The sequence below is a fragment of the Mesocricetus auratus genome, unplaced genomic scaffold (assembly GCF_017639785.1).
Source record: "Mesocricetus auratus isolate SY011 unplaced genomic scaffold, BCM_Maur_2.0 Super-Scaffold_100013, whole genome shotgun sequence".
In the NCBI taxonomy this organism is placed as follows: domain Eukaryota; kingdom Metazoa; phylum Chordata; class Mammalia; order Rodentia; family Cricetidae; genus Mesocricetus; species Mesocricetus auratus.
In genome coordinates this window covers 83,105,860-83,385,373 of record NW_024429196.1, presented here as the reverse complement: position 1 = coordinate 83,385,373, position 279,514 = coordinate 83,105,860, and the positions used below count along the sequence as shown (strand labels likewise).

General features: G+C 38.3%; 4 protein-coding genes and 1 long non-coding RNA gene across 10 annotated transcripts; 2 read left to right on the top strand and 3 right to left on the bottom strand.

Annotated features, from left to right (window-relative positions):
* Positions 1-5,830: 5,830 nt before the first annotated feature.
* Positions 5,831-12,268, bottom strand: LOC121143716. The gene is made up of 3 exons (XR_005881047.1): positions 12,123-12,268; positions 8,657-8,735; positions 5,831-6,057 (listed from the first exon to the last, which is right to left on the bottom strand). It is a non-coding gene; the product is annotated as an uncharacterized LOC121143716 (long non-coding RNA).
* Positions 11,819-28,096, top strand: LOC101837714 (putative serine protease 47). Of its 3 annotated transcripts, none has more exons than XM_040756169.1 (5): positions 11,819-12,160; positions 13,057-13,219; positions 17,047-17,324; positions 20,209-20,372; positions 28,015-28,096. In XM_040756169.1, exons 1-5 carry the CDS (start codon positions 11,944-11,946, stop codon positions 28,048-28,050), a joined length of 858 nt encoding a protein of 285 aa, XP_040612103.1. In that variant the 5' UTR covers positions 11,819-11,943; the 3' UTR covers positions 28,051-28,096. The 3 variants fall into 3 exon arrangements, with proteins under 3 accessions (XP_040612103.1, XP_040612101.1, XP_040612102.1); XM_040756167.1 differs by lacking the exon at positions 28,015-28,096 and adding an exon at positions 21,416-22,856; XM_040756168.1 differs by lacking the exon at positions 28,015-28,096 and adding an exon at positions 21,416-22,856 and having other exon boundaries at positions 12,013-12,144.
* Positions 25,064-30,802, bottom strand: LOC101837446 (spermatogenesis-associated protein 31D1-like). 2 transcript variants are annotated; one of them, XM_021231995.2, is made up of 5 exons: positions 30,594-30,802; positions 29,821-29,863; positions 29,122-29,182; positions 26,589-28,848; positions 25,064-25,403 (listed from the first exon to the last, which is right to left on the bottom strand). In XM_021231995.2, exons 1-5 carry the CDS (start codon positions 30,777-30,779, stop codon positions 25,398-25,400), a joined length of 2,556 nt encoding a protein of 851 aa, XP_021087654.2. In that variant the 5' UTR covers positions 30,780-30,802; the 3' UTR covers positions 25,064-25,397. The 2 variants fall into 2 exon arrangements, with proteins under 2 accessions (XP_021087654.2, XP_040612100.1); XM_040756166.1 differs by having other exon boundaries at positions 26,622-28,848.
* Positions 30,803-87,937: 57,135 nt separating this feature from the next.
* Positions 87,938-93,728, bottom strand: LOC101826199 (spermatogenesis-associated protein 31-like). The gene is made up of 3 exons (XM_040756238.1): positions 93,496-93,728; positions 91,435-91,507; positions 87,938-90,929 (listed from the first exon to the last, which is right to left on the bottom strand). Exons 1-3 carry the CDS (start codon positions 93,676-93,678, stop codon positions 88,027-88,029), a joined length of 3,159 nt encoding a protein of 1,052 aa, XP_040612172.1. The 5' UTR covers positions 93,679-93,728; the 3' UTR covers positions 87,938-88,026.
* Positions 93,729-113,605: 19,877 nt separating this feature from the next.
* On the top strand, positions 113,606-262,502 carry LOC101837173 (contactin-associated protein-like 3). Of its 3 annotated transcripts, none has more exons than XM_040756165.1 (24): positions 113,608-113,939; positions 129,277-129,387; positions 154,903-155,096; positions 180,020-180,167; positions 188,534-188,737; positions 189,457-189,641; positions 191,177-191,323; positions 196,263-196,524; positions 205,811-205,954; positions 208,894-209,065; positions 209,916-210,022; positions 223,258-223,377; positions 228,621-228,818; positions 233,208-233,364; positions 236,840-236,967; positions 240,316-240,486; positions 241,226-241,444; positions 244,726-244,965; positions 248,522-248,746; positions 250,326-250,459; positions 251,523-251,610; positions 258,001-258,222; positions 258,470-258,541; positions 259,829-262,502. In XM_040756165.1, the coding sequence occupies exons 1-24, from the start codon at positions 113,840-113,842 to the stop codon at positions 259,948-259,950; spliced, it is 3,870 nt and encodes a 1,289-aa protein (XP_040612099.1). In that variant the 5' UTR covers positions 113,608-113,839; the 3' UTR covers positions 259,951-262,502. The 3 variants fall into 3 exon arrangements, 2 of the variants coding, with proteins under 2 accessions (XP_040612099.1, XP_040612098.1); XM_040756164.1 differs by having other exon boundaries at positions 113,609-113,939; positions 228,618-228,818; XR_005881046.1 differs by lacking the exons at positions 258,001-258,222; positions 258,470-258,541; positions 259,829-262,502 and having other exon boundaries at positions 113,606-113,939; positions 228,618-228,818; positions 248,522-248,697.
* The last annotated feature ends 17,012 nt before the right edge of the window (positions 262,503-279,514 follow it).

The following is a 279,514-nucleotide window of genomic DNA, read 5'->3' as shown; positions in this document are numbered from 1 at the left end:
TGTTCAACAAGGTCTGAAATCTCTGTGTATCAGCCTAAAACCTAGAAGTTTATGTGTCCTGCAGGGTCTGATATCCACTAATGTATTAGTGGAAGGTTGGGGTAATCAGTAGAGGTTTATTCCTAGCATCTTATGTGGGGAAGCAGAGCAGAGGGGAGGATTTCCAGCAAGGCCTGAAACATGGCAATATACGGCTACAAAGGAATGTGCCTGATGGAGCCTGATTCCCACAACTTCATATTGTTCTGGACATGCCCTCTCCTATTGCTGCCCCACATACTCTGCCAGTTTTCATGCCATGCTGGGCACTCTTCTAGTGTTCTGTATAAAAGTTAAGATATCAGGCCTTGATAGGCACCTCACTACCACCCTTCATATCATCTACTCTGTTATGTTTCAGTCCCAGCTTAATACCTCCACTTCATCCCACATTTTGTGTGAATTATCAGGCCCTGCTTGATACCTACCATCTGCTGCCACCCAAAATACACTGCAATTTATCAAGTTCCACTTAACATTTCTCTCATTCCTGTCACATATAAGAGTATATCAAGTGGTACATGTGCTGCCAGGTGTCAGGCCCCTGTGGGCATCCCTTCTATTCCACATAAAATGCTAAATATAAGATCATGCTAGACCCCACTCTGCTACCACTGTTAAGAATCAGGCTCCTCTGGACACACCCCCTGTTGTTTCCCCTAAGACACTGCTGTTACGTTCTACTATCCTCCACCCCACATGAACTGCTAGATTGCAGGCCTTGCTAAGCACCCCCACATAAGAGGCCCTACTTAACACCTCCTGCCCTAACCCATTTTATTGCTAGAACCTTCCCCATATCTGTTGTTCTTTTGCTCAAATTACTAGTGCAATGGAACACGAACCAAGAGATTCATTAACTACGTGGAGTTTATTAAAGGGGGAGAGAGAAAGCAGAGAAGAGGGTTGAGAAGCGAGAGTGAGGGGGTGAACAGGTGAGAAGAGAGAGTGAGAGGACATGAGAGCAAGAGATGAAGGAAGAGAGCAAAAACAGTAAAAGAGCAAGAGAGAGCAAGCAAGCAAGAGAGCATAAGTAGGCAGGGGTCTGTCTTTTAAAGGGGTCCTTTGCACCTGCTTGCAGACTCTTACTCATGGAACCCTAGGCTGACCAGGGTACTGCCTGAGTGCATTCTGCCAGGTGACAGGGGTAGGCCAGGATAATGTCTGAATCCTTACAATCACCAATTAAAGTGTTAGTATTAGGGTTAGGGTTAGGCTTAGATATGTAACCTCATCCTTATCACAGCCCAACATAGACTGCTAGATTTCAAACCATGCTGGACACCACCTCCAGTTACTCCATATTCACATCTAGGTGTCAGGTCTTACTGGACTATAGCCCCAGATCAGCACACTGCTAAATGTTAGACTTTACTAACACCTTCCCCCCAAGCCTGCTGCCAAAGCCTCACAAACATGGCTAGGTGTCAGGATGGCAGACATCTCACATTACCCCCATAACACTGCTGGGTAGCTGTACTTGCTAGACATCATCCCCCACATTGTCAAAAAATACAATGCTACATAATAGATCTTGCTGGACAGTCCCATCTGCAGCTTCTCCCACATGGACTGTTTATCAAGTCCTACTGGATAACAGATATAAATGTCCAGGTATAATCTGCTGGACACTATCACTCCTACAAAAACACATAAAGCATTATATATCAGGTACAAATGGACAACCACCCCCATCCCAGATAGAGTTTTAAACAGGACATGATGGCTATTACTCTTGCTGCTGTCCAATAATATTAGTCCCTGCTGAATAAATACCCTCATACCCATATAACACCCACATACAATGGAAGGTACCAGGTCCTGTAATACCATATCTCACCTTGCCCCCCCACAACAGTAGTTGAACACTGCCCTACAGTCCTAATTACACTTACATGTGAGGTTCAACTGGACCTTTCTCCATCTCACACACTTTACAAGGTAACAGGCTTTATTGGAACACACACACACACACACACACACACACACACACCCCACCACCACCACCACCACCACCACCACTACCACCACCGCCACCATCACTACAACCACTGCCCCTCACAGACTGCTGGATTTTGAACCATGCTGGATACCCCTCACAAACTCTCCTCAACCCTCACTGCTAACAGGCATGCACTGCTAGTTAACACTGCCATCTTGTGGCGGTTCCAAATACTATGGGATCCCTGGTACTACCCAACACTGTCCACTGGACTTCCACTCTCTACCCAACACTAACTGAAAAGTATCAGGACCTGCAGGGCAACCCTTCCTGTTGCCCCATATATGCTGGTAGGTATCAGACCTCACTAGCCAGCTGACCAGCACCCCCCTATGCTGTTAGAAATTAGGTTATACTGGATCCTCTCCTTTTCCCCTAATGCCATCTTAGGTATCAAGCCCTGATAGACATGCCCTCCATTGCTTTTATTGCTCTCTTTTCAGGCCAAGCTGGGTACCCCTATAAATGTTACATCATATGTTTGTTAGATATCAGACCCTGCTGGATACCACACAATCACTGCTAAACAGTGTGTGTGGGACTTCAGTAATAGTAGAAGAGTATCTAGCAAATCCTAACATCCAGCAGTATAGGTAGGTGCCACCCTGAGTGTAGGATGCCTAGCAAGCCCTAAAACTTAGAAGTTTATATGTGATAGTGACAGGAGGGTGCTTTGAAACCAATGCCTCATAAATATAGCAGTGTATGTTTAGTAGGCCCTTTTGTATTAGTTAGGGTTACTATTGCTGTGATGAAATACCATGATCAAAAGTAAGTTGGGAAGGAATGGATTTATTTAGCTGAAGGAAGTCAGGACAGGAACTCAAACAGGCCAGGGACCTGGAGGCAGAAGCTGATGGAAAGACCATAAGGTGCTGCTTACTGGCTTGTTCCTTATGACTTGCTCAGCCTGTTTTCTTACAGAATCCAGGACCACTAGCCCCTAACCCCATTGATCTGGGCCCTCCCCCATCAATCACTAATTAAGAAAATGTGCTACAGGCTTGCCTACAGCCCAATTTTATGAAGGCATTTTTTCACTTGAGGTTCCCTCTCAGGTTACTTAAGCTTGTGTCAAGTTGACATAAAACTATTCAGTATACCCTGGTACTAGGATATCAGCTATAACTGATTCAGAGCAGTGCATGTGGGTTTGTAGGGGGAAAAGAGTGTCCAGAGGGCCCCATAACCAGGAGTGTGTGGGGTGTTGTTATGGGGTGGGGTATCTAGCTGGGTTTGATACTTAGCAGTGTACTTTGGGGGAGGCAGGTGAGAAAACATCAGGGCTCACATATTAGTCAGGGTTCTCTAAAGGAACAGAATTGACAGAATGAATAAATACACACATATATGTCATATTACATTTTTACATTTTTTCCTTTTATTGGAAATAGAATCCCTTCTCATATAATATATTCTGATTCAGTTTTCCCTCCCTCTACTCCTTGCAGTTCCCCCAAAATTCCCTCCCATCCAGGTCCACCTCTTAAACATAGATTTCTATGGGACAACAGTAAAACAAAATAAAATAAGACAAAACAAAACCAATACATCAGAATTGAATAAAACAAACAAATAGAAGGGAAAAAGTCCAAGGAAGGCATAAGAAACAGATCTGTTCAGGGATCCCACAAAAATAATAAACTGGAAGCCACAATACACAGGCAAAGGACCTGTAGGGCAAAAGGAGAGAAGGAATAAACATAAATAAAACAAAATTAAAAATTACAGAACAGTCCCTGGCATGACACTGTGAGACAAGGAGCCTCCAAAGATGCCATCAAGTTCATTTTCTGTTGACCATATACTGCTGGACATGCAGTCTACCTTAAGAGTAGTTTGTTTTCCCAGTGAGACTTCCTTGGAGGAAACTAAAATTTCATTTTCAAGTAGTCATCAACTGGAGATAGCTACTGGGTTAAGAATGGGGTGGGGCATGCACCCACTTCTTTTAGTTCAAGCCCCCAAGTGGTGCAGACTCATTCAGGCTTTTTGCATGCCCTCAGTCTCTGTGAATTCATATGTGCATTGATCATGTTGATAGAGAGGTCCTTGTCTTCTTGGTGTCCTCCAACTCCTCCAGTTCTTACACTTTTTATGCCTCTTCTATGGAGTTCCCTGAACAAAAGGGAGGAATATGGATGGAGACCTCCCGTTTAAGAATGAGAATTCCATGGTCTCTTACTCTTTAAATAATGTCTGGCTTTGGGTCTCTGTATTTGTTCCCATCTGCTGCAGGAGGAAGCTTCTCTGATGATGGCTGAACAGAGCAATGATCTTCCCTGACTAGGGTCTATATTATTGTGTGTATGTGCATAATGAAGAGGATATTTATTAGACTGGCTTACAGGATGTGATCTGAATGCTTCAACAATGGCTGTCTTCCAATGGAGAGGCTGAAAATCTGGTTGTCTTTCAGTTCTTGACACTGGGTATCTCAGCAGTCCAAACCTGGTGCTAAAGCTACTGACCTCAATCTATGTTGGAATACTGAAGATGCTGTATTTAATACTGGTGGCAGTAACAAGATAGATGAACTTGCTGGCAAGAGTGAGGGAAAATTGACAAAAAGCAAAGATTTTTTCTTCTATGCCCCTTTGTAGGGGTTGTGACCAGAAGAAGGCCCAAATTTAGAATGGGGTTTCATACTTCAGATAATCTAAGAAAAATCCTCACATTCTGGGGGGTAGTGGCACACACCTTTAATCCCAGCACTAGAGAGGCAGAGGCAGACAGATCTTCGAGTTCAAAGTCATCCTGGTCTACAGAGCAAGTTTCAGGATGGCTAGGACTACACAAAGAAACCCTGCTGAGAGACAGAGAGAGAGACAGAGAGACAGAGAGAGACAGAGAGAGACAGAGAGAGAGAGAGAGAGAGAGAGAGAGAGAGAGAGAGAGAGAGAGAGAGAGAGAAACAAAAAAGTCAGGAAAAGTCACAGGTCGATATATTGGCAAATTTCTATAAATTAGCAGAGATCAAAATTAAAAATATAAGTAAATAAATACATGATGAATGATGTTATCATTGAAGGCCTGATAGACACAGGTATGGACATAATCATATCACAAGAACTTTGGTGTCCAAATTGTCCTCTTCAGGAGGTAAATGTTCAACTTTTAGGGATTGGAACTTTATCTCAGGTAAAACAGAGTGCAAGATGGCTTGAATGTATTGGGCCAGAGAGCAATATTAAAGCCATATGTTGTTAAGATAGCAAGAATTTGTAGGGACATGATTTGTTACATCAATGGAATACCCATGTAAACATTCCCCCAATCTTAGAAACAAGCCATTTAACTTATGGTTCTAGAAAATTTATAGAAGATATTATAAAGAACAATCACCAACCGCTCAAGTTGTGCAAAAACAGGACACAACAGCTGCTAATCTTCCAAAGACACCAACAACCCTACTTTTACAGTGGCTGACAGACAAACCTTTATGGGTTGTGCAATGGCCTTTAACAACAGAGAAACTGCAGGCTTTAGAAGAGTTGGTACAGGAGCGACTAAATGTTCAACATATTGAGGAATTAATCAGCCCTTGGAATTCTCCTGTATTTGTTATTAAAAACAAATCTGGAAATGGAGAATGGTAACAGATTTAAGAGCTGTTAATAATGTGATACAGTCAATAGACTCTTTACAGTCTGGAATTCTTTTGTCTTCTCTATTGCCTAAAGGATGACCTCTCACAGTTACTGATTTAAAATATTATTTCTTTAGTATTCCATTACAAGAAAAATACAGACAAAAATATTCACAGTGACTACTTAAAAAATTCTCAGCCTGCTAAGAGATACCAATGGAAGGTTCTCCCACAGGGAATGTTAAATAGCCTCACCCTGTGCCAATATTTTGTTCGGCAGCTGTTGGAAATAATATGTAAGCAATTTCCTCAGTCTATAGTATATCATTTTATGGATGACATTTTGTTTTCTGATTCAAATGTAGATAATTCAGAAAGAACATTTGAAGGAGTAAAGTTTTGCCTTGTTGGGGATTGCAAATTGCTCCTGAAAAAAATACAAAGAGGAGATTCTATTAATTATTTAGGCTATAAAATAGGTTTACAAAATTTAGACCCCAAAAGGTATAAATTAGGAGAGATCACTTGCAGACTCTTAGTGACTTTCAAAAATTGCTAGGAGACATTTCCCATCTACAACACATTATTGGTACAAAACCTGGCCTAATGATTAATTTAAACAAAACCTTAGATGGTGACAAGGACTTAAATAGTCCCAGGGAATTAACAGCTGAAACTGAGAGAGAGAATTGGTTTGGTGGAAAACAAAATAGAGATCAAACATGTGGAATGTGTGGATCCAAAGCTTAACTGAATTCTAGTCATATTACCCTCTAAGCATTGCCTTATAGGAATTTTAATGCAGAGGGAAGATATTATCATAGAATGGATATTTTTACCACATAAACTGAGTAAAAGTTAAAAGCTTACATGGAAAAGATCTCTGCACTAATTCTAAAAGTAAAATTGAGACTTTGTTAATTATCACGAATAGATTCAACAAAAATTATAGTATATTTTACTAATGATGAAACTGACAAATTATGGGCAGAAAGTAAACCCTGGCAAAGAGCTTGTAGTAATTTTTTGGGAAAGGTAAATAACAATTATCCCCAAAGCAAAAGAATTAAACTTATAAAGAGAACTAACTGGATTCTTCCTCACATTGTATGGGAAACACTAATAACTAAAGTCCCTTCATTCTATACTGATGCGAATAAATCAGGAAAGGCAGGTTACAAATCAGAAAATTTAAGTAAATCTAAGTCCTTATAATTCTGTTCAAAAGTCAGAAGTATATGCTATTCTCATGGAGTTAATGGATCACAAAGAACCTCTCAACATAGTTACTGATTCACAATATGCATAGTTGTTTTGCATATTGAAGCTCCTGAATTTATACCAGATGATACAGAATTGACTTTATTATTTATTCAGTTACAAGACATAATCAGGAATAGGAATCATCCCATAATATACATATACATATACATACATATACATATACACATGCATACATATACACATACATACATACATACATCATACATCTGATCCCATATGAGTCTGCCAGGCCCTCTAGCACAAAGTAATGATGAAATTGATCAGCTATTGATAGGAATGTTCTAAACGCCTCAGATTTTCATAAAAATACCATGTCAATAGCAAATGTTTGAAATAAGATGTTTCTATCACTTCGCAACAAGCCAAGGATATTATAAGGAAATGTCCTACTTGTTCTTTATACAACCAAACTCTACCACCTGCAGGAAGTAACTCAAAGGGTAATCAAAGGAATAAAATCTGGCAGATGGATGTGTTCCACTTTGTAAAATATGGAAAATTAAAGTATACCATATCATTGATACCTATTCAGGTTTTCAATGGGCAACTGCTTTGAATTTGGAAAAGGCTTACTCAGCAATTACACATTTTCTAGAAGTTATGGCTATTATGGGTATACATGCACAAATAAAGACAGACAATGTTACAGTATATGTCTCTAAGAAAATGAAACAGATTTTTGCTTATTATAATATAAAGGATATTATAGGTATGCTACATAATCCTACAGAGCAGGTAGTTATAGAAAAATCAAATAAAACTCTAAAGGATATGCTAAACATACAGAAAGGGATAAGGAAAAAAAACCAAAACAGATGGCATGATGTTTTATTAACTTTGGATTTTCTGAATGCTAATAAGAAAGGAACAACAGCTGTGGAGAGACATTGGATAACAGAAAAAAACTACAGAATTAAATCAGTCAATATACTTTAAAGATGTCTTAACCTCCTAATAGAACCCAGGGCATGTGTTATGCTGGGAAAGAAGTTTTGCTTTTGTTTCCATAGGTGATGAAAAGCTATGGACAGCATCAAAATTGATAAAGATTTGATTTGAACAAAATACCTCTTAATTAGAAGAGATGATAGTTCATCAATCAGCATGGCCATTTAATCTACACTAACCTATAAAACTAACAAATGTTTTTCATTTGAAAAAATATAACTTGCCAAAGGAGAACCTCCCCAAAATCTAGGGCTACGGAAGGGTTTTATTTTTTGTCTTTTTTAGGAGAATAAAGGTATCCAGATAAGGAACCCAGAGGCCACTGGGCAGATGAGATATCTGAAGAAAAAGAACAAATCATCCAGAAAAATTGTGCCAAGAAAAGGAATAAATTGGCCTGCTGGTATATCACATTTCCAACTGAATAAAATTTCATAAATCTTCCCAAATTTTTGTTTCTGCTTTTCTCTACAGACATATAATACAAGTGGTCTTTTTTTAAGTTCCAGGTCAATTAAAGATTAAAGCTGGCTTTGGAGTTGGAATGTGAATCTCTCCTTCTCTAAATCCAAGCATTCTTGTTAAAGTAAAATCCAAAATCTCTGTCTCATGTCAAAAGAGATACCTCATATGGGACAGAAGAAAAGCAAATAGTTAAAAGACTATTGTATTACCACTAATCTCATAATCCTTTGGTATAACACGAATAAATAAAAGACCCAGAGACTGATATTGGGGTTCAAACTTCAAGCTGAACATCAGAAAAGCAAAGCAGCTGGCCACTAGCTTCTTACCTCTGCCTCAGGCTGAATAGGCTGATCCTGTCTCTATGCACTCTCACCAAGCCTCCAATGTAACTTCTCCTCAGCATGGCTGGAAAATGAATACCTCTCTGAGAACTTGCTTCTGTCTTACACACTTCCCTAATGTTGAGATTGAAAGTGTGAGCTATAATTCTCTTTTAGACTGATTCACTTGAGTAGAATGGGGGGGGGGGCTTGGACTCACAGAGATCCTTCTATCTTTTAATCCTCAATCCTAGGATTAAAGGTATATACCTCCACCTCCTAGTTTCTGGCTGCTGGGATTAAAGGTGTGTGCCTGGCTTCTATAATTTGTGGTTGACCTTGCTTTCTGAATCTTTAGCAAGCTTTAATAAATCATAAATAATATATACACTTTGGTTTTATATTGACCTTTTAACAGTTTTTCTTAAAGCATAAATATATTTATATAAAAGTTTATAGGATTAATATATGTGTATTTTAAAGTTTTGTCATGATATTGATGGTCATATAGAGTACTAAGTAATTCTAGAAAAAGGTTTCATCTACTTTCTTGTACATGATTTTGGGTTTGGGTCTTTACCAGTGTTCTGCAGTGAAACATGACCATACCTAACAATGGCCTTTTCAGTCTCCAAAAGGAGGACAGGGCCCCACAATGACAAAATCTCCAGGACTATGACAACACCATTAAGCTGAACAACTCCAAATAAAGATCAACTTTGGACTCCAAATTGCTCAGAACAATTTTAAGGTACCCAGCTAAGATGATCCAGTCTCATAAACTACTTTAGCCATGACTTGAGACACGCCCTTCACTTTCCCATTATACAGAGATTGGACAAAAACCATATAGCTTGACAATTAACCCAAATTTTTCTTTCAGGATCCCCTAAAGATGCCACCCCCCCCCACTGGACAGCAGGAAGTAAATTTAAGAACATGACATCCACATTTCCAAGAGGTGGGGTGCGTGGTTTTTGGTTATTTAATAGGTTATGGATATTTGTCATTGTTTAAGGGAATTGGTTACAAAATGTTTTTGGTTATGGTCAGGAAGAAAGCTAAACAAAGGGGATTAGATTTAAGGTTTTTGCTTTGAAAAAAGGGAGGATACAGATAAATGATAGGATAAAAGGGTAGATTATTGAATTTACTCTGAAAAGAAAAAGGGAGGAAACATAAAATTAAAAAGTAGATTATCGAATCTACTTTTAAAAAGTAACTACTAGTTTTAAGTATTTTTTCATTAGATTGAATTTTTGTATATTATATACAATACTGTATATTCATACAAATTTGAAATTAATTGGTTAAAACATACTGTACATATATTTCTAAAATTGTTCAAGATATTATATTTATACAGCTCATTTAACAATATAATGCAAATTTCTAGTCCTTGAAAGTTACTATTATCAATTAGATAAGACAATAAGAAAATGTAGCTTAATAATTAGTCACCTATTACAATCGAATTGATAGTCATATTAGGTAATGTCTTCAAGGTCAAACAGAGATATATTTTAGATAGACTGATCATCTTCAACACTTCAGAGATCTACAGAATATGGCATTTAAGATGTTTTAATAACATAGGTTCTTTTTTATTTAATGACAATGAGACATGTTTGCTCCTGGAAGCACCAATCTATTTCAGAGAAGATGATGTGTATCAAAGAAACTCCACATGGAGTTTACTTTCTTTGTTGCAAAAGCCACTGGGTAAGAAGGTGCTCTTGCCTTGACTGCTAAGAGTGTGCTGTCCAAACTGGGCAAAAAGGACACAAAAAAAATTCTCTGCAAACCATGCCAAGACAAGGTGAGACGATCCTTCAGAATATCTTGCTTCACAGAAATGTTTGTTAGATATGCTAGGCCTGTAGACAGAAGATGGATGGCCCAACATTGCACCAGAACCTTGGGTACTGTCCAGGTAGTCAGCTGTTTCTGTCATTTCTCACATTTTTTGGAAGTTGCTTGCTTGCACTTCCTGTTTACTCAGTTAATATTAATTTCTTCTTGTGTCTTTGAGGGAGTTACAGACTAGATAGTATAGTTACAGTTTTCATTGTTTACCAGGCTCAGAAAATAAACTTACTAAAGATGTGTAAAGTGTGAAAGGTTGAGAGACATTAAAAGATAATTTGATAATGCAAATTAGAATAGAAAGTAAATTAAGTACAAGACTTTGGACTCACCAAGATAGGATAAATAGTGGAATACTTTCTCTGAATTTGCTAAATACTAATGAACTACACATTATTGATATACTTACTGCCTGTATATATTATTATACTTATTGTATATAGTTTTTCTTATATTAGTTATAACTTTTGATTTTAGAGAAAAAAGGGGGATGTGTGGTTATACCTTGTACAAATAAAGTATGTCTGAAGATCAGAGGGTGGAGCTTGTCACTAGTTAACAGACAGACAGGAAGTGAGATGGCCGGGCAGAAACAAGGAATGAGATGTCCACAGCTCAATTTAGAGATCTAGCTAGAAGTCTCTGCTAGAACTACACTAAGGGCCTCAGACAGTTTATTTACATTATATTCCCCTCTCCCTAAGACATTAGTGAATAGAAGTTTGTATAGTCTGAAGTTTATATCAGAGTGATGAAGACTGCTATGAATAAAAGTGAAATGCCAGGTTCTCACATCATTTCACATGTGGGGTATGTCTTTCAGATTAAGATGCCAACCACCACTGTAAAGAAAAATTGCTGATTAACAAAAGACTGGAAAACTGTATCATTACATGCTTGCAATTTGGTGGCTATAAATGATGCTTTTTATGTTTTATTTTCCTAACAGCTAATTACAATTTCCCTATGTGTGGATCTTTTAATTCCTCCTTCTTCCATGAATTAACTTTCTCTGTATGTATGGGGTTTATGAGGAAGTCCTAGTGAACCCACCAGGTTCCCCTTCATCTCCCTATTTCTACTACTAAGCTACATTACCAGCCTGAATTTCCTTTTCATATCATTTCCTATTTTCTGTGGTTGGATTCCCTATCTTTTGCTCATCGATGAGCAGGAATTTTCCATTGCACTGTTGCTGGCCATGCTACACATGGGTTAGAGGCTAGGAACGGCAGGAAATAGAGCCAGGATCACTGTGGTCTTGGAGGAGTCCGGATTGAGTGATATCGGGTAGGAAAGCCGTCGGGGCAGGGCTTGGGATCGGCTCAAGACAAGGTCAAGAACTGTCCCAGCAGGGGTCAGGCCCGGGTCAGAGCGGGGTCAGGCCCAGGTCAGGGCCAACTCCCCCACAGGTTCTGGCATCTGGGATGGGCACTAGGGTGGTGAGGGTCCCCTGTGGGCTCAGTACTCTACTCTGGCCCCTGCTGTTACTGCTGCCCCTGAGCTCCAAGGCTGGCCCTGTCCCAAAGCCTGGTGTTCCCAGCCCCTCAAAGGTTCCTGGAGTAGTACCAGGGAGACCAGGGCCGCAGAAAGGATGGGAACTGACCGCCAGCAGGCACCAGGATTCTGTGAGTGGAGCAGAAGGTCCGTTTGAGAGGCACTGGGTGGGCGATGGGTGGAGGCCATACCGGAAGTGGTGTCCCTCTTTTGCCTTCCCCCTTGGAACCAGGTAGTCTCAAAAAATATCAACCAAAGGGATTTAGGCACCCCTCGGGGACTGACTCTTTATACCCTAGAGCCTGGTGTGATGCCATGGGTCCAAAATGGTGTCTAGAGCTGGCCCAGTGGTGGTGGTAGAAAGCATGGGATTACAAGGGAAAGCAAAAGCAACAAAACTCCTAGAGGCTTGGGGTGCTAATTCCTGAAAGAAGGTAGACAGCTGGTCAAGATCTGGGTCCAGTAACCCCCTCCCAGATGAATCATAGAAAAAAAAAAGTTGTCATTACTGTCCTCACCCAGTCTCATTTTAGAAATGTAAAGCAATTTGTCCCAGGTCACTCATCAGCACCACAGAGTAATTTTCTCTCCCTGGGATACTGGGCAGACTGAAGTTGAGACAATCACTGAGAAATCATGATACTGAGCAACTGATATCAGTAACCTATGAGACTTATAGTTCTGTGATTTGAAAAGCACAGAGCTGTGTTATTTGGAAAATGAAGTCATATAGGCTCCCTTCTGTCCACCTGCTTGGCAGAGTAATTTAAGGACAGGCTGCTGTGGCCAGCCTTTTATTTGCTCCATCCCATCTTCCCAGATTCCTGAGCTCTTGCTCCCACAGAGCTATCGGTGGAGCTTATCATGTCCCAGGTGGTGGCCAATGAAAGCAGAGACGAGGGTAGCCTGAAGTCACTTGCACAGGTCACTTGTCTTTTGCCAAGATTTTCCAATCTGTTAAGTGGAGGAAAAGCTTCCTTGGGGTGTTATTCTGTCTCTCAGGAATTGTGTGTCTAACAGATTGTATGGGGGTGTTTTCACAGTGTGTGGGAAGCTGAAGGTGGTTGGAAAGGTGTTTGGTGGCCAGGATTCATTGGCTGGCAAGTGGCCATGGCAGGCCAGCCTGCTGTACCGTGGCTTGCATCTGTGTGGAGCTGTCCTCATTGAATCCCACTGGTTGGTTTCTACAGCCCACTGCTTTCAAAAGTGAGTTTGCCTTATCTGGAGCCCCCCAGAGAGAGAGGCTGGGTGGTGAGAAAGATGCAGAATGAGAGAAGGAAGGAAGTTAAAGATGACAAGCCTTTCTCCTCTAGTCTTTTCTCTGGGACAGTCTACTTCCACAAAATACATATTAGTTCTTCCTTGACCGACAATCCTCTCTGCCTGGATTTGCCCCATATGCCATAAAACTTTCCTTGGTCTGTAGTGGTTCTCATTACATTTAATTCTCAGCTTCTGTAAGGATTCCTTTATTCCCCTTCCGTGTCTGCCTACTAACACAGATGTTTCCCAAGAGGATGGCCATGCTTTGTTGTCTGCCTGTATTCCTCATTTTATTTCACTGTCCCTTACTCTTCCATAAGCCAGATCCTAGGCAAAGACCAGCAGCCAGGTGATTTCTTACTTTTGTAAAACTAAGTCCTGGGAAAAACTGTGGCCGTGCCTATGCCATATTAGTCTATATGGATAGGAAATACAGCACCCCTTCCCAACCTGAACAAATGATATGGAAGCCAGGAGTCTCACTCCTCTGGCTCTTTGGAGTCTGACAGAGGGCCTAGCTTCTGATCAGGCATGGAGGGACCCAGAGGGTTTGGGTGCTATGCAATCCAGATCAGGGAATTGAAACTTTGCTTTTTGGCTTTGAGACTCCAGCTTAATCCTGCTGGTAGCTAATTGTGCTGCATTCACCTGAGACACTTTAGGAAACAGAATGTAAGAAGATCTCAGGTCAAGGTTTCTTTTCTCTCAGAAGGAACAAGCTTCAATCAGTATGATGCAGATGAGACATGCCAAAGTGTGTGAAGAGGGCAGCCCCAATGAACATAAATCTATAAATATGCTGCAGTCTTGGAGGCATGCAAAGGAACTGTTAGGGCTGCCAGAAGGGAGGAACTAAGTATGTGGAGTTGGTGAAGACCTAGTGTGGGAGTTGTGAGAACAAAACCATATACAGGCTGTTTACTCAGTCCTATTCAGGAGCAAGGAAAGCTTCCCTTTGATGCACCCATGTATGCATTTAACAAGTCCTTTGTGAGTGTTTAGTACCAAATGCAGAAGCAGTCCTTGGTAAGGGGACAGGGAAATATGTTAGATTTCCATCACTGTGACCAAATAATTTAGAAAATGAATAAAAAGAATAAGGGTTATCTTGACTCATGGTCTCAGTCCAAAGTTAGTTGGCCTGTTTCTTTGAATCTATGACACAGTTCATCATAGCAAGAACATATATAGATGAGGCCTGATCTTTCATGGTAGCTAGGAATCGAAGATAATGAAAAGAAGTGGTGGGGGGGGCTTCAAGGACATTCTCCTAATGGCATAGCTTCTTTTCACTAGGCCTCACCTAAATGTTCCACCATTTCTGGACAGGACCACAGACTGATGACTGTGCCTTTAGTGATTGGCTGACTCGTAGGCCAATAACATTTAAGATTTAAATCATAAAACTAGGATTCAACCACAGTTTTCCTTAAGTAAAACTTTAAAAGTTTTGATTTGAGGACCCTACTAGGGACCCTGTCAGTACTGGAATTCTTTGTTCCTCTAGTTATAAGATATAGTGGGTAATACTTTGTCATGAGGTTAGAGTAGAATATCCATCAGCTTGAAGAAAGAAAGCTGCTATCTTAGTTACTTTTCTATTGCCATGATGAGACACTATGACCAAGGCAACTTGTAAAAGAAAATGTTTACTGGGGCTCATGGTTTCAGAGAGTTAGAGTCCATGACCATTATGGCAAGGAGCATGACAGCAGGCAGGCAGGCATGGTGCTGGAGCAGTAGCTGAGAGCTTAAATACCAATTCACATGCACAAAGTGAAGAGAGATAACTGAGAATAGATTAGGCTTTTGAAACCTCAAAGATCCCTCCCTAATGACACATGCTCTCTATCAAGGTCACATCTCATAATCCTTTCCAAACATTTCCATCAACTAAGAACCCAACATTCAAATATATGAGCCTATGTAGGCGATTCTCATTTAAACTACTGCATTCCACTCCCTGTTTCCCACAGGCTTGTGGCCACATCATAATACAAAATGCATTTAGTTCAACTTGAGAAATTCTAAAGTCTTTCAGTCTCAACACCATTTCAAAGTCCAAAGTCTCTTCTGAGATTCAGAGTAATCTCTTAATTGTAACCCCTATAAGATAAAAAACCAAATTACATTCTTCCAACATACAATGGTATTCCAATATTCATTACCATTCAAAAGGGAAGGAACAAGGCTTCAGTGAGGAAATACTGGACCAATGCAAGATTGAAATCCAGCAGGGTAAACTCCAAATCATGATGCTCTATGTCCAATGCCAGCTTTTCTGAATGCAACATATTTTTTAAAAAATTGGCTCAACTTGCCACATTCAACTCTCCTTGACAGGTATCCCACAACTGCAGCTCTGATTCCTCCAGTATTCCCGGGTCTCCAGCACAACCCAAGCTTCACCTTCACAGCTTCATATAACAGCCTCTTTGGGCTTCCATTCAGGGATTCCCTTGCCACATGCCTAGTCTCAGCAGTTTTCTTAACAACAGAGAAAGATTCTACAACCCTTTTACTCCTGTATTCTCCACACCTCTAAAGCCAGAACCATATAGCTGATGCCACCAAATTCTGCTTTCTGCTTAGGATAAAATGTGGCTCCCTCCTTGAATTGCATTTGCATAAGCTTTGATTTGTTGTTGCTCTTTAGGAACAAATAATTCCTTAGGCTTTTTCTTTTCATAAGTTGCAGGAATAGCTGGGTGAGGTCTTACCCTGAGGACATCATTCCCTTTACTACCCTCTCCCCATTCTCCTTATGTCTTTCAGCATAAACTAAATCTCCAATATTAAATTTCCTGGTGTTCCTTTTCTTCTCAAACTGTATATTTTGTATTTTTGCCCAGCTCGCTCCTTTTCATTGTATATATTCATAAGAGTGATCAGTAATAACTAAGTGACAAAGTCAGGATTAGACTGTCTTGAAATCTCCTCTGGCAATTAAATTAGCCTCAAGAAGATTCTTAAGGCAAGGGCAAAAAGTAGACACAGTCTTTGCTAAAATACAGAAGAATGGTCTATAGGCCAATTGCTAACATTGTTCCCTTCTGAAATCTCTTGAGCTGGGCCTCTATAATCCTCATTGTTCTCAGCACTATTGTCTTCCAAGGTCCTGCTAGGATGGCCAGTTAAGCCGTGCTTAAAGTGTTCAACTGCTTTCCTAGTCCAAACTCCCCAAATCTAACACATTTCTCATAAACAACAACAAAACCAGCTTGGTCAGACCTGTGACAGCAATAGCCTATTCCCTGTATCAACTTCTGTTACAGTTACATTTCTATAGCCATGATTAGACATTATGTCCAAAACAACTTATATAAGATGTTTATTGAGGTTCACTATTTTAGGGGACTAGAGTCCATTATCATCATGGCAGGGAGCATGACGGCAGGCAGGCAGCCATGACACTAAAGCAGCAGCTAAGAGCTTATAGCTGATCTTCAGGCACAAGGCAGGGGGGGCATGTAATTAGGAATTATGTGGGTTTTTGAAACCTCAAAGCCCACCCAAAGTGACACACCTCCTTCAATAAGGCCACATCTTCCAGTACTTCCCAAACAGTTCTACCAATTAGGAACCAAACAATTCAAATATATGGATCTGTGAAGGGCATTCTCATTCAAATCACCACTTGACTGTCAGAAAGGGAGAGATCAAGCTGTATAGAATCCAGACAGAGTGGCCAGTGATAAATGAGGATTCAGAAAGACAGGTTATCCTCTCACTCAGAGATGATGGTGATGATGAAATCCTTTATCTTTCAGCAAATCCCAGGACCCAGGGAACTATCAGGTTCTTTTGGGGAATACTCAGCTGTACCAGAAAACACAGCATACTCAGAAGATGTCTGTGAACCGTATCATCAAACACCCAGACTTTGAGAAGTTTCATTCCTTTGGGAGTGACATTGCAATGCTGCAGCTGCGTCTGCCCGTGAACTTCACATCCTACGTTGTACCTGCCTGCCTCCCATCTAAAGACACACAGCTCCCCAACCACACATCTTGTTGGATAACTGGATGGGGAATGCTTTCTGAAAACAGTAAGGGAAAGAGAAGTTGGAGAGGGAGTGAGGGCAGGGAGAGGAGGAAAAGAAGAGATGCATAGGAAGGGAAGAGTGACTCAGCTGGTTTCTGAAGTCACTGAACGTTGCCCTCTGTATCTCACCTCCATGAGAAGGCAACTGTAGAGTCCTTCTAACTCTGAAAGTGTGAGAGTTCACAGCCACAAACTTCCCTGCATCCCAGGTTCTGAAGGTAGAGATTGCTGATATTTGCCATCAAGAATCTGGGCTCCTTGAATATTAATGGTCTTTTTATTCTAAGATTTTAATCAGCCATGGATCTGAGGTGACTTGATTGAACTCAAAGGTCAGGTGTGGAGGCTAGCCCATTCTATGTTTCCAACACTGTAACAAATATACCTGAGGTAATCACTTTTAAAAGATAAGGTTTCTTTTAGCTCACAGTATTAGAGCTTCCAGTCCATGATTATTTGGCCCTGTTGTTTTAGACCTGTGGTGAAACAGCACATTGTGGTGAGGAAATGTGTGGTAGAACAACGATGCATACCTTCTGGTCAGGTGGCAAGCAAAGAGGAAAAAGAGAGGCCAGTGTACTAGTATCTTCTTAACAGACACATATGTCTAATGACCTAACTTCCTTCCACTAGGCTCTACCTCTTACTAATAGGATATTCTATTACCAATAGTGTCACACTGGTCTGAACACTCAATATTCAAAGTAAAATACATGTCATTACCAAATAACTTGAGTAAAGTGGAAAGAAAATCACATGTTATTTGAGATAATTGAGAATGCATGATAGTAAGAACTAATGAAGTTCCACAGTGTTTAATCTCACTTAATTTCAACTGGTTTTATCCTGTTTTTACAATCTTGTCAGGTGAACTACATAATGGAGAAATCCTTTTGGTTTTATTGCTTGTTTGTTTGTTTCTGGTATTGGTCCCTCACACATACTTGGTAGAGGCTCTACCAATGAGCCAATAAGAAACCCTTGTTTTGTTATTTTAGATTGGAAGTAGAGAACTGTGTGTAAAGTCATACCCAGAAGTATTTATTAAAGGATTATGACTTGGGAATATGCTTACAGAATAATGTAAATTAAAGAAGAATGAAGATTTGTAATTGTTTATGGGATCATAATTTGGCATATTTGTTCTCAAAAGAAGAGAGTTAGGTGCTTTGGGAAGAACTTGTCTTCCTGAGGAGCTTGGCTTACCCTAACCCCTGCACATTCTTGAAAGCAGAGGTCACATTTTGTTCTACTATACCAGTGTAGTACATGATGGGTACTCCATAGTGCCGCTGCTACATAGTCTGGTATAATCAACTCTATTTCTTTTATAAAATTATTATTATTTTTTATATTCCAATCCCAGTTCCCTTTCCCTCCCCTCCTCTCTCTCTCCCCATCCTCCCACCTCCAATCTTCTCCTAAGAGAGGGTAAGGCCTCCCCTAGGAAGTCTACTAACTCTGTCCCAACATCTCATTGAGTCAAGAAAAAGGCACATCTCCATTCCCACACCCCTGTGTCTAGGCTGGGCAAGGTATTTCTGCATATAAAATGGGCTCCACTGAGTCAGTTTGTGCACTGCCAGTGGCCTCATATATTGTCCCAGTCACACCATTCCCACATATATTAAGGGAGTCTAGTTTGGTCTTATTCAGGTTCCCCATTTGTCAAACCTGAGTCAATAATCTCTCACTAGCTTGCATCAGCTGATTCTGTTTCCCCATCATGGTCTTGACTCCTTTGTTCATATTATTGCTCCTCCCTCACTTTGATTGGCCTGTTGGTTAGTTGTGGGTTTCTGCATCTGCTATTTCTTAACTGTAGTTTCTAAAATGGTCCTCTACTTTCATGCTGTGTGTTTCCACGTGAGTCTCCATGTGGCTGCCAGAATTACTTTAAAACATTGTCATGTCATTTTCCTTTTCAGAACCTTCCACTACCTTCTCACTTGTGCTTTAACTCAAAATTTAAAAATCCCTGTCAAGGTCTTATGTGATGATAGCACCCTGATCCCTCTCTGCTTCATCACTTACTGTTTCTCTCATATACCCAACCCCAGCCTTCTTACTACTCTCCATGGATATGGTGAAGTCATTTCTATCCCAAGGCCACCCCTCACCTTTTCTATGCAATTTCTCTTCCTTCTAGTCTTGGTATGATTGTTTAAGTTTCTTTTTCACAGTCTCCCATCTCCATTTTACTTAATTATGTGTACTGTCACCACTGTGCTATTTCTTTAACACTAATGAGTAAATTAACTTTTTTGTGATTTTTTCCAACTAAAAATGTTCCTTTGTATCAGTTTAACTAGCATGAGGATACTGGTGATATGGTCAGTGGATGGGTGAGTGGAGTTAAGTAAGTCAGGGAGAGGAAGGAAGGAAGGAAGGAAGGAAGGAAGCGAAGAAGGGAGGAAGGGAGGGAGGGAGGAAGGAATGAAATGGGTGCATATATGTTGTGGATAGAAATGTTAGTAGGTCAGAGGAGGAAGGATGAATACAAACACTAATGAAAGAATGGATGGATGGAAGGATGGGTATGGAAAATGGATAGACTGATGAAGGTACTTAAAGATGAGTGGGTGTATGGGTGAATGAGTAGATGAAGACATAGGATAAAGGTTAGTGATAAAGATTGCTGAACAACATTGGGCACATTATTAGTGGGTTTTGCCTCTTTATACAGTAAATACGTGATCTGTTGTTGTGAGGGGGTGAAGATGGTAAGTGGGTGTTTCTAAGAAAAAGCAGAGAAGTTCATGAGAAATAGATTGAAGATAGAAACAGAATTTGTCACTCCCGTCCTATGGTGACCAACAGTCAGAGTAGCCTGAACTTTCCCAACTAAGCCACAGTGTCCATTGTTTACCTTCTCCTTATTTTCACAGCAATACTGTTACCACCCTTCTCGCTGCAGGAGGGAGAAGTGGGCATCATTGAGAATGAGTTCTGTAATGCCTTATATGGGGGAAGACCAGGCCAAAGCAGGGACTATGTGCATGAGGAAATGCTATGTGCCGGGGGCCTCTCCACAGGAAAGTCCATCTGCAGGGTGAGTAAAGCAGTTGTGTATTTTCCCCCACACCCATTCTATCTCAGTTCCTCCAGGAGAGGCTGTATTGTCCTCTAGTCTTTGTGGAGACCACCACACTTCCTGTTTTATTACCTCTGCTTGTTTTCCTTGGGTTCGTGCCTCAACAGTCTCCTTGCAGATAGCTGTTCCCTTAACAGATCCTTACATCAATTTTTGTTGCATATTTTATACTTTTTATTGAGGTATGACATATATACAAATATGTAATTTGTAAGTAAATAGTTTGGTAGTGTTTCCAGTGTTGATTTAGCATGCTCTTGGTCTTGGTACCCATCTCTCTTCTTTGTCACTAAGTGTATTTTGTATGTTGATTGTCATATGCTGTCTTCTGTAATGTTTCATTTAAGTTTCTCGTTTTGTTGTTGGGTTGTCATTTTCTTATGGGAGCTCTTTATACAGTGTAGAAGAAATTCCACTATTAGACATAATGGATTATATGGGAAAACTGTCCCATAGAAGGAAGATGATTGGTCTGAAGTGGAGGGGCATAACCAGGGCCCAGATGTTTGGACTCCAATGTCTTCTGCATCCCTGCAGGCTTCAGTCTTCTGAGCTGACATAGACTGGATTTCCCACGGGGTTTTCCTAAAGACATTTCACAACTCCAGTGACTCTGGTCAGTGTTCTGAAGACCCCTGCTTATTGCCTGGTGATATGAGCTATCTTCACCCAGCCAGGGGATGGGCATTTTTTCAAGAGTTCCAGTTCATAGGTTGAGAAAGTAGTACAGACAAGTTACCAAAGGCAGAGGAGCTGACTAGATATATTGCAGCAACTCAAGGTTTACAGAACCAGGATCTATACATAGGTTAGCAGAACCAGCTTTCTTACAAGTCCCTCAACATTCTCTTCTCAATATCAGGCATGGCAAGCAAAGGGAAAGGTTCATATGTTTATAGCCTGATACCTGTCCTTATCCATCTGGGCTATATAGGGTCTTAACATGCAACTGGTATTTCTAGCCCTAAGCAAATCTCACACTAACTACTCTTTCTCCTTAGGGTGATTCTGGGGGCCCCCTCATCTGTTACCAAACCAGTGCATGGGTCCTGGTAGGACTGGCCAGCTGGGGCCTGGACTGCCGGCATCCCATTTACCCCAGCGTCTTCACCAGGGTCACATACTTCAGTGACTGGATCAGTCAAGTCAAGGGACTTACTCCACTTCCAGAATCTGGATCTGTGTCTCCTCACACAGAACTCCAACCCAGGCCTCTGAGAGCTGCTGGCTCTCCACAGTCCTGCAACATCCTCATAACTGTACAAATCTGGTTCCTGCTACTATTTATCCCTGAGGTTCAAGACCAGGCCACAGGGTGAGCACCAGGCCTTTAGGCATTCTTAGCTCAGACTTCTCTAAGCTATAGCCTCCATTCTTTAGGTTACCATCTGTACCTTTTCCTCAGCATACCTACCTATTCACTGCCACAACCCAAACAAATATAGGAAAGCCACGTAATAAAGCTTCACCTTCCTTTAACTCTGATTGCACTACCTTTGTAGATTTTCTATATTCCTCAGGGAGGAGATGAATCATCAAAAGGAAACTCTCCTTGAGGAAAAGGCAAGGAAATGGGGTATCCCTAATTGGGTAGGGAAATGGGGGCATGCCCACTAAAAGGATATTGTGGAGTAAGGATGCATCCTGGGAAGAGAATGACATCTCTCTGGCCTTGTAGATTGTCCCTGCCTTGGGGGATGTCAAATACTTCAGGGGAAGTAGAACTTTACATTGGCCTTCAAATACAAGGGAGCAAAGGCCTCTTCCTGGAGATAGGGCAGCAGCACTCCTGAGACTTTAAAGAGGAAGAACCAATGCACACAGAACTGGAGAGACTTGTTTGAAGTGATTTTGTGGGGTTGGGGTGTTAGGATCAGGTTAAAGGCATACACATGTGGCTTGTGAATAGAAGCATCAATAGATTTGGTGGTCTAGAGCATTAGTCAAAAGCAGACAGAAGCTGCTCTAGTGAGTGATTGAAAACCAAACATTAAACCAACAGTGCTCAAATCTACTCCTAGGTTAATACTCAACATCGCCCTCACCTACTCCTTGAGTCTCCACTATTCCCATGAATTTAGTGCCTGATGTCTGAAGCCCAGGCCACACCTGTCTGTCCACACTTCAATGGTCAGAACTTGATATAACCTTGTCAGTTTACTTGACCCAGGACTCGGTAATCTAGGACAATTTAAAACAGCAAAAAAATGGTGTTCCGAGCCCATTCTGTGCCAGGCATAGAGTATTTATGTGGTCAGCAGGAGTTCAGAGGCCTTACAATGTTACCCACCCCAGCATTTAGAACCCTCTATAAAGAGAAGAACTCCCACTTACCCTAGGTCTACAGGAACCAGACAACACTCATGAGATTCAAAACAAATCTTTTCTAACCACGGTGTTATCTGAACTTTCTGGATTCTCACTGCTAATACAGATGGCCTTGTGTTCACTAGCAGCAGTGTCCTTGTTTTCAATCTTTTGCTGCATGTGCAACAGGGCTTCCATTTCAAAAGGATCTCATAGACACTCAAGAAAGTATACTACATACATCCTCAGCCCCAGTAGATGGTCTATAGAGTGCTTGTCTACCATAAAAGAGCCCAAGTTTGATCCCTAGTACAAGGTATGATGACAAATACTTGTTATTCCAGGACTTAGGAGGTAGAAGCAAGAAGATTGGATTTCAATCTATATAAAAGTTTCAAATGAGCCTAAGATACATAAAAGCATGCCTTATCCCTGCCCCGCCCCCACAAAAGCATCTTCTTAGTTCATTCTTGCAAGAGGATTTTGAGGGGCAGACCCTGAATCTGTCCACAACTCTACTTCCTAGGAATCTCTACAGCTGGTTGTACGTCTATCATATTGGACCTTGCTGCTTCAAAACCTATGGAATTAAGAACTCAAAAACTTCACTTAGTGACAAGCTTGGTCATAAGGTCTTGCCGCAAAGTTCTTTAGGACTCTGAGATTATAGTTAGAAAGCTCTTCTTGAGGGCTCTAGAGTCTAGGGAAGAGTTAGTCTGACAGTGGAGTGGTCCATACATATTCTTCAGCAAGGGAAGTTCAAGTGGCTCAGTATGGATTATGAGTTCCTTCACTGACCCTAAAGTTACCAGGATAGCCCCTCACAGACTAGCCAAACTCTAGAAACCTAGGTGTCATTGAGCCTGACATGGGCTTTTAAAACCTCAAAGCCAAACCCTAGTGACACACTTCCTCTAACAAAGCCATGTGTCCTAATCATTCTAATTCTTTCAGAGTTCCACTCCCTGGTGACTAAGCATTATAATACATGAGCCTATGGGGGGCATTCTTATTCAAACCATCACAATGTTCTTATAGTCTAAACCATGAATCTCAACCTATAACTAGCCTACTAAAGAACACAACCAAAACTCAGCTTTAGCTCAGCCTAATTAATCTATTACTTGATACCATCTGAATTATTCATTATTCATATCCTTGTGAAGATAAACTGAGCTCTATTAGCTATATTTACACAGAGTGGAACTGGAATAAAGACCCAGAGAGCTCTTGAGAGGGCTTGAACACCTTCCCTTGTCACTAACCATGCCTACATGACTGCTGTCAAAACCTCAGATTTCTAGTAAAGTCTTAATCTGGCCTATATTGAGAATGAGCATCAGACATCCATTTGGGGAGCTATTATGGTATAGGAACAGTGAGCTTGAGGTTGGGCTTGCCAGATAAAAGGGTGTCACCTGAGAGGAGGACCAGAAATATAGAAGTTGCCCTGCCCTCCATGTTGATGCTATGGTTACTGTTCATATTGCCAAAGTAAGGCTCAGTCATGCTTTGGAGTAAAAAGAAATGAGTTGATTTCAGTGAGAGGCTTTGCTTTACAGTATGGAACAGATGGTGCTAGGAATATAACCAAATGCAATCGAGGTCACAACTTGGTGAATGCAAAGACAAATGGGGCACAGCTATGATATCAAAGAGTAGAACAAAATTGTCTGCAGTAAGTGAGTACAGCATGGAAATAATTTCCAAAAATATTTCCCCCTAAACAAAGGAAGCATAGGGATTTTATTATGGGTGGCTTTATGTACACATGCATAGGCCAATTCTTAAGCATGCTGAGGGGCATAGTCAGCTCAAAATCTCAGAACACATAAATGATCAAAGTGGTAAACAGAAATTCCTCTGGGTATGTTAAGTCTGCACCATAAAATTTTAGCTGAAAATAAGATATCTTGAAGCTGCATTAATATGAGTATACTCCCAAGAATGTCTACCTGTCTTAGTCACTTATAATTCACCCCTGAAACATTTCACTGACTCTTATGGGATCAGGGATGAAGGACATATATTTCCTGAAGGATTGGAGTGTTTTACCTTTCTAGTTAGGGAATGAAACTCTTGAGGTAGAGGGAAAAATACCCTTTAGAATCATGTGAGGGCAGTCTAACACTGCAGCTTAGGAGATACATACATGTATAATTGTTTTCTAAAAACATTAAAACATATCTAAATATGAGATAAATCATGAATAAAATAAGTAAAGTTGATAGCTGTAATTTATGTAAACTAAAAGATATAGGCAATGTCCCTATGAAGCAGGGTCAAAACAGTTAAACAAACCAGCTAGAAAAGTAAAGAAAAGATGGACAGTCATTGTGATATTTTATATAATTTCATTTAATATGACTTTCAGGTTTTGGTTACAACAAAAGAACTTTCAAAATAAGAAGCTTTAAGCTATATAAACAAGCTGATTAGGGCCCAAGACAAAAAACTCATTACTGTTTTGGCTTTATAATTGTTGGACTTTTTGTCGGTTCATAGGGCAAGTGTTCTAAAAGCTGTTAGATAAAGGGCCTGCCCCCTTTAAGATGCTGATCATGCTACAAAGATCATATCCCAAGCCTGGAGAAATAAGGTCATTCTCCCCTTTAGCTGTCTCCTTCTGGGCCAGAGTTAAGAAGTCATGCTGTGTTATGGCCTCACAGCCTCTTCTCAAAGCTGCAAGAGATGTAAGAGAGGAATAGGGGTGAAAATAATCAAAGTACATGCTATGAACTTCTAAACAATAAAAATAACAAGACAAACCTAAAATTTTACAAATGTACTTGTCCTTTTTAGGTGACATGACCTAGTATGGAGGCCTCTGCTGTCAAGGATATGAAAATCAATGAGGGAGAAGGTGTGGACTGCCACATATTAGCAATAAAGTTAAACTAAGAGATAGGAATCAGAGCCAGTCCAAAATCACTCTAGAGTGGAAGTCTTCTTAGGGACACATCCAACCCATTCTTCAAAAATGATTCAGAGAATCAAGTCATATTTCAGGAGCCCAAAGAGGAAATAAGTGAGAGTAAAACTGACTTGTCCGTTTTCCTGAGCACAGGCCCTATGCTACCTAAAAGGCATGCCACATGGAGAAAGCACAAATACACTTTATCAGAACATTAATGGGGGCAGTCAGTATTGTCAGTGAAGTATGGGATACTGAGGAGGGGAGTAATTGAAAGTACCTGACCAAAGTGACACCTACAGATCAGATATTGGTGAGGCTCTGGCATGGGTGGATATTGCCTCTGACACAGTAGCTTCTTCTGTAAGGCCACACATTTCTGGAACTGTATGTACCTGTCTGCCACTGTCTCCCATTTATTTCTTTTGGTCAATGAAAGCATCACCTGCACCAAGCTCTCCTCTTTTGCAGGCCAGAGAGTATGCCTTCTTGGCAGATTTAGGGAAGTTCTTGTTATGGCACTTGTCTAAGACATATGAATGCATCCAGGGCTCCTGTTGCTGTTTCGCACTATGTCCTGTTGAGGATAAGTGAACCTGCTGCACCAGAGCAGCATTCATAAGTACACTAGAAGGTCTATGGTCATACACAAGTAAGGGTTTATAAGCAAATTCATCTGAGATAGGGAGTTTGTCATTTGGGGACCCTAGAACTTGGATGGGCAGCCTGCTTTCTGATTTGAATTTCTCTTCCCTGGATACCCAGCTATTATAGTCAGATATCTGATTTTCATGGGGACCTGATGTTTCCTTTAGGGCCCTTCCAGCTACCAGAGTACTTTGTACTTTTGCTGTATTACCATCTGCCCCTTGGGTACTCTTGTACTGGCTGGTGTTCAATCAAGGCTGTGATTGAAGACCACTGAGCTGCCCTCCTTTAACCGTGTTACTGACCTTGTTGGATACAAACGTGCTTTTGTCATTCACCTTTGTTCCTTGATGCCCCCGAACTGTTTTGCTGGGATACAGTCTCTTACCCAGTGACACAGGGCCAGCCTCATTGGATATTCTGGGCACATCTTGGCTGTGTTTACTGCTCTCTGACTCTTCCAGGCTGGTGTTGTTTAAGACAATGGATGTCTGTTGCAGCACAGACTTGCTTTTGACATGTCCATCCTCCTTATCAGAAGGTGACTGTCTCTGATCCTCATGTTCTTCCTTGTCCACATGTGAAGTAAAAAGGAGAGGATGATACCCTGATCTGGACACAGTGCCAGATATCTGACACTCATTTGTTTCACCAAGATGCCTGATCAAATATTTTTGCAGGGCAGTTTCAAGTTTTTTCCAACATTGGCTCACCTGTAAGGTCCCCAAAGGTTTGCCTGGCAGACTGCCTGTGTGGTGTTTTAGGACTGTTTCACAGTTTGATTGCAGGCCATTATCTAGAGTGCCCTTGGTGTTACTCCATAGCTGGTATTTTTTAACAGCCTCTGTGCTATGCTCCCTGGCCTTTAACAGTTTCTCTGCTGACTGTCTTGTTGGAAAGCTTCCAGGTTTGTTCAATACAATGTTGTGTAGGTCTTTGCTTCCCTGTTGCTTAAAGAAAGAGATCCATGAAAGCCCATAGTTGCTTGTAGATGAGGATGCCTCTGGAAGTTCTGCCAGAGGATTCATCCATGGTAGAGACTTATAGATCCTCTGGGGCAGGCCCCAGCGTTGTAGGATGAGCCTCTTTCGAAGGTGGTGCTCAAGCTTCTTCTGGAGCTCACTGGTAAGAAGGAAATTTCCAAGACAGATGAACCTGGAAACATGGGTCTTGGAAGACTGCTTGACCAATGAGGGTTTGGGAGGTGGGGGACAAAATTCTTCCTGGGATTTTTTGACCACAGTGGGTAAACCCCACACTCTCTCAAGCTTCTTTTTCAAGATGTTGTAATTCAGGCAGTGAACTGCAGATGGCTCAAGAGGTTGTACCTTATGCTGGGGTCTGTGAAAATACACCCCACAGATTCTAAGCTGGGTTAGAGGAGAAGGTGACAGAACTGGAATTGGGTATTGAAGCTGGGCCGGGGGCTTGGCTGGAGGGACAGTTTGGGACTGAGATAGGGACAGAGTTTGGGGCAAGTTCTGTGGTTGACTCTCAGGCAAGGACAAAGGTGTGTAGTTGATAAGCACTGGGGAATCTGAGAATCTGTTGAAGCATCCTGAGATCAGGGAACTGTCAGTCCACACAGTAGCAATAGAGTTCATGGACTCGCTGTGTAGAGAAGGGAGGCCCCAGAATAACTGGATGTGTTTAAGTCCTAACTGATCTTCAGAGGTCCTGAGATGGGGGGACTGCTGGTTCATATGAAGTCTCTTTGATTTACCTTTGCAGCGGCCCAAAGGATGGGAAACTGCCAAGCTGTGCTGATCAGACTCTGAGGTCTTCCCCCAAGTTTTAAATGAACCAGCCATCTTTCCATCTTGTCTCTCAAGTAGTACCATGGCATCAGGTCTGGGAAAGGGAAGGTTTCCAGGCAGTGTAAGACAGGTTGTGATGTTTCCCCATAAAGAGGATTCAGAAGAATGAAGGTCAAGAAGCTCTTGGTTAACCAAATGTGCTGGCTCCAACTGAAAAGAATTGTCAGTATCTGTCTGCTGATGAATAAATTCTGACATTGCATGCCTTGAACTGAAAATGCTTTTGTTTGCTGGAATAGTGAACAACTCCCTAGGGCTGTCCATCGGAGACAGAATTGTTGCTGGCTGGAGAAGCAGTTCTGTTTCCTGAGTGGCATGCTGTTGTGGAAGAGGGGAAGTAGCACGTGGATGGAGAGAATCAGGGTCCAGAGAGAATTTAGCATTCACAGGAGGAACAGATTCTGATAGCATAGAGTCATCCAGCAGTGAGGCAGAAAGTGTGTCTTCTAAGTGGGCACTCTTGTGAAGTGAGATAATGGAGGAAGACTGTAGAGAAGGCTCATGTGGAAGGTCTGGAGTTGGATTTCTCAGAGGGTTTTCTGGGAGGGGAAGGGACAGAGTCAATGAGGTCTCAGTCACAGAAACTGTGGTGTAATCCATACTGGACACAGAGGCAGCACCATCTTCAAGGGTGGCCTGAGAAAGTAGGCGACTGATCTTAGTAGTTGCTCCATTACACACATCACAGGAGAGATCTGGACATAGTAGGTGCCGAAAGTGGGAAGGATCATAAAGCTCACCTAGGGGGCTGTAGGAGATAGAAATGTAAATTCTGTTGTAAAGATCAACATTAAAATGGGATTTGCTGGCCTAGCTGTGATAGAGATACCCAACGCCTGTATATCTATTCATTTTATGCCACCCACAGCTTCCAGAGATGCTATAACCTCTCTCCATGTTGTTCTTTTGTATATTTGTCACATTGGATACCTCCCATGACAAAAGCAAGCTGTGCAGAGTGCCCATGGTGCTCTGATCGTAGGGAAAATGAGGCCCAGGAAAAGGGGAGGAGGAGAATCACCTTTGTACGACAGACAGCAGCTTCCTCCATTCCTGTGCTTGTCTCTGGGTAGTTCTATAACCTGGGAAAGCAGAGGTGTTAGTTGTAGGGAAGGAAGGTAGAAACATTATGGTCACACAGCAGTCTGTCTGAGGCAAATACTTAGGTTAGTAAAGTCTAAAAGTACCAAGAACAAGTAGACAAGATCAAGTTGTTATTAAGAAGGTTCACATGTATGTAGTTTCCTGTTAAAATTACCTTCATATCCATTGTCCCATGTGATGATGCTCAAAACCACCATGCAAAGCACACATGTTTTGGTTTCCTCAGAAGTATCTAAGCACCCAGGTGTCAGGTATGTGGATGACATTAGAAGGCAGGAGCTTGTGGCTCAAAAAAAAAAAAAACCAAACCAAACCAAAACAAAACAAAATACCTCCCCCCACAAAACACCCATAATTCTCCCTGGACATGTCCAATGCTCATTGCATATGCAGTACCCACTGTCCAGATGGTGCCTGACAGCTTCATGCCCATAGTAGAGCAGAGAATCAACTTTGTCATGTCTCTTATGCTGTCTTCCTGTGAGTCTCTCCTTTGAGGACTATTTCCTGAAAGACTGTGTGTGGGAACTTTACCTCTCTGATCACAGCCCTAGGACTTTATAGAAATAATAGGATGGGAAACCAGGAAAAGGATGCCCAACAGATAGGAACCTACCTTTAAATGATCTCCTCCTTCCTTTCTTAGCTGTGCTTTTCCACTGTGGACATAGAAAAATGAACAAGGTATTGTAATTTTTTCTGCTATTTCTCTTCTGAAGAAACCCAGACTTCATAAACCAAGATTATGATATGTATTCAATTAATGAAATTTAGCCCTTCTTTTAGTTAACTTTCAGAGGTGACCAGATGTTTCATATTCACTTCTTTGGGAAACCAAAGGAAAATTTTGTCTGTAAGAGCCACATTTGAGATTATCAGTCAAAAATTTGAAGCTAACAGCAATGTCTATTCTCTCTTTGAGACTCATTTGTCCTGTGGAACAAAGCTTAGGTTTCAGGTTCTTCTAAGGGGCTCTAATGAGTTAGAAATGTTTTCCTGACCGCCCAACTTGGAGGGTAGTTGGGTGAATGTAAATGCAGGATGAGAATGGAGCCTAGAACTGAGTGTCAGGAGAAACTATTCTCCTTCAGAGAATCCACCTTCTGTAACTAACCCTTTTAAACAAGCAATCAGCATTTTGTACATTTTTGCTCTAGAACCTTTATCCATACCCAGAGTAGTAGACTGAAGATCCAGATGAAAACTTTAACCCTCCCTGTATTCCTCCTCTGTCAGGACCCATGCCCTAGGACAACAATGTTCTTTACCCTCTCCCTGGTATCCCATCTCAGTGAAGTCTCTGGCAGATAGCCAAATTCATATAGTAACTCATTTGGTATTGTAGCATACCAATAAAGATATATTTTGGGGTTCACTATATATCCTCACCTTTTTGATGTCCTGACTTTTCCAATATGGTGGTAAGAATGGTTTCAATATCAAATACCATAAATACAGAAGAATAAACCCCACTCCACTCAGAAAGATATAATTGGGGTCAATATCCAAGAAAAATGTTCCAAAGTCCAACCATGGTTCAAAGAATCTATTCAGAAAAGAGAGGATGTTCTCCATAGACTGAATCACATGGCGGCCCTAAGGCATCTAAGTTCTGAGGTTACATAGGCCTCACTGTAAGCCCAGGTATGCATCACAGAACAGGGGAGAGTCATAGAGGGTTTGTGAGGGCAAAAGGAAGGGTGAGCCCCAAGCTCCTCCCTCTTCCTCTTCCATGCCCCACCAGTGAACTCTGCTTGAGACTGCTGCTCTATTTTCCATCCCCCTTACTTCACTTCATGTTCCTCAGGGAAGTGCCCTCTTCGTTCCCTATTTGATCTGGTTGCCAACCCATTCCTCTTTAGTTTTTGGGTGCCCTTGAACTGGACTCAGCCAATTCTGATTAGAGTCTGGCATGATACCTGGAATTGCTTTGGGACAGATACTTAGTCTCAGCAGCACAAATATCTTCTCTCTAAAACAGTGGTTCTCAACCTGTGGGTAGAGACCCTTTTGGTGAGTCAACTAGCCCTTTTATGAGGGTCACATTTCAGATATCCTGCTCACCATATTTCACTAAATAGCAAAATTACAGCTAGGAAGCAACAACAAAATAATTTTGTGGTTGAGGGTCACCATAACATGAAAACTATATTAAAGGGTCACAATTCTAGGAAGGTTGAGAACTACTGCTTTAATATAATACATCTTCTTTATAAATTGTTTTTTCATGTCACTCAGCTATAAAACAAAGTTTATTTTCCATGCATTTACTTGTGTGAATATTCCATTAAAACATTGTTTCAGTCAGCCTTTAGTGTGTTTAGTCAGAGGGACAGCCTGAATCAGAAAACATAAATAAAAAGTGAGTGTACAAACTAACAACTTCAAGTCTTCTGGGTTAGATGGCTATTCCATTTATGTTTCTGAAGTTACTGAAGCTTTAGATAGACCAAGATTTGAATATGCTCTAAACCACACACACACACACACACACACACACACACACACACACACACACACCCTTTAGCAAAGCCCTGTGATAATTCCACATATAAGAATCAGTCTTTTTCCTGTCAGTGTCTAGTTATTGTGATAGTTCCTCCAACTGAGCCTAAAACAGACTGTCCTAGACGACCAATTTCAATTTCTAAGTGTTATATGTCTAGCTTAGGGGATAATTTCTAGGCCTCAGTGCGGTATCAAAACCTTAGTGTAGAAACTGTGATTGAGGAAACTTGTTTACACATGTGAGACGTGCAACTCTCATCTTTTTTGAATATATTTTGTCATGAAAACTGTTGGGGAAGACCTGCTCTGTCCAAAATTTTATAGTGTTTCAACAACACATTTTTTATACATCTTTCAAGTTTTGAATAAAGCAAAATTCCACATTTCACAGAAAACTGCATTTCTTTTCTACTTTTGTTCTTTCATCAGATGTCCACTGAATTCTAACAGCACTTCATTACTACTTTAGTCTCGAATCCCTTCCTTTGACATTGTGACTTCCCTTCTTACTCGATCTCTTGTGGTGTGGTACAGTCTCCAAGTCAGGCAGAATCAGTCACAGAAGCAAGTATCCTTGCCTTGAAGACAAACTACACCTCTTTATAGCATCAGCCAAATTTTCATGTACCATATACTTACATCAGGATTAAGAGATAGACAGATAGTTCAAGGCCACCCAGAACTACACAAGATCAAATCAGTCTAAAAGAGTAACAGAGCTCATGCCTTTAATCACACTAGAGAGATATAAAAGATAGGAGCAGGATCTTCGGTAACCAGTCTCAGGAGTCTCTAGCCACATTGAGGAAAGCATAGCAGTCTGAGTGAGTCTGAGGACCAGCAAAGTTGGGAGCAGTTTTAAGATCGCCCCTTTGGTCTGAGCTAATGTAGAGATAAGATCTAGTGGCTGGCTGCTTTGTTTTTCTGATCTTCAGTTTGAAGCTTGAACCCCAATATCTGTCTCTGGGTCTTTTTTTTCATGTTATACTTAGTCTTGAAGTATTCCAAGAGCATCCATCCCTCACTATCTTATAATGTCCTTACTATATAGAAAGAGTGGTGTGTGTGTATCTGTATCTGTTTTCTTTCCCTCAATTTTGGTCCCCTGCACATCATGTGGCATTTGTGTTTTGCTTTGTTTTTAACACAAGATCTCACTCTATAGCTCAAACAAAGCCGGGACTTACTATATAGCCCAGGCTGTCCTTGTCCATGTAAAAAATCACTCTGTAGCTGAGCTTGAAATCAGGAACCTCCTGCTACCTTTCAAGTGGTGTGCCACCATACCCAGATATCTTGGCAGTTTTTGAGGATAATTTCTTCCCTACTTTTGTCTTTCCAATTTTGTTCATTTTGTTATTAAAATAGTTCAGATCAGCATGTATTTTGATAGGAATAGTTTATCTTTTTCTTTCTTTTCTTAAGGCAATCCAAAAAGGCTTACTTAGATGCCCCAAAACATTTCATTTTCAGGTTAACCCTGCAATAACATTTAGAAAGGAACTAGTTTATGATTATTAAAAGAGACTCACTAACATCCCATTCTGTATATCACTCAAGTGATTTAAGCCTGCTCATAGGCAGTACCCACCCTGATCTGCTCATCTATGCCTTACTCTCACCTGTAGTATCAGTGAAGTTCTCAAGGTATTGATCTTGCTATGTACTTAGTTTTCCCAACTAAGAGAGAACTTTGTAACTTGATCAGTGCATACAATTCAAAACAAAGGGGTTCTAAACATGTACCATGGACATTCATTTTCTAGGTAGGTACAAGGCAAGCTATGTAATGGCTCATTTCATGGTCAAAATGTCACAGCGAATGAGGGAAAACATAGTAATGACCAGGACTCATGTGAGGAAAGGAACAACAACCGGGTCCATGTACCTGAGTAACGTGGTGTCACCTGGAAGCATATTCTTCTACAGAACTAGTTTCATGAAACGAGACGTGCATGTTCATGGTGTAATACTCAATTGCTCTGTGGTACCTCCCTCAGTCATCACTTCCTGATGATCAAGATGGTTATCATTGGATGACGTATTTTTTTCAGTTTTCTATAGTGGAGGTAGAAAACACATCAGAACTTGGCCCTGGATGCCCTCCATTTATTCATGCTAACACCTTTTGGTGGCCAGTTTTCCCTATGTCCACAGAACCGTACACAATTACCAAGATTGCCACAGTGGCTTTGTGACAATCTTTGAACTCAAGAATATTACCAACTTCTGGCATCTTTGTGTGGTATCATGAAAATTCCCACTCAAATGCCCTTCTCAAATTCAGTTTTTCAGGCAAGAAACATTTTTAAAACTATTTTTCTATCTTCTCTTTATCTTGGTTTTGCTGTCTCCAAGAACTAATTTCCCTGCACCAGGCCATTTGCTTGTAGTATATATGTACCTTCCAAATTTGAGACAATTGTGTGGAATTTATCTTCTCCAGGTTGTGCAGGGTCACATAATTCAGGCTACTGATTGGAAAGTTGTTGCTTCCAATTTCTACCAGTTTTATGCCATTTGGACTCTTCTATCTCATACCACGAGGACTTTGACAGAGTCATTCCTGAATTTTAAAAAACATCTTTAGTGGAGATTTAAAGACCCTTGTTATTACTCAGTTTCTCCAGGAGGGCACTTTGGTTAAGCTCTGGCTACAGAGATGGCATAGCACCCAATGATGTGCCTCACCTGTTACAGGTACACTTCCTGACAATGAAAACTTGGCTAAGGACATGGCAGTGTGAAGGGCTCTTCCAGTGGTATCGGTTCTGCAACTGGTCCTTGGCCTAGACTGATAATGACCTTCCTTCCTTCTCTTCAGGCTTTCCTACCTTAAAAAGGAAGAATATTCTGACTTGTGCTTTAACCTAGATAAGCCTTGTTGATATCAATTACATGAAATAAATGAGTTGCAAACAAGAGATACTATATGACTCCTATATGTAAAACTCAGAAAGAGGGAAAACTGATAACTGAAATCTTATTGCCAGGGGTTGGGAGGGAAGAAATGGGGACCTGTTGTTTACTGTAACAGAGTTTGTTTTGCAAAATGATAAGGTTTTGGAGCTCAGTGTAATACAATGGGACTAAAATTAATACCAAATTGTGAAACTTAAGAGTTGAATGGTAAATTTAAATTTCTTTGTATTCCATCACAATCTAAAAATATGCATTGGCAATATTTGATGGAGTGATTACCCATGAAAATTCAATCTCTCTCTCTCTCTCTCTCTCTCTCTCTCTCTCTCTCTCTCTCTCTCTCTGTGGTGTATGTGCACTTATGTGTGCATGCCCACACATTAAAGTTGGGCATCTTGCTCTATCACTCTTATTGCTTTGAGATAGAATTTCTCATTTTACCTAGTTCTAAGATGGCAGCCAATTAGTCCAAATGATCCACCTGTCTTTATCACTTACAGTGTTATGGTTGCAGGTATGCGTGCATGCAAATACACCCAGCTTTTTATGTGGATGCTTGGGATTTGAACTCAGGTTCTCATGTTCATGCAGTAAGTCCTTTTACCTGCTGAGTGGTCCCTCCAGCCCAAACACAGTTCATCACAGTATTTTTGTGTTGGTTGGGGCTACATGTGTTTTTCTTTTCTGTCACTGATATTCTTCAATGGCTGAACATTTATGGTGTCTTAAAATTGGGCAATTGACATTTCTTTTTAACTCAGGGAAAGTATACTATAGATGAAGTCTAGAAGTAAAACCACGAATATTTGAAATACATTCTTAAATAAACACAGTGGAGCAAGTATCCTAAACTATATGTCAAGGCAAATGGTCCCATGCTGACAAGGGCACCTTTTGTAGAGAAACTGTCAAGCTACTGATAGGGGAATTAGAAGGAGATTTTCAATCATAAATGACACCTCCAAAGAATATGCTGTCTTCAATCCAAGCATCAGGCTGGCACCAACTTCATGCTCTTAACTTCTTCCTGAATTGTTTGAGAATGTATTGTGCCAAGAATCAATCTTGATACAAGAACCAGCTCAGTCCAGTTTATTGACATTGTGCCTGCATTCATTTGAAGCCTACCTGCTATTTTTCTTTCGTTTCATTTCTCCTTCTTGAATAAGTCCATTTTCTGGGCTTTTTGGGTGGAGGCCTTAAACTAACCCATATATTTGGTGCTGTAGCAGAATCTGAGATGCCATATACTATGTTCTAAAAGAAACTAACAAATGAACTATAATATTTTCATCAAGATAAGGATGACATGAAGTAACAAAAATGCTTTCATATAGATCCCCAAATGAAAGAAGAATAAATCATTGCTGTTATTGGTAGTGGTGGTAGTAGTAGTAGTAGTATCTGCATAGAAATAGGTACATCATATATAGACTGCACACTGGTTCTGTGACATTAAGGAATCCCACAAACTCTCTCAACTCTGTCTTCCCATTGGTGGCCCTATCCAGAAAATCATTCATTTTCTTTAAATTTCCCAATTTTGTGGAGTACAGGTTTTCAAAGTATGACCAGATGAGATGACAGACTTTGGAAATCCCCCATGGAGGGCCTCACCCTCCCTGGGGAGTGGAGGGGGAGATGGGGTGAAGGTTTGGGGGGGATCGTTGGGGGTGGGGGAAGAGGGGAAGGAGAGGCAGCTTGGGAGTGACGTGTGAAGCAAGCTTGTTTCTAAGTTAAATTTAAAAAATGCTAAAAAAGAAAAACAACCCTTGAATATTTTGACAGAATCTAATGCTAAGATTACATATACATTTCCAATGTATTGTCAGATACAAAGTGAACTCTTAATAAACCTGTTTCCCTCTGCTTCTCTTAAATGTTTAGTGTAGGAGGTGGATTTTTCTGTCCCACTGGCCAGCTCCCAAATAAGCACACAGAGACTTAATATAATTATAAATGTTTGACTGACAGCTTTGGCATGTTACTAACTACCACTTACAACTTAAATCAACCTATATTTTTTATCTACCCTTTGCCATGTGGCGGTACCTTCTTTCAGCAAAGCATGTTCATTTTGTTTTTCTCTGCATCTCTTAGTGACTCCACAGACTCCTTTTTCTTCTTCCCAGTGTCCTCCTAGTCTGGCAATCTCACACAATCTCTTCCTGCCCAGATATAGGCCAGTCAGATCTTTATTAACTAATGAAAATGATGCATATTTACAGTGTACAAAGATTATTTCACAGCAGTTCAAAATAATGGTTGATGCTTGCTTTTAGTCTTATGAAATGAAAATTCTCACTCACTTTTATCACTTTAAATGAAGTGTGAAGAGTAAACCACTTTAATATCTGCTCTCAGTTCTCATTAAGCATCCTGGGACAGATTCAGACATCAACAGATAGCAAGCTTATGATTAACTGAAAGGTGACTATAGACAAAACCCTTAGAATTAAACTGAAAGAATTCAAGGTACATAATAAGAAAATTAACAGTTAAAGGATACAAATTAAGACCTTAATGATTACAAATATTTAACATGTTACCATAAGAGAAGACTCACAATAAGTAAAATTCTAAGAATATTAATGAGTACATCATAAAAAACAACAAAATATCCAATGTACTTGACAGAGGATCCCCAAATTTATGTGGAAGAAAAAGGGCCCAAAAGTCACATGAGTTCTTATAGAGCAATGAAAATGCCCATACTCTATATGCCACTTTTCATGGGAAATGTGTAAAAATATTCAGTTAATATTTTATGCCATACTGTAATACCTGTCCTCAGTGGAGCCAAAGTAGGAAAACATAGACATACCTTTTGCTAACATAGGTTCTTCCCAGAGGATGAAAATCACTTCTCCAATTATGAATATACTCAGTGCTATACCTAGAGAGGATTCAAGGTATGAATCTTCCCACTACATTCTCCACCCACTACATTCTCCCTCAGCATACTCAATGACTCTGCATTGTCTATATTTAACACATAGGCCTCTATGCCAATCTGCTTTTAGCAACTCAGAGGAGTGTTAGCAGAAGTGACAGCCACCACTCTCACTCATTTATTTGACCACAGTTAGATAACCCCAAGTTCTGGGAGCTCTGAAGGCACCTACCATGCGAGGAAGAGCCCTCAATGCTTGGCTACCAGTGGATATGTCCTCAGTGAGACCTCTTCAAAAGTGGTAAGGAGACAGGGAAGCTTGGATTTCCAGCCCTGTGTAGTTCCTGAGACTATGAAACTTGGCTCTAGTGTTAATGGAGGAAGTCAGCTTTCTTCCTTCAGCTGGGTGAAGCTTGGTCCCCTGGTTCTGGCACTGTTCTACTTAAGGTCTCCAGGCATCCTCAGATTTTGCTGTACAGTTCTTTCTTTTTTGTTTTGTTTTTGTTTTTGTTTTCCGAGACAGGGTTTCTCTGTATTGCTTTGGAGGTTGTCCAGGACTCACTCTGTAGACCAGCCCAGCCTTGAACTCACAGAGATCTGCCTGCCTCTGCCTCCTGAGTGCTGGGATTAAAGGCGTGTGCCACCAATGCCCAGCTCAGTTCTTTCTTGTTCATGAAAAAAATACACTTTAAACAAGAGTGAACACAAATTCAATGTTAAAACTTCTGCTCTCCCCAAATCTTCATATCTTTAATGGTATTCATTACACACAAGGAGAAACCTGCCTTTTTAATCCAAGATTCAATATGACAAGCAAATGTCACATTCAAGGAGTTAGCAGAGTAAGGTCTGTCTACAACAGTAATGGTAAAGTCACATTTTGAAAGCTAAGTGGCAAAGTAGGATATCAAAGGAAATACCAGATGCAGCCTAGAAGTCCAGTCCATGTAAACAGATGATGCTTTAGGGTTAAGTAGATTGATGGTCTTTGCCAGAGGAGACTTGGTGGAGTGAAGAGGATGAAAGGCAGATACTAGTAGACTGAGGAGCACAAGGACATCGGGAGTAAAAAGGTCAATTCTAGATAGCTTTTGCATTAAACTTTGAGAACAAAATGAAGGGTTAGGAAATATACTTCATGGTTTTGAACATGACATGATATGAGACCTACCTATTCTGTATCTTGTCATTTATGGAGAATTAATTGCATGTATAATGAAAGCATTTACTTCCCACTCTAATCAAATGGCAAGTGATACAATAAAGGGAAATGATACTCAAACCACAATTTAATAAGGAGATCAAATTCTCAAGTGTTACCTGGCTTCTTCATACCCTATTCTTGCAGCAGGAGTTAACTTCTGGGAAAATTTCCTTGGTTACTTAAAGAGTTTAGGCAGGCTTTATAGGGAGTATAGCCACTTTTCTAGTGATATAATCAGCAATGGACCAGGAAAGGCTTTTCACGTTTAATCTTGTGAATGGGCTACCTCACCTATTACAAGATCTTTCTCCTGGAAGTCTGGGCCCTGAAGTGCTGAGGAACCTGGCCCAAATTCTTCTGGCTTGCTTCCTGGAGCTTCATTTGAGGGTGAAAGATGATAACTGGAAATTGTGGATCTATATGTATTCATAACAGAGGGCAGTATCGTATGGTTGACTTGGGTAGATTTCAGAACTGTGGAAGATTGACTTGTTCTTCTCCAACTTCTAACCAACCCATTTTTGTCCTTCATTTGTGACCTTGTGTTGGTCACAGAACTTTACTGACTCAACTTCTAATCTGGAAATGTACAATAGCCTGTTATCCTGGGAAGTTTTAAGATGTCAAGCATTCTGAAATCACATTTTAAAGAAGAACAAATCAGGCTAGCTCTGCAAAGCAACTATTTGTGATGTGCTCCACAGGTGTCATGGTGGGCAAGATCTGACCTTCTACTCTTCACCAATGACCAAGATGAGCTCCCAAATGAATATATTCTCTGCATTTTTCTAATCATAAATTAAGATTAGAGGGCTACTTATAAAAATCAAACATATAAAGATAGAAGAAAAAAAGTAAATTGCCTAACCTTAAATGTCCCCCGTACCCTGAGCCTACTATTGGCACATCTGATCTGAACAAAGAGCCCATGACTCCTCACATTTACCATGTAACAACATAAGCTTGTTTGTTATTACAAAAAGGCAGTGAAACCATTTGTCTATGTTGGAGGAGTTGAGTATATTAACAAATGCTGGTTTATCTCCTAGGATATCTACAGAGACATCCCCCATCACTGTTCACCTTTACATTGTGTATCCTTGGCTAGGGTATACCACCACTGTAATAGTGGTCTTTTCTAGGTTAGGTATCTGCATTTCTGTTTGAAGATTTCTAGAGGAGGCAGAAAGCAGGAACTTTCTCCCTTCTAAATTTAGAATGTGGCTGATAGTTCAGGGTCCAGAGGAGCACTTGAAGATCTGACCTCACTTCACTTAATCTCTGACTATACAATGTGACTCAGAGCCACTGCATGTATATCTTCTACTTGGTCAAAATGATAAAATGGGCCATATCTCATTTTCTCTCTTTCCCTTGATTCAATTTTTTTCTCTAATTGTCACTTATCCTTTAAGACCCAGATCACTGATACCTCTAAAAATGGGCCCACTCTTCACCCGTCTGTGCATTTTTATTTTTCATTCCACTGGGCTCAGTTCATGGTGGGGAGTTTCAAGCACATACACAGCTCTCAGGGGAATGGCAATACTTAAGTAATCTGTGCTTGTTGTAGATATCAAAGATAGCTGAGTAGATCCCTCTGCCCAGCTTCTCAACTGGATCCAAGGGGCCTATTGTAATGGTTTAGCAATGGTGTAGGAGAGAGAGTATTTCTAACACTATCACTGACATCCGCTTTTCCCCAACACACAAGGCATAGTTCCAGCTCTCTTGCATTTACACACCTCTCATCCAAAGCAGCTTGAAAATCACAAGTCCCAGATGCTCGGATAAGGGTTATCTCTGACTCAAGGCAATGTAGCCAGGCACTGAAGGTGAAAGGGTGAAAATCTCAGATGTTGATTCCAAAACTGCCACTGTGTCTGCTCTCCTGATGTGTGAGCAGTATGAGCTCTTCAGCAGCCTGGCTTTCTGAAGTGATTTGAGGCATGGACTGTAGATTCATGCTGTCTTCTCCTACAAGGAAATACCTGGCATACTTCTCTCCTCACAGTTTTGATGGGTTTGTGTGTTTTGTTTTATAACCTGGTTTGAGCCAGGTGATGATCACTGTGCTTTATGTAAATGTTGCCTATGCTGCCCTGCCCAGGCCACTACCTTCACCTGAACAACAATGGCACTATGACCAGGCCTTAGTAGTTGTAGTGTACTCCTTTACTGAGCTTATGACCAGGCCTTGGTAGTTGTAGTGTACTCCTTTATTGAGCATGCTCAGGAGTACAGTGTACTCACTCGTTAAGTATGTTCAAGAATGAATACACACATGTATGAATATGTATGAGCTCCCAAAATAAAATTCCCATGTTTTCTTTCTTCTAGGAGAGCATTGCTTTAGAAATAACACCCATGCATTCCTTAAATGCATCAGGTAACAAATATATCTTCATTCCTTCAAGTCTCGTGTGTATTTATGTGAGCTTTATCCCCCCATAGATAATAGCCTTCAGCATTCCATTGCATTGTCTTATAAACTACCAGTATAGCTACAGACAGAAGGCACCACTCACATGGGCCTCCATCTGCAGGGCATTCTGGGCCTGGTTAGTCTTGCTGCTGTCCTGACAGAAGTTCCCAAGAGAAGATGGCCAGGAGTTCCCCAATAACAATGCCTTCCCATATTCCATCTCACTTCTGATGATACAAGGTGAAGACACACTAAAAGTAAGCTTTCATGCAGAACATGTAGTCCAAAAGATCTTTCAGAGCAAAATATAGAAAAGATGGCAACTTAGAGCTTTGGAGTTGACCTCTGAATTCTAAGGAACTCAGCCTGTTGTCACTATAGGCATTGTGACAAGAACTAAAAGACCTGGCTTAGAATTTACAGGTTGCCCTAACCAAATTTGCTTTGACCACAAGAGAAAACTATTAAGCTTGAGACTCATTTTCCTCCACTGTGAGGTGAACATCTATGGGCTATGCTAGAGCAATATATAAAAAGGTCCAGAGACTCTGTAACTGCTAGTGGGTTCATCTTTCCCCTTAAGTAGGGTGAGAAGTATACAGGCAAGCAGTTAATGAGTGTGCTGATTTCATGGACCTAGTAATCACTGTTTCTCTTCTTACAGATAGCAAGTCAAAGACACTGGTATACCTCCTTAGTAGCAAGTACATGTGGGAGGTGGGGACACAGATGAAAAGGAGAGAACATTAGAGACATGAAAATCAGAGGCCTGGGTATTATGAGCCATTATAGACTGTCCACAAAGTGCTCAACAAGGCTTCAGGTGGTTCAAGATCCAGATTTTCACTGAACTATGATACTTCACTGTATAAAACTCAATCCAAAGTGGCTTTAGCAAGACACTAAATAAAGCAGGATAAAGAATTCATGAAAGCAAGTAGTATAATAGCAGATGATGCCAAGCAAGGGTGTATCTGAATTTTGGATAAAATCAAGAAGCAACTTTCCTAAATCTAGAGCTTTCCATACTGTCTTTGTAGTGAAAGCTTTGCTTTAAACATCACAAGATGTCCATCAACAGTCTCAACAACTTTCCCCTCCCCCATTCTGTGGTTTCAACTATAAGTCCTAATCTATGTGACCTGATGGGCCATGTTGACATTACTCAATCATACAAATCTGGTATGACTAGCTCTGATGATTGGTCAGGCTTGATATCTTGGGGCTCAAGCTTTTAAAGTACTAAAAAGCTGCTCACATTGAATCCAGATTGAGGATCCTGTGAGAATAGGATTAGGGATGGATCCTCTGCATGTTCTGTGCCATGTTTTCAGAGATGTGCCCATGCATGCCTGTATTCCCAATTCAACTGCCTTATGTCCACAGAAGAACTCATGGTAGCACATCTTCCCTTCCAAGCCTCATTTTACTTCTAAAAGATAGTCTTAGGTGGGGTGAGGTGGCACATTGCTGTAGAACATTATTATAACTATGCACAGATGTGTTATATTAGTTTATGCTGTTAAATATTACTTTAGCTGCATAGAGGTGTTACCTTTGTTTATGCTGCATTTGTTTAACAATGTAAAGATGTGTGTTTAGTTATGTAAAGATGTGTTGCATCTGTTTCATCTTGTTTTCCTAAGGTACCTGATTGATCCAATAAAAAAATGGATGACCAATAGCTGGACAGAGAAAAGATAGGCAGGGCTGACAGGAAGAGAGAATAAATAGGAGAAGAAATCTAGGATCAAGAAGAGAAGAAAGGAAGAACGAGAGAAGGCAGAGGATAGAATGAGGGACATTATGGGGCAAGAAGCCAGGCAGCTGCCACCAGTCAGACATAGGAAGAAGTGAAAGTAAGATATACAGAAAGGAAGAAAGTAAAAAACCTGAGGCAAAAGGTAGATTCAGTATAATAGACTGAACCTCTGAAACTGTAATTGAGTTCCTTCAATTAAATGTTTTTATTATAAGAGTTGCCATGGTCATGGTATCTCTTCACAACAATAGAAGAAATCCTAATTAAGATGGGCAGCAACAAACTACCACTGTTTACTGCTATGTGTCAGTTCCTGGCTAGCAACTGAATTCAGAGATAACAGAACTGAAGGTACTCTTGATTCTCTAAAAGAAATAGTGGTCTCTGTTAAGAAGGCCATACCCATGGTTTGCATGTGTACTGCTATTTTCCTAAGACTTCCCTTCTCTTCTGTAAGTCCTGGGCCTAATGTATGTTAAATCTCTTCCTAATGAGTACTAACTTTTCTATTCTAAAATGTCATGACTTATAGTGCCTCCTTTTGGCCCTCAGTATCCTAAAATTCAAATTTATTTTCCTCATGCTGAATCTTTTCCATCTGCTTCACTAAAGATATGATAGGCCACTTTAATGCAGAAATTTCCATTTCTCAAACTTGGAAACTCTCTCCAAATTCAATTAATGATTTCTTTCCCTGTCCTTTTTGAAAATACTTTTGTTCACTCATTTAATGGGTCCTAAAATTTTCTGTTGTGCTTCTATATTTTTCTCGATTTTACTGATGTCCAGAAGAGTCTAATTCTTAGCAGTATGTGGGATGTGTTGTTAATTATGGAATTAGGACCGGCAAGATGGACAGAGCCCAAGCCATGGAGAGCATATTAGTTCATAGTTCATTATAGCGAGACTGAAAGGGGAGAGACAGGCATGGCAGAGAGAGAGGAAGATGAGAGAGATAAGATGATAAGAGAGAACGAGAGTAAGGAAAGATGAGAGGGGATGAAAGAGAGGAAGAGAGAAGAGTAAGGGAAGATGAGAGAGAAGAGATGATGAGAGAGGAGATGATGAGAGAGAGTGTAAGTGGGTAGGGGTCTGTCCTTTAAAGGGGTCCTTTGCACCTGTGTGCAGAATGGTTCCCATGGAACTCTGGGCTGGCCAGAGTGCTGCCTGAGTGCATTCTGCCAGGTAACAGGGCATGCCAATGTAATGCCTGAACCTTTCAGGATGGTGTAACTAAGAAGTTCAACAGGGTCTGATAATCAGAAGAGAAAGATAGTCAGCAAAATTTGATAAATAGTAATAAGTGGGGAGGCAGTCAGGTAGGACAATATATATGTTGTTTGTCAGTGTTTTAATATTGACCCTAAAAGAGGATTGCTGTTAGTTTGGCCAGGAAAAGTATTCCACCCTGCCTAAAAACAAAAGCAAAAGAACCTCTTCCAGTCTACTCAGATCAAAGAAGGTTTTGTATCCATGCAACAATAACCGAATACTTTTTTATTTCATTTTGGTAAGAATAATGATAAAGAATATAAGAGTGAAAACTAATAATTGAAGGCCTAAAAGTAAAATCGAGAAAATATAGAAGCACAACAGAAAATTTTAGGACCCATTAAATGAGTGAACAAAAGTATTTTCAAAAAGGACAGGGAAAGAAATCATTAATTGAATTTGGAGAGAGTTTCCAAGTTTGAGAAATGGAAATTTCTGCATTAAAGTGACCTATCATATCTTTAGTGAAGCAGATGGAAAAGATTCAGCATGATGAAAATAAATTTGAATTTTAGGATACTGAGGGCCAAAAGGAGGCACTATAAGTCATGACATTTTAGAATAGAAAAGTTAGTACTCATTAGGAAGAGATTTAACATACATTAGGCCCAGGACTTACAGAAGAGAAGGGAAGTCTTAGGAAAATAGCAGTACACATGCAAACCATGGGTATGGCCTTCTTAACAGAGACCACTATTTCTTTTAGAGAATCAAGAGTACCTTCAGTTCTGTTATCTCTGAATTCAGTTGCTAGCCAGGAACTGACACATAGCAGTAAACAGTGGTAGTTTGTTGCTGCCCATCTTAATTAGGATTTCTTCTATTGTTGTGAAGAGATACCATGACCATGGCAACTCTTATAATAAAAACATTTAATTGAAGGAACTCAATTACAGTTTCAGAGGTTCAGTCTATTATACTGAATCTACCTTTTGCCTCAGGTTTTTTACTTTCTTCCTTTCTGTATATCTTACTTTCACTTCTTCCTATGTCTGACTGGTGGCAGCTGCCTGGCTTCTTGCCCCATAATGTCCCTCATTCTATCCTCTGCCTTCTCTCGTTCTTCCTTTCTTCTCTTCTTGATCCTGCGTATATGTTTCTCTTATTGGTTAATGAATAAAACACTGATTGGCTGATTGGCCAGGCAGGAAGTGACATAGCTGAGCAGAACCAGAATATAAACAGGGACAAACAGGACATTCATTCTCTGCTCTTCTCTTCTCTGCGGGGACACTGAATAGATGCAATGTAGATCCCAACAGAGTAAGAGGTCCAGCATTCCTGGTAAGCCAAGACCACAAGGAAATATATATATATTAGTGATTATGGGTTAAGAATAAGAAGCCCAAGTACCCAGTCAACAGTATTCATAACTATTTAGCCTCTGTGTGATCATTTGGGACTGATGTGTCTCTGGGACCACTTCTAGGCATCAGGTTATGCTAGATGCCCAACCCACCTAATATAGATTGCTAGGTGTCTAGCCCTACTATAAACCACTTCCCATTACCACTAGGGCGCACACACTGCCGCATGTCAGGTCCTGTTGGGTCTGTCCATCTCCCCTTTATTAAATGTTAAATATTACCCAGATACTGTCCAACTGCTACTGTTCCACTATATTGCTAGGAATCCATATTGGTGACAGAAGTGGGTGCCTAATAAGTTCTGCTACCTAGCAGTATATTTGTGGAAGAAGTCTGGGAATGGATTGCCCAACAGGGACTGATACTTTACAGTGGCAGGAACTGGGAAGTACACAGCAACACCTGATAAATATTATAGAGATGTATGATTGTACCCATGGGAGGAGGAATGTCTAGGAATGCCTGATCCTAGCACTCTATGTAGGAAGGGAAATGTTTGTCCAACTGGAACTGATATACATAAATGTATGTGGAGCATCATAGGGGATAGGTGTCTAGCAGGGCCTTATATCCAGCAGTATGTGTGGCATTGTGAAGGAACAATGTGTCTAGCAGTGTTTGATAATTAGCAATATACATGGATTGACAGTGGCATGAGAGGGTGACTGATAGGGTTGGATACCCACAGTATATGGGCTATCAGCTTAGGGGGCTGGCTGAAAGGTTTGAACCTAGAATTTTATATGGGGTAATCACAAGGGGTTACCAGCATGACCTGAAAACTAGCAGTGTATGTAGGGTAGCAATGCTGGGGAAAGAGTATCCAACAGGGCCTGATCTCTAGCACTTTATCCACATACTTATTTAACATTGTTTGTGCAGTAGTGGCATTGGAGTGCTGGTATTCCTTAGTAGTATAAACTGAGAGGTAGTCTGGTGTTTAGTGTCCACTAAACCCTAAACTCTAGCTGTGTATGTGGGTGTCAGTTAGGTATCTAGGAGAGTCTGAATTTAATAATCTGTATATATAGTGGGAACAACTGATGTCCAACAGGGTGTGATACAGAGTATTGTGTGAGTACAGTGTGTGTACAGAAGCATAGGGTAGGTTAGGCTGAGGATTTTGACATCACATGAATCAGTGTATTTATGAGTGCTGAGATGAACAAGGGGATATATCTAGCAAAGACTGATACATAGCATAATATGTGAAGTGGTGGACAGGAATCCAGTGGGACCTGATTCATAACAGTATATACAGGGCTGCAAGGGGTGCCCAGCAGGGCCAGATACCTACCTACCAGTGCACGTGGTGTAGGAACAAGGACTGAAGCTTATACATTTATATGTGCTGGATATCTATTGCTATACACTCCTTGACACCACATATAAACTTCTAAATATCAGACATAGCTGTACAATATCTTCACCTGATGCCACACATACAGATCAGATATCAGGCCGTGCTGTCCCTTTCATCTTATACACACACACACACACACACACACACACACACACACACACACACACATCTATGTATATGTACGTACATACATACATACATCAGGCTGTGGTAATCAACCCCATATCCCTGACACCAAAATCCCACGTACATAACTAGTGAACATCAGCTTGGAACATGGGCTACTTGGGGACTACATTCTCAATTTGGTTAACCTGCCCTGGGACAGGTGGGTAAGCTATGATAGTCTCTCTGACAGAAGAACTTTTTCTTCTTGTGGGCAGCCCTTTTCCCTCCCCTCAAGCCCTGGCCCAGATATCTGAAGGGAAATATAGTAGAGCAAGACAGGAGGAGTATACTCTCAAACATTTGAGGTTATCCCCTAGATGGGGATGATAACCCCCAAAGCCTCATATATATGAGTACTTGGTTCCCCAGTTGGTAGAACTGTCTGGCAAGGACTAGGAAGTATGGATTTGTTGGAGAAGTTGTATCATTGGGGATAGGCTTTGAGTTTTTACAAGTCCACTCCAGTCACAGTTAGCTCTTTCCGTCTTGTGCTTATGTTTCAAGATGTGAGCTTTCAGCTACTGCTCCAAGGCCATGCCTGCCTGCTTGCTTCCATGCTCCCTGCTATGATGACCATGGACCCTAGCCCTCTGAAGTTATAACCCCCATTATAAGCTTTTCTAAAAGTTGCCTTGATAGCGCTGTCTTATTAAAGGAATAAAAAGTAACTAAGACAGGGCTAGAAGAGATTCTAACTCCCAGGCAGCTTTGGGAATCCATTTACTCATGTCCCTACTATGAAAAGGATAAAATGGAAGACCAGCCCTGAGCCAGATTTCCTGGTGACTGGGATTTCTGGTGGAGAAAACTACCTGTTTGTATACCTTGCCTCTGTGCTAGACAGAGCCTCTGTGCTGGGATGCAGGCACATTGTCATCTGAACTTCCTGCCTGGTTCATGCTGCAGATGTCTCAATACACACCAGGCTGATTTCCTACTCCATGCCTTAGTATCCAGGAAGTCTTATTGCTTAAATGTAGAAAGACACATGGAAATAACTCTTGGCAACTGAGCCATACGCTGCTTATTATTAATTTACAACCCTGCTGTGTCATAGCCTCCTATCTGATTCCTCCCTTATGAACATTTGTTTCCTTTAGTCAACCCTTTTGCAAAGCCTCTGCAGCCACTGGTGACCATTCTGTTATCTATGTCCAGGTCAGCTTTCTCAGGTTCCACATAATAAAGAAGCTGTTGTTTGTCCATCTGAGGTATAAGTTGCATATCCCATAAATGTGAATAATTATTTTAAGTCAGTTGCAAAAACATTAAAAATGCATGAATTAACATATAGAAGTATATTTTTGTCCACCACCTACCTGGTTTTATGTGACTCCATTCTCCTCCCCCTTCTATTGAAACCACTTTCTTCTGGGAAACATTGCTTCTCCTTTGGGGAAATAGGCAGCAACACAGGCTTTGAAGACAATTCACCAGTCTCCTTTTCACCCTCTTCCAGTATTCCCTTATGTTGCGGGAAGAAGCTGTGATCACACTCTGGGGCTGGGCACTGGTGGAGCTTGGCTCAGATGTTTCCCACAGGAAGGAACTCCTTTACTTGTTATGAGTGCCTGTGGTGGTAACACCTTGAGCTGCCTCTCTGGAGCTCATTACAGATGATGTGTTCTGGGGAGACGAGCTGTTCTTCGGGTTGTTTTCACTCTGTGGTGCCATCTGGGCAACATGGTTTCTAGAAAGAATATTTTCTGAGGATGTGCTCCCTAAGGCGACAACCTTGGAGGTCATGTATCTCTTCTGAAAACTGCTTCTCATGAGATGAGCAGCTACATGATCACATACAGGAACTACTTTAGGAAAGAGGGTCCTCTGCTGTTGACACAACAAGATGTCAGGCATGCTGAGCCTTCTGGTCCCCTTCTTCACTGCAGTCCTGCCATTATCATGAAACTGGTGTTTTGCCAGAAAGGTGTAGGTGGGAAGAGCAGGCTCACTCCCTGTGCTGTTTAAGGGGAGGTGAGTCATGGGAAGACATGAAGGTGTACTGGCAACACTAAATTGCACAGGTTTAATTTGATGATGTATGTTTCTTCCCAAGAATGACTGATGCTTTAATATTAAGTAAGTTGCCATGATGTTATTAAATTTTTTTCATATAAAGAGTCTCTAATATCCTTGGGATTGTAGCCCATGACCCACATGGCTGTCACAATATTAATGTTTGGTTTGCTAGGATGCATCTCCAGGGAAGAGGATAGTTTTAAAACTTCGTCACTGTCCTTGAGCCACAGATGTTTCATAATGTCATGTATCTTGGGCCTCTGCTCAGAGTCAATAGTGAACAACTTCACAATGAGGTTGACAATGTGTTCTGGAAGCTTTGGTGGAATGTAGTAATGTGGATCTTCCATCTCCACTGTCATATCTTTATATGTTGTTGCTTTGAATGGGAGATACCCTGTCACCATGAAATAGAGTACCACTCCCATGCTCCAGATATCAGGTGGCTTGGGGTCATATTCTTGGCCATTGAAAAGCTCTGGAGCACAGTATGGAAGGGTACCACAGAACACCTTCAATTTCTGCCCAGCAGTTACTTTGATAGCCAGACCAAAATCACACAGCTTGATGCTTCCTTTGCCATCTAACAATATGTTATCTGGTTTGATATCCCTGTGTGCAATGCTGTTCTCATGGCAGTATTTAACTGCACATACCATCTGTGTGAAGATGTGTTGGGCCTCCTCTTCCTGCATGAAGCCCACCTCTACTATATGGCCTGCCAGGTCACCCCCAGAGGCCAGTTCCATAACCATATAGATTTGTTGAGTAGTTTCCATGACATGGAACAGTTTAATTATATTAGGGTGGTTCAACAATTTCATGATATCTACTTCATTTGTGATCAAGGCATCTTTCTTTTTGTCCTTTTCCATAATCTTCAGAGCAACTTGCACCTCTGTAAGGAGGTGGCAGGCCAGTTTTACTTCAGCAAAGCTGCCTATACCAAGGGTACTGAGGATCATGTAATGATCTGTGAGGACCTCCTCCCCAGAGGAACTTGCCTTCAGGGCCTGATGCATTGTTACTCCTTACTCGTCCTGTTACATAATGTCTGTCTCAGTACCAACTCACAATACTAGATTTTAAAAAATTCAAAGCAAGTCTATGAGAGAAGTTTATAATCAGCAAATTCCTATATAAATGAAAGCAAGACAAATCAACTCAATAATGCACTTCAAGGTCATAGAAACAGAAAGAATAAACCAAGTCTGAAGCAGTGAATGGCAAAACATAATAATTATCAGAGATAAAAGTAATGAAATGAACAAAGGATCAAAGAAACAATCAAGAGTTGTTTATTAGAAAGGATAAGTAAAACTGACAAATCCTTACTCAAACTAACCAAATGAGAAAAGACACAAATTATTAAAAATCAGACATGAACAAAGGTAATGTCACACAGTTAACACTAAAATCAAGAAGCTCACTAGGGAAAGTGGAAAAAAAGGAGGCTCTTTAGGGAAAGGAAGAGAGATAAATATAGAAGAAGGAGAGAGGTAGTTAACAATAAGGATAGCTGAAAAAAGCCACAATGAATCATACTATTAACTATTTACCTTAAAAACCCCTAAAATGCACATAATTCAGGGTATAAATACATAGGTGTAGTTTTAATGAACTTTTCTCATCTGTGTTGATGATGTTCCCTCCAAGAGCAAACACCACCTAACAAAAACCCCAATAACAGAAATGAAAAGTCCTCTTTTGAGTTGTTGGCCAATGTTGTCTAAAAGAATCCTAAACTGCCCAAAATATACATATAGCCTATCGCTGATGCCCTTGGTTACTTCTCAGAGGTGGAAGGCAAGCTCCTGTTGCTGAAGACACTATGGACTTCAGATGCAGGACTCGGAGGTCTCTGAGATCAAATTGACCTGGATTTCCTCCCCAAGAGTTAGCTTTCATGGGACCAGAAGGTGCCAAGAAAACTTCCAAAAACAGAGGCAACCCCAACAGTCCAAGCTATTACATCTATGAACTGTGTCAATGACCAGCATAGCACAATAACCCTGTGGATACAGCAGCTGGACACACATCTTGGTGGTAGCCAATGGCTCCCTAATTGGACTTACGCCCTGCTCAGCAAGGGGGATATCATGTCTGGTACTGGAAACCTAGCTAACTAATCAGTGCTAGTGAAATCATGGTTATTGGAGGAGATCTATAACCACTAACTTACTAAACCAGCATGATCCCTAACAACAAACTACAAATGTGTCCTTTTACCCACAGATAAGTGTGGTCTTCACCCCACATCAAGGAAACTTCTATTTGAACAGATGGAGACCACCATAGAAAATCACAACCAATCAATATGCAGAGTTGTGGAGCCCACTCTCAATGGATACATCCACAAAGGCTCAGAGAGCATTGTGGAAAGGGCAGCAGGTGGAAGGTGGAAAGATTGTTAGAGCCAGAGGGTCAGGGAGTTTGCTGTGAATTGTATTTTCTAGTAACATCAGAAGCTCAGAAATCTATACCCATAAAGCCTTACCAACAAAAGAGTCCAAACATGAGCTGAACAAGAACACCATGAACATACCAAACTACAAAGAGAATAGCCCATGAGGCCTCAACCCTACATAAATAACTGAGTAAATCTGGTGGTGGCAGAGGTTAGAAATAGTGCCAAATGGTTATCCCTAAGAACACACATACAAGTAACATATTATATGGACTCAACAGATATATGATAATATATATGTATACACAAATACATATGTGCATGCAGTAACAATTGATGGGGGGAAAAGGCCATGAATTTGAAGGAATGTAGGTATATGGGAGTGCTTGACAGGGAGGAAAGAGAAGGGTAAAATGTTAAAATTAAAATATAATCCCACCAAAAGACCATTAGGGAGTATTTCAAAAAATTTTTAGTCAATATTAATATCTGGAAGAAATAGACCAAGTTCTATAATCATACAACCTATCAAAATTGAGATAAGAAAAACCAAAGCATGTAAATAGGTTATTAACTGGGAAAATGTTGAAATATTAATTTAAAAAGCTACTACAAAGAAAAGCCTAGGGCCACACAGATTAGCAGATAAATTCTATCAAACATTAAAAAAAGAATTAATATAAAAATTCACAGATTCTTCCATAAAACAGAAAGGGAAGGAACACTTCCAAATTCATTCTAGAAAGTCAATATTACCCTGATACCAAAACCAAATAAAGACATTATAAACAGAAAATATTATAAACTAATTTCCTTGATGAATATAGATGTGAAAATCCTAACTGAAATCACTTAATACATCACAATTCAACAACACATTTAAAAGGCCATACTCCAGGATCAAATGGGTTCATCCAGGAATGCAAAGATAGCTCCACATGCACAAACTGACAATTAACATATAAACAGATTTAAGGGCAACATAATCAGCCCTAGGGTACACAGCATTTTTCCATATTGGGAAACTAGACAGAACCAGAGATGGGTCAAATGGGACAGCCCAGCTCCACAAATATCACTGTTTTCTAACATATTTTGTGTCAGTGGGTGAGGCAGGGGATCTGAATACAAAAGGAAAACCATTAAAAATGTCAAAGAGGTCAGGGATTAACAACCAAACTGTGTACAGAGTGCTGCATAGAGCCTGGGATTAGTTAAAAAAAATCTAGGCTTTCGGAGGTTTATGGTTCTGCATGAGATAGCTGGGCAATCGCATGAAACCCATTCCAAAGTAACTTTGACAACCCACCAAACAAAGCTGATTAAGGACTCATGAAAGAGGCAAGTTTAATGGCTGATGGTATTGGGCAGGACTGTACCTGAAAGTCTGATAGTGACCAGGAAAAATCTTCCCAAATCTGGGATTTTACTTACTAGTCTCTGGACTGGGGTCCTTGTAATGAAATCTCGTATCACAAAACTGCAACTGTCTCGCTAATTCTCCCCACTTCCAACTGTGAATCAAGATTTATGAATCCTCATTGGTCACGTGCCGAAACATTAACCAATCACACTGGATGGATGGGCTTGGCTCTTCTCATTGGTCAGGTTGAAATCATGTGACTTTTTCCTGCAGTTACAGAGGAAAACTCATGGTGTAGATATTGAGAGAGCAGTGTAAGAGACTGAGCCTCCTCATGCTCTGTGCTTTGTTTCCAGGGATGTGCCTGTTCAGGCCCGCCTCCTCCATCACACTGCCTTCTGTCTATAGAATTTACAAAAGCACTTCTTCCCTTCCCAGGCCCCTTTCATTTCTAAACAGACTTACTCTTTGAAGATCAGAGTTTTCATTTGTTCCTAGCAAATCATTAACTTTTGCCAAGATAGTCTAACACTTGGTCTAGAGAAGACAGAACAAAAGTCAACATACATGCTAGAGGCAGCAGGTGGCAAGGGGGACAGGGGCACTACTACAGGAACTTACTACATCCAGGAACAAAAGCACATTAGACTGTACAGTTCAATTAATCTGTGTGGAAGGATTTTCTGCCCATATGAAGTTCAGCACTGCTGGTATTTTGCCTTGCGTGGTCTTGGGTTGGTCGCCACGTTTGGTCTATCCCTTCCTTCAGGTACCTTAGAGAAAAACTAATGACAATGTCGATACTGCAGTTGTGCCCATAGTCTTCATCCTCAACCACATTAATACACTTACCTATTCAGAGAAGTTGCAATAGACAGAAGATTACTGATTTGATAGTAAACCTATCTATGCTTTACCTTCAACCTGTTTGCCTCATTGACTCTACTAAAGTGTGTTTCATGCAAACAAATGGATCTCTTATTTATTTATTTATTTGTTTGTTTTCTGAAAATATTTTAGCTGAAATTCTTGAGATTATGTAAAATTATATGACCTTAATAAATATTAGAGTTCACTTGTACTTTTTTTTTTACAGTTTTTAGTGTTAATATTTTTATAGAGCTATTGGACAAATAAGACATTGATATTGGTAAAATACGCCTGAGTTATTCATATTGTATAGGTTTGGTTATATTCACATGTGCAGGTATATGCATCTATGAACATATACATATATAGTCAAGAAATGAATAGTTCCATCAACATGAATGTTCTATTATTAAGGATATGTATTAATATATTCATGACTACTTCTGCCTTCCTAATCTTCCTTATCTCTGGCAAGTACTAATCAGTCTTCCATTTCATTTTGAAAATGATATAAACATAGAATCATAAAGTATGAATCTTTGGAGAGTTTACGTTTTCCCCCAGATTAATTCTTACAAAAATTATCCAGGTCACTGAATGTATCATCAATGATTGCTTCTCTTTTTTGTATTTCTTAGAGGTGTTTATGTACCACAACTTATCCACTCACCTGATGAAGGGCATATTTATTCATTGTAATCTGAGGCTATTATAAATACATGCTATCAGAACATTGTATGTATAGAGTTTTGTGTGAGCTATAGCTTCATTTCTCAGGATAAATATTCCAAGTAGTTTCTGGGCCATATGGAAATTGTAGTTTATTTTTTGTTTCTAATTTTTAAATGTGTAAAATTATTTTGCAGCATGTCTGTGATCTCCACATTTTGAAATACAGACTTATATTTATCATATTCACATTTCATGTTATCAAATGCCTGTGATTAATAGCTTACATGATCAGCATTAAACTGTGCTACCATTTGGAGGTTGTCAGCATTATTAAGTACTCTATCATACTTCTTATTGTCAACCAAAAGCAGCTCATTTCCTGTAGACATCTCCTACCCAAATGCATATTCCTAGGTGCACTATATGTGGTTTGTGCACCATATCTCGTGTTTAAAATGGCTGTTCTCATACTAAAAAATAAACAAACAACCAACAAATCTATAACAACAAACCCTGTAAGAAGAGATGCTATTGGACAAGCCTCAAATTTTATCTCAAGAAGCAAGGAGAAAACTATAGTTATTTGAATTCAGACTAAAAGAAGCATTTATGTATCATGTGGATACTTTGGATCCTTTAAACTTATTTATTTTCCCCACTAAATTATCTCCTAAAGGTATTACATCACAAGAGGATAAACCTTTGGAATGGATTTACTTATACCATAAGGGCCATAAAATACTAATTACTTACCTTACTCTTCTTGCTCAATTAGGAAATCAGGGGAAGACCCAATTTCAATAATTACATGGATTTGATATGGGATTTTTTAATGCAAATTTGTAATTACAAAAATTTTCCAACCTTCTTCCATTCCACAGATACTTATTTTATTCATGGTTCATCTAAGAGTTGAGGAGGAATTCATGGCCTAGATGTTGATTAATCTATTTATATTTCTTTTTCCTCATCAGAACAAGTGGAACTGGCTGTCTTGATTAATCTATTACCATTAATTTGTAAGCCTTTAAATATTGTTTCAGAGTTTATGTTGTAATATCATTTCCAGCAATAGAAACTGCTTTAATTTCATCTTCACATTCTTTTATTCTTCCACTAATACAGGAACTACAATATCTGGTTAAAACCATATCCTTTGTTCATTAATTATACTCTAACCTCCTGGTTTTATTGCAGAAGGAAATAAGTAAGCAGATGCATTAAACTGCCCTTTTTTATTTCCACAAAACAGGGACATCTATATCTACACATTAATGCTAATAGACTTTATGCACAATCCTGCTTACACAATGAAACAATTGTGCAGGAATATATTATTTGTGCTCCCTTACACCATCATAGTCATATAGCCAAAGTTAATCCAGAAGGCAAAAATACTAATGAATTATGGCAAATGGATGTCACTCACTTTGCTTTGTGCCTCACATGCTACAACTACATGTTTGCATTAATGCATACTCTAATTTTCTTTGGGTTGTAACTCAATCTTCAGAGAATTCTTCTGCAGAATGTGTTTCTCTTAAACAAGATTTTACTGTCATTGGAGTGCCTACTTTCATAAAAACTGACAATGGAAAAACCTATAGTATAAAAAAATCAAGAACTTTGGGGGCTGGCGAGATGTCTCAGAGGTTAAGAGCACTGACTTCTCTTCCAGAGATCCCGAGTTCAATTCCCAGCAACTGCATGAGATCTGGTGCCATCTTCTGGCCTGCAGACATACATGCAGAGAGAACACTATATGTATACATAATAAATAAATCTTTAAGAAAAAAATTAAGAACTTATGTAAATAATGGAATATTAATATATTATAGGCATTCCTCATAGCCCTAAAGGCTAGGGAAAAATTGAGAAAGCTTATAGATCATTAAAACAACAATTATTTAAAAACAAAAAATGGGGCACACCCATGGATATTCTTACATTTTTTATTTACTCATATTTTTAAAAAAATTTCAAGGTGATATATATTTAAGAGTGCAGCAACATTTCTGTACAGAAAATTCTGAACTGCATTTAGATAGACCTGTGTGATTTAAACAATTTGAGACACAGAAGCTGGGTTGACTAGAAAAAAATGGGAAGGAGTATTCACCTGTCATTGCAGGTGTACCCACTGAAATATTATGGATTCTTCTTTGGATCTTCTAGCTCCAGCCATCAAGAATGATGGTGGAGGGTGAGGGGACAGTGGAACTCATTAGAAAGATAGGAGCTCCAGCTAAATATCGATCATGTCACCAGAAGTGAAGTCTGCCCACCTAGGGACAAGTTAAAGCCCTGGGAACCAAGAGAGACATTATTCTATGAAACACGCAGATCTCTATGTTAGTCTGAGAATATTTTTCTGGTCATGCTATCTGCTTTGACCTGTGCATCTGTGGTGAAAACCTCTGAACACATGTATTCGTCTTTTGTTTCTCATTTTCCTTTGTTTCAACTTGTATATTGGATGAATCCAGCTTTGCTAATGACTCTGTGTTTATGCCTGAACCTTGGGGTTAAAATAGACTCATTCATTCATATGGTATTACTGCCTGCTGGTAATGGGTTTTGATTATAGAATGAACAGGTAGGGCAGTTTCTTACTATTTCCTTGGCTTGTTGCCAAGTGATAGAAAAATCCTTCTTTAAGCCTTTGCTGTTAACATGGTGTTTCTTATGAAATTCAGAAGCTTCCAACACACTTCCTATTAATAAGGGATCAATCTCATCACTGCCTTGTGCTAGAGGACCTGGCAGACCCGTATTGGATCTGATGTGTGATATATATATATATATATATATATATATATATATATATATATGATGACTTCGATTTCTTATGGTTTCTGGTAACTGTAAAAACAATGAGGCTAATTCTGTATCATCAGGAACAAATTCTACAATCTCAATGTGTAAAATGACTCTCTCTGCATACTGAGAATCCATAACTATATTGAGAGGCTCTATAAAGTCTTTAAGTACCATGAGAATGGTGTACAACTCTGCCTTTTGCACAGTGTTGTAAGGGCTTTGAACTACTTTACTTATATTTCCTGATTTATTACCTGCCTTACCTGATTTGTTTGCATCAGTGTAGAATGTAAGAACTCCAGAGGTAGGCATTTTTCTTACAATATGTGGAAGAATCCAAATTGTTTCCTTTATGAATTTGATTCTCACTGTTTTGGGCTAATTGTTACTGATCATTCCCAAAAAGTCACTGAAAGCCCTTTGCCAATATTCATTATCCTTCCTTAAGGAGGAAATTTCCTCATTTGTTAGAGGTATAACAATCTCTGCTGGGTCCTTTCCAGTAGGTTAACTTACCTTTTAATATCAAATCTGAGATCTTTTATATATATGTCTTCAGTTTTTTATTCTATGTGACAGAAATACCCATTCTAGTATTATGTCTTCCCTCTGCATTAATATTCCAGAGGGGTATTCTCTAGATGGCAAAATAATCAGAATGCAGTCCAGTTTTGGATCCACACAGTCCACATATGCTTCCAATATTCTTTGTTTTAACCATTATAATTATTTTTCAGCCTCAGCTGATAATATTCTAGGACTATTGTCTCCTTTTAGGGCCATTTTCAGGTGTTCTAAATCATTCCCTTCTAGTCCAATAATTGTCTGTAGTTGAGAAAATTCATCTAGTAATTTTTGAAGATCATTAAGAGTCCAGTAACGATCTCTTCTGATCTGTACCTTTTGTGGTCTAATTTTCTGTAGCTCTACTTTATAGCCTAAATAATTGATAGAATCTCCTCTTTGTATTTTTTCTGGGGCAATCTGTAATCCCCAGTGAGGTAAAGTTTCCTTTACAGCCTCAAACATCTTTTCCAACATACCTTCTTTCAAATCAGCCAACAATATGTCATCTATATAATGATAGATTATGCATTGTGGAAATTGTTCGCAAATTATTTCCAAGGGTTTTTGCACAAAATGCTGGCACAAAGTCAGACTATTTAACATTTCTTGTGGCAACACCTTCCACTGAAATCATTGTACTGGTTGAGAATTGTTATAGGTAGGTACTGTGAAGGCGAATTTTTCCCTGTCTTTTTCTTGTAAAGGTATAGTGAAGAAGCAATCTTTTAAATCTATAACTAAAATTGGCCATCCTTTAGAGATCAGAGAAGATAATGGCATTCCAGGCTGTAGAGAGCCCATGAGCTGAATTACCTTGTTGATAGCTTTCAGATCAGTAACTGTCCTCCATTTCCCATACTTCATTTGATAACAAATACAGAGGAGTTCCATGAACTAGTTGATTCTTCAATATGTCCAGCATTTAGCTGTTCCTGAACTAGCTTTTCTAAAGCCTCTAACTTCTCAGAGGCCATAGGCCATTGCCCTTCCCACACAGGTTCATCTGTTAGCCATTTTAAGGGTAGTGTTTTTGATACCTCTGTAAGTGTGTCACAAGCCTCCTATAACTGTACAACCTGTATGTTCTGTGACTATTTACTGTAATGCCTTACAATATTCTTTCTAACACTAGCAGCTTGTTTATGATTCATATCTGACACAGGAGGAATGTTAATCTGGGTGTTCCATTGTTGTAATAAATCACAACCCCAGAGATTTATAGCAATATTTGCGACATATGGCCTTAATTTTCCTCTTTTCCCTCTGGTCCAATAGACTCCACCCATCTCGTACTCTGTTTTACTTGAGATAGGGTCCTGATCCCTAACAATTGAACATTTACAATTTGTAGAGGCCATTTTTTAGACAAAGATTCTTGGGTTACATTAGAAATATCTACTCCTATATCAAGTAGGCCTTCTAGAATAATGGTATTTACCTGTACTTTTAATTTTGGTCTCTTGTCATTGATAGGAGTCTACCAAAATACACATTTTTCATTTCCTTTAGTATCAACTGGTTCATCCTCAATAACTAATCTGTCATCCACAGTGTCATTGGTCTTTACAATAGGCAGTGGATCTTCTAATTGTCCTGAGAGAAATCTTCCTCCACAGTGACTGGGAATGACTGGACCACTTTTGACATGGGAGCCTTTGAGAGGCCCCTTGAGAAGTTTCCTGATTGTAAAGGGTTTGTTTGTCTGTGGTCGTCCTACATTCATTGGTCCAGTGTTGGCCTTTGCAACATCACCTGAATAATCCAGAAGGCTGAGGTCTTCTGTTTAAATCATCCCTAGGAGAAGCATTATTTCTAGGAATGCTTTGTCTACAGTTCCTGCTCAGATGTCCTATTCTACCACAGTTTAAACATCTGGTGTTATGATGTCTTTTTAAATTTCTGGAGATTGCTTCTCCAACCCAGGTCTGTCTCTCCTCCCTGTTAGGGCATTTGTCATCTTGATGCCTCTTTAGGCCTTTAGAAATGGCCTCTCCTACCCAGGTTCCTGTTTCTGCACCATTATACTCAATATTAGTTGTATACAAGACCCATTCATTCAATGGCGCTGATCTGATCTTTAATGGGCACAGTACCTGTTTGCATTGTGGATTTGCATTCTCATAAGCTAAAGATTCTATGAGGAATTGCCTAGTATTTGAATCAGCTACCTGTAATTCTACTGCTCTGGATAATATTTGTAAGAATTCAGGGAACCTTTCTCTAGGACCCTGTACCACTTTTGAATATGGTTCAATTTTTTCTCCTGGTTCATGACACTTATTCAAAGCATTCAGAACTGCTCTATGACATAAAGATAGTGTATGTTCATCAAATTCAGCTAGGGCCTGTAAATCAGCATATTCACCTTCATCAAGAATCTTATAGTGGGAAGCCTCAAAGCCTTACTTCAAGCCTTGAAGTTTGAGGGCTTTGACTTCCTGTCTCCACAAAACCCTCCATTGTATTTAGGAAGAATGGTCCAGCAGTGCTGATATTAAATTACCCTAATCTGTGGGTGTGATCTTATTTAGTCTTGCCCAAGAATTCAACAATTCCTTTACACAGGGTCTGTGAACCCCAAAAGCTACAGTAGCCTGCTTCATTCCTTTCATGTATTTCATCTGTATAGGTTCCCACTGGTATCCCATTTTGATGCCTCTGTGAAGCTGGCCTTTCTGTCATAGTTACTGGAAAGGCCACCTTAGTAAGAAATCCTAGGCATCTTGTAGGCATATTTCTGTCCTTGCCTGGTGATCCAGCGGCTAATGCTTGTGAGTCTGATGTTTCAAATGGCGAATCCTCCAAGGATTGCAACCTTGTGACCGTATCATCTCTGAGGGCTTGGATTTCCTCAATCAAAAATTGTTCCAATGACTTAATAGAATTTGTATATTTCTTGGACTCATCAGTCAAGTGTGATTCCAAGCGTTTAATACTGTTGTCACCAGAGGCTCAAATGGCGTGTATATTGCCTTCTAGAAATATCATCCTATCTGCTAAATGAGCATTGCCTTCAGATACAGAATGAATTGTTCCTGCTAATTTGGTAACTTTCTCCTGGCTGGACTCTATTTTGGCTATGAATGCAGTGGATATTGAATTAAATGTGTCTTGAAGGTTGCTCTTTTTAAGTTCCAAGTTGTCTGCTCTGGTGGCCAAGTCCTTTTTTCCCTGAAGATCCTGCTGAATCTTTGGCTCTAATTTTTGAGTCATCTGTACAATTTCTCCATTATTTGTGTGTTTACTTACTCTCTTCCATACAATTATATTAGGATGCTAATTGTGAGCATTAGACACAAATACATTTGAAATATATCATAACTGTCTTCTAATACATATTCCATGACATTGGCAATGAGATCTCTAGCGTTCTGTATTGTTAAATTATCTGCCATGTTATAATTAGGTATTCTTACCACCAATTTTACAGTACTGAGTTGTAAAATTCACTTCTAATTGATTTGGCTTGATGAGAGGAATTTTACCAAGTTACCACACTTGACCAGCAAGTGGTGCGCATGTACCTCCAAACACAGCTTCTCCGGGGAAGATCAATGTTCTCCAACAGGAATCTGAAAATTTCTAGCAACAGCTTGTACTGAAATTAGCGAACAGATTCAGGGAAGGAGAGGTCTATAAATAGCCATGAAATCCTCTGGGCAGAAGGGGGAAAATCACTCTGCACAGCTGGGATGAGCTGTGTAACTCTGGGAGCCAGGCCGTCAGGTGGGCAGTGAGCTCACCAGGTAGCTGGGAAGCCCGCTGGATCCCGAGCCAGGCCGAGGAGGACAGGTGGGCAGGTCAGCAGGGCTCAGGGCAGTCTGGAATCGCTCCACACAGTCTTGCTGGCACAGGAGTGTTGTGGGGCAGAGATCCCAGGGAAGTGCTTGTCCTGTGGCCCTTAGGGTGGCAGGAGAAGCAGGTAGGTGTGGTGGGCCAGGCAGGCAGTGGGTCGCTGACGGACCGGGGGCATGATCCGTCACAGTGGGGCTAGAATCGCTCAGAAGCGGGAGCTTCCAGAAAAAAACTCTGCTATGAACGAATTCGGCAGCTCTGCTCTGTGCAGCTAAGCAGGACGGCAGGGTGGAGGGCGCAAAGATGCAAGTCGAAAAGAGGCTGCCGCTTTTCGGGACACCAAGGTGCAAGTGGGGGTCTCGCCTCCTCAAGCCTGAGTTTTGGGGGCTGGGCCAATAACTCCTGACACCAGCTGACAAGGAAATAATGTTATCTGAAAAGGAGGTCTAAGATATTTATTGAATATAGAATGTTACTCACAGGGATATAGGAGCTCTGGGAACGTGGCTAGCTTCCAAGAGAGAGAGCTTTTGCTTTTCCTTTCCTTTTATATCCCACCTCTCCCACGTACTCCTTCCTGTCCATGCCCCAAAAGAAGTATTGTGGGCTCACCCCTACACTCCAAGGTAGGGATTGACTGGCATACTAGTGCCATGCTGCCCAATAGTGAATGCAAAAACACTTATGTTTGTACTCCATGGTAAGGAAAAAAAGTGAAGCCAATTTTACTGATATATTTAAGTCACTGCCTTAGCTGAGGGTACTGACTAAACTTTTTAAGTGTTCAGTCATTACTTGTAGCTAATGGCCACAGTACTGTATAGTACATGTCTAGTGAATTTGAAAATTTTGGTTTAGCATCAAATAAAGTGAGTCTGATTTTCAAGATCAAGTCATAGCTCCTCTGGAGCAAAGCAGTTCATATAAAATTAGAGAGAGGGTGTTCCAGGGACTTCTGTCACTTAAAAGAATAGCCCTTCTGACAGAGACCCCTGCAAGATCTTCAAAGTAGAAACCATAATATTCTAGAAAGAAAATCCAGAATCCCTGATTTGTTCTGATACCCTGTACAGCACGGATATAAGTCAGTAATGCAACCTGGCCCCAAAGCCATTGCAGGCTTTTGTGACCATGGATATCACAGACCAACTTGCAAAAGGATAGAAAAGGATGGTTACTGTTGGGCTGTATAATAAAAAGCCACTACTGGAAAATTAAGGAAAGTGTTGTATCCAAAGAAGACAATCAGATGGTGAATCCTAAAATAGGAAATACCCCATTTCCTTCATTCTTCATCACTCTTCCCAGATGTTGAGCTTTTACACTATCCCAAGCCCATCACATGTGACAGTTCTAATGCTTACTTATTGGGAGCCAGGATTATCCAAGACTCCTTCAGAAGTCCCAATGAAAGGACAGAGGTTGATTCTATATCCTTGTCCAAGGACAGACTTGGCAAAGTCTGGCCTGGGACTGGGACCAAAGCCCCTAAATGAGTTGAGGTTTTTGTTTCTGGAAATATGACTCCCCCCAAAAGCCTAAGATTATCAGTTCCAAGGCCACTGTGTGCTCAGTCTGATCCACTCCAGATATCCTGTGTTCCTATTGTGAAACGTTGCTTGATTCTCTTCCAGCTGACTTCCTCCCATTGTGTGATAGCTTTCTGGTGACTCTGTCACATTTCCCCTCTCTACATTGGATATAAGATGCTATACTTGCTGATAAGTTTCCTTGGTATAAGCCAGATACGAGACCTCCTGTCCACAACTCTCCTATCTTCCCCTCCCACTAGGACCCTGTCACTGAAGAACCATGTGATAGTCCAGGTAACAACCTCTTTCCTGAACATAAATTAGCAGAAGGATAGAAGAGAGACAATTTTCTATGTAAGAAGCTCAAAGCACTGGGTCTGAAATGAGTAACTTTGTACAGTTATCCAGGGTAGAACTAGAAACCAAGCACTGTGCTATTTACATAGCACAGGAGTTAAGTACCATTGCTTTGTCAAAATGTCAGTTTGTTTGTTTGTTTGTTTACTTTTTTAAAATCAAGAAGGCAAAATGGACCAGAAATTTTAAGCCAAGTCAATATGTACCTAGTCAACATAAGCTAAGCCAAGTCAATATATCTAGTATAAATGAGACTAGACTGCATGAGACCTCATATTTTTTAAAAGGCAATTTAAAAAACTAACCAAGTTAGAATGTATCTTAGTTAGGGTTTCTACCGCTATGAAGAGACACCATAACCTTAGCAACTCTTATAAGGAAATAATAGTTAACAGGTTTAGTCCATTATTGACATGGCAGGTAGCATGGCAACATGTAGGCAGACATGGGGCTGGAGAAGTATCTGAGAGTTTACACCCAGATCAGCAGGCAGTAGGAAAAGAGGGAACACCAGACCTGGCTTGAGCATGTAAGACTGCAAAGCCCAGCCTCAGTGACATGCTGCTTCCAATAAAGTCACACTTACTCAAACAAGGGCACATTTCCTAGTTGTGCTATTTCCCATGAGCTTATGGGGCCCATTTTCACTCAGACCACTATAGAACGAAGAGTTTAAATTTGTATTTCTGTCATAAAATAGTCCATCTTGAGAGCTTTGTGGAAATTCATACTCAAAGTATTAAGCTGCTAAAAACTCAATAAGCCAATTGAGTAGTGTTTGTAATAATATTTATCTTAATGGAGGTAGAGGTTTTATCTATGCTTATTGTAGCTAGTTCTCTGTTTTCAGTTTTTGTCAGTCTGGAGTGAACTTAAGTTGTTAATAAATCAACAAGAAACAGTTTTATCTTACTTGATGAAAAAAAAAACCAGCCCACACATGAGAGAGTTGTGCATTCAGTTGCTACTGCTATAAATACACTCCGGTCCCTTCTCAAGAGTCACAGGGACTGTCAGCTGAAATGAGATAATCAGATGGAAAGTGAATATAGGGACTATGTAGCAGACCAGGCTTCTCATTTATCTTTCCTCCTTCTAGAGGAATCTGCACATGTCTCCACACTGTGCTAAGAACAATAGACTGTCTCAGGTTGAGTTTGGTTTTCAATAATCAATTTATATTACAATAAATTGTATAAATATTTGTCTAAATATTAAAATAGAATAGTAGAAAATGAATGGATGAGACACTTTTTCATATACATACAAATAGCAGAGCCAAAAGTAGCATGTAGGTAGATGCAGGTCCTTAGATATTACTGAATTCACATTTATGTCTGAGGGTTTTTCAATGGTCACCACAGTGTGTTAGATAATAGGATTTACATACACGAGAAATTTGAAGATAAATGTATTTGTTTTTAAAGTAAGTGATTTATGTGCTTGCTGAAGTAACAAAGAAGGTTGCTGTGTTCAAAAGAAAATTGTAGTACTGAACTCAAGTTTTCAATGTGAGATCTCTGATAAATTGAGTTAGAATCTGATCTCCTCTTTCTACCATGATGGAGGTAGAACCCAGTTCTTAATGAGTACAAGATAAGTGTTCTATCACTGAACCACTCTCCTAGCCTTACTTAGGTATTTTTCTGACCAATCACCTGGATGTCTTTAATTCTTCTCTATAAACATTTCAAGTACCAATGGCAATTAGGTTTCTCAATGGATTGTTTAATGTTTGTTCTTTTTAAATATTTCTAAGTTTTGTACCCAACTTCAAAGTATCTTGTGATACTTTCTCTTCCAGTTTTTCTGATTTCCCTGGACCTAACTATATTCAAGTCTGGTGGATATTATCTTATTAAACTTTTCTGTAACACCTGCTACTTTTCTTACTCTTCCCTGGAAAGTACCACATGACTCTACTTGGCATTTTCTTCCTGGAAAGTATTTTTCCTGAAGTGTTTTCTCTCACCAGTTCACATGGCTCTTCCCAAAATTCATCCTGGTTTTGTCTATCGTTTCCCTAGTGTCTGAGTTACTTCATGTTCTCTCATTTTAAGAAAAGGTTTGCTGGGATTCAGTTTTCATACTGTACCTTTCTCCCACTTAAAAATGTAGAGTTCTGTGATTTTTCAGGTATCTATAACTATTACCAGATTCAATTTAGGAATTGACTTTGAATTTGACTAAAAATTTCTTTATTGCCTTAAAGAGATGATCTAAACACCCTTCTTAACCTATTCCCTCCAAGTTCCAAGTAAACCTTGGTCTGTTTTTGTCTATAGATTTTTGGAGCATATCGTTATTGAACCATAATGTAGTGTGGACCAGACTACAAGGCAGTTTTGCCCATAGATCTTCTCAATTTTAATTCATCTGTGAATGTTTTAATTCTCATTTTTCTACATATAGATGCATGCGTAACTATTTCTTTCACTTTTATATTAATTACTGGTAATTAAATTGCAAATGCGTAGGGCTTTACCACTGAGTTTAGCTCCAGCTCTACCTATGCCATCAGAGTCAGTCATCCTGTTACCCTGTTTCTTCCTTGGTGTTCATTCAAAATCAGTTCTTAATATAGTTGACTATTCCTCTCTTTTGGTTTTCAAGATTACATGTTGGTCTTGTATCTAGGCTTTGCCTTCTTAGTTACAAGTTTGTCCTATCTTAAATTAACAGAGCTAATTTTGTGTAAAATTCAGGAACTTCTTTGCCAATATTTCCTTGTGTATTCTTTTTAGCCCTTCCTGTCTCTCCTCTTGTCCTAGTGAGTGTTCTGTTGCTGTGAAGAGATGGCATGACCAAGTCAACTCTTACAAAAGAATTTAATTGAGGGCTTGTTTACAGTTTTGGAGGTTTAGTCTATTATTATCATTGATGGTGGCGCATAGGCAAAAATAGTGCTGGAGAAATAGCTGAGAGCTACATCCTGATCTGGCTAAGGATCAACTAGGGGTTTTTGAAACCTTCAAACCTACCCTCAGTGACACACTTCTTCCATCAAGGCTACACCTCCTAATCCATCTCACAAGTGCAACTCCCTAATGACCAAGCATTCAAATATATGATCCTATGGGGGCCATTCTTATTTAAACCACCACACCTGTCTTTGGTACTCTCATTATGCATGTGTTAGAAATTTAATGCTGTAGCACAGTTCATTTGTTTTTTTTTATGCATCTCACATAGTATTGACATATTTTCTAATTGGTCCATTTTTTTCTTACCTGCTCACATTTATTGATGAACAGATTTTTTTCTAAAAATTCTTTTAACTTTTATTGACTCTTTGTGGATTTCACATCATGCATTCTGATCCCGCTTATCTCCTCTTGCCTTCTAATCTGCCCTCTGCCCTTGCAACACCCCCTAACAAAGCAAAATTTAAAAGAAAAACAAAAAACAAACAAAAAATGACAACAAAAGACAAAAAAGGAGGAGAATTTCATTGTGAAAGTTGTAGTATGGCTCACTAAGTCAAATATTTTACCCTTTAGTTCATTATCTTTACTTGCAAGTAAAGATGTGTGAAATTGTTTCAGTTATGCTTTTCAACTTGAGTTTCTATTTGATTCTGCATATAATTTTTTCTCATTATTGATATTTGTATTTGGTGAATATTTGTTCTCATGTTTTATTATGGTGCTTAAACATTATTTCCTATGGCCCTTTGATCATATTTAAAATAGCCACCTAGTCATTTTGTAGTTATGTTCAAATTTTTCTCCCTCAGGAGAGATTTCTATTCATTATGCATTTTTCTTCCTTCATGTGTGTTGTTCTTGCTTATTTATATTTTGTGTTTGTAAATAAGATAAATCTGTCAGCTACAGACTGAAGTTGTCTAAAAGAATTATCAAAAACTTGTTGCTTCTACTCTGAAGCTGTTACTTCAATATAGGCTGTATTCTCTACGTAAGTCCTTTGTGAGGTGTTTTCTGTTCTCCATGGTATCTGGATTTGTGTGTCTTTATATGCAACTTCTGATTACAGATCCAGAGTTCACAGAACTCTGTATGGACTCCTGATGTTTACAGTGATGATGTCCAATGAGAATGTAAGCATCTTAGAGAAACATTATCAGAAGTTTTTATTTTTTCTCATAGAAAGTCTATAAATCATGCATATATATAATGAAGTGCTACTGTTAACTTTTAACTAATTAGTAATACAAAACATTAAGTCAAAATTAGGTTCAGAATTGGCCTTTTTATAAGTTCTTTGAAGAGTCTCAAGAGTAAACAGAAAATTAATAGTTCTCAAAGGTATTTTCTATATGACCTAATTCTGAACTCTTAAACAAAATGTGTAGTTATGGGGATCAATTTCCTTTGAGACCATAACTGTGGAACTCATCCAGAAGGAGTGTCAGCACATGGGACCTGTGCAGGAGGGTCTTGTACAGAGGAGTGATGCTAAAGAATTGCATCTGCCTCATCTCCAAGGGCGAGCAGTTTTGACAACCATGTGACTCCTTCTATACTACATTTACTTTATAAAATATCTAAATACATAAACCCTTTATACATGTCAACACTATCAGGATTTTGACTAAGAAGCCTAAAGTAATTGAAATTTTAGACAAAACATAAATGATGTTTTTTGCCATTACTTTCCTATTAAAACCCTCAAAAAAACCCACCTATACCAGCTGCTCTTGCTGCTGTTTCTTTTGTGGATGCTAGCCCAAACGTACCCTCAATTATTTGTTTATAGGATATTGCATTGCCAAACCTATAATCATTTTCAAGTTGGAGAAGGGTGAAGATAAATCCCTAAACCAGAAGCAACCAAGTGAGTGAACACTAAGAAAGACTATGGATTAGTCAAACTTTCTTCCATTTTAACAAAATCCTGGCTATGATTAACTTATAAAGAGAAAAGATTGTGGAGACCCCAGTTCAAGATAAAGTGGCCACAAAGCTCTCTGGAAGAGCAGCATATTACAGAAGGAGTGTCTGGTGGAAAAAAATGCCTTACCTTATGAGCCACGAACAACATTGCTCAGTGGGTAAAGGCACTTGAGTGCAAGCCTGGTAACCTGAATTCAATCCCAGAACACACATTTAAAGATGGAAAGAGAGAACCAAGCTGTCCTCTGACCTCTACTCTTGCATCGTAGCATACATGTGCACTCACCCTGCCCCCCCCACACACATAATTTTTTGAAGGAACCTTTCTAACAATCTGATAGTAAATTGACTACATTGAACTACTACCATCATGGAAAGGTGAGGCTTTATATATTTTATACTCACTGGAATAGATAATTATTCTGGATATGGATGTGCCTTTTTTTTTTGGTTTTACGAGACAGGGTTTCTCTGTATTGTTTTGGAGGCTGTCAGTCCAGCCCGGCCTCGAACTCACAGAGATCCGCCTGCCTCCGTGCTGGGATTAAAGGCATGTGCCACCACCGCCTGGCTTCAGTTCCCTTTGGATGTGCCTTTCTTGAATATACTTCTTCTGCCAAAACTACCAACCACGAACTTAAAGAATGCCATACTCACTGTCACAGTATCCACACAGGACCTTTTCAGACCAAAGAACTCATTTCACAGCCACTGAAGTGTGACAGTGGGCCCATACTCATGTAATTCACTGATCTTACCACATTCTCTCTTATCGTGAAGCCAGTGGCTTTCATAAAATGTAGAATGACTCTTCAAAGACACAATTACAATGTCAATTAAGTGGCAGTAATAAGGAGGGCTGGGGCAGAGTTCCCCAGAAGGCAAAATATGTTTTGAGTTAGCATCCAATATATTTCTGCCATATCCAGGATTCACAGGTCCAGAAATAAAGAGGCAGAAATGGTACTGGTCCCATTCAGTATCACCCCTAGAAAACCAATAGGAACATTTTTGCTTCCTATACCCTCTGACCATTTTGGGCTTCTGATACCCTTAAATCAGAAGAGAAAGAAAGAATGGTATTAAGTGGGATGATGGGAGAAAGAGAAATAAAAACAAGCCAGTAAGCAGCATTCTTCCAGGATGTCCATTTCAGTTCCTGACTTAAGTTCCTGCTCTGATTTCACTGAGTCATGAATTGTGACCTAGGAGTTGTAAGATGGAAATTCTTTCTTACCCAAGTTGTTTTTGGTCAGTTTTTATCACAGCAAAAGAAAGAAAACTAGAATACCCTTGGGCCATTGCCATGGCTCAGTGGGTAAATGTACTTGCTGAGTTCAGACTTCACATATAGCACAAAACGTTGGAGAGAACGGATTCCACAAAGTGGGATTAGCCTTACACATGTGCTGTAGCATGTATGCACACACACGATTCCCCCCTACAAAAAATAAATTTTAAAGTATCCTTTATATTCCAACAGAATAAATTAAAGAAAACTCTCTAAGTGTTTGAATGACCATAAAATCACAAAATAATGGAGTTCTAGAAATTTACTTATAAGAATTAGGATAGCAAAGTATATCGAATCTGATATACATCTCTGTAGGATCTATAAATGGCAGTAATAATAAAATAAACCACGATTGTGATTATAAAAAAAGGCCTTTCAAGTTCTCATGGAATTGTCATAAGAAAGTGGAAATGTTATGTTTGTCTAAAGGAAAAACCCAATTGTGGCAAACAGTGTTCTCTTCACAAAGTATGATAAATACAGAAAAAACATGAACAAAAATTTTTCACATAAAACATGTTAAATAGTATATAAAAAGGAAATTAAAATTGTGTGGTACTTATTTACACAATGGTGTACTACTCAGTGAAAAAAAACCAATGGAATCTTGGAATTCACAGGCAAATGGATGGAACTAGAAGAAATCATCCTGAGCGAAGTAACCCAGTCACAAAAAGACAAACATGGTATGTACTCACTCACTCATATATGGATTTTAGACATAGAACAAAGGATTACCAGCCTACAAGCCACACCACCAGAGAAGCTAGGAAACAAGGAGGACCCTAAGAGAGACATACATGGTCCCGTGGAGAAGGGGAAAGGGACAAGATCTCCTGAGCTAATTAGGAGTATGGGGGGGAAGTGAGAGAAAGCTAAGAGAATGAGAAGGGGAGAAGAGTAGGGGAGAGGAGGGCATGAGGGATCAGGAAGATTGAGTCAGGGGAAAATTTCAAGAGAGCAAGAAAAGAGATACCATAATGGAGGGAGCCATTATAGGTTTAAAGAGAAATCTGTCACTAGGGAAATGTCTAGAGATTCACAAGGATAACCCCAACGAACAATCTAAGCAATAGTGGAGAAACTACCTTAAATGCCCTTCCCTGCTAATGACATTGATGACTACCTTATATGCCATCCTAGAGCCTTTATCCAGTAGCTAATTGAAGCAGAAGCAGACACCCACAGCTAAACACTTAGTTGAACTCCTGGAATCCAGTTGCATAGAGGGAGGAGTGATGAGCAAAGGGACCAATACCAGGCTGGAGAAATCCACAGAAATGACTGACCTGAACAAGGGGGAGCTCATGGACTCCAGACTGATAGTTGGGAAACCATCATAGGACTGATCCAAACTCCCTGAGCATAGGTGTCAGTTAGGAGGCCTGGGCAATCTATGGGTCCTCTGGTAGCAGTATTTATTCCTAGTGTATGAATGAATTTTGGGAGCCCACTCCCCATAGAGGGATACTCTCTCAGCTTAGACACACAAGGGAGGACCTAGGCCCTGCTCCAAATGATGTGACAAACTTTGAAGATCCTCTACGGAATGCCTCAGCCTCCCTGAGGAGCAGAAAGGGAATGGGATGGGGGGGCAGTGGGGACCATGGGAGGATGGGAGGGAGAAGGAACTGGGATTGATCTGTAAAATAAGATTGTTTCTAATATAAATTTTAATAAATTAATAAAAAAAACAAGAGAACCCTTTATGGCAAGTGATATTTGTTAATGAGGATATACCATGTAAAGGAAGACAGACAGCTTCAGAAAAACTGTTTAATATAGACAAACTCCTGGAATTTCATGAAAAATGCCCTATAAATATGATTTGGATAAACAACATTTCCAATTACTTCCAATTTAATTATTGGTTAAAGAAACTATTCAAAAGAGAAGACTAATTATAAGAATAGATGTGAAAAACTGCTTCTTAGTATTGAGCATAAAGGAGAGAAGTCTTATTAATGTATTGGAGACATGAAAGTTTTCCATTGTGGAAAAGCTCAGCATAAAATATTTTATACTTTATGACCATCTATTGAATGTCAGGAGTTTGGAAACTCTGTATATGACAAGAGTGTCTGTGTTATAGTTGAAAAGTCTCCAATAGGACAGAAGACCTGTAAGGATGATGAAAATAATGAAGACTATGAAAACAATAACAACAACAACTCTATTTAATTGTAACAGGACAGTCACAAGGGAGAATTTCAATGGAAAGCCACCAACTTTTCAAATTCTGAAACTTATTACAGGACAGAATGGCTTTGAAATCAGAAAATGTGAAGCAAATTTGAGTGACAGACCAGACAGTATATCACATCAGTGTACCTCCAAACAAAATGGAGATATCCTCTGCAAATATAGTGGATATACAAATGTCTTCTGTCAGAAATATTTTACTACATATTAGAGAGCCCATACTCTGTGTGAAGTAAATGTGCAATATATGAAATCCTTTTAGCAGAATGCACATCCCATTCTGTATCAAAGGATCTATTCTGTGGGAAACTCTTGTCAGTGTAAGAAATACGGGAAACTGCTTTGTTCAAATTTACACACTACTCAGCATCCTGAAGGTCATATGGAATTTAAACTATGAATGCAATACACATACGAAAATTTTCTGTCAAAAGCCAAGTCTTAATGAGTACTTGAGACTTAACACAAAAGAAAAATCTTGTGGTAGTGGTAGTGAGGAATTTCACGTCTCACCTCTTAAGAACATCAAAATATATATAGACATAAAACTATTATGATAAAGTAGTGAATTATGGAAATATTCTCTGTGATAGGTAATGGAAAAGAAAGAGAATTCACACGAGAGAAACTGTGTGAATGTAGTGAACATGGGAAAACATTCTCCACATTTCATTTTAAAGCACATCACAGAATCCACAGGAGAGATACTTTACACATGCAATGATATAGAAAGACTTTCTCTAAGACATCACACCTCAGTTTGCAATTGAGAACACCCACAGGGAAAAACACTTAGAGTAGTGAATGTCTAAAAACTTCCTCTAAGAAGTCATATGTGAGTTATCACAGGGAATTAACCCAATGCATGTTAGATTTGTAGAGAACCTTTGCCTATAATTTGATCCTCAGAGTGCAACAAAGAATTTACATAAGGGTAAAATGTTATTAATGTAATGGATGTGGGAAATCCTCCCAGAAATAATACTTTAGTGCACACCAGAGAATTCAAACTGGGGAGAAGCCTTATGAGAGTAAAGAATGTGGGATAGTTTTTGCCCAAAACTCACACAGGAGAGAAACCCTATAATTGTGGCAAAACTTTTGTCTGTAAGGCAGCTGTTACATTGTGTCACACCTGAATTCATAAAGGAAAGAAAACCTGAATGTGTAATGCATTTGGAAAGTCCTGAAGGAATTCATAGATTGTTATGTAACAGTGAAGAAACTCGTGTTCCATAGACAGGAAAATTATTTCCATGGACAGTTTCATTTTCCATTCACATAGTCATTCATCTGAATGGGTCTAGCTATGTAAAGAGAAGCTTTTTCCTTGAGTGAAGCCTTCCTGCCAGCCTGGTTCTAGAGCCGCATCAGTCCCAAATAAACACACAGGAGACTATATTAATTACGAAGCTGTTGGCCTTGCTTGTTTCTTACTGGCTAGCTCTGACTTAAGTAATTACCCCATAATTGTTAATCTAAGTATGTCTCTTACCAGAGAAGTTTCCAGGCTTCCTACCCCATGGCGTTACATCTCGACTCTCTGTGTTTCTCCTTCCCAGAGTCCTCCTGGACTCTTAGTCCCACCTATCTAGATTCCTATTGGCCCAGTGCTTTATTGACATATACATAGGACTTCCCCCATCATAGCTAGGCATGTGATACTAGTATGTATTATATTGAAGCCTGACCTTAAAAAATTTTTTCTGGTCCATGTTAAGATGGAGCAGTACTGATAGCTATGACAAAACTTCTTGCTATGTACTGATCTTGAGTATAAAATAAAAGGAACTAGACTAAGTGGAACAGAATTTCTCACTTCCAAGGCTTTACCAGTTGACATCCTTTTAAATTCATAGTAACTTCTGTTCAGATTTTATAGGTTTGGTCTGTTAGTCAAATGCATGTAGTTCAGTCAATTCTGCCAGAGTGGGATGGAACCCTATCTGAATACCTTGCAGATTTAACTTACTGTACACTAGTGACTTCATATGAGAAAGAAAACTGGGTGTCCCAAATAATCATAAAAACCAGCAAAGTCTCAGGAAGACACAAAAAACTTTAGTGGCATCAAACATCTCATAATTTGATTAACATTTTATATTTTTAGTAGGTGACATTTTCAATAAATATTATAAGTTTATCCACAAATATTTTCCTAAGGAAATACTTGAGTTTCATAATAGAAGATAAAATCTTGCCCCAGAACTGATATACCAAAGCTCGTGCTTTTATGTAAAACTTTATGAAAATTATGTAAGAAAATAATTATCTCTAAACTAAACACTGTAAAATGTGAAATATTGACAATGAAGGTGAACTTTGAAATTCTATGGACAATGACAGCAAATGTAAATAGCATCTGAGCTGTGTCTAGATGAGTCTACTGTATACTTGGTTTCTTTGAATTTGATGTTGCTAGACTCTAGACTGCTTGCTCTATTTAAATGTTAATCTTACTTTGTTTTGCCCTAGACTTTGAAGAATTACTCATTCTCATATGTATATCTATCTCTCTCTGTCTCTCTGTCTCTGTCCCTCTCTCTGTCTCTGTCTCTCTCATGTCTATTGTAGATCTATCTAATCTATCATCTATCTACCTATCTGTCATCTATTTATCTAGATATCTCATTTTGGTCAAAGACAATGTCAATGCAGCAAAGGCTTCTAGGCACTTTTTTTTTCTTTTGGAGACAGAGTTTCTCTATGTAACAGCCCTAATTGTCCTAAAACTTACTTTGTAGACCAGGCTGGCCTCAAACTCACAGACATCTGCTTGTCTCTGCCTCCGGACTGCTGGGATTAAAGGCATGTGCCACCACTGTCTGGCCTTTATCTATCTATCTATCTATCTATCTATCTATCTATCTATCTATCTATCTATCTATCTACCTACCTACCTACCTACCTACCTACCTATCTATCTATCTATCTATCTATCTATCTATCTATCTATCTATCTATCTATCTATCCCTATCTCCACTATTAGCCCTCACCCCTTGTAAAGCAAGACATATCTTTAGCTTCTGAACAGTTTGTCTCATCCAATTTTCAATTTTTAATCACAGTTGCCTACTTTGCATTCCAATAGCTTTTTGAACCAGCTAAGAGAGCATGTTTTGATATTGGAGTGAAAAGTGCTCCTTCATCATTGCAAAAGCATAGCAGTGTAGTAGCACATTTGGTTAATCTGTTATCATTTCAGTCCAATCATTTGTTCAACATGGATAACAGCACAAATCAGTTTTAAATCTGTAACACAAAATATTTCTTAATCCTGGACATGCTATGCTGCTTTCTGTAAGTTTGATCTGAGACTCATAGCAGGAACAATAAAAAAGTTAACTGAGAAAAAAGTTTCAGGTTCCTATCCCTTTTAACATTTTTATTTCCTAATCCTGTCCCTTTTGAAAACAATGTGTGAGGGAAAATAATGATACCTTTAGGATTAATTGAATAATGACTTTTCTTGTATTTGTACCTAAGTGTTAAGAGAAGCTTTTTCTTTGCTAGCTGCTTTGGTTTATCCCCCGCCAGTTGCCTGGGCTCTGCCGCTTTGTAGTCCCCAAATAAACACACAGGAGGCTATAATAATTATGAAGCTGTTGGCCTTGCTTGTTTCTTACTGGCTAGCTCTGACTTAAGTAATTACCCCATAATTGTTAATCTATGTATTTCTCTTACCGGAGACGTTCCGGGCTTCCTACCCCATGGTGGTTACATCTTGAATTCCTCTGTTTCTCCTTCCCAGAATCCTCCTGGACTCCTAGTCCCACCTATCTAGATTCCTATTGGCTCAACAGTACTTTATTGACAAATAACAGGCAAATAACAGGACTTCCCCAACATCTCCTCTTCTCTGTTTAAACAAAAGAAAGGTCTTAAATTTAACATAGTCAAATTACATACAACAGAACAGCTATCATGCAAGAACACAGTTACAACATTTTGTCTATCAACATTTAAGAAGATTTAAAGAAAATATCATCTATCTCATTCTTGTGAGTCCAAAGTCCTATATGTAGTTTATCTCTTATCATAGCTAAGGAAAACTATAATTATATCTATCTGTCTTCAACTCCATCAAAGACCACAGAAGGATAATATATAATCGCTAGGATTGACAGAGATATCTTACTGCCTGGACAGTCAACCGAAGTTCCTCTGTAACGTTGGGGCATCCATCTTCAGCCCATAGGCCACAATGTGTCTGGAACACTTCTCAGCAAAGCAGGAAATTTCGAACTGTCCATCTGCATTGGCAGTCTGTCAGTCATTTTTCTGTGTCCTGCAGAAAGTCTGGTTGCCTCTTCCATGAAGCAGGAACCCTGTAAGACTGAGTTCAGCAGTCACTTTCCTGTGGGTCCTGCATGTCCAGATTATACAACAACAGTCAAGCAGTACAGGCAAGAGCAGTTTCTTGCCCAAATGGCTAATCTTGCCATGTTGAAAGCAAACTTCATAACGAGTTTCTTCAATGCCCATCTTCCTCTCAGATGTAATTGGTGCTGCCAGGAGCAGACATTTCTCATTGTCAAGAAAAACCCTAAACCATTTTAAATGCCCTTTTTCTGAAGGTCTTTGAGAGGTTTGAAGACTGTTTATCTATCTCAAATATATTTCTGTATATCTAGAAAACCTAACTTACCTAACTATAAATTCTATTATAAGTAATAATCTATAATCTGTATTTAATTGTACATTATGTTTTAAAAGATCAGTATAAGCACAATACTTAATCAAGAGGAGAAATATAAACATCACAAAATTGACCTTGAATTTGTATCAATAAATGAAAAACAATACCCATACCATAATTCCCTTTTTTACCATTAAAAAAGATTGGCTGTGATCACTAGCCAATTATAAACAATCCCATTTAAATGAAAACAAAGATTTATAAACAAGATGGGAATTAGGACGTCACTCATTCCAAACTGCTTCATGCTGGAAGGGGGCGCTGTTTATACCATGGGGATCATGACAAAACTCAGAAACCTGTATAAGTCCATATTTTCGGGGTCTGTAAGACTGTATCATCTTAGCTGTTTCAGTTTTTGGAACACCTGGTCCACTGCTTCCGGGGGTCTTGGTTCGTCAAACCACAGAAGCCTTGAAGGAATCCTCAGCTTTTCATTTTCTGTGGAAACATAAACTAAAACTCCTTTTCCAAGTAACATATCCTTATACTTAAATTTTGAAGTCAAGGCATTTTCAAAAGATAGAAGTTGAATTAATTCAGCAGCATTTATAAGCAAGTGTACTTTATCAGTCGTTCTTTCCTTAGCAATGAAAAAACTGAAAAACACAATAGCGTACAGTATCCAGACTCTCTGTGTATTTTCCATCTTTACGTGGCTTATTTATTTATCTATTATTACTTTATTTATTTTACTTTTATTTATTTTTTTCTGAGACAGGGTTTCTCTTTGGAAATCTGCTTGTCTCTGCCTCTGAAGTAAATCCTACTGGCGTGTGCCACCACATCGCCGGCTTTTATATTTACTACTTTGTCGTTTCATTTTCTCTCTCAATCTCACGTATATTTTTAAACACACTGTAAACCTTTAGAGGTTTTGTTCATCCAAGTCTGACTTTACTGTAAATCTTTACGTTTTTCTGGCCACGTGTCTTATCTGTAAAACCGCGGCTGTTTTAAACTGTCGTTTCCAAGATGGCGGGCGTAAGCGTGATTTCAGCTTACCGCCTCAGTCCATGCTGACATCCAGCAAAAGCTGCCACTTCCAGCTGTATGTACACACCTTTCAATCGTTAGCAGAGTCTCTTAAAACAACCGTGCTGGGTTATTTTTTTCTTTTTATGCCGAGTCAGGAAGACTCCATTAAGCGAGCCACGTGAATCTCGGCTTGTGGCTAGCAAAACAGAGCACATCTGAGAAAAATGCTGCTACCAAAATCTGTGCTTCTTTCCGTTCTTCTGTTTCTAAAATTCTTTTAAATCTTTTGTTATTTTGTGTGGAAATTCAATCCCATTTCTGACACCATTCTTTTAAGAGAAGCTTTTTCTTTGCTAGCTGCTTTGGTTTATCCCCTGCCAGTTGCCTGGGCTCTGCCGCTTTGTAGTCCCCAAAGAAACACACAGGAGGCTATAATAATTATGAAGCTGTTGGCCTTGCTTGTTTCTTACTGGCTAGCTCTGACTTAAGTAATTACCCCATAATTGTTAATCTATGTATTTCTCCGGGCTTCCTACCCCATGGCGGTTACATCTTGAATTCCTCTGTTTCTCCTTCCCAGAATCCTCCTGGACTCCTATTCCCACCTATCTAGATTCCTATTGGCTCAACAGTACTTTATTGACAAATAACAGGTGAATAACAGGACTTCTAATATAAACAATGGAGGTGGCTATAGAGGTTTCTGTTCATACTTGGCTAACTCCATTACTTTCAGGCTGTAATGAGGCCGAGTATTATGGTAGGGAACATGTGGTGGAAATGACCTGCTTGTCTCATAACAGTTGAGCTGTTGGTGGAGTAGTGGAAGGGACAAGGAATAGCCTTCAAAGGTACATCTACTTCCTCCAATTAGGTCCTACCAGCTATTTATAAGAGTAATGCTCTCAGGATTAGGTCACTTCTCAGTAGTTCCACCCAACTGCAAACCAACTTTCAGTAGATAAGCCTTTTTACAGGAACACTTCATGTCCAAACTATAATTGTCAAACAGAAAAGCCAGAAATAAGGACCTAACATTGGATAATTATGTCATTATATTGAAGAAGCTGACACAGTTGGACCTGCCTGGATCATTACAACTACCAGGAGAAAGCCAACCAACTAAAAGAATGAATAGTTCTGCCTCCTTAATACCTTGAGGTAATGAGCTTATTCTACAATTCTCAGAGAATGGAGAACAAATGTGTCTTTTTCTGTTTGATCTCTGATGTTGTTGTGATGGTGTAGTGTAGTTTTCTTGGGGTTGAAATCTTGCAGTCAGGTTCCACAGAAACAATCTCTCTTGAGAATATGAGATGTTCCCACTAGCCACCTTCCAATCCCACAGATGGTCCTATCTGCCTCACAGATGACATGCTAAAGTGCCCCTCCATACACAGGCTGGCCCCTTATGTAGCAGCATCAGGCTGTCATACACAGTCTCTCCAGAACCCTGTTATGGGGCAACACCTTTTTCCTGGAATGCAGAAAGGGATAAGATGGGCAGATGGGTAAATGCTAGAGGCAGCAACCTTGTGCTGAGAATGAAAAGGGCTTTCCTAGGAATGAATAGACTAGGCTTAACAACAGCACTAAGTAAGTGACCTTGTCACCAAGAGAGGGTGCAAAGAGAACTGCCCTACTGTCTTAGTTAGGGTTTCTATGACTGTGAAGAGATGCTGTAACTATGGAAAAATCTTATAAAGGAAAACATTTAATTGGGGATGACTTACAGTTTAGTTCATTACCTTCATGAAAGGAAGCATAACAGTATGCAGATATACATGGTGCTGGAGAAGGAACTGAGAATTCTACATCATCAGTAGGCAGAAACGAGATATGTTCTGCGTGTAATTTGAGCATATATAGGACCTCAAAGTCCATCCCCACAGTGACATGTTTCCTTCAACAAGGCCACACCTACTCCAACAAGGCTATACTTCATAATAGTGCCACTTCCTATGGGTCAAGCATTCAAACCAATGAATCTATGGGGCCATACTATTCTAACTACCACACTAGTGAAGTGATAGTGCATCTTTGTCCCATCTAGCCCAAGGACCTTATGGCTCCACAAGATATAACCATCCAGATCTACTTGCCTCTTCCTGTACCCTGATCACTGGCACTTGAATTTCCAGTTTTACCCCAACCAAGAAAGACTTCTTCCATGAAGTTTCCTGGCAGTCTATTATCTTTCCTTGAGTGGCAACATGAGACTACACAACTCTCATGACTCTTTCCTTCTAATTTCTCATGGATGTTCTAGTCACTCACAGTTAATTACTCCTCAAAAATTTTGAAATTTTCTTCTCTGATGACTTGGAGATAGAAGAGTTGACCCTTCTTGCAAGATTCTAAATCAGAGTCTGAAAATCTGCCTAGGTTTTAAAAATTTTTGCAACTAGAATGGAAATGTCATAGATTACTGGATGCTCTTAAATTAGCCCCAGTATTTAATGTTTAACTAAATTTTTAATAAATGACTGAATGGATAACTTTGTAGAATAGCCTTTTGGAGGAAATGTGCAGATCAATGAAGGCCATAATAGGAGACAAGAGGACAGAAATCAAGTTCTCAAACAAGAAGCATCTTGATCAGGCTGAAGAATAAAGAGCATGATATAGGGAAGAAGAAAGAAGCAAGTGTGGTAGTTGAGTATTAGATTTTTGCTTAATTTTCTTTTTGTTGTTTGTTTGTTTGTAAGGGACTAAACCTAGGGCTTGTGTCTACTAAGTAAGTATTCTACCACTGAACTCTAATCCAATATTGGATTTTGAAAGGCCCTGAAATTCTCAAATTACAGCTTTGTCATTTTGACAAGTGAGAACCATGAAAAAAAGAAAACGGAAACTTCAATGGGGAGAAATAAGCCATCTTATTTGCATTTAGGGAAATTCATATTTTATCTAACTTAATACTGAAAAATGCTAGTAAGTGATAATTTAAAATTATAGCACTGGCTATATTGTGGAGTAAAAATTGAAACTGATGAGGCAAGCAATATGGAGAAAAGATATCCTATTATCACAAGATGATCAAACTTAATTTAGCTATGTTATCCTTACTGTGAAAAACAAATAAAAATTTTAGAAAACTATTATTCATTACATTTCAGTAGTTACAAACTATGTTCTTGTAATTCAAATTCTGGAGAGTCAGAGATAAGAGAATCCTTGGTTCTCATTGGCTATCCAGTCTAACTGACTTGGTAAGCTCCAGGACAAATGAGAAATCCTGTCTCAGAGGAAGTGGATGGATTTCTGAGGATAAAACCCTATATTGTCATTCTAACATCTAGATGCATGTGCACACACAGGCACATGCACCCACGTACCTGCACAAATACATAAAACATAAAGTCATTATTATAACAATGTTTACAATAAATAGACATGAATAAATGTTTTTATACTTTACCCTGTCTGAATTATACAACATACTAAGAGGGTTTTAATTAAATACTTTTTGGTATGCAATAATCTTGATATAACATAGGGAAATAATTGAAATGAAATAAACTAAAATTATTAAGTGAAAGACTTTCTTTTATGAGTCAAGTATAAATATTCTTATAGCTTCAGGAAGTCTTAATTGCACATATGTTCTGGCTCCCACAGGAAAGAAGGTATTCCTCTAAAATTCAATTGCTATATTTTAATGTTATAAAATTATAAAACATTGTGTTAGAGGAGGGTGATGGCATATGTATTGTGACCTCATGTATACATTTTGAGTCTGCTTCTTACCCTCATCCAGACATCCCATGACTGCTGACCCTTTTGTTTAACACTACAGTTTGTTTCTTTTTCTATTATGCTAAAGCACTACAACTATAGAAGAAAGAGTTGGAAGAGTGCAGGCATGGTGGCAGAAGCAGAAAGCTGAAGGCTCACATCTTGAACTGCAGTCATTAAACAGAGTGCAAGAACTGGGAATGGCACATGTCTTTGAAAACTCAAAACTTATTCCCAGTGACATACTTCCTCTAGAAAGGCCACACATCTGAGTCTGTGGGAGACATTTCCATTCAAACCAGTACACAATCTCTATCAATGGTGGAATTACTACTCAAGCTGATTTTTTCCCTCAATATATGTTTTTATTTAAATTAGAAACATGAATGCTTCATATGTCAATCCCAGCTCCCTCTCCCACCCCTCCTCCCTTGTCCGTCCACCAGCCCTCCCAATCCCCCACCCCATCCCCACATCATTCCCCAGGGAAGGTGAGGCCCTCCTTGGGGGGGGGATCTCCAAAGTCTGTCATTTCATCCAGGGAAGGACCTAGGCCCTTCCCCATGTGTCCAGGCTGAGAGATCATCCCTCTATCTGGAATGGGCTCCCAAAGATCATTCATACACCATGGTAAACACTGATCCCAAGGCCCCAGTGATTTCTGTGGCCTCCTCACTGGCACTACATTCATGGAGTCTGGATCAGTCCCCTGTTGGCCTCTCAGGCATCAGTCTGGGACTCAAGAGCTCCACCTTATCCGGTCAGCTGTCTTTATGGGTCTCACCATCATGGTCTTCACCCCTTTGCTCATCACTCCTCCATCTCTGTCACTAGGTTCCAGGAGTTCAGTTCAGTGTTTAGCTGTGAGTATCTGTCTCTGCTTCCATCAGTCCCTGGATGAAGGTTCTAGGATGGCATATAGGGTAGTCATCAACCCTATCATCAAGGAGGGGCTATTAATACATCAAGCTGATTTTCGACTGAGTTTATTGGTGAACCACTCTACTTCCTCTACCTCACAGAGTTCTAAAAACTCAGGAAACACATTCATTAAAACACTACATAGCTGGAGAGATGTTATCATCATACATGGTACTCAAAGTAATTTCAGAAGAAAAATGGCAGACAAGCTCTTTTTACTTAAACCCCACAAGAAATGTCTGCAGTGATAAGGGCTAGGCTCAGTGTTGTCAAGTTTCTGTGATAACATATATTTCTAGCCCTCATTCATTTACTGATGTATCAATAAAAACAGTACCATGAGCTGTAAATGTTTTTGTTCTATGGGAAGTGTGTCTGTGAGCAAGTTGAAAAATTTTCAAGTCTTCACTAAGTTGTCTACTGACATTTAGCTTGATTTTGACAACTATAGCTGATGACTACAATATATCCATGCTCAAAGATGCTCAAAGAGTGTCAAAAGCAACATATCTAGAGCATTAAATTATGAAATTAATGTATATGTGCTTACTGGATCAACTTTTCCATACCTGGTATTATGAGAGAGGGGGGCTAACTTTTGAATCAAAATGGAAGTACTCTTCTGGCTAAACTTCTTTGCACAGCTTCCTTCATTGTGACAAGCACCTATATCTATAGATGCTGCCTTCAATACCAGTTAATAGCTATTGGCTATTAACATTTGAATGGCCACAAATCTTAACACATCTACTGTAATGGGTTGGGAAACAAGTATGTTCAACTATTAGTCTTTGTTATGGATTGAATATTAAATGTGTTTGAACATTTGGTCCCTGGTCAGTGGCAGTTTGGAAAGGTTATATATCTTTAGGAGTTGAATCCTTGCTGGAGGAAGTAAATAACTGAGAGTGGCCTGATGGGGGATGTCCTTCTGTGTACTGTGAATATATGTTTCTCTTATTGGTTGACGAATAAAACTGTTTCAGCTAATAGCCAGGCAGGAAGTGTAGGCTGAACTACCAAACTAGAAGAATTCTGGGAAGATAAATGCAGATAGTTGCCGGGGGGGGAAGCCATGTAGCTGCTGAGGAAGAAAGAGGCACAGGCATCATCAGTAAGCTAAGACTACATGGAGATACACAAATAGAAATGGGTTAATAAGTCAAACAGTTCATAATTAACATAAACTTCTGTGTGTTTATTTGTGACAAAACAGCTTCAAGACTGGGTGGGACAGAAACTTCTGTCAACAGTGATCTGGTTGGCCTGGGCTGCCCATGGTGATATCTGGGCCTGAGCTGCTGTTAAGGGTGATGCCTGGTTTTGGGATCTGTGATCATGCCCATGGCCCATATTCCCACAGGGGCTCATAGGAACCATGTGTGTGGAAAGGCAAAGGCCATACTGAGCCAGCCTCACCCTTCATTGGAGCTGGGATAGCTGGTCAGACACTGCAACAGGAAAGATGACCCCGTTTTACTATGGGAAAGCCAGCACTAGCACCCTGGAGAGATGGGTCTAGCCCTAACCATGGGCCTAGGAGAGCTGGCTCTGCTCCTTGCCCAAGGGAGCTGGTCCTAGTGGCCTGGACTGACCGGCTCAGCTAACATCTAGACCCACATCCTGGTTCTTGGGTTGGTTCTCCCTAACATCCCTCTGTGACGTGTTGGAATGCATGAAGGGACTGATCCTGCTGAATGGATAGCTGCAGAATCTCCATGACTCAGGACAACAACAGGATACCCAAGAGGAGTTTTGGTGAGGGTCCAGTGATGATGTGCCAAACCTTGAACCACACTAATGACTTATTGCATTGAACATTTTGTGGGTGGGGCTTGTTGAACAAAAAAGGGAATACACTGAAAGTATAAGACAAATCAATCCTCTCATTCCCTAAATTGTTTTGGTTCCTTTGCTGCAGGTCTTTAGAAAGAAGAAAACCATTTAAGTTCAAAACTTGCCCCCAATGAGATACAAAACTGTGGCATTGATACAATTTGGGCAAATAGTAACAAAATGACACGATACTTTTGTTGGAAGTTGACAATAACTTACTCCTGTTTAAAAATATGTGATTATCTAAATTATGGATCAGAGTTCTGCAGGGAGTAGAGGAAGCCCTCCAGTGAGTTAAGTCTGGAGTGAATGTGTGCTGTTGTCATGCACACAGCCATGTTGAGGGCTCAATGGACCTAGACCCATAAGAAATTGCCAAAGCCATTACCTATATTGGGCATGGTCTAGGAGGTCATTATTTCCCTCATTGGGCACAAAAACTAGCAACCACAAATTCCTTTTTGTAGAAGTTTTACAGCCTGAGACTGCTCACCTATAGAGACCTCCTACCAACACTAGATAACCCCTTTCCCTGGGGTTATCCCCACCTCATCCCAGCTTTATTATACCTTTGTCTGTTAGTCCTTACTTCATTCCCTCAGCACCCCCCCCAGGTTGAAACAAAGTTCAAATGAAATATTGTAAAAGAAAGTATTTTTACAGGTCTTAATGTAGATTTCCTTCAGAAATAAAAGAAATACGGCTAAAATAAAAATAAACTACAAAATGTTTCCTCAATAAGAGTCCCATTTGGGATAATGCTGACAATGTGGTGGTGTTTCTCAGTGACTCACAATACAATCCTATCTATGGTACCATTTTGATAAGCAGTTTCATCTTCATCAGTTGCTCAGGCTCCAGAATGTGTGAGCTTTCCGTTTGAGACCCTTGCACCAGTTTTCTGCTGAGAACCCTGAATGATGTTTCGGTGGAGTCTCCATAGATTTTGTGTGAACTGTGAGAAGTTTGAAAGTTTTGAGAAAGGTTGCTCTGTCAGTTCTTTGATGCATCCCCAGACAATGGGAAATCTGTATTGTGTGGGAGGTCTATATGATGCTGTCTCTGTAAGGTGTATGAGAGAAACAGACAGCTCCATGGGAAGTGTCTATGGAAGTCTCTAATGAGCTCTCTCAGTCAGATCTGTGAGAAGTAGGAAACATCCCCCCCTCCCGTTTTCTCAGTGTGGTGATTGGAACAACCAAAGAAAGCTCTGTGGCACATGGGAGGGCAGTTTCTATGAGAGATTTCTGAGACGTTGGAAGTCTATGTTTTCTGACTATATCTGTGAGGACGATTCTCCAAGGTCTTTTCTGGGGGCAATCTGGGGTTTGGAATTTCTGTATGTTGACTAGGGGTGTCTTTGAGAGAACTCGGAAGCTTGGGGGGCCTTTGTGCTGCCTTTGGTGTTTTTTGAGTAGTATCTGTGGGTCTCTATTTGCTGTTTGGGATGGGTCTCTATACAAGTATTTATGGAGATTTAACAGTGGGGTCTGGGAATGTGTCTGTGTGAGAAGGGATGCATCTTTGAAATTGAAGCCTCTGTGTGGCCAAGAAGTCTCTGTGTGGCTCCTGTGGAGGTCTCTGAAGGGCAGTCTGTGAGATTTATGTATGAGAGCTCTCACAGAAATTCCCATGGGGCATGTATTGATTGACATGAGGACTCAGCTGTGTGAGGTTCTTGTGGAAAGTCATTATGAGAAGTTTCAGGTTATAAAACAATTTGAGGAAGGAAAGGTATTCATGCTGTTTGAAGTCTCTCTGGGAGGCTTCTGTAGATCTCTTTAATGGCTTTCTTGAATCTTACGAAGGATGGAGAATATGTTTCCTGTCTGGTTCAACAGTGTAGTCAATTTATTGCCCTTTTCCTGCTATGAACCATGGGGTTTTGATCCAGCTCCTCCACACTTCAGAGAACTTACCTCTTGGTGTCCTGATAGAAGCCAGAAGCAGCCAGACATGGCCTCTTCTGAGGTGAAGGTCAAGCTCTATATTACCCTCTTCTTAGCTTTTTAGGCTGGAGAACACTTATGCTTCAAGCTCTAGATGCTCCTGTCAGTCCTACACTGTTCTCACTGCTGGTTCCACTCTGGAGGCTAACTTGGTTGTCTGTGTTTAGGAGAAGTATAGTGATATCAGTATCCAGCCCCCAGGGGCCTGTGGTTACTATCCCTACATGTAGGTGAGTTATCAGCCTAATCTCATTTGTGGAGTTCAGGGCCCATTTCTGTTGTCATCAGGATTGGTCTGGTGTAAGGCCCTCCACCATGGGTATGAGGCCCCTAAGCTGTGCACATGTGTATAGCACAGCTTGGAACATGTTCTCTGCATAATGATTCCTCTTCCTCCTAGCTTTCTATATGGACAGAGCCCAGGAGAAAGGAATGCTAGAAGCAGAGAGTAGAGCATAGGCCTCTCCTGTACCCTTCTACACAGGGCAGGGAGTTCTTGACAAGCTATTGGCAGTGCATGTTATTTCTAATTGTGTCCTTCCTATTGATCTCTGAACTAAGCAAGGACAAAGAGCTGAGCAAAGTTTTCTGTATGGCCCCAGACCCTTCCCTCCACACTTGTAAATTTTCATATCTACAGGTAGTAGTTTGTTTTGCTTGTTTTGGTTTATGTTTGTTTGTTTGTTCGTTTGTTTTGGCTTCTCTAGGTCTGAGACCAAGGATCACAGATTGGATACAAATGTGACCAGGATAAACCACGTGGCCCATAGCATCCTCCTTCTCTTGGCTCCCCGGTGGCAGGGGAACAGCAAGGGCTTCTTGCTCATAGCAAATTTATAGCACCTTCATGATTCTTTGCCTCCAAAGTTTTCAATTCTTTTTATCCAACCCTCAGTCTGCAGTCCCCAAATGTCAATCATATCCCTCTTCATTCAACCAGAATGACTTCCTGGACTTGAGATAGCTGTGAGATAGACTAAGGTAAATGAGCTGTAGAACTATTCCTCTGGAGTAGACATGACTTCAGTGGCATCCCTCAATGATATCATCACCCTGACCTGGAATATGGTTTCCTCTGTTGTTCTAGAGCTTGGGAAATGCAGAGCAGTGGCTAACATAAGACTGAATTTTTCTTAAGGCTAAATTATCCCTACCTTTCCCCAAGAGAAGAGGCTTTCCAGAGGCAGGCATTATCTGTTCTCCACCAAGAAAGCTATGGGCAAGCTTTCTGCTGCTTATGAGCTCAGAAAGAAACAGAATGCCCAGGCCCCATACAAACTCATGCATATTTTGTAACAAGAAAAAGTAATTGACTCTGGCCCTGTCTGGAGGCCCTGGGGGGAATTTTGAGATTTAAAGTGCCTCTGTCTGCCTAGTGTGTGCAGCTGCCTAAAGTTTAAAGTTAAGAAAACAATGAAAAGGTATGAAGCAGATCATGAGATGGAATGATCTGAGTTTTCCTTATCCTGTCATCTTTATGTGTGGGCATATATATGTGGGGGACGTGTGTGTGTGTGTGTGTGTGTGTGTGTGTGTGTGTGTGTGTGTGTGTGTATAAAGGCTAAATGTCAGTGTTGGTATCTGGCCTCAGTAGCTCTTGTTTGTTTGTTTTTTTTTTTAGACAAGATCACTTAATGAGCGTGTAGCTCACTCATTTGACTAGTCAACTAGCCAGCAAGTTTCAGGGATCCTCTCATCTTCTTCTCCCCAGAATTGGGAATAAAATGTGTACCACCATGCTTGACTTTACAAGTATGCTAGAGATCCAAACCCATGTCCTTATGCCTTTGCATCAAGCATTTTACCAACAGTACCATCTCCCTGGACACTGGCAACAGTGTTTGATGTTAAGAGTTTTTGTGGAGGTGGCCTTGCACCATCTCTGTTTATCACCCACCCTAGTTTATCCCTACTAGAAGCCAAGGCCCATATAAAACATGGAGCAGACAGAAACCATTACCCTTTTACAAGGGGAAAAACATGTATTTTGGGCTACATTAAATATCTTGAATGTACTAACATGAGAAAATAATTTTTACATGGACTAATTTTCTTCTTTCGATTATGTTCTCCTACTAGAAAAAACTAGAGAGGAACTTTGTAGTTGGCTACAGATACTTCTCCGAAGAACACAGTGCCTAGGACAGTGGAGTTGGTGACTTGAGACACCAGGCATTACTGTTCCACTCTGGGAGGAACTCACTAGGTTTGAAGCTGTGTTAGGGGACAAGACGCTGGGATTCTGAGGGGTCTGCAATTCATTGCTAAATCGTACATTTTTCTGAGGTGGTTGATTTCTATCCTGTATAGAACACTTCTTGCAGGAGGAACTGGCTGGGTGACTGGGTGCTCTCCTTTGCTCTGAGTTGGAGGCTGGCTTGTGGCCATAGGAAGCCTGAGGGGCACGGGATGGTGGAGTTTCTCTTTGATGGTTGAACTTTGAAGCATAGAGCTCACGTTGCAGCATCATTTTCTTTTCTAACATCTCTCCAACAGCTGTCATAAGCTCCTGGGCCTCAGCAACATTGCTGTCCACATGTGGTTTCTTTTTCACTTGCCTTTGTTGGCTCTGGGCAGTAGTTGTAGTAGGCTTACCTTTCTTGGGAGGAGATTGCTGCCCTTTGATTGTTTCCTTGGGGTGAATCCATCGAAGGAATCGGCTCACAAGTTTTTGAAAGGGGCTTTCTGGAGGAACCTGTTTGGGTTTTGGAGGGGGCTGATAGTGTTTACTTCTAAATTTATCTTCTTTCTCCTTGACTCTGGAGAACTTGGGCCCTTCTTCATGCTTTCCTGTACTCTGATTTTTAGTGTCTTCACCTTGATAAGTAGGGGGCAACACCTTGATTTTCCCCTTCTGTGAGACTTGATGCTTTGGAGTACTAGGTTTCTGCTGCACCAGGCTGTTACCCCCTCCTACCACCACAATGTCACCTAACACCTGTGAAGCCAAGGTGTCTGCAGGAAGAAGCCTGCTCCTAGAATGCTCTGGAAGGAGCACAGCAGTAGTATAGACTTGTGGCTGGTCTGCTGAGTCTGTCTTCACATTATGTGGAAACTCACTAACAACTTTTGCCTGGTGGCTGTGTGCCCCTGGATTTTGGACACTGGTCCTTCTAGACAGTAAAAGGACTTCTTGGGTATCTCTCTCTTTCTCTAGGACAATCCCACTCTGAGAGGGTGTATCCATGAAGTTATATGTGAGAGTTTCAGGATGATGCCTGCTTTCTGGTTTGGTTGGCAGGGTCTTTGAGGGTTCATGATCAACATCAGATGGAAGCACTCCCAGGGCTCTTTCAATATCCTTACAAGAAGGAGAGGAAATAAGGAGAAGACTCCCTAATGATGAGGAATCTTTAATTACAACCTCTCTGAAGCATGTCTGAGATGGTTTTCCTAGGAGCCTCACCATCTCAACTGATGAACTGGTCCCAGATACAGAGGTGGTTGAGGAGGGTGGGGCACGAACTGCAATGGGCAAGGACCTAACATTTTTCAACTTGAAGAGATTTATGGGCTTGAGTATCTTGAGGGGTAGACCCCACCTGTGCTTCACCCAAAACCTTACAACATGTGCCTCCAGGGCCTGTCGAGTGTCTGGATTGAGAAAGGCAAGCTTCTGTGAAGAGCTCACAGACTTTTCCGGATTCTTCGAGGATGTTAAATTTCTAGTTTCCATACGGATGTCAGACGTGGAAAAACCATTGTTCATAGCAAGCCAGGATCGACGCACACTCAGAGGGATCAGACCTTGATTGATTTGCCCTGACTTTGTGCCCAAATGAGACTTCAGGGTGTTTTCTAGGTTCTTGTCTATGTGTTTTGTTAGGTTATTTTTTAAGTTGCTCTTCAAACTCTTCACTGGATTTCTTTCTGACTCCAAAAGATTTACCTCTTGTAGCTTTACTGGAGTTTTTTCCAAGTGCCTGATTGGATCTTTTGATACCTTTCCTAGAATAGGTCCCAAGTTCTTGCCAGATTCCTTTTCTAGCTGGAATCTCACCTTTGGGCCACCCTTGCTATGTTCACCCATAGACACAAAGGATCGTGGTGAGGGACCAGGTTTGTCCCTGGTTTGACAAGCTTCTGTTACTGCGTTCTGAAACTGCATCACCTCCAGAGACTCTTGGATCTTACGAGGAAGATCCCATCGGTGTTGAATGAGCCACTTTTGAATGTGTTGCTCCAGCTTCTCCCGGAGCTCAAAGCTGATTGGAAAATTGTCAGGAAGGATAGAGACTGCCAAGTCTTGGGAAAGGTTGGGGGCCAAGACATCATAGGCTTCTTGAGGTCTCTGGTCCATCAAGGGAAAAGCCAATCTACTTTCTAGTTGTTTTGTCAGTGAGGGCCTTTCTCTGTATTGTATTTCAGTAGGGAGATACTGTGACTTACTTTGTGACTGAGAACAAGATGTTCCATAATCCCTTTTGTAGGGTAGGGAAGAGGGTAGTAAGGCTGGGAGAGAGGATTGAAGATGGACTTGATTCAGAGCTGGGGGCTGGAATTGGGGTGGAGACAAAATTAAGGGCGGAGGTCGGAGGTCCAGGTAGGACAGAGGATGTGTGTGGGAAAGCACTGGAGACATTTTATCTTGCATTTCAATTGGATAAACACTTGAGATGACATTGAATAAGAAAAAGGGAGAAGGAAGAGTAGAAGTCTGAGGGATCCAGGCAGCAGCCACTAGAGATTCACTGTGTAGAGAAGGGAGACCCCAGAAAAGCTGTTTGTATTTCTGTTGAAAATGGTCCCCCAAGATCTTGGGATATGATAGTTTCTGAGTGGCCATCTCCTGTTCTGATTTTTCTTCCAGGTTCCAGAAGGGTGGCAGGATAGTTTTGTCTTGCTTAGTGCTTGGTGACTTAGACATGTTCCCTAAAGAATTCAAATGATATCCTGGGCTAATTTCTTCTAGAAATAATACATCTTTTCCTTTTTCTTTCAGCTTTCTCAGGCCTTCTCCCCAAGCTGGAAATTAGGAGACTGGGTTATGATAGTAGAAGGTGAGGTGTAGGATTTTTATAGTAAGCTAAATTTGTGGGTGCCCCATTAGAAAAGATTATGAGATTAGATTCTAGAGCCTGCTCACTAGCATTCAAGATCATGTGATCCATGATCTATAACGTTCACAAGGTAGAGGTATGGACAGCACTTATTTATAAGTAGCTCCCATATCTGCCACCCCCGTGATACTTCTGACGTATGGGAGAAAAGATGGAGTCACCTCAAAAAAGAATCAGCTTTACTCAAGGTCCCACCTCCAAATCCTGGTAACTTTGTTCCTAATATTCCAGAGATTTCCCTGTTAGGAAATCCCGTCAGCTGATTCATCATAGCTTTCTTCTAAGACAGGAATCTGAGTATGGTGTTCTTAGTTCCTTCCCAAGAACCTCCCCACTTAGGCCTCTGCAACTCACTTGGAAAAAATGGTGTTAGCTCCTCACAGGCAAGTGAATGGCAGAGACTGACTTACCTTTGGGGTCTTTCCTATAATGAGTCCTAAACTTTTTCCTGTACCAGCTCTGCCAGGTCATCCGCAGCTGAGGCTGAGAGAGAAAGAGAGAGAGAGAGAGAGAGAGAGAGAGAGAGAGAGAGAGAGAGAGAGAGAGAGAGAGAGAGAGAGAGAGAGAGAGAGAGAGATTTTTAATTCTCTAGAGAAACTACAGATATTCATGAATTTTTAAAATTTGATATGGGATTAATATTGCTTTGTATGTGGTGTGATGTGTGGTATGTTTTGTGTGTGTGTGTGTGTGTGTGTGTGTGTGTGCCTGGTGACTAATAGAGATGAAAGTAGTGTAACTAGAGTATAGGTAGTTGTGGGTTATGCATTCTGGGAAGCAAACTCGGTTTCTCTGGAAGAACAGCAAGTATTCTTAAATGTTATCTTCCCAGCCCCGACTGGCTTGAAATTAACTATGTAAACCAGGTTAGCGTTGAACTCACAGAAATCTACTTACCTCTGCCTTCCATGTACTGGGGTTAAAGAAGTATGCCACCAAGATTGGCTGGTGGTTCTATGTTTTGTTGTTTTAACTACACATTTTTAAAGTGAGTGAAAACATCTCTCCTCTCTCTCTCTCTCTCTCTCTCTCTCTCTCTCTCTCTCTCTCTCTCTCTCTCTCTCCCCAGTGTGTGTGCAACTGTATATGAATATGGAATATGGGAGACCAAAGATCCATGTCAGTAGTCAGTATTCTCCTATCATTTTGTCTGATTTTTATAGACAGTCTCTTTCTAACCCTGGAACTTACTGATACAGTTAGATTGGCTGTCCAGCAAGCTTCAGGGACCCTTCTGTAATTGTTTCTCCAGGACCAAGACTACAGGCACATATCACTATGCCCAGCTTCATATTTGGGTGCTGAGTTTGTGAACACAGGTATTCATGATTGCAAAATAAGCCCTTTACTTACTGAGCACTTTTCCACAACTAGTTTTCATTCTTTAAGAAATATAAAAAAGAGCTGTGGAGATGACCTAGTGATAAGAACATTGCTGTGTGAGGCCCTAAGTTCAGGTCATCATCACTCATATAAAAAGTCACATAGTTACACAAGTACCTATAACCCCAGTGCTATGGGATGCAGAGATGGTAGGGGATCTGACTAGGCTGAGAGATGCCAAATTCCAGAGATCCTCTTCAGTCTCTGTCTCCCATAGAACTGGGGTTTCGTGGTCTCTGTCTAATGAATTTAAGGAGAAGGTTATAAAGCAGAAGAACGCCTGCTAATCTTTGGTCTCCTGATAGATGCACAGGTGTAAATAATGTGAGGCCAACCATGGATGTCTACTGTCACTGTTCTGCTCAAGAGTCAAATCTCTATAGTTACTTCATAGTTGCCAGGTATAATTCTGCTTCTTGAAGCCAGATGTCACTCTGGCCTCTGACCCAATATCTTTTGAGACTCACACAGCCCTCAGATAACCCATCACAGAGGAAACGATTGTATAGGAGAAGGGAACATGTGAACCAGTGTTCAATGTTTGTCCAATGCCTGATATAGAGGTCCCCAACTATATCAAGAATAAAAAACGAAACCATAGCATTCAAGCCCACACTGGCACACCAGAACACCTGGCAGACATACTGTGAGCTCTAGATAGATGCTCTGGTGACTACTCTCAACCCTACCACACCAGATCCCAGGAGAATAGATTTCTGTACTTTCTTCTCCCTACTTGATTTGGAAAAGCAGAAATTTATAATGTAATGTGTTGTTGAGGCAAAGGAGATAGGCAGAAGGACCCATGTAACATGTAAGACAAGAAGATGCTTGTGGGGAGTGGGGGAGCCAAGGAAAGGAGGGAGATGAGGGAGGAGAGGGGGTGGAAGACAGCAGACAAACAACAAAAACAAAGTTTGTTCGAAGATCCCATTATTAAACCTAATACTTTGTATGCTAATTTAAAAAATTAAGAGACAGATACAGAAAGGCTTTAGGATGGGAGCGAGGAAGAAAGAGAAAGAGGGAGATGAGGAGGGAAGGAGAGAGGAGAGACAGATTACATAATTAGATTGAGAATTTCTTACCCTCCTGGTGAACTTAATATTTGGTAGAGGTGAAGATAGACGACTATCAAGGAAGGGAAGTAGCAGGAGGTAGAGCCCCAGTCCACACACAAAGGCAAGGATCACATCCATGGCCCACATAGTGGAGCTGAGGCTCAGCCATGTTGTATATATACTTTCCAGAAGAGAGGGAAGATTCTCCATCTGAATCAAACTGGTGGGAGTTCTCCCTGGGAGGTGAAGGATAACCCAGGCCCATGTCACAGATCTGGGGACTTCCCATCACAAAGCCAGGACTACACATCACAAAGGGCTTCTGAGAGTGGGGGAGGGGCAACTTAGAAGGCAAATTCTCCCTCAGCCTTCTGGGTACTTTCTTTCAACTCTACCTACTCCAACCTTTTTTTTTTCAATGTTCTATTAACTATTCCCCCTCCCACCAAGGAATTCATATATTACCTGGTTCCTTTTCTCATTTGTAGATCTTAGCTTGAGGTCTTTTAAAGCCAGGTTTTTTGCTTGTTTATTTTTTATTTTGTTTCATTTTTTGCTTTTCAAGACAGGGTTTCACTGTATAACAACCTTTGGTGTCCTAGAACTGGCTCTGTAGACTAGACTGGCCTCAAACTCACAGAGATCTGCCTGCTTCAGCCTCCCTAGTGCTGGGTGGGATTAAAGGCATGTTCCACCATTATCACACTTAAAACAAGTCTTAAAGTCCTTAAAAATATTAGATTGGGAGATGGAGACATAGCTAAAGTGACTAAACACTTATTCAAACATGAAGATTTGAGTTCAGATACTAGTAGCTATATAACAAGCTAGCCATCTCTGTCAGTTCTCATAATCCCAGCTCAAAGGGGAGTAGACAAAGGAAGATCTCTCTCTCTCTCTGGGGCTTACTAGGCTCCAACCTAGCTAGAAAACACAACCCCCCTCACACATTCACACATGCACATACAATCACACACACACACACACACACACACACACACACACACACATACCCATACACACACACACAATCTAATTTTTTAAATTAGATTGCTTAATGCTTAAGATGACTTGCTGCTTTTGCACAAGATCCAAGTTTGTTTCCTAGAACCCACATAGCTGCTCACAACTGTCTGTAACTCCAGTTCCATGGAGTTTGACACCCTCTGTTGGCTTTGGTGGGCACTACACATGCATGTGGTGCAAACATGCACATGTAGGCAGGCACTCATGCATACACATTAAAAATAAGTTTTCTTTTTTAAATCTGAGATTGACCCTGTAACTGAATGTTTCCCAGAGATCTATCTCTCTCAGTATCTCCTTTATTCCCAAGTCTGGGTTGCTTGTACAATGTTTTTACTTTCCATCAGTTCAAGGAAAGAACTCAAGTTCCTTTTATAGTCATTTAGTTTCATGAATTTTAAATATTTTATATTTTGCCCCACTTTTAAACAAGAACATAAATACATAAAAACAAAAATCTAAGCCTGCTACCTTATATAGGAACCAATACTGGAAACTGGAGAGTTACTTGTTGGTGCCTGAAGAAACCATTGACTGTTTATAATTGCCTTTAAGGAAAATTTAAGTCCCAATTGAAGAAATACAAATATTACTTCATGGCTTCCTAAGAATCTAACATAATCAGAGTGCCCTAAAAATGTGTGTATATGTGCATATGTGCACACACAAGTGGATGCATGTGTATGCACATACAAACACACATAAAGGCAATACAACTGAGTAATGAGTTGTCAATGGAAAACTATGGTGAACACACACACAAAGGCAATACCAATGAATAATCATACACATACATAAACACACACACAAATACACACAAGTACACACAAAGGCAATGCCAGTGAATAATAAAACATCAAACTATTTGTAGGAGCACACATGCACATGAATACAACAACAAACATATCAAACTTTGAGAACCACCTTCCTCTCCTTAAACTCTTCCCTCTAGTTCACTAATTTTGTCACATCCAACCAGTGACAGAGGAGTGAATGCAGTGTAGGATGTTGGTATTTGGTGCAAACCAATTGCTACAGTCATGGCCAAGGCACCTACAAGGTATGTTCTTCAGCTGAACTTCCTTCCTAAGAACTAGTTGACCACACACTTTCTGCCTATTCTCCACTTAACTTCTAATATTTAATGTCTGTATTAGTTAATTCTTCACCCCTGTGGTCAAATACATAACAAAACTTAAGAAAGGAGGAGTTCATTTTGAATCAGAGTTCTTGGGTACAGTTCATCATGGTATAGAAGGCATGGGGCAGAGGCATAATGAGGCATTGGTAGTGTCGGATCCACAGCCAGGAAACAGAGAGATGAATACTAGTGCTCCGTTCACTTTCTCCTACTTATTCAGTGTGAGACCACAGTCTATGGGATGATGCTGCCAACAGTCAGTATGGGCATTGCGGTGATATTTTGGCAAGCTTTAGTTGTTAAATTGTAAAGGAAATATCATCACTGGCCATCCTACCTCAATTAACCTAATCTAGATACTTCTTCAACAGTATGCTCCATGACTTCTTTCTATGGTGATTCTAGATCTTGTCAATTACACAAACAGTATTAACCATCATATGGTTTCACTTTAGATGACTTTCAGTCATTGCGTTTATAATAAAGCCCTTAGTGATAGACCCATATACCAATTTTTGTATCTAAAAATATATATTTTACTATACTTGTTAAAGACAAAATATAACATACAAGAATCATATCTAAATTCCTATAGAGATATATACCTCTCAATATTTCACTTCCTTTTGGATATATTTTTAGAGCATTAGTTATTATCTTGTCTCCTAGATATAGACACTTTGTGGACACAGTACTATACATATGCATTTGCCTAAAACATAACTCAGATTTTTGCCTTATCTAAATTTCCAAGATTAGCTACATATAAGACTTGAGACTCATACAAATAGGATAGATGATAAAATATTTTCTTTAAATCTTACTAAATGTTAATGACAAAATATTCTAACTATGTTATTACTTGATAACTGTTCTGTTATATATAATTTGGCTATGTTAAAGTTAAAACTTTTCTTAGAGAGGATGATGGGAGATGCCAGTCTGTAAATCTGTCTCTTATTGGTTGTTGAATAAAGCACTGTTGGCCAATAGGGAAGCAAGATATGTGGGACTAGGAGTCGAGGAGGATTCTGGGAAAGAGAAACAAGAGAGTAAGATGTCCAGACTCTTTTCTCCAGTAAGAAATACTTAGATTAACAATTATGGGTTAGCCAGTAAGAAACAAGCAAACAGCCAACAGCTTCATAATAAATATAGCCTCCTGTGTGTTATTTTGGGACTGCAACTGTGGCAGAACCAAAGCAGCTGGCAGAGGAAAACTACACGTGAGTGTCAGTGAGGAGGCCTCGGCAATATTTGGGGCCTTGGGTACTAGATTTGTATTTAGCCCTGGCATCTGAATGGACTTTGAGAGCCCAGTCCACATGAAGGGATGCTTTCTCAGCCTGGACACATGGGAGAGTGCCTAGGCCCTGCCCCAGAAGATATGACAGACTTTGGAGATCCCCCCATGAAGGGCCTCACCCTCTCTGGAGAGTCAAGTGAGGATTGGGTAGGGGGTTAGCATGATTGGTGCTGTTGGGGGGGGGTGTCCAGGGAGGGAAGGGAACTGGGATTGACATGTAAAGCAAGCTTGTTTCTAATTTAAATTTAAAAAAGGAAAAAAGTTGTCTATTAAACATAAATGACACACCATTTGATTAAATCAGTTTTTTTATTCTCAGTTTCCACATTAACTCACAGCTTTATAAAGCAATTCCCAAAGTAAAACACACTCAAGTCAGTCAAAGGAAAAGTTAAGGCCATTTTCCAGTCAAAGTCCCTTCAAGCCCCAGCCTGCCAAAATCTCCAAAGACAGCACCTCAGAGAAAGACTGTGCTGGTATTAGGAGTGGTGGCGGGTAAATATGAAAATGTTGGGAGGAAAGAGAGGACAAATGGAAGTGAATGTGATCAAAACACATTGCATATATGTGACAATGTCATGATGAAATCCACATTTTGTATAAATAACATTAATTATTTTTTTAAAAATTAAAATAAAAAGACTAGGCTAGTTGAACAATTGACTTTATTTATAAACATGAGTATATGTTTTAATATATATATATTTGTGTTCTTTCTATTCAAGTAGAAATGGAATTTTAAAGACCAATGATAAAATATGAAGGAAATAAAAAATGAATACAATTAGAAATAGCAGATTTAATCATTAATATAACCTGTTATTTAGCAAACATGGATTAGTATAGACAATGTAACATTAAAAGAAAACAATAAAAACAAGCATTACTGGAATTTAAATGCTAAAACTGCATTAGAGATATTATTAAATAGGTAGACCTTGTGATTTGAAAGAAGGGGCATGACCTGAAGGAAGTAAGGATGAGAGGAGGATGAGGAAGGACAGTGGAGATGAATAGCCACAAAGCATAGTGTTGCATATCACAGTGAAGTCATTTCTTTGTATGCCCCACCAAAAATTAATCTTAAAAATTAAATTAAACTTATTAAAAATTGAAAATGATATATGTTAACCATGTACTTTGGAAACAAATTTACAAGTTTTTACTGCCTATAAATTGCCATAAGAGCAACTTAATTTTTCACAAGGCACTTAAAAATTATAATATTAACAGATAAGACAATAAAATATAGGAAATGAAAAGTTTTTATTTTTCTATCTCTACATTTTTTTCTATCTCGTCACTTTTCTTTCCTCAGTCACCAACAGAGCTTTCTTTCTGATTTACTGTAAATGTAAAGCATCTCCAGGAGAGTAGTAGCATAATGAAGAAACTGCATGCTGACTCTGACAGGTCTACCCCACTGCTTGAGTTTTTGCAGTCCTCATCCACCTGAACTGCATCCCTCACATAGATTTACTGAAGAGTATTCATCACAGCCTCTCATTTCATCCATCAGTACATTTATTTATCTCTAGGTGTTAACAGTTTCCTTTTTAAATCAACACACCTTAAGAAACTAACCAGAACTACTACTTTCAACCAAATTCCAGTTAGTGTTTAGTTTTTCCCTCGTTATTTTACATAAATTTTGACATTATAACATCAACAACAACAAAGAAAACAAAACTAACAACAACAAAAACAAGATCTGGTAAGGTTAAAAAGCTACAATTGTTTCTAGTGCATATTTCTTCTTCTATCTTTTCCCTTTCTATACAGTTCATTTTTAAAAAAAACTGTGATTGTGGTGCCATGACTGTGTTTAACACTCTGCTCTGTCTGCAGCAGCTTTGTTCTTTTTGCTGCTAGTTCCAGCATTCTGAGGAAACAGGCAAAAACGTCTCTGCTGCAACTGGTGACTCTCAGTTGACTGGTACCAACTTGTTTGACTGAACTCCAGAGGGCAGTATACTGAGGGTGCAGTAAGAAACTATTGTTAACCACGCATAAGCTTCCTGCCTTTTGAGTCAGGGCTCAGCAGACCTGAAACAGATTTTGCAGGATGCCTGAAGATAGCTTGTTCTGGGTGAAAGGAAGAACATTTGCAAAAGCTCTGCAGCTATACCCGAAGGGCTGCAGGCTCTTTCAGTTGGGCAGACCTAAAGGAGATACTTGATCTGAAAGGAGCTAGATTATGCAGGATGGTGCAAGCCGTTATGAGGACCATGGATAAGAAAGCAACTGGGAGCTTTGCATGGAGGAGTGAGACTGTCTGCTTTTAAAGGATCACTGTGGATGCTGACTTATAAATAGGCAGCATGTGGGAGACCAATGAGCTTGGAACTATAATTTTCTGGGATGGCTGATATCTGTTTTGGGAAGATGTATAGATCATGCCTCTTATTTCAGGGAAATCCATCAACAATTGTTTTGCAGACTCTTAAGGAACCTTTCAGTCTACTTAGAAAATTAGATATGATCCTAAATAGCCATTACATAGAAGTAGAGGAAACATGACAAGTCCAAGAACAGAAGTGTCCAGAGAAGGCCAACTAGGGCTAGGAGTTACAGACTTTTCTTTTTGGTTTTCTTTCTATTTTTGTTTGCTTGTTTGCTTGCTTATTTTGTTTTGGATTGGTTTGATTTTTTAAAATGTTCTTTTGTGGGGACACTGCAGGGGTGAGGGGAAGATATAGAGGGACTTGGAGCAGAGTAAAATTGGAGTGCATGGTGTGAAATTACAAAAGATTCAATAAAGAAATTATGTTAAATAAAAACAAGACAAAAAAGAAGGGATACATTTCTCCTTGGGACTGTCACAAATACAAATTATATTTAATTTTTTATTCTTAAAATTATTCAAAGATAAAATCCTATTTTTCACCAATAAATTACAACATATCTGTGTTAACTCAGCTTTCTGTTACTGTAACAAGTATAGTAGCAAATATTTGTTACTTTTATAAATGCAAGATAGTGGATATTCGTTCCAGTGGGAGTGGCAATGAATAGAGAAAGAGAAGATGTAATTAATGGAAGAGAAAGAACAAGGTCAAAAGTTGTGTGTGTGAGGGTTTTAAACACAGAAGAAACTGAGAGGATGGACCAGCAGCCTGCACAGGCTGGAGGAAAAAGAAGTATGCGGGAAGATTAAGTATGGGTCATACGTAGTGTGTAGTACTGATGCCAATGTTATTCAGTGGGAAATGTTTATATTGTTCTTTATATGTGTCTGTATGTGCTCACATGTGTGTATATTCCTCAATTGCTCTTTACTTTATGTTTCTGAGTGTCTCAGTAAACCTGGAGATTACTAATGCAGTCAAACTGACTGGCCAGCCAACCCATGGAGGTTCCTGTTTTTCCTCCTTGGCACTGTGATAACAGGCACAGGCAGCCTTGCCTCGCTTTTAACATAGGTACTAGGGGTGGTTTTCAGTCATTCTGCTACTATAGCAAACCCTTGACCAACTGAGCCATCTCTCCAACCCCTGTCTACATAGATTCCAAGTACCTTGAATCCAACATCTGTTCTTGCAATTTACAATATGTATTTCAGAATACTCTGTGGATATATATTGATTAAATGTTCTAATTTAAAAATTGTATTTATTTGTAGTGCCTCTTTTCAGTACAGTTTTCTAAAGGAATCTCAGTTACTTATGAAAATTATTGTAAGTTAACCAAGAATTTAAGATGTGTCTGTCAAATTTACCTATGTAATCAGTTTTTCCAAAAAATTTACTTTTTACTTACCCTATGTCATAACTTTAGCAATATCTTTCATTACCCTGAGTCCAGTTTTTATTTTAAAAACCCCAAGAAAAACTAAAATTGGGCACAGCCTATGACATTCTGAGAAGTCAAGAAGTTTATTTCATGGTAACACCCAGTCTCATGCTCCACATGGGAGAACAAAAGATGGTTATTAGCAGTACAGTTCTGTCAATCACAAGTTCCTATGTCCTATGCCCATTTTTCACTCTCCCTGAAAAGGAATTTGAACTTCACATTTTGCAAAGACCTTTACTACTTGAAGTGATAAGTGTTTACATTAGACAAAATTCTGCTTGAAAAAAATGTAATTCCCAGGGATATTAATCCATCCTTGGAGCATGTTAAGGTCATTTTACATCTTTTTATCTTTAATTCTTTAAGGACCACTTTTAGGCAGAGGGTCACATGGATAGTGTATGGGAGGTAGAATTTGTATCTAAATAACTCTCTTCTGGAGAGATTCCCCCATCAGTCTCTTACTATGAATCAATAGACTTACCTGTTTTAGCGTTGTCAATAGTATGCTTTTGGCACCCAGGATCACAAAGAATGATCAAGATCATTCTAAAATTGTTTAGACTGACCCCACATTTCTTCAGTCTGTTAAGGACTGTGGAAGAAAGGGACATGTTAGGTCTCTTATGTCTCAGGTTTTTCTTTTCCACCTTCACAAACACGCACGCACGCACGCACATCCACGCACCCTGTGAGATCTGGTCTCCTAGAATGACCAGCATTTTAGACTGACAGGCTCGTAATCTAACACCCATTAGTCTTCTGTGAGTCAATGAGCTCACCTGTCTTTAGAATAGTCAATCATATGTCCTTTGGAATTAAGAATCTGAAAAAGAAAGAGAAATGATCAAAATCTTTCTAAAATTATTAAGAAACCCAAGGTATCTTTTGCTTGGGTTTAGTCAGGTAAGTGTAGCTCTCATGCCTCACCAAAGAAATATCTCTTTGCAGCAGAGACTATTATAGAAAATTGCAACTGATAAGAATGTAGAAAACAGGAAATTCTGTGGTATCCTGTCCCAACTTATACATTTACAACACAATTCCTACAATTCCTACACCTTAGGTTCTGAGGTCTTTGAAGAAGAGGGTGTGGAAAAATTGTAAGAGCCAGAGGAATAGTAACTTTCCTGTGACATGTGTCTCCTATCTCCTAGAAATGTCAGAGAGGCCACACCCATGAAGTCTCATCAACATAACTGCCTGAACAAGACCTGAACAATGTTAACACTAATGGACATGCTAACATGGAAAGGGAAAGGCGGAGGGGCTTCAACCCTAGACAAAGCTGTGGGCAACTGGGGAATACTAAGGAAGAGAGAAATGAACTTTTCTGGTCAAGAGTCCCCTAGTTGGTTATCCAATACCAAGTAGACAACCCTGAGACCACATACATACATGTAACATTATAGAAACTAGGCAGACTTTATTTATGCATTTAGGAATACATATATACATACATATGTGTGTATGCATGTATAAGAACTGTTTTTAAATAAGGCCATGAATTTGAGAGAACAAGGAAAGATACATGGGAGGGGCTAGAGGGAGGAAAGAGAAGAGAAGAAAGACATGATGAAACTTTTTTTAATTATTAAAAATAGAAATTGCAGAACTAAGAAGCTAAGAATACCAGGTGTTACTTTTGTCATAATGTGAATTAAATGTTTATTTTATGAAAATAAAAATAATAATCTAGCAGATACACTAGAGTGAATTCTATATGTCAAAAGCTTACAAAAGTATACCACTGCCGGGTGTTGGTGGCGCATGCCTTTAATCCCAGCACTTGGGAGGCAGAGGCAGGCGGATCTCTGTGAGTTCGAGGCCAGCCTGGTCTACAAAGTGAGTTCCAGGACAGCCTCCAAAGCCACAGAGAAACCCTGTCTCGAAAAACAAACAAAAAACAAACAAACAAACAAACAAACAAAAGTATACCACTATGTTGACAATAAATCCATAAAATAAAGAATCAGACATCAGAGGAACATTCCATCTATTGTTATACAGTGATGAGCAAAATCATCCAGGATACACAAAACAACATTTTAGTGTTGAATGAATAAATCTTCAGACTACTGGATGAAAGAAAATATAAATTAAAATAAATATAGATTAAGATTCATTCACATTTCAGTTAAATAGAAAAACCCATAAATTGTAAAGTCAAATTTTTTGACAGTAGTATTTGAAAACAATTCTAACAGATTTAAATTTGAATCAAAAGCTGCCTTGGACTTCTCACCAGAATTAATGTTATAAAAATTATGTATACGTTGTGTTAAGAAGCTCTTAATTTGGAAAAACAGATTGTGTCCTTAAACTGAAATAGTCACTTCTATTTCTCAGGCTTCAGGCAGTCTTTCATATATATCATGTTTACTTTTTCCTACAGAAAACTAGTTATATAGATATAAATGCCCCTTAATATTATATGATTATCTTCTGCTCATCCTGCAAAAAAGAATCTCAAATGAGAAACAGATTTTTGTGTCATTAATTTATGGAGACCTGGTGTATCTTTATAATGTAAACACAATCTACTAATATTCTAGTTTCACTTTTAAAAGGTTTTTGTGAAAAAAATGGTCATAATTTCAAAACCTCATGTTCCTATTATGCATTCTATGTAATTTCTTGGAGAATATATAAAAATGCATTTCTTTGCATGTGTATATCTTGCCTTAAATACTATGAATTCTGAAAAACTGTAATTGAGACTTTTATTTTGACTTTGATATAAAGAGAAGGATATTCTAAAATATTTTTTAAAATGTAAAGTGAGAAGAAAGAAAAGATTTAATTTGGGCCCACTGAGATAACTCAGCAGGTAAAGGTATAAACCTGGCCACCTGCAATCCCTAGAATCTACATAAAGTTGGTAAGAAAGAATCGACTCCAAAAGTTGAACTCCAGCCTTCATATACGCACCACATACTTATACATATACACACAATAGTAGTAAACCATTTTTAAAGATTCGATTTGGTATTCTGACATTTATAAATTATTCTGATAAATATAAGAGTAAATAAAAGAAAAAATCATGGGATAGTGTATTAATATAGAGCACATTTGAGAACTTTAACTATTCTCAGTAATCCATAGTTACTAATATAAAAATGAGTGGAGATATAGAAGATGAAAATATCACTATTGTCTGGCAGTTGTAAGTTTCTGTTTCTACTTATCTTTATATGTATATCACTCTACCCAATGAGTTAGCATAGATTACAACATTCAAAGGCAGAAGGAATTTTTAAGCTTACAAAAATTTAAATCTTACATTTTTTCTTCATGGATGTATATGTACCATGTTTTCATTATTCACTAATCTGTTAACTAAAATCCAGCCTGGTTCCCTTTCTTAGCTTTTGTGAATGGAGCAGCAGTCAACATGACTGTGCAAGAATTATTGTGGTAGAGCTTAGAGTCCTTTTGATATACCCAGCAGTGTTATAGCTGGTTCATTCTGATATAATTTATAAGAGAAATGGATAATATACTAAGATAGTTATTTTGTAAAATAGTTTTATCTTTTAATTTTCATGATAATGATATAATTAATTTACCCACCAACAAAGCAGTTTTCTACTGTTTTGAGATTGACCACATACTTTACCAGTGAGTTTCATAATTTCTCTATTTTCATGCAGTTATTGATATTCCCTTCCCAGGTAAGAAAAGTGATGGCAAATTCCATTAGCATTTGTTTTTCTTAACAGTTCCTTTACATTGCATCATTCTGAAAAACAGAAATTGTAATTATAGTATTCTTGACTTACTTTTTTTCTTTGGAGATTTTGAATTTATCATCACACTCCTGGTTGTTTAGATTTCTACTCAACAAACAAATTAACTCACTAAAATGGCAGTAAGGGAGTCCTTTGCATTTAGCATTTGTCTTTCTCCCTTTGCCTCTAACTGTGACAGTTCAATTGTGATGTGTCTCAGTGTGAGTTTCTACTGTTTGAGCTTCCTGGATCTGGAATTCCAGTTCCTTCCCCATTCTTGGGAGCTTTTCTGCCACTATATTTTTTTAGTATGCTTTTTATCTCTTTCTGCCTCTTTTTTCCTTCTGATACACTAATGACAAATATGTTACTTCATTTAATGTTGTTTTGTACGACTCTTCAGCTTTTCCATTATTCTTTCCTTTTTATTATTCATACAGGATAGTTTCCAATTACCTACCCTATAGCTCAGTAATTCGTTTTCTCTGTTTGACTAGTCTAATACTCAAATTCTCTGTCAAAGTTTTCAGTTCATTTACAATACTTTTCAGTTCTGTGGTTTTTCTGATTCCTTGAAAACACTTTTTAGGTAACTACCTATAGAACCATCTTGATTGTCTGTGTCTGATGTATGGCAGTTTCTTGTAGGAAACAAATTAGTGTAATTTTGACTTTTCACATGGTAAATAATTTGTTTTCCTATAAATATCATCGAGCTTTGTGTGATGATGCAATTAAGTTATTTGGAAAAATGCCTTGCTTTTACAATTTCTTAGGGCATGACAGAGAAATTCTCGAGTTAAAGGTAATGAACCCTTAATATTGAGATAAGGGCTTTTCAATGCAGCTGGTGTAAATAGACATTGTTCCTGACCCTATGTGAGTGTTGAATACTGTTTTTCCAAATCCTTTGAGTTGTCACTCCTTTGTTCTTAATCAGCTGCTCACAAATGATGGGTACAATTGCTTACTATATTGCGGAATTCTTATGGGTGTGTCTATGGGGAGCCTTTCTGCTCTTCTGTGATGTTCTCATTCAATGCAGGTCTGTGTCTCTTGTAAATTACAGCTTAGTATTCCATATACCTAATACTGTCTTTTTCAGCTCAGAGGATTACTTGGTTCTGCTATTTTCCTGTCTGTGCTGTGGTTCAAAAAAATCTCCAGGCAGTAAGGGTGGTCACATGGGAACTTCACTTATTTCCTATCTTCCAGGGATCGTCTGACATTTGGAAAAACAGTGCTTCATGAATTTTTGTTAATATTGTTTCAAAAGAGCACGTGAATTCAATGCATATTGTACTGTCTTTGCCAGCATATTAAGCTGTTACCAATATTATTTTTTATTTTAATGCTAAAGTTTATTATATGGCTACCATGCTTTCATAATTTTCCTTCAATTTTTTAAAAATGAAGCACAAATTTGTTTTACCCTAACTAATAATCATAAAATTCTTATCCAATTTTCAGTGGGTATTATTCTGAGGCCTCTTCTTAATTTGATTTTATTTTTGATTGTTATACTTTTGATTATAAGGCTATAATCAAAATAAGGCCATATGTGAATATTTAAAGCCCTTTTCCTGACTTTTTAAGAAGTCACCAGTTCTTTTCTCTGTTCCTTGATTACTTAAAAATTTTCAAGGATAAATATAGCTTCTGGGAGTGAAAAAATTTCCAATTTCTGGCTATATATATATGACTGAATTTTGATTATCAGATTTTTTAAAAGGACTACTGTTGTTCATGTATTTTGAAGTTTTCCATTTTGTTTATACATCTGCCATTATAATATTTCTTAAATAGAATTGTAACCTGAGCATGGTCCTTTGTGCCCATTACATATTCATAAATGCTATCCACAGAAGACTTTAGAAATGCTGCCCACTATCATCTCCTAAGAGACAATGAAGGTTGCTTCTTCAGATTTACCCAGGGCGAATAAAACTTTGCCTTTTATGTAAACCTTACATTGAAAGATAGCTTAGAGGGATAATTTTGAAGAAGAAATAAAACATAACAAAACTAGTCAATTTATAGATAAAGGAGTGAAAGAATGAAGTGACCCTACTAAGTGACCTAACTTATACTTTGGTAGATGACTCTACAGAAGCAGTAGTCCTCTAGAGTTCCTAAAATGACACTTTATGGAACTAAATTTCATGTAAGGGTGGAATTTGAGAATGTTGATCCTTAAAGTATATTTTCTGTCCTTTGGAGAATAGTCTTAAACTCTTCCTTTCCTAGTAAAATGCCAAGTCTAGCTTCACCAGCCACCATATGCATTAATGGGCACTTGTAAAAATTATCATCTGCTAGATTTGTTGATAGAAACAAGAAGTTCAGGGTAAATCCTGTGAAACAAAACAAATAGTATTCCTACTAGAATAGGAATCTATACTTAATAGTAATTAGGCTTAGGTGTTTATTGCAGCCTATTAAATTTTTATAAATTCACATTGAAAATTCAAGGGAATAAATATATTGGCAGAGACACTTTGAATCACACAGTGTGCACCTTATTTATTATTCATGTGGATATTGTTTTAGCACAGCTCTGGTCTACAATGCTATGAGAAATTCTACAAGCATAAGAAGCCCAAACAGCTAGTATTTAACATAGATCATCCCAGAAAACATAGTATTTAGGGATATCTTTTCAAAAACAAGGAAAATTATATTTAAGTGAGGAGAGGGAAGGGATGGAAAAACACCCATTGACAGGGTTTTTTAAAAATGTATTACTGATTATCCACCTTTGAAAAGTTATTTGTAGGATTTATTTTTCTTTTATTAATCACAGTTTGACTAATTTATTGAACTCACACTATTTATAGACAGTAGTACTTTGTATAAGTTACTCTCAGATAATCCTCACAAAATATATAGAAAAACAAAATTACATTTATTTCAAAGACATGAAATTTGAGATTTAGAGAGACTTAGGTTCTTGCTGTCTGGGTGAAGAGGGAAAGTTTCTGATGCTTGTCTATAAAGTCCATCTCCTGACCATTTTATCTCCCAGAAGTGAGTATCCTAATCATTTTATCATTGTAGCCTTATTTTGTTTATTTTCTCCACCCTCTTTATATACCCAATGGCAGTTTTTTTAATCAGGACCAGAAGGTTCATATTAAGTCATTCTGCAGAGTCCTTGTCTAATATTCTTGAGAAATTACATCCATATGTAATCATTTTTCCTCTACCACTAAGGAAGGCATGCTTGATGGAGATTCTCATAATCATTGATATAATCCCTTTGAGATAGCTGAATTATTTGAAAACATTTTGTATAACAAAAATAAAATATCCTTGGGATGCTGGCTTGACAACCTGAGTTTGATCCCTGAACCCTACAATATGAAAAGAGAGAGCTGACTCCTGAGATATGTCTTCTGAACCTCCTGACATGTCCCGTGAAACATACACAGCTCTCACACACACACCCTTCCACCCTTTCCTTAACTTCTTTCTTTTCCTCAAAATGGAATCTTACTGTTACCCACCTGATTTTGAACTCCTGGGCTCAAGGAATCCTCATTTTTTTCTAGTATCTAAGATGATTATAGGTGTGAACTGTCATATTCAGCTTACTTTTCCATTTCTTTGATATTTTCCATTATGTAAATCTTGTGCTCATATTCTCTTCTCTCTTTTTTTTTATTCTTTTCCTAGGAGGCTGGGTCTCCTACTACAACCTCAGTTAACCCTGAACTTGTGCCAACCCTTCTTCCTCAGCATTCCAAGTCATACAAAAGCAATATCTAGGGGCCATGCACAGCTAATAATTTTAGCTTTTATGGTTCTTTTTGGTTTTGTTTTTATTGTTGCTGTTTTTGCACAATGATGAGGGAACTGGGATATATTAGACTAAATGTTTTCAGTATAGTGTTCACCTCACAGTTTCTATTTAGATTGCAACAGCAGAAGGTATTTCAGCTTCACTGTGTATAAAACACTGCTTTTTACTTATGACTTTATAATGTTTGCAAAAGCAGTAACTTGGAGCCATTGTGAGGCATTTGCTGGTAGACAGGGAGTACATGACTTCTGAAATTTGAAAGTGAGCTCTTTCAGGGATGGCATGAATTCCCTGGGTTTTCTCAAGGCAAAACAGCCAGGCCTGCTGCTAGAGAGGCTGTCCACAGCTCTGAAACATAGTGGAAGAAAATTTAAAAGCCCTCTTATGCCATATTCCCAATTTCTGTTCTTTAAAATGTGAACTCTGTTGCTTAGGACTTTAGATCTCTGAGCCCAAAAGATATCCCAGTTACATTCAGGACCCGGTTACTTTAGACCTCAAGCTTCACATATACAACTGTATTTGTGCCTGCTGAGAGAGGCATCTGTAGAGACTCATTGAAGGATCAGTTTTCACTTTAGTTAAAACAACGTAGGTGAAACTGGTCTTTGTCATTTAGTTGACTTCTTTTTTATTAGTATTTTTAAATTTAAATTAGAAACAAGGTTGCTTCACATGTCAATCCTAGCTCCCTCTCCCTTTCCCTCCCCTCCTCCCACTCCCTCCCACCAACACCCCAATCCCCCTCCCCCAATCCCCACTCCTTTCCCCAGGGAGGGTGAGATCCTCCATGGGGGGTATCCATAGTCTGTCATTTCATTCAGGGCAGAACCTAGGCCTTCCCCCAAGAGTCCAGTCGGAGAGGGCATCTCTCATTGTGTGATGGGCACCCAAAGTCCATTTGTATGCTAGGGATAAATACTGATCTACTACCCAAGTCCCCATAGATTTCGTAGGCCTCCTCACTGACACCCACCTTCAGGGGGTCTTGATCAGTCCCATGCTGGATTCCCAGCCATCAGTCGGGGGCTCAAGAGCTCCCCCTTGTTCAGGTCAGCTGTTTCTGTGGGTTAAACAAGCCCAGTCTTGACCCCTATGCTCATCAGTCCTCCCTCTTTGTCTCTGGGTTCCTTGAGTTCAGCTCAGTGTTTAGCTGTGGCTGTCTGCCTCTGCTTCCATCAGTCATTGGTTGAAGATTCTGTTTCCCAGACTCTTTGGCAGAGGGATTGTGGGCTGGCACTCCCCTGATCCATTTCTAAAATCCACATATGAGTGAGTACATACCATGTTTGTCTTTTTGTGACTGGGTTACTTCACTTGGGGTGGTTTCTTCTAGTGTCATCCATTTGCCTGCAAATTTCAAGATTCCATTGTTTTTTTCTTCTAAATAGTACTCCATTGTGTAAATGTACCATATTTTCTCTATCCACTCTTCAGTTGAGGGGCATCTAGGTTGCTTCCAGGTTCTGGCTACTACAAATAATGCTGCTATGAACACAGTGGAACTGATGTCCTTGTTGTATGAATCTGCATCTTTTGGATATATGCCTAAGAGTGGAATTGCTGGGTCTTGTGGTAGGCTGATTCCCATTTTAATCTCATACCCCTACAGTCAACTACCCCTTCTGGTACTCTCCTCCTTCTTGTTTTTCTACTAGTAGTCCAAAATCATTAATTATTGAGCAACAGGAAACATAGTAAGGGGTCAGAACAAGCTATAGCCTCAAGGGCACACTTCCCAATGATTTCCTGGTTCAACTAGCTCCATCTTCCTACCTCTCATCATCTTCCCCAAGTCTCAATGTATTATGAATCCATTAGACATTACTCCATTGAATATCTCAGAGAACTCAAGATGAAATGACTTCTGGAAACTTCATTACAGGCTTCAGATGTGTGCTTTACTGACACTCTAGACATTGCTCAATCCAGGTGACAGAATTAACTATTACACTGAAGGATGTCAAAATGCAACATTGTTCTCATTGTTCTCTATCCTATAAGAACATCATCTCCCTGTTTCTTTGAAAAACGAGAAAAGGTAAGTGGAGTTAGGTCACTTTTCAATACCAAAGTTAGTATAAAGCCTACTCAATACTGCGGTATTCAGCACAATTGCTCTTCCACGCTGATACAAAGAGAAAAGAGGTAAACTATTTAGCTTCAAAGTGCTGGTTTAATTTCTAGCAAGTGTAATTATTTCTGTTTCTAAGCTAAAAAGAGATACTCACAAAACTTTAGCTTTACACTCTTAGCTTCCACTTCATGTCAGTCATTACAGAACAAAATCAAAAATAAATTATATTTTTAAAGATAATACAATCATCTATGGATTGATAATATCAATGCATCCATAGAGTGGTGACCTTTTCTCTTTTCTGTTTTTTTTTTCTGCGACTCTCAGCATCACTGTCCATACTTCCTGCCCTACTGGTGCCTGACTTCTGGGTGCTTGTGATTAAAATGAGACAATAAGAAACTGGGGGGGGAGGGGCAGGTCAGAACTCAAAGTGCTTCTTTTTCTCCTTACTGTTGCTTCCAACTCTGGAAACAGCTTTTCACTTCTGTGACTTCAGTTCTCTTCAGAGCTATTCTCTCTGGCTGCTGCTTCTTAGGACTCTAGCAGCAAACTTCCCTCCTTCTGTCTCTGGTTATGAGTGGCCATGAATTTCTGCCATTCCTCATCTGTACTTACTGGGCTTGCTATGATTTGAGTGAAAGTCCCCTAAAGGTATATTAAAGGGTTGGTTTTCAGTTTGGTTGCTATTGGAAAATGATGTAAACTTCAGAATATGAAACTCAGTAGGAAGAAGGTCTTTAGGATATTTAGGTGTTTCCTCAAAGGAGATTGTAACACCCCAGTCTTTCAGTCTCTCTCTGATTCCTGCCCTCTGGTTCAAGTGGTTTGCTCCTCTTACTTCCCTGACCATGTTGTACACAAAGGCACAAACAGCTCAACCTTTAACACATGGATTTTGAGTGACCATTCACTCAAATCATTATAGACAGACCCCATCAAATAGTATTGCAGTGGCAGAAAGTCCATGATCATACACAGCCCAAGGGACAGAAGAAGCAAAGTTGGTTCCAGAGCCCTGGACAACAGCAGCCACAAACCCCAGAGTTAAAACATTTCATCTAAGTGTTTCTACTTTTGTTACAATGTGAAGCTGACCTATACAGAGCCTTAGCCTTTTCGTCATTTGTAAATCATCAAAATGATATCTGCTTTGTATCATTACTGATTCAGTAGTTTATTTGAAAAATTATATTAACATTACATTGCAATGCTCAGAAAAATATTCTAAGCAAAAATAATTCTAGGAGATGTTATGCATTTTTATGAGTAGAAAGAACTGTTTAGGATTTAAAGTGCCACTGGATTGGCAGACAAAAGTGGCTACATTTTTAGGGATTCTACTTTAATCTTTTGAACTGAAAACCGAAGCTTATAATGGGATACACTTAATACATTGTGCTCTTTTTACCCTTCTAGAAATGGTTTCTTCATTTCCAGGAACATTATTTCCAGACTAGAATTTATAAATGGATAAATGTAATTGTCGTGATCTACTTTACCGTAGCTTTACATAATAAATTCAAACTCTAAATATTTTCAAGATCATCCTGCCATAAAAAAGCAATAAATGAGTAAATTCCTATTAAAGGGATGAAACACAGGGCTCATCATTCAAGGAAGGATATGCCTACACCAGAATAAACTCCTCTAAGTTTTAACAAATAATTTTCAAGTCTTACAGCATTTTTTACACAATTGTGTGTGAGTGTATATGCACACACACACCTGTACAGGTACTGGAGGAGGACAAAAGAAGGCATCAGATCTCATGGAGCTGGAGTTACAAGTAGTTGAGCTGCTTGGTGTGGGTGCTGAGAACTAAACCCAGATCCCATGCAAGCTCAGTAAACACTCTTAATTTCTGAGTAATCTCTTCATCCCCTCTTTTAATATGAACTTAGTTTCTTTCAAGCCATATCCTCATTGTAGAAGATTCTGTCATCATCTCTTTGCTCTGTAGCTAGGCTTTAGAAGCAGTGATCATTACAAGCCTCACTTTTCACTATGGCAAAAAGAGATCTCTGGAGGTCTAAGATGTGATACGAAACAACAGGAGTGCAAAACTCCACTGAATTACAGTAAGTGCAGGTTGTATGTTTGTGTAAAATCAAAAATTGGAAATCATTGACATTTTGTGGTTTTATTTTTGTTCAGTTTAGGGAATGGGTTCCATTTTCTCAATTTTTCTCTCAACCAAGGCAATTAATCTGTCAATCAAGAATCTACATTTCCTGAGTGAAAGAGGAATGATTTGCAAAATTCTTGTGCAGAAGTAGCTTAGTGAAACCAATTAATAAACCATGAATGGCTTAAGAGATACTGCTTATATTACTGAAACATTAAACTTAATTTTAATGAAGACTTTTGAGAGTATTTTCAAAGCTGTTTTCATATAGAAAAGACAGAAAATAGATATAGCTTTTATTTATCCAGGATAGCACTATTGTGGAACTGTGAGGTACCAATTACTGGGAGTCTGTTCTGTGGGTTTAGGGTTTAGAGGAAAGAAGGTTTCCTCTCCTTCCCCAGAAAGAGAGAGAGAGAGAGAGAGAGAGAGAGAGAGAGAGAGAGAGAGAGAGAGAGAGAGAGAGAGAGAGAGAGTAGATTGTACCACCAAGTGCCTGCCCTGGAGTTACTTCTTTTCACAAGTTGTCTGCAATGAGATTGACCACTCATCTTCCTGGAGGACCAGACCAAAATGAGGTGAAAACTTCAAGAGATGGTAACCTAGATTCATAATATTTTAATGCATTGTTGGCAAAAATTAAATTTAGTGGAAAGGGGGGTGGGCACCATAAAGAACAAAACAAAACTCTGTTAAAGACAGATTCTGATTTGAACAACTCACACTTACCAGTCTTGCCTATCTGACCCCTGAGCTTTCAGATAGAGGTCCTACAAAGTGGAAGTCTATGCCTCTGCCTCTGTTCCCATCCATCTAGTCTTTTCTGGTCCTTTGTTGTTGTTGGTTTTTTTTTTTTTTTCAGTTGAAACAAAGCAGAATTTTCTCCGGATGCATTTCCTGCCAGATAATAACACCCAGTCTTTGCAACCAGAGGCTCTACTATCATGAGTCAGGTGATTCCCGAACTCAGTGCCTGCACCCAGGTAGGAGAGACAGCTGCAGAGACAATGGACATGGGCTCCTGTCTCCTCAGCATTTGACGTCTGCCACTTCTAGGAACTTGAGTTGGAGAGTCAGGGCTCACACCGCTGGGACAGGTGGGGAGATGCACAGCCTGGAGCTGGAGAGGCAGTCTGTCGCCAGGTGGCAGTCCCTGCGCACTCAGCGCGGGAATCGCGAGTATGTGCAGCTGGAGCTCAGGCTCAGTCTTCTGTGTGGCCAGTTTAGGGTTGGCAGCTTGAGTAACGTAACAGGAGCATCGCCAGCAAGCCGGGGGAGGACGGTCAGAACACAGGCAGGACATCGGAGCCACCCAAAGCAGCTGCTGCTCTCTTTAGATTTTTCCTGGAGCCCAAAGTGAGCATGGCCTGGGTCGCCGGAGTCTTCCTGGATGTGTGGCTGCTACTGCTGCTGCTGCTGTTGTCTGCTCAGACCCAGCCCCTAGTAGCAGCAGGAGATCCACGTAAGTACAGCGAAATGCTTAAAACTTCCACTATGTTATCTGGAAAACTTTGCATTTAATCCTGGTCATATTTGGACCCGGAATAGCCTGGGAAAAATATAAGAAGCTTTCGAATATACGCTATTCAGTTGCAACCTGAAAAATGTAATTTATTTACAATGGCCTTTCCTCTTCTGAGAGGGTCTAAAATATATGATGTATGTATTTTATTTATATATCTTTTATTTATATACCTGAATAACTATTGAGTGAATGAATGTTTTCATAAAAACGAAAAGAATAGTGTAGTTAGGAATTGGTCAATGCCATCATTTATTCCCTTTGAGGTTTGTAACAATTTCAAGGAATTAAGCACATCAGAGAAATGACTGGCAGGCATTACATCATCCTGCATCAGTTTAGCGGTTATTATCTTACAGTTTTGCAGATCTTGGCAGCTTCAGAGTTAAGATGCTAATTAACTCTTAAGTACTTCAGGAATGGAGCACCTGTAGGCCAGACTAAATTTTATAGACCAAATTTAACACCCAGGTAAAAAGCACTTAGGTGTTCCCTTAACAGAAGTGTTTTTTTCTAACAGTAAAAATGTTCTTGCTTAAAGACAAAACTTTGCTAATGATTCTCTATATGCCAACATTTTACGTTTTAAAAATTTGTCATTGAGTACTATGTTTTTGGTATGGCAAAAACCTAGTAAGGTTTTATTTGTAGAATGGTCAGTATTCTAGTATAATAATGATATTCTAAACAGTTCAGAAAAACCTAATACTTTTATTTTTATCTTACATGAAAATTTAAAAATATGCTTAAATAAAATTCTACTGATTTAATTCAATTATGAGTTTAGAATTTTAAAACTACACTTCTCCTTGAATTAAAAATAACTTTTAAAATTAAGCCCCCACCTTTGACAATGTCATGCATGTACAGAATGCATTCTAGTTCCTCTCCCCACCTCTGTCAACCATCCCCCTTTCCTACTGGTCCCTTGACCAGATTCATGACTTTTGGTTTGGTTTGTTGCCTGTTTAGTTTAACCATGACCATCTATGACACCACTTAATTGGAACTATTCATATTTTTCTCTACTCTCATCTTTCACTCCTTCCAGTCCAAATCTCTTCAACTCAACTAATAAGTGCTAGTTGTCATATTTTAAAAATACAGATCACTAAAGGGTAGATCCCTTGGAGGCAGCTTTCAGCATTCAACTCAACCTTTCTTAAGAACATTGACATACTCCAGGGTTCTTCATCCTCTGAATCCTCAAGTCAAGGTGACTCTCAAGACTGATAGTACAATCCATGTACTGCATACCAATACTCATGCCTTGCTCATCCAACAGTTTGTATTAATTTACAAATATTTATCCCACACTTTATGCAAATTATAAAAATTGAAGTTTAATTTTGTCTCATGGGAATGACTTATTAATAAAACAAAGACATTTAGATCTGACCCAATTTGTTAGGTCCTATAACAGAACCTGTGAAGAAATGAAGAACTTGTAGGAAAAAAAAGTATACTAAAGTAATTCAATAATCCGCTCATAGAGTATTCAACAATAAATCACTAGAGGGCACTCTTGTTATTTAAAGAACTTCAAAAAGTCTTGTGAGAAAAAGAGAACAGAGGTTGGGAGGAGACCCTAGCACCTCCTTTCCCAGTTTTGTTCCATAGTTGAGATTGCTTCCTGAGATTGCAGGATTAGTTGTATTGACAATACTTTGTTTAGAATCCAATGGGAGGATTAAGACGCCAACAGAAACTAAGCTGTTTTTTTTGTTTGTTTGCTTTTTACAATGAGCATTCTGGGAAGGGTGGTAGTAAGCATCTGAAACACACAGATACATGTTTAAATGGGCTTGCCAATGAACTTGGGGGATGCTGGCTAGACACTCGATGTCACTTAAAATTTCAGTACTAATGTTGTGAAATTTTCTTCTGTAGTTTACAAAGTTTTAGTATTTCCACATTCAGAATTTTCTTATGTATTCTAAATTATCTCTTAGACTGAATAAATTTTCCAGATCAAACTATACAATCAAAAAAGTGAGACCATCTTGAGTATGAGTGAAAAAGTCAATATAGGTATTTGAAAATCTCTTTCCTGTATAGATACCATGATATCTTGTCCAGTCAGTCTTTCTTTATACCTAGGAGTCAATGAAAGTTCACTTATTACCCATATATTAACTAAAGAGAATAGAGAAAGTAATGAAAAGAATCCAGCTTTGGCTGCCAAACCTAAAACTATATAGCAAAATAGTTTACTGAACTTCACAGAAATGCCTATAATCAGTAAAATGCTTAGTAATAGAAATCATTGTAATTCTTTTTATTGATTTTGTAGTTTGAGAAATAGTGACTTCTCAGTGGGTTGGTTTAGTCGTTTCACAGCTAAACTATTTAAGTTGTTTCTTCTTTTTCCTAAATAATTGTTTCTCAAGATCATATGTCAGTCTATGAAAAGAAAGACAAATGAGTCAGAGTGCTCTGTTTGGGAAGAAAATTCATTTATGACATGATATGGGGTGACTGTCAGGAAACTTGCCCACTATAGTATAGAGATAATTATTTCAGCAGATGCTTCAATTTTGACCTTTTAGTAACATCATTCTTAAAATTGTTTTGCTGATGATTAATAGACTTAATTTCATGTCAATTGGTACTTGTCTTAGTTCCCTTTTCATGACATAATAAAATGTCCCAATAAAGACAGTTTAAGAGAGAAAGGATTTTGTTTGTTTGTGTCATAGTTCAAGGGTATAATCCTTCATGGTAAGGAAATGAAGACAGCAGGTGCTTTAAGCAGATGATCCCATTATATTCACAATCAGGAAAAGAGCAATTAATTCTGGTGTTCAGTTCATTTTCCCACTTTGTACATCCCAAGATTCCCACCTAGGGAATGGTTTCAGCAGCAGCAGTGGAGGGAACACAGGTGGTAGCACTGGCCTATGGAGGAAATTGTCAGAGGTTGAGTGGAGTGAGGAGAGGCATTCTATACTGAAGGCGAAGAAAATGTCAGAAAGAAATGCTGAGCTTGATGCTTATTCTATGAAGAACTTAATCAGGAACTAGTGAAACGGGAACAAGAGCAACAGAGCTATAACAAGCATGACTGTAATGGTTGACTGTCAGTCAGTAGGAGAATATCTTCGTTGTGGAAAATGTTCTAAAGCATTCAGGAGTGATGAGGTGCTTCTACCTTCTGTGCGATTTGAGATTGACTGAAAATTGTGTGCTCCTTTGGTTAAAAACATGTAAGACTGAATGTAAAGGAATCATATGACAGCAGAATTACTCTAATAAACAAATACATTTAGTGCTGGAGAGATGACTCAGAGGTTATGAGGGTATACTGTTGTGTAGAGGACCTGAGTTTGGTACCCAGAACCCACATTTGGTAGTTTGCAACCACTTTTAGTTCTATCATCTCTAGCCTCCTTGGACCAGGTCACAATATCAATTGTGTTCCTGCTAAATCTGCTCTATCCCTGTATAAAATGATTTTCCACTTGATAGGTAAAGCATAAAGTTGTTTCTCAAATGATCTAATGTATCTGCCAAATACGATGTGATAACACACAAAAAGAATGCATGTGAGACCTCTAGTGATCTAAAGGAATGACACCAACTGGCAAGCTAAGCAATAGTGGAGAGACCACCTTGAATGCCCATTCCTGATAATGAGCTTGATGTCTATAACCATCCTGGAGCCTTCATTCAGTGACTGATGGAAGCAGAGGCAAACACCCATAGTTAAACATTGAACTAAACCCATGGAACACAGTGACAGAGAGAGAGGAGCGATGAGCAAATTGGCAAAGAATGGGCTGGCAAAACTAGCAGAGACAGCTGATCTGAACAGGAGAGAGCTCTTGGACCCCAGATTGACAGCTGGGAGGCCAGCATGGGACTGATCCAGACCCCCTGAGTGTGAGAGTCAGTGAGCAGGCCTGGGCAACCTATGGGGCCCTGGGCAGTGGATCAGTGTTTATTCCTGGCATACAAACGGACTTTATGTGTCCATAACACAAAGAGGGATACTCTCTCAGCCTGGACTCTTAGGGGAGTGCCTGGATCCTGCCCTGAGTGAAATGACAGGCTCTAGATATCCCCTATGTGGAAGGAAGTGGCGATAGGGTGGGAGGCTGTGGGGAGGGGGGGATGGTGGGGGTGCGGGAGGAGGGGAGGGAACTGGGATTGACATGTGAAGCAAGCTATTTAAAATTAAAATAATAAAATAAAAATAAAAAAGAATGCATGAAAAGCAATGCATATGATTACAGTCTCAACTGGATTACAGTAGGTGTAGATTTCCAAAGAATGGAGGCTTAACTTAATTTGATTAAAGTTTCATGATGAAACTACTTTTCTGATGATAAAAGTGGAAGAATTTCCTAAAACTGGACTAAAAATGATTCTGTTTTGTTAATGATCACCTGTATAATTACATTGAGAGTGAGTGAATTCATCTAATAATTGAAACTTTGACATATTTTTAATATTATAGGTATAGGATACAGCATCAATTGGAAACATAAACATTTACATAATATTACAAAACTGTCTTTTCCTGTATGGGTATAATTCTTGTGCTAATTTGAACCTTTTTCACATGAAAGAAGTCTGTACCTATTTAAGAAAGCCTTGGAGCCTATGGAGTTTTATAGGATAGCTTATTGCAAAGCCTAAAATGTGCAAACATTGCTAAAACTGAGGAAAAGTTTGGGATTCTCCAATAGAAAAAGATATTATTTATCTTTAAGAAAGTAACCAATTCACCATCTTCTGTTTTTATTGTCTATTAACAATTTTAGGAGCACAAATCATTTTCTAAAATTATAGTAAAAATATAAAAGTTCCACATAGACTTTCAGGTAGTGTGAGCAACAATGTGATAATAATTTGCTATTTTTATGCATAAAATCAGCATAAGATACTTATTAATAATGCCTGGCCTCTTGAAAATTTATTTTACTGCAATAATAAATTATACTGAATCAATACCACTTTTTATTGTTTCTGCTGGAAACAATAAAAATTTATTTTAAAAACTGATTATCTGCATTGGGAAACCAATCTCTAGGGGTCTCTAAATGTTTCTTCACACTTTGGAAGTGAGACATCATCTTTTTAAGGTTGTTTGCAGAACACACAGCAAAGAACATGTGGTGCTAACTAACGATAAAAATAAAGCAAAGTTCTCTCAACTCAATGTTCCTTTCCTTCATTACAATCCACTGTGTGCACAGACGTCTGTGTGCCCATCTGCTACCCCCTTGTGACCTGGAGACAAGGAAATTCATGCAGACATCCATGGTGTTTGCTCTGCTGTAATGAATAAGGTCCTTTTCTTTGACCTGGAAGTCTTTGACTGGTACCTAGGAAACTGTCAGGTTAAGTGTTTTGCTTTTATGTAGAGAAGGATAGCAGAGACTTTACAGTGCTTGACAACACTTGTCTGTGAAATGATCTGCTTTCCAGCTATAATTTAACATGAAATAGAAAATAGTGAGGGCCTATTACCTATGTACTAGCAAACATTTCATATAATTTGTCAGGTATCACAGTTGATGTTGCCTTGATAAGAGGCTAGTAACATTCCTATTTAATAGTAGAGCAGGGTCTGATGCACTCATTTCATCCATTTTTATTGCAGATAAAGTCCTGCTATGATAAAGTTCATTTCATTAGATATTAGAGCTGTTAATCATGTGTGTGTTAATCATATGCATGTGTGATGTGTGTGTATATGTGTCATGTGATATGTGGGGGTATGGTGTGTATGTGTGTATGTGGTGTATGTATATGTATGTATGTGGGGTGAGGAAGGAGGTTTGTGTACATATATATATATATACGTATATATATGTGTGTGTGTGTGTGAGTGGTATGGTATAGTGCATTAGTGCATGTGTGTACATGTGTGTAGCTTGTGCATGTTGCACACAATACAGATGTCTTTCCCTTCTTTGCTCCCTGTAGAATGTACATGTTTAAGTTTACTAGTACAGATTATTCCATTACTTTAAAATGCCAGTCCTATTCACTTGTGAAAAATCTGTTGTCCTAATTAGAGTTTCCTCTGAAGGCTTAGCTTGTGAAGGAAAATGTGCAGGTTGTCTATTCTGGAAGGCTACCTCATAAATGAGTAGTGAGGGCCAGTAGAAAGGAGAATGGAGAAGAAAAATTGGTATAAAGGGGTATCATTGACCTGGTCACTGCTGTGGGCAAGTAGGGCTTGATTTCCTTGGGAATACTTGGAAGCCAGTGAAATACTTCTCAGAACTGCCTTCTTGAGCGACATAAGGGGCATCACTTCTCCCTATCCTGTCATGAGACAAAGCTACTCCTTCTTTTCGTATAGTGAAGAATATGAGTGAGATGCTACTGGATATTATCAGGTATCCTAGGATGTATCTAAGGTATCAAGCAAAAGGATGTGTTTCTTGGTATCTTCAAAAGTGCCACCATGTTGTACATGAGTAGCAGGGTAGCTGATCATTAAATCAAAGGTAAGGTGCAAGAGGTAAGGTGCAAGAGGTGTTACTTATAACCGGTTTTTGTTTGCAAAGTGACTGCATGTTCATTCAGTTTTGACATTATTACACATTGATAGACTTTTTCAATATTTAATTCAAGGTCCTAAGAAAAGCAAACCAGACTCTTCACATCTGATCTCTTTATTGTTTTCTGAGTTTTGAATTCATCTCCCCTTTCATCCTGCTTCACAACAGTATATTTTCCCTCAACCAGATTTTAGTATTTTTCTACCACTGTAGTTTGCATATTCTGTAATGTTAGTATTTTTTCTGCCTCTGTAGCTTGCATATCCTGTGATGTTTCCTGCAGTGGCTTTAATATATTTACCCTGGAATGTTTATTATTCCAGGGTAATAAGAAGGCATTATTGCTTGTGTGATACCTTTTCCATCTATGCTTTCTTATTGATATCTCTTACATAATGGAAAAAGCTCCATAAATCCTTGATGGACATCTCATTGAACTGGGCATGGTACAATGCTATGTATGGATTACTTTTATTTAAAAATATGTCAAATTCACAAGATTGCTATACCGTAAGAGAGGCTATCTTAAATGCCCTTTCCCTATAATGAGATTGATGACTACCTTAAATGCCATCCTAGAGCCTTCACCAAGTAGCTGATGGAAGCAGAAGCAGATTCACAGCTAGAGCTCCTGGAATCCAGTTGTAGAGAGAGAGGAGTGATGAGCAAAGGGGTCAAGACCATGTTCGGGAAACCCACAGAAACAGCTGACCAGAGCAACTGGGAGCTCATGGACCCCAGTCTGACAACTAGGGAACCAGCATAGGACCAAACCAGGCCCCCCGAACATGAGTGTCATTTGGGAGGCCAGAGCAGTCTATGGGGCCTTTGGCAATGGAACTAGTATTTATCCCTAGTGCACTGACTTTGGGAGCCCATTCTCTATGGAGGGATACTCAGAATGTAGAACAATACCCAGAACATAACAAGTGTTCATAAGTAAAATTACCAGCCTGGCAATTTAACTGAGAACTTTCTTTACTGTTCTGTGAAATAATGCACCAGAGTGGATTGAATGGGTCACTGGCACTGATGGTAAGACGAGACCAAATGGCCTACAGTGTTGGTTGTAGCATTTAGAGTAGTATATAGATAAAGCTAAAAAACTAACCTTGATCTAAATATATTTTTACTTTTGCATCTTATACTTTCAATTCAAATACAATTGTATTTATTTCCCATAAACATTTTATTATTTAGTTAGATATAGATTTCCATCCAAACTGTCAAGGTCGTTTAGATCCAGATTCTTCTCTTAACACTTTTCAGATTTCCTAATAGTCACTGTACTAGTTAAGGGTTTTCTAGAGGATCAGAACATGAATACATAATATATGTATGTAACATATGCATGCATATATGTATATGTATATAGACAGTTTATTATAAGCACTTGGCTCATGTGGTTACATCAATACTAAGGGTAAGATGTCAGACTGGAGAGCAACACTCCTATCTGAGGGCTGGTGTTTTAGAAGTCTGAAAACTGATTTCTGAAGAATTCTCTTACTCGAAGTTTTTGTTTTATTCAATCCCTGACTGATAAAGGAGGGCCCCTGACATTACGGAGGTTAATTTGTTTGACTGTATTAATTTCACTGTCACTCTCTGCAGAAATATCTGGAACAAGTCATTCTAGTATGAGGGAGACTATAGTTCAAGGTCAGCCTGGGCTATCATAGTAAGACCCAGTCAAAGCCAAACCAGATCAAACAAAAAGCAAGCAAACAAAAATACCCACAATAGTCACTCAAATATGTGGATACCTTTCAGTTACTCAAGTTGATGGATAAAACTGACATTCACAGATGTGTACTTCGGTTGCGTAAGATCACACTTAGAAGGAGCAAATGAACAAAATGTCAATAGTTAAAGCTGCCATCTTCAATATAATGTTAGACTACTTCACCTCCCAGATTACTCTTGTGTCTCAGATCTTGTCCTCCCAACCCCATTCAATGAGTTATCCTAGAACTCATTATTCTGTGAAACGATGTAATTGGGTTGGAAGATGAACAGATATGAACTGATAATATTTCTTTGTGTCTTCACAATTCATCTTGGATTTCAGTTGCTTTATGACACATTTTTCCATGTCAGTATTTCCTTTACAGTTGGTGGGGACCAAACCAAACTTTATCACTTGTATTTTTCTGTATTTATGAATTTTGACAAAAGGGTAGGTACGCACTTTCTTTATGCTTTTTTGTGAGTATATAAAGATGTTTTTCTTCATTTAGCTTCTTTTTTCAAGTCTTAATTTGTTCTGAGCTTTATCTTCTTTCTGTTTATATTACCTCCTTTAGGTGATTCGTGATATTTGTTATTTCCTTAGACACTTTACTCATTTATATCTTTTCCATGGGAATTTTTCTAAGGGATTCATTACTTCATTTCATTTCCCTTTGATGAACTGTTTTCTCATACCTAACAACAATGTTCCTTTGTATATTGATTTTCTGAGAACTACAAGGTAGTACTAGAGGAATTTTCCCATTATGTATCCAGATGTTATCTTTTCCATTCACATCCTATACTATTTTCTCCTCTAGAATCACATACCTTGTAATAATAAAGTTGCATTTGTGACACAAGACATACGTCGACAGGATCGTACCTACTGTTTTTGAATGCATACTTCTGAAATCTCAAACATTTCTCTATTTCCAGGACTCCATTCTTGGCCAAATAAATTCTGAGATGTCATTTGGTGGTGTCCTCTAGATTAAGATATTTTTCAATAGTTCTTACAATTAAAGTCACTGGTCTTGATGTGTTAAAAATCAGTGTGTTTATTTATAACTTTATGTTCCTTAAGCCTCTTAGATGTCTGGATGTCCACTGCATTACTTAGCACAGACCCATGCAGACACCAAGACTGCAACCTTAGTCTCTGCGAGCCCCTGAGCCCTGCTTAGTTGATTCTGTGGACTGTGCTCTTATGGTGTCCTCAACCCCTCTGGCTCTTACAGTCCTTCCTCCCGATTTCCATAGGGTTTGCCTAGCACCACCTAATGTTCAGCTGTGTCTCTGCAATCTGCTCCCATCAGATACTGGAGGAAGCCTCTCTGATGACAATTGGGCTAAGCACTGATCTATGAGTATAGCACAATACCATTAGGAATCATTTCATTAACCGTTTTTGTTTTTTGGCAAGGAGGATAGTCATGTTTGGTTATACCATAGGTCTCTGGGCCATCCAGCTTTCAGTTCCTGGACATCCAGGCAGTGTCTGGCATGGACTCCCTCTAATGTCATAGGCCTTAAGTTACACCAGTCATAGGTAGGCCACTTCCACAAACTCTGAGCCACAATTGCACCAACATATCTTGCAAACAGGACAGTTTGTAAGTTGAAGGTTTTCTGCCAGGGTTGGAGTCCCAGTTCCACCACTGGAAGCCTTGCTTAGTTACAGAAGATGGTTGGTTCAGGCTACATATCCTCCATTACTAGAAGTCCACATTAGGGTCACCATTATAGGTTACAGGAAGTTTCCACTGCACTAGGTTTCTACATTGCTCCCTAACTTCAGTGTAGTTGAAGTTCTAGCTAGAGCAGTAAGACAACTGAAGGAGATCAAAGGTATGCAAATTGGAAAAGAAGAAGTCAAACTATCAATATTTGTAGACGACATGAAAGCATACCTATGCTCCAACAATTCAAACACTATTTGGAAAGAGAGGTCTGATACTCCCTTTTGTCTTCCTCAGTAAATTACAGAATATCAGTATTTTTCCACATGCCTTCTGAGTATACCAGGTTTTCACACATAAGTCCCAGGGATTTTCTGGGAGCAAATATCCAATAGATCATCATCATCTTTCTCCCTTACCTCAGAGCTACCTGTTCACACAGCAAGGTCCCCTCCAGTGTAACATCCTTCTGTATCTTTTCCTCCCCACCTGTTGCTTCATGTGACTCTCTATGAGTAAGAAGGATGTTTCTTCTATTCTCAAGGCATAAATGACCTTGTGTGAAACATAGTTTAGCATTTTAGCATGGAAGAATGGTGGATCTTTAAATATAACAGAGATTTTTCTTGTTGTAGATATTTAATTTAGTAGTTATGGTGCCTGACATTTATCATCACCAAAGTCTTCACTGAGTCAGTGTGTACAGGTCCTTTGTCTTGGGAATCTGAAGAGTTAATTTCATGGACAATGAAGGATAAGGTTAAAAGATGTTTAATTCAGAGAGAAACCTTGAAGGAAGAGTATTTATTGTAAAGAGAAATCAATTCTTCTTGGGAAGGGTCTTATTTTTCCGTGTTAGTGTTCCTGATTTCATTTTAATCCTGATGTTCCTTTTAATCCTTGCATCTGTTTGTATCCTATTGGCTTTAGGGCACAGTGAGTTGGAAGCTGGAGTTGATGTCTAGAGTAATAAGTTGTAAGGAATAGAAGGGTGGGGGCATTCCACACTTGGTCTTAGCCAAAAGGCTGAGAAATGATGGGTGGGGGCATTCTAATACAAGGTTTCAAAGACATTGCTTGACCAGTGTTCATTGACTTAGGCACATGACATTCAGTAAATGGCAATAAAACCACCATTAAAGGAGGGAATTCATCTGAGAAATGCAGGATCCAACTGTAGGGTAGTGGTAGTGAACAGGAATCAAATAGAGGGAAGGAGATAAGAACTGAGACATCATATTTGACCTTCAGAGTACATTCAATAGAGATCCATTTGGGATGTTTAAGATTCTTATTTGTGTGAGTTGTGCAGTGCAGTGTTTTTAAATGATTTTCGGCTGTGGTGGTCTGTAGAGTGGTTGTCGGATGTGGTCAATAATAAACAGAGGCTGTGAAAATAAGGCTCAGGGAATCAAGAAGGAGGTAGTGCTAGATAGTAAGAGCCAGAGCTTTGGGAGGAAGGGATAAAGCAGTGTCTTTAGAACATAACAAGACTCCTGCACTCATGAACTCACAGCATCTGTAGCTACCTGTAAAGGGCCTTCATAAGAAAAAGCCAATAAGTCAATCTTCCAACAGAGAGGGAGGAAGGGATTCAGGAGCCCTATCCTTAGATGAAGAGCTATTAGTAGTTGTCTACTGGGAGTAATAGCTAATTTTTCTTTAAGTGTTTGGTCCCTTGTAAATCAACTACCCACCAGTAGAAGGGTTATTTTATTTTTTTTATAACTCAACAAGTCACATAACAATTTTGACTTGTTGAGTTATAAGAAAAATAAAAAGAATAGGGCATGAAGTTGGGAAGAGGTGGAATAGATCTGGAAGAAATTACAGGGAAGAGCTGGAGTGAATAGGATCAAAATACAGTGTATGCATTGTAACGTGAATAATATAAATCCAGAGACAGATACTGGTGTCCAAGCTGAAGATCAGAGAAGCAAAGCAGCCAGCTACCAGATCTTATCACTACCTCAGGCTGAAAGGACTGTCCTGTTCTCAGCATGGCTGAAGAAGAAATCTCCGAGACTGACTCTGCTTCTTCCTTATATACCTCTCTCCTCCCAGCCATATCACTCCTGTCTCCACCTCCCTAGTGCTGGGATTAAAGGTGTGTGATCTCAAATGTTGAGATCACCTTTGCATGGGCTGTTTCTTTTTTAGACTGGATCAATTTCATGTAACTCAATGTGGCCTTGAACTAACAGAGATCCATCTGCCTGTCTCTCGAGTCCTGGGATTAAAGTGTGTATCACCACTGCCTAGCTTCTACAGCTAACTAGTATGGCTGACTTTGCATTCTGATACTTCAGGCAACCTTTATTAAATCGCAAATACTATATCACCACAATGAATTATGAAATTCCAAAAGAATTAATAAAATATTATATTAAAAAAGAATTAGTTACATAGTTAACCTGAAGATCTAGGCAGGATATTTGTTGGTATTCATAATAAAGCTACTGCTTATACAAGAATGATAATCCTTCGTGATACATTGATATGGACTAAAACATGGGTTAAAGACTAAAGGCTGAGTACTCACTGACTATCTCTCAAGTATAGGCAATTAACACTCAGACAGGCTTGAACAAGAAGGGGAGTCAAGCCCCTTGATTCATGAAAGCTGAAATGGAATCAGATTCTACCATCAGAAACTGACTTCTCTCCTTTCACACTGGCCCCCTTCTCCAACAGCTACAGCACTAGCTTCAGGCATACTGTTTATTAGCTGCCAGTGATCTGGCAGAGATAGGAGATCCCTGGAGCAATATGGCTAGCAAGACTAGCCAATCAACAAATCCAGATTCAAAGAGATATCCTGACACAATAAATAAAGTGGAGAGTGATTAGCAATATATGCACCAAGTTAAGGCCTCTGCATGCATACATACACATGCACACATACAACCATATACATGTGAATATGTATACACACACACACACACACACACACACACCATTTCCTGAATCAAACAGCAGTTGTAAATGGTTTAGAATTCTTCTTATGCTCCAGTGACCATATTTGTAGGCTATATTTATAATCCAAGAATAAGAAATGACATACAAAACTTTCCTAATCAATTACTGTTGGTATTTTCCTATTGTCTTCATATTTTGGCAGTCTTCACATTTAGCTGTTATGATTCATTGAGTTTATGTAAAGGTCGAATTATTTAGCAAGTTAGATTAGAATTCACTATTTATGAAGAAAACCTTAAGTTAAAGTTAAAATATGTAGAGGGATAATTTTAAGCAAAACAATTCAGTCTAACAATGGCAATACGTGCTTTTAGAAAAGCTGTTGTAATTTAATCATATGTAATGTTATAAAAATCATATTCACTTAGGCAAATTCTATGTCTAAGATTTTGCCCTGAATTTTGTGGTTATTGTTCCCTAGGTCATGTTCTTAACATAACTATTAATTTCATTTCTGTTGCTGAGATATAATACCTTGGGGGGGACAAATTAGAGGATAAAGTGTTTGTTTTTTTTTAAGCTAACAGTTCCAGGTTACAGTCCTTTGCTTTAGGGAAGTCAAAATGGTGGGAGTTAGAGACATGTAGTTAGATCACATCTACAAAGGTAGAGAAGGGATGAATAAACACATGCTTTCTTGCTTTCTTACTCAGTTGACTTCTCTATTCTTACACTACTCCCAGGGAATAGTGCTGCTCACTGTTCTCCCACATCAATTAGCTTAATCAATGTAATTCCCCTACATCATGCCTTCCCATAAACTTACCCAATGTAAAAGAAACACCTCACTGAGATTTTCCAGGTGATTTTAACTTATGTAAAGTTGACAATGAAAGCTAATCACTACACTAAAACATTACTGGGAGACTTCTTGGACCACTTATTACATCTGTCCCATTGAGTGAGTTAACATTTTCCTGGTAATAGCAATATAATTAATTCTGTATGCTTACTTTCTTTCATAAGTTGTAACAAATTTTGCCTACAGACACACTCACATGCACACATGTATATATAACTATACAGTTCTGAATCTGCTAATTATATATTCAAGGCATATCATTAGTCTATTATTAAAACATTTTAATTATATAAAACATTTTAAAATTAACTGATCAGTAATCATTCTGTAAAATAGGAAAATGTGACTTCCTTATGAGAAAATAAATGGATGCCAAAAAACAGAAATGTAACTATCCTTAAGTACAGAGAAGCAACCCAAAGTGCAGACAGGAAAGCTACCCACAGAGAAACAATTCCAGGCCCTCTTGAAGTTTGAAGCATGTGGACTCCAGAAGCAGAGGAGACCCGAGGACCTACATAGATAGATAACAAGGCAGGTAATCTGTCTTAGATATCCCTTAATCCTTTTAATCAATGAAGCAGTATTTCAAAAAAAAAACCCCACAAAATCAGCAAGTGAGGATTGCTCTAATATGAGAGACGTGTAAGAAGTGCTTTGACTGTAAAGCAGGGCCACCCTGGGAAGGTAGAATTACCAGACAAAAAGGAAGAGCCTGTTAGCCTTATCAGCAAGTGTGGTCCCTAGAGATTGTAAGTGTTCCTAGGTACTGTCACTGCAGAGGTCTCAAGAGCAAGTCTTTCTAGCTCTGTACCATACAGTGCTAAGGATGAGTCTTGTATGGTAGGGAAGTCTGATTTGAATACAGACTATCTTATTTTGTTTAGGGTCACTGTTTATGTACCTGAAGAATTCAAGCATCAAGTTTTGTTTATAATAGTCATATGTTACTGACATACTCAGACACCTTGTATAATCAGAAAGAAAATGTAGGGCATGAGGAAATGTTGATGCTTATGTTGGTGGATCCATTTTTGTTCTACACTAGGGTAAAGATTATACAGCTGTATACATTAGTCAAAGCTAAGAGAACTGTATACATTTTAAACAACTTAAATTCAACAACAATTTCACACTAAATTATAATGTAACACGGATATTAAAATTTAGAATACTAAGAGAGTGATGATTACCCTGCATACAAATGTGTGTGTGTGTGTGTGTGTGTGTGTGTGTGTGTGTGTGTGTGTTGTTTATGCGGGTATTTGCTGGTGTCTGAACCACCTTATTTTTTTTCAAATGGGTTTCTTAACCTGGAGCTCACAGATTCATCAACACTAGCTAACCATCAAGCCACAGGGACCATTCTGTTTCTGTTTCCCTGGCACTGGGATTTCAGACATGTCTTGTACATGGATGCTAGAGATCTGAACTAAGATCCTTCTCATACTTTCCCAGCAATCATTTTACTGACTGAGTCATCTCCCCAGCCTCCACACTACTTTGTAAAGCTATGATGGTCCTACAGCCTATGTGTTAACATATCCCGTGCTTTTCTCTGGCAGACAACTGTGCTGCTCCACTGGCCTCTTCTTTGCCTCAACTGTCCTTCAGCAGCTCCTCCCAGCTGTCCAACAGTCATGGCCCTGGCTTTGCAAGACTGAATCGAAGAGATGGTGAGTGTGATTTCTGCTTCATATTGGTCCATGGTGAATCCTTTTGCATTTTCATTTAATAGAATAGTCATAATTAATTGATGCTTTGTAGGAGGAAATGAAATTCCAAATAAACATATTTATTTTACACTAGAAAGTTTGAGGATGCATTTGGCATGAGAAATTGATCCCTGTCATCTTCTAATTGGTCTGGACCTCTGGCTGGTTCTCCCTTTGAACAACCTCCCTCCTTACTGACAGTATTTAAACAGTTGAATCTTTTAAAATTTAAGAATTTACTGAAGGTTTTGATATCACTGTGTTCTTTTGCTTGTCTTAAATTTTCTTTCATGTTTTTTCCTGCTTCATGTATCCATTTCTTTTATATGTTACCACCAGATTATTTAATTAATTTTATTTGTACAAGAAAGTTGGAAGAAAATGGGAACATTGAAAAATATGATATTTTAATTACAGTTCCCAGTTTCTCACCATGAATTAATTTTTTTAGCATACAACAAAGAAGAATAAGCATATAATGTTTTATTCATGCTCCATGGTAGATATTGTAGTTATATTTGTAAGGACATCTTATAATGAGTGTATTTTCTCCTGCATATGTTTAGGCTGAAATGTAGGAAATCAAATATCAACTTGCTGTGTGCTATGGTCTGGATAAGTGTCCTCTAAAGACCCCTTTGTTAACAGCTTATTAGTAAACTATGTTACCATTGGGTAGTTATAGTCTTTAAGTAGTAGGGCCTTAAAGGAAGAAATTAAATGATTTCAGCATTACCTAAATGTTTCCCTCTGCTTCCTCACGACTATGAGCTAAGGGATTTCCCCACTTTATGGCCTCACAATGATTTATTGCCTCACCATGATAAAAAAAGCTAATTGGGCCAAGCAACCCTAAACAGAGACATCAAAACTGTGAGCTAACATAAATACTTCCTCTTCTTAAGTCAATTGTCTCATTATTGTGTTATAGTAGTAAAATGATAATATTTATAAAAAGGGACCTTTAATACTGACAATGTACCTTCCAGGCATTTTTTTCTAGAGAAAGCTAATACGAAGATTGTGTGAGTAAATCCCTTGGGGCACATGTAGCCATATCTCTTCTTAATGTCAAATCAAATTTTGTATTAAAGCTCAGGACTGTGAGGATTCTCCATCACAGGGAATGTTTTTATTATTATTCTTGTTCAAATTCTTGCAGCTCATACAACACTAAAGCATGATATCAATCTTAATAAAATTTATTTTCATGTAAATGAAAGAAAAATAAGACCAACTTTATTAATTTTATTATTTTAATTAACTATCAGTCAAGTGGATGACAGTTCATTGTCATTTTAAATTAGTTTTGATATTAGTTCCTCTATTATGTTAGCTTATCCTGTGATATTCAACAAAGGATGTTCACAGTGGGAGTGATATATTGGAGGTTATAGATTATCTCTAGGGTTTTAATTAACTGTTATTAGATTTACAGTAGTCTTTAGAAGAGTTACTAAACAAGTATTCTGATAGTAAATAATAAAAACAATAAATAAATGACCTTATGCCACAGACATGAAATCTGTTCTCATTGCAGTATAAAGACTGCAGAGTTCAAGTTACCAGGTTGGAAACAAGTAACCTTCTAGTTATACAACCTTGTATTCTCTGTTCCCATGGGATGGAAAGTACTGTGACAGCATCTGTGGTTGTTACTAAAACTCCAGTGTGGGGGATGAGAAAGGTGACTAAAGAATGAATTTTCTCTGACACATTTTAAGGACCCAACATCTACATCTCCCTTAAAGCACAAGGAATTTGTTTTTCTTACCTTCTTGTCATAAAAATTAATATTTTTCAGAAAAGTTAGTTTTTTCCCCAGTAATAGGTAAACATCTTGTCTCCAAAAAGATGTTGGGCCCCCCAACAATGAGTCTGCCTGAACTGTTGTAACACCACTAAGCTGACAAACAACCACCAAAAGATCAGCTTTGGACTAAAAACTGCTCAGAACAACTTCAAAGCAGTTAGCTAAGATGGTCCAGTCTCATAGACTACTTCAATCGGGAATTGACATAAGCCTTGCATTCTCCCATCAGCTAGTTCTCCCAGACCTTGATCATTATCTCAAAAATTTCAGGATACCCTAAAGATACCATTGTCCCCAGACAACAGGAAGTAATTTTAAGAACATGATTCCCACATATCCAAAAGGTGGGCTAGATAGTTTTTAGTCATTCGATGTATGCTTGTCATTGTTGAGGGAGGGTTTTTCCTGATCATGGTCAGGAAAAAAGCTAAACAAAGAAGATTAGACTCAGGGATCTGTTCCTGAAGGGAAAAGGGGAGGAGGAACATAGTATAGAAATGATGGGGGGAAAGGATTGTTGAGGCTACTTTTGAACTAAAAACAACTACTAGTCTCAAATATTTTACATTGGTATGGATTTTTGTATATTGATACAAATTTAAGGTTATTTTTGTTATTCTTATATATGTTTCTACTCTTCTTTAAGGTATTTTTGTATTACCCATACAAATTTAAGGTTATTTTTATTTTAACATACTGTACGTATGTTCTACTCTTGTTTAAGGTATTGTATCTATATAGCTCATTTTAAAATTTAATGTAAAGTTATAGTACTGAAAGGCTATTATTACAAACTGTTTAAGATAATTAAAAAATGTAGGTTAGCAGTAATCTATAACAATTAAATTTTGTGGTCATGTTAGGTATGTTTTCAAGGTCAAACATAGATATATTTTAAGTAGTCAGATGGTCTTTAAATACTTTAGAGACCTACAGAATATGGCATTTAAGATATTTTAATAACATGAGGCTTTTCATGACAGTGAGACATGTCTGCCCCTGGAAGCACCAATTTACTTCAAAAAAGGATGATGGGCATTGAAGAACATCCATATGGAATTTGTTTTTATTGTGGTAAAGTTAGCTACTGGGCAAGAAATTTCCCATGCCTTAACTGTTGACAGTATGGTGTCCAAATTGGACAAGCAGGGTACAAATTGACTGTGAAACTTTTCCAAGATAAGTTAGAACAGTCTTTCAAAATTCCTGATTCACAGAAAAGTCTGTTAGATATTCTAGGCCTGTAGACCAAAGATGGATGCCCTAATGATGCAGAGAAACCTTGGGGGGTAACTCTCTAGGCAGCCAGATGTCTGTCATTTCTACAGTTTTGGAAGTTGTTTGCTCTACAGTTCCTGGTTATTCAGGTAATATTATGTCCTTCTTGAGTCTTTGATGAGGTTTTTTAAAATTTATGATAGAAAATAAATTAGGTACAAAACTTTGAATTCACCAAAATAGAATAGAAAATAGAGTATTTTCTCTGAATCTGCCAAATACTACTAAGGGACTGAACATTGTGAATGTTTTTATTACTTGATAATTGTTCTTATTGTATATAGTTTTACTACATTAGAATTGAAACCTTTCCTTTTTATTCAAACAAAAAGGCGAAAATGTGGGAGAATTGTTCATATGGACATTCCACTGTGCCAATAAAGCTACCTTGAATCAAAGAACGTAGTCAGCAATTGGCTGATCATAATCAGCCATAGAGTTGCTAGAGGCCTGAAGGGGTCTACTAGAGAGGTACAGGAAGAGAGAAAAGGGATTCTAGAGTGATTTCTGTAGCTGGTGGATCAGGAAAAACTTGGAGAGAAGGTCAAACAATTGACTATCTGCTTTATCTCAATTTCTGGCTCCCAAGTTTTTTTTTATACTGGAACAATTTAGGTAATCATTTCAAAGTTGGCCTTTATATATTTAGTTATCTACTACTGAAAAAATTAACTGTTCTGAGAAATATTAATTCTTATAGCAATTATGTCAAAGTTGACATCAAATAACTACAAAAGGAGGGGCATATTCCTTGTACTTAAAGAGAGATTTCAACATGTGATACTAAACCTTTGCTGAGCTTCACTGAAATCTTGCCTTATCAGAAAGTGCCAAGACAGGACAGTGAGTGAGGTTCTGGCCTATGCCCAGGTTCTGTAAGCATGTGCTATGTGCCTGGGTAGGCTGAGGAGGGCCCATGCTACAGAGAAAATGGGGGACAAGTTAGGGTACTAAGATTTAGAAAGACATTGTGTGCCAATGTGGCAAGAAAGGTGAAGCCTGTAACTCAAGAGCAAATTCTTACAGCCCAGATTCGTATTCAAAGCATGAAGCTCTTGCTATTGAAACCAAAAGAGTTCTCATACGTCTTAAAACTCTTAAAAACTCTAAAGTACAGAATGGCTTCATGTCTGCAGGCATCCTCTAGTTCTTCCTCCATCAGAACTCATGGATAGTCACACTCATCTGTTAGACCTCCCAGGCCTGTTTTACGGGGAGTCCAAGGTATGGCTAGGAATTCTTTCAACGTGATTGATGGAAGAAAACCACTCATATCCCTACCAAAGAATGAGTTCATGTTTCCCCCATGACTTTCTTGTAATCCTTTCCAGTCTTCACAGATCTCCTCAATCTATATTCATAGTTCTTCATAGGTATAACATCTTACTTGTTAACATTGACTACTTGATTCCGCTTGTGGAGTTCTCAGCTGAAACTGACTAGAAAAGAATCCTTGTATGCACAGAAACATGTGAAATTGCTTGTGACTATGTCATAATATAGCAAGCTGTTATTTAAAGTGACTAAGTAAGCATGTCATCTCTCCAAGAAGTTATACATTTACTATTTTTAACCTCATGAAAATCAAAGACAGAATTGTGAATTACGTTTGTGCCAAATGTATAAGGAGGTGGGGTACAATAAGATGTCACTCTTCTGAGCAGAACAAGTGTCTCTTCCACCCACTTGCCTTGGCCAAAATCAATGAAGTTGAAATTCATGTTTGAACATGATCTCACAATGGTTAAAAGCACATAAGAAGCTAATAAATTATGACCAATATGTGTCACTGTAATATAAATCACACACTTTATGAGGAATAAAGATGATTATTTATTGTGGAAGGTGCTTACAAGAGAAACCGGCAACCCAGGTTGGTCTCAGCAACTTCTGAGACTCGACTGGAATACTGAAAAAGAGAAAGAGCGTCTCTCCTCCCAGTCCTTTATTTCCCATGTTCACATGTGCCTGTAGCCACACCCAAAGCAGGTGTGGTCAGCAGCATATCTCTCCCTACAAATATGGAGTATTGATTTATGTCAAGAACCAGTTATTCACATTTGATTAAGTTAGCTTATGGGGAATGTATCTGAAAATGACTATAGGTTTTTAGTTGGTCCCAAATGGCCTGTTGCCCAGCAAGTGAAATCAATGTCTCACCTACCAAAATCTCAACATACATGGAAACCAAAAATTGATTACAATGGGCGTCTTAAACTATGGTTCCAGATTTGAGTTCCTGGGAGCCCTGGATATCCTCACAATATGGGCCAGATGGATGCACCTGTGTCTGCCAATCTATACCATTGTATTTGGAAATTATTGTACTTCCAGAATTAGGGCTACATCTTCTCATTTCTAGAATACAAACTAATATTTTTTTATATTTCTACTCACCTTCTTTGTATCTTCCATTATTTGATATAAACATAGCTAGCTCATCTTCTCTCCATGGCTTCCTTTCTGCAACAACTTCTCAAAGAGGTATTCAGTAGTTATAATCTCCAGTTTCCTGGTCATGTGCAGTTATTCCCTAGGAATCCATAATGATGGTGTACATGTCCTGTAGCAAGTTGATAGACAGTTTGAGAATAGCTAGTTAGACTTTGATAACCTTGGTAATTTATCTTACTTTCATTCAACTATTCTGTTACAGTAAAAAGCCCTGTTTGCCAATCACCAAATCCCAAATAAAGTTTCGTTTGCAGCTCAAGCATTGTAGAGGAAATAAAAGGATGGAAACTTGGGGCAGAAATATCCAACGCCAGAAAATATGAATCATTTATACTTTTATGAAATATCAATAATTTCATTAAACATAAGAGACAAAGCACAAATATCACTACTCTAGAATCCATAGCTGATCAGCTCAATGTCTCATTTGTGATGCAGGGAAATTTCACGGAAATATTTTAAAGTTCTGAACCTTTAATATATAAGCTCACTTGAAGATAAATTGACCTGCTATAAATTTTAATATGCTCAAAATGGTTTGCATTCCTGTACCTTTCATACTGCTTGACTTGAAGCTAAGAATAACTACAGGGCATATGTCATGCAAAATAAAACTTAATATAAATGAACAGCTTTGAGACAAAAATAAGATTGTTATGAGGATTACAGAAAATGTGTTCATGACTGGATCAGAGGAATTCAGTGTAGTCACTGAAACCAAACACTGAATTATGTTAGCATCATATGTTTTATTCTTTCTTTATTTATATATTTGCATTTGTGTGGATGCTATGTATATGTATGTCTTCTGAGTGTGTGTACATGAACTAGTATGTGAAGGCCAAAGGTTGCTATCTCTTTTCTTAGTCTATCATTGTTCCCTTTATTTTTTGAGACCATGTCTTTCACTGAATGTGGAGTTCATGATTTAGGTTTAGACAAGCTGGCCACTGAGCCCCAAGGAACCTGATGTGTTAGCTTCACCAGTAGTGGAATTTCAGGCACAGGCAAAAGCTGCAATCCCTGGATTTCTGTGTAGATACTGGTGACTGGTCTCAGCTCCTGATGCCTTCACAGCAATTACTTTATCTTACTGAGCCATTTTCTTAACCTATATTCACTTCAAAGTAACTTTTCAGGGATGACAAATGAAAAATTTTGAAAATTAATGCATAGTTTGAAGCATATAATATAGAATAATTCAAATTATTTTCTAAAATATGGGAAATCCTTACTATTTGGAGTGAATATTTACTGTGCATTAGGAAAATGATATCTTTAAATGATAAATGCATACAGCTACTAAGGCCTGGTTTCTCCATGATCAGTAATTGACTTCCAGGACATAATTATTTAGTCATCATTGCTGACTACATAAAACTACTACACTTGTTAATAAAATGGTCTGTAATTTATTTAGTTTTCAGATACACTCAGAGGTGAACTGGTTTCACCTTTTGTGTTAGATCTTCCCTTGTGTACTCTAGTTATGTCTGTGTAAAATAAATTTATGAAAACCTAATGTCTAATTTTAGTCAATTTCAACAACTAGAAAACTTTATTCTGTGACTATGCTTAAGCTGAAATAGCCATTGTGCACATTATTTTGTGTACTGGCTAAAGACATATTTGTGCTGTTCAGGCTCTCTCCTGTAGGTATTTTATTAGCAGGTTCAGTCAAAGTTTATTTTGCTTTTCTTCATATTTCCTGCTTCTTACTCTGGTTTTCATAAAGATAAGCCTTTCTAAAATAGGGCAAAGGGCTTTCTTTGGGGTAGTCTCTCACTCTTATCTGATTTTTATGTAAAATGATAAGCTAGAGTAAGCAGTAATTTATTTCAAGGTAAGAAAATACAAGATGCCTAAGAATTTCCTCCTCTCAATTTTCTATATACGTTTTTTATTTTAAAGACTACCTTCTTTTAAAATGTCCTAAGATCAGGCATGCATCAACAGCCCTTCAGTTTCTGTCCTCAGCTGTGCTTTCAGACCCTGTCTAGATAAGGCTTCCACTGGGATGGAGTTGCATTTTGTGTTAAAAATCCAGTCTTATGGAAGAAAGCACATTCACTTCTGTTAAAAGTTTGAAGTTAGAGACCTCTGAGGTTTCATAATGGGACTTTCTGAGACATGTGTTTTGTATCTCATGGTGCCACCATTTTGACATAAAAGAGCACATAGTGTTTTGTTTTGTTTTTTTCAAAAAATGGTGCCTTGGCTACTTACATACTGAGAAGGGTGTGAGCTTTCTGCAACTATAACAAAATACTTGAACTTATAAAGAGAAAATTTTACTTTGGATCAAGATTTTGGAGCCATCACACCACGATTTATTGGCTCCCCTATACATTGGTTCTGCAATGGAATATCCTGATGAAACACCTATTTGAGCAAAGCCATATACCTTACGGCCATGGAGCAAATACAGAAAGGTACCTGTATCTCACAATCCCTTTCCAGGACACAGCCATGATGAGCTAATGATCTCCCATAATGCCCCACTTCTCAACTGTTCCACTATCTTCCATTAGTACCACCCCAGGGACCAATTAAAGTTCACAGACCTTTGGGAGACATTTATACAAATGCCAAACAATAAATACACCTTGGCTAAACAGAGGAAACACATTGTCACTTAATATTTCAAATCCTTTGACCTTGTAATTTCAAAACCCACTAAAATCATGTATACAGCTCTTATTATGACACTTAAATGAGACTCTTATGAAGCCCATGTACAAAAATATAAACAGAAACCTAAGATTATTATTGTCTTGATTAGTTTCTATTGCTGTCACGAGATACCATGACCATAGCAGGAAAACATTTAATTGGGTGGCTTATAGTTTCAGAGGTTTATTCCATTATCATAATGGCAGGACATGGTGGCATGCAGGCAGACATTGTGAGGGAGAAGGACCTGAGAGTGGAGAAGGAGCTACATCTTGATCCTCTAGGCAACAGCAAGTGGTCTGAGGCACTGGGCATGGCTTGAGCATATATGAGACCTCAAAGCCCACCTCCACTCCCTATGAGTTTATGGGGTCCAATTACATTCAAACTACCACAACTATCAAGAATGAAATCTGGCATGAAATTTATTTGTGGATTAAAGGTCATACTTACCCACAGTTCAGAGGGGTTACTGTGTGATTGTAATTGTTGGTGATTAGAAGAATATGGGAATCAGTTAAAGAATTCTTTTAATGATTGCATAAAATAACCAGTATTTAAAATGAAGGACTTGAAACATGGGAAGCTTTTTGTAAGCTGGATGGCAGTAACAAACACTTGAGACTATGACAGTTGTTCTGGACCAGAACTACTCTGTGTGACTCTGCGGACACACCCTTCCAGGAATGTATATATCTATTTCCTTTTCTGTACAAATAATTAATTTAGCAAAAAAGAGATCAGTACTGGGTCAACCTGAAAACAATGTATAAATTTATACCTTTATTTAATAACTATAACAACAGTATATTTATAGAAAACATATTTGACGCTAATTTTTCACACACAGAAACTATATGTATCTTGGAGCCAAACAGACATAACAAATCTATGTAGAATAGAATCTAATGTCAGTAGGGCAAATGGTTTCTACTTCTTGAAAATTATTGTGTAGTACAGAGAAAAAAAATGTCAAATTTTACCTTGTAAAATTCCAACTATCAGACCAGTGAGATGACCCAGTGAGTAGAGGTGCCTGCTGCCTGAAGTCCCAAGTTCCATCCCTGGGGTATATAGTGGGTGAATAAAACTGACATCCTTAAGGCATCTTCTGGCCTCCACATGAAGCCATGGTATGTGTGCTCTCATACACCCAAATACTTTGACAAACATATATATGCATAAATACATCTAATTAAAAATTTATTCCAAGTATATGTTTGCTACAGTAGTGAGATTATAACATAAACCTTGGTAAAGATGAAGCTTCTAGTCTATTCACAACTCTCTCTAGCCTGCTTTCTTAATCAGATGCCAAATTCTCAGTTTTCTATTTGAGATAGTTTATTTATAAAACCTTTCTGCTTCATTTCCATGGACCCTAACCCTAACCCTTAATGTCTTACTCTAATAGCCTCATGACAGATCAACTTTTTATTTTGTATTTATATGTATATGTATGTATATACATGTGTGTATATGTATAATTATATGTTTATGCATGTATGTGTATTGTGTGTGTATGTATGTATGTGTGTGTATATATGTATACATGTGTGTATGTGACAGCATGTCTAATTTATGGGGAAAAGTTGATAAGTAAATGTGTACTGTTACATATTACTCTGTACTTGGATGTAGTGGGAAAACTCATAATATAAATGCTTGCTGTAAAAATGAGAGAGGTATGCAAACTTTCTTCAAGACACCCATAATTCCTATAAGTATCGACTCTGTGAGTGGATGATACTCTCTGGATGCAAAGCTCATTGACTTTCTTTACCAGTACCCTGAAAATTCAGTCTTTGCTCCTAACTAAGGTTGTTAGGAGCCATCCTACCCAGGGAGAAAAATATTGCTGCAGAGACTATGAGCAAAGACAGAAAAATGCTCAGTAAGACCAAAAGTATCTACCAGATTTGATTAGGGTAAAATAAATAAAGTAGAAAATGAACCAAACTGGTTGAAGATGGATTATTTTTTGTTTTATTTATGTTGTTTTGTTTTGCCATTCCCCACTGATGCACATTACTCATGAAAATGTGCCAGTTTTCTGCTTTATTTTATATGAGTGCACCCCCAAAATTTGGTACCATGAATGGTATTGCAAGGAAGTGGCAAAATCATTAGACCATGAGGCCTTACAGGGAGGTACGTAAGTCTCTAAAGACATAAGGGAATGTGGGACCTTGGTCTGTTCCTCTTCCTGTCAGCTTTTCTGCTCATGAAGTACTCTTCTCTGCTATGTGCCCCTTGCCAGAGGTCAAATGCAATGGGGACACTTGACTATGGGCTCAAACTTTCATAACTATGAGCCAAGCCTTCTATTTTTATATTCTTAATAATTATCTTGGGTATTTTATCATACTGATGTGAAGAAGACTAAAGGACCCAGAGACTAAGAAATCTCAACGGTGTTAAAACTTTAGTACAAATCTTTCTTAGTTATTATTGCGACTAAATACCTAGCCAGAAGCAACTTGAGCAGGGAATGGTTTATTTTGACTCACAGTTTGAAGGGATACAGTCTATCATGGTGATGAAGGCACAGAAGGCAGTTGGTCACCTTACATCAAAAATCATGAAACAGAAACACATGAAGTAAATCTAGGCTATAAAATATCAAGGCTTGCTCTTTGTGACTAACTTTCTTCACCTGTTAAGGGTTCCTCAACCTTCCTAAAGACTAATGTTGACTGGGGATCAAGTGTCAAAGCACAGGTGCTTATGGTGGACATTCATATTTAAATAACAACTCTGGCTTCACGCTTGATCTTCCAGTATCATCTTAGTGGAAATCTCCACTTAAGTTCAAGTATATAAGTGTTTACATGCAAGTGACTCTTGCAGAAGAGTCAGCCAGTCCTCTAGGAAGTCCATATCATATCCTGATTATAGTAGGGTTCATTAAATCAGACTAGAACACAGTGCAGCAACTACAGGAAAGGATGACCACAAATATCTTGAACTGGTCTGAGGCCCTTCTTGTGACCCGTTTCAGCATCAGCTAGAGCTGAAACTCCCATTTAACAACTCCCTCTGTGATGGAAAAAATGAAATTATATTTCCCACCCAACTCCATGGTTGAAAATACAAGATTCAAACTGATATGCTCAACGGTAAAGTAGATATTCAATATTTTCTACAGTATGAATGCTCATTTCTGAAGCAGAAATGCCACTGTGTGTATGTTTCTGTTTCCTTAAAACCACAGAAACTCAATGAAAAAATACTTGTGCCAAAAAACTTTACATTCTTCCTCAGAGTGAGGATACCTTTTGGGTGAAATCCAAGGACATCAGAGATGTGGAATCAAGCCCTGTTGACCACATTCTCCTAAGACAAAATGCAATCAGACCTCAGATTTTATGTGTGTTATTTTAGGCAATTCAGTATTCTATTGTATGCTGTATATAAAACAGCTCTGTGTGATTTTTGTATCCTTGAGATATTTGGAATTGCCTGGCAAAATCTCAGTGCCATTCCCAGGAGCCTTCAGTTATTTTATCTATCACCACTGTGAGTTATTGCCTTTGTTCATACATTCTATTAAATATTGATTCATGTCTATTTCTGTTTGCTTATGCATGTTCACACAAGTGGGTAGAGACTAGAGGTTGTTCCTCAGGGACTCTTCACTACCTGGGTAGGCCAGGGTGTCACACTTGTCTGGGACTCTCGAAGTAGACTGGATTGGCTGGCTAGTGGCCCTAAGGATTCACCTTTCTCCACCTCTCCAGTGTCCTGGTGCTGAGATTACAAACATGCACCGCTATGCCTGACCTTTTTATGAATTCTGGGAATTCAGCTCAGATCCTTGTGTTTGCAAGGCAAGTACTTTTTTTTTTTTTTTTTTTTTTTTTTTGGACTGAGCAATCCTCCTAACCCTGGCTTTTTTTTTTTCTTCAAGGCAGAGTTTCTCTGTGTAGTTTTATAGACCATGCTGGCCTGAAACTCCTGGCTTATTTTTTTGTTGTTTTTTGAGACAGGGTTTCTCTGTATTGTTTTGAAGACTGTCCTGGAACTCACTCTGTAGAGCGGGCTGGCCTCGAACTCACAGAGATCTGTCTGCCTCTGCCTCCCAAGTTCTGAGATTGAAGGCGTGCGCCACCACCGCCTGGCAACTCCTGGCTTATTTTTAAGATAAAAATTGTGACTATTCCTTTCCAAATTCCTGATTCTTGACCCACACATAAGCCAGTCATGTTAGCAGTGAATACTCATTGTGCTCCTTTGTGGGAGAGGCCCTCGACAACAAGGCTCCACCACCCTTCAACTGTTGCTTCCTTTGAGCTCTCATTCTTCCTATGGGCTCTCATCCATCTGACCTGCATCCACCTGCACTTGCACGATTGGCATTTTCTAGGGTGTCCTTCAGGAGAACTAACTCCCATTTCAGAGTCTTAAAATAAATATTAGGTCCTTGGTGAAACATATCCTATTTCCTACTCAATCGTAAACAAAACCTCTCACCACCCTTTAAAACAGGAGCTAGAAAACTTTCTGTTTTGAAACAAATAAAAATATTTCTGGTTTTGAGGCTCACATAAAATCTCTCACTTTACTTATCTCTTCCAGGTCCTCAAATTAAAAAAAATGTATGTCCATTCTTAATTCCCTAATTGTATGAAAATAGCTCATAATCCATATTTTGGCTCCAGCTTTTCTAAAGCAAGCTAAATATGACTAATTATCCATGCAAGCTAAAAATGACTAGTACCCTCCTCACCACCAAAAATATTCTCTCATAACACCACATGCCAGCAAACTTACTTCACAACTCTGTAGTTTTATTCTTCATCCAGTTCTAAATTTCCTGAAGGAAGAGAGTAATCTTACTCTTTATGAGGTGTAATAAACTTAGAATCATATGGTTGTTTTGTTGTTGTTGCTGCTGAGCTTCTTTTCAATCTTACTTTTATTGGTTGCATAACTTTGGATAAATACTAAAATCATTTCACGTTATTATATATTTTATTGTGAGAATGTATTGATTGGCCCAGTAGCATTTGATAGGAGTCTGTAGTCATGTACCTTCCTCTGTCAGTGTGAAATGGAAGGGCAGGAGTTAAAATGAGATGAATATTCTTGCCAAAAGCAACTTAACACTGGTTTGGCTGATGTAAGTGTGTATTTCCAGTAAGTGCTTGCATTATCTCTCATTTGTAGCCAGGAGCAATACTTTATTAATGACTTAGGAGAGCTTTATATACCCACAGCCATGGATTCTGATGGAAGAATCCAACCAGAGTCAGGTGTTCAGATTAGAATGGAAGTCAGCATTGGTGTACAGAAATTAATTTCATTGAATATAGTTCAGAAATGCATACAACACATTGAAAGCACAAAGCAAGTGAAGACACATTGGTTGTCATTCCCTCCACTATGGTAACTTTAAAACATGGGTTCTGGATATTTATAAAGACATTGGATATAAAAAATATTTCTTATGTTAGAAAGTATAAGGGCATGTCTATAGAGAAGGCTCGGTGACTAAGAGCATGTACTGCTTTGACAGAGGACCCAAATTTGTTTCCTAGAACACATATCAGGTAGCTTACAATAGCCTATAACTCCAGCTCCAAGGAGATCCAATGTCTCTAGCCTCTCTGGGCATATGTACTCAAATACAAATCCATTTACACACACACACACACACATACGTATATATACATATATATATGGTTTAAAAGAAATTATAAGTCCTAGTAGAAACTTAGCAATATATCTTAAAATTATATTTCCTTACATTGGAAAAATGACCCTTAAAATGGTTTATTCTAGCATATGATCATTAACTATTAGAGATTCCAATCATCCAGCTCAGCACAGAACCACCACACTCCCCTCATACAAGACCTTCACAGCAAATTTAACAAATGATGGCTAGTTTAACTATGTTATAATCCTTAGGGAAAATGTAAATATTTTTTAAAGAAAGTAGACTGAAGACTGTTAGTTGATTGAACAGTTCATACATTCAAATGACTAATATTCACTAAAATTGTTATTTTTAAGCATTTCATCCCAATGCAGTTTTCTGTTATATTGGTGACATTAAATAAGAAAGGGATAAGCATTTCATCATTTTCTTAATAAAATAGTCAAAGCAGGTAAATGGAATAAGTAATATGAAGAAAATAGAATAGAACCGAACAGCAGATTCATTTGTTCTTGTTGTCTCTAGCTACATCTAAATCAGCCCTGTGTTTATCTGTTTTGGTGTTGGTGTGGATCTCTTTAGACCTCTTTCTAGTATGAATAACAAAGAAATGAACATTTAAGCTTTATAGTGGACATAAACTTTCATGGATTGGAATTTGCAGTTTGTACAATCACTTTAAGACATAACTATTCATAGTAAAATAGCATTGTATATAGCAATGAAATCTTAAACAGTATTAAAATACTACCCATAATGTCTTCACATCCTTAACATTCTACTTGTGAATTGCCATCTTGGAAATCTCCTCATACTCTGTTCTCAGGACTGCCACCACATTCTCTCATAGTCTTTTTTCTTCTAAAGATACTGTCACTTCATTCCTTACTATTGCACATAATAATTCATCTGTCATATAATACTTGGCAAATATGTTACAGAGATTTTAAAAAATGTGTGTGTGAAATACTGGTCATTGTATTGACAACTTCCGCTTCACAATGTACATGCTCCTACCGTAGTCTTCCTGACTTATGCATTTCAAAAGCCCAAAGGTGAATGACACTAGACCTACAAAAATTCAGGATGAAGTGAAAACTAAGAGTTTGCTTTACAGTCCTGGATTGGTTTCTTAGTTACTTTTCTATTGCTATGAGAAAAAGAAATCATGAGCAAAGTAAAGCACTTAGTTTAGGGTTCACAGTTCCAGAGGGTGATAGAGTCTATGGTCATCATGGAAAAAAAAGCAGGCAAGAGGCACTGAAGAAGTAGCAGAGAGCTTACATTTTTTTTCACTTTTTTTTAAATTTTATTTTCCAGTTTAAATTTAGATAAGAATCAAGGTTGCTTCACAAGTCAGTTCCAGGTCCCTCTCCCATTCCCTCCCTTCCTCCCGTGCCCTCCCCTCCCCTCTCCCCCGTTATCCTCTCATTTCTCCAGGGAGGGTGAGGCCCTCCATGGGGGTGTCCATAGTGTGTCATTTCATATAGGGCAGGGCCTAGACCCTTTCCCAAGAGTTCTGGGTGAGAGTGCACCTCACATTGTTCTATTGGAGTCCAAAGTCCGTGTGTATACTTGGGATGGGTACTGATCTGCTGCCCAAGGCTCAATAGATTCCCTAGGCCTCTTCACTGACACCCAGATTCAGGGGGGTCTTGATCAGTCCCATGCTGGCTTCCCAGGCTAATGCCTGGGATTCAAGAGTTAACCTTTGTCTGGTCAGCTGTTTCTGGGGGTTAAACCAGCCCAGTCTTAATCCCTTTGATCATCAATCCTCCCTCTCTGTTACTGGCTTTCTTGAGTTCAGCTCAGTACTTAACCAAGGGAGTCTGCCTCTTCTTCGATCAGCCACTAAATAAAGTTTCTGTTTCCCAGACTCTCTGGCCATAGGATTGTAGGCTGGCACTCCCCAGATCTATGTCTAAAATCCATATATGAGAGAGTACATGCCATGTTTCTCTTTTTGTGACTGGGTTACCTCACTCAGGATGGTTTCTTCTAGTGTCATCCATTTGCCTGCGAATCTCATGATTCCATTATTTTTCTGCTGAATAGTACTCCATTGTGTAGATGTACCACATTTTCTCTATCCACTCTTCAGGTGAGGGACATCTAGGTTGCTTCCACGTTCTGGCAATTACAAATAAAGCTGCTATGAACATAGTGGAACAGACCTCTTTGTTGTATGAATGGGCATCTTTTGGATATATGCCTAAGAGTGGAGTTGCTGGGTCTTGTGGTAGGTTTATTCCCATTTTTCTGAGGAATCTCCACACTGATTTCCAAAGTGGCTGAACCAGTTGGCACTCCCACCAGCAATGGAGGAGTGTCCCCCTTTCACCACATCCTCTCCAGCATAAATTGTCATTGGTGTTTTTGATTTTAGCCATTCTGACAGGGGTGAGATGGTATCTGAGAGTTGTTTTGATTTGCATTTCCCGGATGGCTAAGGATGTTGAGCACTTTCTCAAGTGCCTCTCAGCCATTTTAGACTCCTCTATTGAAAACTCTCTATTTAGTTCTGCAGCCCACTTTTTAATAGGGTCCTTTGGTGTTTTGGAGACTTGCTTCTTGAGTTCTTTGTAAATTTTGGAGATCAACCCTCTGTCAGATGTGGGATTAGTGAATATTTTTCCCATTCTGTGGGCTGCCTTTTTGTCTTGCTGACTGTGTCCTTTGCCTTACAGAAGCTTCTCAGTTTCAGTAGGTCCCATTTATTAATTGTTGATCTTACTGCCTGTGCTACTGGTGTTATGTTCAGGAAGCTGTCTCCTGTACCAATTCGTTCAAGGGTACCACCCACTTTCTCTTCTAAGAGGTTCAGTGTGGCTGGATTTATGTTGAGGTCTTTGATCCATTTGGACTTAAGTTTTGTGCATGGCGATAGACATGGATCGATCTGCATTCTTCTACATGCCAGTCTCCAATTATGCCAGCACCATTTGTTGAAGATGCTTTCTTTATTCCATTGTATATTTTTAGCTTCTTTGTCAAAGATCAGATGTTCGTACGTGTGTGGGTTAATACCCGGGTTTTCAATTCGATTCCATTGGTCTACCTGTCTATTTTTGTGCCAATACCAAGCTGTTTTCAGGACTATAGCTCTATAATAGAGCTTGAGGTCAGGGATGGTGATGCCTCCGGACGTTGCCTTGTTGAACAGGGTTGTTTTGGCTATCCTGGGTCTTTTGTTTTTCCATACAAAATTGATTATTGTTCTTTCAAGGTCTGTGAAGAACTGTGCTGGGATTTTAATGGGGATTGCATTGAATCTGTAGATTGCTTTTGGCAGGATTGCCATTTTTACTACATTGATCCTACCTATCCATGAGCATGGGAGATCTTTCCATTTTCTGAGGGCTTCTTTAATTTCTTTCTTTAAAGATTCAAAGTTCTTATGATACAGGTCTTTCACTTGTTTGGTTAGCGTTACCCCAAGGTATTTTATGTTGTTTGTGGCAATTGTAAAGGGTGATGTTTCTCTGATTTCTCTTTCAGCCCTTTTATCATCTGTATATAGTAGGGCTACTGATTTTCTTGAGTTGATCTTGTAGCCTGCCACTTTGCTGAAGGTGTTAATCAGCTGTAAGAGTTCCCTGGTAGAGTTCTTTGGGTCATTGATGTAAACTATCATATCGTCTGCAAACAGTGAAAGTTTGACCTCTTCCTTCCCAATTTGTATCCCCTTGATCCCCCTTTGTTGTCGTATGGCAATAGCTAGGACTTCAAGTACCATGTTGAAAAGGTATGGAGAGAGTGGACAGCCTTGTTTTGTTCCTGATTTTAGAGGAATTGCATTGAGTTTCTGTCCATTTAGTTTGATGTTGGCTGTTGGTTTACTGTATATAGCTTTTATTATGTTTAAGTATGTCCCTGTTATCCCAGATCTCTCCAAGACCTTTATCATGAAGGGGTGTTGGATTTTGTCAAAGGCTTTTTCAGCATCTAGTGAGATGATCATGTGATTTTTGTTTTTCAGCTTGTTTATATGGTGGATTACGTTGATGGATTTTCGTATGTTGAACCATCCCTGCATTCCTGGGATGAAACCTACTTGATCGTGGTGAATGATTGTTTTGATGTGTTCTTGGATCCGATTTGCCAGTATTTTATTGAGTATTTTTGCATCAATGTTCATGAGGGATATTGGTCTGAAGTTCTCTTTCTTAGTTGTATCTTTGTGTGGCTTGGGGATCAAGGTTATTGAAGCCTCATAGAAAGAGTTTGGCAAAGACCCTTCTGCTTCTATTGTGTGGAACACTTTGAGAAGAATTGGTATAAGCTGTTCTTTGAATTTCTGGTAGAATTCTGCACTGAGGCCATCTGGACCTGGGCTTTTTTTGGTTGGGAGACTTTTGATGACAGCTTCTATTTCCATAGGGGTTATAGGTCTATTTAAATTGCTTATCTGTTCTTGATTTAGTTTTGGCAATTGATAGCTGTCCAGGAAGTCATCCATTTCCTTTAAATTTTCGAATTTTGTGGAGTACAGGTTTTCAAAGTATGACCTAATGATTCTCTGGATTTCCTCAGAGTCTGTTGTTATGACCCCCTTTTCATTTCTAATTTTGTTAATTTGCGTGTTCACTCTCTGCTGTTTGGTAAGTTTGGACAAAGGTTTGTCTATCTTGTTGATTTTCTCAAAGAACCAACTCTTCGTTGCGTTGATTCTTTGTATTGTTTTCCTGGTTTCTACTTTATTGATTTCGGCCCTCAATTTGATTATTTCCTGGCGTCTACTCCTCCTGGGGGAGTGTGCTTCTTTGTGTTCTAGAGCTTTCAGCTGTGATGTTAATTCTCTGGTATAACTGTTCTCCTGTTTCTTCATGTGAGCATTTAGCGCTATGAACTTCCCCCGTAGCACTGCTTTCAAAGTGTCCCATAGGTTTGGGTATGTTGTGTCTTCATTCTCATTGAATTCAAGGAAGTCTTTAATTTCTTTTTTTATTTCCTCTTTGACCCATGGATGGTGCAGTTGAGCATTATTCAATTTCCATGAGTTTGTAGGTTTTCTGCAATTTGTGTTGTTGTTGAATTCTAATTTTAAAGCATGGTGGTCTGATAAGATGCATGGAGTTATTCCAATTTTTTTGTAGCTGCTGAGCTTTGATATGTTGCCAAGTATGTGGTCGATTTTTGAGAAGGTTCCATGTGGTGGTGAGAAGAAGGTATATTCTTTTTTATGTGGATGAAATGTTCTATAGATATCTGTTAATCCCAGTTGGGTCATTACTTCTATTAGCCCTTTTGCTTCTTTGTTGAGTTTCTGTTTGGTATTCCTGTCTAGTGGTGAGAGTGGTGTGTTGAAATCTCCCACTATAACTGTGTGGGGCTTTAGATGAGATTTAAGTTCTAATAATGCTTTTTTAACGAATGTGGATGCCTTTGTATTTGGGGCATAGATGTTCAGAATAGACACTTCCTCTTGGTGGGTTTCACCTGTGATGAGTATGTAATGACCTCCTTCATCTCTTTTGATTGATTTTATTTTAAAGTCTAGTTTGTTAGATATTAGGATTGCTACCCCGGCTTGTTTCTTGGGTCCATTCGATTGAAAAATTTTTTCCCAACCTTTAATTCTCAGGTAATGTCTGTCTTTAAGGGTGAGGTGTGTTTCCTGTATGCAGCAAAATGAAGGGTTCTGTCTTCGAATCCAATCTGCTAGTCTGTGTCTTTTTATGGGTGAGTTAAGGCCATTAATATTGAGGGATATTAATGACCAATGATTGCTCATCCTTCTTCGATTTGCGATGGTTGTTGTTGGTGGAATTATGTGTGGAATTTCACCCCTTTGTTCTTTTGGCTGTTGGTAGAGAGAGATTCTCTAATGCTTATGTTTTTCTGGTTGTAGTTAGCTTCCTTGGGTTGGAGTTTTCCTTCCAAAATTTTCTGTAGGGCTGGGTTAGTGGACACATATTGCTTGAATCTAGTTTTGTCATGGAATATCTTGTTTTCTCCGTCTATAGTGATTGAGAGCTTTGCCGGGTATAGTAGTCTGGGCTGGCATCCGTGGTCTCTTAGTGTAGGTAGAATATCTATCCAGGACCTTCTGGCTTTCAGCGTTTCCATGGAGAAATCAGGTGTAATTCTGATAGGTCTGCCTTTATATGTTACTTGACCTTTTTCCTTAGCTGCTCTTAATATTCTTTCTTTATTCTGTATGTTTGGGGTCTTGATTATTATGTGGCGAGGGATTTTTTTTGTGGTCCACTCTATTTGGTGTTCTGTAGGCTTCTTGTACCTTCATTGGCATGTCTTTCTTAAGGTTGGGAAAGTTTTCTTCTATGATTTTGTTGAATATGCCTTCTGCCCCTTTGAGCTGGATTTCTTCTCCTTCTTCTATACCTATTATTCTTAGGTTTGGTCTTTTCATGGTGTCCCATATTTCCTGGATGTTTTGTGTTAAGGATTTGTTGGATTTAAGGTTTTCTTTGGTTGATAAATCCGTTTCTCCTAGCGTATCTTCAACACTTGAGATTCTCTCTTCCATCTCTTCTATTCTGTTGGTAATGCTTGTATTGGTAGTGCCTGACTGTTTGTCCAGCTTTTCTATTTTCTGCCTTTCTTCAGATTGTGTTTTTTTAATGACTCTATTTCAGTTTTCAACCCTTGCAGTGTTTGCATTGCTTCTTGCAATTTTCTGTTTATCTGTTCGTCCGTTTGTTGCCTTTTATGAATTTTTTGGTTTGTTCTTTCTTCCATTTCTTGCATTTTTTGGTTTGCTTTTTGTTCCATTTCTCGCATTTTGTGCTTTGTTTCTTCTTCCATTTCCTGCCTTTTTTGGTTTGTTTCTTCTTCCATTTTTTTCATTTTTTGCTTTGTTTTTTCTACCATTTCTTGCATTTTTTGCTTTGTTTCTTCTTCCATTTCCTGTCTTTTTTGGTATGATTCTTCTTCCAATTCTTGCATTTTTTGCTTTGTTTTTTCTTCCATTTCTTGCATTTTTTGCTTCATTTCTTCTTCCATTTTCTGCCTTTTTTTCGTTTGTTTTTTCTTCCAATTCTTGCATTTTTTGGTTTGTTTTTTCTTCCATTTCTTTGAGGGATTTTTCCAATATCCTCTTTTAGGGCCTCTATCATTTTCATGAAAGTGCTTTTAAGGTCGTTCTCTTCTGCTTCGTCCGCATTGGAATGTTGGGGTCTTGCTGGTGTGGAGTCTCTAGAATCTGGCAGTGTCATATTTGTTTTTCTGTTGCTGACTGTGTTTTTGTATTGTCTCTTTCCCATCTCTTCTTCTAGTGGGTACAGAAAGAGCCCCTTACTGGTCTGGGGACCAGCGTTCCCTTTTGGTGGGTGCTAGCAAGTCCAATAATCTGGTGGTTCTTCTATTCCTTGTCCGAATGCTGGTCCTGATGCTGCTGGAAGAACCGCCGCTTCACTGGTCTCCCAGCCTCCTCTCCTTTCCTGGTCTCGTTGGTGTGAGCGAAGATCCGGAGTCTGGGGTGCTTGGCTCCCGGAGAGCTTACATTTAATCCACAAGCAGGAGTTGTGGTGTGTTGGGGTGCTAACTGGGAATAAAGGAGGCCTTTGAAACCTCAAAGCTCTCTCCTACTGACACATCTCTTCCAACAAGTCCTTACCTTCTAATTCTTCCTGAATAGTTCTGCCAATTAGAGACCAGAATTCAAATATATGAGCCTATGAGGACCATTCTTGTTCAAACCTTTCACTCTTTGGCCTCAAGGGCTTGTAATTATAATGAAAAATACATTTAATTCAACCTCAAAGTTCACATAGTATTTCACAGTTTCACGACTGTTTAAAAATCCAAAGCCTCTTCTGAAACTCAAGAAAATATTTGAGAAATTAAAATTAAAAAGCAAATTACATACTTGGAACAAACAATGACACACAATATACATTACCATTCATACATTACCAGGACCACAGTATTCTTTGGAAGAATGTGGAAGACTTTGGGACTTTGGACTAGAAAAGAGGTTGAATGCTGTAAACAGAGCTTAATGGACTACCCATGTTACTCTGAGCACTCTCTCTTCCAAGTTCCTACTAGAGTAGTACATTTATCCCTGCTTACAGCATTTAACCACTTTTCCAGTCCAAAATCCCACATTTCTCCAAAGAGTAGCATGGTCAGGCCTGTCGCAACAAAACTAGGATGAAGTGGACACTAAGTGTTTACTTTACAATCCTGGATTGGTTTCTTAGTTACTTTTCTATTGCCATGACAAAACACCATGACCAAGGCAATTCATAGAAGAAATAATTTAATTTGGGTGCTCTAGAGGGTCAGAGTCCATGAGTTTGATGGCAGGGACCATGGTAACAGGCAAATAGGCATTACACTGGAGCGGCAGCTCAAAGCTTATACCTGGCCTACAATTATGAGGCAGAGCGGGGGCAGGGGGGAAGCACAGAGGAAGAGAGGGAGAGGGGGAAGAGAGATTGAGATTAATGAGGATAGCATGGATTTTTGAAACCTCAAAGCCTACCCCTCCACCCGTGAAACACTTTCTCCAAGAAGGCCACACCTCCTAATCATTCCCCACAAGTTCTATCATATAGGGAAAAAGAACACAAATGTATGAGCCTATGGGGCCAATTTTATTCAAACCAACACAATAGGCCTATTTCAATTTTATCAGGTTAGATTTGAAGTTGTTAGTACAAGTATACATGTTTAGAATAATTGTACCCTCTTGATAAGTAGATATCATTTTCTTTGTGGAATAAGACTTTATATTATCTTCAGTAATTCTCGCTACACTCTACCTAATAAAACCAATGCAACTCTTCTTTAGGCTAGTGTTACAATGATAAAAAATTAGCCTATTTGAGCTGTTATATTCACACTGTGGTTCTTATAGTCAACATACAATTACAATTTCATTTACTATCTAATTTGATATCATTTCATTAAATGGTTTTACCACTTAAATTTAATATAATTATGTGTTAATGGTAAGTCTATTGCCAACTCTTTTTTTTATATTTATCCCATTTACTTTTGTTCATTTTCAAAGCTATTAGAAGATGCAGATCTATTTTGTAAGGAAATAAACTACATAAATTGATGCATATACACTGAGATCTGAGTTTCAGGTACAGTTCTTCTTAATCAACACAGTTTTGGGAGGTTGAACCTTCTCTGTTCAGCTTGAAAAGGTTGGAGGAAACAAAGGAAAATGCAAATGGGAGAAAAGATAGTTTCTAAAGCAAGACTTCTGTAGTGTTTTTTTAACTTGAAGAAATATAGTCAAAAGATTGAAGTATATGAACTGCTCTACATACACACACACACACATAGGTATCTGTATATGCACTCATCAGTGTTTATGTACAAGTATGTATGCTTAGAACTGATTTCTTTCTAATTGAAACCAGATATAAAAGACACATTATAATTCCCTTCAAAAGGGTGACTATTGGCAAAAAGATTGGAAGTTTAAGAATCTATAAATCTCAAATGTGGGAAAAGAGGAGGTAATTTCTAGTTGAGTTCATGTTCCTTACATAGAAAAACTTATGATCATAGTGGAATTCAGGCATTGTGGCACCCTACCACATGTCTGTCTGTCTCCCTTCCTTCTTATCTTAGGTAGTTTCTGAATAATTAGTATTTCTTCCATGATTTAAGGTTTTATGTGGAAACAGTGCACATTTAGAAAAAAACTCCATTTGAAACAATTTCTTAAAGGGAAGTGCTATGCTTCCCAATAAAGAGATTTGGTTATTTGTTTGATTTACCTACAGAACCCTTAATAATGTTTGTCTTAATATTTACTTTGCTTGCTTACATTTAATGGCCTTGGGTATCTCTTGACCCTATTAATCATCAGATGTGGTATAATGTGTAGGATGATGGTGGCAATGAAACTAACTCCCTATAATGTATGGGGCATTATTATGTAGAGACAGAGACAGAAAGAAGGGGAGAGAGAGAACGTGAGAATTGGGAATGAAGTGGGCTTTTGAAACTTCAAAGCCCACCCCTAGTGAAATACCTCCTCCAACAAGGCCACATATCCTAATCCTTCCTGTGTTGGCTAGTTTTTTTGTCAATTCGACACAAGCTAGAATCATCAGAAAAGAGTGAGCCTTAGTTGGGAAAATGTCTCCATAAGATTGGGCTATAAACATGTCTGTATGGCATTTTCTTAATTAGAGATAAATGTGGGAAGGCTTAGTCTATTTGAGTGGTACCATCCCTGAGTTGATGGTCCTGGGATCTATAAGAAAGCAAACTGAGAAAGCCATGAAGAGCAAATCAGTAAACAGCACCTCTCCATGGCTTTGGCATCAGCTCCTTCCTCCAAGTTCATGCCCTGTTTGAGTTCCTGTCCTTACTTTCTTCAGTGATGAAGTATGATGCAGAAGTATAAGTCAAATAAACCCATTCCTCCCCATCATGGTCATGGTGTTTTATCACAGCAATAGCAACCCTAACTAGGACACTTCCCATGTAGTTCCACCATGAAAAAGTCAACACACACTCTAGGACACCTTCTAGGTAGCAACATGAGACTGTCTAGCCTAAAGCATATATATGTAGAATAATAACATGGAGGCAGAAAACTTATAAAGTAGAAACTTAATTCAATCAGTGATGCATTATCAAAAAACATAAAATGATTAATAAATTGAATGAATTGTGCTTGTGTGGGGGTAATAAAGAGGAACAGATTTTGAAATGATATTTTGTAAACGTATGTAAATCAACTTTTATTGTTTTCATTAAGAAAATAGGTATAAGGTCAAACTATTGGATGCTTTTGGAGGGGAAGTAAGTTGCATAGAAACATCTGTTAACATTCTCAGCAAATGATCTAAGTTTTGTAGTTCCCGTTTCTCCTCCTTCCCTTGTTTTAAATTGTGACACATATGGCAGAACTTAATTGTTTCCTCAGAGCTCTGAAATTTAAAGTGGAAAAGCAGCAGGCAAAGCATGAGATCATGTAAGAATAAAACAGTGGCAGCTTGGCATTCCTGCCACAGTCCCCAGAACAGTCTTTAGGAAAGCAAGAGCTCGTCAAAAATTAACCTGTGCTGTTGATGAAACAATATAAAATGTGAGAGAAATCCATGGCTTCTTAGCATAATTTCACTCAGGCACTGAAGCATGTGTATAAGAACATTTGTTACAAATCACTCCTCTGCTTTTGATTGTCATTGTTCATAATGCTAGGAATCTTACCTATGGCTTCTCACAAGGAAAACCACCCCTCAATTCTTGATGATTCTTCTAAATGTCTGTTTTAATTAATGTATAAGTACTTTTGTTTATATAATGCACAACACTGTTCTTATACTTGGCAAAGGGCAAGTCCTGCACCAGCACACAGGCTGTTGAACACACCAGTTTCCAGAAGTGACAGAAATGATTAGTCTCCTATGTTACATCAAACACTTTCTGCACTCAGGGGAAAGCTGTAATATAAGGTGTCAGGGGTCACCTAGCCAATTATGAAAGCAATGCAGAACTCATTTATTTGCACATAACTTTTCTGCCTTTTGTTTCTAATGAGAATCTATGACCATCTTAAATTTACTACATTTACATCTTATAGTTTTCAATCCCTCTTCAGTAATTTCCTTATTTTATACTATTTTTCTACTTTTTTTGTTGTTCCAAAAAGGAGCTGGTGGATGGACACCCCTTGTATCAAATACGTACCAGTGGCTGCAGATTGACCTTGGAGAGCGAATGGAGATCACGGCTGTGGCCACCCAGGGGGGATACGGGAGTTCTGACTGGGTGACCAGCTACCTCCTGATGTTCAGTGATGGTGGGAGGAACTGGAAGCAGTACCAGCAAGAAGAAAGCATCTGGGTATGTTTGTTAATAGTAGTGATAATTGCTATATGTTACTGCATGCTGTTAGCAAACAGTGTTTTTAGCTGACATGTAACCATTGTACATATTCATGGAGGAAAACGTTATGTTTTGACACACATATACACTATGTGTTAACTAAATCAGAATATTAATCTGAGAAAATATTTTTTGATAAGAGTTCAAAAGTACAAGCAACAAAAGCAGAATTAAACATACAAGATGGTATCAACCTAAAAGAGTTCTGCACAAAAATAAACAGGTGACAAGACAACTCTCAGAATAAGAAGAGATAATTACAAATTATACATCTCCTTAAACAGACTCTTAAGGATTTCTTTAAAAATATTTTCCAACTGAATTTAAGATGTTCATTTTAAGAAAACATTGAAAGATCCTGTTGATATTATGCCCTTAAGTAATAGGTAAGTTTAAGAATAATGTAAGTCACCTACAATTTAGTTTTTCTTGTTTAACAAAGTCATTGCCTCTGTGTTGCTTTGCTTTAGTATATTGAATGCATCTTTTCTTGCTTCTCATTCAATCTCATTCTTCCAAAAGACACTGAAAATTTAGAATTTAATTGATGAACAATTCATGCTTGACAAGTTCAGGAAATGGGCTTTGAACTTTGAGAACAATGTAGGTTTTTTTTTTTACTATGGAGTACATTGCATTGAATAATCTATAATCTACAGATCTCAGCATGATCAGCTGTAATACTTTAGATTCCCTCAGAGTAGTGATGTTATATTCTGGCTTTGATTCTATTCTCAATTCTTTTAAATTTGTAAATATTGTAAATGTATTTATTTTTTAAAGATACATATATCAAATTGGGTATGGAAATATAAAAAAGTGTTTTCAATCTTACTTTACACTGACTGATGATATTTAAAATGTTGGTGACAATTTCCTCCTAAAAGTGACACTGCAAAAAGATGGATCTTATGAAAGCACAGCATTTGTAATTTGACTTTCTTTTTCCATATCAAAGAAAGTATAAGTGATGATAGGATCATGAGTAATGTTGTTCAGCATCACAGTTCAACAGGAAGCCTTCTGTCCTGCTGCCCAATGACAACATCATTTGCCTTTTACCCTTTGACTCTAGAAGGTTATATGCCTATGGAAGATAATGAAAGGGTATGGTTCTTATGAAAAAGTAGCAGCAAGTACAGCTCTCCAGTCTCATACCATGTAAGAGAGTGTCTTGGCAGAGTCTCTCATCCACACATCTTTGCTATGTGTAGAATAGCACTCCCCCTTCCCTCAAGCAGATATGCTGGGATTCCTAACTTGTAGCACCTCAGATTTGGTACTTTTTAATTGGAAAATTGGGCTTTAAGGATGTGACCAGTTAAATGAAGTCTGCAGAGTTGGCTCTAATCCAGTTATTGATGTCCTCACTAAAGGAGGATGTTGGGACCCACACAGAGGAAAAATATCATGAAGATACATAAGGAGGATAGCCTGTGAAGAAGGAAGTTGGGTGTGAAGAAGCATCTGAGGCAGCAAAGAGCTAAGAAATGACATGACTGACCCCTTCCTACAAGCAACATGACAACCTTATGTGGTAGCTAGTTTTAAATGTCAACTTGATACAACCTAGAATCATCCAAGATTAAGAGTTGATGAGGAGTTGTCTACACTGGGTTAGCCCACAAATGTGTCTGTGGAGAATTGTTTTAAGATAGCTGTCATGAAAAGATTCATATTCAGCATATTGTAGGTGGCATTCCTTAGGCAGGGAATTCTGAAGTATATAAGAGTAAAGAAATTTAGCTGAATGCAAGCAAACAAGCAAGTATACATGCATCCATTTCTCTCTGCTCTTGACTTTGAATGTGATATAACTGGGTGTTTTAAGTTCCTTCTACCTGGACTGACTTTGTATTATCCTGGAGTACAACCTGAAGTAAGATAAAATAAACCCATACTCCCGTAAGTTGCTTTTTGTCAGGATCAAAACTAAAAATAAACAAAAACACTGATTTTTGAACCTCTGGCTTCCAGCAGTATAGCTGTCTAGTTGTACTTTGGAATCCTATCTTTAGGAAACTTGTCCTTATAGAGACTATATATCTTGAAGCCTTTGCTGAATTAGTGATTTGAAGACATATCACCTTCAACATTGCATTTCTTGAATAACCACATGGAAAGAATAACCTCAAAGAAAAATGACTTTTCCCATCTTTTGGACATGTTTGAATGAAAACAAGGGCTCTCCTCTATTGCTAAGCTAAGTGGTGTTCGAAGATAGAACTTAGTTTTATATCTTCTTCATCCTCTTACTTTAATTGGGAAACACTCACACTAGTGAATTCATTTCCTGCTTTGACTCACTGCACAGAATTTTGTGTGTTGAGCAAAATGTTAATGCCACTGAGGATATGGAACCTATAAAACAACTTAGTTATAGACAAACAGTCTCCAGACACTTGGGAGTAAAGTGAGTCTTGGATGAGTCTTGAAGAAAACATCACAGTGTAGAGTATTAGAAAGCAATTAATGAAGGCATCACAGAAAGGTGAAGTAATGTGAGCAAACGTGTGGCTAATGCATAAGACACAAAGCAAGCATTTAGATATGAGGTGTGTGGTCCCACCAAGATGGGGGAATGGGAGGGCTTTGAGCAAAGTTGCATGACTGTCCTTGAACTCACAGAGATCCACTTGCTTTGCATTAAAGGCATATTTCAACAAGCGTAGCCAAAAACGTTGTCTTTATAGTATTAAAATATTATTCCTTCTGGTGGTATATACATATAATCCATATAATCCTAGTACTTGTAAAATTGAGGTAGAAGGGTTGAGAGTTAGAGTTCAACCTGGGTTACATAATGAGACCCTGTCTCAGGGGTGGAAAAGCATATTTTAAAAATGCTGTTATGCAGTAAATGTTGGGTGCAAAGAAACAGCATCTTTTGGAAAACATTCAAGTGATAAGCCAACTCTTCTAAAGTAGCTGTGACCATGAAAATAAAAGTTGGCCTTAGAGAAATCACCAGTGAGCATCAGAAACAATGTAAAAAGAAATCAGTTTTGTTCTGCAATTTAAAACTAAAAGTATGTTTGGGATCTGAACTCTATTGCTTATTTCGTATTGCTTAATGTCTTTATTAGCCATTCAAATCAGATGGTTTGTCTTTCCTTCAGAGCCTAGAACATTCTAAAGCACAATGTCATTCTTTTTAAGAGAGAGAAAAAGAAATCACTTGATTATTGGAAAGAGATCCCCCAGGGAGCTATTGTACTCTACTCTGCAAAAGCTTCATTAGTCAAACCTGTGAAGAAGAAAAATACAGTCACACTCAGGAAAGGTTTGTGCTTATTTTGTCAGGAAGTTTGTAATGATTGCTGCAAAGTGTTCAAGAATTTAACACAAAATAGCTCTGACCATATTATTCCCCACCCTTTCCTTCCAGAATAATAAAATCTAAAATGGTCAATAAATTTCCATTCATGTGACTTTTTCCACCTTTGATTCAGAATCATGTTCCTAATTTATTAATTAAGGAAACTGAGACAGAAAGTGATTACGCGCCAGAAGTGACAATTATCAATTAAGCACCCTGAAATAGAAAACTTAGCACTATTACATCTCGTTAACTTCCTGTATACAAATACTTGAGTCCATATGTTGACTTCCCATATGGACTATTATTATATATATCATGAGTTTTTCTATTAAAATATTTATTTTCATGAGATTTTTCTCCAAGTTAAATTATTTAAGATCTGAGACAAAATACGTTATGAACTTTTATTTTTCTGAAAGGAAACTATACGTGTGTGCTGTGGTCAGACTGGGAAAGCTTTGGGTGCTTTCAGGAATCTGTTCCATTCTTTCACCGGTCTCTTATGTGATACCCAAGGCAATCAGTGCCTGATACTTCTAGTTTCCAGGGGTACCATGAGACCATGTTTTTAGTCAAGGAGCTCTTTCCTGTCAGAGCTGCAGTATTTACTATGGGTAGTCACTCTTCTCCATTTTTCTTCCCTTCTTCTCTCATTCTTTTGTATTCTGTTTTCCCCTACTTCTTTCTCTCTGTTGTTCTGTACTAGCCAGATTCCATGGATTTTTGACACAGTAGATGTGATTGTATCAGATACCCCAGCTAATGTGTTAGAGGACAAAGGTCAGTTAGAAGCTCTGACATACCCACTACTTCCTCAGGCATGCTATGTCTTTTAATACATTTCTCATAATTACATTTGCTGTCAACTCAAGACCCACTAGAATGTTAATAATATAAGATCAAGAAGGAAAGAGTTTTACCTCAGATAACATGTCAGCAAGAAGTTGAATGTGAATATAAATTCTATTTGGATCTGCCACTTCTTGATCTGTGAACTTGGGCTAGTTGTTTGACTTCCTTAAATATAGTAGGCATTAATAAATACCTTTTATGGTTATCGTCAAAATAAAACAAAACATGTTTATTGAAAGAAATTACATGTAAGTTGTAGGTAATTCTGTTAGTTGATAACAGTAGATAGATGCCTGATTGCAATGGGTTTAGGGAAAAAATTGAGATAATAAAAAATGACACAGAAAATAATGAATACTCTTTCTAGATATCTAGATGCTTTGGAAAGAAGAATCATCAGCAAAACAAAAAATGCATGTATGTTTAGAATAGAAAATGAAGTGGAACCTAGAGAGAAAATCTGGCTATTGTAGTACATGTTCTGTTGTGTAATAGCCTGTATGTGACTGAATGAGTTATAAAGAATATTTTTATATTGTAAATATGTATTATTTTGATTCATGGTTCTGGAGGCTGGAGAGGCCAAGATTATGGCTATGATATCTGCTCAGCCTCTGATGGGGGCCACACTGCTCCTTTCATAAGAAAGCAAAAGAGCATATAAATGTGTGCATAAGAAGGAAAAAGCAAGGAACAGAGTTGCTTTATAACAGTCTACCCTGGAAGTAACTAATGAAGTACCACAGCATAGACATTTGTCTCTGTTAATGACCTAGCCATCTCTTTAAAGCCCACTTTCCAGTCCCACCACAATGCCATTCAGGTTTCAAAATGATTTTCCAGAGTTGGGTGGTGGGGACAAACTGTATTCAACCACAGTACTGTGATGCTGGCCAAAATCTGGGGCTGGAAGAGAAGATACCTGTAGGGTGTCTGAAATCAAGGATAATGGATCAAATGGAAGGTAGAAAGAATAATCCAGAATACAAAGGAACTCTAAAAGAGACATCACCTCTCCTGAGACAGGAAAGAACTTATGAGCATTTTATTCAACAGACTTATCATGTGATTGATACCAGATACACTACTAGGTTCTTTTTCTGCCAGTACAGACAGATAAACAACGCAGAGTAAGCTTTTGAAAGTGAAGTTTATTGGCAAGTGATAGATTTCTGAGATAGAAAACGTATCCCAAAGTTGGGCATTGTTGACTCTAAGGGGAGCTGAGCTTTTATTGGATTTGAGTATTCCTCTTCCAGTGACTCTTTTCTTCTTCTATTGATCTTGAGATGTGTGTGACCCTTTTATTATGGGGACTGTCTCTGTTTTGTTCACTTCCTCTTCTTCATTTCTCCCCTCCCTCATTCCATTTCTTTCTTCTTTCTTTTTTTCCTTATGAAAGAATGAGGGACACAGTGTTCCAAAAAAAGAACTTGGAGGATGACAATATGTTACACAGGAGTGAAGAGAACACAAAAGCTGACAGTCTAGTCTGCTGGTATAAGGTGGTTTTTGTTTTTGTTTTGTTTAGTTTCCTTTATAATTTTAAATTAGAAACAAGCTTTTTCATATAACAATCCCAGTTTCCTCCCCCTCCCCTCTTCCCCTGCCCCTCACCAAGCCCCTATCCCATCCCCTTTATGCTCCCCAGGCAGGGTACTTTTGAGGACCTGTTCAGGGCCAGGAGAGACTGCTAGCCTCTGGGTTCTGAGGTGGTTTTGCTGCTGCCCCAGCTCAGACCAAGTCCCTGTTCAGGGTTCCACTTTGCAACACAGATTTCAGATTATCTAGTACTTCCGCAGAGTATGTCCCACACTCAGGCAAAGCTCTTCTCACTGATTCTGAAATTCGTTAAGGAAGATGACTTCCATCTTGGGCAAAATATGCCCCTGCTTCCTGTAGAGATAAGAATTTCACAATCAAGGATGAAGAACCCCTTCCTTTGGAAGCCCTCCTATAACATGTCTGAGCTCAAGTGACAGGTCCCAGATAAATATCTCCCAGTCTGAGAACCAAACAGGAAAGGGAGAATGAGTAGGAAGTAGCTGCAAGTAAGGACCGTGACGGCATAGTGAGACACAACCACGACTGAATGATTGGAGAGAAGAGGAAGGAGAGCCGAAGGGTCCTGCCTGTCTCACCCATCTCACACACTCGATTCCTTCTAGTTAGAGTTTGTATAACCATTTTAAATTTTTATTATTTTTGCTTTATTTTGATACAGCATCTTGTTATGTAAGCCAGGCTGGCCTAGAACACATGATCTTCTGCTTTGGTCTCCCAAAGCTTGGGGTTACAAGTATGAGCCACCATGCCCTGAATTTTCATTTATTCTCCATTTTTCAACTGCTTGCAAAAGAAAAATTAGTTTTCTCCAATGGGATCTCACTGGGTATACAAACTACACTTAAGGCTGGACTCCATGGCCATTAGTAGATGACCAACACAAAAAGGACTCAATGTTATTTTTGATGTTTTTGTTTTGTTTTGTTTTGTGTTGTTTTGTTTGGACATGTTTTTAACCTTACTCATCTTTTGCTTGTGTATTATGGATTCCAATTTTGTGTTTTTATGGAGTGTGTGTGTGTCTGTGTCTGTGTGTGTGTCTGTGTCTGTGTGGTTTTTGTACTTTTGTTTTGTTTTAATTTGTTTTATTTATTTTTTATTTGCCTCTTTGTCTTATACAGACATAGAGAGGAAAAAGAAGGCATGAAGTTGGATGGGATGGGAGATGGGAAGGACCTGGAAGGAGAAAGGGAGGGGAAACCGTGATTAGAATATATTGTATGAAAAATATTTATTTATAATTTTTTAAAAAGTAGGGGAGAAAGTTCCTATTTAATCTACTTTGGGGTTTAAATTGCTTTGGTTTGTTTTCTGTCTTCTTTTTATTTCAACTTCAATAATTCTATAGAATTTTTTTTCAGTTTCTCTTTCTTGCTGTTTTTCTTTTGTATGGGAAGGCTCATTTTCTGTGTTTACTCACAGTGATACATGACAATAGAGAAGCTTTGCTGTCCTTTATGCATATAGCTACACTTTATAAGTTAAACCAAACTCACCGTCAAAGAAATCACATGCTGATAAACCCTAAGACCCATTTCCCCAGGGCTCTACCTCTACATATTTAAGTAACCCTTTGAATGTCATACTGCTGTATATTGCTGTCACTTTGTAACTTGAAGAAAATGTTACTCAGTATTTAAGAATACTGTAGAAACTTGTATTTTTATTTTTCTCAATCATCTGTTGCTCAGCACTCCCTCCCAAGTACTTATTACACAATAATAATATAAGAAAAAGGATATTGCTACTTCTAGTAACAAGAAACAAATATAATATTGGAGAGGGTTTCAATGAGGTCTGAAAATGACCTTTAACTGTACAAAGAAATGAACAGGAACAGCTTCTCATCAGACCTGAATAGAATGAAGATGCAACTTTTTTAGAAAGATAGATGCCCCATTGTAACGTGTAATTTTCCTCGCCAGTCACCTGGGCCTGCTGTGCTGTCTGAATCCCCAAATAACACACAGGACACCCTATTAATTATAAAGCTGTTGGCCGTTTGCTTGGTTTCTTCTGATTAGCTTGACTTAAGTATTTAACCCATAATTGTAATCTAAGTATTTCTCTTACCATAGAAAATGGTCCAGACCTCTTACTCCTCTGGTGGCCTATATGGTGTCTGCTTTTGTCTCTCTTTCCCAGAATCCTCCTCAACTCCTAGTCCTACCTATCTTGCTTCCCTATTGGCCAACAGTGCTTTATTCAACAACCAATAAGATAAATACATACACAGAAGGACTTCCCCCATCATCCCATGATGCAGTCATGTAATCCCAGCCACTTGGGAGGCTGACATATAAGGATCACAAATTCAAGGCTAACATGGGCTACATTGCCAGTTCAAGGTCAGCCTGAACAATTCATTGAGATCCCATAAAAAATACAAAGTAATATGTAGCTGGAGTACACTTCAGTGGTAGAGCACCTAAATCATGCATTAAACACTTGAGATCAGCTCCTAGTTCTGCATAATGAAGAAAAACTAAACAAAAACAAAAAACAGAGAAAGCATATGGCTTGTGGGTGTGTGTAACTCTAGCACTTAGGTGGCTAAAGCAGGAGGTTTGTGAATTTGTGGCCACTATGGGTTACATAGAAACACCATGTCTTAAAAAATAATTTTACTTTGCTAAATTGTATACATTTAGGACAAGTACTTGCTCTTACAATTTTATTTCTTACTATATTCTTCAATTTAGTTTTCCATTCACATTTAACTTTGGGAGAGGTTAGTATAATTTCAAAGCACAATTGCTATCAAGTTGAAAAGAATAAACGGTGTATTTTTATATTTTGCTGTGGTTTCTATGGTTGCTCTAGGTTTATTGGTTCTGGAACACCTAATTGCAGTGTTCAATTCCATTGAAACTCCTTAGAGAAATTTGTAGCATGAATAATAAAGACCAGAAGACTGATATTGGGGTTCAATATTCAGGCTGAAGATCAGAAAAGCAAAGCAGCCAAACCACTAGCTCTCACCTCCACCTCAGACTGAAAGGGGTAACCTTTCTCCATGAGCTTTCCTCCAAGCCTCAGACTGATGCCTCTCCTCAACATGGCTAGAGACTAAATCTCAGAGTGTAGCCTTAGACCCTGGGCTCCTCTCTTTTATATACCTCTCTAGTGCTTGGATTAAAGGCATGAGCTCTGTTAATCTTTTAGACTGATTCACTTTCCTGTAGCCCTGTGTAACCTTGAGCTCACAGAGATCCATCTTGTGTCCTGGGATTAAAGGTGTGTGCCACCGTTGCTTAGCTTCTATAGCTAACTAGTGAGTCTGGCTTTGCATTCTGATACTTTAGGCAATCTTTATTAAATCATAAATAATACATCACCACAGAACTTGCTAGCATGAAATCTGAGACAAAAAGCAAAGACACTGTCAAATTTTATTCTTTTCATGTTGTCTTTCTACCTTGCTTCATTCTAAGAAGCTCTGGAGTGGGAATCTTGATCACTGGCACACTGATATCTTTTCTTGAGGAACATTGTTGGTTTTCCCTTTGCTTCCATTTTGCAAAAAAGACAGGAGCATTTAAGAATATCAAGTGATTTACAACATAGTTAGATTAACCATAAGTACTGAACTCAAAAATTTAGATCTTCAGAATTAAAATTGTTTTTCACTACAATGTCCCCTAAACTGCCTTCCTCATCTTTTAAGAGGATCACATAAGAAGCAGAAGGAACTAAGAAACTCACAATTTCTCAAGGTGAGGGGAGTCCCAATCATCTAATGAAAGTTTTTCACAGGCTGGTGTATATGGTTTTGCAAAGTATATGCTGACAAAGAACTGCCTGGGACAAATCTTTGTGGGAGATAAACAAATGAAAGATTTGCCAGTGCATTTAGTCTACTGCATGGCTGCTCTGAAGATATATAGTCTTTCAGGTGTCTCTTCTTGAGTACAACTTAGAACTCAGGAATCACAGAGCAAGTAACTGTATGGCCCAAATGCTATTATGACACTGAGTATCTGAAAGACAGTGATAGAAAAAGTATGAGGCTACAAATGCTATGTCAAAAACATAACTTACTAGACTGTGTTCATGACATCTTCAAGTTATGAGATGCCTTGTGAAATTAAAATTTGTTAGATTGATGCAATCTGTGATTTAAAACCTTCTGTCATAGCTTCTTTACTTATCATTTATATTGATAGACTTGAATGTCATTTCCTCACCTTGGCTGTTGTGAGTAATGCTACTATGAACATGAGAGGGGGAAGAGACAGAAGAGACAGCCCTTTTAGAGTTCAATTATTTGGGTATGAGTATATATTCAGAAGTGTGGGTTTGGTTTTTGTTTGGTAGTCATACAGTAGTTCTCTTTTTAATCTTCTAAGGAACTGCTGTCCTGTTTTCCATAGGAATCACATAATTTTCATTTCCACCAATAAAACTCAAGGATTTTAATTCCTCCACATTCTCACCATACTTGTCTTTTTAGGTGTACAACTTCAGTTATATAAGATGCACAAGTTCTAGAGAATTGTACTGTGCACTTAAAAATTTAGGAGATTCTATTTGTGTTGAGTATTCTAGTTACAATAAAACAAAAAACTATAAAATATGCATAATATTTTCTTCAGTGATTATAAAACTCAAAGCCTGCACAAAGAAACCAATAGGAGGATCATATGCTTTACAACTTCAGCTGTATTTGAAGTGAGTATTTGTAGTTAAAACCATCTTTGCTTTTACTGTTTCTTTTTGGAGTCACTATACAACAGGCCATAAAATTCTTAAGAAAAGCATCATGCAGAAGGATAGAGAAGACCAATTATGTAAACCCACAGATCACATTCCCAACAGGCTCAACTTGTACAGTGTGGAGCAGCGTGTATGAGGGGAATGCAACTATAAATCAGTAAAATGTCTTTGTATTACAATATGGTAGATTTTCATTGCTTTCACTTGTTCAAGATTTTTTATTTTCTCAAGACTTTTCAATAAATGTACTCATAGGGAAGAGCTATCTCTTATAAACCCATAACAGTTCTTAGAAACAATCAGCCCATTAACCCCTATGGCACTGATGTATTTTCTGTTCCCATACAGAATAGATTCCAGGTAAAATGAGTCTTTTATAGTGTCCTGTATTATTTACCTAATTGTTGGTCTGCATATTTCTTCCATTTCAACTTGTTCAGTTGTTCTCAAGAGTAGGATAGACTTCATAATGTCTGCCCTGTTTACCGACTGCATCCTAATTGAATGACTTACAGCATTCTGATTTCACAAATGTTTTGATGAAATCAATAAACAAGACACTGACTGATAACAGTTTTCCAAAAGTACATTTAAACTTTAATAAAAGATACTATGATCTTGAAAAGTCCTGAAGACTTCAAACGATTAGCATACTGATGTTTTTTACTGATGTGAAAAACAAGATATGGAGGGAATATTTTAAAAGAAGGTTATTTTTCCAAGCATACATACAAGTATATTTGTAAATGTGTCAAATAGAAAGTTGATTTTGTTTTTTATTATATATCTGGGGGAATCTATTGTAAAATATGCTATTTTAAAATGTACTTGTTAGATAAATCCTTTCTTATCTATTGTAAAGTATATTACAAAAATACATATACAAAGCTAATCTTTGTATTACCAAGCTTTGTGATAAAATATAGGAACATATCTCTGCTATAATCATGTAATTTTCTCCTAAAACCTCTAATCTATAAAATAATATAGAAGAGAAGTAGTGAACACCATTATTTTTATATAAGCCTTATATATAATCAATCTTGTGTTTGAACTGAATGTAGGTTAGGATGGTCATGGTTGTCATGACAACTTAAATGAGGGCCATGTGTAAGCAAAGGTCTTAATGAAGCTTATGGAAGGTACCCAATAAACACAGCTTATGCTGCTACTGATGATGATGATGATGATGACGATAGTGGTGGTGGTGGTGGTGGTAGTGGTGGAAGTACACTAAATTAAATTCAGGAATATACTTTATCTTCAAATTTCTCTAAAGCTTACAAAACTCCAGTTAAAGAAAAAATACTACAATTCTGAAACATATTTTAATTGTACCTTTATTATAGCAGCCTGGCAGTCTCCTGTGGACCTAAAGGAAAAACATATAGTACATTCTCATCAGTTACTGCCTGAAAGCATGTGTAAAGCTTATCTCCATGCACAGATGTAAAGGAACTATTCAATAATAAGCAAGGTTACAAATTAGAAAGACTTACTACATACCTATCCAAAACAGATAATACTATCTGAAACAGTGTGATCCTGTCCTTTATTTATCAGGATGCTCACTTAAGACTTGTTTATGAAAGCCAAAATTGACCGCTACCTTGGGCTGGAACTATAGATCAGTCAGTAAAGTGCTTGCCCCACAAGCATGAGGACTCAAGTTTGATACCCAGAACACATGGTTAAAAACAAAAATTCTGAGCATGTAGTGTATACTTGTGATAGGGAAGTGTAGTCAAGTGGATCAATGAGCCAGATCATAGTGTATAATGTATACTGTATATACATGTATATACATATGCACACACAAACACAAACAACACACACACACACATACCTGTGCACATATATACACACATACACGCACAAACTGATGACAGCCTGGTTTCTGGAGGCTTTATAGAAGGGGAAAAAATCACACTGTGTAAAACTAAAAGAGCCTCGTTCAATGTTATCTTGAGATGGTTAGGAATGTTCTCAGATGGTTACATAGATACGGGATTGAACCTGGTTCCTTAATGGGCTGATTGTTGGGTTCTCAGTAGGACAAACTGAAAGGGTGACCTTTTTTTCATTTTTTATTTTGTTTATTTCAACCACAGTCTCCCTCCCATCCCATTACTTCCTCCTACCCCCTTGCCTCCTCCTACATCTCTTGCCCCTTCCCACCCTCTTTAATCTCCCCACTAGCCTACTCCCAGTCCACTCCTCCTCAAGGACAAAGGCTTCTATAAAGAATCAACATAGTCTGGCACAATACATTGGGACAGGGCCCGGGCCCTCTCCCATGCATTAAGACTGAGCACAGCATCCTACCATGGGGAATGGGCTCCAACAAGGCAGGTAGTTCATTACTGGGACTATATTGTGATCCCTCTGATAGTCCAAGTTCCACAACTATCTCCCACATATAGAGGTCCTACTTCAGTACCCTAGAGTCTCTACAGTTGTAGGTCTAGAGTTCATGAATTTCTATGAGCTTGGCTCAGCAGTCTCTGTAGATTTCTCCATTATGATCTTGACCTCCCTTGCTCATATGTTCCCTCCTCCCTCTCTTGGACATGGTATGTATTCATGGATATTAGATGTAAAGCAAAGGATAACAAGACTAAATTCCATAGCTCCAGAGAAGCTAGGTAACAAGGAGGACCCTAAAAGGGAAGAGAAATTCGATGATATCTACAAGGCAAACGGGAGATGGGAGGGGTGGTAAGGGGGAAGGGGGATGAGAACAGGAGAGAAGAGATGGCCTGGGCGGGGAGGGATGCTGTGGAAGAGAAATGAAAAAGATAGATATCTTAATAGAGAGAGTCACTATGTGCTTAGGGAGGACCCTGGTGCTAGGGTAGTTCCCAAGAATCCACAAGAAAGACCCCAACTAAGACTCATAGCAATAGTAGAGAGGATGCCTGAACTGGCCTATCCCTGTAATCAGATTGACGAATACCCAACTATCATCATAGAACCCTCATCCAGAAATTGATGGAACCAGACACAGATATCCACAACCAAGAACCAGGCTGAGCTCCAAGAAAGGGTGACTTTCGATTTGGAAACAAAACCATAGGAGAAGGAACCATCTCTGAGGAGACCCTTTGAGCCTGTTTTTTCTTAATTTATTTATTTTACATACCAGCCACAGTTCCCCATTCCTCTCCTCCTCCCTTTCCTCTCCCACCTCCCGCCACACTGCCCCCATCAATTCCCCAGAAAGGGTAAGGCCTCCCATGAGGAGTCAACAAGGCCTGGCACTTTTAATTGAGGTAGGATCCAAGACCCTCCCCTCTGCTTTTATAAATCTTCTAACTGAAATGTACAGCAACAGCTTCATGGGCTTGCTGTGGTAGGAGAAGGCAGCACAAGAAGGCTTAAGAGAAGAAGTTACATAAACTCACTCTGTCACAATATCCCCAATCATAGAATCTAGGATCTAAAAATCCTAGAATTCTGAATTTTATACATCTATGTAAAGTATGAAAAATATACTCAACAGTTTCACGTTAATGAAACTAAAAATTCTCAAACCTAAGATAGAACTATTTAGAAATAGGTTCTGAGCAATCATATGACATAATACAGACACCTTTCATCATGATTTTACATAGATGTGATAGCTATTCTTGGTTGTAACATTTGATTAAAGCCAAAACTGGAAAGGAGGCAAGCCTGTGAGGGATTTTTTGCTTGATTTGAATTGGTAAGATCTATTTCTAATTAAAACTTGGAATCAGGAAGACACAGCTTTAATATGGATCTTTTGATATGGGAAAAACCACCTCTAATCTGTGCCACACCTGCTGGAAGCCAGATAGATGGATAGATAGATAGATAGATAGATAGATAGATAGATAGATAGATAGATAGATAGATTAATTCCACGAGTTCTATCACTCTAGAGAATCCTGACTAACACAGGAGGAAACTATATTTCAGAGACAAACTGCAAAGACTGAAATTACAGAAGCAGAATTTAGTGTTGTAAAATTTAGCTCAGCAAAATATGATATATAATTCATGAAATGCTTGTTTCTTAGTTTGCCATATGTTAATTATGAACAGAAAGTAGATAACTTGCTTTCAGTTACATTATACCCTTAATGAGGAGCCAGTGCTCTTCAGGAAAAGCATTTCCTCAGTACTTGTTATAATATAAGTTGTTTTCTGTGCATAGTAAAACCAATAAGAGAGATTTCTGGTAGAAATATAGAAGTCTATCTGCTTCTAGCAATGATACCAGGTTACACTAAAAATCCTGTTGCCTTTATATGTTCTTCATTGAAGCATTTTCTAAATTTATTTCAATCCAAGGGAATAGAATGTAGTCTTGGTCTCCTGCTATTTTGTGGCTTTCTCCACTCCACTGCTGGGAATTTTGTTTTAGTTATTTTTTTCTCACTGCCTTATAAAATATATGATGAAAGAAACTTAGATACGGAAGTATTTATGTTGGCTGGCAGTTTGAGAGTACAGTCCATCATGGTGGAAAAATCACGGTACATGAGCTTGAGACAGCTAGTCATATTAAAACCATAGTCAGAAAGCTGGGAAAGGGGTGAATGATGGTGCTTGGTTTATTTTCTCCTTTTCATTTAGCTTAAGAGCACACCTCCATCTCAGCTCAGCCCATAGGATGGTGCCACCCACAGTGAGCTAACCTAAATTAGAAACTCCCTCACAGACACGCCCAGAGGTTTGTCTTCCAGATACTGTGAAGTTGACAACCAATGTTTACCATCACAGATTTCTTTGCAGTGGTGATGTAGGACTGCTGCAGAGACACTGCTCTAATGGAGAGCCCAAATTCCAGCATCCACATCAAGAGGCTCACAACCACTCTGGCTCCCTCTTCTGGCATCTGTAGGCACAAACACACATGTGCACATATACAGATCACACACAATTAACACAAAATGTATCTTTAAGAACTAGCACAAACTATTAGTGGGGGTGGGAGGGTATTTCTATGAAAAGGACAGACAGTTTCTCAGGTCTTAGTATAAGCACCCCAATTTGAGGAAAACATGAAACAACAAAAGCAAGAATTATTTACAATGGGTAAACACTTTATGGAGAGTCAACAAAAAAGAATTATCTCCATGGAAAGTCAATATGCTACTATTTTGCAGAGTCAATACACTCAGAAAAAGAATGTCAGAAGATGTAGCATGACTGAAGCATTATTATCTCCTTTAGATTTTTCACCGCCAGGAAACCATTGGCAAGTGATAAAAGGCATAGTGGGGAAACCTCTGAATTGGAAAAGTGAAATCAGTAGATTGTTTCTTTTCTTATCTTAGTTTTTCCTGTCCCATTGTTTTCTTTTTGATCAATCCAGGAGCTGTATATTTTATAATTTCTTTCAGACCTTTTTGTTTTACAGTTTCACTTCTCAGGAATCTTGCACTTGTCTGATATTCTATACAATTCTTGAATGAGTCTGTCTTTACCTATGGAAGCAAGGAACTTGAGTTGGTAAACATGAGCCTTTTGAAATAAGATGGGAGTAGGAAGGTCTTGTGGTACATATTCTCACCTCTCTTACCTTTTACAGGAAGATAGAAAAGTATTATAAGAAGCAGAGACATTTATGGGTGATCAAATATACTATGTTATTAAAAATATCCTGATGCTATAGCTTACAAGAAGGAAAAGTTCATGACTCCATGTAAACCATTATTCTTTGTAACTAAGGTAAAAGAATTTGTATAAAAACATGGAAATAGACATGATAAAGAAAGGACAAGCATCTTGTAATATTTTCACATTACCTGTGAAAAATAATTTAATATAGAAGGGAAGAGCTGTTTGTAGACAGATATAGATCTTAAAACATAAATATGCTTGAGATTCTTGCAGTAGCTGTAGTGTTCAGGTTTCAGAAACCAGTTTCACAGATAAGCACATTTTCTTTATGTAACTTTAAATGAAATATCAAGGGTTCTCTTTGTCTTTACTTGTGACAGCTTTCAGTATCTGTGGTAAGGATCCCAAAGGATTTAAAGATTTATCTCCTATATGCTCTAAGCATTCACAGGAGAATGCAAAATAATTTCTCTCACCTTGGGGCTTCATACTAATTCAGTATGTGGTCGATTTATTCATAGCTGTTGACATTTCACATGCTTGTAAAGAAGAAAATTGAACTTACTAAAATTTTCTTTTTCTCAAGGACATACAATATCCCCACATAAATTACAATATAGTCAAACTGAAGTCAAGTATTTGAGACAACTGTGGTTGACCAATGAAAAATAATTCCATCCCATTAGTGATTTATAAATAAAGCCAACTACTATAAAAAGAAATCAAGTTCACCAATTAAAACATGACTTGATATTTGGGTCACTGTGTCATTGGTGAATATGAATGGTGGTGTGGGGGGGATGCACATGAACTTATGTGCATATGGGAGACAGACTTCACCTTTAGGTGTTGTCCCCCAGAAGTTTCCCACTTTGTTTTATAAGACAGAGACTCTTACTTCATATAGAACTTACCAGGTAAGCTAGACTCACTGGCCAGTGACCTCTAGGAATTCAACTGTCTCTGTCTCCCCAGCTTTGGAATGCAAATGTATGCCACCACACCCTGCTTTTTTAATTAAATAAAATAAGCTAAAACAAAAACCATCACATCAAAATTGGACAATGCAAATCAACAAGAGAAAAAAAGCCCCAAGAATAGGCACAAGAATCAGAGACCACTCATTCACACACTCCTGAGTCCCATAAAAATACTAAACTAAAAACTGTAATATACACATAGAAGACCTGGGGTGTAGAGCCATGTGGGCCCTGTGATGGCTACTTTAGTCCCTGTGAGTTCATATGACCTTTGCTTAGTTGATTCAGAGGGCCCTGTTATCCTGCTATCTAGCATGCCCTCTGGCTCTTGCATTCTTTGGACCTCTGAGAGAAGGGATGTGATGGTGATATGCAATTTAGAGTAGTATGTTCCAAGGTCTCTCTCTCTCTCTCCCTCTCTCTCTCTCCCTCTCTTTCTGTCTCTCTCTCTGTCTCTCTCTCTCTCTCTCTCTCTCTCTCTCTGTCTCTCTCTCTCTCTCTCTCTCTCTCTCTCTCTGCATAATGTCTGGCTCTTGATCTCTGCACTTGTTCCCACTTGCTCAGGAGAAGGCTTTTCTAATGTTGGCTAAATAAGGTACCGATCTATGAGTATAGCAGGATGTCATTAGGAGTCATCTTAGTGTTACTTTTTTAAAGAATAGTACTGTTTGGTTAGAACAGGTCTCTGGACGATCTAGTCTCTAGTTCTGGGTATGAGCTCCATTTCAGGGAGTGAGTCTTAAGTAAAATCAGATGCAGAAGCAACCACAATGTGCTATCATTGCCATAACATAATTTGTAGGCACCAGCTCAACCTCTCTGTGTTCAGTGTGTTGTGTGGGTGTTGTGGGTGTTGTCTTCAGCAATGGGGCCTTGATGTCAGCTTGTGGAGAGCAGCCTATGCTCTTGGCAACAGCCTTGATTGTTTAGGGATTTCCATGTGACCCTACTGGCCAACAACTTAGTTGAATGCAATCCAGTCCCTTTATTGGAAGCTTCAAGAAATGGCCAATTGGGAGTTTCTCTTCCTCATTATTTGGTGATCTTCATATAGTTTAGGACTTTTCACTGCACAAAGTTTCCATACCATTCTTCAAATGCCTCTCCATTCCAGCTGTTTCTCCTCACATTCCCTTCCTCAACCCCCCCCACTGATCCTCCTGTTTCCACTGCCCCACTCCCAGTCTACCCATAAAATCTATTCTATTTGCCCCTCTCTAGGAGATCTATGTGTCCTCCCTAGACCCTTTCTCTATACTCTAACTCTTTGGGTCTTCAAACTGCACCTTACTCATTACTTACTAAATGTCTAATAGTCACGTATAAGCAAATACATATCATATTTATCTTCATGGGTCTGTGTTACTCACTCAGGATGATTTTTTCTAGTTTCATCCATGTTCCTGAAAATTTCATGATATCAATTTTGGCTTTTTTTAACAACTGAGTAATACTCCACATTTTCTTTATCCATTATTCTATGAAGGGACATCTAGGTTGTTTCCAGTTTCTGGCTATTATGACTAGAGTAACAATAAACGTGGTGAGGCAAGTGCCCTTGTGGTAGGATGAAGCATCCTTTGGGTATATGCCCAAGAGTGGTATAGCTAGATCTTGAGGTAGATAATTTCCCAACTTCCTGAAGAACTGCCATATTGATCTCCATAATTGCTGTACAAGTTCTCATTCCCACCAGAAACAGAGTGTTCCCATTATTCCACACCCTTGCCAGCACTTGTATTGTTAATCTTAGCCATTCTGACAGGTAGTAAGGTGAAATCTAAAAGTAGTTTTGATTTGCATTTCTCTTGTGGCTAAGTATATTGAACATTTCTTTAAGTATTTTAAACCATTTGAGTTTCTTCTATGCAAATTTTCTGTTTAGATCTGTATGCCATATTTTAATTGGATTATTTGATACCTTGTTATTAGTCCTCTATCAGATGTGGAGTTGATAAAAAGCTTTTTCCCATTCTGTAGGCTGCTATTTTGTCCAAATGACAATGTCCTTTGCCTTACAAAAACTTTTCGGTATCATGAGGTCTCATTTATTAATTGTTGATCTTCATGTCTGCACTATTGATGTTCTGTTCAGCAAGTGTCTTCTGTGCCAATGCATTCAGGACTATTCTCCCACTTTCTCTTCTATCAGATTCAGCGTATCTGGTTTTAAGTTGAGTTTTGAACAATTTGGACTTAGGTTTTGTGGGGGATAGTAAGTATGACTCTATTTGCATTCTTCTACAAGCAGCCACGCAATTTGACCAGTACCATTTGTTAAAGATGCTGTTTTGGGTTTTGTTATTTTTTCCAGTGTGTATTTCTAGCTTTTTCAAAAATCATGTGTCTATAGGTATATGAATTTATGTCAAGGTCTTTAATTTAATTCCATTGATCAACTTATCTGTTTTTATGCCAATACCATGCTTTTTTAAAATTACTATTTCTTTGTAGTACAACTTGAAATTTGGAATGATGAGGACTCTAGCAGTTCTTTTGTCATTCAGAATTAAATGAAAACAGTATCCAATTAAACGGAATTGTAGGCCTTCAAAACTCAAATGAATTAATGATTATGCAAAATAAAACTTTATTACTTATACATAGATACACTCAAGCATTTAAATATATGTGTATGCATATTCTGTTTATTTATCTTTTGGTTCTGGGATCAAATCTAGACTGTGTTCATGCTAGGCAGGCTCTATACAACTACATCTTATCTCCTTGAATGTGTTTCAATCATATATAGTAAATGTCTGATTTTTTATTCAAATCTCTGAATTTTAAGCAATGGCTTATATTCTTTATTTATATTAGTTTATGCTTGTCTAAAGTTCCTTAAATATTGTCTTAGTCTTGTTTTCCCTTCATGTGATTTATTTCTTTTAAAAAAATGCCCTGACAAAAGCAACTTAAGGGAGAAAGGGTCTATTTGGCTCACAATTCCAGGTTACAAACCATCATTGTGGGGAAGTTAAGGCTGCAAAAACTTTAAACAGCCAGTCACATTACAACCCCAGTCAAGACCAGAGAGCACTGATTAATGTATGCATGCATATCTCAGTTTACTCTCTCCATTTTATTTAGTCCAGGACCCAACCCATGAAAAAGTGTTGCCTGCATTCAAGGTGGGTATTTCCACCTCTCACAGGCACACAGACAGGCCAACCTGATCTAGACGATCACTTACAGACATGCCCACAGACAAACCTGATCTAGACAATCACTTACAAACATACCCACTGGCCAACCTGATGTAGACAATCACTTAGACATGCCCACAGGCTGACCTGATCTAGACTGTTCTCCATTGAGACCCCCCTTCCCAGGTGTTTCTAAATTGTGTCAAATTGACAAAGCCAATCATCACAAATACTACTCAATCTACTTTAGTTCTATTAAAAATAAGGGGATAAATCCCTTTGCTATACAAAGCTATAATCATATTAATCAGAAGTATATTTTCCTGTTTTTATTTTAGAATAAATGAGAGAAAAATATTTTCCTAACAAAAACAATAAAAAACCTCTATCTTGACTTTGAAGATACCCCATGGAAGGTCTCACCCTCCCTGGGGAGCAGAAAGAGGATAGGATAGAGGGGTTAGTGGGGGTCAGGGAAAGGGAGAGGGAACTGGGATTGACATGTAAAACAGGCTTTTTTTGTTTTTTTGTTTTTTATTTTATTTTAAGAAATTCAATGAAGAAATTGGAATTTTATTCATTAAAATGTACAGCGTATAGTTTCAGGTTATTTCATAAACTGGAGAACCATCCTGAATATCTTACTTTCATTACTTCCTTTCATTTTCACAATGTACAGAGATCTATTTTATTGTCTCCATTCTTACGATGAGGAAACTGGTGTCCAGAGAGGTTAATTTGCTCAATGATAGCTATTAAATAGTCAGACTCGGTCTTAAATTCAGGTATATACAATTCTAAAACCTCTGCTATGACTATCATGTCCTTGCTATTTTAAAGTGTATCTTCACAGAACCAGCCCTACCAGGAATACAGAAAAGGAGCCTCCAGGGTACAGGTCCAGCTAGTGTCTAAGTGGAGTCAAGATCTGTAGGTCCAGAGTTAAACCTGGGAATGAGGAATATCAGCAGGAATCCTACAAGATACCAAACATCAGGCTTATCAGAAAACATTTGAAAGAGCTGTTATGAATCTATGACCAAATATAAGCTACTTGTGGAAGATAGGATGGATTATCTGAGAAGAAATCAGACTGAACTCTAATACCCAAGTGGTTTGATGGGATAATATGTTCTATACAGGCCAGTGATGTGTCTCAGGGGTAAAGACACTTGCCCCCAAACCTGATGATCAGTTTAACCCTGAGAAAACATGGTTGAAGGAGATAACCAATTAACGTAAGTTGTTCTGTGACCTTCAAAATATTCTGTGGCACATGTTCACCACCCTCAAATACACAAATAAATGAAAAAATTAAAGATAGGACATGGATTCAATTCTCTGATGATATGTTTCTACTATGGGAACATGGAAGATTCCACCTGAAAATGAAAAATTACAAAACACAAAGATTGCTTATACTAATGTGTCTTGCAGACACTGATCATGGGACAACTGAAACAGGGCAGTTATAAAAGTCAGTTTCCAAAGTTTATTCAAAATCCATTCCCTTCCAGAAAGCAGAGAGTAAAGTCCCATGGAATTACAAATGGAAAGCTATTTGGTTGAAAGAGAATGGGGCATTACTTTTGAATCACAAATGTTCAGTTTGAATTTTTACTGAAATGTAAAATCCATTTGACCTTGGACAAGTCATGTAAACTGATCTGAGACTCCACTCACATCTCACAAAATGGGGACTAAGCCATACATAGTTTTGCATGACTGTAATCGCATCACTTGGGAGGCTGAAACAGAAGGATGCCCATGAGTCCTGCCTTTGTTACACAGTGAAATTGTATCCTGCAGAACAAGACAGTGTGCTTGGTGGGGGGCCACTATTCTTGCCAAAACAGGCTTGTTTCTAATTTAAATAAAAAAATCTGGAAGAAAAAAAACTCTCTCTCTGTATCTTCCTTAGAAAAATTTTATGTGTATCCCGTATGTATCAAAAATTTAAAAAAACTGATTAGCTACTGGCAAAATTTATTTTAGTTGTTCGAATTCTAATGTTGGAGACAAAATGCCTACAACAGCTGATGCCCCTGGTTTAGCTAGATGTAAGTGGTGGGATTCAGCTCCCACCCCATGGATGAACCAACAGTAGTAACCAGATAAATTAGTCACTTTTGACCAAATACTTGGGGGAAATGTTTAAGGAAGGAAAGATTTATCCTGTCTTGTGTCTCCAGGGGTTCACTCCATTATGAGTAGTTAGAGAGACATAGGTGGGGCAAGAAGAGCCATGGTAGCATACAGGGAAAGTATGGGAGTAGGAGCAGGAAGCTACATGGTAATATTCTATCCACATTCAAAAGGTATAGGGAACAGGAAGTAGGACATAAAACCTCTAGTGACCTACTTCCTCCAGCAAGAATTTACCTCCCAACTGTCCAATAACCTTTCCGAACAGTACCACCAGTTGGAGACAAAGTGTTCAAACACATGGGTCTACAGGAGACAGTCACTATTCGAATACCGGAAATTACCAGGCTCTGCCTATACCACAGCAGCCACTTTCCTGCACAAGCAGGTTTAGGCATAATTTGTAAATATCCCTGTTAATATTCATTCCAACCCTTATAGTTAGAGTCTACTAGGTGACATTTAGGGATTGGGAACTACCTTTTGCAGTAGAAAGCAACAGAAAAAGCTACCAAGTTTGAAGAAACGGTGCTAGAGTGCAATGTCTTTTACTCAGGGAATCCTAGTGTGCCCAGTTGAGTGGTGTGGGTTGGATGTGTTGTTTTTAATTAATTATTTATTTATCCATTTATTATTGTGGTTGTTGTTGGGGGGCAGTGAAAGTAGGTGCATGTGTATCATGCCCCTTTTGTGGAAATTAGAGGGCAGCCCCTTGAGAGTTGGTTCTCTCCTTCTTGGAGTGGATGTTTTTCTAACTTTTCCTTGAAATGTGAAGTATTCCACTTGAAATCTAATACAGCAATTGTTCACTCTTAAATACTGATGTTGATACAGGTGAAGATTATGTTTAGTTGAACAAGAGGGTAGTCATTAAGTGCCTCTACACTGGCATTATTTAACCATAAAGGACCTATCACTAAGTCTAAAATAGACAATGGGATGGATATTGACCACATTTTCCAAGTCATTTTCTATTTTTAGACCCATATATTTATACAGAGGGAAGCTCACCTGTGGTCTGGGACCAAGCAAATTGATCTTCATTGACTTCTGGCTTGTTTGTGAGTCTGACATAATGTTCTGAAACATGAAAACAATTAGATAACATTTTTAATTGTTGATTGAAGTAAGTGTTCATCTTTATGTTAACTTATTTTAACTGCAAGCACCAGGCAAAAAGTCAATGTAGTAAAGAGAGTATCAGAAACTAGACCTTTTACTCCCCAAATAAAAGTCTTTGCTTTTCTAATTTAAATCTCCTGATTTAAATCCTCACTCACTGGAAACCTGTTCCATAATGAACACCTTATTTCTACCTACCTATGAACTTTTTTTTCATGTGTAATTCATACATTCCAAGAAAGCTCAGGTAATTGGAATTTTGGAAAAATACACAACAGAAAATCTATGTAAGGAACAGGATAAATGTTTAGTGTTGATTTTGCTGTCTTTTCTTTCCTGAAGATGCTTATGAGCAGAAATTTTACCTCACTTATTGTACTAGTCATTGTCATCTGAAATAAATTTAAGTGTTAAGGAGTATCAGGCTTTTATTTGCTCCCACATTATTATTTTTCTGTATTACCATGTATTCATTGTACATATTAATGAGTTCAGTATGATGTTTCCACATATATATGATAGTATATACTAACCAGATCCAAACTCCATAGCTTCACACACACACACACACACACACACACACACACACACACACACACACACACACACACACATCTGAATATGAGGGTAGAAAATACAAACATTTTTCTTTCTTCTCACTCTGGTCTTTCACAGTACTCAGACAGCAAGAATGGACAAAACCACTCCTGGCTGATCTGGATAGACAATAATGGTGGAGTGAATTTTGCAGAAGTTCACTGGACACTGTTCCAGAGGAAGCTTCAGTAACCTTGTCACCAATATATGAATCCTGCACTTGACTTGTGTTTTGTGTGAAGTGGATTCAGGATGATAATGTGCAATGAATGCTATGATTATAATAAAACCCTGGATGTTGTCTAATCCTATCTGACCTATATGATACCTATCCTGTCTCCATACAATATTTTCTTCCCCTAGACAGTAACATCTAATCTGTAACTTAGGAAGTGGTACTAGAATAATGCCTTAGGTCCCTTCTGGCTCTCTAATGCCAGATTCTAGCATTCTTGATACAGATCCTTGGGCATTAATTACTACAGTGCTTCATTACCCCCAATGATGTAGTTTTATAAGAATAGCTCTACTGCTTGGAGATGGTGGGGGAGGGATATGTAAAACAAAAGCTTTAGAAGAGCAAGCCTGATGGTGGTCATCATGTTTATAAACATTTTAATGATGCTGATATTCAGAATACATTGGACAAAAAGGATGTTTAGACAATAGTAGCTAATTGACTGACCAAGACAAGGTTGCCAGATTGTTAAACATCTGAAGAGTTATTTGAAAGACAACCTTTGCATATAGACAGAATTAACACAAGCCACCATTGACATGAGCAATGGCAACACAAAGCTGGTATCTTGCAGATACATTGATCCTTCCTTCATTTTCTTCCAGGGATTTCCAGGAAACACAAATGCAGACAGTGTGGTGCAATACAGACTCCAGCCTCCCTTCCATACCAGGTTCCTGCGCTTCCTCCCCTTAGCCTGGAATCCCAAGGGCAGGATTGGGATGCGGATAGAAATATATGGGTGTTCTTATAGTAAGTGATTATTTATTAATCCTCATGTGAAATAAACATCTGTAAGAAATGCTGTAAAATCTGTCAGTTAAAAATTACTTACTTTAGCCTTTTTAATAGTTATATGATTAAAACTGGGTTTTATGAGAAGAGTTCTGTTTTAGACTCCTTATAACAACAAAGTCTTTAATTGTTTTTTTCATAGTTGAATTTAGAGAGGCTGAGGAGACAGCTCAGTGGGCAGTGTTTGATATACAAGAATGGGGGCTTGAGTTCAGAGTCATAGTATTACATAAAAAACAGGTGGGGGAGTGCATGCCTATGAACCTAGTCCTGGACTCAGGAAACAGACACAGATGGGTCTCTGCAGCACACTGACTAGACAGTCCAGCCAACAGATAACCTACAAGTTCAGGAATGAGAATCTATCTCAGTAAATGAGGGGATGAACAATAAAGGGAGACACCTGGCCTTGACCAGTATGCATGGAGCCACCCACCTACATGAACACATATATACAACATGCAGACACACACACACACACACACACACACCACAGAATTTAGAGGTAGACTTAACCCAAAATTTATTTATCTTTAGATTTACAGAGTTTAATAAAGTACTTGTGACATTATAGGCATTCAATTCAATTCAATTCAACTAATGACAGATGACACGAACTTTCTGAAGCTTCCAAGGATAGTGTTCAGCACTGGTGTTTGGAGACTAATTTCTCACATACAGTACTTATAACATCACGTCACAGTACTAACTCTACGTTTCTCTATCAGTGTCACTGTGAAGCCTTTAGCTCCAAAACACACTGTAGCTTCCTTTGATCTTCACTTAATGGGAATTTACATTTCTGTGCCAGCTTCTTTTATCATTTACTAACTGCAATCAAAATAAAAAGAATATGTCTCAAAAAAAGAATGTCACAAACACGAATACAACACAAACATAAAAATCAGTTGGTGAAACTGACATGACTGATTGCTCAGTTGTCACCTGATGATCCCAAATGCAATTGTACTATTTCTTCACATCATCAGCATGGCTTAAAATGTTAAGATGAAACAAAATCTAAAATATGCACATGGGCATTAATAACATTATGAGTATAACTGCACAGAGTTGTTTTTTCTACCACCAGATGACGTTAGTGAGATGCTTGTGCATCTTAACATGTTTGAAAATGGTATGGTTTGGTTTAGAGGAAAAGTCTGAGTCTACCCATAGGCATTACTGTCCACTATCCTTTTCTGCAAAAGTTCAGCATTTTGAGAGGTATTTTCATCTGCCATTATATGGAGCAGCTAAATAAACCCAGAAGTATTCCCATATGCTATCTTATAACACATTTGAACAAGCCCAAAGGTTTTCTGTTCATAATTTTTATTTGGTTATGAGCCACTCTCTAGCCCTCTATTAGACTTTTTCACAATGCAAGTTGAACATATCCACACATTTTCTTGTCCACCATTTTAACTTTTAGATGTTTGTTACATAACCTAGATATAAGCATGCCTAGGATTGTGAGTGCCATCTTTTCTTCTTGAAATATGACTGTAAACTGAGCATGCTCAGGAGTGTGCCGTCTCTTAAAATACCTTTCTATATGAATATGTACAGAATTCTCCAGTGAAATATCCAGGCTTCCTTTGTTCAAGAAGGCATTGATTTGCAAATAACTCGCATCCATTTCTTATCCAATGTAAGTAATCTTTCTGAATACCTTAATTCATTTTTGGTAGTTTTTAAATTAATTTTTATTTAAATTAGAAATAATCTTATTTTACATAACAATCCCAGTTCCCTCTCCTTCTCATCCTCCCATTTCCTCCCACCAACCCTCATCCCAACTCCCATCTATTCTTCAGAGAGAGTGATGCCTCCCATGGGGGATCATCAAAGTCTGTCACATCATTTGGGACAGAACCTAGGCCCTCCCCCCATGTATCTAGGCTGACAGTGTATCCCCCATAGGGAATGGGCTCCCAAAGCCCATTTATGCAGTAGGGATAATTGCTTGTTCCACTGCCAGAGGCCCCATAGACTGCCCAAGCCCCCCCCCCCCCCAACTGACACCTATGTTCAGATGGCCTGGTTCTCCAGATGTCAGTCTAGAGTCTGTGAGCTCTCATTTACTCAGGTCAGCTGTTTCTGTGGGTTTCCTCAGCATGGTGTTGAGCACTACTCCCTCTCTACAACTGGATACCAGGAGTTCAGAACAGTGCTTAGCTGTGAATCTCTGCTTCTACTTCCATCAGCTACTAGATAAAGGCTGTATGATGGTATTTAAGGAAGTCATCAATCTCATTATAGGGGAAAGGCATTTAATGTAGCCTCTCCACTATTGCTTAGATCCTTAGTTGGGGTCATCCTTAGGAATCCCTGGAAATTTCTCTAGTGCCAGATTTCTCTTTAAGCCCATAATGGCTCCCTCTATTAAGATATCTCTTTTCTTGCTTTCCTCTGTTCTTCTTGAAACTTGACCTTCCTGATCCCTCATGTTCTCCTCCTCCCTCCTCTTCTCCCCTCCTCTTTCTCCACCCTCCCTCTCTCCCTCCCTTCATGCTCCCAATTTACTCAGGAGGTCTTGTCCCTTTCCCCTTCCCTGAGGGGTCCAAGTATGTTTCTCTTAGGTTATTCCTTGTTTTCTAGCTTCTCTGGGGTTGTGGATTGTGGGCTGGTTATCCTTCGCTCTATGTCTAATATCCACCTATGAGAGTGTATATACCATGTTTTTCTTTCTGTGTCTGGGTTACCTCACTCCGGATGATTTCTTCTAGTTCCATCCATTTGCCTGTGAATTTCAAGATTTCATTGTTTTTTTCTCACTGAGTAGTACTCCATTGTGTAAATATATTACATTTTCTATATCCAGTTTTTGGTTGAGGGGCATCTAGGTTGCTTCCAGATTCTGGCTAATACAAATAATGCTGCCATGAACATAGTTGAACATATGTCCTTGTGGTATGAATGTGCATCTTTTTGGTATATGCCTAAGAGTGGAATTGCTGGATCTTGACATAGACTGGTTCCAGTTTTTCTGAGAAATCACAATACTTATTTCCAAAGTGACTGTACAAGTTTGCATTCCCACCAGCAAGAGAGGAGTGTCTTTCTTTCTCCACATCCTCTCCAGCATAAACTGTCACTGATGTTTTTTATTTTAGTCATTTTTACAGGTGTAAGATGGTATCTCAGAGCTGTTTTGATTTGTATTTCCCTGATGGCTAAGGATGTTGAGCAATTTCTTAAGTACCTTTCAGTCATTTGAGATTCTTCTATTGAGAATTCTCTATTTAGATCTGTATCCCATTTTTTAATTGGATTATTTGGTGTTTTGTGACTAGCTTCTTGAGTTCTTTGTATAGTTTGGAGATCAAACTATTTATTTGTTTTTACATCCTGACCATAGTTTATCCTCCCTCCTCCCCCCCCCAGTCTGGTAGAGTGCTTACCTAACATACATGACCCTCTGTGTTCTATCTCTAGTACAAGATAATGTACTAGACATAGTGTTACATGAATATAATCCCATCATTTGGGAGGTGGAAGCAGGAAGATCAGAAGTTCAATGTCATTCTCAGCTACATAGTGAGCTTGAAGTCATCCTGGGCTACATGGGACCCTGTCTTGAAAATAAATGAATGAAAGTAAATATAAAATAGACTAAAGGGTTTTAGAAAGATGTATATGAAAACATAGAAGTACAGAAGAACCAAACAGAGTGAATAGAAATACCATAGGCTTTTTAGGATGTACCAGGTTGTATTTCCTTGTCACACTATTAACATGTGATTGCTCCAATTCTCTGATAATCATTGCTTCCATTTTATAAGATGCTAACTTTCCCTTCCATAAAGTATTTTATGTCTATTTTATTACTAGCCCCTAAACAATCCCATTAAACTCCTGATTCTGCCTATTTCTACTATTAATATTTCTATGGAGTGGTAAATAAAATGGTGCTGTTTTACCATCAACTTCTTTTTTCTTCCCCTTGTCTTGAATCTTAAATTGTGCCCACTGTTGCAGTAGCTATGATGTCTAGTATTTAGAATTTCTCTTTGATGCTATAAAATTAGTTTGTCTTCCTATTACTCTGAAACAACTTCAGGGTTATTGACTTCAAAGCACACCATGTTCTTTGATGAGGCTTTTCCTTTATAATAAACTATTTCTCCCATTCCTTGAGTCCAAGGTCAATACCAGAGAGATCAAAGCTATGTGCCTGAACCTAAGAAGGGCCAGTGGACTGGGTGAAGCTGTTATGGAATTTATAGGCACTGGTAGCTTTTGCAAACACAAGCTGTAGGGTGTATGTAACTACTAACAAAAATCTAAAAATGTAAATAGATTATATAACACCACTTAATGAGTAATATTTACCAGTACCAGCCAACTCAAACTAACTTCTGTAGAAAGAGCCTCTAAATTTTCCTTTATTTTCTTATAATTATTGCTCAAATACATTTTGTTTATTTTAACAGTATAAACTTTATTGTTTGTATTAATAAGAACGATGTTTTATATATCTTAATTAGTATTTTCACTGGCCTATTTTTGCTCGAGAACTTTGATTATTATTGTTTAGTGGCAATGTCTTCTTGCAGTTTTATTTTATCTACTTTCTTACATTCCATTAACATTAGTATGTTCACCAACATTCTTGCTCTCTTCATGCATTATGCTTTTATAGATTCTTGGCTTAGCAGAAGCATTTTCTGAACTTCCATTTTCAGATTGGGGCTGGGTTAGGGTAGCAACCAAAATTGTGGCTCCCACTTGCACAATAAAAGGTGGGCATAGATAGGAGACCCTTCTAACACCTCTGTATTGTAGTTTCCAGGTGTCTTTTTGTACTTCACTCATGACATTCTGCAAAATTTAGCATTTATCCATACATCTTTTCTCAGCCTTTTTTCTTGTTTGCTATTTCACTCAGCTTTCCATCTATGTCCACAAGTCTTCAATGGCACTTAAACTCTGGCCACACTTCTGAATCCCTCTTCTCAATTCAGATTTGAGGAGTTCTGCCCTGGCTTACTCTCCATTGAGGAACTCTCCTCCATGACCTGTGAATACTTAGAGTCGATACCCAAAAGGGAATTGTTATTCTCCTGTCTTTTCTAAAATACTATTGTTCTATCTCACAACTCATTGACTCATGCTTGCTCCTGCTTTTTAAATATGTTTTAACTATTTGCTGCTTGAGTGAAGACAGAACAGGACTTCAGTTACTTCTGTTACAGTTCTTTCTTAACATATGATTGCTATCTGTGACACAGTTCTTTACTTTTTACAGAAATTAATGTTTGAGAACCTTTAAACATATCTGCCACCTGCTCTTTTCTGACATTCTTTGAGAGAAGTACAGTGGTACAATAATTGCACCAATAATCTTCAAATGTCATCTCCAAACTCTCTGTCCTCTAACACGAAAAAAAATTAGATAGACATACTTCTGAATAAGATCGAGATTAACAAGGATTGATTGGAGAAAGCCTGAGTAGATTTTGGCTGTTTTGATTTAAGAAAAGCAGAGCACGAGAGAAATACGCCATGCACCAAGGTTCCAGTAGAGGTGTTTTTATTAGGGAAAGGGATCATATAAAGGGAAAATGGAAGTGGGAGACAGGAGCAGCAGGAGAGAGGAGAGAGGAGTAGAGAAGGGGAACAGACAGAGGGAGAGAAAGAAAAAGAGAGATGAGAGGTAGTCAGGACCCCTTTATAAGGAAACATAGTGAATATGCACTATGGTGCTCTTAGTAGCTGCAGCTCAGGGAGTATCCTGTCAGGCCATATGGATGTCTGAATACTATCAATGGCCAGCAAGGAAAGAGACATGTAAATGCAGACACTTATGAATCTCAGTGTCATTAATCAGGTTAATCAGGTTAGTCAGGTGCACCAATGAGATGTGAAAACTGATGATCTCTTACAGAGCTCAAAATGAATTTTTTATCATTGTATGTGCGTGAAGAGAAACAGAGACAGAGTGTGCATATGCATGTGTGTGGCATGCAGAGACCAGATTAACATCAACGTTTTCAGGTCTTCCTCAATCCCTTCTCTATCTTATTTTTTCAGTCCGTGTTTTTTGCTGAGTCAGGAACTCACTGATTCAGCTAGACTTTGTAGCCCACAAGCCTCAGGGATTCTCTTGTCTGCCTCCCTAGTGCCAGGATTGCAGGCATGTGCTGCCACACTTAACTTTTTGAATAGAATCTGGGATCCAAACTCAGGTACTTTTGCTTGCATGGTCCTTATGCTTACTACACTGAGCCATCTCTTCAGGCTGCTACGTTATTATCTTCTCAAAATCCTTGATTTTATAGTGATGCACTAAGACGTAAGGAGAGTTATGCTGTTAAGTAGTAGTACAGGTTCAGTAATCAAAGCTATGACCTCAATTAATCATGATAGTAGATGTAGACTAAATTCGTGTAAAATAAGACCATACCATACTCCCAAACAAGAACTAATTTTTCTCTATTCATTTGGGAACTTACTGATGTTTTTTTGAAACTTTGAATTCATAGTGAAACCATAAGTACCTTTCATTTTCCAGTAGCTCTCCACATTTCTGAATTTATAATTGTTTTCACACAAAGAATTATTTCCTAAATATTTCTGGTAAAATACTGTAATAAATGTGTTATTGAATAGTATTATTTTAGTGCTTTAATACAAACATATAATATCTGTTTGTAATTGATTATGGCTATAAACACTTTTCTTTGCATTTACAAGGGTTTTTAACTTCTAAAAATATGACTCTAAAACTAAGTGAGGAGTGGATTCACTCCTAAATTGCTTCTTATCCTTTGACTTCAAAGCTTGCTCATTGGGTGGGATGATCAAATTTTTGAGAAGATGTGAAAATTAAATTCTTGCCCCACATTGGGGGTGCCATTTTCTCTATCCCAAACATTTTTTTGTTGTTGTTCAGCTTCATTTTATCATGTGCTTACATCACAGATTAGTGTTGAGTATATTTTCTGTTAAATTTGAGGTTTTTGTTAATTCATTTTTATTATAATACACATAATGAACTAAGAGCACAAGATTAAATTTTGAGATACAAGTATTTGCAGTAACTACAAGAAACCCAGTTATTACCAAAAGAACAAGTTTCAAGGTCACTGCTCCAAGACTCTTTTCTTAATAAGGTTTCTTGGTTTTTTTTCTATTTTATTTTACCTGAAGAATAATATTCAAGAATATCCTTATCATGTCTTAGAAAATATTACACTGTTGCAAAGGAATAGCAGTCATGCTGAGAATAAGACAGATTATACAAAGCAACATGTTGAAATAACCCAAGCAAGGCATTTTCAGGAATGACTTTTTGTTAGTAAACTTAAAAAATAAAATAAATCTTCTAAAGAGCACTTTTGAAGACAAAGGAAAATGGGGATATGAGGTTACTAAGATATGAAAATCTTTGCTTAGTTGTTTCAGAGTTTCCTTTGTCTTATTTCCATCTCACAACCACAGATGATGCTATTTGAATTTGACAAGAATTTTACTTCTTAATCATGCATGTAAAATTAACTATATAACAAGGAGTAATTGCTTAGTTTAGATGTACAGTGGGATGTATTCATTATGTGCTCGACATGCTAATCTCTCAAAAGTATACTAACCCAATTTGAGAAAATGTGATTTCTTAATGTTCACATAAAATAAATGAGTGTCATGATTGATCACATTTGCTTTGCATATTTTGGATGAAAGGGTAACTATATATTATTGGTTTTAGTGATATATTGATGAAATCAGTAGAATACATAATATATCTTGTTGACTTAAATCCAACTCTAAGTAGTTTTATATTTTAATTTGTTTTTTTGTTTGTGTAGCTATTTCTTGAACAAATATATTTTTCCAAAGACAATTACTTCTTTCTCTCCTCTTTTAGTTTTGAAAATCATAGTAGGTTTTTCTGGGTAAAATTAGTTTCTTTATCTGTCCACTGTTCAATATTCAACTAATTCTCACAGACATTCTTTGCTATTATTTTTTAAAAACACTTGTTTTGATGAACTGGAATGTTTTGACATTCATAGTTAAACTAAAAGATGCTGTACAAAAGAAATGTCAGAATTATAGTTCTGACAAACTTGTAGCAGGAAAACCCAAAATAGTGCTACTGAAGTGTGCACTCAACAAAGTACTGAGTGATCATGACATCAGGAAATTGTTTGCCCATATTGGTTAAAAGTTCTCTAAAGAGACAGAATCAGTGGTGTGTGTGTGTGTGTGTATGTGTGTGTGTGTGTGTATATATGAATGCATGCTCACTATATTTTTGCCACATATTTTTGATGTTCATCATGTTATATATTACTGTTTACCAATATCCTCTTTCCTAGAATCTGAGGTGGTTTATTTTGATGGACAAAGTTCTCTGCTCTACAAATTTGATAAAGGAGCCATAAGACCGATAAGAGATGTTATTTCCTTTAAATTTAAAGCCATGCAGAGCAGTGGAATTATATTCCATGGTGAAGGACAACATGGGAGTCAAATGATTTTGGAATTAGTCAATGGAAAGCTTGTCTTTTATCTTAGTTCAGGTAAAAAGTATTTATAATTAAACAATCTGTTTAGCTGAAAATATATCTGTTGATACTTGATCTTTTCATCTAAGTAAAGGAACCTTATGAATTGTCATTCAAGCCAGAATGCCTTTGAGGGTTAAAGGAAACACTGCTATAGTTAGTTACCCTGTAATAATGAATACAAAGTAGAAATGTCATAAAGAAATGCAAATGCAAATTTAATATAACTGTTAATAAATGTATATAGCATATAAGTATCTCCAATATAAGATGTGCTTGAATCCAAAGATAGTCCTCACAACTGCCTATAATTCCAGGGGATTCAACTCCTGCTTCTGACCTCCAAAAGCACTCACACATCTACATACCCCTGCACAGATGCAAATGCATGCACATATTTAAAGTTAAATAGAAATACATCTAAAGATCTTATGATGAAGATGAAGAGAAAGTCAGATGGTCCTTGTTTGGAAAGAAAGAATGGATGTAAATTATAGCAATGACTTTTCAAAGGGAAGTATGATTTTTAAAGAACTAACTCAGGCCGGGCGGTGGTGGTGCACGCCTTTAATCCCAGCACTTGGGAGGCAGAGGCAGGCGGATCTCTGTGAATTCGAGGCTGGGCTGGACCGATAGCCTCCAAAACAATACAGAGAAACCCTGTCTCGAAAAACCAAAAAAAAAAAAAAAAAAAAAAAGAACTAACACAGTGTTTTGTTTTTCCTTTGTTTTAGGTGATGGAAACCTGCTCCATGTTAATGCTAAGATGAACTTCACCATAGGCAGCCTTCTGGATGACTGGCACTGGCACTCTGTGCTAATTGACCTCTTCAATGTACATGTGAACTTCACCTTAGACAAACACATCCATCATGTCCTTATGCACAAGGAATCCAGTTACTTGGATCTTAATTTTGAGGTTGTTAGACACTGTATAATTTAAGTAGGATTATAATCTTGAAAGATGCATCTTATACAGAAATACTAATTTGTAGTCATTTAGACCTACAGTGACTAATAACATAGTATTAGATATATCCAGGTAACACTAAACAATGTACTCACTATAATTTATTATTATAGACTCTCTTCCCCATAAGAGGAGGTAATAAGTTATTATGTTAGGATTAGAATTTTTTACAAATTAAGATATTTTGAGGTAGAAACAAATATTATTAAACATAGTTCTTTAAAGTTTCATCATTTGTAAAAATATCATTTCTTGTTTCACTCTGAACAAATTCCTAAGGGTCTTCTTTTATGTTGATATAGTCACAAGGAACTTAACATTACCTAGAGTCACTCTAAGGACTTACATGTACATCAATAGATTTATGACATAATAAGAGAGTCAAATGCTTACACATAAATAATCTCTTAGCTTTTTAAAATGGTTTAGATTTTGTGTAATTTTTACCAACATGTATCTAAATAACACTGCTAAGTAAAATGAAACTTTCTAGTTTCTCACAAGACAGTGTTGCAAGAGTCATAACACATGAGGAAAGCTATGAAATCTAACAGGCAAAATGGTTTTGCCATGTAACAACATCTTCAGAACACCCAGTCCTGTATCATATGACAGTTTGATTGCCTTCACTTACCTATCATGTCAAGACAGTGCTCAGTGCAGTAACTGGTATTTTATGGGCCTTGGACCAAATCTCACATTTTCAAAATTATTGATTAAAGCTGGGTGAGGTATTACAATCTTTAATCACAGCACTTGGCAGGCAGAAGATGGCATATCTGGGCAACTACAGAGCCAGCCCAGTCTACATTTTGAGCTACAGTACAGTCAGGGCTGTATTGGAGAGGCCCTATCACAAACCAACTGATCAAAATAACCTGGGTTTGATTGTTTAAAAGGTTTTTATTGGAACATATGCAAATTCTAAAATAAAATACTAGGGATCTGGAGAGATGACTCAGGGGTTAAAAGCATTTGTTGCTTATCCAGAAGACTGGGGTTGGATTCCTAGAACCTAGAAGGCATCTCACAACTGTCTGTAACTCTAATTCCAGGAGATCCAATGCCCGCTTCTGACTTCTGGGAACACTAGGTATATACTTAGTGCTCAAGTGCACATGTAGGTGAAACATCCATGCTATAAACAAATTTAATGAAAAAAAAGCATTATCTATGACTGCTCTAATGGCACCATGATCTAGCTAAATGATATGAAAGTGACTATTAAGTTCACCAAGCCCCAAGTATTTCCTAGATGGAAAATGGTCAGCTCCTTTAAGTTTACATGCAAGAATAATCACAAACGAGGTTGTCAAAACAAGTCATGACACTAAGATACTTTGTGTGAAATGAGCAAACATGAAAATCTACAGTGAGACAAATAGACTTATTTCAATTAGTACAATATCTGTTCATCAACATGGTTTAAATAAATCATCACAAAATCATAAACAATGTTATTTATTTTTGTTTTTCTTTCTAAGATCAGCTTTGGAGCAATTCTGATACCTGGAGGACATTCTTTGACATTCCCACATAAAAATTTTCATGGATGTTTAGAAAATATTTATTATAATGGAGTGAATATTATTAAATTAGCCAAGAAACATGAACCACAAACCCTAATTAAGGTAAGAGATCTTAAAAGGGAAGGAAAAAGAAAAGTAATTATTACAAATTTTTGCACCTAAGAAATGTTCATAGCTAGAAAGATGGCTCAGTGTGCAGGGTATTACTATGCAAGCATGAGGATCAGAGTTCAGTTTCCTAGCACCCAGGTAAAAGTTGAGTGTGGTGGTACATGCCTATAATCCTAACACTGGGTTATGGAGACAGATAGATCATAGAAGCTCACTGTCCCAGAGGGTACTCAAAATGGCCTAGATCCAGGTTCAGTCACAGACCCTACCTCAGAAAAGTGATTGAGGAAGAAATTTTGACTTCTGGTACCCACATGGACTCTGGGTTAGTGCACCTACATGCACATGTACAGTAGAGAGAGACAGAAGGAAAGATCGAGAGATAGAAAAAAAAGGAGTGGAGAGGGGAGGGAGGGGGAAAAGAAAGGAGGGAGAAAGGGAAAATGGAAGGATGGAAGGAAGAAATAAGGGAAGGTGGGAGGGAGGGAGGGCACAAGGGAGCGAGGGAAGGAGAAAAGGAAAGATGGGAGGAAGGAAGGAAGGAAGGAAGGAAGGAAGGAGGGAGGGAGAGAGAGAGGGAGGGAGGGAGGAAAGGGAGGAAGGAAAGAAGGAAGGAAGGAAGGAAGGGTCTTAGGAATTCTATTGCCTACAATAAAATGGAATGACCAAAAAGCAAAGTGGGGAGGAAAGGGTTTAATGTGATTTACATTTCTGTATCACATAATGATACAAGTTTCTTTGTTCATCACCAAAGAAAGCCAGGGCAGGAACTCAAACAGAGCAGGAACCTGGAGGCCAAAGCTGATGCAGAGGCCATGGAGGGGTGCTGCTTAGCTGCTCCCTGTGGTTTGCTCAGCCTGATTTCTTATAGAATCCAGGACTACCAGCCCAGCGGTGGTCCCACCCACAATGTGCTAGGCTCGCCCACATCTATCACTAATATAAAAAATGGCCTACAAAGTCGATTGCAACCTAGTGTTATGGAAACATTTCCTCAATTGAGGCTCCCTTCTCTCAGATGACTCTAACTTTGCCAAGTTGACATAAAAGTAGTCAACTCAGGGAGGCTGATTCTTTTTAAATCTCTGTCTTATCCAATATTTTCTTTAAAAATCAGTCAATTTTTTAAAGAGCTGCCACATAAGAATTTTATCATGCATTAAAAGTAGAAAATGGGACTGGAGACTTGCTCAGTGGTTAATATCAAATACTCCTCTTGCAGAAGACTCAAGTTTGGTCCCTGGCATACATGGGTGGTTTACAGCCACCTGTCACTTCAGCACCAAAGGATCTGTAACATGATAAATAAATGAATCCAGTGACTGATGTTGGGGTTCAAGCTTCAAGGTGAAAATTAGAAAAGCAAAGTAGCCAGCTGCTACCTCAGGCTAAAAGACATGATACAGGGGCCTCAAACTGCTGCCTCTCTTCAGGATGTCTGGAGAATGAACACCTCATACTTCAGTATGGCTGGAGAATTAGTGCCTCTTCTGAGACCTTGCTTCTGTCTTTTATACTTCCCTAATGTTGGGATTAAAGGTGTGGTCTATAATTCTCTTTTAGACTGATTCACTCTTGTGTAGATCTGGGTGGCCTTGGACTCACAGAGATCCATCTACCTCTTAACTCTGAGTCCTAGGATTGAAGGTGTGTACCACCATCTCCTAGCTTCTGACTGCCTGAATTAAAGGTGTGTGTCTGGCTTCTAATACTTGTGACTGATTTTGCTTTTCTGAATCCTCAGTCAAGCTTTAATAAATCATAAATAATATATTACTACAGGATCAATGCCTCTTGCCTCCATGGGCACCTGCACATCCATACACATAGACACAAATATTATGCATAACTTAATAAAATGAATCTTTAAGCAGAGAGAAAGAGAATATGTGCATGAAAAATAATTGGGAGCAAATCTTCTTCATGAGGTTCAGTTATTTCATTTTAATATGAATTAAAATAACATCCTATTTCTGCAAGGATATCAGAGATCACATGTCTCTGGAGTTAAGGGTATTATTATTCTCAGGACCCCAGTTATTTTGCAATGAAATTCTTTAATGACCTGTTCCATAGCCCATTGGAAATGCTTCCACATACTAAGTCAATAAATTTCTCTACATGTTTTAAAGCTTTAAAATATCTGAGTTTTGAATTATATGTCAAGCTCTTGCTTAGTGTCAACAGATATTAGAGCCAAGTTATTTTTAAAAGTTTATTTTCCTGTTATATGAGTTGGCATATGGGTTACAAGACTAAACTCCGAAGATATCTCTGTCTGTAAGTCAACATTCTACAGAATAAATATATCATTTGGGTATATGAAAAGGGTTAGAATAAACATGAAGTCCATGAAACTTCTAAGGAGAATAGGAAAAATTAATAATAAGACAAGTCTGAAGCTATGAATAGCACCATGCTGAGATGCCCCAAATGACAAAGATCACTGAGATGCATGACAGAATGTGCATTAGTGGAAATGAAGGAATAACAATACAAGGTATGCTCTACAGACAGCAGATACATGGGGCAAGACTAAAAGTAACTGAAAGGGTGGCAAGATGGCTCAACTTTTAGACACTTGCTACACAAGCATGAGGACCTGAGTTTGAGCCCTGCATCCCACATGGCAGCAGTCAATTAACTCATGCATATTGTTCTCTGACTTCTACATAAATGCCACTGTGGCACGTGTATGCCATAACTAAAATAAGGAAATAAATAAAAACGTCTCTAGACTATCAAATAAAAAATAAAAGCCATATCTATAAAAAAGTTCTATTATTTTGAATTTTTCATGGATTTATTGATAGTATTATTAATTATAGACAATCAGAAGAATCGTAATTGTCCTAACATCTCCTCTGTCCTAAATGTCACTGAGGGGAAAAAAGTGATTTACCAAATACATTGTATGAGTTTTACATGAAAGCAAATAAGAAGAGAATTCTTTCCACTTGCACAGGAGACTATAAATGTTAAATTAAGAATTCTAGTCTAAGAACGATCCCATTTTATGTATTAATTATGAAAGTAGACAGTTGCTTCAACATTTAAAAGGAAAACATTTTGCAGTTTGGCAAAATCAGTTACTGGTATTGGCTTATTTGATGAATGATTATTGATTCAAGACAAGAAGATTCCCTTCTTTGTTGTAGCAGACAGCTACCCATCTGAACAATGAGACTCCCTGGTCCATAACAATTAAGACTCAGTAAATGAGAATCAGATCCATGGTACTGTGAAGTCAAAGAAAAAAATGGGCAGAGCCTGGATTTGACATAATGCAATTTATTGTGGGACATGCTAAGAGAAACATGGTTATGGGCAAGGGTAAGACCAAATGGGTCATGAAAGTTGAGTCAGAAAGAGAAGAGCATATACTGGTTAGGACAGAGTGATCTAATCCCAGTCACGACACACTTCATTAATCTTGTATCAAAGATACAGGCACACTGTGAACAATGGTGGTCTTGACTGCTATATATATAGCTGTATGTACTACTGTATTGACTTTATACGTATATAGCTTGCTGGGAATTATTCGGGATTACTCTAGATATATCATAACTGCTATATCTCAAGACAGCTGAAGTTCTTTCAAACTCAATCCATACAGTCAAGATATCTACAGCTAGTTTAAAAGACTAAAAATTAGTAGTCAAATGATTAAATGTATACCATGGAGAAGTACCTCTTACTTTTAATCAGGCAACCAGGTTTGTTGGTGTCTTTAACTACTGAATTATCTCACTAGCTCACAGCTGGATTAAAGAAAAAAACTAAAAATGAATTTTCTTATGGTTATGCACATATACAATTATAATAAATATAATATAAATTAAACAATATTTGGAAGTGAAAATTCAGTTATGTTAGTCACTAAGTTACATTAGGAAAACTTTTTAAATATAATCCTGTCTTTAAAAGCTTGATATCTTTGTGTTAATGTTCTTAACCTTGCCTTTAACTTGAAGGGACAGAAAATTAATAAAATTATAGCCAAGTCCACCCCTGGAGACTATAATTTAATTGGTTAGATTGTAGATTTTAGCAGTGTGTTGGTGAATCAACTGTTCAGCAGAGTCTGAACCACTATGCTAACCCTGGCTTATCTATCTTGAATTAATAAAACTTTTTCTCTGGAGCCATATTTAGTGCATTGGTAGAAGCAATTCAAAGACTATCCCAATTAGAATCAGAATTGCTGTAGTTTTTTACTCTGGAACTGAAATTCATAGTATGAGTTAATACCAAGAGTGTGTTCTTTATTCCACCTAAAATTAAAACCAAAAGTAAATACATAAGAAAAACAATAATGTGGCCCTTACTAGATATTAAAAGATGCTAAAAAAGTTACTTGTTAGAATCATCATGTGGTTGGATAGGAATTGTGTAGAAGAAAGAGATCCCAGTACATGCACAAGTCATCGAAATCTTTCCAAACACTAAAAAAGGTAACCCATAGAAATCTCAAATAAGAGTGTGCTAAAGATGTAATCAGATCTTTCATTGGTGACAACACCAATGAAACTCTGGAGCTTGTATAAAACAGACTGCGAGGAACAAATAATGCTCAGAAAGTTGGTCTAAGAATGGTATGTCCTGTTCACCATTGGAGTTTCAAGCCTAGCAGAGGGACTGTAAAATAAAATAACAATAGAACAAACTGTTACTGAATTAGCATAGATAGCCTTCGCAATCACTGACAAATAGGAAAATGGAGAATTTCACCAAAAAGCCATGGGAATAGTCTGACCTGATGACAGCAATACAACACTAAAAGATAAATTTAATAGATTTAAGCTTTATAATGTACAAATTCAGGTATTTTGTAAAATCCCTGTGTACAACTTTGCCAAGTCTATCTTTATTGGGGCAGAATCATCACTATGAGGCTTTTCAACCTACCCTTTTGTTTTATTTATAGGGAAATGTGTCTTTCATGTGCCCACAACCACAGACAGTTCCAGTAACTTTTCTGAGTTCTAAGAGCTATCTGGCTTTGCCAGTCAGTTTAAAGGAAGATAAAATGTCCCTCGCTTTTCAGTTTCGGACTTGGAACAAGGCAGGATGTGTGCTTTTTAGCGAACTGGGACATGGTTCAGGAAGTTTGATCCTCTTTCTTAAGGATGGAAAACTCGTGCTGAGCCTCTCCAAGCCAGGACAGCCCTTGCAGACCATCACAGCAGGTAATATGTAACCCTAAACCTCACAAACAATCAAGAGCTCTTAGAGTCATTCTGTAGAATCAATAAGGGGTGGAATAAGATGTATGATGTTCCTATTTGAAGAGGCTTTGACCTATCCTCTTCAGATTACTCAGGACTATTTTTATATGTGTCATGCAACCACTACAGTAGTAATATTTTGACTCAGATACAAAAATAAAAAAGTACATATTTCTGCCAGTATAAACACTGAACTGAACTCCTGAAATCCAGTTGCAGAGACAGAGGAGTAATGAGCAAAGAGGGCAAAACCAGGCTGGAGAAACCCACAGAAACAGCTGACCTGAACAAGGGGGAGCTCATGGACCCCAGACTGATAGCTGGGAAACCAGCATAGGACCTACCCAGACCCCTGAACGTGGATGTCAGTTAGGGGGCCTGGGTAATCTATGGGGTCTCTGGCAGTAGAACAGTATTTATCCCTAGTATATGAACGGACTTTGGGAGACCATTCCACATATAGCGATACTTTCACAGCCTAGACACATGGGGGAGGGCCTATGTCCTGCTACAAATGATATGACAGACTTTGAAGATCTCCCATGGAAGACCTCACCCTCCCTGGGGAGCAGAAAGAGGATAGGATAGGGAGTTTGTTGGTGGGGGGCAGTGGAGGAGGGAAGGGAGAGGGAACTGGAATTGACATGTAAAACAAGCTTTTTTCTAATTTAAATTTTTAAAATTGAAAAAAAAATAAATGATAGAAGGCTAGATAATCCAACAATGACCTTGTTTACCCTGGAGAAGCAGAAACCAAGTACCCGTTGTGTCTAAGAAGCTAAAAGTGTCCATAATCCCTGACATGAAGGCACAGAAGCTCCCTAGAGGGTTGCTAACATGTAGTCCATGTTGAAAGGTAGAAGCTGTAGTTTGATATTTAAGTGCAAGGGCACCAGGGAACAGAAGCAAGTATGGAACTCAAATGTGCAAGCAAGCTTCTTCACCCTTTATCTCTCTCTATTCCCCTTCAGCTCATTAATTGTGATACCCATATTCAGAGAGAGTCTCCTACCACTATCTTACATGTCAATCCTCTCTAGATATGACCCCACATATATAACCAGAAGTTCACTTCACCATTCGTAGGCATTTCTCAAGCTGGTCAAGTTGATAACTTTCTTTCCCTGTTGTGATAAAATACATTGGTAAAAAGCAACTGAAAAGAGAAAGAACTCACATTGTCAAATTGTTCATCATTGCAAAAATCAAGGTGGAAGGAGCTAATTTAATTGCATCCACAATGAGGAGCAGACAGCAATGAATTACTACATGCATACTAATACTCACTTCTCATTTTCTTTCAGCCCAGCCCATGAAATAGTGCCACCAACATTCAGGGTGGGCATACTCATCTAAACAGAGTAATAAAATCCCTCACATGCATTACCATAGTCCAACCTGAACTATTCAAGTTCCCATTGAGACTCTTTTCTCAGGTGATTCTAGATTGTGTCAAGTTGAAAGTTTAAACTAACTTTCACAAGCACCAACACCAACCATCACAAACACAGCACCAGGATAGAACCTGAGCTATTCAATTTCATGCCCTTCTGGTTGAAAGTCACAGGACTTCTTTCAGTCTCTGCTGTCTTCACTTATGAAGTGTTAAACCTTAGGTCTTCTTTACAGAGAATGCAGGAAAGGAAATACAATGTTATTAGTGGGATGGCTACTCTCATACAAACCTTTTCCACTCACATCTCTCATCAAGGCTTCATTTTTATTGGGCAGATTCTCTGCCTGCTAGTTTAGGAGCTCAAATTCACATGACACAGAATGGTATGCACAAGCTTGACAACTACAGAGTTGATTGAAACTTCTGATTGGCTATGCAAATTTAGAACAAGATCTAAAACTCATGCCAAAATTGTCATCAAAACCACATAAGAGCTTCTCTTAGAATATTTTATATCAAAACAAAATGAGAGGTTTTCTTACACTAGTTTAAGAAAGAAGAGGCAGACATATTGCTCAAGAGTAGATGGTTGTCATGCCCTTAAAAAGATATTTCTTTTGGCTAAAGGTTCACTTGACTAGAATATTGTTGACTATTGCTTATCAAAATAGCATTTTAAGACCTATGAAGACCAGTTCAGAGAGTTGGGACTTGTTTCAAATTCATTACTTCTCAAATAATTCAACAAGTCTAGATGTGAGAATCAGTATCTACCCACCTCAGAATACAAGTAAATGATGCAAGAAAAAACTGACACTGTTCTCTCTCTCTCTCTCTCTCTCTCTCTCTCTCTCTCTCTCTCTCTCTCTCTCTCTCTCTCTCTCTCTTTCTCTCTCTCTCTTTCTCTCTCTCTCTCCCTCTCTCTTTCTCTTTCTCTCTCTGAGATCTACTCCTTTATGTGTTTAAGACAATTGCTTCCCTTTATGAATATAGACCCAATAATCCTTAACAATAAACCACTAAAACAACACAAAAAAAGATTAAACACAAGGATCAAATGGATTTTACTCCAGAAATTCAAGACTGAGTATCATATCAAAACCAGTCAACATGATGCAATATTAGTGCCATACAATGTCAACAAAATAAAAGAAAAATCCAAATGGTTAGTTATCTCAGTAAATTCAAAAAGGCATTTTCCCATATCCACAGTCTTTCATGATTTAAAAAGGAAAAGAACTCAAAAACGTAATAATATGAAGAAATTTCCTCAGTGTAGATCAGAGACCCAAGTTTCAGAGCCAATACTATGAAACTATTTATAGTAAGCACACATAAATATGCATGACTTTGGATTAGACACTGGTTTCTCAGACAGGATACCTAAGCACAAGGCAAGAAAAAACAAATAGATAAATTAGATTTTTAAAACTATTTGTGCTTCAAAGCACACAACCAAACCAAATAGGAGATTATATATATAATCAGTGACAATGCAATAAAAAAATAATAAAAAGTTTTAGAACTACACAAAACTTTTAACTTATCTCAAGAAGATATAGGGATGAGCAATAACATCATGTGGTTGGCCATAAGAAACAAAATGGAAAGTGAGCATGGAAGAATCAGCTTGTGCACATATTGATGATGGTGTCATGGTTAGTGTTCATTGGCCACTTGATAGTGTAACACAAATAATTAAAACCCAGAAACAGATATTAGGGTTCAAGCTTCAAACTGATGAACAGCGAAGCAAAGCAGCCAAGCCAGTAGCTCTTAGCTCTTCCCAGGCTGAAGCAATCCTGCTCAGACTGAATATCTACTCATATATTATATACCTCTCTAGAGCTGGGATTAAAGGTATAGCATCTCAAGTGCTGAGATCTCCTTTGTGTGATCTGTTTCTCTTTTAGACTGGCTCCAAAAATCCTTTCTCCTCTTCTGCAGGATCCCCCTAACTCCATCTAATGTTTGGCTGTAGGTCTGCATCAGCTTCCATTAGTTACTGGGTAATGCCTCTCTGATGACAATTGAGATAGGCACCATTCTGGTCACAGGAGATGACCAGATCAGGCTACATATTCGCTATTTCTGGATGTCTAAATGAAGGTCTTCTTTGAAGATTCCTGGGAGATTTCTATTGTACCAAGTTTTACCTGACTCTGAAATGCACCCCCACACTGCAACACTTTCAATAGTCTCTTTCAATACTCTTCCCGCTCTGCCCCCAAAACCTGATCACTCCTGTTACCATCCTGACCCTCCCTGAGTCCACTCACAAAACTTTTATTCCTCCTTCCCAGGGACATCTGGGTGTACACCATGAACACTCCTTGTTACCTAGCCTCTCTGGGACTGTGGATTGCAGCATGTCTATCATTTATTTTACAGCTAATATCCACTTATGTATGGGTATATACCATGTTTGTCTTTCTCCATCTGGGTTATTTCACTCAGGATGATTTTTTTCTAGTCCCATCAATTTGCCTTCAGATTTCCAGGTGTCCTTGCTTTTAACAGCTGAGTAACATTCCATTGTGTAAATGTACCACATTTTCTTTATCCCTATCTCAGTTGATGAACAACTAGGTTGTTTCCAGGCTCTGGCTATTACAAATAAAGTTGCTATGAACATAGTTGAGCAAGCGTTCTTGTTGTTTGATTGAGCATTCTTTGAGTATAAGCCCAAGAGTGGTATAGCTGTGTCTTGTGGTATAATTTGATTCCCAGTTTTCTGAGAAACTGCCACACTGATTCCAAAGTGGCTGTGCAAGTTTGCACTCCCACCAGCAATGGAGAAGTGTTCCTTTTGCTCCACATCCTTTCTGGCATGAGCTGTTGCTTGTATTTTTGAGCTTAGCCATTCTGACAGGTATAAAATGGTATCTCAGAGTTGTTCTGATTTGCATTTCCCTGATGTTTAAAAATATTGAACATCTCCTTAAGTGTTTTGGGGCCATTCGAGATTCTTGAGAATTCTCTGTTTAGATCTGTACCCCATTTTTAAATTGGATTATTTAATTTGTTAATATCTAGTTTCTTGAGTTCTTTATATATTTTGGAAACCAGCACTCTGTCAGATGTGGGGTTAGTGAGGATCTTTTCCCATTATGTAGGCTGCTGTTTTGTCCTATTGACAGTGTCCTTTGCCTTAGAAAAACTTCTCAGTTTCATGACATCCCATTTATTGTCGATCTTAGTGCCTGTGCTATTGGTGTTCTGTTCAGGAAGTAGTCTCCTCTGCCAATGCATTTGAGATTATTGCCCACTTTGTCTTCTATCAGGTTCAGTGTATCTGGACTTATATTGAGATCTTTGATCATCTTGAACTTGAGTTTTGTACAGAGTAATAGATATGGATAGACTTGTATTCTCCTATATGCCTACTTCCAGTTAGACCAGCATATTTTTTAAGATGCTTTCTTTTTTGTTGTATAAATTTTGCTTCTTTGTTGAAAATCAGGTGTTCATAGGTATGTGGATTTACATCTGGATCTTTGTTTCAATTCCATTGGTCCACTTGTCTGTTTTTAATACCAGTACCGAGTGGTTTTTATTACTATAGTTCTTTAATAAAGATGGTGATATCAAGGATGGTGATACTTTTAGAAGTTCTTTTATTGTACAAGATTATTTTAGCTATCCTGGGCTTTCTAGTCTTCCATATGAAGTTGAGTATTACTCTTTCAAGGTCTGTAAAGAATTATATTGAGATTTTTAATGGGAATTGCATTGAATGTGTAGATTGCTTTTGAAAAAAATGGATACTTTTCCTATGTTAATCCTACCAATCCATGAGCATGAGAGATCTTTCCATCTTCTGATATCTTCTTCTATTTCTTTCTTCAAAGACTTGAAGTTCTTGGCATACATGTCTTTCACTTGCTTGGTTAGAGTTACACCATGGCAGTTTATATTGTTTGAGGCTATTGCAAAGGGTGTTGATTCTTTGATTTCTTTCTCAGCCCATTTATCATTTACATATAGGAGGGCCATTGGTTTTTCGGTTTTTTGAAATTAATCTTGTATCCATCCATTTTACTAAAGGTATTTAGTAAATACCTTTACTAAAGTTAGGATGGGAACTCTGCTGTAAGAGTTCCCTGGTAGAGCTTTTGGGGTTCCCTATATATACTATCATATCATCTATGAATAATGATACTTTGACTTCTTCCTTCAAAATTTATATCCCCTTGATCTCATTTAGTTGTCTTATTGCTATAGCTAGAACTTCAATACTATATTTAAGAGGCATAGAGAGAGTGGATAACCTTGTCTTATTCCTGATTTTAGCAGAATTGCTTTGAGATTCTTTCCACTTAATTTGTTGTTGGCAATCAGCTTGCTGTATATTGCTTTTATTATGTTTAGGTATGACCCTTGTATCCCTGATCTCTCCAAGACTTTTATCGTTAAAGGGTGCTGGATTTGCAACATCTAACAAGATAGTCATGTGGGTATTTTTTCTTTCAGTTTGTTTATATGGAGGATTATATTGACAGATTTTCATATGTTGAACCATCCCTGCATCTCTAGGATGAAGCCTATTTGGTCATGGTGGATTCAGTTTGCTATTATTTTAAGTATTTTTACATCAATGTTTATTAGTGAAATTGGTCTGCAATTCTCTTTCTTTATTAAGTCTCTATGTGGCTTAGGTACCAGGGTAACTGTGACCTCATGGAAAGAATTTGGCAATGTTCCTTCTGTTTCTATTTTGTGGAATAATTTGAAGAGTATTTGTATTAACTCTTCTTTGAAAGTCTTGTAGAATTTTGCATTAGAACCATCTGGCCTTGGGCTTTTTGTTGTTGTTGTTGTGAGATTTTAATGACTACTTCTATTTCCTTAGGAGTTATTGATCTATTTAAATTATTTATCTGATCTTGTTTTAACTTTGGTAAGAGATATCCATTTAGAAATTTGTCCATTTCTTAGATTTTCCAATACTATGGAGTACTGTTTTCTCTTCAATAGTATCCAACCCAATCAAGAATAAAATGTTGAGTTATAGACATAAGTAGATTTATGATAAACATTTTGTTGAATTCATTAATCAGTGAAGGAACAGGTATTGGAGAATCAAAGATAAAATCACCTGCTTATTCAGTGAATCCCCTTCACAGGGTAGAAAATAATGAAATAGTTTTATTACTAGATATGTATTAACTGAGAATGTAAGATATCTCAGATAATTGCTAATGAGATCACAGAGAAAGGAAGTTATCTCATTCTTTTTTAGAGAGATTTTTTCTTGTGTCTGTGTGTATGTGTGTGTGTGTGTGTGTCCATGTGTGCATGATGTGTGTATAGGTATCCTAAGAAGCCAGAAAATGGCATTGTATCCCTAGGAGCTGGAGTTACAAGCAGTTGTCAACTGTGGCACATTGATACTGGGAATCAAGCCCGGATCTTCTGGAAGAAAAGTAAATACTTTTAACACTTGAGCTATCTCTCCATACCCAACATCACTTCCTTTGATGTAAAAGCAGAATTAGCCCATTGTATACATATCCTCAAGACAAAAAGTTGTCTTCAAGCAGACTTTCATAATACTAATTTCAACCCAGGTCCACCCTAAATTTCTCTACTGGTTTGCCTTTGTCCAAAGGAAAACCAAAAGTCTAAAACTCGTTTGACAAACAGATAGTTACAACTCCACCTAAGTTAACGTACCACAGAGAGATATGCCAACTTCTTTGATGTCTGTATTTCAAACAAATTTCTCCAAGGAGACATTGGGAAGATGTATGTGCTTGTTTTACATTTATGTTTACATCTTTGTACACTAGTAAAACCAGTGCAAAAGACAATTCATAGGTATTATACACTTCTAGTCCAAAAATGCTTAAATGAAATTACAAATCATTGCAAACTCAGCACAGATCTGATCATTCAAAGGAAAAGGAGAATTTCACTGTATAGGGTGCATTGGCTGTGGATGAGATGCATCATTACCTGCTTTCTACAGATTTACTTCAATCACTTTAGCTTATTGAAAAGGAATTTTGTCAAAGAAAAAGGTTCATATCCTAATACAATCAGATTAACCCTTCCTTACAAAAAACAGATAACCAGAAGTCTCATTGATCCATTTTGAAGACTTTTTTTTACAGTAGTTATTAGTGATGTATTTTATGTATTTTTGGTTTAACGAAGTACTGAGCAAGCATTTTCTGCATTTCTGGTTTATAAAATAATTTTAATTAAATCGAATAAATATCTTAAATCAACCAACATTTTCCTTTAGTTCATATAGCCTTGTGAGAGTGATATTTTGTCTATGAATATAAAATGTTATAGTTCTTGGCAAAGGGGCATATGAAAACAAGTTTAAAACATGTATCTATACTACAAACAATGGCTTAATTAATTAATAGTTTCTAATTTAAATGTTCATAGATTATACTGAATCTGATTTTCTTTAGTATAAAGAGTAGCATATAGAAATGGTTCAGCTATAAGGGGTTTTTGCTGTTTTTCCAGATGGCTTAAATTTAGTCCTCAACATTCATGTGAAAGGGTTCATAACTGCCTGTTACTCCAGCTTCAGGCCTCCACAACCCAAACACAGGGCATGCACGCACACACACACACACACACACACACACACACACACACACACACACACATACACACACACACACACTAAATCTTAAAAAGTAAATAAAATAATAAATAATGATGTTTTAAAATAAGTGCAGTAAGACCTATCCATCATACTGTGTTCATTCATACAACACACTTGAACTACTAATACATGAATAAATCTTATTAATTAATGACTAAATCAGCAAGATGTTACAGTCAGTTAAAAGAAAAATTCAAAGCACTATGCATATTGACAGATAAGTAATTCAGAAATGAATTTATAGACAGATATAAATCAGTTCCCCAACCAATTGTATCTTAACAGGCATAATAATTTCCATTTGTATGGACAAAAATCACTTTGCCTTTCTGTCAGTTTTCTGTAATTAACAGACATGAAATAGCTTGCTTGATGAAAGGCACAGTGCTTGCCTGAACGCCATCCCCCCTTCCTCCCACCATGAGCAGCTCAGTGACCTTTCTCTCCCATTCAAAACCCGACACAATTGTCCTTGACTCAAGTTTTAAAATTCATTCTTCTAATTCTTCAAAGTAATTTATTTCTGTTAGATTCTGTGAAGCCAGTAAATTTTGCATTTGAGGACTAAACTAAAGTGCATTTTAAACTCCATTGGTAAGGACTTTTAAATTTAAGGTGAGGCTTTAAATGAATTATTACCCTTTTCTGAAAGGATTTTTTAGAGGAGGCAATGTATTCCTTGGGCATTGCCATAATAAATTAATCCATCTCATTGCAGAATGTTACGATAACTCTTCCTGCCAGCATGGTCCCAAAGTCGTGTCAACCCCAAATAACACATGAGACACTATATTAATTATAAAGCTGTTGGCCTTTAGCTATAGTTTCTTAATGGCTAGCTCTGACTTAATTATTGACCCATAACCACTAATCTATATATTTTTCAAGGACTTATCTTACCGAGGATACCAGCCTCATGCATCCTCTCTTCCTCGGATCACATGATGACCCTCTATTCTTTACTACATTTCCCAGAATTCTCCTCGACTCATAGTCCCACCCATCTTGCTTTTCTATTGGCCAACAGTGCTTTTTTATCAACCAATAAGACAAACATATAGACAGAAGGACTTCCCCCATCAGCAGAAAAAAATGGCTAATTTCTTTTCCACAGTAATCTATCTGCCCATAAATCGTGCTTTTCTGTTACTTATTGAGTGATTTGAATAAGTGACTACGTTTTCCAAAATTTAGTTGTCTGTAATTAGTTGTTTTTCTAGGTGCTGTACTGAATGATGGGCTGTGGCACTCAGTTTTCTTGTCTGCTAAGGGGAGCCATCTAAGCCTTGTGGTAGATGACAACTCCTCTGCTCAAACTCTGGTGTCTGTGTGGATTCATTCAGGTGATACTTACTATTTTGGAGGTAAGTGAAGACAGCAGGCCATTTGATCTTCACTGCCTTTCACCATAGATCTCTTATCATACTTAAATCAACTGAATACTAAGAAATAATTTCTTTCTTTCTTCTATAGGTGAATTTGTTTTTTTAGAACAGAAATATTCTTATTTCCAATACTATAAGGAACATCTGTAGAAAGCTTAGTTTGCTATGTCAATATTTCTTAATTCTACTTAATATTAAAAGAAACTACATTATAGCTCACATGAAATTTCTCAAATGTCAAATACTATAATATAATTAACAAGCAGATAATGTTATACATCTAAAGTTAGATGGTCAAATGATGGGGGAAGTCCTTCCGTGTACATGTTGTCTTATTGGTTGATAAATAAGGCATGGTTGGCCAATAGGGAAGCAAGATAGGTGGGGCTAGGAGCTGAGGAGGATTCTGGGAAATGTAGTCAAGAGTAGAGAGTCACCATGTGATCCCAGGAGGAGAGGGTGCAAGTCTGGCATTCTCAGTAAGATGAGACCATGGGGGGAAATAAAGAAAAAATATATATATATTAGAGTTATGGGTTAATAATTAAGTCAGAGCTAGCCAGCAAGAAACCATAGCAAACGACCAACAGTTTCATAATTAATATAGTGTCTCATGAGTTATTAGGGGCTGACTGGAAAGAGTACATGTTACATGTCAAACAAATCATATTGTCCAAAGTCATTGTCTTACATGAAATCTTATGATAGATACAATCACTTTCACATTATAGCCCTGTCCATGGGCATGGGAAGTGCCTTTTCATCTACCAGTATTTTCTTCTAATTTAATTGTTCCATTGTTTAGGGTTTACTATTGCAGAAGTCTTTCACATCCTTGATTAGATTTAAGTTTATTTGTGTGTATTTTTAAAGCCACTATGAATGAAATTTTTTCCTAATTGCTTTCTTAGCCAATTTATTATTGGTATATGTAATTGCATATTGGTTCTTAAAATGTTGACTTGATATCATGCTGCTTTTCTGAATGTGTCATGTCTAAGTGTTTTCTGGCAGGGTCTTTGAGGCAAATGATCATATAATCTTAAAATAGGGAAATTCTGACATCCTCCTTTCCTGTTGTAGCTATTTTCTTTCTATTATTTTATTCCTCTTCAAGACATCAAGCAATGTATTGAATAAAAGCCGAGAAACTAGGCATCCTTGTTTTGTTCCAGAATTTAGAGTAAATGCTTTCAGCTTTTCTACATTTATTGAAATATCCAGATGCTTGATGTAAATTAGTGGTTCTCAACCTGTGGGTCATAACCCCTTTGGAGTTAAACTATCCTTTCACAAGGATTGAATATCAGATATCCTGCATGTCAGCTATTTACATTACAATTCATAATAGAAATAAAATTGCAGTTATGAAGTGGCAACAAAATAATTTTATAGTTGGGGCTCATCACAAGAAAAACTATATTAAAGGGTTGCAGTACTGGAAGTTTGAGAACTACTGATTTAGAAAGACACCTCATGTTATCCTGAAGATGTCTTTCAATTGAAAGCCACATTAAAATGGTTAGTTTTGCTTTCCTTAAATATAGTAGGCATTTTTATCCTTTTCTTCACTTGGTAGTATATGAATTAAAGTGCTATCATTAAGGTTACATATTGCAGCTCAGTAGAAGGTGGCAACATATTCAAGCCACCAGATTTTTGTATATTGGGACTAAATGGGATAATATTGCTTAATTTAAACTGCTTACACCCTTGCTCATGTATGTGGGCATGCTCTGTGTGTGTGTGTGTGTGTGTGTGTGTGTGTGTGTGTGTGTGTTACTGTATTTGAGCCTAAAACATTGCTCTACAACTGAGTTACAGCCTCAGACTTCTTTTTTTTACTTTTACTTTAAAACAATATCTCATTAAGTTGCCCAAGATGGCCTTACACTCACTGTTCATCTCAGGTAGACCTTGAACTTATAATCAGTGTCCTGAATGTCTGGTATTGTCTGGGATTAAAGGCCTGTTCCACAAGGTACCGTTATGTGTCATTTGATGTTCATGCTTCTTATATAAATACTGCACTTCCAAAAACTCATATAATAAAAAGAAACTGTGTCACAAGTATTGGTATTTGTAACTCAACAGAAACTGATTTGATGAGTGTGATAAAACTTAATATTTTACTTATAGTATCAGAAATAACCAAGTATCTGTTTTATTTCTTTATATTCATGGAATATTCCATACTGTTGACTTTTATTTACTACCATGTATTCTAACCATGTGGTACCTCGTGGTATTTTTGGTGTTAAATTACAATACAGTTTTTGATTAACACATGATTAAAGCAACTGATTTTAAAAATGAATAGAAGGCCAAAATAATATTTCTATCAAGTCAGAAAACAATATGTTTTTTAAATAGTTTCAAATGCACATAAACCATAACATAAAAAACACAACTTGGTGGATATTTAACATGTTTTAGATAAATTAAACATGTTTTAAAGTACCCAGCTGCATTTTATAGATCGTATTTTTCATGATTCAGGAAATAATCATCTCTTAAATTAAGGGTGACCTCTGATTTAAACTATTATAATTTTACCTCCATTTTCATTTCTTTCACATATACAAAATGATGCTAAAATTTATTAATATTTTTTACAAGATTTAAAAAAGAAGTCAAACTGCACTTGGATGTACAACAGTTCTGGCTATGCAAATTGTTAATTTAATTTTTATCTTAATTTATTCCTGTTTTTAAAACCCTCGATTCTAGTATTATTTTACTTTTGATCAGTTTTAATTTGTGTCCTTAGATTACCCCCTCTTCCGATGAGGGCTGCAACTGTGTCAGGTCAGGTCCAAGTTCATTGCTCAAGGATGTCATGTAGCTTTCAGTCCTTATGGGACAAACAGTTCTGCAATGGTCCCTAATTTTCTCCTGTCTTTGCATCTCATACTCAGGCTGTCCCAACAACAGCTCTAGTTTTGGATGTGAAAGTTCTTCTGGAGGCTTCCAGGGCTGCCTGGAACTCATTTCTATTGGTGACAAAGTAGTGGATCCTATTGCAGTACAGCAGGGAGTGCTGGGGGCCTTCAGTGATCTCCAGATAGACTCCTGCAGCATCATAGACAGGTAAGAGCCTTGCTGGATCATTTTAGCATGTCTCTTCAAACTTTAAAGCTGAAAATAACATAGTCATATCTACAACAAAGATTAGAAAAACCCTTTTGCATCTCTCAATATTTTCAAATGACAGACCTTCATCAGGAGATACATTCTGGGTGGCTGTTCCCATTTTTGATTAACTGTCTCAGGATTATTTATGTTTTTTAATTTTTTTTAATTTTTAGATCTTACCAATGACTCACAAGACACACTATGTTTACAATAAGTTCTCACTTTGTTCTTTCTTTCCTAGTAGTTTTGGCTGTTCCTTGTGACTCTTCTAAATTTTAGGGCAGATTTTCCAGATTTGCAAAAAAGAAGAAAATAAAAGGTCATTGAGATGAGATTAGGCAGATCTGAGTAGTACTGACATCTTAACAGCACTGTCTTTTAAAAGCAGGTTGCTTAAACAATATGCCTTTAAAATTATTCAATAATTTTCAAGTATGTTGCCATAATACAGAAAGCTTTCCTGTCCTTTCTTTCCTTCTCTCTTGCTGCTCCTTTCTTTAAAAATTTCCACATTGTAGTAATCGAGCTTTAATACATTTCACTTTATGTATAAAATAATTTTTTTCTAACCACATACTGTTAGCGTTTTGATACTATGGATAGAAAAATAAGGTATGTTGAAAATTCAATTCTCATGTGCATCAAAACTCATTATCTAAAATTATTGTTATTCTTAGAAATCTTGATGGCAGACTCAGCACTTACTAGTCAGACTAAATTTTCTGTATATGCTACAAATCCATTTTTATATTTGTTTCACACTGATTAGCCAAGGGGTATAGCAATTGTGTTTGTTTTCTTGTAGGTGTTTGCCTAGCTACTGTGAGCATGGGGGTGGATGTACCCAGTCATGGGACACCTTCTCCTGTGACTGTGAGGGCACAGGCTACATTGGAGCAACCTGCCATTCCTGTAAGCTTCACAACTCAATACCCATGTCTTTGTGATTTCCTCGTTCTTTCATTATATATTTTGATAATTTTGTTCCGTTGTTCATTAGTTACGTTTATCTGCACATCTTTAAGCATGCAGACATATCAGAATAAGTATTGCAGTACCCAACTAATGTCTGGTTTATTTTAAGCATTTTATTTACTGTTTATTTATGTATTTGCTTCTTTGATGCTGCATATTAAACCTAAGCCTTGTGCATGGTTGACAAACGCTGTGCTTCTGAGCTACAGCCTCAGCACCTAACCTCACCTAATACTAGGGCAGCCAGAGAATACACATATAATATTAAGCAGAGTAAAAGTGAACCTTGTCATTCATAACAAAATAAGTCCAGTGAATAAGATACAGAACAGAGAGGTGGCTTGGGTAGGAAAGTGCTTGATGTGCAAGCATGAAGATGTGAGATTCCCACTTCCATATAATAGGATAGGCATGACAGTTTGCCTGAAACGTCAGTGCTAGGGAGACACAGACAAGAGGGTCCCTTGCCAGTCAGACTAAACAAATTGGCAATCTCCAGGTTGAGTGGGAAACCTCATCTCATAAAATAAATTGTAAACTGGATGTAGTGACACACACCTTTAATCCTAGCACTCAGGAGGCAGAGGTAGGTAGATCTCTGTGAGTTCAAGGCCAGCCTGGTCTACAAAGATACACAGAGAAACCCTGTCTTGAAAAATCAAAAAGAAAAGAAAAAAAAGAAAAGCACTAGATAAAAGTGTTACACCGTAAAGTTTTAGAAGAGACAATTAAAGTCTCTTAAATTGTGATTTTCTTTGGTAGAGATGATAATGAATCATGACATCTGTACTTAATGAGTTATTAAATATGCCTGTCTTTTTCTAGTGAGTTACATGAATTAGCTCTTTAAACTCCAGAGGAGCTTCAGGAATGAAAGACTATTATTACTTTCACTGTAAAAACTAAGAGAAAAAAAAAAGGTTATGCAGCTTAATGTCCAGCTAGTTGATGACACAGTAAGAATTTGAGCTAAGGAAGTTGTTTCCAGAATCTTCACTTTAGGATACCTTAAAGGTGAACCTTAGACAACAGCACCTGAAACAACTAGGAGCTTGTAACAGTTATAAACTCGCAGGTCTCCCCCAAATCTACTGAACTGGAATCTCAGAATGCGGGGATGTGTTACATCAGAAACAGATGAACAAATTTGTGGTTTTCTACCTCATTGGAAATTATTGACTAACAGTAAACTCACAAGCTACATTGGTTTCATTAACTGAAGTTTAGCAAAAAGTCCTGATTTTCCTTGATATCTGACTATTGGCAAACACAGGTTATTTTATTCCAGTCTTAATTTGCACATCAAACAGAAAATATTCCTATATATGTTATAAGTCACAGAATTGTTACAAAGGGGTTAAAATGTCATAACAAACTTCAATAAATCCAAATATACCTTACTGGGGGCAGGGGCAGAGGTTTTGTAGAGATGCAGAATGTTTTGATGACATCAATAAACAATGAATGCAACAGAGTGCTGTTGAAAGTCTTCAAAAGCTAGGTGCAAGCTCTGGTTGAGCTTCAAATACAAGGTACAGCATCTCTGGACAGTAGAGGCTAGGTGCAGGACTAGGCCCAGATGAACAAAGAGATAATGGATGGACAGATAGTGATTCAGGTAGGTTCCATCAAAATAAGCTAATGACCTATCAGCTCTATGCTTATTGGTCACTCGATGCACATACCAAGTGGCCAGGTAGTGGTCCATCTCCACGCTTAAGAATCCTCCTCTTTGTGGGGTCCATGTGAAAATATTGCGTCCTCCCTTAGCCAGGGATATCAAAGTTTTCAAGCCCCGTTTTTCTAATATGAGTCTAACATACCATTTGGCCCAATAGGCCTAATCTATTTTGATGAGTTTATGTTGTGGTACCTTTTTACTTCTAGACAGGCGATATTACTTACATGAACACCAAGGTTCAGAGGCATCCTGCCTCTGCATTTGAATTCAAGTGTTACGGTTAGAGAACTGGGTTAGGGCTAGAGTTTCTCGCCTCTGTGTTGTATTTGAGGGTGAAGCCTGAAGATGCTTGTGAAATGGAGTGGCTAGAGCAGGTATAGTTCTGATCTCAATAGCCTGTTTTAATCAACCTCACTTGTGCTTTTGATGGACATAGCAATGGGAGATTTCTAGAAGATGGCCTTCTATACTGTCTCTCCTTATTAAAAATCATCCACCTTGGACTTTCCAGATGACTCAGTGGGTAAAGTAGTTTTCTGGAACCTGCATGGGTAGAAGGAGGGAACCAACTCACAAGTCATCTTCTGACCTTTGCACACACAATGTGGTACATACTCAACACACAAAATAAAATACGTTTAAGAAAAAATTACTAAAGTAGTCTGTCTTTACTGAAGAATCCCTCTGCTTAAAGTCCAGATTATTTTATTAACCACCAGCTTGTTAAGTTAATAATTAGAACATGGCATAAGCTAAAACCTCATTTTTTCTACTTGTTTTAATATTTTCTTTTACTTTTAAGATATTTTTCCTGTGCTGGAAAGATGGCTCAGTGACTAAGAGCTTTAGCTGCTCTTCCAGATGACCTGTGTTCAGTTCAAAGCACTCATGTGGCTTCTCATAGACATCCAAAATTCCAGTTCCAAGGGATTAAATTCCCTCTTCTGACCTCTTGAAGCACCAGGTATATATGGGGTGCATAGATATGGGTACAGGGGAAACACCCATAAACATAAAATGAAATACAAATATTTTTCTTTCTGTTACCAATAAAAAATTATCTCTTGTCTCAAAAGGAATAGGAGATAGCTTATTCTTGAAGTAAATACGAGTAACCATGGCCCAGGAATCAGAGTCAGCTTGCATCCCAATAACATTTTCCAATATGGAAACAGTTTTGTGAATTTTTATACTTGTAGAACAAAAGGAAATCATAAATAAAGGAATTTTTCAAACATATTTTTGGAAAATCAGATAGGTGAGTTTAGCAAAGTGGGACAATCTCTGCTAAAGCTTTCAAGTATTACCTGATATCATTGTTAGCTTTGGAGCAAATGGAAGTTAGTGGCATTCCAATTTTACCTGATACTCATCAGATAAGGAAAAATGGCTATTAGAGACTAAAGATTAGATTGCCCAGGACGATTTGAGCACTAGTGCTGTATCTGAAGCATTCCAACATTCTACAGTTAATCTGTTAGCCTTATAGAATCTCTAACATAGGTAAAGCTTTGTTCTGGGAATTACAAATAACCCCACACATTTCCATGATGTTTCTATGAATATCTCCTTAGTAACAGTTCACTCATCTGAATTCTTTATGAAAGTGTTTCAAGACATTGTCTTAGTATTCTTTTGCAGTAAAGAAACACCATGACCATGGCAACTCTTATAAAAGGAAGCATTCAGTTGGGGCTTGTTTACAGTTTCAACGTTTTTTTTTATTAATATTTTTTTTTATTTTCCATTTTAAATTTAGATAAGAAACAAGGTTGCTTCTCAAGTCAGTACGAGGTCCCTCTCCCTTTCCCTCCCCTCCTCCCGTGCCCTCCCCCCATCCCCCCCCCGTTATCCCCTCATTCCCCCAGGGAGGGTGAGGCCCTCCATGGGGGTGTCCATAGTCTGTCATTTCATATAGGGCAGGGCCTAGACCCTTCCCCAAGAGTTCAGGGTGAGAGTGCACCTCACATTGTTCTATGGGAGTCCAGAGACCGTGTGTATACTTGGGATGGGTACTGATCTGCTGTCCAAGGCTCAATAGATTACCTAGGCCTCCTCATTGACACCAAGATTCAGGGGGTCTTGATCAGTCCCATGCTGGCTTCCCAGGCTGATGCCTGGGATTCAAGAGTTAACCTTTGTCTGGTCAGCTGTTTCTGGGGGTTCAACCAGCCCAGTCTTAATCCCTTTGATCATCAGTCCTCCCTCTCTGATACTGGCTTTCTTGAGTTCAGCTCAGTACTTAACCAGCCAGTAAATTAAGTTTCTGTTTCCCAGACTCTCTGGCCATAGGATTGTGGGCTGGCACTCCCCAGATCTATGTCTAAAATCCATATATGAGAGAGTACATGCCATGTTTCTCTTTTTGTGACTGGGTTACCTCACTCAGGATGGTTTCTTCTAGTGTCATCCATTTGCCTGCGAATCTCATGATTCATTATTTTTTTCTGCTGAATAGTACTCCATTGTGTAGATGTACCACATTTTCTCTATCCACTCTTCGGGTGAGGGACATCTAGGTTGCTTCCAAGTTCTGGATATTACAAATAAAGCTGCTATGAACATAGTGGAACAGACATCTTTGTTATATGAATGGGCATCTTTTGGATATATGCCTAAGAGTGCAGTTGCTGGGTCTTGTGGTAGGTTTATTCCCATTTTTCTGAGGAATCTCCATACTGCTTTCCAAAGTGGCTGAACCAGTTGGCACTCCCACCAGCAATGGAGGAGTGTCCCCCTTTCACCACATCCTCTCCAGCATAAATTGTCATTGGTGTTTTTGATTTTAGCCATTCTGACAGGAGTAAGATGGTATCTCAGAGTTGCTTTGATTTGCATTTCCCGAATGGCTAAGGATGTTGAGCACTTTCTCAAGTGCCTCTCAGCCATTTTAGACTCCTCTATTGAAAACTCTCTATTTAGTTCTGCAGCCCACTTCTTAATTGGGTCCTTTGCTGTTTTGGAGACTTGCTTCTTGAGTTCTTTGTAAATTTTGGAGATCAACCCTCTGTCAGATGTGGCTGGATTTATGTTGAGGTCTTTGATCCATTTGGACTTAAGTTTTGTGCATGGCGATAAACATGGATCGATCCGCATTCTTCTACATGCCAGTCTCCAATTATGCCAGCACCATTTGTTGAAGATGCTTTCTTTATTCCATTGTATATTTTTAGCTTCTTTGTCAAAGATCAGATGTTCATACGTGTGTGGGTTAATACCCGGATTTTCAATTCGATTCCATTGGTCTGCCTGTCTATTTTTGTGCCAATACCAAGCTGTTTTCAGGACTATAGCTCTATAATAGAGCTTGAGGTCAGGGATAGTGATGCCTCCGGACGTTGCCTTGTTGAACAGGGTTGTTTTGGCTATCCTGGGTCTTTTGTTTTTCCATACAAAATTGATTATTGTTCTTTCAAGGTCTGTGAAGAATTGTGCTGGGATTTTAATGGGGATAGCATTGAATCTGTAGATTGCTTTTGGCAGGAGTGCCATTTTTACTACATTGATCCTACCTATCCAAGAGCATGGGAGATCTTTCCATTTTCTGAGGGCTTCTTTAATTTCTTTCTTTAAAGATTCAAAGTTCTTACGATACAGGTCTTTCACTTGTTTGGTTAGCGTTACCCCAAGGTATTTTATGTTGTTTGTGGCAATTGTAAAGGGTGATGTTTCTCTGATTTCTCTTTCAGCCCTTTTATCATCTGTATATAGTAGGGCTACTGACTTTCTTGAGTTGATCTTGTAACCTGCCACTTTGCTGAAGATGTTAATCAGCTGTAAGAGTTCCCTGGTAGAGTTCTTTGGGTCATTGATGTAAACTATCATATCGTCTGCAAACAGTGAAAGTTTGACCTCTTCCTTCCCAATTTGTATCCCCTTGATCCCCCTTTGTTGTCGTATGGCAATAGCTAGAACTTCGAGTACCATGTTGAAAAGGTATGGAGAGAGTGGACAGCCTTGTTTTGTTCCTGATTTTAGAGGAATTGCGTTGAGTTTCTGTCCATTTAGTTTGATACTGGCTGTTGGTTTACTGTATATGGCTTTTATTATGTTTAAGTATGTCCCTGTTATCCCAGATCTCTCCAAGACCTTTATCATGAAGGGGTGTTGGATTTTGTCAAAGGCTTTTTCAGCATCTAGTGAGATGATCATGTGATTTTTGTTTTTCAGCTTGTTTATATGGTGGATTACGTTGATGGATTTTCGTATGTTGAACCATCCCTGCATCCCTGGGATGAAACCTACTTGATCGTGGTGAATGATTGTTTTGATGTGTTCTTGGATCCGATTTGCCAGTATTTTATTGAGTATTTTTGCATCAATGTTCATGAGGGATATTGGTCTGAAGTTCTCTTTCTTGGTTGTATCTTTGTGTGGCTTGGGGATCAAGGTTATTGAAGCCTCATAGAAAGAGTTTGGCAAAGACCCTTCTGCTTCTATTGTGTGGAACACTTTGAGAAGAATTGGTATAAGCTGTTCTTTGAATTTGTGGTAGAATTCTGCACTGAGGCCATCTGGACCTGGACTTTTTTTGGTTGGGAGACTTTTGATGACAGCTTCTATTTCCATAGGGGTTATAGGTCTATTTAAATTGCTTATCTGTTCTTGATTTAGTTTTGGCAAATGATAGCTGTCCAGGAAGTCATCCATTTCCTTTAAATTTTCGAATTTTGTGGAGTACAGGTTTTCAAAGTATGACCTAATGATTCTCTGGATTTCCTCAGAGTCTGTTGTTATGTCCCCCTTTTCATTTCTGATTTTGTTAATTTGCGTGTTCACTCTCTGCTGTTTGGTAAGTTTGGACAAAGGTTTGTCTATCTTGTTGATTTTCTCAAAGAACCAACTCTTCGTTGCATTGATTCTTTGTATTGTTTTCCTGGTTTCTACTTTGTTGATTTCAGCCCTCAATTTGATTATTTCCTGGCGTCTACTCCTCCTGGGGGAGTTTGCTTCTTTGTGTTCTAGAGCTTTTAGCTGTGATGTTAATTCTCTGGTATAACTGTTTTCCTGTTTCTTCATGTGAGCACTTAGTGCTATGAACTTCCCCGTAGCACTGCTTTCAAAGTGTCCCATAGGTTTGGGTATGTTATGTCTTCATTCTCATTGAATTCGAGGAAGTCTTTAATTTCTTTTTTTATTTCCTCTTTGACCCAGGGATGGTGCAGTTGAGCATTATTCAATTTCCATGAGTTTGTAGGTTTTCTGCAATTTGTGTTGTTGTTGAATTCTAATTTTAAGGCATGGTGGTCTGATAAGATGCATGGAGTTATTCCAATTTTTTTGTAGCTGCTGAGGTTTGATATGTTGCCAAGTATGTGGTCGATTTTTGAGAAGGTTCCATGTGGTGGTGAGAAGAAGGTATATTCTTTTTTATGTGGATGAAATGTTCTATAGATATCTGTTAATCCCAGTTGGATCATTACTTCTATTAGACCCTTTGCTTCTTTGTTGAGTTTCTGTCTGGTATTCTTGTCTAGTGGTGAGAGTGGTGTGTTGAAATCTCCCACTATAACTGTGTGGGGCTTTAGATGAGATTTAAGTTCTAATAATGTTTCTTTAACGAATGTGGATGCCTTTGTATTGGGGGCATAGATGTTCAGGATAGACACTTCATCTTGGTGGGTTTCACCTGTGATGAGTATGTAATGACCTCCTTCATCTCTTTTGATTGATTTTATTTTAAAGTCTAGTTTGGTAGATATTAGGATTGCTACCCCTGCTTGTTTCTTGGGTCCATTTGATTGAAAAATTTTTTCCCAACCTTTAACTCTCAAGTAATGTCTGTCTTTGAGGGTGAGGTGTATTTCTTGTATGCAGCAGAAGGAAGGGTTCTGTCTTCGAATCCATTCTGCTAGTCTGTGTCTTTTTATGGGTGAGTTTAGGCCGTTAATATTGAGGGATATTAATGACCATTGATTGCTCATCCTTCTTCGATTTGCGATGGTTGTTGTTGGTGGAATTATGGGTGGAATTTCACCCCTTTGTTCTTTTGGCTGTTGGTAGAGAGGGATTCTCTAATGCTTATGTTTTTCTGGTTATAGTTAGCTTCCTTGGGTTGGAGTTTTCCTTCAAAAATTTTCTGTAGGGCTGGGTTAGTGGACACATATTGGTTGAATCTAGTTTTGTCATGGAATATCTTGTTTTCTCCGTCTATAGTGATTGAGAGCTTTGCCGGGTATAGTAGTCTGGGCTGGCATCCATGGTCTCTTAATGTAGGTAGAATATCTATCCAGGACCTTCTGGCTTTCAGAGTTTCCATGGAGAAGTCAGGTGTAATTCTGATAGGTCTGCCTTTATATGTTACTTGACCTTTTTCCTTAGCTGCTCTTAATATTCTTTCTTTATTCTGTATGTTTGGGGTCTTGATTATTATGTGGCGAGGGGATTTTTTTTTGTGGTCCACTCTATTTGGTGTTCTGTAGGCTTCTTGTACCTTCATTGGCATGTCTTTCTTAAGGTTGGGAAAGTTTTCTTCTATGATTTTGTTGAATATGCCTTCTGCCCCTTTGAGCTGGATTTCTTCTCCTTCTTCTATACCTATTATTCTTAGGTTTGGTCTTTTCATGGTGCCCCATAATTCCTGGATGTTTTGTGTTAAGGATTTGTTGGATTTAAGGTTTTCTTTGGTTGATAAATCCATTTCTCCTAATGTATCTTCAACACTTGAGATTCTCTCTTCCATCTCTTCTATTCTGTTGGTAATGCTTGTATTGGTAGTGCCTGACTGTTTGTCCAGCTTTTCTATTTTCTGCCTTTCTTCAGATTGTGTTTTTTTTAGTGTCTCTATTTCAGTTTTCAACCCTTGCAGCGTTTGCATTGCTTCTTGCAATTTTCTGTTTATCTGTTCGTCCGTTTGTTGCCTTTTATGAATTTTTTGATTTGTTCTTTCTTCCATTTCTTGCATTTTTTGGTTTGCTTTTTGTTCCATTTCTTGGATTTTGTGCTTTGTTTCTTCTTCCATTTCCTGCCTTTTTTGGTTTGTTTCTTCCTCCATTTTTTTCATTTTTTGCTTTGTTTTTTCGACCATTTCTTGCATTTTTTGCTTTGTTTCTTCTTCCATTTCCTGCCTTTTTTGGTATGTTTCTTCTTCTAATTCTTGCATTTTTTGCTTTGCTTTTTCTTCCATTTCTTGCATTTTTTGCTTCATTTCTTCTTCCATTTCGTGCCTTTTTTGGTTTGTTTTTTCTTCCAATTCTTGCATTTTTTGGTTTGTTTTTTCTTCCATTTCTTGCATTTTTTGGTTTGTTTTTTCTTTCATTTCTTTGAGGGATTTTCCAATATCCTCTTTTAGGGCCTCTATCATTTTCATGAAAGTGCTTTTAAGGTCGTTCTCTTCTGCTTCCTTCGCGTTGGAATATTGGGGTCTTGCTGGTGTGGAGTCTCTAGAATCTGGCGGTGTCATATTTGTTCTTCTGTTGCTGACTGTATTTTTGTATTGTCTCTTTCCCATCTCTTCTTCTAGTGGGTGCAGAAAGAGCCCCTTCCTGGTCTGGGGACCAGAGTTCCCTTTTGGTGGGTGCTAGTAAGTCCAGTAATCTGGTGGTTCTTCTATACCTTGTCCAAATGCTGGTCCGTGGGTAGAGAAGAAGAACAGGAATCTGGGGCGCTTAGCCTCCTACCTGGTCCCCTGGACCCTATGCTGGGTCCTGTTGTACCTGATCCGGAACAGCTACTCCCCTGGTCTCCCTGGCTCCTGTAGTTTCCTGGTCTCTTTGGTGGGAGAGAAGATCTGGAGTCTGGGGTGCTTGGCTCCCGCCGGGATTGGGAGCTCTGTGCAGTTCCCAGGCGATCTGCAGGCTCTGGAACACAGGCCGGGAAGCTGGCCTGTTTACCTGATGATGCCAGAGGGACAGCTACTTCCCTGTGCTCCCAGCCTTCTCTAGTTTCCTGGACTCATTGGTGGGAGAGAAGATCTAGAGTCTGGGGTGCTTGGCTCCTGCCGGGATTGGGAGCTCTGTGCAGTTCCCAGGCGATCTGCAGGCTCTGGAACACAGGCCGGGAAGCTGGCCTGTTTACCTGATGCTCCCGCTGGGATTCACAGCCCCATGAGATTTACTTGACTTTCTTTTTTTTTTAAAGAACTATAGTGGGGAGTCAGAATATGGATTGCTATATCTACACTTAGAGACACAAGTGAAATTAGAAAAGAACCGTGGGCTACCAGAAATGAAGTTCTACATGAGCCTGTCAAGGGAGAAGACAATCTACCCCCAACCTCCCTGCACACTGACTTGTCAAACATGCCTTTTGGGTTAGAATGACTTCTATTTCTAAGAGTCTTAATTTTTGTAGGAATTATTCTAAAACCAGAGTAACTCACAGATCTGCCACGGGGATTGAATCTTCTACTTCCACAAGGCTTCTATTCTCTAAGCATAATCTTGAACATCAAATCCTGATACTTTCCTTAACTCCTTTGTACCTTCTTCCATACCCAGCATTTTCCCTTATATACTCCATTTCATGAACTAGTTTTGCTAATGTCTGACTATGCATGGCATCAAAATATACCTCCAAAAATAACAGAAGGTCAAAAAGGGAAATATTTAAATTTTAACATGATCTAATAATATTCTTGATAATTATGTGTTTTAGTGATTAAGGTTTTCAAATATATATACCAAGTGAAGCAGGGTTTCAGCAACCCCTTAGTAGCCTGAGACTTATTCATAAGTGGTAATTTTTGCTTTGGATAGCCATACAACTAATCCATGTATTCTTTGTCATTTAAAAAGTCAAGGGACTCAGAAACAAAACTTCTAATCATTCTCCTTGACACTTTTTCTCTAGCTAAGCCTACAACTCTAACTATGGGTATAAATTTGTTGGACACGTATAGGTACTTACACAATAAAATGCACACAAATGGAAAAAATAGTGACAAAGCAGAAATCCATTTGACTTGTGTTCCAACCTATAAATTTTATTGAAAGAACACTGCTGATGTGAGCATTGTACTCTGGGGCCATTCTTGGTGACAATTGATATTGTTTACATTAAAGTTGTTCAGAGTTAAAATTTATTCTTGCAAACTACAAATAAAATGCAGTGTTATTGGCTGACGGGATGGCTCATTCAGTTTAGTGTTTGTCCTGTAAGCATGAAGAATTGAGTTTAATTTTCAGAACCAATGTAAAATTCTGGGCATGGTATCCTGTACTTGTAATTTCAGTACTGAATAGGCAGAAATAGCCCTGGAACTCACTGACCCACCAGTCCAGCCTATTTGGTGATTTCCAGGCCAATTAGAAATCCTGTCTCAAGAAAAGTAGCCTGTGGTTGGTACCTAAGGAAGTACATATGAAGTTGTCCTCTGTTTGTACATAGATGCACATATATGTGCATGTACGTATGCATAGACACACTTGTACACACAATTTTTAAAAAATAAAAAGTTCCCTAAATATTTTATTTTATGAAATGGGAGAAAAATAACCCCCATAGCTTTCCTTTGAATTTTCTTAAAATCCAAGAATAAAATCAGTCTAATCAAGATAAAAGAAAATTGCATTTATGTGAAAACAGTTCGGGTTGCAATCCAAAAAAGCAATCTTGAAAATGCTTTCCAAAGTTCTATTAAAGGGCAATTGCATGTCCAGTCTTAAACCAAAAAAGTTTTGGAATTATTATTTCTTAGTAGAAATTATGTTTGATGTTATAATTTTGCAAGAAGGATTCTGGTAACAGTTACAGAGGTATCTGGGTAGTTTGGGGGAAAGAGTTGTTGTTCAGAAGGTCTGTAAAGGTTAGTTATGCTCCAAGGCAATTGGGGTTGCCTACAGCCCAGTTCAAATGTAGATAAATCTTAGGTAGATTGGTGATGATCTGAACTCATTTTAGTTATTTTGAGACAATATTACACAAATTTTGTTGTTTTCCTTGAGCATTTTAAAGTACTTTTGAATTAATTTATGAAAGCAAAAGTAGAAAATTCAATGTAATTTAATGATAATGATATAAATGTACTCCATTCTCTTTACAATATATTTTGTCACGTTTCATTTGCTTAGTTGATTGGTCCCCAAAGGCCAGACTGAACTTGTTGACACAACAAAAGACTGATATCTGAGGCTCTAGAGAAAGGAGTCACTATGATTGACATTGATCTAGTACCTTCTCCAAGGAGCTATATGCTTTCTCAGTTTCACTGAGTAGGTCTTTTCTGTCAGTCGCATGTCACCTTGCTGATCTAACTTTGGAATTTAAGCTGAAAGTTAAGAATCCCATATCTTAGTAAGATATTTATATGCACAAATTAAAATGTTCAATTTCATGCAATAAATGAACATCAACGATATTTTCATGAATATCTTTTCTCACCTGTTTTGAATTTGAATTATGATTTTCATTTGTAAAATGTTTAATAAGGTTTCCTTTTAGAATCAACTTAATTGTTTTTATTGTTAATTTATAAGTTGCTTTTGTATCTTTATAATGTTCATTTAAAGCAAATGATATACTGAATTATTTTAAAGGTTTATTACAGTGTATTTGTTGGATAAAACCATATTACTTGGGTAGGTTATAACTAATATTTGACAAATTTTAAGTTATTACAGTTAGAGTAAAATTTCTTCCTTTAGTTTTAGTACTTAGTTCTGAAGAATAATTGCCATGTGTTTGAACAGAATCATGAATCAAGAACACATAGGATTGGGAGCTGCAATTTCTCTAGAATACCTCTTAAGTCTTTAATGTTGTGATTCGAAATATTCATCCTTAACTTAAAAGCAAAAGAAAGAAAACATGTACACAGAGGGATTAGAATCCTTATATGTTAACAAATGGTTTTCTATTGAAGGCAATATCACATTCCTAGTGTAACCTCCATCATGTGTTTGAGTGTGTGTGTGTGTGTGTGTGTGTGTGTGTGTGTGTGTGTGTGGTGTGGTGTATGCACACACATGTGCACTCTCTCCTATGTGTGCGCACAAGGACCAGAAAAGGATGTTGAAGAGGATGTTGGGTGTCTACTCTGTCTCTCTCCAACTTATTTCCTTGAGACAGGGTCTCTCACTGAACCTAGAGTTAGGTTGGTAGCCATCAAATCCCATTGATCCTCCCACCTCCACCCTATACAACACTAGAGTTATAGGAATGTTCTGTGATACCTGGATTTTTATCTAGGTGCTAGTACTCTTACCTAGTAGGGCAACTTCATTTTTAATAACTGACACACTATTTTTTCTACTAAAAATAGAAATATATAACAATTATTTAGTAGCATCTAACAAAATTGACACAAATTTATCTTAATTTGGTGATTTCCTTCTTTCTAATTTCTTCCTTAGTTTGATACTTTTCTTCTTTCTCTCCCTTAATTTTAAATTTTACTGTTTATCTTATCAGATATAATGTCACATATATTAATGAAAACCATGTTGAATCATACAGTTCATGTATCTATAATTTAGAAATGGAAGCCTTTTGGACAGTAATTGGAATTTTTGAGGGATTCACTGTATTTCTGATGGATGGTATTTCCCTACAGCCATCTACGAACAGTCTTGTGAAGCTCACAGGCACAGAGGAAGCCCTTCTGGGATTTACTACATTGATGCAGATGGAAGTGGACCACTGGCACCATTCCATGTGTACTGCAATATGACAGGTATGTTAGTAGTCTTTAGATTTGTATAGCAGCTACACATGGAATCGGAATCAGAGTAGATTCAACAATCTACTCAGTTGACAATATTATTGGTAATTGTATAATGTTGAGTAAAAATACTGCATAGGTATTTGTTAATTTTTCATAAATAAAATTTTACATAGGCAAAATCAAAAGCCATACCAGGTCATCCTTATTGTCCCCACACTTCTCACAATCAAATATTCATATCTATTACAATAAATATGAAACTTTGATTATAAGATTTACATATTTTTACAATTGCTTTGAAATAGCATGTAAATAGTAAAGGTCTTGGAGATATCTGGGATAACAGGAACATACCTAAAAATAATAAAAGCTATATACAGCAAACCAACAGCCAACATCAAACTGAATGGAGAGAAACTCAAGGCAATTCCCCTAAAATCATGAACAAGACAAAGCTGTCCCCTCTCCTCATACGTCTTCAGTATTGTACTCAAAGTTCTAGCTAGAGCAATAAGACAACAAAAAGGAGATCAAGGGGATACAAATTGGAAAGGAAGAGGTCAAACTTTCACTATTTGCAGATGATATGATAGTTTACATAAGTGACCCAAAGAACTCTACCAGGGAACTCTTACAGCTGATAAACACCTTCAGCAAAGTGGCAGGATACAAGATCAACTCAGAAAATCAGTAGCCCTACTGTATACAGAAGATAAGAGGGCTGAGAAAGAAATCAGAGAAACATCACCTTTTACAAATACCACAAATAACATAAAATACCTTGGGGTATCACTAACCAAAGAAGTGAAAAACCTGAATCACAAGAACTTTCAGTCTTTAAAGAAAGAAATTAAAGAAGACCCCAGAAAATGGAAAGATATCCCATGCTCTTGGGTAGGTAGGATCAATGTAGTAAAAATGGCAATCCTGCCAAAAGCAATCTACAGACTCAATGCAATCCCCATCAAAATCCCAGCACAATTCTTCACAGACCTTGAAAGAACAATTCTCAACTTTATATGAAAAAAACCCAGGAAAGTCAAGACAACCCTGCTCAACAAAGCAACGCCTGGAGGAATCACCATTCCTGACTTCAAGCTCTATTATAGAGCCGTAGTCCTGAAAACAGCTTGGTCTTGGCACAAAAATAGACAGGTAGACCAATGGAATCGAATTGAACACTCTGAGATTAATCCACAAACCTATGAACAGCTGATTTTTGACAAAGAAGCTAAAATTATACAATGGAAAAAGATAGCATCTTCAACAAATGGTGCTAGCATAACTGGATATTGGCATGTAGAAGACTGCAGATAGATCCATGTCTACCACCACGCACAAAACTTAAGTCCAAATGGATCAAAGACCTCAACATAAATCCAGCCACACTGAACCTCTTAGAAGAGAAAGTGGGTGGTACCCTTGAATGAATTGGTACAGTAGACCACTTCCTGAACATAACACCAGTAGCACAAACACTGAGATCGACAATTAATAAATGGGACCTCCTGAAACTGAGAAGCTTCTGTAAGGCAAAGGTCACAGTCAGGAAGACAAAAAGGCAACCCACAGATTGGGAAAAGATATTCACTAACCTCACATCTGGCAGAGGGCTGATCTCCAAAATTTGCAAAGAACTCAAGAAGCAAGTCTCCAAAACACCAAAGGATCCAATTAAAAAGTGAGGTACAGAAATAAATAGATAATTCTGAATAGAGGAGTCTAAAATGGCTAGGAGACACTTGAGAAAGTGCTCAACATCCTTAGCCATTCGGGAAATGCAAATCAAAATAACTGAGATATCTTACTCCTGTCAGAATGGCTAAAATCAAAAACACCAATGACAGCTTATGCTGAAGAGGATGTGGAGAAAGGGGAACACTCGTCCATTGCTGGTGGGAGTGCAAACTTGTACAGCCACTTTGGAAATCAGTATGGAGATTCCTCAGGAAAATGGGAATCAGTCTACCATAAGACCCAGCAATTCCACTCTTAGGCATATACCCAAAAGATGCCCATTCATACAACAAGGATATCTATTTCGCTATGTTCATAGCAGCATTATTTGTAATAGCTAGATCTTGGAAGCAACCTAGATGCCCCCACAACTGAAGAGTGCATAGAGAAAATGTGATACATTTACACAATGGAGTATTACTCAGCAGAAAAAAACAATAGAATCTTGAAATTTGCAGGCAAATGGATGGCACAAGAAGAAAGCATCCTGAGTGAGTTAACTCAGTCACAAAAAGACGAACATAGTATGTACTCACTAATATATGCATTTTAGACATGGATCAAGGAAGTGTCAGCCTACAATCCCAGGGCCAGTGAGTTTGGGAAACAGAGAGGTTCCCAAGAGATATGCATTATACCCCAGAGAAGTATAATGAGGCAAGATCTCCTAAGCAGATTGGGAACATGGGGGGAGGGGGGGAGGGAATCAGGAAAAAGAGAGGGGGAGAAGAGGAGTGTAGAAGACATGGGGAGCAGAAGAAGATTGAGTTGGGGTAAGAATAGAAGAGAGCAGGATGAGAGATACCATAATAGTTGGTGTCATTATAGGTTTGAGGAGAGAGCTGATGTTAGTGAGATTTCCAGAGATCCACAAAGATAACACCAACTGGAAAACTAAGTAATATCTGAGAGACTACATTAATAGCCACTATCTGATGATAAGGTTGATGACTACCTTATATAACATCCTAGAACCTTCATCCAGTGACTGATGGAAGCAGAGACAGATACTCACAGCTAAACACTGAACTGACCCCCCCTGGAACCCAGTGACAGAGATGGAGGAGTGATGAACAAAGGGGTCAAGACCATGATGGTGAAACCCACAAAGACACCTGACTGGACAAGGGGGTGCTCTTGAACCCCAGAGGCCAACATGGTACTGATCCAGACTCCAAGAATATATGTAGTGTCAGTGAGGAGGCATCAGAAATCTCTGGGGCCTTGGGTAGTAGATTAGAGTTCACCATGGCATACAAATGAACTTTGGGAGCCCATTCCACATGGAGGGATGCTCTCTCAGCCTGGACACATGGGGAAGGGCGTAGGTCCTGCCCTGGATGAAATAACAGACTCTGGAGATCCCCCCAAGGAGGGCCTCACCCTCCCTGGGGAATGATGTGTGGATTGGGTTGGGGGTGGGGGGGGCTGGTGGAGGGACAAGGCGGGAGCTGGATTGGCATTTTAATCATGCATGTTTCTAATTTAAATTAAAAAAGAATATTAAAACAAGGGAAATTCAGATGATTCAGAACCACCTGTGCAGAAATGTGTTGAAAATAATAATTATCATCAGAACTCCATGATAAAACAGTCAAACAAAATGCAGCTTTTCCCAGAAGTCCTTTGTACCCTATCTTGTCTTCAGTCAAGTCATTTCCATAAAGTAATCCTGGCAAAATCAAAGTACCCAGAAAGCTCAAACCAAGAAAAATTTTGAAAATCATAATTTAAAGATGAGGAAGCTAGAGGTCACACTGCTTATAGTCAATAAAATAATTTAAAGACATACAAATAAGGCAATAGCAACTTTTTAAAGGTCAGTAGGCAAAATACTGTTCGAGAAATTTGAAAGTGGTTATGTGGTAAGAGCTTTGAAAAACCAGTGCCTTCTGTCACGCACGCCAAGGAGCCTGGAAATTATATCGATGTTTTACCCAGTAAAGGGCTAAACAAAATGATCCATAAGAGAAATGAAGTCACAGAGAAAACCATTGACCACCAAATGGAAGAGACAAAGAAGCAGATACAGGCAGAAGCTTGGCTGAACAGATAACCAAGAACAGCAGAAACAAGTGCCAGGGTAGAAATATCAAAGTTCAAGTGGAGGCACACTTCAAGAGACTCAGAGGGAACAAGTCTGAGAGTTAAAACTCTGGGGAGACCCCATCATTGTGAACTTTTTCTGTTACAAGTTTGACCAGCTTATCATAGTTAATAATAGAGAAAATTTTCTTCGTGATTCTAAAAGAAGAGATTTCTAAGAACCACTTTAAACACACTAGAATATGCTATACTTCCCCACAATTTAGCTGCTTCTTCATATTTCATCCTAGTTCCAAAATTCTTAATGTTTTAATGTGTATCACTGGAAACAGTTCCTATATTTTATGATCTTGCTGACTATGGTATCAACAGCAGTAATTATTTAAGTGAAAATTTGTAAATAATTATCCACATCTCATTATGTACCCACATTGTCATTTTATTCTTCAGAAAGGCAGTTTTACAACTAGAGTCCAAGTCCTCCCCTTCTGCATTCCAAGGATATTTTCTATTATTACATTTAAACAATTCAAGACTGGAACAGTTACATCAAATCTTCAAGACCACCAAACCATGACCATGACCAATAAATAAATAAATAACACATGGCTACCTTCACTACCCAATTTATCTCCTTTATAATTGATTTAGTTGATAGGAGAAACATGATAATGTTGAGTAGTTAACTCATAAAAAATTATTTCAGTTTTTAAAACTTATAAAACTAAAATAAGTATATTTAGAACATGTTTGTGTTTGTGTGGATACAGATGCATGTGTGTGTATAGGTGCATATGCATATGAATACACATTTGTGTAGAAGCCAGAAGACCTTGGATTTTGTTCCTCTGGCATCTCCCAATTTTGTTTTGTTAGGAATAATAAGACTCTTCAACTTGTCTCACGAATATCTGAGAATTAAGCTATTAAAATTACTGTGATGTAGGCCTAGATGATGTCTCAGTTAGTAAAAGATCCTGAGTTCAGATCCCAGCACCAGTAGCTCCAGTGATGTGGGAGGGAGAAACTCTCTCTCTCTCTCTCTCTCTCTCTCTCTCTCTCTCTCTCTCTCTCTCTCTCTCTCTCTCTCTCTCGATGAATCTTCCTTAAATTTATCTAGTGAAAAAAGCAGACACACAAATAAGGAAAATGTAACTAAAAAAGAGAGAGAAAGTAAAGTATTCACATCATTTGGCCTCATTCTTGTATTATAAACATACTTTTAAGAACTAGAAAGTCATATTATATGCCTTTAGATGTGATATGTAATATCATGGAAGTTTAATCATCAGTCTTCTGATATTTTATTCCTAAGTACTGGGTTTTGCCTGTAAGTTGCTATACAAAACACACATGAATGCAAATAGCATTTAAAAGTTAACTTATATTAGACATGCCTTTGGTTTGTGTTTTGTAAGCATCCCTGCAGTCCATTGACTTCTTCTCTTTGCCTGGTTTCTTCTTAGCAGACACAGCATTGACTGTGGTTCAGCACAGAGGGCCTGATGCAGTGACAGTCAAAGGTGGCCCAGAAGGACACATGCGTTCTGCAACCTTCTCCTATGCTGCCAGTGCTGCACAGCTGCAGACTGTGGTGGATGTTGCAGAGCACTGTGAGCAACAGGTGGTTCTACAATGCAGGACCTCAGGGTTCTCAGACATAGCAGGTAAGGGTCCAGTGTGATGCAGTACATGTGCAGGAGCAAAAGGGCCAAGGTCATTTACCGGGAGCTTACTCAAAGACTTGCCTAGTTCCAAACCAGACCCCGATTGAACCAAACAGCAGTAAAGAACACCCCTGCCATCTTCTAGTTTCCCCTCTCTCTGTTCCTCCCAATTCCTCCCCTCCAGGTCCATCCCCTTTCTGTATCTCATTAGAAAAGAACAGGCTTCTAAAAGTTAACAATCTGTTGTTTTTACCTAAGTTGTTCTATTTACCAATAAAGACTCAGGAGTCAGACATTGGAGTGAAAAACTGCTAAAACAAAGAATCCAAGAAGCAACCAGCTGACCTTCTGCCAAGGACACAGGAAGAGAGTGTCTATCCACCTATCCTAAACAAAAACAAACAATAAAAGCCACTCTCTAACGCCATCCCTGCTCCTTCCTGTGCATCTCCCTATCTGTATTCCTGTCCCCTCTGTCCTCACTAAGGAAAATTCCTGTGAACTAGTCAATGGCTCCAGCCCTGATCCAAGGTTAACTTTATTAACACAGACTCAGAGTTTCATAGTGTGATAAAATATCCTGCAACATTTCCTCATTTTTGTCTAAATGAAATGGAGAGGTTTAACTCTAACATAGTAAAATTATATACAATAAGAACAGTTATCAGGTACTGTATAAATAAAAAGGAACAGTTTTAACTCTAACACAATAAAACTATATACAAAAGAACAATTAGGTAAGAATTACATTCACAACGTCCAATTCCTTTGTATTTGGTAAATTCAGAAAAAAATTATCTATTGTCTCTCCTATCTCGGTAAGTTCAAAGTTTTATACCTAAACCACTATCATAACTTTTATTATAAGCCTAAAAATACCCTTTTAGGTCTTAAAACATCTTCTTAGATAAACAACTTAAGTTTTTATGTCTCTCCACCTTACATACTTTACATCTAATTTGTAAGGTTTTTCTGAATTTTGTAACAAAGAAAATGGTATAACTAGCTAGCCTTCAATACCCATCAGAGACCCAAGAAGGATAAAATATTACCTGAGTAAACAAGAAGTGCAGAACAAACAACTTCCAAAACTATAGAAATGACAGAGACTGCTGGCTGCCTGGGGACAGTCACCCAAGATTCCTCTGCACTCTTGGGGCAATCCATCTTTGGTCTACAGGCCTAGATTATCTGAAAGAGTTCTGTAAAGCAGAAGTTTTGAAGGATTGACCTACCTTGTCTCGGCAAAGTTCAACAGTATACTTCATTTGTGCCCTGCTTGTCCAGTTTGGACAGCATGCTGTCAGCAGTTGAGACAAGGGAAGTCTCTTGCCCAGTGGCTAACTTTGCCACATTGAAAGCAAGCTCCAAATGGATATTCTTTCATGCCCATCATCCTGACTGCTTTGCTTCTCTGATCTCCAACTTGAACCTTAAACCCCAATATCTGTCCCTAGGTTTTTTATTATTTGCTACACTAGTGTACTCTATATTCTGAGTTCTTGTCTTTCTGTATAGTTTAGAATGGGTCTGTCAATATCCACAATGATATCTTAGTATCTGGACAAAGATTGTATTCAATCTAAAGACGATTTTGGGGATAATTTAATACAATAAGGTTTTTCTCTCTGTGAACATGGATATTCCTCCATTCTTTTTCTCTTTTAACAGACTTTTTAAATTTTGAATTGATTATCTTTGGACATGAATTACACTTTGTAACTAATTTATGTATATCTTCAAATAGCATGAATCTACCTCATTGATAATACTCTCTGTTGTATCTTATTACTTTGCAACTATTTAACTTCATTTACTCATAATTTATATCCACCCAGTACTTCATTGATATAGTATTGTTAATTAGCTGTTATCTACTATATCAATTAAGAATAGAAAGAATATTTTGTTTTTACTTCATGTATTCCCTTCTAATAATCCTTTTATAGATGTCAGTGTTATTTCAGTTACTTCTTTCTGAGAAGTTTTCCTAATATAGGTAAGAAGTTGTAATGAGACCCTATATAAGCCTCAATAGTTCTCTTCCAGTTCTGGTGTCAGCCAGTTTACCTCCTCTTTCTGCCTTTCAAAGTCTCCATTGATTGTCTTTTGTATTAATTATAGGATTTTCTGAAATAGATCCATCTACTCTGTCCTCACCAGTTCAGAAGCATACCTTAAATTTTATCCTTATTCTCTAGGTTCTCTTTTTTATATATTTCTTTATTTTGGGGGATTTCATACATGTATACAATGAAATATCATATCTATTCTCCACTTTCCAATTCCTCCCATTTCTTACAACCATGTCATGACTTGTTTTTAATATACAACCCTCTGCCGGGCATTGGTGGCACACACCTTTAATCCCAGAACTCGGGAGGCAGAGGCAGGCGGATCTCTATGAGTTCAAGGCCAGGCTGGCCCGATAGCCTCCAAAACAATACAGAGAAACCCTGTCTTGTAAAAACCAAAAAAATATATATACAACCCTCTAAGTCCAGTCAGTGCTATCCATATGTGTAAGGGTGTGATACTGTAGACTAGAGCATGGAAAACCTATAGTAGTCACACCCTCAAAAAGAGTGATTTTTTTCTCTCCCTCAGCAACTATGCACTGCCAGTAGCTGCTCAGTAAGAGGTGGGGTCTACCGAGGATTTCCCCACAGATAATTAAAGTTTTGCTGGTATTTCTAAGTTCTCTATAATACTTTAAAGCAGTAGTTCTCAACCTTTCTAATCTGCAGACATTTAATATAGTTCTTAACGTTGTGGTGACTCCAAATCATAAAATTAATTTTGTTGTTTCTTCACAACTATAATTTTGCTACTATTGTGAATTGTATGTAAATGTTTGTGTTTTCTGATGGTCTTAGGCAACCCCTGTGAAAGGGCCATTCAACCCCCAAGGGTCATGACCTACAGGTTAAGTACCACTGGTTTTGAAAAAAATCAAAGATATTAACTATCTCTGAAAATGTACTCATTTTTTTACATATAAGACTATTCTTGTATATTTAGTATATAAGATTTTGCTCTTCACCTGTGCAAGTGTAGTGATGGACAGTTTTTTAAAAATATGTTCTGAGAAGAATATGGCTTTTACTTCATAGTGATGAGTGTTTGACATCCTAGATATTTATTTCTTGACAAACTAAACAGAACCACTTTTTCCTTTCCATGTCTTTCTTTTGGGGAGTGTGTAGATGAAAGTGGTAGTAACTAGAGCACATAAATCTTATTGATGAATGAGTTGTAATTGAATTGTAATCGACAGGAATGTAGAAGCAGGAAACATCCCAGATCCTAACGCAAGGCCCAGTAATGATAATATACAAATTTGAAAACTGACACCATAAAAAGAAGAGAAAGTGTGAGAGTTTTCCTGAGTTAACCAAGCTCCATTGCTTCTGTGATCTTGTGCCTTGATGACTGTCATTTGCCCCCTTCCATGCCCTTCCTTGCTTCTGTATATTTAGGATATAAGATTTCTTCTATAACCATCCTACCTGAACTACAAAATGTACCTACTTTATCACCAGTATCATTTCCTGCCTTAGTACATGGTTCTAAAGAACAAATGCAGTGTCTAAATTTGTTGTTTAGTCACAACCAGTGCTGAGAAACAGCCTGAGCACCTGTACCACTCGTGACACAGGACTTGGTTTCTGAGAATAGCATTATTTAAGACATGAAGAAGACCAATCAGTGAATTTTTTGACCCTCCAAATAAGTAGTCAGGCCACACAATACAAGAAAAACACATACATATAAAAAAAGGTTTTAAGTCCTGACAAGGTTAAGAACCACTGCTTTTGAACAAACTCAAAGATATTAACTATACCTTCTCAAATGCTTAATACATATAAGATGTCTCACGAAAAAAAAAAAAAAAGACGTGGTAAGATTGAGCCAAGCCTCTGTACAAACATTCATCTGTCTCAGAAAACAACTTATTTTTTCAAACAGAATCATTTGAATTTGTAAATTAGTCTGGCTTTTGTTTAGATGGCTTGAACTTTTTAATGTTCTCTTCTAGAGAATGTACAATCTTGTGTACAAAGAAATTAAGAATTCATTTTCTAATAAAAGAAAAATAAGTGGGAATCAATGAAGCCCATATATTGAAACATTAAGAAGGGGAGTTCAATCAGCATTTTTAGGAAAACATGTTCTTGTTGGAATAAAATAAAGTTTAATATTCTTTCTCTCTGTCTCTCTCTCTCTCTCTCTCTCTCTCTCTCACACACACACACACACACACACACACACACACACCACAACATACTTGTTTTATTAAGCATGGAAGTAAAGGAAACTATATTGAAATGTTGGTGACTGGGGAAATGGAGCAACATAGATCTCATCTTTCTCATACTTGTCTTTCAGATGGAACCTCACTGAGCTGGTGGGTTAGAAGAACCAATGAAACATACACATACTGGGGAGGTTCTCTGCCTGATGCTCAAAAGTGTACTTGTGGATTAGATGGGAACTGCATTGATTCTCAATATCGCTGCAACTGTGATGCTGACCAGAATGAATGGTGATTTCCACATGATTTTCCTGTACACACAAAAAATGTAGCTGCATTCTTTGTGCATAATTATCATGTGAGCTGACATAAAAAAGTAACATTTGTGAAAGCAAGTTAAAAATATATTTAAATTAAATGCAGTCAACAGGAGAAATTCAGCAGAACATTGAAAGAATTGTCCATATTCTACTAATTTTATAAACTACAAGTTTGAGGAATATCATTAAATTTCTACTACAGAACATATGAATATTTTATTGTAGATCAAACATTTATTTGAAGCAGTCATCCAGGGAAGCATAGCATTTGGAGAACATAACAATCTATGCAGTGGCATTATTTTCTATTGAGAAAGGGCACTGGGCAACCAAGGGGAGCCCAAGTTTGCTGCAGCCCTGACTAGTCCACTCAGCTCCCTGAACTAATATCTAACACTTACATGCTAATAACTACATTTATTTGGAAATAGGCCGGAGACTGCCATAGAAGGCATTTATGAGGGAACCAGAAAAGTTTACATATTATTTCAGAAAAGAAGATTAAATAAATCATTCTGAAATTTTGCCTTAATCCTTGAATATATGTTTGCAAATGAAGTTGTAAGAGGAGTGCTAAGGAATTTCAGAAGGGTTGTAGGTATTTTCTGATTTGAAATATTTTCATATACCTAATTATGTGTCTTAGAGATATGACCCAATTCTGAACACAAATTTCATTTGTATGCACCTTATACACATAGCCTGAAGGTAATTTTAGGCAGATTATTTAGTGCACCTATGATTTGACTATCAGATGTGGAATTTTCCACTTTATGCTTCATGTCAGAATTCAATAAGTTTCACATTTTAGAATACTTATCACTTGGATGTTCAACTTAGGATTGCTTCATAAGTAATATATATTTCAAAAATAATAGGGAATAAGTAAAAAAAATAGGGGAGAGAAGGGAGGAGAAATATCCCTCTTGAAATTCTGAGGGAGTCTCAAAACTTTGGCAAATCCTCAGTATTCTGTATAAATCTGTAAAGTTGAGATATGACTGTACTAATGAGAAGCTGTCAAATGGTATTAATCCTTACCCTTAAATTGGGAGCTTCTCAATCAACTGAAAAATAAGAAGCAATTGGTCTGCTCTATAGCAATTAAACTATCTGTTCTACAGCAATTAAATGCCCCTTGGTGACCTGTTACACAACTCAGTATTTTCCACAGTAAAAATGGAACGAAAAGAGACTTGCAAATCTTGTGCAAATTAGCCTTTTAAAATTCAAGTATCTGTGGTGAATAACTCATAGAATTGAATTTCTCTTACTAGACTCTCACCCTAAAATGATCATCAGAGGTGTTGAAACACTTGCTTACTGATGCCTACCATGTTAAGAATTTCCCAGCTATATCAAATGGTATTCCAGGCCATGTGTTTTAGTTTACCTACCATTAATTTACTCTAGAACTAAATGGTGATATTTGGTCATACATGCTCTGTTCTTTACACAGATGTGCATAAAGGAGCCTTAACTAGATGAAACAGTGAGATTTTAATTTTAATATGGAAATAACATTTTTGCCATTAAATATTTCACACACTCCAGAATATTTACTTCATGTTAATTGAGATCTCTTTATGTGCATTAAAGACTGTTTCATGAGTATTTTTAATTGGATGAAAATCTTCAATAATTTAATTATAATATTAATTTTAGCAAATTTTATTTTAGTTCTCTTTTTAAATTTCAAGTATTGATGGGGATGCCTTCTGTTCATATTTTTCTCTTATTGGTTGATGAATAAAAAGCACTGTGGCCAATAGGGCAGTAAGATAGCTGGGACTAGGAGATGAGGAGGATTCTGGGAAACGTAGGCAAAGTCAGTCACCATGTAGGCTGCCAGAGGAATAACTGGGCATTACTGGGTAAGCCACAGCCTCATGGCAATAAATAGATTGATAGAAATGGGCTAGTAATTAAGACAGAACTAAACAATAAGAAGCCCTAGCCAGTGGCCAACAGTATTATAATTAATATAGCATTTGTGTATTTATTTGGAACTGATGAGGCTCTGGGAGCAGGCTGGCATAAAGAATGCTCATAACAAAACTATGGTTTCCTGAGTCTTTCAGTTTTGCAAATCTGAAAGGATTATAATAGTTAAGAATTCTGACCTTGGGCTGGAGAATCAGCTCAATGGTTAAGAACAAGTGTTACTCCACAGAAGACATTAAGTTCCCAGCACCCACATGGTGGCTCACAAGCATCATAACTCCAATTCCAGGGATCCAACACCCTCATCTGACTTCCACGGCACTAGGCACACACGTGGCACATAAACACACAGACAAGCAAAACTTTCATATGCATATTTTACCACACTTTGTGTCCTTGATGCCTGGCACGCACATGGCCAACAGAAAGTGAATGCTATCTGTCCACTGAGTGGACTCAGCTTATCCCTGAGCAATTTCATGCACTCTAGTATGTATATAACTCATAAAGAGTTTGCATTTATTTTGGTTTCTAATCTGTCAGTTTAGCTTTACAACTTAACAAACGTTCAGAGAAAGAAGTGCAAATTCACTACAAAAAGACTTAAAAATTAATTGATAAAATAAAATGTACATGGTATCTAAATCAAGTGTTAATTTTTTGTTTTGTTGTTGTTGTTTTGAGACAGGGTTTCTCTGTATTGTTTTGGAGGCTGTCCTAGAATTTGCTCTATAGACCAGGCTGGCCTTGAACTCACAGAGATCTGCCTGCCTCTGCCTCCTGAGTGCTGGGATTAGAGATGTGCACCACCAACGCCCGGCCAAGTGTTAATTTTTATATCTGTAATTAACACTCACTAAATATTATTCTGAGACTAATTTTGAAAGAGCAGTAATATGCTTCATTACCTCAAGAACATTATCTTATACATGTAAATTGACCATTCATTTCCATTTGCTCTATCTTTTCTTCTCTGTTATCAGGAATGACACTCAGAAGTTGCTAGCTTACTGCTATGGCTCAAACCTGCTCACCAGCCTCTTTATATACAATTCATGAGCAACCTTTTTCCATTTTCACCTTTTGAAGTCATTGAGAAAATAGAAAAAATATTTTGAGACACATAAAATTCAATCTTCAGTGTCCACACATTTTTATCACAGTACTAGTTATGCCCAGTCTTAATATCTGTGAGTTTCACATGAGCCACAAAGTTGAGCAGCTATACGCTATTTGGACTGAAAAGCTACAGTCAGTTTTTAATGACCCTTCACAGGAAACATTTGCTGATTTTTTAAGGTTTATTTATTTACAGGAGATGGCTTCAGCCTATTTGCTGATTCTTGACCTAGTTTCTCAGTAGTATCTGTGATGTCAAACATATCAAAAAGATTTTTAATTATTACCTCCTGTAATCTCAGTTTAAAATTGCATCAAAGAGATTATAATTATATATTCATGTTAATTAGAATAATTTAAGGGGCTTTGTTGTTGTTTCTCAGGACCAGTGACACAATAGTCCTTTCCCATAAGGAGCACCTGCCAGTCACTAAGATGGTGGTGACAGACACAGGCCGACTACATTCTGAAGCTGTTTATACCCTGGGGCCTCTGATTTGCCAGGGAGACAGTAAGTACTGGCAAGAAGAAGATTTCTTTTTATAGTAGCATATTCTGATTATTAAGAAGTAGACATGTTTGCTTATTCTGGTCACAGAACCAATGGCAATCTTAGGGCCAGGATAGAAAAGCATTGTGTTTGTCATCTTTCTACTGCTATGACCAAATAATTAACATAAATAACTTTAAAAGAGAAAATGTTTCTCTCAATTCATGGTTTTGGAAGATTTTTTTCGGCAGCCCTATTGCTTTGGGGCCTATGGGCAGAACATTTAGTAAAATAAAACTGCTGAACCAATCCGGCCAAGAAGCAAACTGAGAGAGGAAGGGGCCCAAGATTCTCTTCAAGGGTCCACCCCCAGAAATACAGCTTCTTTTCAGTGGCTCCACCTCCTAAAGGTTTCAGTGACACTAAAGGATGGCAACCAAGCCTTCAACATGAAGGCTGTTGGTAGCATCTAAGATCTTAAGCATACTAAGCAGAGTGAACACTAAAGAGTATCCAACTATACTATTGAGTATCCCCCAAATGAAATCAGGGAGATCTGTTTTCAGATTTGGGATCAAAATGTTTAGGACTTTGAGTTTTAAGGAGATAGTTCAGTTGGTAAAGTGTTGGCCTTGAAAGTATGAAGACCTGAGTTCATTTCCCAGAACCCACATAAAAAAGTAATATATGGTAGTACATAGTGCTTACAGTCTCTATGCTGGGGATGCAGAAACAGGAGAGATCACTGGGGCTCACTGACTAGCTGGCCTAGACTGATTGGTAAATTCTAGGCCAATGAGATATCTTGTCTCCAAACAACATGTGGCACCAAATAAATGAACCCAAAGCTATCTCCTGGCCTCCATACACATGCACACATGAGTTCACATACATCCTAACTCATCAATGCACTTGCCAAGTACATGAATGTGCATATATGAATGTGCTGCCTGTATTAGCTTATGAGGAGTGAGTTATTGTTAGATGATTTATTGTTTTCTTGCAGAGCAACCCTTTAGTGAATTAATTATTTTCTCAGTGTGCGAATGCTTGGCAAAGTTCATTTATCGTGCTTATACTCTTAGGACGGCTTGAGAAGTATAAGATCATTGATTTACACTCTTTTTTCCAAACCTCTGTAATACTTCTTCACCATTATGTAACAGTTTACTCTTTCATACTTTCACCTATGGTTGTATTCCACAGTCAAGGTTTCTCTTGGCTGCCTATGATGCATTGTTATGGTAATCCTGGAACTCTTCCAAGCCTATAAGGTTCTACTCATTACTTTAGTGCATAAACTGCCACTAAGCCACATACAAAACTCTTTTCTAGATAAATGTTTTTAAAATGTTTATTATCCACTAGGACTATGTCACTAGGATAGTCTAAGACTAGATTTATTTTTATTTGCTTCTGTATGTCAATATGTAGAAGATAGCAGAGAGAGTGTGCCCTAACCTGAGCACTACTGCATGTTCTTTCTGAGTGTACTAGATTGTACAATATATTCACCCCCTAATGTCCAGCAGTTTCTGTAACTAACTGAGAAGACACCTGACTAAGTCAAAACTGAATACAAAACTGAACACTCTGTGCCTTTCTGAGAGGAGACTGGCCTGGGAGCTGCTTACTACAAAATATCCTGGGCATTTTCCCATAGATCCTCATCTGGGATGTACACCTCCTGTGATCAAATAAATAGGTCACATCAACTGTGAGGCTTATTTATTGGACAACCAGGGTTCATATCTGGATGCTCATGTCACTTGCTGTGCTATGAGAATAATGTCCTTTAACTCTGTTGGCATCCATGAAGCTGTGATGCTACTGTTGTGAGAATTTTTCCACCTGGAAAGTTGTAAACTTCTCCTTCTTATAAAGTCCCATACAAACCAAAGTTTGATTCTACTGAAGTTGAGTTTATTGGCTTACTTACAGAGTGTGCCAATAAGGTCTACTCCCAACATAGATAATAAATTGCCTACAGCCCCATAGATAGAGATCCCCTTCAACTAACCTTTGCCTGCTTATATATTCTAGTACCACCAGAGCCCATGTATCAATGTGAAAATAAGGAAAAATTGCATAAGATGGTTGAGAAGAGTGGTTGGAATCTCAGGTGAAAGTCTAATAACTTTCCACACATCTTTCTTCTAATGAGAATGTCAACACTCTATAAATCAGTCTGTGATGGACTCTTGCAAGTAGGCACAACATAGTTCTGGCAGATGATAGGTACTTGGTGCAGGGGACTGAGCTTGGCAACACATAGTAATACTTCAATTTCAAAAAGCACAGGCTACACCATTTTATGTAGAAATTTTCTTTAGACAAAAGTGATTTTAAAACAGATATTGTGATTATCTTTAAGAAAAATGATTCCAGAATGCTTTCAATACATTTTTTGCCTTATACATTGGATTCTCTATATCTGAGAGCTTATACTGATGTCTGTCTTCTTTGCCCTCCAAACATTTCCTGTTTTCTTCAGTAGCTTTATGCTCTTTGTCTCTCTTCTCCACATTCAATGATGAAAATCTAAGATTTCCCACAATTACAGGGAATTGATATCAGCCATGTTAATTGTGATCCTAGATGTTTCTAATTTTTCTATTAAAGTCATCTCATTTGAGTCTCCATTTTGCTTTTTCCTTTAGAATCTCTTTTAACTTCTTAAAAAATACCTTATTCTTGGATATTTTACTAGCACATTATTTTTATTGTTTTCATTATAGGAAACTTGGGAATTTTCCTTCTTTAGATTATGTATTTTCAGAGCAGCACCTTGGAGGTTAATGTGCTGTAGACCATTTCTATCCTTCTCTCACTCACTCTAGATATCTTCCTCTTTCCCCTCCCTCCCCTCCTTCTTTCTCTTCACAATATGGACATGAAGCATACACCACTATTCAGGAGTCCTAAGTCTCTTCTGAAAGTCAAGGCAAGCTCTTGACTGTGAGCACCTTTAAAATCCCAAAAACAGAATCTTTTCATAACTTATTTTATCTATTGTTGTTGTATGTGTATCTATGACGTTTAGGAAGGCATACAAGCATCATGGTACATGTGTGAGGTCAGAGAACAACTTTATAGAATGGGCTCTCCATCTTTACATGGATTCTAGGGTTCAGATCATGAGGTTTGGGAGGTAATTACCCTTGCCCTTTGAACCATCTCTTTGTGAGCCATTCACAAGAATATTAATCCTCAAAATAGTCACTGTTTGAATGTTGGTGTTATAATGCTGTGATATGAAGGTTCAGAATTCTAGTTACAGGTTGGTTCTTAATGATTAATATTAATTCTTCTAGCAATAAGCATAATTCACAATTTTCATTTTGTCTTTTTCTTTTATTTTTAAACCAGAGTCATTTTGGAATTCAGCTTCCTTCAACACTGAGGCTTCATACCTTCATTTCCCAACTTTCCATGGAGAGCTCACTGCTGATGTGCGCTTCCTTTTTAAGACTACTGTTTCCTCTGGTGTGTTCATGGAGAATCTAGGAATCACAGACTTCATCAGATTAGAGTTGAGTGGTAAGCTCCTGACTACAGATGAGTTTTGGGGTACTTGCTATTTAGTAATGAAAACTAACAGAAAATTTTCAAAATTAACATTCTTATCTCATTTGAACTCCAAATTGCATTCATATTGAATATTAAAATTCTTTGCTTTTCATTTTGTAAGAAAAAGTCAAACTCTGAAGCATAAAGCATGTAATCAACCATAAAGCATGCAATAAATAAAAAATAAGCCAGAATGTTATACATTATTTGATTATAGTTGAGTAGTTAGACATTCAAACCAAACTCATCAAATTGCTTACTTACTAAATTATGAAATATTTAACAGAATTTTTTCATTCACTCAGAGTTCAATTTATCACTGCCAAAATTTTTATTCAGTGTTTTTAAAATTAAATGAAGTTTTGGAACATTTAAAAATAAAACTATGTACACATGTAAAATAAATTATATCTGCTATTCTAGTTATGGGCACATACCTCTATTCTGGACTAAGCAAGATCAAGTTAGGACTCAACAAGAATGACCAGTGAACTCCAACAAAAAAATAAGATAAAATTATATTTGTTTTGTTTGTTTTGCACTGAGATACAAATTTATTTTACTCTTCCTCCAACTCAGAACCACTTTTTCTCTCTTCATGGATGTCACTGTCTCCATTTATAATGAACATGTCATCATGTTTTATTTTTAAAGTCAGATATCTCCTCTGTGAATTAACTTGGACAATATGGATATATAATATCTCTAGCTCCCACAGAAGTGACCTTTTCTTTTGATGTTGGAAATGGACCTTGTGAACTCACTGTACAGTCACCTACTCCCTTTAATGACAACCGGTGGCATCATGTGAGGGCAGAAAGGAATATTAAAGGAGCATATCTTCAGGTAGATCAGCTCCCTCAGAAGACACAACCCACACCTACTGATGGGCATGTTCGACTGCAACTCAACAGCCAGCTCTTCATTGGTGAGTGCTAATGCATAATGCTGGAATTGGTGTTAACTGCAGAAATAGAGAAAACCATAGCTGTGAAAATGGTTTTATGTCATTGATTGATCAATTAATTGATGTGGTGTGGTGTGGTGTGTGTGTGTGTGTGTGTGTGTGTGTGTGTGTGTGTGTGTGTGTGTTCATTAGGGTGTAGATATATGTGTGGAGGCCAAAGGTCAATGTCAAGTGTCTTCTTTAGTTTCTCTGTACTTCATGTTTTGAAGCATGGTATCTTACTGAACCTGAACTTAACCAATTTGGCAATGTTATTTGGAAAATAGGTTCCAGGGAACTGTCCATTTCCACTCCCTAGTGTTAGGATTACTGGTACATGCTGTCACACTTAGTTGCTTTTTTATGAGAGTGCTAGGAATCAAATTTCATGTCCTAATGCTTGTGGAGCAAGCACTTTACCAACTGAGCCTTCTCCCCAACCCCAAAGTGCTTCTAATGAAAACTGAGTGCAGCTACTATGATTGGTATTATTTTCTAATGGTGCAATAGGTCCCAGAAACCTGTGCTGTTGCTTCTTATTTGACTTCACATTTTGTAAGTATTGTCAGCTTCTTATGGATAAGATAATGGACCCTCAGAAATGTATAATTTAGCTCCAAATATTTGATGTTCAAGTTAGAGAAGCTCATATACAGATGTTTGGCACTATAACTGCTACATTTATTAACATGCTTAGTATGATAATTACCAATAATTTGGGTGCAGATTTACCCATTGTTATCTTTAATAGATTTAGAAAACTTGTCACCCACCTCAAAACACATACATAAAAAATAATCCAATAAATGAATTTAACAGATAATTCTCAAAAGAAGAAATATTAATGGCTGACAAATATTGGAAGAAAGTGTTCATCATCTTTATCAATCAGGAAAATACAAACTAAAACTGCCATGAAAGTCCATCTTGCCCTAATCAGGATGACTATCATCAAGAAAATAAATTACAGTAAATGCTGGTGATAATGTTGGAAAAGGGGAACTCTATTCACTGCTTATGGGAATGTAAACTTGGGCAACTACTTACATAACAGTGTGAACTTTCCTCAATAATATAAAAATAGAACCATGATACAATCCAGATCTGCACTCCTGGGAATATACCCAAAGGATTCTAAATCAAATACTGCAGAAATACCTGTATATCAATGTTTATTGCTACACCATTCACAATAGCCATCCCAAGTGCCCTTCAATTGATTCATATATAAAGAAAATATGGTACTGAATACATTGAATGATAGTCCATTAAGAACAATTAAATCACTTCATTTACAGGAAAATGGATGGATCATCATGATGATTAGACCAATCCAACTAGCTTGTGTTTTCTTTCATATGTGGAAGCTAGACTTTGTACAAGTCTTTCATTGTCCCTATCTTGCATTTCCTATCTTTGCTCACCATCATCAGGCTCTTGTTTCCTGTGCTTATTATATACAATTGGGTTTTATTCCTTTTTTGTTGTAGTTCATTTGTTTAAACATCAGAGTTGTGGGTACAGTAACCCTTTTTTTTAGCTTGCTTATTTATTTAATGTTATTTTTCTCATAATGGAAACTGTATTTTTCTATGTTGCTTTTCAGACTACTCCAGTTTTAGAAACCAAGCAAATTAAGGTCATGACCCTCATTTGTTTACATCTAATGAATCTTAAAACAAAGACACAATCTAACTAGGAACTTATTACTAAGTCATAAATAACCACACATCCTGATTTACAGAGGATATGTACAATTTACAGGTACTAATTACTAATGATAAATTCAAGTGTGTGTGTGTGTGTGTGTGTGTGTGTGTGTTCATATTACAAGGAGGGTTAAAATACTATGGATCCATAAGACATAATTTTAAGCATTATAAGTTCCTAAGTTAGGATGAGATGATACTTCTTCAAAGGACTCAAAACCATCAAACTACCCAAAGGAAGGAAGACATCAGTGAATTATGTGTACTAGCTTTCCATTTCTGAAAGGAATGCCTAGCTAATCATCGTAAAAGGATAAGAGATGATGCAGAGCCACCAGGATGGCTCAAAAGGTAAAGGCACTTTCTACCACACCTAATGATCTGAGTTCTAGTCCCAAGTCCCACCTGGTAGAAGGAGAGCCCCACAAGTTATACTTTGAACTCCATATATGCACCATAGCTCATGCCACCCCAACCTACTTACAAAATAAATAAATAAAATGTAATAAACAAAATTTAAAAAGTGGTCCCTTCTAGACTTTGATCAATCCAGAACTAGGCAGGCCCATTGGAGTAAGGTTTTTGAGGTAGGTGGGTTTTGTACAACATAGTGGGAACAAATGGATGAAAAAGTGCTCCCTGGGTCAAAAAAGTGAGACTGTAGAACTAATCAAGACTCCACAATCTCAACTGCTATCATGCCTACAATGACATAGAAACTTCCTACCAGGCCCTACCTCTTTAGGTTAGCGCCACCGCCCAGCTGTGCCAAGTTGGAGGCCAAGCATCTTAGGTGCAGTACTTTGTAGAGTCCAGCAGAGGGATTGTTGCTCTTACAATCACACATGAAGTCATTTGATGTTTAGATTGTGGGTCCCTGCCATACATCAACTTGTAACATGAGTTCTAATTGATCTTAATAATTAAAGCTTGTGTTACACTGACTGTATCAGAGTCTCTGGAGGGGAGCTCTATAATCTGCAGCTCACAGAATAATATAACACCATAACATCACTTACTATAATGTTTACCCAGATAGTATTGAAAGCCTAAAACAGATTTTTAGCATTCATGTTTGACATGATAAACCATCTGTGTATGAGGTGTTCAGTTTATGTCTAACACTGTATCCTTGGAGACAGGTGGATGGAGTAAGGCACAGATTGGATAAGTTAGCACAGTTTCCTCCAGCTTTCCTGGCTTTGCATCCTAGTATCTTCTTGTGGTTTGACAGCTTACCCAAGTGAGAAATTAACAGAATATATTGACATTATCGTGAAGAATTTGAAAGATCACATGTAACCATTCTAATGTGTATCGCTGCTCATAAACACCAGTAAAATGATGTTTATGTGGCTTATATTTTGGGAGGCTAAAGAATATTTTATAACAAACATTCACCAATGTCAATATTTTTATAAGCTGAATGTAAATTTTCACCATTTTCTATGCAAAGAATGCTTCTGACAAATTTCAATTTTTTTTCTTGCCTCTTTCTATAAGACCTGTAAAATACCAAGGAACACATTTGTATTTGCAGTGTTTCCCTTATAGGGGGGACAGCCAGCAGGCAGAGGGGCTTCCTGGGCTGTATCCGGTCTCTGCAGCTGAATGGAATGGTGTTGGACCTAGAAGGAAGGGCCACAATGACACCAGGAGTGGAGCCAGGATGCTTGGGCCACTGCAGCAGCTATGGACACCTGTGTCGCAATGGTGGGAAATGTCAAGAGAAACACAATGGAATTACTTGTGATTGTGCCTTCTCTGCCTACGATGGGCCACTGTGCTCACGTGGTAAGTATGTCAAGATATAATTCGTGGAGATTTGGGACGCTTCTAGTATCGGGCCTTATAAAGAAAGCATAAGATGATGCAGTTGTTTACCTTAGAATCTCATTACATTCTCTATTAAATTTGGAAGGTTTATGAATATCTTTGGGGAGCTAAAGCTGTTCCATAGATCAACCTTCTCTGGGTTCCCTTTTTTGGAAGCCCTTAGTTCTACTCCTGTCTTGTGCACAGTGCTAATGTTCTCAGAACAATCTGGTTTCCAGAGTTCTGCCCTCAAATTGTTCTGGCTTTCAAACCATCTAAGCATCATTGTCATCTATCACTACACTCAAGGTAACATAAAAGGAATTTTTCCTTAAAAATATTTATTTTTAATTGTGTGTGTGTGTGTGTCCATACACATGAGTGCAGGGCTTGAAACAGCCAGAATAGGTAGTAGGATCCCTTGAAACTGCTTCATAATTAATACAGAGTCTTGTGTGTTATTTGGGGACTACAACGCAGCAGAGCCCAGGCAACTGGTGGGGAAAAACCAAAGTGGCTGGCAAGGAAAAGGCTTTACTCTACAAATGGTGATCAGGAGTGAGATCATGAATTTCCACGTAAAATGACAAAAGTATAAAAGGGAATTTAGAAACAAAAGAACAGAGAGAAGCACGGCTTTTTGGTAGCAGCATTTTTCTCAGGTGGACTCTGTTTTGCTAGTGGCAAGCAGAGACTCATATGGGTCGCTTAAGGGAGTCTTCCTGACTCAGCATAAAAAAAAAGCAAGGTTCTTTTAAGAAGCTCTGCTAACAATTGAAAGGTGTGTATGTACAGCTGGAAGTGGCAGTGACCACATCTCCAAGCCGGCAGCTTTTGCTGGATGTCAGCATAGACTGAAGCAGTGAGCTGGAATCACGCTTATGCCCACCATCTTGGAAAAACTGCAGTTTAAACAGCCTTGGTTTTAACAGATAAGACAGACACGTGGCCAAAAAAACATGAATATTTACAGTAAAGTCAGACTTGGATAAAGAAAAACCTCTAAAGGTTTACAGTGTGTTTAAAAATATACGTAGGATTGAGAGAGAGAAAGAAACGGCACAGTGGTAAATAAATAGAGAATCCGGCTGTGGTGGCACACGCTGGTAGGATTTGCTGCAGAGGCAGAGGCAGGCAGATTTCCAGAGAAACCCTGTCTCAGAGAAATAAATAAAGAAATAAAAGTAAAAGAAATAGAGTAATAATAATAGATAAATAAATAAGCCACATAAAGATGGAAAATACAAAGAAAGTTTGGATACTGTATGCTATTGTGTTTTTCAGTTTTTTGATTGCTAAAGAAGGAAAAATTGCCGGGCGGTGGTGGCGCACGTCTTTAATCCCAGCACTCGGGAGGCAGATTCAGAAAGCAAAGTCAGCCACAAGCCATAGAAATCAGACACACACCTTTAATGCCAGCAGACAGAAACTAGAAGGTGGTGGTACACACTTTTAATCCTAGGACTTGGGATTAAGAGGTAGATGGATCTCTGTGAGTCCAAGGCCACCCAGATCTACACAAATTTGATCCAGTCCTAAAGAAAAACAACTCATATAAAGAGATCTCAGCACCTGGGATCACATGCCTTTAATCCCAGCATTTGGGAGGTATATAAGACAGGAACAAGGTCTCAGTATCTAGCATTCATTCTCTAGCCAAATTGAAGATATGAAGACATTTAGTCTCAAGATTCTACATCCATGCAGAAGAGAGGCAGCATAACCAGCTGATTCAGCCTGAGGTAGTAGTAAGTGCTAGTGGCCCTCCACTTTGCTTTTCTAATCTTCAGCTTGGAGTTTGAACCCCAATATCTATCTCTGGGTCATTTATTTATTATATTACACTGTCTGTGACAGCAAGTCATATAATTCTGATATAGACATCAACACAGAGGATCATTCTCAATGCTATCTCATAACCTAAAATTACACTAGGCATGCTGTGGGTAAATGAGAAATGGCTCTCTAATGAATAAAGAGTGTTTTATACATAAATTCCCCATATCTTTTATTTTTATTTTATAAATGATAATAATTATAACTTTAAACATGTTTTATAACCTAGGACAGCCTCAAATTCCCTGTATACCCAAATATGACCTTGAGTTTTTCATCTTTCTGTCTCTACTTCCTAAATTCTGGGGACTGAACTAGAGACCTCACACATGTTAGCTAAGCACTCTATCAACTAAGTCATATACCTATCTCAAATATTCATTTTAACATTTTTATTTTGTTATATTTTGTTTATCTATTTTGTGGTGGTATGTTTGAATCCAGGACTTCCTGCATTCTAGCCAAGTACTCTACCACTAAGTTACATTCCAAGACCTTGCTGAATAATAAATTTGAGAAATATCTTTGGCATAGAAAAAATTTCTAGGACTTACATTAAAATGTTGGGCTAGCGCCGGGCGTTGGTGGCTCACGCCTTTAATCCCAGCACTCGGGAGGCAGAGGCAGGCGGATCTCTGTGAGTTTGAGACCAGCCTGGTCTACAATAGCTAGTTCCAGGACAGCCTCCAAAGCCACAGAGAAACCCTGCCTCGAAAAAGCAAAAATAAATAAGTAAATAAATAAAATAAAATGTTGGGCTAGAAGTTTGCTTCCATGTGAGTCAAAAAGAAAAGCTCCATTCCAAAGAGAAAAGGAGAGGAACGATTTCAGAAATTCATAGAGGTGGTAATGGGACAATTGGAGTGTGAAGAAAAGAAATGTGACACTGTGAAGAAGCAAGCCTACCCAAGCGTCAGCTGGGCAGCCTGGAACAAAAAGGCTCTGGCATTCCTAGGAAAGTTCTCAGTCCTCCAAAGCCTCAAATAGGAAGCTGCTTTTCTGAGACAGTGATTACTGTGGTGTGTAGTCAGCAGTAGAGGAGAATCCCTTTCTGTCACTCTGTAAAGGCAATGACAAGGAGCCACCTTAGGAGAGAATATATTCACAAGCCAGGGATCTTAAATTCAACCTGCCTCAACCCAAATGAGGCAGCCCTGGGAGGCAGGTCTGGACACTGACAAACTAAAAAGGGCTTATGGCAAGAGGACCAGATCAGGGAATGAGGAGATGGGAAAGCAGCCTAGCTCACAGCAGCAAGAGCATCAAGCTAGTTCTATTACACTAGCATTTATTACCTTGTTACCAAAATCAAATAGCGACATTTAGAAAACAGTAGAACAATTTCCTTGAAGAACATAAATGCAAAATTTCCTAATAAAATCTTGCAAACCAAACCTAAGAGCACATTCATAATATCATAAACCATGATGATACTGGCTTCATCCTGGGGTTGCTGGGGTGACTCAGTGCCTCTGATACTTGCTTCTCCATTCTAGATTTTTGATATATCAAGAATCATTACTTTTTTAAACGTCACTTCCTTAACATTTGAAAAGTGGGAAAATCAAAACAGGAAAACATTTCATTGCATTATTCGTCAAGATATTTACAGATTGGAGTCATTCTTTAAATATATTTCACTTGACATTTTTGTTGCTTTCATTGTGTTAACATAAAAAATACATGTTTTTCATTCTAGAGATTTCTGCGTATTTTGAAACTGGTTCCTCACTGACCTATAATTTTCAAGAACATTCCACCCTAAGTGAAAACACCAGTTCCCTGGCTTCTTCATTACATGGGGATGTCATACTGTCCAGAGAAACCATCACGCTGAGCTTCCGAACCACACGGACACCATGCTTATTGCTTTATGTGAGCTCTTTCTCTGAGGAATACCTTTCAGTTATCCTGGCCAACAATGGTGAATATCTTTTGAGGGAACTAAAATAATCAAACAAGTAACATAAAGCAAAGAAAATAATAAAAAACATAAAAACATTAACTAGAAAAATAGGGTTATAAGGTCTATTCTACCAAAAAAAAAAAAGTTACATGGCTTCCACTTCAGTATTTCAGGACTATCCACAATGGATGCCACACCTTAAGCTGCTGTTACCACCTAAGGGTAATTGGGTCTGGTTCATTTTCTCCAGGAAATCAATCATAGTCAAAGCAAACAAATAAATTTTAATAAAAGTGGAAGCTGATGCACAGCAAAGCATGCAAAGACATTCTCACCACAAGTGAGGAGGAAGTCCAGAGATTGGAATTCCAAATTTTGTATGGCAAAGCCAAATTTTATGTCTTTGGGAAGAGGATAAATTCCCTTTCCCCTCAGAATTGGACAGTTTGAACTATCAAAAGAAATTGAATAATCCAGAAAAAAAAGAGAGTTAATTGGTTCACACCATGAGCCCCCTTGTGGGAGATTTGAAAGTTTCACCAAACAGTTCCCTCCACTCACCAAGTCTTTCTTTTTACAGAGGGAAAGAACCAGGAAGTCAGCCATCTTAAGTGTTTAAGAGAAAAGTGCATTAATCTACCTAATCTTTTCACTGTCTACCAAGTCCCTCGTTACCATTCCAAATTAAATTAAGTAGCTTTTATAGTTGTATAGATTTGGTATGAAATACTTATTGAAAAGATCTCTTTAATACCACAAAAAGTTTGTTTTATAGTTCATTATGAAATAAGATATTGGATGTTGGGCATTATCTTCAGCTTACTCTAGGTAAATTAGAGAGTCATTAATGTAGGTGATACAATAAAACTATATAAAAGCTAATCCCTATAAACAATCTACAACGGCAATAGTTCTTTATCTCATTAGTGGTGGAGAAGCCAGTTAGAGCAAATGGCAGTCCTTCTACTAGTGGCAACTGGGGCAGTCCTAGTTTCCACACTTGGATTATAACCCAGAGTGCAAGTCTGTTAAATCTAAAATATGTAATTTCTATACAGACCAAGGCTTTATGAAGGTTGTAGGATATGGACAGTTAAGGTGAGTCTATGTAGGATAGACATACGTGTCTTCTAACAAACTCCTTTCTCTGTGTTTTAACCATTTAAAAGAATTTTAGAAAAATACGGTTTATAGAGTCATTTTAAATGAAATACATTTTATTAAAGTCATTGTAATAAAATTATTGCAGTTAAACATAGGACTGTATAGCACATATTTCTGTAATTTCTACAAACAAATGTCATAGTCATGATTTAGATTTCAGTCCCGAATTTTCATATGTGTGATTTAACCCTTTGTTTAAGAAATTTTTGGAAATTGCATCTGGCTTTCACCTTAAAATGTGGCATATCTTGACTCACAGACAGCCCTGAAGTAATCACTACTGCAAGAACACTAATTCTTAGGTGCTTTCAAGTCAATGCTAAATACATCTAAAAATGTACTTAGTGAATAATCCTGGCAGTACGCTAGAATTTACACCAAGGGCTCTCGAAACTGTCATTATAATTCAAAATGTCATTATTTTCCTCTTTAGGAAGTTTGCAAGTGAGGTACAAGCTAGACAGACATCAGAATGCAGATGTTTTTTACTTTGACCTTAGAAACTTAGCAGATGGACACTTTCACCAGCTGGCGATCCACAGAGAAGAAGCAGTCGTCTCTGTAGAGGTAACAGCCCCAAAGAAACATAACCACAAGTAGGCTATAAGAATGAATAATTAAAGGTCAAGAAATCAATAATGAACATTACTAAAAAGCAATCTATTCCACCTTTTCCATAAGTGAAGGATGGAAAGCCAAAGGTAGCCAAGATGCGGGAGGTTGGGAAAAGATGTTTATTTTGTCTTGTTTGTTTGCCAACAACTCTTCCAAAGTGATTACACTGTAGCCCTTTGAAATGTCAAACTGTCCTTAGTTGTTTCACTTTATTCAGTAAGGAAATGTATAGTTTATCATGGTAAATACGGGTAGAATTTGTCCATTACTGTTTCAATGGTAACACATCCTTGTGTGATTATAAGAGAATGTATACTGTACCAAATTAAACATGAGAAACTTAAAAAATGAGGATAAATGAGGAAAGGGAGTAAGCTAATTTTCTCTGCCATGTGAAGGAAAATATATTTTAAGTCTATTTATAAAACTCTGTTTTTTAACAGTATATGCCATTTTTCCTCCAGGGAATGAGTTTTGAAGTTTAAAGCAACTGAGTCTGTGGCTAGAAAGATGGCTTATCAGTTAAGAGCACACACTGCTCTTGGAGAGGACCCGAGTTTCATTCTCAGTACTTTTGCCAGGAAGTTCATAACTGCCTGTAACTCTAACTCCAGATGATCTAATATCCTCTTCTGGCCTCCACAGGCACTGAACTCTCTCTCTCTCTCTCTCTCTCTCTCTCTCTCTCTCTCTCTCTCTCTCTCTCTCTCTCTCTCTCTCTCTCTCTCTCTCTCTGCACACACACACCACATAAATAAAAATAAAATAAATTAAAAATAAAGCAACCAATTCTATCCTTTTGTGATTCTGCCACTTAGGATCCATTATGAGGAAAAGTAGAGTAGGGGTAGGGCCAGAGGCCAGGAGGGTGTACAAGCTTTACAAGATAGCCTCCCACTCAATATCCTGTTTAAAGGTGATTTTTAAAGCTTCCTTGCAGCAGTTACAAGTAAGTGACTTATTGTTTGTCTCCCCCTCCCCTCTCTCATTTGCTTCCTGTGGGCATATCTTCTAGGTTAACCAGAGTGCAAAGAGACAAGTCATTTTGTCCTCAGGGACTGAATTCAATGCTGTCAAATCGCTTATATTGGGAAAGATTTTAGGTAAGTGGAAGGCAGAGCTTCCCCTGGGAAAAAAACTTACATCATAAGTGTCATGTCACAGGCTCTGGAAGCATTCGTTATGCTGCAAGAAGCTCTTTGTCTTGTTTCAATAATTATTTCACAGTGAGTGGCAATCAAGGTACAGATTGTACTCATGTTGAGTGCATGTACAATCACGAGAAAGTGCTGTCTGGCAGATCGACAGAGTCATCCCTTGAAAGAGCCTCACTTAACAGTCACAGTTATGCATAATGAGTCTGCTCTTCCTCTGACTCTTCCTGAAAAGTGAAAACACCAGAGCAGTTTCAGCACCAACCCCAGGGACTTCTCATCAAGTAATAAAAGTACCTGTGAGCTGAACGAAAGGAAGAAACGCTCAATTTTCCCAGCAGGTGGAAACAGAATGTACTCCACCCAAATCTGCTTGTTCAGATGTCTGTCTTGGATGATTTTAAACTACATTCATAACTGTCTGTTTTATGGGAGGAAGACATAGTATTTGGTTATGGTACTGAGAGGGTAACATTTTAAGCCCCAGCTTAGCTTTAAATGTGATATCTTGGTAGCCAAGGAAATGAATCTTTCTATAAAGAAAAACACCTATTTTTAACTGAACATGGTGGCACATATCTATAATCCCAGCATTATAACAGCACCCATGTCCAGCTGTTCACAGTTGCCCGTAATTCCAGCTCTAGGCGATCCATCATCTTCTTCTGGCTTCCATAATGTCCTGGCTAGTTTTATGTCACCTTTACACAAACTGGAGTTATCTGGGAAGACGAACCTCAGTGGAGAAGATGCTTCCATCAGATGGCCTGTGGGCAAGTCTGTGGGGGCACTTTCTGGATTCTTAATTGATAAAGAAGTGCCCGCCCACTGGAGGCAGTGCTACCCCTGGGTAAAGGGTCCTTAGCAATAGAAGAAAACAGACTGGGCAAGACTAGAGGAACAAGTCAGTATGCAGCACCCCTCCAGTTCTTGCCTCCAGACACCTGCCTTAAGTTCCTGCACCAACTCCTATAATGGGTTGTGATGTGAAAGCATAAAATTAAATAAATCTTTGCCTCCTTAAGTTGTTTTTGGTCACGGTGTTTATCAAAGCAATAAAAACCCTAAGACACACAGGAGCACTTGCATTCACACATACACAAATAACAAAATTCATCTTTAAAAATTTAGGTTCAAACTCCAGGTATGGTAGTACATGCCTATAATTTCAGAGCTTGAAAGGCAGAGGCAGGAGGATTACAAGTTTGAGGCCATCCTGCTTGTGTAATGAGACCCAAAACAGAAACAAACAAAGCTTTTGAACTCAAATTAAGCAAAGAAGCATATAACCTGTTGTAAATGACTCACTCCCCCTAAATTATATTCACCTTTTCTACTTTGTCTATACTTTGAAATAGAAGTAATAATCAAAATCACAATAAAGCATTTCATATATTAGACATCTATTTTAGGATGAGTTCTGCTCTAAGCCTTTTGCTACTTCCAAATCACTTAATAATTATATGATTATTTTTTATACTAAAACTTTTTTTAGGTTTTTTGAGACAGGGTTTCTGTGTATTGTTTTGGAGGCTGTCCTGGAACTCGCTCTGTAGACCAGGCTAGCCTCGAACTCACAGAGATCCACCTGCCTCTGCCTCCCGAGTGCTGGGATTAAAGACATGTGCCACCAATGCCTGGTTTATACTAAAACTTATAGTTAAAAGAATTTTTGCTCCTTTAATTTACAATAAGATAGACCAACAAGTTGAGTAGGGAACTAATAATATTCCAAAGAAATTTACCCAGATTGCTCAGGGGTAAATCATCAACATTGATTCTCACAGTCTATGGAATTCTTATTCATTTGTTGGAAAATATTTGGTGAACACACACTTTGTTAGGCACCAAACAAACTTAGCAAATAGGAGGGACTCTTCACACATTCTCCCTAAACTTAAGAATTAATAGGGAGCATGAGTTGATAAGTGAGCAATTATAACAAAATATTTATCGTACTCAATATCATTTTATCATGCTTTAGAAAATAGGTCACGATTAACTATAATTAACATGCTTTCTCTATAAAGACCATTCAGGTTGATCATCTCAACATGAATTCACTTTTAAACCATTTAAGTGTAAATTTCACTTTCATATTCTCTACCTAACTAAAATTTAATGAGATGGAGTATTAAAGAATGTGAACATTTAGCAGGATGTAGTGGCACACATCTGTAATTCTGACACAGGAGGCTGAAGTAGGAGAATTGTGAGCTTGAAACCAACCTTGGCTATATTAATGAGTTCAAGACCATCTTGGGATACATATAAAGACCAGGTCTCAAAAAAAACCCACAAATAAGTGAAGAGCATGAATACTCAAAGATACATGAGACATTATTGTCTCCATTTTGTTATTATTGGTATTACCATTGTTGCTTTCTTCTTTTTAAAACCACTGTCTTCTTGCCTTAATTAATTTTATGTATATGGCTGTTGTGCCTGAATGTACGTTTGTAAATCATGTGTCTCTGGTGCCCCCGGGATATCAGAATAGGTGTTGCAGATGGTTGCAAGCCACTGTGTGGGTGCTGGAAGGGAACCTGAGCCCTCTACAAGAGCAGGCAGTACTCTTAACTGCTGGGGCCCTAAACTGCAATCTTTAAAAAGACATAAACCAAAACAGAATAGAAATCTCAGAATCTAAAGATGTATCTTTTTTGTCTTTCACCAGAAAATAGCGCAGTAGCTTTTACATATATATTATAACTACAGGCATGTGGGAATGCCAAACAGTGTTGGTCATTAAATGTTTTTAGATCTGGGTATGATGGTGTACATCTTTAATCTCAGCATTTGCTGAGCAGAGAACAAGCAGATCTCTATGAATTCAACACCAGCCTGGTCTATATAGTGACTTCAGGCCAGTCAGAGTCACAGATGCAATCTCAAAAACAACAAAAAAATGTATAGAAATGATCTTTTGAATTCCATAAAGAATGTCATACAAGACTATAGCTTTAACAATTTAAGTTACTTGATCTATGCATTTTATGTCACCTTTCTCTATAAAGCACTCTCTTTATTTAGAAAAGATGCTGTATGATAACCCAGGGTTTGACTTTTATCTTTTACAAGTTATGTCAGCCTGTAATTGACTTGATTTATGGATTCTGGCAAGTTTCATAAGCCTCCTGAGCCAGAGAGGAAGGTCTCCACTACTCATGCCACATGAGCCTCAAAAGCACCAGTTATTTCCAGGGTTTTCTATAACTCTTTGGGGGAAATGGCAGAATTGCAGATCAATGAATGCTTTGTGGGTTTGCATTGCTGCCGAATAACATGGAGCATGGGGAATCCATGGATTTTTTTTTCTGTAGAAAGAGTAAGGAAGACTGTTCTTCATCCTAAAAGGAAAGAGGAACTTACCACTTCAATATTGTTTGTTTCAAACACAAACTGGAGAAATAACCTAGGTGAAGTGCTGTCCAGCCTTGTGTTTCTTGGTTTACCTGATAAAACTTGCAGAGACACTCAGACATAGTACACCCTTCCTATGTTGCAGAGTAAATCCACATAAAGAATCTTTAAAATTCAGTGAGTTATGAGATTTTACATTTTTAAAGGAAGATGAAATGTTAAATATATGAGTTAACCCTTCTTTAATTCATCTTAAAAATAAGTCAACTAGACTAAATTATTTGTAGGCATTCCTTTAATGGAAAACTGAGACTTTTCCAAAGTAAATCACTAACTGGGAGTCAGTGAGGATCATTTGTTGTTTGAGATCTTCAAACTCTTGAAATGTAGCCGGTGCCATTGAGAGACTGAAATTTTAATTTTACTTCATATTAATTGGTTTGAATCATAATGAATTTATGTGTCTAACTTATTGCACCATGTATAAGACTTCCCATTTTCTTACTTCTCTAGTCATTTATTTTAGTTCAATTAAGTGGTACCTTGTGAGAACCTATTCAACATGACAGTGCTCTGGGAAGACAGCCCTACCTCAAATACATTTCATCTCAAGTGCTGGTCTTTCAAATTCAATGACTATAGATCTATTTCTCTGTCATGAAGTCTATACTTACCCTAAGAATGTCAACAGCAAACATCACAAGGTATTTATGCAAAGGCGGATTTATTCAAGAACATGTTTAAAAGTAGAAAACAGGCACTTGAAGTGATCTAGATGCAAGATCACAAGTAGAGAAAGAGGAGCAGAGAGGCTAGGAATGAGTGCTTTTTTGTTATAGAGATCATCAGCTAAAAAGAGGGTAAATGAAAGGTTTGAACAATGTAACTTTTTCATAGCAATTGGGAAGTAGAAGTCATGTGAATGTCCTACAGTAAGAATTGTTTAATAAAATATGTATCCTACTGATAAATGATTTCTCACAGTGCTAGTTCTAAACCCAGACTACATCAGTCACTCCTGGTCTCCTTCCTCAGCCATCCTGTGATTGATTGCCTGATTTATTCAGGGTAGGCGAAGAATTTCTTCTCTTTTTGATTTGCCTACTTAAAATTTGCCATATTGAGGATATGGGAAAGATCACTCTTGCTTCACCATCTTCAAAGTAAATTGTTGTTTAACATGAACATTCATATTTATAAGAAAATACTCTACTAAAAGTGTATTATTTTCCCCTAAAATTTGTGTAAAGTCATCTTGGATCACATCAGTGATAGATGTCACTACACTAAATGTGAATAAATTAAATTGCTATAGCAGAACATAGTCAAATGCTCTTGCAATGTTGAAAAAGAAATGGTATACCAAGAACTAACAAGCAAAAGCTAATGCACTCAAGAAATACCAGACAGCTTAGATTAGAGCAAGGGGGTAAGCCACGATGGAACATTCTCTGGTGATAAAAATTTACATTTAGAGGCTAAAGAAATGGTTCAGCGGTTGAGAGTATGCACTGCTTTTGTAGAAGACCTGAGTTCAGTTACCTGCACCTGTTTCTGGTGCTCACAAACACCTATAACTACAGATCCAGTGCATGTGATGTCCTCTTCTGGCTTCTGTAGGCACTTGCAGGTGCACACACACACACACACACACACACACACACACACACAATTTTTTTAATCTTTAAAAAGGTACAATTTCTGCCCACCCAAGCAAAAAGGCATGGCTCAGAGCTGTAGCAACATCCACCTCATCTATGAACTTCCAGAGTACATGAAGGATCTAGGCCTACAGATCCAAAACTGCAGGATCTCAATGACACAGAATAACAACAGGATATCCAAGAGGAGTCCCAGTGAGGGCCCATTATCGATAGTTCATCAGAAGCCAGAAGCCTTGAGCCAGACCAATTACTCACAGGGAGATGAGTGGAATCGGGATGCATAATGTGAAATCCACAAAGAATCAATACAAAGTTTTTTAAAGATACAATTCATTTAAAAACACAATGTAATAATCAGTATATATCATTCAAATAGTAATTAATTATCTGGTCATGGCGGTATGTGCCTTTAAAACTTTCATTTGAGACAAAGAGGCAGATGGATCTCTGTGAGTTGAAGACCAACCTACTCCACAAAGTGAGTTACAGGACAGTAAGAGCTACATAGTGAGACCTTGACTCAAACAAAAACAACTAAATAAGAAAAGCAAAAAGAGCCAGGCAGTGGTGCACTTGGAAGGCAGAGACAGCAGATCTCTGTGAGTTCGAGGCCAGCCTAGTCTACAAAGTCAGTTCCAGGACAGCTAGTACTGTTACATAGAGAAACCCTATTTCTCAAAGCACCAGAAGGAAGGGAGGGAGGAAGGGATGGGGGAAGGAGGGAGGGAGGGAGAGAGAGAGGGGGGGAGGAAGAGAAAAAAGAAGAAAAAAGAAAAAACAATGAACTAGAATTTCCAGAACTGTGTCTTCATTTCCTGGAGTCACTTTACTGCAAATTCTTGAATCATTGGCTGTGAGTTCCATTAAAAGGGTATTTTAACAGAGTGTTACAACCTCTTTCCCCAAGCCCCACATGGTAGAAGGAGAGAGTTGATGCCTGAAAGCTGTTCTCTGATTTCCACATCATGTACACACCACACACAAATAAACAAATAAAATGTAAAATTTTTTAATTAGTTGTTTTAATGATCTGATTTGGAAATTAAATTAAGATTAATTAATTTCAAACTTGGCATGGTCATGCACATCTATAATCCACCGCAGTGCACATGCAAACCAAAGTTCAAGGTCATCCCATTACGGAATTTTATTACAAAGTCAACTTTGCCTCTGGAAGCCACCATGGTTAAAAAAGCTTCTGGTGGTAGGCATGGCCACTCAACAGAAGGTCGTGCTTTCCAGGAGCTTGTGACAAGGAAGGCACTCCAGTCCTGCCTCTGGTCCTGACCAAGTCCCTCTCTCCTGCCCGCAGAACCCCTGGACGCTGACCCTGACACAAGACAGGCAGCGGCTCAGGGCTTTACCGGCTGCCTTTCTTCTGTGCGATTTGGCCATGAAGTCCCACTGAAGGCTGCGCTGCACCAGGGTCAAGCCAGTGTCACCATTCACGGCCGAGTGGCTGCTGGGGCGCAGTGTGCAGAGAGTCCTGGCTCAGCAGTGCAGGAACAGACTCCAGGGCCCTCTGTGGGTGCAGGTGTGTGTGATTCTCTTCTCTCCCTGGCCCATCCCACCATTACACACACACACACACACACACACACACATGCACACACACGAGAGACAGAGAGAGAAATAGTGAGAGAAAGAGAGACAGAGAGAGAGAGAGAGAGAGAGAGAGAGAGAGAGAGAGAGAGAGAGAGAGAGAGAGAGAGAGAGAGAGAAACCTTCTACTCCTGACAGGGTATACAAGCACTCTGCTTCTCTCCCCTTTTCTTTTGCAGGTCCTTCTGGATCAATAGAAGACAGACAGCCCCTTCCTAACACAGACAGGAGTGATGCTGGGGTCATCGGAGGTAAAGACCTAAAAGCCAATCTGGTCCTTGTATTATTATCACTTTGACAATGAGTTATATAGTACAACAGGTTAAAAAAGCTGTGTTTGAGTGTGTTGGTTTTTCTGAGTTACTGTTTATGAATTGCCTTCTCTAGAGACTCTGAGTGTAATATTGGGGATTCTGAAAGTACAGTTACAAAATAGGCAAGTTCTTAATTAAAAAAACAACTGTACTGACAGTGCTATCAACAGTTAAGCCATCTGTACCATGGCTTGTGCTTTGGCACATATGATGCCTGTGGAGTATAACCTAAGGCTAATGCTGGTAGTCCCAAGGACTCCCAATCTGTTACCCTTACTTAACTGCTGGTTCAATGTGTGCCTAGGGCTGAGAGTCACTGCGACCTCTTGGATTTCAGGATTTTGGAACTTTTATACCTGACTCTCAAATATCCACATAAACTTAATAAATACCATGTAATAGTTTTTGGTAATAAAGATTAATTGTCCATAGTTATACTGCTATTTCAAAAGTATAGCATCATAGAAGGTATTTAAAACAATTCCATGGACTGGTGAAATGTCTCAAGAGACAAAGCATTTGCCATGTAGACATGAGGATCTGCGTTCCCATTTCCAGAGCCTACATAACAGTCAGAACCTACCTATAGGCACAGTGGCGTGTGTCTACAACATGTCTTTATACTCTTAAAAGAAGCTCAAGGGTGGAAAAAAGAAGAATCCAGAAGACCACGGGACAGCTAGCCTGACATACATAGCAGTGAACAATGAGAAACTCTGTCTCCAAAAAGGCAGAAGATGAAAGCTGACACTTACAGTTGTCTTTTGAACTCTACATGTAACTGCATAATTTCATCACACACACACACACACACACACACACACCATCAGCAAAATATACCTATTTAATTAGACTAACAGTAACATTTACAATACTTTTAGTGTTAAGCACTAGATACTTTTTAAATAATTTAAAACTTTCATCCAGTTTACTGATGGGTACACATGGTCTTAGAAACTTGTGCATGTTTCCGTTTTTAAATCCAAAAGCATTTAGATCGTGCTTAGGGAAGAATACAGCAGGTCTATCCCAAAGTAGTAATAACTGAAAATGACATCAAATTGTTACAAAATCACATCACCTTAAAATCCCTGAGTTTGGGAGATCCAACATATGACACAGTGTTGACTCTTGCTTTAACGTAACCTTCTGAACAGTGCTATCAGCCAAGCCTCCAGTTGGGGCTCAGCATTCTGATTTGTGTTCTTCTTTTTTCTTCTCCAGGAATAACAGCAGTTGTGATATTTATTTTGCTGTGTGTGTCTGCCATAACCATACGTGTTCATCGACAGAGAAAGTTACAACAAAAAAATGAGTCATCAGTCTCAAAAACTGAAGAGTGCTAGGACCGCTCTCAGAAGTGAAGTATGAGTTGAAACAGAAGCAGTGTCCTGCTAGACACTGTGGCTGACCTGCCTTTTGTGAGTCCCATTCCTCCCATCCCAGTGTGGGCCCAGCGCCAGCTTCCAGAGGACTAACAGTCTCAGCATCTCCAGAAGGCCGCCTTTTTCCTCACCAAAACTTTCCCTTCCAGAAATTTACTAGAAAGGATATGGGGTTGTTAATCATAGTGGAGTTGTTCCTCCAGGTGGAATGCTCTTTTCTGAAAAGGGCTTCATTTTGTATAACAGTTACAAATTTTAGCTGAGAAACCAAGTGACCATTAAGCTATGATCCTGCTTAGAAAACTGAGACAGAAGTTCCATTCATTCAAAGTAAAACAGTTGCTTGGTTTGTTTTTGTTTTGTTGTTGTTACTTGAAAGCTTATCTGGGATCCCTTTTTTGTTCCTCTGAAAACATGTATAAAATAGATCTATTTAGCCTACTTCTCCATGATCCTGGAATACAGGGTCAAGTGCCCTGTAAGAGAAAAAAAATTAACAGCAACTTTCCTGTCTATTGGCCAATACAAAGAGAGGCCTGGAAATATTTTTGGTGCATTGCTTTTTTCTAGGTAACCAACCATTTTGAATATTTTGATGAATTTCAAAGTTTAAATTGGTATGAAATGTTATGAAATTTTAATATTGGATTTTGTAATTGGAAAGAAAATTAATGGGTAACAATAAACATAGTGAATATCCACTGAGAGAAGCTGCTGTCTTATTTGTAATTATAGGTTTTTATAAATTATGGTTATGTTTTAAATTTATAGCCATATATACTGTTTCTTATTCAACAACACTAAACTCAAACATAACTCCCAAATACTGAAAGATTCTGTCTTTCTGTATTTCTATTTTCTAAAAGTTGTTACTGATATGCTTTGAATTTCTATAACTATACTGTATAAATAGAGAATATCTTTTCAATTTATTAGACGAGTTAGCTCCAGCTGAAGAGCCCCGATTCCTTTTGGAATTGCTTTGGGCATAAATACTGTATATTATTCTCTCTGTCCAGTTGTTTTTGCAGTATAAAATGAAGGGTGCTAACTCCAAAGAAAGACAGCACTTGCATGATCTGCATTAAACTTACTACTCTACTCACAAGTTTATGATCACAGGACCAAGTTCTCATAGATTACTGCAAATTGAAAATGTGCTCCTAACTGAAGTATGTCTCACTAGGGATTCTACACACACTAAGAGCAGAAGATGAAATTAAATTCATGGAGACAGTTTCAGGAACTAATAGTAAGGCAGTGTCATCTGGTAATTAAATAGACTACCATTTGGTTTATGCCCATTATAGTAAAAACAATGATGCTATATTCACCAGATTCCAGATACCAACTACCTGCTAAGGACTAATTAGGTTATACAGCTCATCCACATCTGGGAAAGTTGGAAATATTCCATTCAACATTGCCTCTATTAACTAACTTTCTGTCTCGTTTGTGTTATTTTTAAAAGGGTGAATATATCACCTTTATCTTAATGCTAGCATTCTCACCTCTGTTGATGTTTATATGGGGGATGGTTTTCTATTTATACTGTATTATTGCATATATGCGTGTGTACATATGGTAATATGTGAAAGACACAACTTCATGAATAATACATATTTCTGTGGGTTTTTTCTCAAAAGCCCTGTTAGAATAGAGACATAGTCTACAAAAATATAGTTACATTTTATTAGCCAATATAGGTACCATGTAGTCACTACAACATTTACAGACACATCTATATTCCATTGAAAATTTGAGAAACTAGAATTTCACAGGGTTTCAGAAGATGAAATTCCATGTCTACTGTTCCATATGTTTGGCAAGACAGAAAAAATAAAAGTATCAAATAGCACAAACATGTCATCTATCAACAGTTTTCCAAGGTGACTTTTTATTAGAAAATAAATTCATTTTTGAAAGAAAATAGGGAAAGTATTTTAGGGGAAGTTGTGTAAAATAACAACTTTTGAAATAAAATAAAATTATTTTAAGAAAAGTTGTATAAGACAAATTACAAGGTGATTTTTTTCCCTAATTTGCACAAATATTTTCAGGTAAGTGCATTCTGTACTTGATTGTATGTCAACTGTTAAGATATTTTTACCTATTTATGATCTGATATTTATCAACTTGTAAAGTTTTCATTTTAAGTTATTAAGCATACCATGAAAGAAGGACAAATATTACTGACTGCTAGACCAAAACTATGTGAATGTACTATTTAAAGATTTGTCAGAGAACAAGTATTCTAAAATAAGCTAACTAAAGTCTTATCTTCAGTACTTTTGCTGTTGTAATTAAAACAATACTAAACATTCTTTGGCTATATAGATGTTAGTTGCAAATCACAGCCTTCTGTTGTATAAAACTAAAAGCAGTTTCCCAAAAATTTTGTTCTTGAAGAAGAAAATAAACACTTCATATTGTAATATCATTGATATGCCTTCCCAGTGAGGAATCACTCCACCCACTTAAAAATTAATAAAGGAAAGAAATGTTTAATATAACTCATGTCTAACTCTAACTAATGCCCAAAAGGGAGCCAGTAACGAATAGATATTTTATTAGCTTATATACACCTTAGGCTTATGTATTTTATACACACTGTCATCCTTAAATATATTTTAGGTCCCAGCCCCAGGTTACACTTTGAACAATTTAAACAAACAGGAGACTTCGAGTCTGACCACTTGGGAAGATGGTAGATTTACACAGCAAAGATACTGCCAGAATTATTTACGTGTTCTTCTTTTCTAACAGCTATTTCCCAGGTTCATCTTGCCCACCTGACAACATTATGTTTCTCCTACAATGTACTTAATGGCAGACCAGGATATAATGATAGTGGTAACCCTGAACTTCCCCCCTTGAGCTGCCCCTTAGAAGCATGTTCTTTGATTGGCAGGGAGGGGATGATAAGAGCCTTAATGGCCTGTTATAAATCAGGGTTGCCTCCTTTTGTTGTGGAAGTGAAGCCTAAGTGGAGGTCAATCTTGATGAATAAACATTAACAGAAACTTCCCAGTCATCCTTTATAGTACAAACTTCTTACCTACAGTTTCTAAGAAGTCTAGTTAGTACAATATGTATCATCCGGTCATGTGGAGGCAGTACTCCTTTAGCTAAATTCTTATTTATATAACTTAGTGTTTCCTAACCAAGTTTATCAGCAAGTCATTTATAGCATCAGTTTTTACTATTTCAACTTTCTCCTGCATCAGAAGCACACAAACATTTCGCTCAGAAACCATCAGCACGGTGATCATCACTAGATGGCATTTCCCCACTGGGGAGATGGTTTTGAAAAAATGTAAAAGCTGTGACTTCTTGAAAATGATCAAAAGTATTTTTTACCAGTAACAAAAGGAATTCATTTGGAAAGATAATCAGTACTCTGCTCACAAATGCATGACCCGAGGGGTTTGCTAATATATCTACCTTCCCTTCCCCTTCTATGAACAACATAGAACCTTAGGGCATGGGGAACTTTTGTATTTGCCTGTGGTACTCCTGATGAGTACTCAGCCCCAAAGGGCAGGGAATGGGCTTTCTAAAACAGCGGCACTGCAGGCTTTTCTTAGATGCTTGATACTTGTTTATTTCATAAAGGGAAAAACTTGAAGAATTTGAATGGATTTTTTAAAAGAAAAACATCAAATAGAGAAGGTACTAAAACTATGCTTTTGAAGCTTCAACCCAAAATTTACAGGTATTTCTATGTTCAACAGAGAGTTCTAAAAATATTGCCACATCCACACCTCAAGGGTTTGCTTCTGTCACTTTTCCCAAGGTGAAGCATTTATCTGATTATTATCAATAAAAACTCAGGAGTTGCTCTACCCTCTGCTTGAGGTGAGTGTGGGCTCTGCTCAAGCCCCAACTCCCAGCCATCACCCCCTCCTTGGATCTCTCTGGGCCTGCTCCTTGAGTAGAGTGGACCCTGAGTCCCACCACACCTCTCTCTTGGTTCCTTCCCCACCTTCCATCCTCTTCTTGAGTGAGGAGAATATCAGGAGAGGCCAGACAATCCAGAATTTCAGACACTGAAGTCTTGGCCCACATACACTACTGGGAGACTAGAGGAGATGGAGAGACCCTATCTGTACCCACTCGAAGAAGAGATGGGAAGACAACAGTATAAGAATACATTCAGCAACAGAAAGATCAATATGACACCACCAGAATCTAGAGACTCCATACCAGCAAGACCTGAAAAGCCCAGATGAAATAGTGTAGTGACCAGTCTCCCATTTTAGCAGCCATTACAGGCTAACATGTGCTTGCATGACCTTGCTGCTCCTGTCCTGGTCACTAGTAGGTCAGAACCCCTCCTCATGGCAAGGAGCCAATCAGAAGTTAGCTGGTGGGGCTGTACTTTAGGGCTCTGGGTGTGCTTTATGGACAGTGCACAACAGTGACATGCATAACATAGCAACCTCCCTGGGAGGGCCTATGGGCCATAACAACCAGTTGACCAATCAACACAGGGATTGGAAGTGCACCAATCCTGAGACTGTTTCATACCCCTAGACATTCCCCTTACGCTGCCCTTTAAGGTCCCTGCCTCGAGGTTGCTTGGGGTCTTTCTCCAGCCATTCGCCATGGTGGTGGGGTGAAGGGCCCAAGCTAATGGGGTTAGCTTGTTAAACACCTACAATAAAAGACTCTTTGCTTTTGCATCGAAATGGGCCTCTTGGTGATTTTGGGGTTCAGAATTTGGGCACAAAAACAGTAGAGATGGACCTTAAAAACTATTTTATGAAGATGATAGAAACCCTTAAAGAAGAAACAAGAAAATCCCCTGAAAGAAATAGAAGAAAAAGCAAACAAAAAATACATGAAATGGAGGAAAAGACAAACCAAAAAAATTCAACAAATAAACAAATCTCTTAAGGAATCTAAAGAAAGCCAAGAAAAGAACAACCAAACAAGTGAAGGAACAACTCAAACAGTTCAAAACTTGAAAGCTGGCTGGGCAGTGGTGACGCACGCCTTTAATCCCAGCACTTGGGAGGCAGAGGCAGGCGGATCTCTGTGAGTTCGAGGCTGGGCTGGACCGACAGCCTCCAAAACAATACAGAGAAACCCTGTCTCATAAAAACAAACAAACAAAAACTTGAAAGCTGAAGTAGAAACAATAAAGAAAACACAGAATGAGGGGATGCTGGAAATAGAAAAGCTGGGTAAATGATCATGAACTATGGATGTAAGTATAACCAATAGAATACAAGAGATGATAAGAGAGAATCTCAGGTTTTGAAGACTCACTAGAGGATATATAGCCATCAACCAAAGAAAATCTCAAGTCCAATAAATCCCTAACATAAAATATCCAGGAAATATGGGACACTGTGAAAAGGTCAAACCAAAGGAAAATAAGGATAGAAGAAGGTGAAGAAAGCTCACAGGTACAGAAAACATATTCAACAAAATCATAGAAGAAAACTTATCCAACCTATGCCTATGAAAGTACAAGAAGCATACAGAACATCAAATAGATTGGACCACAAAAAGAAGTCCCCTCACATAATAATCAAAACACCAAAATTACAGAATAAAGAAAAAATATTAAGAGCATCAAAAGAAAAAGGCCAAGTAACATATAAAGGCAGACCTATCCAAATTACACCCGACTCCTCAGTGGAAACTATGAAACCTGGCTAAGGTAACATGGGTGCCAGCCCAGACTACTGTACTCAGCAAAGCTTTCAATCACTATAGATGGAGAAAACAAGATATTCTATGAAAAAAAACAAATTTAAATAATAAATATCCACAAATCCAGGCCTACAGAAAGCACTGGAAGGAAAACTCCAACCAACAAAGGTAACTATACTCACAAAAACTTAGGCAATAGATAATCCCACTTTACCAAACACCAAAAGAAAAAAGGGGGTGAAATCCACATATAATAATATCACCACCAGTAAATCCAAAACAAGCAAGAATCAACAATTAATGGTCATTAATATCCCTCAATGTCAATGATCTTAACTTGCCTATAAAAAGACACAGGCTAACAGAATGGATCCAATGACAGAATTCATCCTTCTGCTCCATACAAGAAACACATCTCAATGTCAAAGACAGACGTTACCTCAGAGTTAAGGGTTGGGAAAAAAATTTCCAATCAAATGGACCAAAGAAACAAGCTGGTGTAGCAATCCTAATATCCAGCAAATTAGACTTCAAACTAAAATCAATCAAAAGAAATGAAGAAGAGCACTTCATATTCATCACCGGAAAAGTTCATCAAGATGAAGTCTCAATTCTGAACATCTATGCCCCAAATAGGAAGGCATCAACTGTCATAAAAGAAACATTACTAAAACTCAAATCACACATAAAGCCTCACATACTTATGGTAGGAGACTACAACACCCCGTACTCACCAATAAACAGGACCACCAGACAGAAACTTAACAAAGAAACAAAGGAACTAACAGAAGTTATGACCCATTGGGATTAACTGACATCTATAGAATATTCCATCCAAACATAAAAGAATGAATATACCTTTTTCTCTGATCCTCATAGAACCTTCTCTAAAATCAATCACATACTCAGCAACTTAGCAAACCTCCACAGGTACAAAAAAATGGATTAAGTCCCTGTATCTTATCAGATTGCCATTCACTAAAATTAGAATTCAACAACAACACAAATTGCAGAAACCCTACAACACGTGGAAACTGAACAATTCACAATTGAACCATTCCTGGGTCAAGGAAGAAATAAAAAAAGAAATTAAAGACTTCCTAGAGTTTAATGAGAATGAAGACACAACATACCCAAACTTATGGGACACTTTGAAAGCCATGCTAAAAGGAAAGTTCATAGCACTAAGTGCCCACATGAAGAAACTGGAGAATAGTCACACTAGAGAATTAACAGCACAACTGAAAGCTCTATAACAAAAAGAAGCAAACTCATGCTGGAGGAGTAGACACCAGGAAATAATCAAATTGAGGTATGAAATCAATAAAGTAGAAACTAGGAAAACATTACAAAGAATCAACGAAACAAAGAGTTGGTTATACGAGAAAATCAACAAGATAGACAAATCTTTATCCAAACTAACCAAAAGGCAGAGAGAGAGAGAGCATGCTAATTAACAAAACCAGAAATGAAAAGGGGGACATAACAATGGACACTGAGAAAATCCAGAGAATCATCAGGTTATACTTTGAAAACCTATATTCCACAAAATTCAAAAATTTAAAGGAAATGGACAACATTCTGGATAGATATCACTTACCAAAATTAAATCAAGAACAGATAAGCAATTTAAATAAACCTATAACCCCTAGTGAAATAGAAGCAGTCATCAAAAGTCTCCCAATTAAAAAAAAGCCTAGGTTCAGATAGTTTCAGTGCAGAACTCTATCAGAAATTCAAAGATGAGCTAATACCCATACTCCTCAAATTGTTTTACACAATAGAAGCAAAAGGGACATTGCCAAACTCTTTTTACAAGGCTACAATTACCTTGGTACCCAAGCCACACAAAGATACAACTAAGAAAGAGAACTACAGACCAATATCCCTCATGAACATTGATGAAAAAATACTCAATAAAATACCTTCATGATAAAGGTCTTGGAGAGATCAGGAATAACAGGAACATACTTAAATATGATAAAAGCAATATACAGCAAACCAACAGCCAACATCAAACTAAATGAAGAGAAACAACGCAATTTCTCTAAAACCAGGAACAAGACAAGACTGTCCACTCTCTACGTATCTCTTCAATATTATACTTGAAGTTCTTGCTAGAGCAAGAAGACAACAAAAGGAGATCAAGGGGATACAAATTGGAAAGAAAGAAGTCAAACTTTCACTATTTGCAAATGATATGATAGTTTACATAAGTGACCCAAAAAGCTACTAGAGAACTCCTACAGCTGATGAACACCTTCAGCAAAGTGGCAGGACACAAAATTAACTAAAAAATATCAGTATATGCAGATGATAAACGTGGTGAGAAAGAAATCAGAGAAACATCACCCTTCACAATAGTCACAAACAACATAAAATATCTTGGGGTAATGCTAACCAAACAAGTGAAAGACCTGTATACTAAGAACTTTGAGTCTTTAAATAAAGAAATTTACGAAGATACCAGAAAATGGAAAGATCTCCCATGCTCTTGGATAGGTAGGATCAACATAGTAAAGATGGCAATCTTGCCAAAGGCAATCTACAGATTCAACGCAATTCACATTAAATCCCAACACAATTCTTCACAGACCTTGAAAAAAAAAACAATACTCGACCTTATATGAAAAAACAAAAAAACCCAGGATAGACAAAACAACCATGTACAATAAAGGACCTTCCAGAGGCATCACAATCCCTGACTTCCAGCTCTATTATAGAGCCATAGTCCTGAAAACAGCTTGGTATTGGCACAAAAGTAGACAGGTAGACCAATGGACTCAAATTGAAAACCCTGATATTAACCCACACAACTATGAACACCTGATTTTTGACAAAGAAACTAAAGTCATACAAGGGAAAAAAAGAAATCATCTTCAACAAATGGTGCTGGCATAACTGGATGAGGACATGTAGAAGATTGCAGATAGATCCATATCTATCGCCATGCATAAAACTTAAGTCCAATGGATCAAATACTTCAACGTAAATACAGCCAAACTGAACCTATTAGAAGAGAAAGTAGATGGTACCCTTGAACAAATTGGTACAGGAGACTGCTTCCTGAGCATAACACCAGTAGCACAGACATTGAGATTGACAATTAATAAATGGGACCTCCTGAAACTGAGAAACTTTTGTAAGGCAAAGGAAGGACACAGTCAGCAAGACAATATAGCAACCCACAGAATGGGAAAAGATCCTCACCGCCCCCACATCTGACAGAGGGCTGATTTTTAAGATATACAAAGAACTCAAAAAGCTAGCCACCAAAACACCAAACAATCCAATTAAAAAGTGAGTGCAGAACTAAATAGAGAATTCTCAATAGAAGAATCTAAAATGGCTGAAAGACACTTAAGAAAGTGCTCAACATCCTTAGTCATCAAGGAATTGCAACTCAAAACAACTCTGAGAGAAGAATGTATGGTCCCCCAAAGAAGGGGATGATGACAAGAACCCCTAAGCAAATCGGGAGCATGAGGAGGGGGGAGGTGGCAAGAGGAGAGAGGAAAAAGGGGAGCAGGGGAGGAGAACGGGGACTGAGATAGGTGAGGAATAGAGGAGGGAATGCCTTGATAGAGGGAGCCAGTACAGGTTTGGAGAGAGGTCTGGCACAGGAAAATGTTAGGGGATCCACAAAGATGACCCCAACTAAGAATCTAGGCAGTGGTGGAGAGGCTGCCTTTGATGCCCTTCCCCTATAATGAGATTGATGACTTGGTTACCATTCCTAGAGCCTTCACCCAGTAGCTGATCGAAGCACAAACATGCACTCACAGCTAAACACTGAGCCATACTCCCGGAACCCAGTTGCAGAGAGGGATGAGGGATGAGCAAAGGAGTCAAGAAGGTGCTGGAGAAACCAGCAGAAACAGTTGACCTGACCTAGTGACAGCACAGAGACCCTGGTCATAAAGCCAGGGAACCAGCAATGGACCAAACCAAGTCCTCTGAATGTGGGTGCCAGCTAGGAGGCCAAGGCAATCTATGGGACCTCTAACAGTGGAGCCAGTGTTTATCCCTAGATCACAAATGGACTGTAGGAGCCCATTCCCTATGTAGGGATACTATTGCAGCCCAGATGTGGGAAGGAGGGCCTGAGCCCTCCCCCAAATGATGTGAGGGACTTTGATTATCCCCCATGGAGGGCCTCATTATCCCTTGAGAGTGGGTGAGGGGTGGGTTGGGGGTCGGTGGGGAGCATGGGAGGATGGGAAGGCAAAGGAATGGGGAGATGGATATGTAAATAAGAGTACTTTTAAAATAAATAAATTTTAAAATGAAAAAAAAACCCTCAGGAGTCAGAGTGGGAGTAAGAACCTGATTATCAGAGAATTAACAGTGACTGTTCTTGATAATACCTTTTAATATTTTTCTCAGAAGTATATGTTAGTTTCAGAGATTGGAGGAATGTTAATTTGTTTTCCTTTACTGTAACAATTCATGCACTGAGAAGCTGTTCTTGGGAAATTTCAATACCTCTAGCTCTGCCTCATTGTTCTATGACCCTAGGTTCCTCTCTTCACCATGTTTTCCGTTATAACTGAGTACCAGTTTCCAATATTGCTATAGCTAAACCTTTCCAGTCTTGTGGAATAATCCTGTTCCAAGTTGACCATGAAATTAACATATGCTTCACAAAAGGTGAAGGCATACTGTATGAAACTACTGTTTCCTTAAATCTTTTCAAGTCTAACATTTCTACAGAATCCCATTAACTTCTGAATAGTCTTGGGGTTACCTATCATCTGGTAGTCATTCTTAAATGGTAACTGAAAAAAATTAAGGTTAGTTTACTAATAACCCTGGCCATCCCCTCTTCTGTTTCATAATGCAATGGTGCAGTAGGTTCATCTCTAAACTCCTTTGTCTGTGTGTGAATATTTTCCTTAGTTTCATTAGTAGATCTTTCTAAGGATTATATCAAAGCAAACTGATAATGATTATAACCAACATTATGCCAATCTCAGCTAAGTTGATTATCCTTTCACTAATTATTTCCAAACCATCCATGGTGGAACCATACAGCTAACTCCCTGCATCGGAATATTGTTTCCCATTGTTAATGTGGGTAAAAACTTTTAAAAAACGTACTCCACCTTTAAGAATCCCCAGGTGTCTTGTCAGAACTGCTGATGATGACAGCAAAGTGTGAGGATGGCTGTTGCTCTGCCACGCAGCTGTGCAGAGAATGTGGGCAGTGCATGGACTGATTGAGGGCAACTGCTGCTGCTTGCATTTAGTTGGGGGCTGTAGGAAGAGATCTATGTACCTTTAGCGCTGACCACGCCCATTCGGGTGTGGTCACAGGTATGTAGATGGTGCTGGCAATAAAAGAGCTAGGAGGAGAGGAGACTCTTTCTCTTTGGGTTCTGGTTTTGGCCCGGAGAGCAGCTTGTGGAGCTTTGGTTCTCGACTTTCTTGGCTTCTCACGTAAGTGATTTCTTCCTCCATAAAATGTCATAGGACATCCCTATTTTGTGTGGCTTAATATTTCCGCATTAGGGGGCCAACTGTATTGCAGTGGTAGTGGTAGTGGCAGTAAAAAACCTGCTGACCTGGTGTGACAGTAGCCCAAGAAGAGGGTGTAAGGGAAACCCACAACCCACAGGGAGAGGGAGTCAGCTGCCTGAAAAGGAGACAGAGATGTGCGTAGACACCCACACGGCAGGAAGCAAGCGCACAGGCATACCAGAATGACAGAGTGGGCCTGCAGTGGCATTTGGGGTCAGGATTGGGCAACAGCTGGAGGCTGCTCTAGAGATGCTACAATGGGAAAACCCCTGGCTCATATGGCCTTGAGGGAAAGAGGGAAAGCCAGCCATGGTAGCTACTCCAGCAGCTGCAAAGCTGACGGCTAGTAGCTGCCTTGTGATCTTGTGCCCCACGTTGGGTGCTATATGAAGCCTCTATCTGATTATTCTTTATTAGGAAAAACTTGGGAGTCAGATATCAGGGTAAGAACCTGCATGTTCAGAGAAATAGTGGAGAAGTGATCACTGGCCTCCTGTCTCTCTCCTTCCTTGATCCAAAAGGGCAAGAATCTTTCTAAATCCCTCCCTAATACTGTCTGTGTTTCTCTATATGTGCTAAGTTCTCCTCTATGGCTAATTTTGGCCAGATGGTAGCTAGCTCTACCCTCTGATTCAAAGCCAAGTTTATTGTCAGTCCCAGGAGTGTCATAGCGCAATCAAAATACCTCACAACACCAGGGATCTTTCCTCAGAAAATGATCTAGACACATACAAAAACAATCAGAAGTCTCTGTTAGAAATCAGGTGAACAGCAATGTCTCTAGTGACTACATCCAATGAGTAATGGATGGAAATCAGTGGATAGGAAGATGGGGAGGCAGTTATACGAAATTCTGAGAGGGTCCATTGTGGAACTGGTTCTACAGCTGTGACTTTTTCACATAGTTAACTGCTATTGCATTTATTGGACCTACCACAATGTTCTGAGGAAGAAGTTGGGTTTGCAGATCCCTACAGTTGCTACATGTGTCCAGCAAAGACTCCAGGAAAAAAAAGAATGTCTATCTTGTTTCTCATTACAGCTGTAATGTTCTGATTTTATTCTAGCAAGTCAAAACCAATCTGAAAACTCACTGACAAAACTAAGGTTTCCAGTACTTGAACTTTATCAAAAAGACCCTTTCAGGTTTGGTGAGAAAGGGTAACTTTTAAAATACTTATTTGTGAACTACTTAATTAAAACAGTTATGAAAATAATCAGAAACGATGTTAATCTAGGGAGTGATAAAGATAATTTATGATTTAGTTTCTCAACCATAAGTCTTTGACGCTCAATGATTTTGCTATGGGACTTTCTCAAACTGTGCCCTCTATCTTGAAGTCCTGCTCATTCCTCTCTGCTGACAGTGGAAACTTCCACCATAAATAGATGCTTCTATCATGCCTCTCAAGAGGAATAGGTGCCCTTGATGATGGACATGTATTTTCTAACTAAATACTCTGTGCTTTAGTAAATTGACAAATTATTAATAAATACATAAACACATTATTTTAAATACTAATATAACCAATTACTAATATTAACAATATATGCTAAAAGAACTCACATTGGAAGTTTAAAAATCACACAACCATTTGAGTATTCATGATTATCATACATACATATAGTTAAACTAATAGCTTATGAATAAAATAATCCATAATTGTGAACATTTAATGTGTAAATTTTATGCTTTGGCCCTGATCTTGAATCATTTACTGCAAAAGTTTTTCACTCCTAAAACATCTTCTTGCTGTGCCTACATTCAAAAAAAATGTAATCGTCAATTTTCTCTGAAACTGGCTGTTCCTTTTCTTTTCTTTAACCTCAGGCTTTACTGAACTTTTAAAATGTAGTTTATACTCAGGCATTGTCCTGGCTGTTTTTCATGTCAATTTGCCCCAAGCTACAGTCATCAGAGAGGAGGGAACTTCAATTGAGAAAATGCCTCTGTAAGATCAGGCTGTAGGCAAGCCTGTATGGCATTTTCTTAGTTAGTGATTAATGTGGGAGGGTTCAGCTCATTATAGGTGATAATACCCCCCTTGTCTGGTGTTTTGTGTACTATAAGTATGACAGGGCAAGACAGAGCAGAGGTTACTCTATCTTGTATTCTCGCTGAAGGCATTTCAAGTTTAACTAAAATTTGATCTCCTTGTTTGGAGACTCCTTTGGAAAATTACCCAGCTCTACTCTAGTAACTCAGAGTCAAGATGCACTAGCTACCTTATCTTAGCTTCTGCTAAATTGCCTGTTTGTGCAAACCTCCCTTCCAGCTAAATGATTATCTACCTTCTTATTCAGAACCCATCCAGTTAACTATTTATCTTATGTTCTATTAAATTCATGCTTACTCAAGTACCCCTCTACCCCCACAGTTGCAAAGGAGATAACCAGGATGTGGTTTTTGCCTTTAAAAGTCCCTTGGTCTAAATTTCTGGGGCCACACTTAAGACCCAAATACCTGATATAGTCTCCGTCAGCTGGGATAAAGACTTTCAATTGCTATAAACTGTGGCTGAGTGGTCATCTCTGGTGAACTCCCTGTGACATTAGAAAGTAGGCTGAGCAAGTCAGTAATCTACAGTGGATAGACTAATGGAATCACCTCATTTGGATTTGGGTTCCAAAAATTTGGAGTTTCATCTGCTATAGGAACCTTCAGAGTCAGGGAGAGAGATAGATAGAGGGACAGAAAGAGCAGGGACTGATTTTCTGTCGGACCAGGGGAGCTGCATGGATCCACTTCACACTAGTAATGAAGGCAGAGAGAATGCCTGATAGTTGCAACAGTCACAGCAGATAGCACATTCACTAAGATGTATTCTATGGTGATCAATTGTTTTTAAAAAAAAAAAACTACTACTACTACTTCTGGCAGCACCAATCTGCCCCCAAGAGAACAATGAGTACCAAAGACATTCCATATGGAGCTTGTTTTCTTCTTAACAAAACTGGCCTTTTGGGGAAAAAAACGGCCCTTGCCTCTACTGCTAACAGTAAACACACTGTCCAATCTGAACAAGCAGTATACAAGGAAAAGTGACTACTGGTCCCTGCCAAGACAGAGGAGAACAGTCTCTCAAATTTTCGGGCTTTTGAAAATGATGACACATATTCTAGACCTTAGCCAAAGATGGTTGTCCAACATTACAGACTGACTTTGGGTGACTATTCAGGTATCCAGCTATTTCTATCATTTCTTTTGGAACTCACTTGCTTGCACTTCCTGATTACCCAGGTAATATTGTTTTCTTTCTCAGGTGTTTGATGGGGTTGAAGACTAGATAGTCACAGTTACTATCCTCTCCTATCTTAGCTAAGGCATTTTAGGTGCAAGACTTAGACTCTTCAGGATAGGACAGCTGTTGGAATAATCTCTGTTATTTGCCAATTACCTATAGTCTGGACATTTAGTATGTGTTTCTTGCTTGGTGTTGTTCTTGTTAGATGTAGTTCCATTTTTGTGTATGGTTTTACCCTTTCTTTCTACTGGACAATACTTAATTATTAATTGATCTATAGTTTCCTATTAGGCTTAGAAACTTCTTATATAGACGAAAAGGAAGTGTTATGGGAATTCATTCTGCCAATAGCCTTAGGGTACCAGTCTTAGGGCATAGATTCTTGTCTGCAGACATGAGCTCTTAAGAGGAGAGAGACTGAGGTCATTCACTGTCTTGGGTTGTGAAAACTGGATCAGATGGTGTGAAGCAGAGTGTAGCTGGTTCCTAGCTCTCTTAGTCAAAATGGATGGAAGGACTTTGCAACATGTTGTACCCTGTCCTATATCCATGAGTCTGTTTTCCCCATAGCATCCATATGTATCTTAACAGAACATTCTGAAAAGTGAAGTTGGGTCTAGTAACATTGGGGTTGATGATTAGTGGATATCTTCTAAGGATATGTTTAATCAAAGACCTTTTAATGAAGAGAATTGGAAATATTTAGCTATCTGCCATTAAGTTATGCTATGGGGTACATGTCATAGTATTGGGTTTTATTAAACACTCAAAAGAATGTCATACAATATGCCTGTAAGAATGCCATCTGTGATATTCATCACAGAATGATTAACTTAATTTAAATCTGCTGACTGACCAGCTCACAAATTCTTTTTAAAAAATTATTGTCTGAGAAATTCATAAATTTGCCTAATATGTTTTGATCAGTTAAACCACCAAGCCTTTCCTTCCCAAACTCCTCTTGTACCCCCACCACTTGTGCTACTAAACTTCATTTATTCTTTTTTAAATCCACTGAGTCCACTTATGCACCATTATGTGCTTGGGGACAGAGACATCTACTGGAGTAGGGGTAGCTTCTCAAGGACCACACTCATTAGCAAAACTGACTCCCTCTCCCATCAACCATCAATCAGTTGTTAGTCATTCTTCAACTGGGGTGGGACTTCATGAACCATCTATGCTGAAATTTGGGTTGCCTTGATGCTGTGCGTGTCTTTTGCATGCAGTCACAGCCTCTGCTGTATCTAGCTCATACATTCTTAAATTTCACTTCAGGTATGAGAGGAGGCTAAGAAAAGCTGTGCCTCCTTTATACAAAATAACACTGGAGCTACATACACTCCCACAGCTTTCATGTTTGGTCAAGTTGCAGCAGCCCAAGGAGTCATGGATCTCACTGCCGTTCCAGAACATTCTCTTAGAGAATTGCCATCTTACCTCTGACTTCTTTTCTTTTAGGGCCCTGTGTTTGGTGGCTTTGCTAATTTAGCTGCATATAGAGAGTCTCTGAGATTTGATAAATTTGACATGATACTTCAGTTTAGTGTGGAAGGTACAATAGGAGAGAAGTAGCAATCAATCTGGACTCGGGGAAGCACAGAGCCAGTGCGTTGCCCAGTGCTCAATCTGCTTTCATTGGTCTGTGTTTCATAATGTGGAAGTGTCTGATGATTTAGGAACCCTTGTCTTACTCGTGTCTGTAGCTGAACTTTCTGCAGACCACCAGTTCCTGAATAATGACACTGAGACTTTTTATTAATTATGAAATCTTGACTTTAGCCTAGGCTTGTTCTCAACTACCTCCTAAAACTTATATTAACCCATTTATAGTTTCTCAGAAACTGGAAGGAGCATTGTGCCCCAGGAACCATGAACTCTGACATAAAAAAAAAAACCTATGGCACATGCCTCTCGGGGCAGCTAGACTAAGCCAATTCCATGATTCCCTACAGTGTGCAGCTACATTGACTCTTGGAAATGATGCTGAAGCAAATCCCTGACTTGTAAAATTTGTTTAACTCTAAAGTTTGTGTACTATAATATTAACTTCCCTCGTAACTTCTATGATTAACATCCGATTGCTAAAATTTCAAAACACAGAGCAGTAGGCTCTTTTAACTTGATGTCACTCAGCTCCAACATACCAATGAAGATTTTTGTCAAAGGTGAAGACATCTGTAGGGACTTTTTTTGCTTTGTTATACTAAGAAATAGTAATTTACTCATGTTTGTTTACATAACTGAGTGGTTGGCAGGAAGAAAGTTAGCTGGACACTAACATGCATGCATTCATGGCTTTCTTCTGACTGAATACATCTGACTAGCCTCTTCAAGCTCTTGTTGTTTTGCCTCTCCTGCTTTGACAGACTGTACCTTAAACTGTGAACTAAGTAAACTCTTTCTCCTTTAACGTATTTCTTTAACTCCTTTTTTAGCAACAGGAGCAGAAACTATGACACAGCCCACATTATGCAAACCAATCTGTAATTTGTATTTATTCTGTAGGTTCTGCTCCTCTGGAGATGCCTGACTAACATAGAGGATAAACAGATTAAAACTAAGCTTAGACTGTGATTTCAAATCTCTCTGATGGAGAAGCAATGGCAACAAGTATGAAAACCCCTGACTCCATTCTTTATGTCTATGTAAAATATGGATCGCCTGGAGCATTGACACTGGAGATTCCCTATGTCAGAAACCCTAAAAGACACAAGATTCATCTGTCTGGCTGGCTCAATAACACAGGCATTCTGGACCCCACATCCCTTGTTCCCTGGCCTAATATCTCCATCATACCTGCTACATAGGCTCTGGTCGGGGAGTTGTCTTACACCTTTGTAACATCTGCTTTTCTCAGAATCTTTACAAAATGGGATTAATATTTGGCATTTCCTAATGCACAAGGAAGGCAGAGGCAGGTGGATCTCTATAAGTTCAAGGCCAGCCTGGCCTACAAAGCTACACAGAGAAACCCTGTCTCAAAAAATCAAAAAAAATGAAAATATTGAACATTCATTTTCCTAGGTTCCAGACATGTGTTTGATAAATAGAAAAGAAGTTCGTACTTTAGATAGGAAAGTGAAGACATATTTACATTTTAAAAGGTAGCATATATGTATAGATTGTTTTTTTTTAGGAAAATCCTCTTGATTTCTGAGTGAAACATTACTTGACATCAAAAGTTTAAGAAAACAAAAATATTTTAAAATATGGTATGTCCACAAAAATATTTAGTAATAGAGTAATACATGATTCCAATTAGTCTTAATAAAAACACAGAGTCAGATATCGGGGTGGAAGCTGAAACATCAGAGAAGTAAAGGACCAGCCACAGATACCTCTTACCTCTCAGAGCTCCTGTCTCTATTCCACCTTATCACTTCCTTTCTTCACCCAGCCTTGTCACTTCCTGTCTCTCTGTACAAACCTCCAGACTTCTATGGTTAACAGGCGGCAAGCAACACCCTCTGTTCTCCAGGCAAGTTTTACTTGCCAGAACACAAACAAAATATCACAACAATGTAACCCACCAGATGACTTAGCAGGCATGAGTGACTTTGGAGCAAGTCTAACAACTTGAGTTCAATCTGTGGAGCCCACAAGAAGATCAAAGAAAAGAACTCACTCCAGATCTGTCTTCTGACTTTGACTCTCACACATGCACCATAGCACACATGTGCCCCCAATAATGACCATAAATGAATTTTAAAACTTAAAGAATATTTAATGATATTTACTTGGAAGATTTATATAGAGTGTGCATACCATGTGTTATTTTGTACAGATTCTGACTCATTTATCCAGGGGTATATAGTCATTTTCTGTGGTAGTTCCTTGGGGATGCTGACTCCAGTTCCCACTACTCCCCATGTCTCAGACACATGAAGCATCACCTTCACTTTAGAGACACTAAACGTTTGATACGGAGGGAGTTCAGATCGTTTTCCATATCACACTCACTCCAGAGTAAGCTGCCCTCAGAGATTTTCTTTTTTCTCTTCTTGTTTGTTTTTTAGTTTTAGTTTTACTGTTTGAATGGATGTAAGGTAGCTAATAGTACCTTATTTTTGTCCTAATTAAAAATGAAAAGTTTATTTTTTAGAGAAACAACTCATATTCATGCACATCTTCTTGGGAACCAACCTTCTGTTTGTTTCCTTTTTCCCATTTGAATCAAAAGGCAAGACAAATATATCATTTTATTTAGAATAGGGACATCAAACAGTTGTGAACTTCTTGGCACAAAAGTCATCTATATAAAAGATGAAAATGATTTTGGCCATTGAGTTCTTTTATCATTAAGTTAAAATCTTCAGTATGTGATCCAGCTGCTCAAATAAATAAATTGGTAAATGCTTAACTAAATATTTAGAGATAAACCCAGTCACTATCACTTTCTTGAGATCACTCAGGTTACTTCTACCTGGGTTTAAATGTAAAGCCATTTTATTATTCATCTCCTTTTGCTTATTCATATTTTAAAGGCTTGTATTTATTCATCAACTAGAATAGGAAAAGAATTTCCCCGTTATAGTGGTGATAATACAATTTAAAGGAGAATGAACTTCCATTATTAAAGAGCTGTCTTCAGATGAGCAAGTACCTGTTCCATTATGTAGCTCAACAATCACTGATTGAGAGGCTGAGAACCTGTTAGTTACTGGATCTGTTGGGTTGGATGCCTCAGCAGTCCCAATTTGATGCTGAAGGACTGAAAGATTTCTTGAAACCCACTGGGCTTCAGTCCACATTTGAAAGGCTGCAGAAGCTGGTTCATGGTATCAGTGAAAAACAGCATTAGTGAGGCAGCCACAGAGTAGAGGCACTCACACACAAACAATGAAGCCAACCAGGCAAATGTAGCCCTGCTTTTCTCTCAGACCTCTTGATATCTGGGCCACTGTTAGAAGTTTCTGTCACCGGGTGTTGGTGGTGCATGCCTTTAATACCAGCACTTGGGAGGCAGAGGCAGGTGGATCTCTGTGAGTTCAAGACCAGCTTGGTCTACCGAGAGAGTTCCAGGACAGGCTCCAAAACAATACAGAGAAACCCCATCCCGAAAAACCAACACAAACAAACAAAAAAGAAGTTTC

Coding starts and splice junctions, on each gene's coding strand:
- LOC101837714 (XM_040756167.1), top strand. CDS start 11,944: ATGGGCACTAGGGTGGTGAGGGTCCCCTGTGGGCTCAGTACTCTACTC. Junction 17,325..20,208: donor GGGAATGCTTTCTGAAAACA/GTAAGGGAAAGA, acceptor TTATTTTCACAG/CAATACTGTTACCACCCTTC. Junction 20,373..21,415: donor CAGGAAAGTCCATCTGCAGG/GTGAGTAAAGCA, acceptor CTTTCTCCTTAG/GGTGATTCTGGGGGCCCCCT.
- LOC101837446 (XM_021231995.2), bottom strand. CDS start 30,779: ATGGAGAACATCCTCTCTTTTCTGAATAGATTCTTTGAACCATGGTTG. Junction 29,864..30,593: donor AAAGTCAGGACATCAAAAAG/GTGAGGATATAT, acceptor CTATGTCCACAG/TGGAAAAGCACAGCTAAGAA. Junction 29,183..29,820: donor AAGGAGGAGATCATTTAAAG/GTAGGTTCCTAT, acceptor CTGCTTTCCCAG/GTTATAGAACTACCCAGAGA.
- LOC101826199 (XM_040756238.1), bottom strand. CDS start 93,678: ATGGAGAATCTTCCCTCTCTTCTGGAAAGTATATATACAACATGGCTG. Junction 91,508..93,495: donor ATATTAAGTTCACCAGGAGG/GTAAGAAATTCT, acceptor TTTCTCTCTCAG/CCTCAGCTGCGGATGACCTG. Junction 90,930..91,434: donor TTATAGGAAAGACCCCAAAG/GTAAGTCAGTCT, acceptor CCTAATTTCCAG/CTTGGGGAGAAGGCCTGAGA.
- LOC101837173 (XM_040756164.1), top strand. CDS start 113,840: ATGGCCTGGGTCGCCGGAGTCTTCCTGGATGTGTGGCTGCTACTGCTG. Junction 233,365..236,839: donor GATGCTGACCAGAATGAATG/GTGATTTCCACA, acceptor GTTGTTTCTCAG/GACCAGTGACACAATAGTCC. Junction 258,223..258,469: donor AGGGCCCTCTGTGGGTGCAG/GTGTGTGTGATT, acceptor TTTCTTTTGCAG/GTCCTTCTGGATCAATAGAA.